Below are 285,588 nucleotides of genomic sequence, written 5' to 3' on the forward strand. Positions count from 1 at the left end.
CGAATGTGTGTGCGTACCTATATCGCCACGATGACCACAGATTAGGACAATAAATATGTTCGTACCTAAATTTGTTCAGTATTCTAGGTCACCTATGTGTAGTGCGCTAGACGCTTCGCTGGTCATCAACCTTCAAAGAATGGAATGGCACTGAATTTTTTATTGATTGTCTCTTAAAACCAGCTTGTTTTAGTTCCACCAGTGTCTTTGTTATTGTCACTATCATTTTCTACTGACTGAGCAGTGTATTAGTACTAGGACGGGTCAGCAGATTTCCACTTTACTTGGGGTGAAAAAGTTACTTTACGGAACAATATTATAAAATGATTACTTCTCTTTGCCAAAGTTCCTACGAAAATATATGCCAGCAAACTTGTGGCGTTTCGCCTTTTCTATTTCTCTCTTTGCCCATGTCACAGTGAGGTCCTGCGTGAACCTGTCGTCTTTCGAGATTGACAGGGGACGAGACATCGATGAGGGATCTGCCGCTGTTCTGGCTGAAGCTGGGTTACAGCGAATCCAGCAGCTGTACTTAACGCACACCGTCATCTCACCCGGAGCTGTCATGATATTGCATGGTAAGAAAAAGAACATTACATAATTGGTCCGCAATTTTTGTGAGATGATGACATGTGTGACATACTATCACGTTCAGGAATTCTGCGGTCTGCTTGCAGCCTCTGCGAAAACTCCATAGACTTTCATCTGCCAAAATAGGACACTGTCATGGTTCAAGTATATGTTAGTGAAAATTTCAGATCTTCCTAATTTATTCAACGAACATTTTGTAAATGTTTCTAATTTACGTTAGTTGCATCTCCAGTAACTAATGAATTGGTTGTGTTTTAGGCAATAATTATAATCGATCAACACTTAAACTATTTCAGGAAAAACCAAACACGGTCATTGTCAGGGAAGAGCAAGACTATGCTGATACTGTTGTAGCGGCTATGGTGGCGTTCAGAGCATGGAATCCACCAAGCCCATCGACTACTACGTCAGGTTATAGAAAATGAAGGAAAAAGGGTATATTTAGCTTAGTTACACGACTCCAGTACGGAATCCCACTCCAGGCAGGAGCAGGTTAAACGTCTCAGTTCACATCAGGACCCTCTGTCCTCACACTCGAAAAGTATCCGCTTTTAATACCGTCGTCTTCGCTAGGCGAGTCGACTAGGGAATCTCAAGACTGTCCAGTAGCAAATCGCCATCGTCGACTCCGTTGCGATACCACGCCCATGCTCGCAATAATCCGCAATAACTCTGCCTCCGAAGAGACTCGTTTGGAATATGTAGCAAGAAAGCAGCCTGCGCCTCACAAGTTGTCGACGTTGTGCCCCTCCGTTTTCCCTTCGCTCAGGCTGCCATGTGAAGGGTGGGTTGAGGGTCTTTCTTGGAATCCTTTCAGTCGTTGTCCACGCGGCGTTGACCTCTGGATAGGTGCTGATGGATGGGGGGTGATTCGACTTGTGTTAAACGTCCAATTAACGCCTTTGTGGTGTTGAGACGTAACAAACATCTCTGCCACCAAGAGATTCGACCTGAGGGTGACCAGATGTAAGGTTGCCCAAAGCGTCGATGTTCGGTCGCGGCCTCGGCGATCGCTCTATATGTGATGGGTGATGTCACACGGCAGCCCGAGGGCCCAGACCTCGCTTCGTTGTGTCCACCTCCCTGGGAATACACAGGCACACACACACACTCGTTGGCGTGCCCGTGCGACACGCCTACCGGACGCTGGGATCCCCGTATCGCTTTACAATGTTTTACCCCTGTCTCTGTCTTCCTCCTTTTTAGTCGTGGTCAGCTCTCTACAAGACAGAAATTGGTGGCTACTTAATAACATCACGTACAAAAGTTCGTAAAAAAGAACTCTGAGCTCGTGTCCCCAGCCCAGCTCGTCTGCATACTTATTCGGGCCAAATGCGACCATCTCATCCGTCTCCCGTTTCTTTCCGACATTTGCTTCAGCAATACAAGAGGGCCATGGTCGCTCTCGACCGTGAATTTAGCGCCTTGAATATCGTATCCTAGCTTTTGAATTGCCCATGCCATGCAAAACGCTCTTTTTCCGAGGTGCTAAAAGCCTCTCCTCGAGGTGTTAATTTTCGACTGAGGTACAGCACAGGATGCGCTTCACCGCTTTCGCTAATTGGGGCAAAGACGCAATCTTGACCACGGTTGCTAGCGTCACACCAGATAATGCATTCTCTGTAGAATTCTGGCGAGGCAAGTACAGGCCGTGAAGCTGAAACTTCCTTGTTAAGGAATCCACATTTTCGGAATAAGCTCCGCTAATCTTCAACTTTCGTGCGACTCACGCACTATCACTGTCTTTCTCTTGTGCACAAAGGACTCGCACTAACAAAAGAACCAAAATATGTTGCGTAACTTACGCACTTGAAGTTTCACGAAGATTCGAGCTTAATTCTAATTTCTACCACGCACGCTCTAAGCAATTCTCAAACGCTGCTATCTTATGAATACACGTGCGAGACACGCACCAACGCCTTGCTTCTTTGTGTCCGAGCACGACACGCATCAAAGAGACAGTACTAACGCTTTCTAAATCGTGCGGTTAACAGTGGCTCCGCTAAATAACGCGTCTTTCTTCCAAAAGAAAAAAAAATCTCGCGACCACTTCCGAAAAATGAACTGATACCTAAGCGCGCCACTACAGGTTTAAACGACTAACCTAGACTTGGTGGTGCAAGCGTATCTAAAAAAAAATGACGCCTATCTGCAAAAAAAGAAGAAAGAAAAAGAAAAAGAAAACGACATATCGAAAAAACAGTTGCCAAACGTTATGCGCGTGAAAACCGTCTCCTTAAACCGTACTTGAGGTGGGCGCTGTATGAAAGCTCCTGTCAAACTTGTCAACCCGGGAATACATAAGGCACGTATGTCATTTCCCTCACTGCAGAGCCCCGATACCTTTCGTGCTGTTCACCTCCCTTTTTGGTATTGCCCTCGGAATGCATTGCCTGGTATGACTACGTCACGTCGTCTGACCGCCGCGTTCTCCCCTGTCAGAAAGGCTACACCTTGAAAAGAACTAAACGAGGGGGAACGTAATTGCCCCCTGGCTTTCGTCCTCCGCGCCGAACGTCGCTTTCTTTTCAAACTCGTAGTGACGATCCGGACGCGCTCTGACTCGAAACATTACAACCGACAAACGCGCCTTTCTAAATCTTTCTCTGCGATCCCCACAGGGTTTAGTGGCTTTAGATTTACTCGGCCGCGTTGTCTTCTCTGCCGCAATTCTGAATTTGCGACGCCTCTTTCTCTTGACACTGTTCTTGGTGCGCCGTTCCGAGTGCCTTTCTTTTCTTTCCGTTGGCGGCTCCTCGGCCTGACCAACTTCCTAAATTTCTGCCGGGGAAATCAGAAAGATGTCATCCTCCGATTAACTATGTCACCCGAGCTAGCCGTTTCATCCTCTTTCTTCGTACTGAGTTCATCGTAATTCAGCGTCTGACTCTCTTCCTGAATTTCGGGAGGGAAAATCCGAAAGATTTCCTCCTCCGACTGAACTACATCTCCCGAGCTATATCATAAGAAGCCAACAAACACTGACACCAAGGACAACATGGGGGAAATTACTTGTGCTTAAGAAATGAAATAAAGAAACGATAAATCAATGGAAATTAAAGTGGATGAAAAAACAACTTGCCGCAGGTGGGAAGGCAGCCTTCAACTCTGCTTCGAGCTGTAAGTATAGTGCCGGCTTCCGCTGGTTATAAGGTTCGCTGCGATAAACAGGGATAAGGTGCAGCCACAAATGGATTAGAAGAAAGTACCCGCGCACATGCTTGCTGATTGATTCATTCACTCATGGGTTTCAACTCTTTTAACTAGCCAAAACAACATTGGGGTGGGGCTACGAGGAACGCCGCAGTGGTGTGTTTCGGATTAATTTTGTCAACCGGTGTTTTTCCGACGTACACCACTCAGCGCTACATATACATATATATATATATATATATATATATATATATATATATATAGTGTGTGTGTGTGTGTGTGTGTGTGTGTGTGTGTGTGTGTGTGTGTGTGCGCGCCATGCACTGAGCCTGTTCCACTGTGGGCCCGCGCGCCCCTTGACGATAAGTAAGCAAGCTTTACAAAACGCATATTAACTGCTGATATTAAAACATCGGCGATAAGTTTTTGCACTTTTGCCGATGTTTGTCAGTGCTATGTAAAAAAAAAGAGAGAGAGAGAGAGATGCAGAATTTTAGAGAGATTGGCGGGAGGCAGACTGGTTTCGCCTGATGCTTTGCGCTGGGAGAGGGAAAGTGGAGAAGAGGCCAGGGTGACGATGGATATAGCTGGCTGTGTTATACATTCTTCATAGCCGCGAAGCAATGCTGAGATGAATTGCAAGTTAATTTGTAGCTCGGTCAGTGATGAAATCGCAAAAAAATAAACCTCTGAGACCGCTTATGATGTTCACGTGACTTCATGTAAGAGAATGCAGTCCGGCAAGTCATGGTGGAAGCTCTCACCTCCGCCTACTCTCATGTCTGCAGAAGCTCCACTCGCAATTTTATAATTATTTTTTTCTTATTATATATTCATGCATGTAGCCATGGCTGAGGCTTGATACAGGCCTGATTTCTGCAGGAGGCTGCCCAAGGCTGAAAAACATTAGCGTCGTTCTGCACAGACGGGACTTCGATTCCTCGTCGGCATTCAGCAACTTCGTCGCTGGTTTTCGGGTATGCACCATCCTGAGACATTTTGTCACTTCCCCTAAGATTTACCGCACTGTATCTAACTTTGCACTAACAGACTCCCGCAAAAGTGAGGAAAAGCTCGACATTATCTGTAATTTGCTATATTCGGGTTTCGCAATTTGACAGCGTCGAATTGCGAAATTTCGGAACTATTCGAGCGACATATTGATCTAAAGCTGAGTTTGAAAGCACCGTTTGTTGCTTATTTAGAAAGTGCGTCAGTTCAGATTGGTGATGGAGCGAAGTATTCGGTGACATTCAGAAGATAAATGCCGTGGCATTTGCGATGGCCGGTGGCGCTGGTTTCTCAGAAATCGGCCAACAGAATACGAGATGGTAGCAGGTCGCTTAATTGGCTTACTTTGATTGCTGCGTTAAAATAAGCAGGCGCATTTTAGATCTTGGCTGACGCTCTGCAAGAGCTAAAAAATTTTTCCAAGCACATTGGCTGTTACAGAGAACCGTGAATGCATGGGCTCTTCATTCCATAAATAGTGGCATTTTCTCCATCATCGTCCAGCGTTAGTCTCATGCACTTGTTAATTTGTTCAATATACGGTGACTTTTGGTTCTGTCACATAAATCAAGGTTCGTCGGTAATAACACCGTTCTATCTCTCATGTTGCCACGTTTCGCTTGCCACTTTCCAGGCGTTGCAACAAACGGCGCCGTTCGACACTTTCGTCAGGCTGGGCTTCACCGACGAACAAGAATATCTTGCCGAAGAAAAGAAATAAACTGAACGATGTGGATGAGTTGATGATTAGTGTGGTTTATTGGCGCAAGAATCAGATGTGGCCAAGGAGCGCCAAGGCAATAAACTGTACTTATATACATTTCGAACGTGTATGCGCTTCAGTTCTGTGTCCAATATCTGGGTCATATTGCAAGATCACATGGTCACGTCCCGATCTTGCCGCAACCAATGCCATTCGTGTTGATTAATATTGTTACCATGCAGAATGGTGCGGAGCACATGTGTGCTTGCGTGCGCGTGTGCTCGTGTTTTAGCACATAGGTGGCGTTTTTCACCACCAGTCGCGGGCAATGTTGAACGGGACAGGTTTTCTCACAGAAGCAGAGCGACCTTCTAGAAACAACGCCTCAATATCAATCTCTAAAGCAATTATGATTTTGCTTGAATTCCACCTTTCTTCATTTCATACAATCCTTCGCGCGTTCTTCACAGTCATTCCACCTCTTTCCCACAGGCCCTAGTGAAATAATGGGCATTATAAACTAAAAGTCAATAGTGGCGGGCTTGATGAAAGTTATTCATACAACATTAAAATAATTACTCACCACATTGAAGTTTGAAGTTTGAAGTTTATTTATTTCTTTGTTACAGAAAGGGGAAACAAGAGCTAACGGCCATATGGCCTAACAGGGGCTCTTGCTCCTAAGCGCGTTCGGCTTACATGGTAATTCAATGTACGAAAAAAGCAAATATAACGCAAGAACGAGCAAGTATAAAGTCCCCCGTTCGAGCATTTTTAGTTTAATTTTTAAGATGGTCATTTCCATTCCAACCTAAAAAGAGTTATCCTAGTGCTTAAGAAATGCGACAGAACATGCATCTTAAATTATGGTCCTATTGCTATTCTGCCATTTTTTAGTAAAACAATTGAGATGGGTGTCGAGAAACGTCTAACTAAATACTTATCTAAGTTAGCCATTTTAACTCATCTGTTCGGCTTCCGATCAGCTTTTCCTACTGATCTTTAAAAGATTTAACAGAAAGCTTTTGGTCCTGGTAAGTTTGCTGCAGCCTGATTGATAGATCTAATTACAATAGCTTTTGATTCTGTTAATCACATCACTTTGGAAGCTGAACTTCAAGCCATTCGACTTGTTGACTCTACTTTAACACTAATTAATAGCTAATTATCTAATCGGCAACAGGCTGTACACATTCGCCCTACACTACCAAATTTTATTATTATTCATAAAGGCGTTCCTCTAAGATCATTACTCGGCCTACTTATATTTTTTATTTACGCAAATGACCTTCCTCAGATTGTCAATAACTCTGAACATTTTCTCTATGCAGGTGACACGTCTAAACTTGCTTCTGACGAATCCATCCACGCAGTGACTCTAAGCCTAAACACAGGCGTAAAAAAAAACATTTCAACCTGGTGCCGATATAACTCTCTCAGTATTAACCTTTCAAAGACTAAGTTCATAGTTTTCCATTCAAATCACAAGGTTCTTTCACATTATACCCTATGATCAAACTCAATGACATGCGCATTGTTACCATTAACGAATGCTCCTTCCTAGGCGTTATTCTTCATGTCACTTTAAAATGCGCTAACCACGCTGCGTACTTACGAAGAAAACTAGCTTATGGCACTTAAACCGGAGAACCTCACTCGGACTTTAATTACACTATACCACGCCTTCATTCACAGTCACATTAACTATTGCATCACGACATGAGGCAATACTTATGTTATTTATATCCTATACAGCACATACAAAAGCAAACCATTAGAATACTAAAGTGCAGTTCATGGCGCAGCAGTGCCTCCTCGTTGCTTCATAGTTTTGATATATATATATATATATATATATATATATATATATATATATATATATATATATATATATATATATATGTGTGTGTGTGTGTGTACCGTCAATTTGTAGTTTACTTAAATATTATCTTGCAATTATCCTGATCAAATCATTGCATCATCTTACACGATGAAGTCTATATTGTCGTGTTGATCTTAACACCGATCCTACTAGATTTGCGTAAGATGGAAACGTTTAACACGTGTTATACGAATTTTTATAGTCGACATACCACATATTTTTCTGCTTTATCTATTTGGAACACTCTAACAACTTATCTTAAACGCTGTTCATCACTTAGTACATTTGAAAAAGACTTGTATTCTCACTGAATTAGTAGGTTTATATTGAATAATGTTCATTGCTTATAGTTTTCGTTTCGTACTTTTTTATTTTATGTGCGTTAATTTTCTTGTTCTAACACAACTAAGCTTACTGCTGCTATAATGGCTGTTTTAGTTTAGCAACTACTCTTGTTTGTAACCTTTGGCAGGAGGTCCCCCTACGGTGTGCTCTCGGACCTCCTCCTGTATATTGACCTGCATGTTGTTTTTGCCATGATATGTTGTTTTTGCTATTCTGATTTATGTCACTAAGGTGCACCACATGACGAAATTAATGGTTCCCAAGTACTGCCATGGTCATGTGAACATTAATTATCATTCGTGTATGACGCAATTGCTTTAGCACTTTAAAGACATTTCTCGGCGAAAAAAATGCAGAATACTGAAGTTATAAGATTATATTTCTCGTCTATCGACTAAGAAATTCCTCTCGTATCTCATTTGATTGTGGTATAGACTACTTCTGTGCACGCCGGACGCGGGAAGCTTTAAGGCACTTGGTTTACTGGTCTGATTTTATGGACCGGCGAAAAGTCCAGGCTAGGCATGCAATGAACAGTAAGAAATTATGCAGGGCGTTTCAACGAACCCTCCTATTTTTTATTAGCTGTGGCAGATAGCATAATTCTAGTCCATGAGGCGGACATTACTTGCACAAACCTTTTAAATGCATGATCGACTACTCGACAAAAATTCACTGAGTTTTTAACTAATTACCTTATGGCACATATAGCAATTTACAAATTGTAGCGGGTGAGACTGCCCGGCATCATCATCATCATCATCATCATCATCATATTTTATGTCCACTGCAGGACGAAGGCCTCTCCCTGCGGTCTCGAATTACCCCTGTCCTGCGCCAAGCGATTCCAGCTAGCACCCGCAAATTTCCTAATTTCGTCGCACCACCTAGTCTTCTGCCGTCCTCTACTGCGCTTCACTTCTCTGGTACCCATTCTCTCACCCTAATGGGCCAACGGTTATCTAACCTGCACATTACATGACCTGCCCAGCGCTATTTTTTTCTCTTACTATCAATTAGAATATAGGCTATCCCCGTTTGCTCCCTGATCCAAACCGCTCTCTTTCCGTCTCCTAAAGTTATGCCTAGCATTCTTCGTTCCATCGCTCTTCCCGCGGTCCTTAACTTGTTCTCAAGCTTCTTTGTCAGTCTCCAAGTCTCTGCCCCATATGTCAGTACCGGTAAAATGCACTGATTGTACGCCTTCCATTTCAATGATAACGGTAAGCTTCCAGTCAGGAGCTCACGATGTCTGCCGTATGTGACCCAACAAATTTTTATTTTGTGAATTTCCTTCTTATGGTCAGGGTTCCCTGTGATTAGTTTACTTAGGTAAAAGTACTCCTTCACAGACTCTAGAGTTTCACTTGCGATCCTGAACTCTTGTTCCCTTGCCCGGTTATTCATAATTATCTTTGTCTTCTGCATATTAATCTTCAACCCCACTCTTACACTCTCCCTGTTAAGATCCTCAATCATTTGTTCTAACTCGTCTAAAGTGTTGCTAAATAGAACAATGTTGTCGGCAAACCGAAGCTTGCCGAGATATTCGCCGTCGATCCTTACTCCTAAACCTTCCCAGTTTAATCGCTTGAATACTTCTTCCAAGCACGCAGTGAATAGCATTGGAGAGATTGTGTCTCCCTGTCTGACCCCTTTCTTTGTAGGTATCTTCCTGCTTTTCTTGTATAGAATTAAGGTAGCCGTAGAACCTCTGTAGATATTTTCCTAGGTATTTACGTAAGCGTTCTGTACTCCTTGATTATGTAACGCCTCCATGACTGCTGGTATCTCTACTGAATCAAATGCTTTTTCCTAATCTATGAAAGCTATATAGAGAGGCTTATTGTACTCTGCTGATTTCTCAATAACCTGATTAATGACATGGATGTGATCCATTGTAGAGTATCCCTTCCTGAAACCAGCCTGTTCCCTTGGTTGACTAAAGTCCGGTGTTGCCATTATTCTATTGAAGATTATTCTTGTAAATATTTTATATAATACTGGGAGTAAGCTAATGGGCCTATAATTGTTCAGTTCTGTAACGTCTCCCTTCTTGTGGATTAGTATAACGTTTGCATTCTTCCAGTTTTCTGGGACCCTTGCAGTCGACAAGAGTATAGAGAGCCGCCAGATTTTCTAGCATTATGTCTCCTCCATCTTTGATTAAATCGACTGTTATTTTATCTTCTCCTGCCGCTTTTCCCCGTTTCATGTCTTGCAAGGCCCTTCTGACCTCATCTCTAGTTGTAGGAGGAGTTTCTGTATCCTATTCATTATTGTTTCGAATGGAGTACTCCTGAGTCTTCTGGGTACTGTACAGGTCAGTATAAAAAGTGGTTTTGGCACGTAAAACCCCATAATTTAGTTTTTTTTAACAGGTCAGTATAGAATTCTTCCGCTGCTTTTATTATACCTTCGAGATTGCTGATGATGTTACCCTGCTTATCTTTCAGTGCATACATCTTGATTTGTCCTATGCCAATTTTCCTTCTCACTGATTTCAGGCTGCGTCCATTGTTTTTCGTCTTCTTCAGTCTTTCTCACGTTATAATTTCGAATATCACTTATTTTCGCCTTGTTGATCAGTTTTGACAGTTCCGCGAATTCTATCTTATCTCTTGAGTAGGACACTTTCATTTTTTTGTCGTTTCTTTATTAGGTCCTTTGTTACTTGGGAGAGCTTGCCTACTGGTTGCCTTGGTTCCTTGCCTCCCACTTTAATTGCGGCCTCTGAAGCCAGCCTCGTTACGGTTTCATTCATTACCTCTATGTCATCATCATTATCTCTCTGTTCTAAGGCTGCATATTTGTTTGCAAGTACCAGCCTAAATTTGTCTGCTTTTACCCTTAGTGCCTATAAGTTGACCTGTTTGTTCTTGATCAATTTTGCTCTTTCTCCGTTCAAATTGAGGTGAATCCTATGCTTCACTAACCTATGATCACTGCACTTTACCCTACCTATCACTTCTACGTCCTGCGCTATGCTGGGATCGGCAGAAAGTATGAAATCAATTTCATTTCTTGTTTCACCATTAGGGCTTTTCCAGGCCCACTTTTTGTTGCTACGATTCCTGAAGAAGGTGTTCATTATTCTCAGCTTATTCCTTTCCGCGAATTCTACCGGCATCTCTCCTCTAGCGTTTCTAGAATCGACGTCGTAGTTGCCAATTGCCTGTTCACCTGCTTGCTTTTCCCCCACTTTTGCATTGACGTCTCCTATTACTACTGTGTACCGAGATTGCACTTTTCTCATCGCTAATTCAATATCTTCATAAAACTGATCTATATACTTCCTCATCGTCGTTACTGGATGTCGGAGCGTAGGCTTGTACTACCTTTAATCTATACCTCTTATTAAGTTTGATTATGACTACTGCTACCCTCTCATTAATGCTGTAAAATTCGTCTATGTTGCCCGCTATGTCCTTATGAATTAGGAATCCTACCCCGTATTGCTTCTTATCAGGTAGACCTCTATAGCAGAGGACATGGCCGTTATTTAGCAATGTATAATCCTCACCAGTTCTTTTGATCTCACTAAGGCCGATAATATCCCAAACAACGTCTGGTAGTTCCTCAAAGAGTCCTGCTAAGCTAGCCTCATTCGACAGAGTTAGGCTGTTAAAGGTTGACAGGGTCAGTTCCCATTGGCGGCTTGTCTGAACCCAGAGATTCTTAGCGCCCTCTGCTGCGTTACAGGTCTGACCGCCGCCTTGGTCAGGTGCTCCGCAGCTGCTGGGAACTGAGGGCCATTGGTTAATTGTAGATATCATCAGGGAGGTTCTGGCCGAATACTGCACCAGGAGGCCAATTCCTGTTCTGGTGAGGGAGTGTCTGTTCAAGCTTAGTGGGCCTTCCTAATTTGGTTGTACCTGGATTAGTATAGCCCCACTCACTATCGGCATCTTTCGCCGGTGTCTGGCGTCACTCCAAGCCTACAGATGTAGTGCGGCATGTCCACTGGAAAAGAATTGTGTGGATGACACCATCTACAAGATATGCGCTGTCAAACTTGCGGTAAATATGCACTGTCGTTTCACTTGTAATGGGAGGTCCTCTGTACAGTCTGTTGACTATGGGACCTCCCTCTCTATGCATATATATTCGCCATTTGTAACCTTATAATTATGCACAATAAAGAAATCTCAAACAAACAAGCTTACTTTCTTAACAAAACGTCGTCTTATGCATTGGAGCACAAAAGTACCTAGAACACCAGTGCATTTCTCCACAAAGTTCAGGAATTAATATATCGAAACTAGTGTCATCCTTAGAATTCGTTCTAAGTGGATCCGCCTTTCGAACTCCCCGGCTAGAATTTATAAATTGCAATATGTGTCATAGAGTAATTAGTTACAACCTTAATTAGTGCATTTTTGTTAATTAGTCGATTATGCATTTCTCTTTTGTGCAGTAATATCCGCCTCTTCGAGTAGACCAGCTGATGAACTAGAATTGCGCTATCTGCCGTTGGAAATCTATAAAAAAAATTTTGAAAGTGTTCGTTGAAAAACACGGTATACGTACGCCTTTATGTCACAACTGAGGCGTCGTCTTTTCAGTCAGAAATCATACGTGAGTGTTGTTTTGTTGCTTTTCTATTTTAACCTTGTTCAGCACATTATTAGTTGGTGTGCCACACTTCGCTCAGCTATATTGATTGTTATCGCTTATTTGTAGCTAGTCTTTAGATTTTAATTCATGTGGTAGAAATATTAAAGCTAAAAATGCTGTCTCAAATTGTGTCCTTCCCAGTTTCGCCTATGTTTATTTGTAACAGCAGCTTAATTCAAACTCCAAAACGTACACTTAGTGTAAGTATTTCTTAAAAATAAAATAGCAGTTTTAGTAAAATTTTAGTACACTATCAATTCCATGCAACCGGTTACAGAACGATTAAACGTCACACTTCCATATTATTACACGCATCAAAGATGTTCGTGGCTGTTCACGTTTCAGTTTTTTATCACTGTACGTGCGTACGCTGTGTGGGTGCTTTATTCTTCGGCCTTGGCTCGGCTGCGGCAAAGTCAGCGCGACGGAATGTCCCTAGACCAGTCACGCCGGTTTCCCCGATAAAAGAAAAGTTGAAAAATAAACAAAGCAATGACGCCAGGAAAGGACCCGCCTACTCCACACCACTGGGCGAGACCAGGTATACTTTTCGTCGTCGGTATCGATTCCATCGACAGAGAGACATAATGGCATAGTGCTTCCAGTCCTCCTCCCGCGCTGTTGCGCGCTTCTGCTGCCCTTGTCTCTCTTTCTTATTCGCCTCTGCTCTCGCTTCACGTCGTCGTTCTCGCTGCTAAACCCGTTTCATCTTTGAGGTGACTGCGCAATTGAGTCGCCCAAAACGTGACACGCTTTCTTTCGCGCTCCGGTGGCCAGGCGGCGACCGTGGGCGAGATAAACGGTCAGCGGCGGAGTTGTTGGCTGTTGTACGACCGGTGTGTGCTGTAGAGAGTTCGCTGCTTACAACGCGGCTTGCACAGAGTGAAAAGCCACTCTTTCGTCTCTCGGCCCTTGCGTCGCTCGCTCCCAAACAATGGCACAATGCGGGAGTGGATGCCGTGGCGTAGCGATTTCGTTGTGCACGGAACAAATAAAAATCCGAGATTAAGTAAGTCGGCGTGGCACCAAGGGACATTCGAATTCAATGAAAAGCTTGACGTCCACGCAAGACGTATGGTCTGCGCGAAGCCTAACATCAGGTTCACCGGCGAGCCTCAGCGCTGACGGCAGAGTGAAGCTGTCAAACCTCACGAAAACCTTTACAGCGTCTCCAGTTAATCTCGAACGAATAACTCGTTTCGGGACCTGTGCATGCATACATAAGCGAGGCATTATAGCGGTTCAGGCAACAGAGCTCTGCTGTAAACGAAGACATATGGACTCGCTGTGGGATTTCTTGGTTTCATGAATACACTTTAAGGAGCGCTTTCTACACGCTAACAATGACCATACATTTATACAAAAGACAGCAGTGTGGAACTTCCTTCAGAGACTGCACTGCAGTGAACTGGAATAAAACTATAGAGGTAAGCAAATATCAAATTTTTCGAATAGTAATAAAAAAATTTACATTCTGGGGTTTTACGTGCCCGAATCCCGATCTGATTATGAGGCACGCCGTAATGGGGGACTCCGGGTTAATTTCGACCACCTGGGGTTGTCTAACGTGCACCCACTGCACGGTACACGGGCGCTTTTGCATTTCACCCCCATCGAAATGCGGCCACCGCGGCCGGGATTCGATCGAGTATAGGAATCGAATACGAATAGTAAGTATCGAATATCGAATCGAATATAGAACAGTCAAATGCAGACGCATATATTTACAGCAGCAATATTTATTTCCGTATATTTAGGTACCACAATTCCACTGACAAGCGAAAAAAAGAAAGACCACGAACTAGCAGACAATTACGATCACATTTAAGCGCAACATTAGCAATTAACTGAAAGGTTAACCTCTCAGCATGTCTATATATATGTATATATAGAGCCTGATTGCAAACAATCTTTCCAAGAATAAATGGCTGCTTTATGACTGGATTTCCAAAAACGCTAAATAAACGGTTACCAAAAAAGTGAAAAGTTGATAAAAATAAGTAGCTGAAGGACTTGTGTGCCGTAGAGACCTGTAATAGGGCCCGTTCTAAGGAAAACGTTACTGGTTGTAACATAAGATATAAAACTGCTGCATGACTAGACTGTCATAAACACTAAATGGCAAACTATCACCCCCAAGCTCTCTTCGCCGATGGTGCGCCACTTAGTAGTAGTAGTAGTATAATTAAGGGCCATTTTCGGGGATGATAATCGGAATAGGCCACAGACACGCTGCGTTCTAGCCTAGCGCGCTACGACTGAGGTATACGCCAGGCTGCCTCAAACGTGCTGCGCAAAACCGCACAGCAAAGCTGCGTTTCCGACGAGCCTCGCAACGCACCCTGTATAAATGCATGGTCATAGTGGTCATAGCTCCCTCGTATCACGCCGCCTTTATCTCGTAGTGCCTCAAGTGGCCAGTCGCGCGGCAATTTTGCGTGTAGCGGGCTTCTTTCACGCTCGGAGAGAGAGAGAGAGAGAGAGAGAGAGAGAGAGAGAGAGAGAAAACATTTATTTATCAGGAGTTTGGGCGACTTCCTCGCAGGGTGGAGCCCTTAGTTCAGGGCCCCATTGGCTCGCGCCACTCCGCGTGCCCGCCGGATCAGCCATCGCTGCTCTTGCGGGTCTGAGCTGGCCAGCGCAGTCTCCCAGGAGGAAGGGGAAGGTGAAGGAATAGGGGAGTAGCCCGGAGGGTGTGGGCACTCCCAGGTGCAATGATATACTGTGGGCTTTGCTCCACAGTATATCGACAGTATGAGGTATATTGTGTGGGGTGGAAGAGGTGAAGATAAAAGAGGCAGGGAAATGAATTAGTTTGAAGCTGTCGCCACGCGACGGCATCTTCTCGATTAAGGGAATTATGTGGGGGAGGGAAGTGTCTCCTGTTATCTCTGTAATATTGTAGAGTTTCAGTGTAGTTCAGTGGTTCTGTCGGTGCGTCGTCTGGGTTGGACAGCTCTTCCAATGGCGCCCGGTTAGCGAGCTCTCGGGCTACCGCATTAGCGCGTTCATTACCATGGAGAGAGGCGTGTCCAGGTGTCCAGACGATACGCACCCTGTGTAACGCTGTGGGGTGTAATGATGTAAGGATGCGGTGTGTGTAGGGTGTCACCCTCCCTTGTGCCAAAGTCCTGCAGGCGGTCTGAGAATCAGTGACCACTGTGATAGGTCCATCCGGCGCCGGCATGGTTGAAGCGTGTACGATGGCTAGGGCAATAGCAGCCTCTTCCGCCGTGCCACTCTCCACAGTGTTGAGCGTTGCCGAAGCTCTCAGAATGTCTGCACTATCTAGTACGACTAGGCATAGGGCACGTTTCTGTGGGTAGCGGGCCACGTCGGTGTATAGGACTGGAGTGTTTGATTTGTCATCGCCAAATAGGCGAGCGAGGGCTTGTGCTCTTGCCTTTCGTCGACCTTTATGGCGGTCAGGGTGCATATTCCGGGGAATTGGGGCCACGTGAATTTTGTTGCGAATGCTAAGCGGAAGAAGTGTGCGGTTTTCCTGTTGTGGTTGTCTTGGTATTTGGTATCCTAGCCGGGATAGAATGTGGCACCCTTGCATTGTTCGTTGCAGACGTTGCAATTGGCTGTTAAAATGACCTTCAACTAGTTCGCGGATGGTGTTGTGCACCCCCAGTCGTAGTAAGAGCTGCGTAGACGCATGTTGGGGTAGTCCCAGCGCTGCCTTTAGTGCCGTACGGAGGAGGGTGTCCATCTGGTGCATCTCAGTCTGAGTCAGATTATGATAGGGCAGGTGGTAGGTTAATCGGCTAATTATGAGGGCTTGCACGATTCGGAGTACGTCTTTTTCTTTCAGTCCTTGTCGGCGGTTTGTAATGCGCTTTATCATGTGCGTTATTTGGGTAAGTTGTTGGCGGAGCATGTGTAGGGTATGTGTGGCCTTCCCGTTGTGTTGTATGTGAAGTCCTAGTACACGTAGTCTGTCTACCCTTGGAATAACGTTGCCATCGAGATGCAATGTGATGGCTGGTGGAAAATCGGCCTTGTTCCGTTTTTTGAATACAAGCAGAAGCTCCGACTTCTCAGCTGCGCATGTGAGTCCTCCGGCTGTTGCGTACTCTTGAACTATATTTACGGCTTCCTGTAGTGCGTCATGCATGGCGCCGTCTGATCCTGTGGTCACCCAGATTGTAATATCATCGGCGTACAGGGCGTGCTGCACGTTCGGAAGTTTGTCGAGGAGCGGTGGTAGCTTTGCCATCGCCACGTTGAACAGGGTGGGTGAGAGAACCGAACCCTGGGGAGTCCCTTTGCCGGAAAGTTTTATGATATCCGACCGAATATCACCTAGGCCGATGGTGGCTGTTCGGTCGGATAAAAAGGCTCGAACATAATCATAGATCCGCTTTCCGCATCGGGAGAATGCAAGGTTGTTTAGAATGAGGTCATGTGAGACGTTATCGAAGGCTCCTTTGAGGTCCAACGCCAGAATGGCTCTTGTTTGAGCTTTACTTGGACCATCCACAACATCCTCCTTAAGTTGTAGGAGTATGTCCTGCGCAGGCAGGCCTGGTCGATAGCTCGGAAAAACACTTTCATGTAGCACGTATTGAGCAACAGAAAGCTGTATCGGGAGTTTTTCATCTTGCTCTGCAATTTTCTCGTTGACACTTCTAAACTAACTATAACATTTGAGAAGTTTATTAATTAGGTAAGACTAATGATGTAATTAGGCGGAATGCAAAAAATAATGAGTATCTCCAAGCGACGCCATACAGTATTACCTTAGTTCTGTCCATCCACGTGGCATTTGCGTATTTTTAAATCTTGCTGCATGATAGTTGGGACACCCTGTATACGGTGATTTTGCCAAGACTGCCGAAAGTTCCTCAAAAGCAGGATGAATGTTCCCATTTGCTCGCTAATTAGTTGAGCACATTAAGTAATATAATTAATTTGCGCAGTTACGCGCGCGGCTACTGACAATGTAAAGTTTGTAGCTACTGACGAGGTGACGTCATATGAATTTTTAAATCGCGCAAGAAGTCCTTCCCCTAGGCCCTGTATCACGAGAAAGCTTCGAAGTTTTTCGCTGGGAAAGTGAAACTGAGCGCTTGAGTTGCTCAAGAAACCACGTCTACAAAAAAAAAAAAAAAAAGGAAAAGAAAAATGCTGTTGAAATTTTGTGACATCTCCCGTTAACTGCGCTAATTTAATATATTAATTACTGTATTTATTAATTAGCGAGAAACCTAGTACGCGACCTGTTTCCCGACGTCCGCCGTTCCCGATAATCCGGTTTCTAATGAATCGCATTTTTAGCTTTAGTGCTTTACAGACCTCCTTGATCTTTCTTCTCTTGCTCAAAACTTCATTATCTGCCTTGTACCGCTACATATGCCTGTAACGGATCCGATCGCATCAATCTCTCCCCTGCTTTTTTTGCACCAGTACACTGCACATCTCTTGCATTTATCGACTGCTGACCGGATGATACTTCCGTCCACTTCATGTCCAAACGCTTCTGGAAAGTGTACGTTAATTACCTACGGGTCTCGCCGGGTGATTCCCTTCGCATTCCATTTAGGATGTATTGAGTGATCTGATTTTTGCTGCAGCATACATGTCATGCCTCAACTTGTTGCAAGTATTTGCTCTGGTATGTTTTTTGTCCGTAGGCAACCAGCTCTAGCTTCAGGTAACAAGGCACTGCCCTATGTGTTATCGTACAGATTTTCAATTCCAATTTCTTTCTTCCCATTCTTGTAAATCTCCGTGGTCCTTTTTTTATTATTCGTTGCATCCAATTTGATGTCTCCGTTTCGCTCACGTTCCTTTTGATGGCCCTTTGGTTGTGTATTTACACTTTCATTTACCCTGTACTTACTTGCCAACTTTTTTGACTTCTTCCTCCATTCTGTGTCCACGCTTTTCAGGTGCAGATATTTGTGCACAAAAATGTCGCACCAGTGACGCACTCCCCCCCCCCCCCCCCCCCCCAAATAAAATGCAATAGATGTATTTAGGGGTTCCAGACAGCTTCTCGGGAAGCAGTGGGGGACAAACAGTACAAAGACAAACACCTACGAGGAGCGGGCTCACACTTGACTAGCGGAGGGGGGGAGGAGGGCAGGCGGGTGTTGTCGCACCTTTGGCTACGCTCCTGGGGGTAGTGTCGCGGGGTTTGCATAAACCACTGCTCCAAACGCGAATTTAATTTGTCGTCGTGCTACTGGCGCTGCCAGGCGCTACGGTCTAAATACCTCGGCGAATACATAAACGAAGGAAAGACCTACTCAGGCACCGACTACGATGGCCTGAATATAGAAGGGAAGCGGAATGCAACAATAATGAAACATAGGGTACTTTGGGGCCACAATAAATATGAAGTGGTGCATGGGATTTGAAAAAGAGTCATGGTGCCAGCGCTAACGTTCGCATATGCCATTATGTGCCTAAAATCGGATATATTGTCGGCGTTGAAAGTTAACCAAAGATCGATGGGCCGGTTGGCTTTCCATGGGAGCCCACGGCAAGAGCACAAACGAGGCAGTGCAAGGGGACATGAGTTCGGCCTCGTTTGAAGTCAGAGAAGCGCAGAGCAAAATTAGTTTGGAAGAAAGGCGCAGGAACATGGATCAAAAGAAATGGGCGGATAAAATGCACAAGTATCTGTACCTAAAAAGCGTGGACACAGTTACAGGGTAATTGAAAGTGTAGATAGACAGATGAATCGGGAAGTTGGTGAGAGAAACAAACAGCGAGTTGGATGTAAAGAATGGAAACAAAAAATATAGTGGAGATGTACAAGTTTTACAAGCTGCGTCATTTCCTACAATGCAATACTGCCACGAAAACATATACGTCTTATTTGAACGGTCATGATTCGTGAGCATCCGCTGAGTTACGCATGCCTGGTATAAAACAAAAGTTTACAAGAAAAAAACGCAACACCTCCGAAAACGAAACTGAAACCAAACAAAACGCGCAAGACTCGTAGACGTGAGTAAATAAGTAACTTTTACTTTATTATATCCCCGCCAAAATTTTCGAAGCAAATTAAGCGACTTGAGCGGCATGTAATTTGGGTAAGTACTCACTTATTGTTCATGACGCGCGTTATTGCCTAGAGCGCCCTCAGGCGCCGTTGGCAGCCTGTTTTTCGCGTCGATGTCTTCGAAGTGTTGCGTGGAGCGCTTGTTCGCCTGCTACACGTGTCAGACCACCGTATGCTCATTACGGGTTGTCGTGCTTGTATAATATCAGCAGTTTAGCTTTTCCCTTTGTGCACATCAGTGTCTATAATGGCTGAGCACACCGTTGAAGAGAACGCCGGCACCGCAGCTGTTTCAGCAAAAGTGGACTTCGTTACGAGAAACCTTCAGGAAGTGCTCGGTGAAGCTCGAATGAATGAAATCATGAAGGATCGAGATCTGAAAATCTACTGGGGTACAGCAACAACTGGCAAGCCTCACGTTGCCTATTTCGTCCCGATGTCGAAGATCGCCGACTTTTTGAAAGCGGGTTGTGAGGTAACCATTCTTTTTGCAGATTTGCACGCATATTTGGATAATATGAAGGCCCCTTGGGGTTTGCTCGAACTTCGAACGCAGTACTACGAGCACGTAATCAAGGCAATGTTGAAGTCCATTGACGTGCCGCTGGAGAAGCTGAAGTTTGTGAAGGGCTCCACTTACCAGTTGAGCAAAGAGTTCTCTATGGATGTCTATCGCCTGGTGTCTTTGGTGACTGAGCATGACGCAAAGAAAGCCGGGGCTGAGGTTGTGAAGCAAGTCGAGCACCCTCTCCTTAGTAGCATGCTCTACCCATTATTGCAAGCCTTGGATGAGGAGTACTTGCATGTTGATGCGCAGTTCGGCGGTGTTGACCAGCGCAAGATTTTCACGTTTGCCGAGAAGTACTTACCTCAACTGGGTTATGAAAAACGCATTCATCTAATGAACCCCATGGTGCCTGGCCTGTCGGGCGGCAAGATGAGTTCTTCGGAAGAAGATTCGAAGATCGACTTGCTGGACACCCCGGCCGCCGTGAAAAAGAAACTCAAGAAGGCTTTCTGCGAGCCAGGAAACCTAGAGGACAACGGTGTTCTTGCCTTTGTGAAACATGTCCTTATTCCTCTTCAGAAGCGCACTGATCTGGTAATCGAGCGTGACGAGGCACACGGTGGTAATATAACGTACTCGAGCTATGAACAGCTGGAGGAAGATTTCAAGAACCTCAAGCTGCACCCAGGTGATTTGAAGGCCATGGTCGAAGTACAGCTGAATCGGCTGCTAGATCCAATCAGAGAAACCTTCAATGATCCGAAGCTTCAGAAGCTGGCTGCAGATGCCTACCCACCTCCAACAAAATTGGTTTTTGATGAAATAACCCCACAGCGCCTTGACTTGAGGGTAGGACGTATCGTGGAAGTTAATGACCATCCAGATGCAGATGCACTTTATGTGTCACGTGTCGACTTGGCTGAACCTACTGGACCCCGTACAGTTGTGAGTGGCCTACGAAACTTGGTACCTAAGGAAGCACTTCTCAACCAGAACGTTGTTCTGCTTTGCAACTTGAAGCCGTCTAAGATGCGGGGCGTGGAATCGCAAGCAATGGTGCTCTGCGCATCTGTGCAGGAGCCACGGCAAGTTGAGCCCCTAAAGCCACCCAGGTGAGTCTAAGCAGCAACATGTACAGCTGTATTGTGCCTATGTGACATTGTAACAAGCTTCTAATGTACCAGAGCCATTCTTTCATCCATAATTCACAAGCATTTGAGAGAAATGTGGTATTGTATTTCACTGTGGTGTGTTTAATGATACCTGCATAATGTGCACGAATATGCTACCATGCTATCAAACAGTACATTCACCAGTCTCGTAGTAAACTGCACATTTAAGTACATAATTGGGCAGCCGTCAGGAACACTTCAGTATCAGTGCCAATTTCAAGACTTAATTTTGAAGGTGGCATATTACAGCTTGCCGTTCGTTGTGTCAAGCCAGACTAACGGATGCTGCAGATTAAACATAATTTTTTTACTTTAGTACTTAAATAAGCCAAACGGTACAAACACCACCAACGAAGAATGCACAAGGAACCAGTCATAGCTGGAAATGAACTTGTCGAGCGTTGAGGTTCAGCATTGTTAAGAAATAACTAGACATACTTGGCGCTTGTCTCTGTCCACTTGCTGGTACCTGTCTTTGACTGCTTAAGCATTCCCAAATAGCTGGAAAATATGATGTTCTAGTAATTATCGGTGTTGGTCACTAGTGTGACAGCAGCCTACAATTGTATAGCTCATTTGATGGTATTAAGCCAATATATTGTTCGCAGCAACTGCAGTCCAGGAGACCGAGTATTCATTGAAGGCTACGAGGATGCCAGCATCCAGCCAGACAGCCAGCTAAATCCGAAAAAGAAGATTTGGGAGAAGCTGCAGGTGGACATGAAGGTTTCTGCATCACTTGTGGCTGAGTGGGGAGGTTGTGCATTCATTGTGAATGGCCAACCTGTCACATGTGCTTCGCTAAAGGGAGCACCCATCAAATAAGACTGCTTTGCCTTATAAGGCAACACTCTAACTTATATGTCCTATACATAAATTGGTCATATTTGTATGCAATGTACACTATTGGAACTGTGAAAATGAAAGGATACAATGAAAGTTTATTTTACTGGTGTCCCTTTATTCAAATTAGTAAAATTGGAGACAAGCAACAGCCATTCTCTACGCCATGATAACATTGATTTTTAAGGTCAGCAATAATAGCTATGAAGTTATTTCTTTTCATAGTGTCCACAGCACCTGGGAACTATACCAAAGGAGCATATATGTATGCATATATTGGAATTTTGTACCTGTTACTGCTCTATGGGCCACCATATTTTTGCATGCATTTTGTATGAAAGTATGTTTGTATTAAACTATTTATACTCTCAGCAGTGTGCACATGTGACTTGAAAGGGCTTGTATCTCTAGAACTTCATTAATAAAGTGGCATGGTCCCAGGAACTATTGATTCTGTTGGGAAATGAGAAATGCTGATTTGCATTCTTATGTGCCCAGATGTGTGCTGCACTTTATAGAACCTAATAGAATGTATAATCTATGTGGTATCTCATGCTTGGGAATTCAACACAGAAGCTTTTCTTGGCATAAATGACTCTCCACTGGTTGTGCACTTTATCTCAAGGGGACACTAAAGGCAAACAGTAATTCTATTGATAGACTGGTACACCAAAATGCCTTAAGCATCAGTTTTACCGAGGAAAAGGCTTGCTACCGGCCAGTGGAGCATAACCTCGGAGGTCACCAGCACAACCCAGACTCCCGTTTACAGTTGCTTCAATGAAGTCTATTGCAACAAGTGTTCTAAAATTGTGATGTTGTAACATACATGCATAATCAATGCTTTACCTGCTTTGTTTTGTTTATTAATGTGCTGGTGGCTTCATTTCCTGGCTCCACTGTCCTAACAGCAGCAGATGGTGGAATAGGATGTGTTCCAGAGCTTTGATATCTGATTTATCTGCAATTTGAATTTTGAAAGAACAGTCATGATTTTTTCTGCAACCAAGTTCCTGCACAAAATAAATGTTGCACGGCTTCCATAGCACAATACAACTGTACACATTAATTGTTTGCTTTAGTGTGCACTGAACATAAATCCCTTGTTGCGTGACCTACTGCTATTCGCTAGTACATTCAACTGTTTGTTTAAAGTTACGCATGACTTTTTATAAGTTAAATGCATACTAGGCAACTTATCGGACATCTCTTAGGCTTGAAGAAGCCCTGAAACATTTTTCTGAAACCTCGGCAACATGTTGGAATGAGTGTGATGCTTTTCGTGGAGCATGTTCCCGAACAAATTTTGAAAAAGTCCCAATATGAATGGGGACATAAAAAGTACAAAGTTCATTTTCCTCATTCCACCACAACTCATCGGTTTTTCTCAGCTGGGGTGCTTACGCTAACTCCTCAATGTTGGTTTCTACGAAGGTGCCCAAGAGCAACGAAGGAGTGACGATGGGACAGGTGGGATGCTTGATCACTTCTGCGTTTCCTTGAAAATCTGGAGAGAAAACCTTATTTAACACGGCCCCTCATGTCTAGGGCTCAAAGATCTAGAGGGATGTGCTTGCATACATTGCTTACGAGTAATTCATTGTCATTAACGACAGCTCAGTGCCTGCTGTGACATCATTGCTGACATCGCACAAGGTGGAAAGAATCATTGGCAGCCTTGAAAGCTGCAGGAGAGAGCAAGTAATCTATTCTGTAAGATTTTAGGTTCCCTGCTGCATGCAGCAGGGCAATATTTTACTTGCATGTTCACTGCAGCAGTTTCTGCAGATTGAGGACATTTTCTTACCATGTTCAAAAAAAGTTTATTAGTGCCCCATTAGGGTGAACAAAGAATAAACCAATTTTATATGCATTGCAAATCTAATAGCGTGTAGAACTAGCGATATAACAAAAAATAAAGACTCACAGTATTTGTTATATCCTTCCTTTTACATACTGTTAGGTGACCATGATTAATAAGCCCAAATTACCGTTCTAGTAAAACATGGCACATATCTGCTTTGTGTATTCACCTGAAGGGTACTGACATGTATTAAAAACTTGAGTACATGCATTGCTATGTCCTTCAGTTCCAATCTTTAAACTGTCCATTTGTCAACTTTGGGTTGTATCTGTATGAAGTAATGACTTTCAATAAGCAAGGAAATATCACAAATGCTATGATTGTGAAAGCAAAAAAATGCACATAATTATGCTTGTGCTACTAAAGGTACTGCTGGGCTGGCATAATGTAACAATTATTATTCCAATTTTATTTGTCCTTGCACTTTGTTAGTGAACCGAGCAGTTCTTCACTCCCGTTATCACCACAATTGGCTAGTTGCGAGTAGTGGACGATGAAGGAATAGTGTCAAGCGAAAGGAATCCTTACATTATGCTGCCCCTGCTTCAAAATATCTGCTGTCCTCAATTTTTATTTTTAATAGCCTAAAAAAAGCTGAACACAAACACTTACGGGCCAGGGCTACTTTGTCTGGCAAACATGATATTCTATTGCAAATTTCACAAAGATAACAAAAATGTTTTGAGTGAACTTATGGCGTGTTTGTATAGCCACTATAGCGACCAAGTGAGAGCCAGTTAAGACTGGCAAATCCTGTGCTGCTTTTACATTGCACACAAGTTTTGAACTATTAGAACTTTGCTTGATCTGCTTCGTTCTTTACCAGCAGGTTGCACTTTCTTCTCTGGAGATGCGATTATAATATATTGGTGCATGGCTTACAGTGGTGTTTTGCCATTATGCACATGTACTCCTGGCGAAACATTGTCAGTCATGAGTTCCATAAAAAGTGCATAGTCTTGCAACATAAACAGATTGCCTAAATGTGGGATGTGCAGTCTGCACTCTAAATAATTAAATTCTTGCAACAGAGTGCAGTCTGTGCTCGTGATGCTGTGAACACTTGCACCAATTCCACTTAATATAAAACTGAAAGCTGGCATCCAACAGACTGCTGGATTCTAACTACATTCCATGAATCTTCCTCCACCTTGAAAGAGTTTTTGCAGAATTAATTTTGCTGATCTCCCACAGCCAACTGCTGGCCACTTGGTTGGCTCAGTTGGTAGAGCGACTACACCAAAAAGGTGATGCCAGGTTCAATCCCTGGAACGGGAAAATTTTTTCTTCAACTGTAAACCTTCCTTTAAGAGGAACACATGTGACTTTCCTTTGCAGATTGCTACAGTCTTGTGAATGCCAACTTTCTTTTTCATGGCATGATGTGCAGAAAGAAAATAATGGAGGGTTAGCAAAAGGACAAACACGAGCGCTTTTTTTCTTTTGCGGGGAACACGCAATTTGCCATGCAGAACACAGGAAATTTCTGAGGCCTATTATATAAAAAAGATACAGTGACAAGTGTATGAGTCAACCATCAGTGGCTTTTCACGATAAGAAGCTTGCACTTTTGAATCTATGTCAACCCTAATTGAGTCTGGTTTTAACCCATCTACAAATTCTTGTCATACATGAATTTTTTACAAGTTTTTACTGCTGGTTCATTGACCTATTGATGATATTATGCCTCTGATACAGCGTGCGATAACACTATCAGCTTGCGTATATATCTTTCTTCTTCACCAATAAATCCAGTTGGTAGTAAAATAAGTGCTTGTGTTTGTGCTTTTGCTAACTTTGTTATTTTCTTTCTGCATTTTGGTGCTTTGCGCTGAAAGTCATGCCATGAACTTTGACCAACTCGCCCAAATCGCTATTCCTTCTCTTTTCATGAATCTTCTTCCACCTATTGGGTTTCCACAGAATTTATATTGTCATGATCAAAGCAGTAAATCGAGAGGCAAAACTTCAACAAGAGTGCAGGGCAAGAAAAGGAGTTCAGTTCTTGCACTTTCCTCAATTTTATGCACTACTATCCATCTCCTTTAGAGGGGCACGAGCTTTATAAGCAAGCAACTTGTGGAAGTCTGTCTGCCTACGCACGCACATGTGTGCATTTGTGCTCAAGCAGCATGTTAGTGATACCTTTGCTCAAAACAAATAAGCAAGTACAAAACTAAACTGTTATATTCACATTTCACTAGTGGTAGTTCTCTATAAATGTACATCTCATCTTGCATGACTGAATTATATTCAAGTCACTGGTCTAACCTATCGCAACTGTATTGTAACTGCCACAAGCACTCGCAATTTGTGGCCTCCATAGGCTATTTGGATGCTATGGCAGAGATATTTTTCAGGGGAACCACGTCATGCTCACCAATAAAAAAAAAGAATAAAAAAAGCAATTAACACACACAATGCCCACAAGTAAGCACTTATAGAAACAAATGTGCAGCAAGGAGTCTGCAAGTCACTTTCAGTTTCAGGCTGCAAGTCTACTCCGAGCCAAATTTCCTTTTCGCTAAGCCTTTGCTCACACTTTCGAACAAAAGCAGAATATTTTACTATAGCCTTATAGGTGCATGTCATGATTGCAGTTCAGAGCTCGGAAGTGCGGAATGTGAGGTTAGCGGATAAAAGAATGAACACAGGCACCGTACGGCGATGGTCACTGCACAATGCCACCAGCTTGGCATGTATCAGACTGGTGTCCAAATTTTGCAGAAAGTGCGTCACTGCCCATGCTTCAGCTAACTCTCCTGATGCTCTAGCAGTGTCCTGCGGTACATATTATACAATTATTTTATTCTGCTAAAGCTAGAGAGGCGTGTGTTCATTTTGATATCTACTTATGGTACTGATAGTACGAACTTAATGAACGCTCTTGGAACGTGAAAAAAGTTGCTCTGTATGTGCACTAGCAACCATGATGGCTTTGCCTCCGCAACTGCTAGTACAATTGCAACTTTTCAAGAATTCCGGGTGCTAGCGTAGGTTGCATATGCCTCTGAATCACTTTCAGTCTTGGAGCATACTTCTGTCTAATGAAAAAAACGTGCTGTGCAGTCTATGTGCACTAGCAACCATGAAGGTCTCCTCGTCTTTATGGTTACCAAGTATGAAGCTTGGTTTTTCATGTTTCCCAGTACAAATTTATGTTGCACAGATCTCTTAAATGCTCCAGTGATTTTAGATGAAGAAATTGTGAGTTAGCATTCCAATAAATATTGCAGCATATATATGATAAAAATTACTGAAAGCTCTGCAGAGTGTAGATGCAATAATAGCGATCTGCACTCTAACATAGCACTATTTTAGATACTCAATGCAGGTTCTCTTTTGATGATAATGCTTGGATTTGTTTTGATTTTGTTAGTTCTAAACTGGTAATTGCAGGCATGTTATCCAGGTTCGCCAAAACCTTTCATGGCACTTTACAATATTTTGTTTCACCAATACTTTTAAAATGAAATTGTTGTGCAATAGTACTGTGCAGTCTACGCATCATGTCTTTTATCGCAACATGATGGGCGACTGGTTTTCAGCAATGCTGGTCGAAGGGACGTAGGCCACACATTTCAATTTAGATCGAAGCAACGAACTATACGAGACAAAAACATAAGGGACTTGCAGGGCAGGAAAAGGGATTCAAAGTTCCTGTATGCTTCTTGTTCTTGCAACCTTAACCCCATCATGTTCTTTCGAGTAAAAATGGGCAACACACACTTCATAAATAAACAGTTTATTATGTACATATGTATAAGTCTATATATATATATATATATTTATATACTTGTTCACAGAAGCGACGTTTGCTCAACACAGTAAATACATATGTACAAGAACAAAATAAAACTGTGACATTCACACTTTGAAACTGCACTAGTGGTAGTCCTGCACAAAAAATGTGCAGCTTGTCTATATTGCACACAGACACAGGCAAAAAAACTTTATGCAAGACTGAACGCTATTAAAGTCATGGTTTGGTCTAGTCTATGACAGCACTGTGTTGCAACAACTGCCACATGCACTAGAAATGCTTGGCCTGCAGATGCCATCCAGATGAAATGGCAGAACATTTTTCTTTAAGGAACCACATGTCTCCTGTTCACAGATGAAAAACATAAGATATGAATAGATGCATAATGTCTATAAATAGGCACTTACAGAAACAAACACGCACAGCAAGAAGTTGTGGCAGGAGGATCACTTATGCAGAACCTAGAAGTATTGGGCATATGCTTGCCTTGCCGTCTTCTACATACGTAGTGCCATTCTGTTGTGCGCTTGGATCACAACTTTAGATTACCTCTGTATCACATACAAAGAACTGCAAGAAGCTAGCATGCACATCACCTTATTTTTGTTTTGTCATAAGTCTAATACTGGTAAAAAGAAATGTTAACATGGATCCTCCAATATGTCTGCTTTCTAGAGAAAGTAATATTGTGCAGCGTGGTCTGGTTGATACAATAACTTCTTTCCACACAATATGGCCAACACTGCAATACTGTTCACACATTGCATAACTAAACACTGCTTGCACTTGCTACATCCAAAATGTTTGCCCTGGTCTGGCTCGCTTTACAATCGCAACAACATTATAAAGCCACTCTATGGTAAATGGTAAGGCTCCTGTGTAGATAGCTTTGCTGCACTGTACGTTCAGAAATGGGAATTCTAAAACCTAAATTCTTTGCATTCTAACACATTCAGACACTTCTTATTTAAGCACTTAACACAGACAAATCTTAAACTACCGGTTACATGCCAAATGGCTGCCATGTGGGAGCAATCCGATCAACAGTAGAAACGTCTGATAATTGAAATTCCAGAGTTTGCACTGCAGCATTCATTCAAAGGCATTATGGTGCAAGACTACTTGTAGGGCTTTTCAAGCCTTGCAAACTGTCATGCGACTATAAAGGTTGAAAGCACACTACATTAAAACAGCATGCAATGAGCTTTGTACCATGGCAGAACATTTAAGTAGGAGTGCATTCTCAAAACAATCAACCACCACTGCACTATTCAATGCAGAAATCTGATGAGTTCAGATTCTGGCTCAACACGATGCTAAACGACCAACTTCAACTAATACCAGTGCAATTCATACAAATATCAAACCAAGGGCACAGCCCAATTATGCACCAAATATTGGTGTTTCTGTCCACACTGCACTGCACACACCAGTATCTGTCACCTATGTACAGGGACTCCACTGGGCAACGGTCTTGGGTGCCTCACTCACTCACTTCACAAGACTTCCTGCATGTCAGAGCAAACTGTGATGAGCACACTGGCACGCACAATTAACGAGGCATAGCTTTTGCACCAGACAAAACCAGCACCACCCTGCAGAATGTTAAAAATTATGTGAACTCGTCTGTCATATGCAAACTGTGTTCTCACAAACTGTGCATACAATGGCAGTTTTTGCCAGATGGCGCAAAAGGCATGACTTAAGATGATAATGTGGACTAAAATGGAACACTTGTAAACACCACCTGAGTATATTTGCAATCTTTTTTTCAGTTCATTCTCAGCATTACTTTCCGCCATTTTTTTAGCTAACAACTGAAGTGATAAAACTTTTAAAAAAAATTAAATTATGGGGCTTTACGTGCCAAAACCACTTTCTGATTATGAGGCACACCGTAGTGGGGGACTCCGGAAATTTTGACCACCTGGGGATCTTTAACGTGCACCTAAATCTAAGTACACGGGTGTTTTCGCATTTCGCCCCCATCGAAATGCGGCCACCGTGGCCGGGATTCGATCCCGCGACCTTGTGCTCAGCAGCCTAAAACCATAGCCACTGAGCAACCGCGGCGGGTGTGATAAAACTTATGAGGACACCTAATACTGAGAGTATTATAAGAAAGTTTACCACTGAACAACAGAAACCAGCATGTGTGTTGGCATTCGTGATAATGAACTGAAAGTGTGATGCATTGTGAACTTCACTTTGTGTGTGTGTGTGTGTGTGTTTGTGTGTGCATGCGCGTGATACAGCTAACAAAAGTAGGTTATTGGCTGAGTGACCGATTTGATCCCTCTGCACCTGAGTGCAACAATTCCTTGAGTGCCCATTATCAACTTCGGCTCATATAACTGCCCTTTGCATCAGCACTAGCAACGCAACACCTGAATACGGCTCGCATCTTAATGCAATCAATGACTTGCATTGACAATCAGCTCTTGCATAAATACCCAACTGAGCTGATTACTACAATTATGCATTGCTTTAACTTGTTACACTGGGTAATTATGCACAGCAATGCATAATAAATGAATCATGCACAGGTGAATGAAAATTTTCACAATGTTATTCTCAGCCTAGAAGTGTTATGCTAGAAATGCTGAGAAACAAATGAAAGAAAATAAAAGATAAAACCGGCATAGAACAAATAAGGAAAAAGAAAACCTGGCCTATTTTTATGACTGCTGGCCGCACAAGAAATACCATAATATTTTGAGTCACCATCTACTCCCCCATCCATCACACGTAATATGCACAGAAACAGGAATGGTGCATCCAAGTTAATGAAACAAGCACAAAAAAAAAAAAAAAAGCTGGGCACAAACAGTAGTGTAGCTTTATATAGACTACCCATAATGATGCAAAACATTTCATTTGCAAGTTGCCCCATTAAAGCTATCACACAAGGCTTCATGACAGGTGGCTTTGAAATTTTCTTGGTTGAGAAGCTCTGCAACTGCTGCAGAATCACATGTGGGTGCCAGTCGGTGATTCAACTTGCATATACAGTTAAGCCTTGACTTAACGAAGTCAGTAAAATTCGCGATTTGCTTAGTTATATCGAAATTTTGTTCTATTGACATTATACCTTTTATGCAAATAAGTACAGTCGCCGGTCAATTTTTCAGTCGCAATCGAAAAAAGCAAATTTCAATGACAAAACAATTCATTTTGATAAATTTTGGAGTCGGTGACGAATGATACGATTTCATGCCATGTACGTCGACAACACCTTCTCAGCGGTACGAATTAAGCGAAGCCAGTCACGCTTTCGCTTGCACTCCGCCTGCTGATAGCGTTGCCTGCACTGGGACAGCGCTATCAAGAAAAGCGCCGGCAGCGGAGAGCGAATGCTTCGGCTGCCTCTCGCTCCAATGGGTTACTGAAACTTGAGATTACGCAGCCTGCAATACTAAACGCGTGGTAAGACAGTTTACATTGTGCCACGCGGTCTCGGCACGCCTACTCTTTGCACACGCGGCAGATTACCTCTAAAGCAGGGTGCGAGGCTGCGTATGAGCTCGGCTGGACTTGCAGTCATGCGCAGTCACGGTCCAGACGATCTTGCCAACTTGCACCCACTCAATTGAGGTTCCAAATACATGGTGTTCTATAGACAAGGGGTTATGAAAAATTAAATACTTGTTATATCGAGGTTTTTTAACTGTATTACATGTGTGCTTTCACATTCAGTGCGGAAAACTAAACTGGCAAGAAAATTCCACGCACAGCAGCTATACAATGTTATTGCAATGGCTATGAGTGGAGTTGTCCACAGGGTGGGCGGTTTCTTGATGTAGTTTTCATGATAATGACATTTTGCAGGAAAACGAGGCTGGGTGAACTCTCAGGGATGGGCAATGACTTAGGATACAATGGTAACTGAAGGTTATAGTGCAGCAGATGGCCAAAATCATTCCAACAATGAAACAGTTGGCACGCACTTCAACAGATGCCTTTTAACCATTTCATGTCAGAGCGCATGCAGCGAGGCACCTCCCAGCAAAATTAAAAGTGCATCTCCTAACAATGAGAAGAAAGGAGGTTAAATGAGGGGCCCGAGTTTTATTAATCGTATCACGAGAAGCCAACAAAGACAGCAAGGACAACATAAGGGAAATGACTTGTACACGTACTTACTAATTAAATTAAACAAATGACATCTTCGCATTAGGTGTGCGATGCTTTAACCCAACAATGCCACTCATGCTTGAAAGAAACTCCACGCAGAGGACAGAACTATGTGACTGGCACCGTGCCCTTTTTGCCAAGTTCACTGCCTTGAATGTACGAGGTCTGTTAGAAAAGTATCCGACCTTATTTTTTTTTTGGCGAACACCTGATGGATATGGAACAAGCACGCTTGCACCAGCTGACCTTGAACATTCGTGCGCATGCGCGAATTTTTTCCCGCCTGCCGATAGCGTCAGTCGCTGGGACGCAGCGTTTGAGTGAGGTAGTGCACAGTGCTATCGTCGGTTTTTTATTAAAAGGAAAATGGCGGAGCGACTGGAGCAGCGCTACTGCATCAAATTTTGCCAGAAACTGGGTGACAGCCAAATGGAAACCATTCGGAAGATTCAGACGGCTTTCGGTGATGATGCTATGAGCAGCACACAGATTAAGGAGTGGTACAACCGGTTTAAAGACGACCGCACATTGGTGGAGAGTGAGCCACGTTCCGGACGGCCATCAACATGCTGAAATGACCAGGTCAGTGCTGAAGTGAATGCTGTGGTGATGCGGGACTGTCATGCGACTATCCGAGAAATTGCAGAAGAGGTGGGCGTCAGCACTTTTTCTGCACATTCCATTATGACCGAAGATTTGGCCATGAAGAGAGTTGTGGCAAAATTCGTGCCGAAGCTGCTCACGGTGGAGCAAAAGCAACTTCGTGTTGAAGCCTCACAGGACATGCTGGATTCCACAAACAGTGACCCCGACTTCATGAACAGCATAATCACTGGTGACGAGTCTTGGGTGTACGTGTACGACCCGGAAACCAAATCCCTGTCGTCACAGTGGAAGCATTCCACATAACCAAGACCAAAGAAGGCCCGCCAAGTGTGCAAAAACGTCAAAGTGATGCTGACTGCTTTCTTTGACTCCCACGGTGTGGTACACCACGAGTACGCACCACAGGGTCAAACAATCACCAAAGAGTACTGCAGGGATATCCTCCACCGCTGATGTGATGCTGTGCGGCACAACAGACTGGAGTTGTGGTCAACAGGAAATTGTAGCATCCATCACAACAATGCACCTGCACATTCCTCGCACTTGATTCAGACTTTTTTGGTGAAAACCCAGACTCCTGTAGTTCAACAGGCTCTTTACGCTCCTGATATGGCCCCCTGTGACTTCTGGCTGTTTCCCAAAATCAAGAGGCCATTGAAAGGAGCGCGATTTCAGACAAGAGAGGACATTATGGCTGCAACGACAGCTGAGCTAAACTCCATTCCGAATGAGGCCTTTTTGGAATGCTGCCAACAATGGCAGCACCGCTGGGAGAAGTGTGTGGAGTCCCAAGGAGACTACCTTGAGGCTGATTAGGTTTCTAACACTCCAGTTATGCCAGTTTTTTTTCTTCGGCCAAAGGTCGGATACTTTTCTAACAGACCTCGTATTGCGTAACTAATCCCAGTAAAAAGTTGTCGTGCATTACAATGCAAGTACAGTAAGACGTCTTGAATACGTACCCGCTTAATAAGAAAATCCCGGCTTAAATATAGTTGCGATGTATCGCCCGCCCGGTAGCTATTAAACCTAATGTATTGGCCTACTGCTTAAGCCATTGTTGCTCAACGCATGTGAAACAGTTAGTGTGTAGTAATTACTTCGTTTTTCAGTGCGTACAAGCGTGGAATTGGCGAAATGCTGGGTGCACAGACCACAGATAGCAAAATTGCGGCGCACAGACCTTTCCTGGACTGCAGTCGCCACTGATAATGACATGAAAACATCGTAGCTCCCATAGCTTCTATCACTTCCATGTCATCGTCATGGAAGCCATGGATGAGAATACAGCTAGTGTGTTGACCATCTTGAGGGCATTTGCAGAGAAGTGGGAGGGGCCTTCTTTGGCCGGCAAGTCTATAGCCACTGATCTGCCATTGTTGGTTAATTAGTACCTCGTTTAGTGCGTACCTTATCCACGTTCCCCGCCAACTACGTATTCACGAGGTTTTACTGTACTAGGATGCAATTATTGATGTGCATAAAATAAACACAACTGGTTTTGTCCAATAACATGTCACACTGCATCTTTTTAGGCATAGTTTACAGCAAGATTACTGCAGGATGCTACTTTCTGCATGTGTCCAAATGAAAACAGAAGCACCGAACAAGACGTTAATTAGCAGCATCTGGTCCCTTGCTTTTTTAAGAGAGCCACCAATTTATAATATGAAATCTGCAAGGCTCCAATACTGTTACGTAGACTGAGCGCTAGCAGTAGGGATCTGTAGATCTGTAATAAGCTTCCATAGCAAACAGTGGCTGCATAGCAATGTTTAAGCCTACATCCCTGTGTGTACAAGATGCACACGGGTCATATTTTGTAAGGTTTCTTTTCCTCCAATTCTATTCATTTCTTATCAGCGAGTGATCATCCAAGCCAGTGAAGAGGGGCAAGAAGAATGGAAAATGCAAAAATCACTAGAATACATGGCCCCAGGTGCCTTGCTGTCTATCTCTAAAATGTTCACAAGTTCAGGCCAATGAACAACATGCTGATGCAATGTACAATGCCAGTGTGCCATGACAGATGCTCAAGAAAGTGTTGTCATGTGAGACCGCTGCCCTGCCATGGGCTGTGCCCTCCCATGAAGTGGCTGTGAAGACTCTGTCGCATTCCTCTCAAATTTCTGTGCAAGTGCAGCCACTCCTGTCACAGGTCGCGCGTTGACCGGTGCAGGACGCGCAGGCAGTGGCCTATTTGGAAGTGGGCGCTGTGAATTGTTCGTATCATCATGCACAAAGGCAAGAGGAGTGCCATCAAACTCAAGAGTTGCGGTGCAGTCATCATACAGGGACCCATCAGGGGGTGCAGGAGGCCTTGGTGGCGGTGGATGTGCTGGCCGAGGACCATTGCTGCGCTGGCTTGCCGAGCGTGCTACACGTGAGCGTCCACGCATGCTCCCCTGCATGAAGTTGTACAGCAAGGGTGCATGTGATAAATGAAAGCACAGTGCATGATCAAGTTGGCCAGTCCAGATACGTGGGAATAAGGTGTGGAAGGGTGCACTTAATAAACTGAAGGAACAAGCAGGAACATACTCTAGCTAGAAAACCAGCAGTAATTAATGTCCAGAGATCACTGCATTGAAGTTTTGACTAAGTAAGAAAGGTAGTTGGGACACAAAAGCATCAAGTTTAAAGTAATACCTAGGAAAGACACTTCGAATGGTCAGCTATCTAGCATTTTCTACTTTGGCAGCAAGAGACCTTACTGACTTTAACATAATATCATGCAATTGAAAAACTAACTTTTAAAGTTACCTGCTCCAAAAGTCCCTAATCATGCCTAGTACAAAACAGCTTTTACTACTACAGTTGACTTCTGTTAATTCAACCCCGACAGGATTAACGAAATAGGTCGAGTTATCTGGCAGGTTGAATGAAACAAGATGCAGAAAAAACGCCAAAACACACCACTGATTTATTTGGCAGTACTTTCCCAATTCTAACGTGCCCCAAATCAAATGTGTGCCAACTTTTTACGAGTACAAAATAGAAAACTAATGTTTAAATGACATTAAAGCTCCGAAACAAAGTAGAAATCTCACACGCACCCGACTTTTTTAGCAAGAAAAGTGGGCAAAGGTATATTATGTATTGCACAATGGCGGCCTGGTTTCCTAAAGTCAGCTCCACCGCAATACAGTCGCGTTACGTAGTAACCGTACTACAGTGAACTAGAATATATGGGCAGTGTGCCGACTGATGCATCGCACGCCTTGTAGCTCGTGTCTCACGAAGTGCAGCTCACAACGGTGGCATTGTCATTGCTAACTATTGAACACGTCATGTAAACCGTGGATCTATGCACGGCCTGCAAGAGCGCAGGCCTGGTCAGATACCTGACGCGCATTCCAGAGTGGGTGTGCTCAATGCACAATGAGCTTTCCTGCACTGCATTTTCAATAGTTGCCTACTGCAGTGTCGCCGCTACTGGCGACACAAAATGCGTCAGGCCACTGTGGGCTGAGGTTGTGCCACTCACGAGAGGTTCTAGCACACACTAACCATACAAACAGCGCAAACGCAGTTTTGGTTTCGTACTGGACAGCACTGGTTCAAGTAATTTTCGGATGAATTTTCTTAGACAAAAAAAATTGCATGTCAGAATCGGGTAAACACAGTAATAATTCATAGTGAGCTACTGTTTTCACTTCAATATTTTCCCAAGAAAGGCCGAAAATAGGCGTTTTCGACGGAAGATGGCACATGGTCGACGCATTCTGCGTACTCTACGCATTGCCGAGACGAACGCTGCCACTACTGAAGTCACCACTGAGATATCATAGGAATCGAGCAGCGCGTTATGACCAGCCAAGTTCCAATTATCCAGCGAAGACTCAATTCAGGATAGAAATAATGAAAGTTTGGTCTCAAAGAAATGTTAACAGGATCAAATTAACCGAAAAATTGGAGTTCAATTAACAGAAGTCTGCATTATAAAAGCATTGCTTAAAGAAAGCTGTTTTGCCTGTTTCGCTATTGTGAAAGACAGTTATACCACAGCTGTGGTGAAAATACCAACCTGTGATGGACAGGAGGGTGCACGTTGGACGCTCACAGGACGCCCTGGGGCAGGCCGGGCAGGTGCAGGTCTGGCAGGTGCTGGCCGGGTTGGAGCTATGTGGCTGTTGCTTGAGCTCTGCAGCACAGGTCCAGAGATGTCCACGCTGCGAAAACTGCCACGCTCACGGCTCACACTGCGGTGTGGCTTCTGGTGCTGTGATGGCGGCAATGGTGGTGCGCTGGGTACTAGTGGCTCTTGCGGAGCCATGTGCTGGGTTACTGGGCCCGAGATGTTGAGTGCCTTGATAGCCTCAGCATCAATGCTGAACTTGGACAGGGGCCGACCTCCACGCCGGTCGAGGCCCACTTGCTGGGCACGACTCCTGGGGAAGGAGAGAGACAGCATTGAACAAGGCTAAAACAGTGCACAATTAATGCTTTCTTTCAAAGACTCGGCACATTTATGTGCCTACATTGTGACCTGTTCCAAGCTCCTCTTTTCTACAACTTTACTGTTGTGAGAGTGCCCCCACATTTGTGGCTGCATGCACACACATCCTCAAGAAAGCACCAATGATTTTCAATGCCAGCTGCTCCTAGCTAGGCCTGAAGCCTGAAAGGGACTAGAGATACCTTAATATTGTGTGCACTTCAAGTAACCTGGAGTAATCTGTGTGGTACAGGTAGTGAAAATGTCACCACGAAGAACATTTTTTTGGCTTACAGCAGAAAGCTGTCAGATCGTAGCACTGACTATATTTAGAGCAAACATAGCTCAATTGCTATGTATGAGAACATTAACCTGACAACAAACAGTATGGTGCCTGTGGTCTATTTTAGAATTTGCTCTGTGACTGTGCGCACTTTTCGTAGTCACCTGCCATTCAGTTCCAGAGTTCCTGAATTCAGTTCATGAACATACCACATGTGCAACAGTTATCAAATCACTCTCAGATAAATAATCCAATGTGACAAAAAGCAGTTGACCTACTTTATTGCTGCCTTGCGAGCCTTTGTCATCCACCACGTCTTCAGGTGGCGGCGGAAGTAGTAGATGGAGAAACTGGTGATCACAGCCAGAGGCACGATGCACAGGAAAATTATGTACATGGACACCATAAAACTGTAACCAGCTGAAAGAAAAGAAGAGCAATACGAGTCAGCTAACCTACTCACCACTATCTAACACAGATGTATAGTTAGCAGGATTTAGTACTAGTAATCTAGTAGCATACTGCTCAGCAAACAATGAAAATATAGGGCATGGAAATTCTGGCTAATACCGCCTACACAGAGGTTGCTCAGATCTAATAAGAATATGTGCAGCTCACTACTGATATCAGCGAGACGGTGCAATTAAGGGGGTGAATTCAAGGGTTTGCTAGCTGACTGCTTTACTGGCAGTGATGAGGATGGTCTGTTAAAGTGACACTAAAGAGGAGCACTAAATCAGTTTAGAGTGATAAAGTATTCTTTCAAAACTCTATTTAATTTTATGGTAAAAGGCTAGTTATTAGAAAAAAAAGTGAACGCCAAATTTCCATATTTTTTTATTTCTCACTGAGACCTTAGCGCTGATATGTCAGCGTGGCATTGTGCATATCAATGTACAATAGAGCCTTGCTGATATCTGTTACATATGATTTCCCACCGCCAGTGTTCACGATCGAAAACACAAAAATTTACCCGATATAGCTATGCTTATTTTTTACCGGTTCATACATTCCCGGAAAACACCAACATTCAGTACATTGCCAAACTGCGATCGTATGATACGTTTTCCAGCCACTAGATCCCATGTAAAAAAGAAAATGCGCAAAACGCCAACAATCAAGAACATTGTATAGCCGCTCGCCGCAGCAGCTTTACCGCAATCCTTGCCCACCCATTTCGTTTCGCGTGAAAAGACCAGTGCGCACTCAGTTTCTTATTCCACCAAACCGCTGCGATAAGCATCTTTACCCATCCGTCTTACAGCGCATAGGGTGTAGTGCTGTTGTTAGTGTACTGCACACCTTTAGTAGGCGATAATCCAAACACGCCTGCTGCAGGCAGCGCAATGTGAACGTCACGTTTCGCTTCAGCGGCATCCGGCGTTGCCCACCAGCTCGATTTTGTTTTGGTTTCCCTTTGCCATATTTAAACACTGCACAATAGGAAAATAACAAAACGTACGTGTCCCCGGCCGCCAGAGGCCTACCAGGTCGATGTCGCTGTCTCATGCCTCATGCACAACGATTCGCGCTACGCTTCGCATTACATAGATGTTAACTACAGCCGAGTCTGTCCAATTTTTTTGTTACTTTGGACCATACGTTTCTCAGTTAGTATGTTTTTTCGCGCCTTTTTATAACGTATGAACGAGGTTCTACTTAAATTTTCACAATTCGGCTGTTATGTCTCGGCAAAGAAAACTTAATCAACTGGCACAGCAATGCAATAAAGCTGCCTCTCAAAAGTACATACAAGACTTTGGAATGGTACATTCCTGCTGCTACATTTTTATTGCCTTGTCTGTTCTGAATTGAAGAAACCTGTTGGTAGCTGCCAGTGAAAACTGAATAAGCACAGCGGATCACTTTCGATTGAGACTATGGTCAGGTACATCTTTAGAAAAAAGGGGCATTTACTCCTCCAAGGCGGATGCACGCAAGCCTCCACCAATGGGCGCACACTGTAGACTGACGTCATGATCCGGATGGCCGGTGGCCCTGCCAATGGAGAAGATGGCCGCCCGCGCTTCGAACTAGGCTGAGTTGCGTCAGTCGTGTGCGTCTGCCCCTCGTCAGAGTGAATTCCTAAACTGTTTCTGGTGGTCTATCATGCCGGAAATATTATCCCGAGCCTACAATGCACCATTTGTGCCGTGTGCATTTATTCTTAGTCGTGATCTGGTGACGAAAGAGTGCAGCGAGCATCGCTGACTCTGCGCTACTCTTCGTCTGAAAACAGGATCCTGCGGCGACACACTGCTACAAACAAACATCCTGCGTGTTTGTTCCATGGCGTTTTGTTTTGCTCCAAAGTGACGCTACGACGAGGAAAGTTTGCCAAAGTCTGCTGCCTAATGTTAGCGGCGGGCGTGTTCATGCACTTTGTCGCTGTAAAAAAACACCTATCATATTTTTGAAAATAAGTTTGTGAAAACACAAAACCAAAAAATACAGCTGTTATGCTATTTAAAACCGAGAGTATTTATTTAAAACAATGAATGAAGCATTTTTGTACCTTTCCTGCCTCGATCGTCTTCTTGCCCAGGTTTGTAATGGTTTCGATAAATTCCTTTTTTTTTTAAGTACTTGTTAAAGAACAACTGATTCATTTTAAGCTTGGAAAACAAGTAGCAAATGTGCCGTGTACATGTAAACCAGTGCAAAAGCCACCCAGAGCCGCTCTTTCTGGTTTTATCCCTTGCAATGAAGCTAAAAAGCAGACGACGCTAGACGTTGTAGAACGCACGGGATTATTTTTCTTTCGCGATCCGGCATGTGCTGCAGCATTCCAATCATGACAGCTCTACCAAACCAGCAATCAAAATACAAAAGTATTTATTTATACCGAGAATTACGCGGTTTAGAAGCACGGTTTTTTGAGCTTTAGTTATGAGGCAATTGGCTGTCACACTTCAGTCATTGGGGTGGGGCCTCCCTTTTTTTCTAAAGTTGTACCCGACTATAGGCTGTTTTGTCACTTGCTAAAGAGAGCGCCAATACATCAATGAACGGTCCCTTAAGCAATATTGCTGAAATCATGTTCGAAATGGGGCAGTACTAAATGGCTACCAATGAAAGAAAAATTGACCTAGCATATTAAATTAGTTGCTGTCTTGCACCCATTTCAGAAGCATCACCTGAGCCATTTGTTGGATGACTGTGAGGCTGTTGTAAGTGATGGTCATATATGCAAGTGAAAATTACAAGATACAGGAAAGAAAAGTTAAAATAAGAAACACTTGTTAAGAGTAATTGCTTCAAACATTATCCCCTTGTTGTTCTTGCTCAGTGAAAATTAAGTATTTTATGCCAGTGCAATATATGAGCCCTCATAATTATTAACGATTTTCACAGGTAATAAAGTAGCTCACAATAAAGTAATGGATGGTAAAATGCAGTAAAGAAAACTGAAGTGAAACAGCAATGCATTTCATAGCACATGTTGAATTTGTATTTCTCAAAACTGGTGCTAGGCACTAAGTTTCTAGCAAAAGGTTATGCTTTGAGTACTGGTTGACTTCAATTCTGCAACCACGAACATGCTCCAAAAGTCATTATTGAACAAGCTAATAGGGAACTTGAGTTAATAATAATTCCAATTATCACAAATTCTGATGTCAGTCACTGCTATGAAGCTTGGTCAGTAAAAATTATTTTGCCTCAATACCACATTTTTTTATCATCTGAGACAGTCGTAGAGGCCAGCATCATTGCTGGCCACTGCTGTGAACAAAATGAACTCCTCTGTTTTGAGCTCAATATTGCAAAGCATAATGCCTTCTAGACAAGCTGTATTATATCAGCACTTATTAAATTTGATATCACTGTTGGCATAAAGCATTTTACACTGATGTTAATTAATTGCACAACATCCACTTAATGTGGCCATGCATGGGCAAATGGTGGCTGCCTCAGGATGCAATCCTGAATGTGCATTCATTGTTGGTACCTGTAAACGCTGAGAAAATTATATTCCACCAGCACCAACAACGACAACACAAAGAATAGTTTAGGTGGCAGTCAGATGCTGAATGCAGCACACAAACAAGGCTTTCACATTATACTATTTGTTTTGAATATGACCACAGAACAATAATGTCAACACTGCATTTAAGGTTATGTGCTGGCACTCTGTCCTCATGGTACTATGCTGTAACTTCATACAGTCAGGCAAATTCATCTAAGTTTGAGAGATATTAACCTGCTCAGCAAACGTGCTTCAGTTCCATGTTGCACATCAAGGATGAACATTCATGACTGTGGCAGCTTAATAGTCCAAAAACTTTCACTACAGTTGTGGTCTAGAAACTTTCTCGTGATAGTACATGTGTCCATGTTGCAGGACCACATCCTGCTATGTACTGTAGCTGCCATGCTGCAAGCACTCAACAAGTGACTAAGCAGAGCAGGTAAAATTGAATTTTCCATTTCTCTTCTAATTTTTCTGATGATCCAGTGTACTGAATGGCCAATCCTCCTTTAATGGCAGCTTGACAGTGTTCAAATCAGTGATAAAGGGCAATAGTATGCATAGAAGATATTTATGTTATTCCAACCCAGGTTTCCAAAAGCATTAGGTTCAGGTACAAAAGTGAATTTCATTAGGTAAATAAGAGCACTAGCACATCCAACTGTAAAAGAACTCCTTCAGCCTCTACCATAGGGCAACTGTTCTCGTGAGCTTTATGCCAGAGTGTAAGCCTGTAGGTACCTGAGGGGTCTGATGCAGGACCACTGTCTGAACTGCCACCAGGTCCTGGATAATTGCAGTACGGAGGTGCGTAACCCACCATGCAATGGCAGTTCCCACGGCTGTTGCAAACCTACACAGGACAATGCATCATTGTGGTCACCACATTGTTCTGGTCACCACAGCTTTAGTTGCACAGTAACTACTTCATTCAAGAATAATCATAGGAGGGGGGGTCTACAAATAAAGAACTTCAACCAAGTAAATATTCATAAAGTGTAAGCTTAAAGTACCAAACCAAATATTACTTCCTTTCGACGGGTAGACAGGCTAGATGGCGAGGAAAAATGGGACAAGAATCCTGCTTTATGTTCTTCAATACACACAATTACTCTTTACAAACAATACGGCCTATAAATTGAGAAAAGGAAATTATGGGGCTTTACGTGCCAAAACCATGATTTCATTATGAGGCACACTGTAGTGGAGAGGGCTCCGGAATAATTTGGACCACCTGGGGTTCTTTAACATGCACTTAAATCTAAGTCCATGGGTGTTTTCACATTTCGTCCCCATCGAAATGCAGCCGCCGTGGCTGGGATCCATCAAAAAAAGGAAGAAAATTGCCACAATTTTAATGATTATGACAGTACTAAATACATAAAACAATGTGAATATGGTTAGATGTACATTAATGCAAGTCTGGTCACTTAGTAATGTAAGATTAAAAATTAATGTTCATATCCTTTAGCAGAGGGACTAATTACAAAAACATTGTACATTGATGACGTACATATGGCAAAATTCAGCAAGGGAAGGAAACTCTGCACCAATTAAGATAATCAATTTTGAGGCAGTCTCAAAATGAGGAATTCTCAGTAAAAGATTATCATTAAAAAAAAAAAAAACTACTGCTCCAAGATTCACTTGGTAAATGCACCTCCATGCAAGGAACAAGGGATCCTGTAGCCAAAAAGGATCTTTTAGGCCTGGAAAATGTGGTGAAGTGTTTCTGCAAAGGCTTACGTAACAGGCACTTACATGACCAGTAGGCTGCCACCACTAGTATGGCCCTTTTAATTCGTAATGGAATGTTCAAAGAAAACGAGCACATTACCCTATTAAACCAAACATATTACTTATATATATATATATATATATATATATATATTATTTCTACTTGAATCAAAATCCTAATCTTAAATATTTAGACTAACAGCGCAAACGTAAAACTTGAATACCAGAGATGAGTTGGTTTAAATATATCCAACCACCTCCCAAACCTGCACCCAGCTTAAATATTCATCCAGATCGAATAATTACTGTTACGTCAGCACATTCCTTAGCTTGTGCTTCTCCCATTTTATATTGCTCTTTCCATGATGAGAAAGAGCTATGGCTGTAGGCAAGGGCTGCAAAGAAAGAAAAGCTCAGGGCTCTCTACATAGCGGGCAGAAGTCACTTCACTACATTGTAGGTTCAATGTATATATTGAACCTACAATATATACACTGTTATATATATTGTTAGCGTATAATCTAGTCCAGACTGTACACTCTCCTACACGCGTAACTAGTTCAGCTTCCTCAATTCTAGACCTCATTTTATGTTCCGCAGGCATAAAAAATTGCATTGCTGAAGTTTACGAGGGCATTTCTGATCACAAACTAGTCTACTTTAACTGCATGCTCCCTCGCCAACTGGGAACGTCCACGCCAAAATTACAAACTGTAAAGCATTTTGACGCAGCAGACAACCCACGCATTATGCATTTTCTGCAAGATGCCCTCTTATCGTTTTGTGAGGACGACGTAAATGCGTTGTGGGCGAGGTTTAAATACCTCTGCGATTACTGCATACGAAACTTTGTACCGGAAAAAGTAAAGAAACTAGGGAGAACAAACCCTTGGTTAACCCGAGAACTAATACAATTAAAACGAAAGATCAAGCGTTGCAGGAAGAAAAAGAATAAAAATGCGTCACTAATTACAGAATTAAGCGCCTCCCTCAAGCATAAACTGCAAAAAGCAAGAGACAGGTATTTTTCGGAGACACTTGGTCGTTTTGCAACGGAAAATCCTCGAAAATTCTGGCAGTACCTTTCGAATAAGGACAATAAAAAGTTAGACCAAGTAACGGTTGACGGGGAAGTTGTCACGGACAAAAAGGAAATGGCAGACAGGTTCAACCTCCATTTTCAAAGCGTATTTTCCAGAGCTGATGCAAGGATTGATAACACGTCAGTTAGTGATGGCGCAAGCACCATTACCATCTCTTTGGAAGGTGTTACCGAACTTCTATTGCGATTGGATCCAAAAAAATCAGCCAGCCCTGATAACATTCCCGCAGCATTCTTAAAAAGGTATGCAGAAATTCTGGCCAGATTTCTCGTCGTAATCTTTCAAAAACTCTGTAGAGTCAGGCGTCGTACCCCATGACTGGAGTGTTGCGCGTGTTGTACCCGTATTAAAGAAAGGAAATCCATCGGAAATCAATAATTACCGCCCTATATCTTTCACCTCTATTCCTTGCAAACTAATAGAGCATATTATACTCAAATACCTTAACAGCTTTTTAGACACGAATAAAATAATTAGCAACAGGCAACATGGCTTCCGGCAACATTTTTCCACTACTACACAACTAATTGATACCGTGCATAATCTAACAAAAACTCTCGACAGTGGTGGTCAGGTAGATATAATTTTTATGGATTTCTCCAAGGAGTTTGATAGGGTTCCTCACTCCAAATTAATAACCAAAATGAAAGAAATGGGTATCCCTTCCTGTATCATCGCTTGGGTTATGTCATATTTACAAAATAGAAAACAATATGTGGAAATTGATGGCAACTGCTCCCGCTTCTTAGATGCTCACTCTGGTGTTCCTCAGGGTTCAGTCTTGGGGCCTGTTTTATTTAATATATATATATTAACGACCTGTTAGGTATTCTGGAACTAAGCACGTCGGCCAGGTTATTCGCCGATGACTGCATTATCTTCAAAAGCATTCATTCTGTATCCGATCAACTTGTCCTAAATTCGAACTTACAGCTCCTTGCAGACTGGTGTAACAAGTGGGATATGACAATTAATTATGATAAAACCGTTTATTTATGTGCTACGAATAAGATCAAGGAAATGAAATTTACGTATGGCATTGGGGACAACATAATTAGTCAAGTGGAAGAATACAGATACCTGGGCGTGACTTTAACATCTGATCTTAAATAATCATCACATATCTCCAACATCTGCTCCTCTGCAAGAAAAAAGCTAGGTTTCTTAAAATATAAATTAGGCAATTCTTCAAGCGTACTTAGACTTCAAGCTTACAAATCAATTGTTAGACCTACTCTTGAATACGCCAGCATAGTATGGGACCCACACACCGCAATCAACATAGATAAACTAGAAAAAATCCAGAGATTAGCAGTAAGGTTTATATATAACTGCTATAAGCGAAGGGACTCTCCCTCCGCCATGTTACATCAGGCAGCCCTTGAGCCATTGGCTGAAAGAAGAAAGGCTGCCCGGCTGCGCTTTTTTCACTCCTTGTACTTTCAAAAACTAGGCATTCAACCACAGGATTACTTCGAAAGGGACACAACCAGACCCTCGCGACATAAACATAGCCATAGCGTCAAGCCAATATTTGCCCGCACGAATTTCTTCAAACACTCATTTTTCCCTCAAACAATATCAGACTGGAATTCCCTGCCTCATGACTCACCTCTCCTTTCTTCAACTTCTTGAGAGCCTGTATATAAATATCTGTATGTATGGTTAGAAATGATGATTACTTATTAACTGTGCGTAGTGTGCTTTTTTGTCTATGTACCTGTGTTTGGGGCACGTACTCTCACAAATTGTATTTGCTTTGTAACCTTGTTTAGTTTTGTTATTATATTTTCTGGATGTAAATTATAACTTCACCATTGTTGCTGATCCTAAGGCATAATGCTTACTAACAAATGTATGTACCCTCTCCTGCTGGGATATCCGGTCTGCAGTATTTTGTAAAATAAATAAATAAATAAATATATTCAGCCAAAAAATGCCATTTAAAAAGTGGTAGTAACTTAACAGGTTTGAAACAGGTCTGTGGAAATGTCCTAAGATAACACTCCCATGCACCTGTCCTGTTGTGCCATTTCTACCAAGGTGAACCTGTACCAACTAGGCCAACAACAAGCCCCCTGCTCATTCTCGCACAGTATGGCATTGCAGTATGGCAAATGATGCAAAAAACAACAGAATTGATGCATAGTAGGTTAGACAAGCAATATTTATCAATTTGACCAGACTTTTCAAAGGTGCACTGAAATTTGTTTTTAATGGAATCAGACCTGTAATTTAATCACTGTTGACGTGGAAAAATATACCCCAAAGCCAATGAATACAAAATCTCATAACCCATGAGACTGAATACAGTATCGTAATGATAGCACGAACAACAGACAAATTTTTATGCACTTAGGCAGCAGTGCAATGGAGTGTGGCAGTTTTCACCCAAAAAATAAAACAACCACAATGACCAAGAAATGAACCTGTCATTTCATCCTCAGCAGCAGCTGGACTTTTGTTCCTTAAGCACAACTTAACCACATTACACATCAACTGTACAGTGCTCACGGAATGAAACGCGTCAATTTAGGGCTAACTAATACCCATACTTTCGTTTCCACCGGCCGCAGTTCGGGTCACATCGACGTAATTTCGGTGAGTACACTTAGAGCGGAATCCGAGTCACCTTTGGTGACCAGATTCCTAGCGACATGACATGGTACTCTCGAGTTCTCTGCACATATGCAGGGTTCTACCAAATACTCGCTGTCGCGTTTCATTCCGTGAGCACTGTACAAATATTTTATGCGCTTTATAATTTCTGCACAATCAAGAGTTATGTTGACCTACATTACAATATGTATAAACAAATTTGCAATATGGAGAGGAAATTAAAGCATTAATATGCAAAAAAAGACTAGCAACTTACCCCATTATTGTAACAGTCATAAGGGCATTTGATGCCATATAGTTTTTCAAGTGGAACACACTTTTGGTTCATACAAGCCTGCAAGGTAGCAAGAGAATTAATTTTGTCATTAGAACTTGACATAAACACAATACACTTCTTTGAACAAAATAGTAATATCAGAATTAGAACAAGAACTCGTACCAGTACATTGCCTTAAGTACCCCTTGTGGCAGGCAGTGCAATTTTGTTTCTTAAGGTGGATTAGTTGAATCATCAGACAATATTTTCATGACAAGTTGTTATGCTCAATTAGATAATGAATGTTCTTCTAACATTTTAATGAGTTACTTCAGGGCCCATGTTGAAAATGTAGAAGTGAAGCTGTGCAGTAATAAGTACGTGTACATTCAGCTGAAATCCTGGCCCGAAAGAAGGCTGACGAATATAAATATCTGGGAATGTTAATGACATGTGACTTAAGGTGGGATAGGCACATTACACATATCAGAAATAAGGCAATGGGTTTGTTGGGTTTTTTATGCCGTAACTTCAGTCAATTACCCAACACATTAAAAGAACAATTGTATTTCACTCGTGTTCACAGTTTACTTGAATACGGATGCATCTGTTGGGATCCATACTTGGTCGATCTGACAAAGAAGCTTGAAAAAGCGCAAAGTAAGGCAGTGAGGTTTGTACTTAATAATTATAGCAGGAAACTGAGTGTGACAGAAAGTTAAAATAAATTATCATGGCAAGTGTTAAAGGACTGCCAACAAAATCTTAGGTTGAAATTTTTTTAAGTCTGTTATTTTAAAACAAGGACTGGCAGAGGAAAGTACATTAAATTCACTATATTATATCTCAAAGAGACTATGCATTGACAATATGTGAGTTTCCTTTTAGGGACGACACCTTTTCATATTCTTTCTTTGTGCGATTCATAAGTGAATGGAATGTTCTTTCGCCTGATATTGTTAGTGTTGAGAACAATCATGATTTTTACTGCACTTTACGTATGCGACATTATTGGTTTGTATTTCTTTTTGTTGTGTACCTCCCTGCTGTAATGCCTCCTAGGGCGAAGCAGGTATGTAATAAATAAATAAATAAATAAATAAATAAATAAATAAATAAATAAATAGCAGCAGTTTGAAGCTACCTGTCCCCTAAATCTCATGCATTACATTGGCATTCCACTTAATGTTGCCCTGCAGTAATGTAAGGAAAGTTTTAAAGGAAAATAAGTGAAACACTAATGTATGATAGACGTCTTAACACCAGTGCTAGATTCAGGATTTTCACAATGTGGCCACAACTTCATTACTGCCCAACTACCAAGCTCCAGCTGCTAAATGTCTCAAATAATTAAATGCTAATTAGTAAAACGTGAATAACTAATTGAACATTGCAATTTGCCATGTATTGTCCACCTGTTTCAACTAATCCAGCTGGCGGGAACTGATTTGCTCCTCTACCACAGATGAGAAGAGTGGAAACTGAGAAGGGCAGTTTTTTTTGTTAGTCACAATCATATGAAGCCAACATGCAATAAAACCAAGGAAAGTGTAGGGTAAATTTTCTTAAGAATTGAAATGCAGAAATGATAAAATAAAGGGAAAATGAAAGTAGACAAAAAACTACTTGCCGCAGGTGGGATCAGAACTCACGTTTTCACATTATGCACGTGACGCTCTTAACAATTGAGCTACCGTGGGGCCATTCTCCCATCCACTTTCCCATCCAAGAAAGTGGGTGGCAGCCACTGCTGTAGGCAGTGTAAAGTACCTCAGCAACACTCGCAGTTTGTGGGTTTGGACAGCAACGGTGGCATGTTTCCTTTTCACTTTGCCATGAATAAACAAAATCAAAGCTCCTCCAACAAGTAAAAACGGTTCAATTAGCCAGTACTGCTTGGCAACAGTGGCTACCAGGGGCATCGCCAGGTGGGAGGGCTTATGGGGCTTCAGCCCCCCGCCCCCCCCCCCCCCGAAATTTTTTCGGGCTGTCATGCACTGCCGACCAAAACAACCCCTGGCGCCGGAAATCGTTCTGGATTTTGTCTAGAATGTCTATTTCACGCTCGAAAAAACATTTCAGCGCGAACATTCCGAACTCTGGAAAATTTCGCGGCAACGCCCTTGCACCGGGAGACACATGACTCAAGAGCCCCATCTGAGCACAAAGTTTCAAGGGTGTTTTTGATGGTGAGCGGGCTTGTCGCGGAGGCCGGGAAATCTACGGAGCGCATGGATTTCAATTCCAAAACTTCGTGTGTATAAAGTTCTCAAACTTTTGATGCGAAAGGTGGAGCGACATTTCCAAAGTCACGCTTTATATTTTCAATTCCAGAATTTTGTGGGCTTAATGTTGTTATAAATATTTGCCGCCAAAGGCGCATTGACTTCTCTAAAGTCGCAGATCGGACCATACAATGAGAAAAGCCAAATCAACACACTATCAGACAAGTTGACAAAGCACGCAGCGAGGTCCGATGAGACGAAGCGTTGTGGTGGTTCATTTGTGCCGTCATGCCACAGAAAAGAATATCAAAATTTTTTTTCACCTGCACCAACGCATCTATGTCAAGACACTAAAGCTAGCAAAGGTAACTACATTCTGATTTATTTTTCTACTTTGACTTTTATTCGCGAGGATACATTGAGCGTCTCCAATTTTCTTGTTCTCGCTACCCGTGGGCTGCCAGAGCCAGCCAAAGCACATGCATTTTTCTCGTGTTGCCCCGACCACCGTGCGGCGCACTTCGGTGCGCATTCGTTTTTCTCTGGACAAGTTGATTTTCACCTGGCAGAGTTCTGGACGCTTTCCGGCTAGCAGACGAGAAAAAGAAACAATGGTTGCTCGCTGACATCAATATGGGGACTCGGCGGATTGCAAAGCGTTCGCTTGAGCGCGACCTCTCCGGAAAGTCTTGTCTCACCGGTGTAGGATACTGAGCAGTATGCATATGCTTCTCTATGGGCCAAGCGTCTCAGGTTTTCTTTGGTATTCCTTCGGTAGCCACATTAAAGGTGCCAAAAGTAGGCGTTCAATTGTGGCCAAGATGCTTTCCTTTGCGTTTCTTTTTTCCTTCATCAGGGGCCATTACTGATCGAATTTGCTAAACCTGGAGAGACTATCAATCGTTTCCGATATTGTGAAATGCCGGATGGAGATTGACGAATGGGGTGATCTTGCTCTATTACAATGCCCGTCCCCATGACGCTGATGCATATAACACAAAACTGGCAAAGTTCAAGTGAGAAACGCTGCAACATCCGCCATACATCCCAAACCTGTCGCCTTGCCATTTCCGCATTTTGATGCAACTGAAAAAACAGCTCAAGGGAACCAGATTCGTGTCAGAGGATGACAGTTACATGCTTTTTGAAGCAGCCAAGGGGGGGGGGGGGGGGGGGGGGGGGAAGAGGTCCAACTCTCAATAGCAATCCAAGGGGTTTTGAGACGGGAATCAAGCGACTCGTTAGTCAGTGGGACAAAGTACCCCGTTTGTCATACATTCGCATTTGCTCACTTTCATTTGTCTCACCCTCGTATATTTTGGAGAACTTTTGCTTTTTATATGTGCTCTCTGTTGCGACTATAACATCAGTGCCATTACTCACAATACACGACCGGTGACAGCTGCTCCTGCGCAATACATTGGATCAAAGGACAGCGCCATTGAGATTTTTCCTTGATGGTTGCATATGTACAAAAATGTAAACAAGGTTCTTGAATGACAAAGCTTCAATAAAATATTTGTCCGCAAGTTGTTAATTTTATGGCCTTTACATTTTTCCTATTAGCGGCATGCACTGCCTTGCTGGTTTCGAACTGATGCAGTTCTAACGTTCGTGTGATATTTTCTTTACTTACTAAATAGACAAGAAACATGGAAGCATCGACATCAGTTATTTCAGGCACAATTTTTGGGATATACGAGTATATCTTCTTATGAAAAAATACATCTATTACATGTACTGACAGTACGTAGCTTTCAAGAATTCGTTTGCAGCATTTTTGGCAATGGCAATGCAGTTATTATTCATGTATTTGATACCCCCCCCCCCCCCGTACGAAATTTCTGGCTACACCACTGGTGGCTACAGGACTTTTTTGGCATGTTACACTTCAATCCCTCTTTATTCTTCTTGGGTCACAAACAAAATATATCTTCTTTTTTTTCTTTTTCTTTCTGCAGATGTCCCCAACCAAGAAGAATGTCACGACACTTTCATTAAAGGGAAACTAAACAGAGATATCTAAATCAGTTTATGCTGGCATTCCTACAAAATGCTAACAGCGGATCATTGGCAAAATTTTTTTTTAAAGATTGCAGGCTATTATAGAAAAATATAAAGGCAAACCTTCTATTTTTCTTATTAATGTACACACTGCTATGCTGATGTTGCGAGCAATGTCACAAATTTCATGGTATTTTCATGTACTTGGGCTGTTTTTGTATGAAAACAGTCTCACAGTACCCAGAGCAAGCCTTTGCTTACTATCAAATGCAATGTGACAATTCTGGATCAAAAAACAATTATCTAGCTTTGAGTAGACAATTTCAATATTCATGACATCATGGAAAGCTAGTGGGGGAGCACTGAAATGGTGCTGTTTTTTAATTCTCTCCAGCTTGGAAAACATCCACTCGCAGTTCGGCTAACCTATTTGTTTTTTCAGAGGGGTAATTCACCAATCTAGCTTGACTTAACATTTTCATTCATGTCCTTTTTTATGAAAATTCAAATCTCTAACATTACATGAGGGCTTTTGTGCAATCAAGTTCATGCACAATGAAGACTACGTGCATGAAAAAAGAAATGTTATCAAATAGTATAACAGTAATAGTGGCTGTTTGGATACTATAAGACAGACAATGTGAAAGTAAAAGGAAATGTTTTCAAAACGAATTAAAAGAAAAGAGTTTAGTACGTGGCCTGCCTGAGCTTGCTTATTGTGCACTGATGTTTGCTTAAATATAATTTTTTTACAAGCTTTTTAGGGGGCTATTTGTGAGCTATTTTCATGCATTATTAATTCACCTGCTATACTTTTAAACTCATTTTGTAATGAATGCTGAGACTAGACTGAAGGCCGAATTTGTGCAACACCGAATGTACCACTGAAGAAGAAAAGAGCTTCAGGAAATCTGCATTCAAATCATTACGTCTATTTCTCAGACAAATGTCAGGAAAAGAAAAGTGCTTGGCATTTGTTTCTTCACACGATAATGCAGAAGTAAACAAACCTTATTGGTGCCACACTTAGCACCATTTGGTGACTGGCCAACATCAGCTGTGAATAGGCCCAAGTCCACAATTGCAGACCGGCATGTAAACCGTTTATCATTTTCATCTATGTAAAATTTGGACTGGACAGCTGCAGACTCTATGCCGAACTCTAGCCGCTCATTCAGGTGCACACAGTGGAGTGTGCCACACATCACATCCCTGAAAAGAAAAAAAAAATCACCTTTGTTTCATATCTTGCTTACAGTGAAAATAAAATGGCATGTACTGCTATACTAGTACACAGTACAATGAGCACAGAACTTTACAGGTGTGCACATGCTGCTTTCTGAAGCCAAATTGAATATGTATAATATAGTGGTTGAATATGATATCAATAGAATGTTTTTCTAGCAGTTTTTTAATACTAAGCAGGAATATTGAGCTATTCTGACTGCATAACAATGAAAAGATTTGAACTAAAGTGAGGAACAGGTACTGTTCTGAAATACAGTTTAGATAAAGCAGGAAAACAGGCTTGCCTACTGAAGAAGACTGTACACTTAAGCAGAAGAAGTTACAAAAGAAGCATGAAAAAATGAGATACAAGCATCACACGTTCTTGCTTAGATGTGCTGTGTATTTTGTCTCTGCTGCATGTTTGTTTTTGTGTATGTCATGCAACATCACACCATTCTTTAAATTCATACACTCATGGTTATGATAAGAACTCATAAATTTGTGGTTCCAATAAAACGAAAAATTTGTCATGAATACTGCAAGCAAAAGGAATTTCATTCCTCGCTTTACTATATATGTGCAGTTTCACCATCCATGCAAGTATAGGAAGACAGAACAATACTCCAGGGTTTCCTTAACACCATCACTGCACCTCAGCTTCCACTCACCATCCAGCTGGATTTTGTTGCCTTCGTCAGTGGCTACAATGACAACTCATTGCTCCAGTGTCTGAGCAAGTTGTTCTACTTCAGCCCGATGTCATTTATAATAATGAGGGATAAGTGCAGAGAAAGTGGCAGAGGAGGTCGCCGCCTTACTCTGCACAATTAGCAAGGCTCATGAACAGTGCATATGTGTACAACCTGGCAAGAACTGTGATAGCCTGACGTGTCACTAGTATTCATCATTTTGCAAGAAAGTGTTAGTTACTTGTGTCATTCTGTGGGTTGGCATAAAGAAAGTGCTGGACCGAGCTGGAAAGATGCTTTGGGTGTGTTGCTGATGGGCTGCCACCACTAAGAGGCCTCTTTGTTTCATATTTAAGTTAATGAATGGTTTAAAGGGCCCCGCACCAGGTCTGGCCATTTTGAGCTGACAAGCGCAGTGCATACAATGTGCTCGAATGATCGTGTCTGCAAAGTACTACACCGCTGCATGCTCCAAAATAGCTAAAATTTCAAACCTACCGCCGTGCGCCCTTCTCTTCGTGGGCACCGCACTCTCAGCCAGAGAGTTAACATTACTCCCTCAAATGCGCCTACGTAGTTCGCAGCGCTGTGATGTCACTCACAGTGAAACCCGCCGTGGTTGCTCAATGGCCATGGTGTTGGGCTGCTGAGCAAGAGGTCGCGGGATCAAATCCCGGCCACGGCGGCCGCATTTCGGTGGGGGCGAAATGCAAAAACACCCGTGGTACTTAGATTTAGGTGCACGTTAAAGAACCCCAGGTGGTCGAAATTTCCAGAGTCCTCCACTACGGCATGCCTCATAATCAGAAAGTGGTTTTGGTACGTAAAACCACATAATACTCACAGTGACACGTGAATGTTAGAATTATTCAACAATGGCAGTTATTTCTTTGATCTGTTGCTTCAATAGACAAATTAAAGTTTAGAGAAATAATAACACACACAAACTTAATGTCTGCATGTCTTTGTTTTACTTCGTACTGTAGCAAGAGAGATGTACTTCCGTTTCATTTGCTCGTTCCCACGTCTTGCAGTCGTGCGAGCAGAGAACAAAACTATGTCATTTTCCAGTGCACAATCATGATCTTTGATCTGCTCGCGTCTACCTCAGTGTTCATGTGGCACTGACCTATCATACCGCTAGTCCGGTGCCAGCGGTACAACGACACGGTGTAACGCAGTACGGATCCATGAGCCGAGCCAACCTCTCCAAACATGCATACATTGAGGAATCCAGTTCGCAGAAGCAGCCAGACAACAATGCAGGTGTTCTCGTGCACAGCTTGCAAGATCAAGCACAGAGCAAGACGAAACAAACACAACAGCTCGCAGATTAGATCGTCACCTGAACTGTGCTGCACAAGAAAAATGCGAGAGGGAAAAAAAAAAGGAGAGACGGCGGGGACGCGATACTCCGGCTCCGGTATGGCAGCACGCAGGGAAGAAAGCGGAGGACAATCAGAGCACACTGTTGTCCTCAGCAAGCTGCAGGGAGCTCAACGGGCGCGTTCGACGGGGCACCCTGCAGTGACCGCCGTATCTATGCTACGCTGCAGATGCAACTGCATGCAACTGTAATAGCTAACTACCTATGCGCACAAGGATGGAGTGCGCACTCGCGCTATGTGCTCCAGTCTGGCCATGCTATGTGGCATGGACCAGCTCTGTCCTGCACCAGCTTGACCAACGGGTAGTAGCCACATCCAAATTGTGCATTTTGCGCAATAGCTGAATACGAAGCGCACTCTGCCAAGGCAGCCAGCCAGGAGCGAGTGTGCGCTAGCAAGTGTATGTCTCATCTAACTTTAAGTTCAGCGTGGCTTGAGGTTAGTTGAGTGTTCAAAACTAATAGAAATTAGTGAGACCCGACAGCTACAACACTGACAATCAGTGTGGCCAAAGTTTCATTCCTACGCGGGCACGCATGCCCAAGCATCAGCAGACAATAGTCGGCGACAGTACGTACAATAGTCACACAGTTAAACCTCAATATAACAGTCTGTAAAATCGGCAATTTGCTTTGTTATATCGAAATGTTGTATTGAAATTCGACCTTTTATGCAAATAAATACAGTTGCCGATAGATCTTTTTACACAGAAGGGAGCCGCAGAATTTTCTTAATTATCGGGCGATCGAAACGAGCAAATCTGAATTCAGAAAACAATTCATTCTGATAAATTTGGGAGTCGGCGACGAATGATACGGTTTCATGCCACGTACGTCAAGGACGTCAATGATATCTTCACATAGGTGGTACCAATTAAGCGAAGTCAGCCACGCTTTTGTGTGCACTCCGATAGTGTCGTCCAGACACTATCAGTATCAGGAAAAGTGCCGCGCGCAAGAAATTAGAGACGCGCACCAACTTACCCCCCCCACTCTGCCCCCTCGGGTGCTCTTGATCGCATTATTCCCCTATATGTCTTTGCTCACGCAGGAAGGCGGCACTCGTGAAGCCACCTTCTTTCTTGTCTCACCCTCGCAAGCTTTCACTCGCACCTAAAGCACACGGTGCTCTGGGCGGGATAGGATACTATTGCACTTGGACTTTATATGGAACACGATGTGGCTCAAGGCGCTGAGAGCACAGAGCCCGATTTAAGAGGTGCGTTTGCAAGCAGCCACTTGTAATACAATCATTTGACCATCTGGGTACTACGCCGAAGTTCCCATTTATTGTCTCTGTCTCGGCATTCCTTTGCGGGGGCAGTGAAATTTCGTTATATTGAAATTGCATACGTACTTCGTTATAATGAGGTTCTAAGTACCGTATTTATCAAATCTAACGCGCACTTTTTTTTCCCGATAAAACGGGCCCAGACATTGCGTGCCCGTTAGAATCGAGTACAATCCTAAATCTGTGTTACCATAGTGCCATCGGCATTGCGGAATGGCCGCATCGTACGCGCAAAGTCGCGCTTCGAGCCTAGCTGCCATAGCTTCCTCCATGTGCTGCAGTACGTGTGCTTAGGCAATGCTTCCTTTGGCCTAGGTTAGTGCACCGTCCGTCTTCCCGTTGTCTGCATTTGCTCTATCAGCATGGAAGTGCCGACTGCAAAGACATGCCGAAATCATCATGATGCCGCAATTAAACGGAAAGCGATCAAGTGTGCGGAGACGGATGGAAATCGGGCCGCATCGTGGCCGTTCGGAGTTACCGAAACTTGCATGCAGGACTGGCACAAACAGGAGAAGCGTTCTACACCGGCGGCTGCTACGGCAGCGCGGGCCGCTATCTTGAAAGTGATCTGCGACGGAGACAAGAGTCTACGCATCTAGGCACACTGCGCTGTGTTCGTTCTCGTCGCTTAGTTCGCGTTGAAGCGAGAGGCCGCACAAAGGTCAAATCCTCACTCCTGCTACCACACATCCTCGCTCCAGCGTTTTGATAAAGAATTTCCGCGGTCACTGAGTGAGACGAGACGTGTTCATGTTTGCTTGTGCACGTGTGAAACCATGCTTGTTAATTTAGCTAGTAAGCGAATGTTTAAAAGTTTATACGACTCATAAAACTACTACCCTTACTTTTCGTATAGGGTCTTTTGGGCAAAACTGCGACTTTTTTTATTTATCGCAACTTTAGAGCATTGGGAGTAAATCACTTTTTCCAAATGACAAAAAGTTGTATTTCCGTATGAAATAATGAGGTGCGTGGTACTGTAAAGGACTTTCTTTTTTTTAGGTCATGGCAAACGGGAGTGCGTTACAATCGAGAGCATTTTTTTTCTTCTTTTTTTTTGGTCGCGGAAAATGGGTGTGCGTTAGAATCGAAGGCACGTTAGAATCGAGTAAGTACGGTACATGATTTTCTATGGACAAGAGGTTATGAAAAGTTAAATACTTCATTATATCAAGAATTTCGTTATATTGAAGTTCGTTATATCGAGGTTTAACTGTACTTCCAGGAATATGTAATTTCTATCGAAATTTGAAATGCAGATTTTTGCTTACTTCAGCCTGTTTATTAAACTACATCAATAAATATACACAGTAACAGAAGGAAGAAGCGCACTGATCCAAACACCCTTTTTGATTGATGTCAGCTATTGGATAATAGTAGCTGCGTATGGGTATCTGCTATATGAAGCAATAGCAGCCTGAAAAGAGTGAGGAGAAGGCTCCCGGTAAAAAGAAAGTGTTTGAGAAAAAGGCGACTTTGGGCTCTGCTTGCGAGCTCCACGCGCCGCACATGACTGCAAAATTTCGCTGGGATGTTCACAGCAGTGCATGCTATCTGTGGACTGTGCTTTTTCACAAAGCCTGAGGGGTGGTTCAGGAACCCTTTAACATTAGAAAGTAACACATGGGCTATGGGAGACTATACTGAAGGGCTACAGATTAATTTTTACTACCTGGCGCTCTTTAATGCATGCACCAAAGACACGAGTGTGTTTGCATTCTTTTCCCATATGAATGCAGCCACAGTGGCCACGGATTTAACCTGCATGTTCACAGCTTACTTTCATACCCATGTTGCATTAAATCTCTTATAATTTAAAACACACATGCTTTGCTGTCTTTTGTTTTCACAGCACAGTTTTATGTGTGCATGCAATACACATCACTTCACTACATAATGCATAACGTACGCAGTGCACACAACTTGTGACTTGCGCATGCTGTTGCATTCTTTCCTCCTCCTACTGACAAACTGAAGGTGAGATCACCAAGTTTATACTATATGCCCTTTCTCATTTTTACCACTGCACTGCTGTTGATAGGAGAGACAGCCTTATTACTATTTAAGGATAACTTGTTTGTACAAGTACTAGCTAGCACAAAACTGTGTTGCCATATTCTAAGCCATCCAAAGATGAAATAGCTGTGCAGTGAAACTCACTCCTTGTTGCATTTCTTGTAGGTCTTGTTCAGGCGATTGTATCCACAATTAGCATTTACTTCACCATCATCATTGCGCTCAAAACACCGCTGGTCAGCCATACGTCCACTGGAACCCCACAGTAGCTGGCACTGGTCATCATGAGAGCGGCATTGCTTACCAAAGCAGTAGGCCTGCATGAAAAACAGTTGGTCATTCAGTGCCAGAAGCTTTCATTGCCAACATAATGGAGAAACAATTCAGTCCTATAAATCTACAAAGCAAGTGTTTCAAACATGTCGCCATGCAGTCCACGTAAAGTTGCCAACAGAAAAGGGGGGGGGGGTAGGATTGGCTCTTTCATGCCTGTAATACTGTATCATGAGATACTTCTTAATGATCGTGGAATTTGTCACAGTACGACTCAAGTTTTACACATTTATTTGATTCTGCTGTGCCTTGACAAGCTCTTTATAAATGTGAATGCTCTATTCACCAAGATGTTACCCACAAAGAAAGGGAGAAGTCATTGCAAAGTTAAGGAGCAGTATTTGGTAGTTCCAAGTCGCATGCTGCTTGATATTTTTGTGGCACACACACATTTGTAAGGGGAGATAAGGCTCAAGAGTCTCACCAGGCTTGAATATGGGACAAACGTGTTTGTCTTAACAGGATCGAATAGGGAGTTGGGACATATTCATAAAAAATGGAACACTCCTGCAAAATGTGGCAGTTTGCAACACTTGGGCAATGATCCACGAGGCAACAAGGGCAGCTTTGTCATTCATTATTCCGAGTTTCCTACTTCGCTGAAATGCCACAGTTCTGCCGAAGGGGAGCTATGTACAATATATGTGGCCCAGTACTGGATTGAGTTGGAAAGCCCGACTGTAGAGGTGTAGCTGCAGCAGAGAAAGCACACAGAGAGTAGAAAAGCACCAGTACAGAAGCCATTGAGATGGCATGAGGACATATGCTGGCTGCAATAATTTTTTACTTAGCAGACTACATAACACATTCGTGAGGTAATAGAGCATGATTTACCTGGCCTAGCTAAACAAAAATTTTTTTAATGATTGATGGGTGTACTAAGAAAATAAGATCTCACTTGTACACAAAAACTTAAAAAGTGCCAACATCTTTCTTTTTTGAAGATCTTAATCTTTTTTTTTTTTGACATCTAACTTTCTTGAAGCAATTCAACTATAAGAAAACAACAGTGCCAGTACTTAGAGTATATAAGTGTTATGGCTTCTAATTCAGCTATAGAAATTTTAGCTTTTTTTTTTCTTGGGTGCATATGCTATTGATTGCATCTGCTCAGGGTATCGTAAGTGCTACTCCGTCACAACATTTTGAAATGTACAGCATCATAAAAGTCCTCATATGTCTAACATGTGTAAAATAAATCAAACACAAAATACTTTAAAAAATCTTGAGATTCCTTATTAAAACAGGTTTCTTATATACAGGTTGTACAGAAAAAGAAAGGGATTATTATTTTTTTACTCCTAATAGGCTGCAATGTAATAAATTGGCTTTGGTATAAGCTGTTCTATAATGCACACAGATAAAAATTTTTACATAGCCCATAACACTGTTCACAAGCTTCCACAAATATTTAGGCTTATCATCCTGAGAATTTTATAGAAACTGTGGTGAAACATTCACAAGACTATCGCTAATTGATGCCTCCAGTTTGTGTTCTCTTTTATACGTACTGCAATCTTCGATTGAACTCTGCATGCACTACAGCCATTCAGGGTTTTCTGCTTGTTTACAAAAACTTGTTCCTTTGCTCAGCCCCGTAAAAAAAAATTGCGTCATGTCAAATCGGAGCTACCACAGTTCATGCAGGAGGCTATTTGAGCATGCACACTCATGCTAAGCAATGATGCCATTTCACGAAACTTATTTGTGCGCTCAGTTTCCTACCTTGCCACCTCCACATTCTGTTCCATCTTGCACAAAAACATCCACAGGACAGAATTCTGAAGCCCCATCACAGTATTCTGGCAGATCACACTCTGTTATGGCATCTCGACACAGTGTGGCAGCCTTCACGACCTAAAAAAAAACATTTGCAGACTACACAACACTGAAAACGTCAGACATACATAGTGGCATATTGTTTTCCCATGCAAAAATGATTTAAATGGCAATTAAAGATACAAACTACTAAAATTCAAGAAACATTCCTGAAACTTTAACTAGCAGCAGGAATTAAGAACCACCGCCTCAGATTTTGCACATGAATAACTGTTTAAAAAATTTACCTGGCATGTAGAAATGTCACAGCAAGCTCCAATAGCACATGCGGCATTTCCTTTGAACTTGCAAGTCGATGCTTCACAACATGGATTTTTGCAGAACTGGAAGCCAAGAATGACAAGAATACAAGGTTTTCTTTTTTTACATTTTTTATTTTTCAATGCCAACTCATTGTAATGGCAGTTCTACGAAACTAATTAAGTAATGATTTTGGACTAATTTAGCTGGAGGTTGTGACTTAAGTACATGAAAATGGCAATGCACAAGTACAGATTACTGAAACTTACGTGCAGCCACTATAGAAAAACTATATTTGCCACTATAGTCAACTTGTGTTATTTCTTAGCATCAGTCAATTCAACCCATCTATTAAGGAGACCATGTGCAGGAGACCGAGAAGGCTCCAATACATTTTAAGCATACCGATTAGGTAGAGACCCATCGTCTTGACTGCAATATTAAAAAACAAGATTTGTTTATATTTTGTTACTGTTATAGCAAACAATTATTGTGATCTGAATTATTTTCATATCATATTTAGCTTAGCACTTCTTGATCATGCAAAGTCTGTAAAACCAAGTGTGTAATAAAATTTAGCAAGAAGGAAAAGAAAAAGCAGAAGAGGAAAAATTGAAAACAATACAGTGGAGAACAGCTATGAAAAGAGAGGTGTTACATAGTTTGCTGCAGCACTGACCAGCTGCCCATGTGAAGCTGGATGGACTGGATTAATACTTGACTGCCAGAATGAATACAAGTGCAAAGGACTTCTCTGCCAGTTGTCATTTTGACACTCATGCAACAACATCAGCAAGAACTTTTGAATGATACTTATTTGTACTATAAGAGTTTGGCGAACGTGAACACAGAAAAACACACATATCAACAAGACACACCACTGGTGTACATGCTTTTCTACATACGGGCCTGTCATGCTTCTACAGCATAAATATTGGATGCCAACTATAGCCTTCACTTTAGTATGACGAGAACACAGGGTTCCAAACTTTCTGTACTTGAGGAGCCCCACGTGGGTTCCCAGAGTGCCGCGACATGTCCGAGTCCACCCTCCCTCACTCCCATACAAAATGAGAGGAAGGGAGGGAGATGGATTGGATGGGATGGAAATGGATCCTTTTAGACTTTAATCATAGGCTTGAGTGGCTCCCTGCCTAAAAGGTCATTGGTATTGGCCACTCCAAGCATAGGGTGAAAGCCAAGTACTTAATAGAATCGAGCAAAAAAGGATTGTTCTACACCCACATGGATTGGATAAAAACTTCTTAAATGCTCAGCTGAGCACATGGAAACTAACATGCATTGAATCTGTACAGACCCTAGACTTATTATGTACTGCATGACAAAACACACCTCTGGTGGACCACAGTCACACTGCTCGCCCTCTTCAAGGAACCCGTTCCCACAGACGGGACCCATGATGTCCTCAGGCAAGTTCCAAAGGCAGAAGTCCATGCCCTGCTCAAATGACGACTGCAAGTACTGCTTGGAGCAGGATGACCACTGGCTTGGGCTGGGTGGGTTACTATATTGAAAAAAGAAGGCAGATCAGTTTGTATATTTGCATATCATATACAAATAAGCCCCTTAATTCACCATCTAAATATATGCAGACACTATAATTGCTTATGTTTGAATGGTTAGTCCTCAAATCAAGTAGTCACTGCTTGCAAATTTGAATATTTTTCTAACACTTCATATCATAAAGTGGTGCACAATCAAACATAAAACGGAAGCAAAAAGGTGAATATTTTCATTGTTGCCTTAGTGTCACAAAACATGCGAAGTTAAAGAGTAGAGCATGCTGTATCGCTCGGAGAGCCAGGTATCTGCATTCATATTTTAATCAAATACAACATTTGGCAGTGGGTATTATTTCATACTACTTACAAGTGGTGCGCCTGTGTTTTTTCTATAGATTAAATCTGAATACGCTTTGTTGCAACATTACTTGACAAAATAGTGGCACCACCTGGCGCGAACACTCCAGCGAGATAAAACGTTTTTTTTTTTCACTCTGCCATCAATGCAGATGATGAAGATTTCTGATTTAATCTCGAAGGCATGTGCAGATGCAACTGGTCCACAAGGCTGCCTTCTTGAGCCTCATTCCAACAATGTACAACCTCGCAAGTTTTGAAGAGTTCCAAGCACGAGATCAAACAGCTTAAACTACTGATTTTCTTATTAATGCTGCGTTTGTGCATTTAATAAACCATGCTCCATAAAGTGCAGAACAATGACAAGAACTTGCTAACATTGCAAATACTAGCATGTGAACACTGCTTTATATTAGTGGTGAGAGGCTGTGCATTATTTGACTAGTATGGGAAAAGCAAAAGATATTCAATTCAATCGGCATGTGGCACTCCTTGATTCATTTTTATTTCACTCAAAAATATTACTGTTCACACACACCTACATATTAGAAGCAATGTGACAACCAGAGGTGGGCAAATGCCCTAATTTTTTGTTTTCCTCCCTCACCCTCATGCCTCAAGTACCGTCCTCCCATCATCCTCACTCATAAAAAATTTATCCGCCCTCCCTCACCCTCACGGTGAATAGGCTACCATCCTTCTCTTTCCTTCCGTTTTATACAATTTCAAATAAGCCATTTGCTCGACCCGTGAGCTTAGTGAACAACAGTGATTGTCTAGTGCCATTACTATTGTCAAAGCGAGACACACTGCTTTGCTTTTAGGTGCTTCACCATAGGTTGGCAAAATAAACAAAGCCAACCCAGACTCCCTCACAAAGTGTATTTTTTGCTTAGAGCTCACTCGGACTCAGACTCACCAAAATTCTACTCAGCTGGGATCACTTGGGCTCGGACTACTGAAAATTCTACTCAGTGGGTTCGCTCGGGCTCACTCAATGGGAGCCAGAAAGGTCTTCTTGGCTCACAGATCTCACGCACTCCGACTTCCTCTTTAATTGAACATATCAATGACAAAAATAACTTCATACCAGGCTAATATATATAGGGAATGCAGAGGGATTACAAACGCTTATCATTTAGAAAAAAGTAAGCACGAGAGTCATTAATATACAAGAAATTTCCTTATTTCTTGTTCATCACAATGTCTTGTAAAACCAAATAAGTATGGTGCTTGACCTTGGCAGTGCTGAATTTATTTTGCATAAAGATAAAATATGCAATAGGGATATATAAAGAATATGCAAATTCTTATTTGTTTGTGCATGTGTACGTGCATGCGTATGAAGTACACATGCTTTTGCTTCTGTGACGCATGTGTATTTTTGGATGGTTAGGATAGATCACAGTCCTTTCTTTCTAGGACTGTACTAAATGAAGGCTTGCCTCGCAAACAAAAGTTTTCCCTGCTGGAATTGTGCACGAAGGAGCCCGACTATATGTAATGCCACTTATCCACGATATACTATAGAATGGCAGGAGGTCAAGCTCGCTGTAATGCTTTTTGAGGTGTTGAACGTAACGCTAGGCCCAGAGAATTTCTTAAGTTCCGTTTGGTACATATTTGCTGCCAATCATGCTGAATGCGAGCATCAAACACTGAGGATGGAAAAGATCTAAGAGGGGGACCGTCATGTGATGAACTTGAAGCATAGTAAAAATATGAAAGAGAGGCTCATGGGAAATAGGCCTCACCGTGCAATGCGAAAGCAATAATTTTTATCCACTGAGCATGTGGAATGGAGAGCACACAACTAGGGCGCCACTAAAACCTACTGTGTACAATACAGTGTTTGAAAAAGCCCAATAATCATGCAGAGCCTACTTCTGAAGACTCATTGCACAGATTGGCTCTGGAGAGAATGTTACGGGGCGACATCATAGGAGGCTGGCTTGCCAAGGCTAGCTGCTCGGTGTCATGCTCCCTGCTATTTGCATTTTTCATCCATCAAGGCAACAAGTATGCACACGAAAGCTACAATGGCGACATTCTATTGAACTACGATCTATGAGAACAATGCTGGAAGTCCGCCTCACTTCGTTCTTCTCAAAGGTTGCACTGGACACTGAGCATTTGGAATGACTGGTTGCTCCCCAGAGGCAACAGCAGTAACGCTCATCATAGGCAATGCCATAAGCCTAGTTTAGCAGCACGACCAGCAAATGAGCAGTGCCATGATGTCAAGTCACGCTGACGGCAGCCACCACTGCTTCCACATGAAGGCTCGAGCACCCAAACAAAATAGGGAAGGGTTCAAACAAACGCTGAACAGGAATGGTAACTGTGCTGACGAAACCTTTAAACTGGAGAGACTCTGAGAGTATCAAACTTGCTCACTTCTCGCAACAACGCAGCCCACAGAATGCCTTGTTTGACCTTGGCCGCAGGAGAGAAAGGAAATGCTTACACAGCATGCACTACAATCACAAGTGCCCGGATGCTTAGCACTTTGCAGCGATCCTTCCCTTACTTCCCTTCAAGTGCTTAATGCCAAGCAGAGGAAATACATGGAAGGGGGTGGGGGAGGACAGAAGGGCGGCGGCAATAGCCTGGATGCAGCGACACCGACTTTCACTGTCGGCGCTCCGTGAAAGATGCGGGTAAAAGTGGAGGCGTACGTTCGTGAAGGGGAGGAAGAAATCGAAGTTGCGGCTCTCAGAGTCACCAAAATTATACTTGGCTGGACTTACTTGAACTCGCCAAAATTCGTCTCAGCTGGCCTCTCACAGACTCACTAAAATGCTACTGAGCTTCATGGTTGTCGCGTTGATGCGCAAGTGCCGTGTAACAATATTAAAATGTTTCGCTCTTGTTTTCGTGGCGGTAAATCATCCGACGGTCATGTTAAATTTGTAAAAATATGAAATGGCACGATGTGAACATGTTGTCAAAGCTGAATCTTCCCGAGTGCATGCCAGCCGTGGTGGCTCAGAAACTAATGCTGCTTTTGTCAAGCATGAGGGCACATGTTCCCATTTATGCCACAGCGGTTGCATATTGGCAGTGGGCAAAGTAAACAACTTTAGTAGTAATTGCTACATGTTTCTGGTAGTTAAATAAACCTACATTAATGCACTGACAAGCCATAGCAAATACTTTTCTAGCAATAAATGTGTTTGTTAACAGCACGAAGCTGACCATCATTTTTTACAATGCATGCCTATGGATGGCAAACTAGATGGAACATGAACGTATGTGCTGAGTGCTGTCACGTTTCTAATAAATTGCTAGTGGTGTTTTTCATGCTGAATGTTTCAGGCTGGTTATGGGGATTTAAAAACAAAGAACTTGTCAGACTTCAGGAATATATACTAAGTAACTATGTGTTAATCTATTCAACTATTCTGCTGTGCTTATTCTTGAGAATCAGTGCAACAGCTCAACGTTGCGGAGGTTGAGCTAAAGCACTTAAGGTGAATGTTTACTGCAAATAAAGTCGCTCGATTGTCATTGCCATGTGTGAGCTTAAGAATAAAACAAAAGTTTTGGTTGTACTGCAGACGAGGTCTAGCTATATTACTGCCATGTTTTTTCTTAATCTTGATGTTTCCTTTAGTTTATGTGTCAACAAATGCCATCAGTGCACGAAAATCCTCAAACACAAAATTTTCTCTATTTAATTAGAGCTAGAAAAGTTAAATTACAGGGTGTTTACTTCGGATAAAGAAGTGTGCTGACCGGTGGTGATCAGTGAAAATAAAAATCTTGGAGCGACGCCGAAATGTTGCTGTCACTCCTCCTCCTCTTGTTGTTGGTGCTTTCAGTGGCTACAGCTTTCAATAGGTTTAGCCGTAACTAACATCTACAGCCATTTATCACTTTAGTCACTTAATGTGGGCTTCAACGTACATTTGCGCTAGAAATATTTCCTGCAAGTGCACTACAAGACTTTAGACTTTAAACCTACCATGCATATGATCCGAGTGACTTTTCTGTACTTCAACAATATGAATCGCCTTTTCATCATTTAACCTCACATCATAACCACACCATCCCTCGCCCTCACCTCACAACGTTCGTGCTCCCTCACCTCACCCATCTTGCTGAAGGCGAGCCTCACCTCACCCTCCCCTCACCATGTGAGGGTGAGGGCAGATCAGGGTGAGGAAGACCCGTGTAAGGGTGCCCATGTCTGGTGACAACATCCATCTTTCTCTGCAATAATTTTGCAAGCTTTCTATATCAGCGACTACAGTTTCCTGGTAGCTGTTACTTTTATGTTATATGTGTTTGCCTCACCTATCCCAGCATTCTGCTCTTCCAAAAAATGGAGTGAATGAACTGCTTATTCATGAAACAATCGCCTCATGACAAAGAGAGAGAGAGAGAGAGAGAAGCTTACCTGGTTGCTGATGCCATTATGCACCTCTTTTCAGGGCACTGGCATTTAGTGTCCTTGTCATCATGCTCCATGCCAAAGTTGTGGCCCAATTCATGGGCTACAGTAGTAGCCACAACACCAACCACTTCATGATGGTCCTGCAAAAAGAGCACACAAAAATTTAACACATCCTGGCCACAAGAGGCAATTAATTTAGTCAAGTAATTTGCTCAATTAGCATAGAAACATAAAACAGATAAGGAAAAGCGGATGACACACAGCACTGACTTCGAACAATATTATTAAGAAAGCAAACAGAATATGTATGTAAATGACCACCACACCTGAAAATGAATCATCACATGCAGGGGAACTGATATGACATTATAAAGAACATGCAATCCCACACAGCACACATTCTAAAGACAGTAAGCAGGTAATGATTCCTCCGCAAACAGTGAAGCTTAACGGCTATTACCGCAAGAATGGCCAGGTCTGCAATCTTTACCAGCCTCAATAATTCCTGGCTTAGGCACTCTTTGTGCCAGCTAAGAAGGTTCCATTCCTTTAGCAGAGGGGTGCACCTGCAGGCACTTCACTGTTCTGGAAGCAATCCTAAGCGTGTGCCGGGGAATGTGTTCCTCAGCCGACCTCTACACAGTGGCCAGTTAACCAACATGGTGCTTACCACACATTAGAGGTATCATGTGTACATTTTCCACACAACATACAAAGTCATCATATTTCATCTAGCAGACAGGTTACAGTCTGTTCAACTTCAAAAACTTGTTTGGTTTGTTAGGCACTAAAGTAGCTGCAGGAAATCTTGTGCAAATATGGGATTGGAGCTACACAGCATTGATTCTTAGCTGCCCCTTTAGGGCCATCAGCTTTCTTACCACAGTAGCTATTACACAAATCTTGTCAAATTTGATTGTCCTTAGGGCAGCCACCATGGGTCAAGCAGGCAAGCTTTGCAAGTAAGATTTTTTTATAGCATTCCTAAAATGCAACTTCACTATGCTATATTTACCTTGAAGCTTGCTAAAATAACCTGAGACAGAATGGCAAAAAAAAAGGAAAAAGAAAACACAGAACATAAAGCTTAGCATCTTCTTTTTGTCACAGTTTTTCGCACTTATGATGGCCCACTAACAAAAGTTTCCATGTTTTTAGTTAACACCAGAAAACAACCCTTGGTAAAATTCAACAATCAGCCTTACAGAAAAAACAAACTTCAAGAATAGCAATAGCAAAAAGAAAAAAAGTTGGATTACTGTAACTCATTGTAGCCAACAAGAGCTAGTTTCACTAAAGCTCTAAGGAGCACAAGCAGCACGACTTCGTTTCACCCATATTGCCAGATAATAAGGAAAACGACAAGCCAAGAGATAAAGGAAAGTAGCATGTTGCCACTGGCTCACTTGTTTGTACTTACTGCAACCTGTTCTAAATACAAATGCTTGTTCTAAATACAGCTGGCCATAGTGTTAGGTGTAATGCTCATGACCATGTGTAGTCATTTGCATTACACCTGCAATATGCAACAGATGTGCTTGGGTAGCAATGATGTGGTCATTGTAAACATCTTGCAGTCAAAGTAAATATGTTGACTCTATAAATAAACTTCTAGCATTGTTGACATGCTTGCTCTCTGCAGCTTGTTCCTCTTTTTAACTTTTCGCACCAGTTTGCAACACCAGTTTGCAACACCAGTTTGCAACACCAGTTAAACACAAAGTTTTCAATGGAATTAACTATTGAAGACACTGTATTTTTATTAGAAAATACCCAACCCAAAACATCCGAAAAAAAAAAAGAAACACTGAAAACACTCGGCCCTATGCATAACAGACAAAGTATTTGAACTACCAACCTTGTTGACGCCACCAGAGTATTCATATGTGCAGATGGGTCCTTTGAGTGCCTTTCCAACAACACTGCTATCCAACACAATGTCTCTAACATAAAGCAAATGACAGGTTATGAATGTCAAAAGCCTTCTTATATCGTAAGATGCAGTGTCATAGTAGCAAGCACATAGACGTAGACAGATTTAGACGTATACAGATATGTACATAGATTTTGTTGCAATGCTTACTGTGACCCATACATATCAATATCAACAAGATATACCAAGATGTATGCTGTAAACGTATGTGACATAATAAATGGCAAATATCGCAATGCTAAAGAAAAGTCTAATCAAAGCAGTTCAGAATTAAATAATTATGTGTTTTCATGAATCAATTTGATGCTAACTAAAGGCAGCTTTATCTCAAAATAACCAAGTGAGTATATTGCGGCACAAGAATAAAAAGAAAAATGAAAGATAGCCTTTAATTTATTTAGCGGTGACAGAAGGAATCCTTTCATCTCCAAATAAGGCCTCCAAAATGAGGCATATATTTAATTTTGGCAGCACACGTACATCACATCATGCCATATTCTGGTTCGAGCAGTGGGGGAAAAAAAAGATAGAAGTTTGTATGCGGAATAATCATACAAGCTATAAGGTGTAATTAACAAAAACATTGTCTATATTGTTGCTTTTATGTTAAATGCTTCACCAAAAAAGGCGTCAACCTATGGTAAAGTGACCATCTGGGTCTTTGTAGGTGGATCCTCATTACAATCTCATGGCCCCAGATGGCCAACTGTCCAGATGGACACAGCAACAATAAAGCTACAGCACAAGACACCAAATACAATCCAATGTATTACTTACGTTATTAGCTGAGCATTGTCATTTGGATGCTCTCGAGCAAGCCGTTCTCGTCGATATTGTAAAAACTTTGTTAATGTTGCATCACCGTCTGAAGACATGACTATTTCATCATGCTCTGTCCAAACAATAACTCCAACCAATGCAATAAATATATTTAGCGGGGCATAGAGCTGGAACGAAGGCAAGAAATTGGACTGCATGAGTATTTTAAAAGCAAATTAAAAGAAGGTTTTAGTTAAAGGAGCAGTAAGAGCTAAGTGATAGGTTAATCAGGATGTCTACCAAATTGACATTTCTAAATTCCCTGAGTTTTCCAGGTTTTCTCCAAGTACCTTTGCAAAATTCCCTGAGTGACACAGAACTTTGCTTTATGCCAAGAGGGGTCGACACTATGTCGCTCGATGCTGTCACTCTGTAGTAAGCATGTTAAAAAAAAAGCAAATTAATCCAGTTTGAATAGTAAGGAGTAGCGTTTATTTTATTCAAAAAGAATCCAGAAGGGAGGGGTCAGTAAAATGCCCAGTGAATAAAATATCTTTGAAAAAAATGGTAAAACTCATTGCAAATCGAATCAAAGATTCTCAAATATGAATAAAAAGGAGATACATATAGAAGCAAATATTTTCATTTTCAAACATCCCCTTCAGTCACGAATTATGATCGACTGTGAATACATATGTGAAACATAGATGGTACTTGAGACTCCATTGAAAGCAAATCGAGGTGGTAAGATGATTCTTTGAGCATAATTATGCAGCAACTAAATATTTGAATATTGTAAAGTCAGTCGTGCTATGCTTCTTCATGAAAAGGATTAAATCCCTCGCTCGAATTACATGCACAAGTTATTCATTGGTCTCAAGCATTTCAAGAAAGAAAAAAAAAATATTTCGAGGCTGCTACCGTCATGCCCCACGTCAAACGTCATGTAATACACAGTAGTGCTTTCACCAAAGCGGTACTCTGTAAGGATACATATCACTCAGAAGTAAAATGAAAGCATTTTACGTTATCAAAATGTTCAATTTACCCAAAGCTTAACGTTTGGGCTCTACTCCTTGCTACCACAGCACAGAAATGGCAAAAATAGGTTGCGTTCACAAATGTGGATGCTGTGACTGAAGGGAATATGAGCTATTTCTATCAATTGATAGCAAGCTCATCGGTACGATGCCTGAACTTTGTCGCACTTGTCGCACGTCAGACTCACTCTAAACAGCTGGTAAGTCAACTTCAACTGTCCCGACATACTCTCAGCCGACACACCATGCCTCAGTGTTGAGTTTCACTGCTTTAAAAAGCTTATTTTGGTATCGATGAGGCACAGCTGCATCGAGGCATCAACCAAAACTATTTTTTGAGCTCAAGCTCCTTCAAAGAAATGGCGGCACGCTTCCTTTCCCATTCATTCCTCTCAATGTGTAGGTCTTCTGTTCTCATCCTCCTTCCACCACGTGTTCGCCCCACGGACCACTTGAAGCGTGCTTTTGGTAAGTTGTACAGTTATGTCCGATTTTTGAGACTCCCTAGGGGCCGCGAAAACGCCTGAAAGAACGGGCAGCTCGAAAAATTGAATGCCTGCTTTTTTTACTGCCGTTAAGGGCTCAAATCACCACAGGCACATCTGAAAAGGCATGACAGTACACTCATTAGACATATTGGTGCTCGTACTGTGACAGGAGATGGCGCGTGGATGTGTGCATAATTAAGGAATACATACTGTGTCCCGTGACAACTGCCCCCTCCCACGCTTATGCTTCACCGTAATACTTTCGCGTATACTTCGCCTCGTAACATTTCTGTATTGAGGCGAAGCTGACTTTCGGGAACTGGCATTATGTAGCACGCCGTGCTTTCCGAGCTTCGAAGCCAATCGCGAGAGCCACAGAGGCGGAGTCGGTGCCGTTACTGACAGCGGTGAAGTCTTTCAATGAAATGCATGGCACCAAACGGCAACCATCGAAGCAGCAGGCCTAGCGTAGGCCGTGGTGGTGACTTTGATTAATGTCGTTTTGAACCTGCAGTCACGCCAAAAAGTCCGGAAAATCGGACGGCAAAGAGTTGTTGCGTCCAAAATTTCAGACGTTTTTATACAGTGACTCTATGGGGTACGTGGTGGTGCCGCGAAACCGTCAGAATTATGGGGCATGTGGAAAGCCAGTCGTTGACTGTACACTGGAAACTCCTCCAGACGACGACACGGCGTCAAAGACGATTCGTTGCGATTCATCTCTATTACTCGAGCCAGGATTACCACGACCTTCGTTCCCTTTCAATAAAATTACAGTTAATTTTTCCTGATAGAAGCGCAAATTCACTGAGTTTTCCATCAGTATTTCCAGACAATTCAATATCCCTGAGAATTCTCGGTGTTCCAGGTTTTCCTGGTTGGTAGACAGCCTGTTAATGCTCTAAAACATCTAAAGCATCTATTTTACTGAGAGCAAAGCTTTTGCCTTCCAGGTGGCAGCTTTTAGCACAGCGTGACCTGCAGCGCGGTGACAAGCTTGGAGGTCATCATGAGCTGAGGGTATCAAAGAGCCTTGAAAAGGTTTGTTTCACAAGAGGCTAACACTGCCCTAACGGTTCAGCTACTCCACTTTAGTTTGTCACTGCACTGTCAGCGTCCTTTCCTTGTCCCGCCCCTTTCTGCATACACTGTAGTGCCATCAACTCGCTGACGGCGGCACACGGTGGAGGATAACATTGGTTGACATATCTCGCTCAATTCATTATAGGTGACCTGAAATGGGGAAGAGTGCTGCTGATTTAGTTGCAATTTCCTTCACAATTTTGTCATTCCTTGGCATAAAACAAAGGTTTCAAAGTTCCCAGTAAGACAATTTAAAAGTGCAGACTAGTTTATTGTTTCTCTTTAGTGTCTCCTTAAGCTAGACTGGAAGATTACATTTCCGGAATAGGAGCAAAGTGACTTTTACTGAAAGCAGTAGCTTAATAGATCACAAGAGGCAAAGTGTCAGTGGCAATGCCACATTTAAACTACTGCACCAACTACCAGTGATGTCAAAGATTGTGAGAGCTAGCGCAACAAGGCTTGTCGATCGTCCATAACAAAGTTAAAAAAGAAGTATTACATGGCATTAAAAATTAGAAATTTAGCTTAGCAACTTCTGTAGACATTTCCTTCCCAAAAATAGCACCTGAACACATGGAAATATAGCAACATTAATGACATTGTTTTGCAACATCCAATAACATTATCAACATCATGCTTTCTGTGTGAAAATCAGCATAAAAAGGTTCGATATTAATTTGTTCTGTGAATGAACTGTCTCTTGTGCCCCAAAAAATATAGAGATTTCGAACATACAGCACTTTTCAATATAGCATTATGCGCTTTGAGTTTAGTGTTCCTAATGTCACTTTAGTGTGTTTTGCTAAGGAGAAACAAAGCTACATTTTTGACAAGGCATCTTCACTCTGCTCTGTTTTGTCTGCACTGTGTGTGTGCATGTGTTTGTGTGTGCATACACGTTTTTGTGTGCGTGTATAAGCGTGCTCAAGCATGGTAGGGTTCTTGTGCAAGTTTATTGATTATAAGAGGGTGGTAGTTCTAGAATTAGGCGAGCATTTTCTAGTCTTGCAATATGGGATATTAGAGAGTTTTAGAATAGGGGCCCCAAGGAGTTTTCGGGTGTTAGCGTTGGGGCACGAAAGAGTGAATAGTTTTATAATAGGGCTTTGCGTTTGCGGATAGCGTCTTGCGCTGACAGCGCCACTACGGCATGAAATAAAAGCTATTAGAAATAATTAAATAAAATATACCATTTTATGATAAGAATAGTAATGTTGACTTGCGTGTACTCACGTTTAATTACAATTTAGAGGTTATTCTGTAAGCAGCAAACAATTAGTTGTGCTTAGTTTTGAGCAAACCAATTTTACGTGCCTTCACCAGCCAAGCTTAGCCGTGTTAGGCCTATGAGCCATAAAATCCACAATCGAATTCGGAATCAGTGGCATCTAATGAATCAATCTTCATAACACACGCTAGTTGAGAGAAAGCAATAACTGCAGTCACTTCTCCTAGCTGGTGAACTTCACGTGCTACCACGAATCGAACCCAGTTTGGCACCAGGTTAGAGCCGTCGCTTCGATGGGTGCCGCCATGTTTGCTAACGCAAAGCTTTTGGGACCGCTATTTGGGCTCCCGCTAAATCGGTGAAATAGCATTCCCAACGCAAAACCCAAACGCAGTTTGCATCTCGTGCATGCGCAGTGGCTTCGACGCTATTTCTTTGGGGCCCCAAACGATTCTAAAACTCCCTAATAAATGTACCATTTGAGTGGTGAGGTGCGACATTAGATTTTACACTCAAGCTTTTGTGGGCATACAAACTCACCGCATTGACTATGTTTGCTATTTGCTTGCTTCTTTCAAACACGGCTTCTTTGTTTCGCTTCATCTTGATGAACTGGAAATAAACATTATTAATAAAATAAGTACAAGTGCTGCTGCAGAACAAGGAACTAGATATGAAACTATGCAATAATGAAATAAACTTGCCTCTTTGTTATCATTAACAATCAAAAGCTCTACATAGCGAGATCTTGCATTACTTCTGAATGGTGGTTGTATCACAACAGATCTCTTTGCCTAAGTGAAACAAGAGAAAATAATGTTTAGCCAGTGCATCTTTTCAGGCATGACATTGCACAAAAAGGAATAAAGAAAAGGAAGGCCACAGCAAAGTAAACCTTACCCTAAAATGAGTATCACCCCACAGGTTCAGCGAGTCATTGAATCCTGGTCAAATGACAGAGTATTAAAACATTAGAGCAAAATCAAGTAAATTTTATGGAGCACTGCTTGTGTACTTTGTTAAGTGCTTCAATACTGAAGCACAGCCCAAAATTTTGGCAGAATGAAAGTTGTAATGCAGGTGTGACAGTAACACTTACCGCATCTCCAAGATTTCTCTTTCATGTCAGATGCCTTAAAAAACAAATGCTCGGGAAGGTCAGGGTGAATATAATGAGTCTCTTTCCCGTCAAAGACAACTCCACTATAGGCATGAAATAAAGAGAAGGGAGAAAAAAAAAGAAAACAGTGACACTTGGTACCATACCTAGCTGAAAAAGAGAGAGAGAGAGAGAGAGAGAAAAAGACGCAGCATGCAACAGCAAAAAGTAATAAATTCCATAAGGCTAGCAGTTCCACTTACTGCCCTTACATAAATAACTAAGAACGCAGCCATATGTACACTATTTTAGAAACTATTTACTACCAAATTCCTGACATATGGCTGTTCAATATGCAGGACAAAAACATTATGTGCAGGAAAGTTAAGACAGACAAAACAGCCACACATATAAACATAGACTAACAGCTGCAATTTTACTGAGCAAAGAAAAATATTTATACATAGAGATAGAGTGAGGGTATTATTGAAAAAAGACACATGTGGCAACATAGGCAAAGTAACCATAAAATGAAGCAATCAAGTTTAACAAGCTAGATCAGCAAGAAGGAAGGACTGTTCTGCTTGATTACTTGATTTGTTACTCTGCTGATAATGTCACAGGTGGATTTTGTTAGTGTTCAATAATGTAAACTCACTCTATCTCACCCTATCTGTAAACTTGTATAAGTTGGTAGTCGGTGCTTGTGGGTCGAAATTTTTAATCAAGTGATACACTTCCTACATTGCACTTGTGGCTTTCGTGCTGAATTTTAACCACAAGCTCTGATCAAACTGCCTAAACTACTATTCTGGTGACAGCATACTCAGGCTCTAAAATTTTTACTAATTCTTTTCACACCACTGTACTCTTTGACCAATTCACACATACAGTCTGATATTAAAGTATGAGAAAAATACTATAAAAAATAAGTGCTGACACGAAATTGAATTTATTGAAGCAAACAGGACTAGTACTTGATATAGCTGCTTACTGCATCCTTACAGCAAGCATGCACACTTTCGAAGTAGAACAAGTCTATTTTAAGAAGCCTTCATTGTTTGCGATTTGTATTTCTATGTGAAAGCTATATTGCTGGTTCTAAAGTTTACTGACATAGGTCCAAATGCTTTAAAAGTGGCTTTAATAAGGCACCCTGACAAAATATAAATGTATCACAGCATAGTGTGAGAACAGGTTAAAAGAGACTAATCCTTAATGCCTTGTGCAATAGCACAAAGTGCAAGTAGCATACAAATTAAGGTTTCTGTTTGAATTAGTAAAGGCAAGGCACAGAAGACCAGGACTCAAGAACACAAACCACAGGACGTTCTTCTTGAGTTCTGGTCTTCTGCGCCTTGCCTTTACTAATTCAAGCATGAGCCAACTAGCCCAAGCAAGAGTTTTACTTAAGGCTTCTGTACCTTGTATGTGTTCTACTAGAAAAAATCTCAACAGGATCAGCTAGTGTGCTCAGCCACACTGCAGAAACATATCTGAGCTTTACCATAACAGCAGTTCAGGATGAGAAACCAAGCAAATGATGCACAAGTAAGGCCAAGTTAGGCAAGAGTAGCTAGGCAAGCTACAAATCATTCAGTCTTCATGCTATATTTTATGAAACTCTACACTGAAGGCACATAAAAGCAACTAGCAAGTCAAATATTCTTACAGCAACCAAGCAGCAACAAATAGAGTCAGCCTACCTGAGCCCATCACAAGTGCTAACAGCAGCCCAAGAGTTGTTCCGTCCACGTACAGTGCCGTGATAATAGCAGTGCTTGTTGGTCTGTATGAACGAAAGACAGTTTCATTGCCGTCATTTCGATGCTCTATTACATTGCCACGACAGCTATTAAAGACTTACTTACCCTTTTCATGGGGTGATCTATGATGTGACTATTGTTTGCATGGTGCTTTTCAAAATAATTTAATGGCAGCAAGTCTTTTTTCATTCGCAGGTCTAACGTGAAAGGCTGACCAAATGCTTTGAACATAACCTGTAGAACATCTTGATGAGTCTGAAAGAAATGTTATATTGTGTCACCATTGGTTATATGCACAGACATCACTCAAGAATGTGCATGATAATCCTGAACATCAACTTACTCCAACTTCCATTTAACGACGATCTAACGAAATTTTCGGTACAGGAGGTTTTTATTATTTATTGCTCTAAAACACTTTCATAAACGGCCACGCATAATTTATCCAGATTCAGCGACGTAATTTCGCGCTACAGCTTCAACGAAGTGTTTGCGCACTGCACGCGCCACTCAGGAACTTGCGCTCCAAGGACCGACGCGGAAGGATTATCGGACTTGCATGACGGCGATATCGCGGGCGCGTTCCGTTCGTGCTCAAGGGGACGCTCAAACAGCGTGAATAAGCAAGCGTCTCTTTGCTAGCAGCGACTGCGAAATCAAGCAGCGTCTGTCTGATCGACCGACGTAACGGTGTTGCGGGCAGCCAGTCAGACAAACCTTGGGGCCCGCAACTGTGCGCACGCGGGTTGCGCGCACCGCCGCCGCCATTTTTGTATGCCACGCAGGCTGGCGTTTTCGCACCTTCTGGGCAACGCACGACGCGTGTCGCTCGGCATCGACCGGTCGATCAGCGTCCTGTGACGCGCAGATGCACACCGCGGCCGGGCAGAATACAGCCGCGCGACCAGCAGAAGACCGGTTCCACATGCAGAGTACTACAGTCGTGACATTTATGCGCCCAAACTACGTCAGCTTCTACGCCTAGGACCACTCGCTTCATCCACAACTTCAGTCGCCACACACGCTTTATGATGCAGCGTGTGAGGACGCGAACAAGAGCTCCCTGTGATCCGGTATTTCCACGGTTTGTTTCGACTAGTGTGAGGCCTGCAAATTGTATGGATACATGAATCGTTTACTACTGCATATCTATAGAAATTTTGTTAAGAGATGCCCACTGACAGCATGACGGTCAGCATAGCTGTTGTGAGAATATGCAAACTTGTTTCCACTGTTAAAACAAGGAAGCCTCGATTTCAAGTCCTCCGCTGCATGTGCAACTTAAACCGATGGTCAACTATACTGAACATTAGGCCAATCAACTTACGTGAAAATAGAAACCTGCGTTGGGAATAAACACTCCAATTATTATCAACAAGACAAGTATAGTCTGAACAACACAAACTCATTTAAATCAATAATAAAAAGAAGGTGGCCCGGAATACTCACAGTATTTCTTAAACTCAAGACGTCCCGACGCCTCCGCCCATGGCTTATAACTTTGGGATGTACTCGTTCATACCTAAGAAAGTCTTGCCGGACATCTAAAATGCAGGATAAAGAAAAAGGTAACATATATAGATATGAAAACTGAAGTTTCCAATCATTCTGCACTCTCTAACAAATAGCTACACCGCTTTTCTTTTTTTTTTTTCCATGAAAAGTGTCTACACATGTACCGAACTACTGCACATCTGCAGCTGAATAAACAAGCAACACATCTGAAAATGGACTTGAAGCTCGCTTGGGCAAACCAGCAGCTTCCGGCAGAAGTGACGTATGCTGAATACAGATCACGGTAACAGGTAAGAAACATGCAACGGTCCAAGTGAAGCGTACCATGTCATTCGCAGTTCATTAGGGAGTCCACACACGCACAAACATTGCCCTTTGCTGAGACATTCGCCTTTCCCGCATACCATTCGTCCGCTGCTAGAACACAGTAGTGTTTGCTGAACATCCAACTCCCGTTTGGCATCAAGGCGTATAACTACGGGGTGGGATATCGGTGGTTCGCTGGGCCACAGTATGCTAGCCGAGCAAACTTATCAAACCCACAGCGCACCTATATATAAACAAACGTTATACGGACAGCCGCCCAGCACTCAAACTTGCAGTGAAAGTGTTCGGGTTTCGTAGGCGCCAGTGCGCTGCGTACTGTGCAAGGCTGGCTGCACGCTACTCGCACTGGAGAAGTCGCGGAGGCTGGCCTGCGGGTACAGCGGTATCACCACAGGTCAGCCTATGTAAAAAGCCTCCACCAGGAGTATCCCCGAAAGGTTTCCTTCTTCCTGATTAGACCGTGTGCCATCTAGTGTGATGAATCTATTCATTTACTCATAAGGAGGCAGTGTCATCTGCTCTCTTGAGACACTCATCGCGGTCCTGTACGAGCATGGAAACAACTACTCTCACTCTGCCTTTATTAATAACATAACGTCACTATTGCGTCACTATTTTATTTATTCGGGGTTGTAGCATAGAGTAAGGGGACCGGAAAATTCAGCTGGCCCCACCGTAACATAGTCGACGGCTGACTTGTATGTATGTGACGGGCAGCAGGGGGGAGGCGTAATGTGGTAAAATGTGGACAGTGCTTACTTTCGCTTCCATTGAAGCTAGCCAACATCAAGGCGGTGGTAAAGGCCTCTACGGTACTTCAGTCTATTCGCAGTACCTAAATGGCAATGATTCCGATACACTTGCGCCGATTTAGTGTGTGCTGGGTCAATCAAGTTTCATGTAAATAGTAATAATAGTAAATAAGAATAACGAACACGCTCCATCTGGGCACAACGCCATCATTATTTCGTATAATCAAAGCACTGGATGGAATGCACCCAGTCAGCCAAAGATGGACCACGACTACAGGCATCGGTCAACTCCGCGAGGAAGACGACAAACGTTCCCGCGACGAGCGTGGACGCGATGCCGTCGCGTCCTTCGGCCGCGGCGACTGTGCGGGACAAAAGGCCATTATCGGCCACGGCAGCGCGCCCGGGACAAAGAACAATGCATCGCCACGGCAGCCGTCTGCTACGCAAACTCGCTCGCGGTCCCCTTTTGCATCGCCGCCCGCACGATATCGATCACAAAATCGTTGTGCTGTTGCTGCAGTGTTCTGAGCCACGTTCGTTCGGCTCACGCCACGGTGACAAAGTAGAAACGACCAGATCGCGGCGAGCAGCATAACGCCGGTGATGCGCCCGCACTTGCTGCGAGCGGTGGACGGCACAAATGTGCGTTGCATCGACTAAGGCGAAGCCCCACTCTGTCCTGGACAAGGTGACGGGTTCGACTCGCCAGCGAGAGACTCAACATGGACGCTATCGGGCGCATACCGTCGGAAAAGCGGCACAGCGCTTATCCGAGAAGTCGTGCAGCCCGGCAAGGCGAACGTCTATGAGTGGCGCGAGAATGTGCGCTGTGAATAAACGATGTAAACCCACAAAAATCCAAAAGAACGCCGTTAAGGTTGATTAACATGTTCTATTAGCAAAAAGAAGAGAGAAGCCGGCGGGAATCGGCGACTTGAAAGACGCAAGGAAACACCGCAACCGTGAATGCCGAGGTCATCAATCTAGTGTATCCTACAAACGCCAAACCGTAGTACAGGCGCTCGTTTGCTTCGCGTCGTCATAGCAAGGAAAATATATAAATATTCCAAGAAACGAACCACAGCGGTCTAAAGCCGGACGTTCTACATTTAAAGCAAAGATGCAGCCGATGCGAAGCACAACTCACTTTTCTCCGAAGCTTTGTTTTCATTCCGTAACATTTAAATGTGTCAATACCACGAAACCATGGAGACGCGCGGAGGCGACTAGAAAACCAGGAAGAGCTTCGACCGTTGAACCAGCGCTAGTTCTTTTTTTATGGCGCACTATGTATACACAACTTGAGGGTAAACACGCTCACATCTGCGAGCAATTGCGCGTATAGATTTAACGGTAGCCAAAAGAAGTCATGACTCCCAAATAGACCCCAAAAAAGAAGGCAGTCGAAATTTCCAGCGCAAACATTACAGGCTAGGAAGGGGTGTTCTGTTTTTCCGAGCGCCAGAGTGAAAAGAACTCGGAACAGCTTCCAGCCGACCCACGCTTACGCGGAAGGGGCTCTGCCAGCTGCTTACAAAGCCACGCTGAAAGAGCTAACAGACGCTAATAGTGACTGTCCGACGCTGGGAAAAAAAGAAAAAAGGGGGCGGGGAGGGAATCCTGCCGTAAGGGCGCGGTGATATGTTCATGTCCTCCGGGCTTTTAGCGCATGAGAAGACCCAAAAGCGAGTTTTGGAAAACGAAACAGACTTATACAGCACGAAGCAGACTTTGACGCCACCCATTTCGGTACGTATCGGAAGTGCGTTCGCGGGCAACATAAATCGCGGAAGATAAAACCGAGCTTAAGGGATTTTCCAACAATTTTAAACAGCAGAAACAAAAGAGGTTTATTTCGGTACAGATAAAGACGCCTAAAAGGATTTGAAGATGGGATTGGTCTTAACAGATAGGGACGTTGAGCGCAAATTGCAAAGAACACAGAGGTGAGACAATGGAATACGACAATATGACGCGATAAACCCAAGACGAATAGAAGTGTTATTTGGCACACAATTAATGAAAACATGTCGGAGGTGCCAACACAGAGAATGTGCCACACGAGGTCATAAAAATAAAACTTCAATTCTAGGGTTTTACGTGCCAAAGCCACGACATGATAATGAGGCACGCCGTAGTGAGGGACACCGGATTAATTTTGACCACTTGGGGTTCATTAACGTGCACACAATTCACGGTACACAGGCGTTTTCGCCTTTCGCCGAAATCGAAATGCGGCTGCTGGAATTTGATCCCGCGACCTCGGACTTAGCAGCGCAACGCCAAAGTGGTGCACTAAGCCACCACGGCGGGTCGCGACACTATAGATGTCCGTAAATCCCGTTCCTCTCGAATTTTCGCGTTCATTGAGCATACTAGGCCTGTCAGACTCGATGAGTAGCATTTCTTCTTTGTTTCTAATGCGAAAGCAATTATGTGGACACTTCAGGCGCATTTCTGTCGTCGCCGTCACCGTGATGTTCCATATAAAGTCTAAGGGCGATATCTTTTTTTTTTTTTTTAGGGTTTTACGTGCCAAAACCACTTTCTGATTATGAGGCACGCCGTAGTGGGGGACTCCGGAAATTTTGACCACCTGGGGTTCTTTAACGTGCACCTAAATCTAAGTACACGGGTGAAGGGCGATATCATCGTCACTGCGCGCCATATGTTGTATGTGCGAATGCCAGCATGTAAGGGTCAGCCGACGACACCGGCTCAATCTCGTGCACGCAAGTGAGGAAAGCGGGGAGGAAGCGCGCCATCTTCGGTAGCGCGCAAGACACCGGGGGAGAAGGGACGGAAGGGTACGTCTATACTCCGGCGGCTGCTGCGTATGGCGCGACCGCGAGGGCCCGATCTTGAATGCGATCTGCGATGGGAACAGGGTGCGCCGAGTGCTGATAGCGATTAACAGACTTAGATGGGCTAGTTGGTTGCTGGCTCGATGGAACATGGTTAAAACGGCGCGTTTTGAGGACAGGGCACAGAAAGAATGCACACAGGACAGACGCAGAACTTGGTTTCACGAGTGCTGATATCTTCGTGTGCGCTCCGTTTTCGCCGCTTAGAGAGGCAGCACGAAGGTCAATTCGCTCGCTGCTGCTGCCGCGCCTCCTAGCTCCAGCGTTTTGATAGCGAGTTTCCGCGGTCATCGAGTGAGATGTTTTCATGTTTCCCTGTGCGCGCGTGACACCATGCTTCTTTAGTTAGTAAGCGAATGCTTGCAAGTTTACACACGGCCGGTAAAACTACTATACTTACTTGGTATAGCTGTCTACCAATTTGCTATCGCAATCGATGCTTCGCCTTGAGGACGAATCTGTATTTTTTTTTTCTGACAGCTGTCTATAAACGCACACAGCGCAATGAGCTGCACGTGTTCAAGTATCAAGTTATCAAGTGAAGTATCAAGTTTCGTGTTTAAAAAAACAACAAATCAGCGTCATAATATAAAAGTTCTCTAGGTCCAATTCGCTCTTGGGAGAAATAAAGAACAAAAGAAGGAAGGAGAGAGAGAGAGCTTCTCTTTAGACTCGGAAGAGAACACGATGCGCGTTATATCGGAATGTCCCTAAATCGTTTCCAGAAATGTACGTCCAGCAAAAAAAAAAAGAATGTATTGCTTTTAACAATATGCATGTTTAAAGTACTGCGCTGTTTTGAAGCAGTGTGCTTGAATATGCGGTCTTTTTACGTCAGTTACTTCCCGTCTTCACAACAAAAAACAAACAAACAAGAGAAAGAGAGATTTAAAAAAAGACAGGCATAAGGCGGGGTGGGGGATCCCTTTGCTAAATTAATACATCCGCCCTGTGGCCGGTTACATTAACAAATGCATATGATCGCGTTGAAAACATGCAAGTTGCTCAAATGTTTTGTCAACCAGCGACAGCCAAATGTTTCAGAAATCCTGATCCAATATGAGGACACCGAAAATTTATTTGTGCTGTGTATTGCACAACGAGGAGGCCGATGTTCAAAAGAGGAGATGGCGCATTTCCTAGCAGAATATAGTAAAGTCCATTTTCAGAAAGTTTTATTAATGCGACCTTAGTTTTATAAAGAAAAATATAAATTTGACAGAAAGAAATTTGCATGGCATTCAAGCGTCAACTCCCCACTAAGGTCTTCATAACAAAAATACGGCAGTCAGTGAATTTTAAACATGGCACAGCTAATTTTTTAATGCGTTCAACCCCGCATCCTTTCTTTTCCTATTATTTTACAACCATTACTCCCATATTATACGAATTTACAGGAACACACGCGTGCGCATCATGGAACCTCCTACGTGAAAATCAAGCATTCAGGTTGGCTGCGCTGTGGATAAAAAGGAAAAAAAAAGACTACACCGACAGTAGCACGAAACTACAAAAGAAATTTGCACGTACTTTTCAGAAACAAAGCTTCATAGCGGAAGAAAAAATCGCCCTGCTCTGAGAATCGAACCCGCATGTAAATCCTTGACCAGCGAGGGTTGGGAACTAAGGGAATGCCGTCCAACAAAACTAGTTAAAAAAAGACAAAACGCGAAAACATTCAAAGCGATAAACAAAGTACAACATAACAAGAAACTACTCGAAACGAAACACGTAGAACGTGACATAAAAACGGGCAAAAAAATATTTCGACGAATACCGTACTACCTAATGCGAAATTTGAGCGCAGCTGTATACGTGTTTTCATTTCGCGATATATTAGCTGGCGCGGACAATCTGTCTCGTGCGCCACGTTACAAACGGAGCGATCTGTGGCGCGACTGCCTCGCTAGTAGGGAGATTGCGAGAGGCGGCGCGTGAGTGACGCGTGGGTGCAATTCACAGCAGCCGCCGCAGACAGACCTCCGCTCATTCAGCGCTTTGTTTCCATACAGACGACGCACGCTATGCTCTCGCGCCGTCTCGTAGCCATCGTCGCCGCAAAGCCCGCCTTGCGCGGCAGGCACTATACGCTTTTCTCCTCACGCTTGCGCCATACCCTCCTCCTCCGCTTTCCACCTGATGGTTGCGCTGCACTCTCTTCTTCCGATTTCCTCCTCGCTATCGCAGCTTTTCATCTCCCGCTGCGCTCCGCGTTTGCTTTCATCTTTCGCAGTGTTCGTTCGCTCGGTTACGAGGGGCAACGCCGGCGCTCGCCGCAAAAACGGGCGTCTGGCTGTACCCTAAAAAATTTACGCTGAAACTCATATGCGAGTTGTTTAAGTATGCGTAAGCGTTGTGCCGCTTGCTTATCTCCACGCGGCCCGGAGCCATTATCAATGTTATGAAACTTAATCCGGCCAGTACAAACGACAGCGCTGCGGCGATACGAACTGCTGCGGACGGCGGCAGAAAGTGAATTGGTGACGCAAGCAAAGTGCTGCAGATGACGCTCCGATCATTATAGGCTGTTATCGCTCTTTAGCGGCTTATCCATCTGCGCTGGACCATCGTCGTCAGGGTGTCTGCCAAGTTGACATTTCGAAATTCCCCGAGTTTTCCAGGTTTTCCCTGAGTGCCTTTGCAATATTGCCTGAGTGACACAGAACATTGTTTTATGTCAAGACGGGCTCCCTACATCATGTCGCCCAATGGTGTCACTCTCTAGTAAGCATGTTAAAAAAAAACTTAACCCAGTTTGAATAGTAAGGGGTAGTGTTTCTTTTATTCAAAAAGAAAACAGAAGGGAGGGGTTGTAAAATGCACAGCGAATAAAATATCTTCGAAAGAAATAGTAAAACCCATTGCAAATCGAGTCAAACATTCTGAAATACGAATAAGAAAGAGATGCATATAGAATATTTTCGAATACGAACTATTTCCTATCAACTGATAGCAAGCTAGTTGGTATCAGGCCCGAACTTTATCACAAGTGAGATTCTCTCGCAACAGCTGGTAAGTCAACCTCAACTGACCTGACATACTCTCAGCCCGCGCACAACGCCTCAGTGTTGCGTTTCACAGTTTTTTTAAAGAGTTGTTTTGCTTGGATCAGGGACACCTGCATCTCGGCGTCAGCCAACACTTTGCTTTTAGAGTGCAAGCTCCTTCAAAAAAGTTACGGCATGCTTCCTTTCCCGTTCATTTCTCAATGTGTAGGTCCTTTGTCTTCTTGTTCTTCTTCGGCTGCGCGTTCGCCACACGGACTATTTGAAACATCCTCTTAGACAGTTGTACAGTCAGCGTCCGATTTTTCGGACTCCCTATAGGGGCCACGAAAACGTCCGAAAATATAAATGCATGTCTTTTACAGCCCTCAAGGCTCAAATCGCCACAGGCACGCCCGAAAAAGCTCTGAAGACCTGCCAGTACACTTATTAGGCATATCGGTGCTCGTACTGTGGCAGGAGATGACGGGTGCACACGTGTATAATTAAGGAATGCATACTGTGTCCCGTGACAGTTGCCCCTTTCCACACTTATGCTTCACAGCGTAATATTAATGTAATGAAGCGAAGCTCACTTTCGGGAACCGGCATTATGCAACGCGCCGTGCTTTCCGAACTTCGAAGCCAATTGCGGTGACCATAAAGGCGGAGTCGGTGCCATTGCTGACAGCGGCGAATTTTTTCAATGGAAAACACGGCACAGAACGGCAAGAAGCTTAATACCGAACCTGGGAGCAGCCAGGCCTAGCATTGCCGCAGTGGTGGCGACGGCTGCCAGCGGACCTGCGTGCGAGTGTGCCAGTTCGAGGCGGCGAGGTTATCACAATGGCGGTGGTTGTGGCTTTTATTAATGCCGTTTCGGACCTGCGGTCACGGCAAGAAGTACGGAAAATCGGACGGCGAAGGGCTCTTGTGTCCCAAATTTCATACGTTCTTATACATTGACCCTATGGGGGACGTAGTGGTGCCGCGAAGCCGTCCGAATTATCTGGAGTCCGGAAAGTCGCTCGTTGACTGTACTCTGGCAACTCCTCCAGCCGACGATGCGGCGTCAAAGACCATTCGTTACGATTCCTCTCTGTTATTCGAGCCAGCATTACCGCGACTTTCGTTCCCTTTCAGTAAGATTACAGCTAATTATTCCCGATAGAAGCACAAATTCCCTGAGTTTTCCTTGAGTTTTTTCAGACTGCTCAAAATCCCTGAGAATTCCCGGTTGGTAGACAGCCTGCATCGTGAACCGTGGTCAACCGTGCTCCGGCGGCGGCTGCGCATGGCACGGCCGCGCGGGCCGTATCTTAAAAAGAGTACTGCGATGGGAATAGCGAGTGCCGACTGCTGATAAGCTTCGCACGCTGTGTTCTCGCCGATTAAGCGAGAGGCAGCGCGAAGGTGAATTCGCTCGTTGCTGAGGACGCTACCTTGAAAGCGATCGTGTTGCGGGACGGACGGGCGGTTTTTCTCGTTGGGTAAGCATACAAATTCTTACGCCTTTAAAAGCATCATACACCAGTACACAGTAGGTGCAACATAGCAAGTAGGTTCATTTGCTGTGAAAACCAAATCATACCATGGCAATATTTCCATGGATAAGTTCGAGTAAGAGCACCCTGCCTTAACTGGTGCACAGGAAAAGTGCATATATAGAAATGAGAATAGGTGATCTTCGAAAATAAGATCAACAAAATATAAAAAAATTAAGTCTCCACTAATAGACGCCAAATGACAGAAACAGAGGTTACATGGCTTCAGCACGCGTTAGCATTTCCCCGCATGAGTGACAGACCTAAGCGCCGCAAGGCAGAACAGTAGTTTAGTAAGAACGAGTTGCAACGCAGGCGTTTTGCATTTGTGGAATAAGAGCATTCGCGATCTCATTCACATATTTCTTCACTGCGTTTAGCGGCTTATTGTAGGCAGACCAGCGTTTCTCCTTTACTACAATTGCGTGTAAAAGGTCTTTTTTTTTATTTTTAAATACACGGTGAACACAGCATCAGACAGACGGCCCGAAATGTTTTCTCTCTCTCCATATTTTTGGTCTCGCCACCTATGTCTAAAACCATCGCCACTACTTTCGCACATAGAGACCTCCAAACTAGCCGCTGCTACAACAGGAAAAGTGCCGTTGGTGAAAAAAGAAAGCTAAAAATAACAAACAACGGCTTTTTAAGCACTAATCTGGGGAACTACGGTAGCAGAATCGCTCGCTGACGCTCGGCGCGTTGAGTAGACAGACATTGAGCAGCTCGACGATGCTGGACCTGACGGCAGGGCTGCTGAGAGCGATTAAGGAGTCGAAACGGCAAAACATATGAAAGTTCGCTCTTTGTCTATTTTAACTGTGTGCGTCACATATTTAGTTACCACGTCGCTTACAGTGTATGTAAGGAAGGCATGCGCTACTTTACACGACTACCGTGTAACGGGACCCCGCGGATTGCGCCGGCAGCCACAGTATACTAAAAAAAAAAAAAAAGAAAACACATTAACCGTCTGTCGGTGACCTCAAGCATCGCGCCGAGCGGTGAGGCCGGATCTCGACCGAAATCTATTCAAGCGCATCGCTAAGGCGCTCAGAAGGAGCCATAGATGGGAGATGGGCGCAGCCGTGCAGAAAGCACACAAAAGCGTAAGAAACCGATAGAGGAAGAGAGGCGATAGACAGAAGGCCTTGGCACGCGCCCTGAGGGGAAGCAACACTGCAGACAGGCAGTGCATGCTGCAAGGCCGGTCCGCACTTGGAAACGTGCTAACTGAAAAAACACGTAGTAGACACTTTGTTGAAAGTATACGGGCTACGTTGCTCACGGCCGCCAGGCAGACTACAGGCTGTTCAAGGGGGTACACCTGAGGCATTCAACAAGTTGCAACGCCCTGGGCTATGAAAAGAACTCTCGTACTTCCCATCCAGAGGTCTGCAGTACCAGGAGCGCTACGGGAAACGCCTCACACAAGAGCTAGACTGTCGAGGCATACAGCACAACGTAACGCTGCAGACCAGCCATCAAAGTGTATAGCTAATCTTTAGTTTAGAAAAAGAAAGTTCTGCATGCCTTGCTTTATAAATATTTTTTTTCCAAATTTATCCGAAAGCAGAATAGTGTTTTTTTTTTTTTTTTGCTCGGCGACTGTTTTTTCTTATTTTTTATCGATTACTTACGTGAACTGTAACTACTTTTTAACAATTTCTGCGGTATTTCCGGTTAATAATATTTACTCTTCATCCTATTTGCATTCTTAAAGAATATCAATGAAAAATTGTTGCAACAGTAAAAAATTGTAGAGGTGATAGTGATGCAGCTGCCATGAGAACCGTCGTGTGCGTACCATGCATAGAACGCGATGATAGGTTGTAATTCAAACTGTCTCACTTTGTGACCACTGAAATGGAGTGGTAATTTAAAATGGTTTTAGAGCGCAGCTCTTAAAGGGACCCTGAACCGATTTTGACGATTTTGTACAAACGTACTGAGTCGTTAGAGAAGGCCCTTCTGATCATTAATTGACGCATCTAAGTGCTCCACGTAAAGCGTGTAATTTATTATACGGTTTTATAAATGCGCATCGCTGCCGATCGCAGCACACTGCTCGGCGGAACTTTCAGGCGCCCCTACCCACCCATATGATGCATGCTTCCATGAAGTAAATGTCGGCGTCGCTCGAATCGGCCATGTCCGTTGGTGCCTCAGAATTGCCGCTTGTTTCCATCTTTCTTTTTCAAGTTCCATTCTTTGGAGCCAAATTGTCACCACGTGCTGTTTTCTTCTTGCCTCTTTTTTCCCCCGATGGTGATACCATATGGGTCCGGACAGCCGCGATGAAACGGCAGTCCATACGTTTTGTTCGCAGCGCATGTAGGTGCGTTTCTTACAACTCCTAGCTAGCGCGTTCGTAGTTTTGTTTGGTCATGTTTCTTCAGTTAAAAGGTGAAGTACCCTGAGCTCTACAACGGCCGCCGCCTTTGTACTCGAATCTCAATAGGCGACAAGGGACGCGTGCTTCTTTGAAAGCCGTTGGATTCGGGTGGCCGAGATGGCGCCCGAACGCGTTGCGGCATTCGAAAACAAGAGCCGTTGGCAGACGTGCAGGCGCTTCAAGCCCAGATCGCGGAAATACGAACCAACCCTTTCTTTTGCTTCCATGTGGCTAATTCTGTGTGCATGTACTAAGCAAGACCTTTTAGCTATCGCCTATAAGAAGCTAAAAGAGAGATACATCGCGCCCACGCGCTGGCTCTCGCGATCTCCAGATAGAGAGGCAGTCACGCCGCACGAGACCGACTGTCCGCGCCAGCCAATATATCGCGAAATGAAAACACGTAGCTGCGCTCAAATTTCGCAATAAGGTGCATCGTAATCGTGGGTGAATTCTTTTTATACAATTGCTCGCAACCAACTTCACAAGCAAAACGTGGCTAAGTGTAATGACAGCAACTGTATTTTTATGCTTTACTCATGCGAGATCTATGCAGTATTGCGTCGATTACAGAGTACACCAGTGTAATTCTCGAATTCTCTCTCTTTTTCTCAGCCAAACTAGCCTGGATTAAGCACATTTTCCTTTAAAGTAAAATTATCCTTGACAATAAAGCCGGCGTGATTTTGTCGAAATCTTTCAGCTGTATGTGAAGATAACGAACACTACGCGCATTTCGTAGAGTGGGTCCTCCTTGCGTGCCCATCTTGCCTACTTTTATGTAGAGGGATAACACAAATATCCCCGAGTGCACATCGTATATGTGCTTAAATGAAGAACAGTATTGAAACAAACATGTATAGCAACTGCAAAAGAGTACGCATTTGGGCTGGTTGGTTCATGATTACGAGCAATAAAAACAGCTGTTGTCTGTGTCCCCTCACTCGTCCCGTCGTTCTGCGCTGTTTTTATTGCTCGTAATGTATAGCAAAACGATTCTGAAGCAATGATGGCTCGACGTGAGCATTCGTTATCGCCAAATAAATATTCGGACGGTAACTTAGCCCTGCCCAGAGATGCGTGCATGATATATTTCAGTATTTGCTCGCGCAACGGTGATCTAGGACGCAAGTCAAGGTTAGACTGAAAAAGCAGCAAACAGACCCCACTGAAATAGGAATCGTTAAGGGGAAAGTCCGGTGACACAGGCGGCCGAGGAGCTGGCATCGACTGGCCAGCCGAAGGTCGCCTGCTTTAGAGCGTACTACTCGGGCGCCATACTCAAGACAGCGACCCAGGGTGTCTGCAGTGTCGGTAACCTTCAGCATTCCCCCGAGGAAGACGTATACCTGTATGTCCGAGGAAGACAGCGTCCTTTTGAAGACAATCAACACCTCATAGACCTCATGCGACGTGGCGAATAGAAGACATTAGAGAGTTTTAGCCCAGCGGGTTTACGGCCAGCGGAGCGGAGCGGGCGAGCGGAGACGCGACTGCGCATGCGCACAACGCTGAGGCGGCCAGCGGTTTTACGGAGCAGCGTTTACGCCCGCTGGAAAGCACTCCCCAGCGGAGGGTATACGCAGCGCGCGAGCGTGCGTAAGCGCGCGCGTGCGTGTATGGGAAATGCAAGATGGCAGCCGCGAACATGAACGCCGGTAGGGTGGCTAGAAGGGGAGGTGTGAATACCGGCGGCGCTTTCCTTCGGGCGCGCGTGACCCCTTGCGCACCGATGCCACCAGGGGGAACGTGGCACTGCTGCTCGCGGCGTGGTATTATTACGGCGTGGTACTTCCGCGCTGGTCTCGTCGCCTGTTTTGGAGTGTTCCTCCCGACATACCGTGATTCGAGGGCGAGATGCTGTGGACCACCAAAGTTATGTTGAGCACCGCAGCGACGCACGGCTAGTTTATTACATTGCAGGTTATGTGGCGAGAAGGCGTGTTTTGCCCACACATTGTGAAGACTGCGAAGCACCATAAAGGCAATATCCCCAGAGTACAGTGGCTGTACCCAGAGCCCCTGTACCCAGAGAGCTTCCACCAGAGGCATCCAAAGAGTGGGACCTTGAGGGCCTTTTATATCCCTCAGAATCGTTCTATAAGCTGGACAATGTCATTGAAAACAAACTCACTCGTTTATTCATTGTGACACCCGCCGTGGTTGCTCAGTGGCTATAGTGTTGGGCTGCTGAGCACGAGGTCGTGGGATCCAATCCCGGCCACCGCGGCCGCATTTCGATGGGAGCGAAATGTGAAAACACCCGTGTACTTAGGTGCACGTTAAAGAACCCCAGGTGGTAAAAATTTCTGGAGCCCTCCACTACGGCGTGCCTCATAATAAGAAAGTGGTTTTGGCACGTAGAACCCCCTAATTTTTAATTCAGTGTAACACGCTAGCATGCCAAAGCTGTGGCCGAGATTTTGCAGTCAATTGGTTAAATGTCAAAGATTGGTTGCTTTAGACCATTCTGCTACCCTGACAGCCTCAGTTATACGTTTTTATTACCTCATAAGGATTCACTTTTTGCTTAAAGGTGTCAATCAGCAGAGCAGTGAGAAGAAACGGAAAACACTGAAACCTTGTGTGTTGTAAATGTTTTTCCTCACTTGTAAATAAACGATTTCATGACCAGATCTGTTGCTTCACTGTCTGCAATCATACTAAATTGCTTATATGAGCGTCAAAATGACATGCCACAGGTCTGCAAGAGCAGACAAAAAGTGGTTTGTAAATACGTCCAGACTTTATCAGGTAATGTCTGCAGTTTACAGGTCTTACGGTACGCATAGGGTGATTGACTGCTGATCTCGAGGACGACGGTCGCATTTTCAGGGAGGCGATATGCAAGGCGCCCGTGTGCCGTATGATGTCAGTGCGCGTTAAAGAACCCGAAGTGGTCGAAATTCTTTCGAAGCCCCCCACTAGCCCCTAACACCCCAAGCCAGCTCACGAAATGCAGACAGACAAAACGCGTTTGAATCTCGATACAGTGCGAACTGGGCCCGTAAAATTTCACAGGAGTAATGATGCGGGCTTACATAACATTGTTTTCATGATAAAGATTCATTCTTTGACGCTCGCAGAAAGCGCGCGATACCCGAAACGGGCTCACTTTCACTTCGGTGGTAGAGATGCAGCCGACGCGAGGCTGGCGAGGCGCTCATTTCGGCTGCGTGCTTACCCCGCCTTGGTCAACAGCGCCGCCCCGCGGCATCGGTGCGCTGTGGGGTCACGTTTGCGCCGCCGGTATTCACACCTCCCCTTCTAGCCACCCTAACGCCGGCAGTTCTACATCGACGACGGCGACTGCGGCGCTGACCCGTACATTAGTACTCAGTACATTATTAACAAATAATGTACTGAGAACATGTAATATATCTTTATTCAACATTTCTTGCATTATAAAAGCAAGCCTAATTCAAATTCATTTCTCAGTAACTCCTATTCGGACCACGAGGTGGGGCAGCAGAGCGCCTCTCTCTTTACCCCGCGCGAGCGGGTGAGTGATCCGCCGGGCTAAAATTCTTTTTTCGCGAGCCGCTCCGCTGGCGCAACGGTGGAGACCGCGAGCGGAGCGAAACGTAAACCCGCTCAGCTAAAAGTCTCTAATATTATCCTTCGCGTGATCCAGAAAGGAACGAACATTAGATGCATACACGTCCTCCGCACACGGGCACAAATCGAGTTACTGTGCAAGATTAAAAAAAATACGAATATTCTGATCTCGTTCGCACAAAGTGACGAGTGAATCTGGCTTCTTATTCGCCATGCAGCGTCGCTGAGGTCAAAGCGTCGAACATGAAGAGCTCAGGAATGAGACCAAATCAACCCGCGGGGCACGATTGCGCTGACTGAGATGACGACGCGCCTATCACCGGAGCAGCAAGAGAATGGAATGGGAGATGCTGTCTCGCTGGACGTCCCCGTATGCTCGTCGAACGTCATCTCAACGGTCATATAGAATGCCTCAGCACGTTCCCTCCTTCATAATGAAGAGCTGCCACTCGTTTTGGAACAAATAGGACGCACACTAGCAAACGTTAGAAAAGTTGTAAGTGCGAGCCTTCAGTGCCCTCTATGCTAGCACGAGAGCGAATCAGAAATTCTTTAGCCCCATTTTTTTATTAGCCAAAGTAAGGTACATATATGTAATTACAAATATACGTACTATTTACGTATCTTATATTATTTTTCCACATAGTCCCCACACCGGTTCAGACATTTGCCCCATCGCCGCACTAAATTTAAGATGCTCCTGTGGTAGAATTCGTCCGGCTGACTCTGGAACACCGTTGTCATGCAACTCTTCACGGCCTTTTACGAAGTCACACCACCACCACCTCACCCTTCTCAAACCAAGACACCTTTCCCCATACGTGGGCTGCATTTCCCTGTGGATTTTCGACGGGTGTTCGTCCCTTGCTTCATACAAAACAAATCACACTTCGTTGCTCGTACGCCATAGACGTGTGACGCACAACCGCGATATTCAACAACTGACACCAGACCCGTGCCGCGGAGCTACCGGCAGATAAGGTCGGGCCGGTCCAAGAAAGGTCCACCGCTGGGTATAGATATGTTGGCTTCGCAGTTACAGCCGTAATGCGGCTGAAAAACAATAGGGGCAAAGGCTTTCTGATTCGCCCTCGTACTAACCCACATCCTTCAACCAGCATATAAACTCTCCTCCAATCAAAGACAGAAAAGCTAGACGATGAGCGGCAGCTGTTGGCAATGGTCAATATGTATATAACTTGAAAGGAACATTTCTTAAAAGATGGCACCAGTGCTTTACGCGGTATGAACTTTGGTTTCAGACTGCATGACCAGAGGCCTGTATTGTTCCTGCTACACCTTCAACGAATTAAGGGCAGCGTTTGTATTGCGCACCACAGGTGACGTTAGCGCGAATGTCGCTATAGCGCGTAACGACGCGGCGACATTGTGCTGTAGCGTTTACACACAGCACAGAAGTAGGCAGATACTCAGCCCAGAGCCACGCATTATTTTTTTCGGAGTGCGATTTCGCAGCACGCGCGTATTATGTCTCTCTCTCTTTTCGCGCGTGTAGCCGAGAGGCGATGAGAAGCATCGGGCGGCGACGAGTCATCCGAGCGTCAACAAATGGCGCAAGACGCGAGAAGCGCGCGCATGCATCAGCCGCTACAAGCACGGCTTGCGCAACGGTACAAGTGCGCATCCGACGGCACTGCGGGAACGGCCTTCGGGCGGAACGCGAAGCAGCCGATGGTGGCCTCCCTCCGAATACCGCGCCGCAGCCCACATTCTCTTCCGCTTTCGAGCACGGGCCTAATGGATGTACGATGATTCGTGTTCCTGACCCTTTTTTGCGCTCGCGTTTCTGCGCGAGCCTGGAAGAGGCAATTAGGCGTCGTGGCGAAGGTATTGACCTTTTGTGATGTCCCCCACATCCGCGCCTAAACACCACAAGCCCGGCGTAGCAAAAGGAACGAGGAGCAAGCTGTGCTCCCTGCTGCGAATCGAGCGTAGGAAGGACCGACTTTTTCTGGATAATAGGGCTCAGATATGAAGGCCAACAGCAGAAAGAGGAGACGAGGGCGTGTTGGCGTTACCTGCAAGAGATGTTCTGTTAACCCAACAAGGAACAAAAAAGGGTCGGCTTTGAACGCGTGCAGTGAACCCGCCGTACTTTCGGTATACTCGCGGTAACTACAGGGCGATGATTTTTCAGTTTCGCGGAATTTTTAGAAATCGCCTGTGGTAGATAGCATAATTCCTGTCGCTGAGCGGGACTATATATTCGAAGCGGAGTACATTACTAGCACGTGAGATGAAAACAGATATTCAACCAATTAACAAAAATGGACTAATTAACTTCTTAATTACTTTACGGCACATATTCCAATTTACGAATTGTAGCGGGTGAGTTTGCAGGACGTATTCACTTGAAACGAATTTCCAGGATGACACTAATTTCGAGGTATTATTTCCCAAAGTGTGGGAAGAAATACATGGGTCTTCCAGTTACTTTTGTGCTTCAATGCACAAAGAGCGTTTTGATATAAACGTAAGCGGAACAACAGTGCATTTTTACGACGAGTTTGATGACGCATATCTCCAAATTGGCGTCATTCTGAAAATTCATTCCAAGTGGATATGCTTCGCAAAGTCACCAGCTACAATTCGTAAATTACCATATGTGCCGTGAAGAAATTAATGAAGTTAATTAGTAAATTTTAGTTATTTACTAAATATGGTTTCTCGTGCAAGTAATGCCCGCTTCTCCGAATAATCCAGCTCAAGGACTAGAACTATGTTACCTGCAATAGGCGATTTTAAAAAAAATCCATAAAACTTAAAAGTTATCCCCCCCGTATATGTAGCAAACACATTATGGTCGACAGCCACGCGCGCGCATCGCGTGAGCCGCACGATTTACACGGCGACGTTGGGCGGTGGTGGGCGCACATGCATATTGACAAATCGCCATTCTAGTTTCCTTGGACTACCACGTTTCCATTCAAAATTGTTCAGTCGGAATAATCGCGCGGTGGGAGGAACCGCGTAGCGGTCGAACAATACTGGATCCACAGTTCTGCGAGAAGCCGCCTTCGACGAGTTCGCGCAGCTGCATTTTTCGCTCCGCAGTCGCAACAACGGCGTTTCCTGGTGCAGATGACAGAAGACTGCTGAGCAGCCCACGCCCAGCTCTAATCTTTCAACAAGCGCCGTGCAAACTTTCCACGCAGAAACAGAGCATGCCAAAGTGGCGATATCGTTTCCGCAAATGAGCATTTCGGCGCCCGCGCCTCTGTTGCCAGGCGCGCGAACTCTGCCAAATCACCACCTCATCCTGCCGGATGTGCAGCGCTAACCGGGGTGGTCTGATTATGTTCTTCCACTACGCGCACGCGCGCACACATTACGCCCGACGCGCGTTCATTAACAGAAATGCGGGTCTGGCAGCCGCAATGACTTCGGGAGCGGCGGCTCGCTCCGGAGTCGAAGGCGGCCGCGCCGCACAGAAACGGAGCACAGGCAAACGTCGCGCGTTTGCGGTCCGCTTTTGAACATGGAAATTGGCGAGCTATATCACAGCAGGAAATATCAAGAAAGCTTTCTAGAAGATTTGATTGCAGTAATTTAGTGCTTTAAATAAGAAAAATAAATGCGTCAAGTCGGTGCCTCTCTCCATCATCGGCATTGCCCCGCACTTCATCTTCACTGCATCACACTGAGCAATGCAGTGAAGGCGTGGTGCGAAGTAGCGTTCCGGCACCGAAACTACATTTTCTCGCTTCAGGCCAGACCCGTGCCGTTAAAAACGTGAGCCTAACTATATCCGTCCCGTTTCCGCCCCCCCCCCCCCCAAAAAAAAAGAGAAGAACGATCTTCGTGCGTTCATTAGGTACATCATCATGTAAATTGCTGCCGAACATATGGCAGGAAACTCAATTTCACACACGCAGACAATTTTCAAATTTATAGCTCATCACAACGAAAATTAACTCATCTGATGCGTTCAGAAGAAAAAAAAACAAAAAGAGAAACATTGGTAGGCTCAACCGTAATTGATATCTACTTCATATGAGTAGGGCGCGAATACACACACTAACTATTCATATTCAAAAAGAAATTACTCGGCATTCTTCAATATTACAAACTAACTAAATATTTCGCAGCGACCGAATGTTCATTTTTTTCACAACTTGTTACCCTTTTTCGGCAACAGTTTACTTGGCGTTTCTGAAACTAAAATCCTGCCGCAGACATTCATTCTTAAATAGCTTGTTTGCAACCAGGCTCTAAAGTTGTTGTGAGGCTATTGGAGCAGTTTTTTAAATGACATTTAGTTATCTTGTGTTTAAAAATGATCCTCCGTCCCTGACAGTTAGCTTTCTTTTACGCCCTAGCCAGTACCGGCGTGGTACCTAATCATAGTTAATAAAATATTCCTGCTGTAAATATATGCGTCTCTGTTTTACTATTCGATACTTACTATTCGTGTTGTACAAAAGTTTATATTCGCCCACATCTAGTTTTAAGACGTCGACCTACAAGAACGGCGCGATACCGATATACACCACACAACCTGGTGTGACTCGGATAAGAATGATTCGCATTAAAATGTCGCTCGCTCGTGCTCTATTCCGCTATCATGCGCACCATCTGTATATTTACATAAGCCATTTCGCATGTGGTTGAGCGTCGTCACATTTACGAGCGCTTACATCCATTCCTTCTTGAAATTGCCGACAGCGCCGCATGCAATTCTTTGTTGGTATGACCAAAGCACCTTTTGCACTACTGCCCTTCCTTCGTCCGTCACAGAGGTTCTTAACATGCTAGTAGTCTCAGCCGATTACACGACAGACCAATCTTGGAAGATCCTGACAACTTGGCCGCTCTTTGCGTTAGACCACTAAAGGGCTATTGCGCTTCTTGAAGCTTGCGACTGGACTGTAAAATCATCTGTAAGCGTTACTCCTGTTCATACTGACTGCCCCTTCATTCAGCCTTAGCTTCCTCTCCTCCTTTCTCTCTTCCCCAACTTTAGCATAACCTACAGGGAACCCTTTATTTCTATCTCAGTATATTAAGAATCGAATACACTCCACAAATGATCTATTTTTTCCAACTCCAGTACTATTTCAAACGCATATTTAGGTATTTTAGTCTACCAAAACTGTTTTTCCTTTTTATTTTTTTTTGCTTTCTGAAACCATGACAATGAACCGGAACTTGGGACATCGTCGACAAAAAACTTGGGGCAAAAAAATTGGACATCGTCGATTTCAACGTTAGGCCACCCTTGGACTAGGGATTGACCTACCGGGCCCGCTCGCTGCTCATTCTGCGCGCAGCCCCATGCACTACCATATCACACACCGCACAAAGCGCACTTCCGACGTATTTTCGACGGGACCTTCACTTTTGCGCAGCGAGAACACAGCGGCGCCTTGAATTTAAATTCTGCCGTTCTAAGCCCACAACCGCGATCAGACTGAGGCTGGGGACTGCGGATTAATTTTGATTACCGGGGCTTCTTTAACGTGCACCTAAGTCTAAGTAGCCGAGCCTCTTGGCATTCCATCGAAACGCGACCTCTGCGGCCGGAATGGAGCCCGTGACCCCGTTGTGCGTTTCGATAAGGTCCAATAAGTATACGTCCGCAGGCGTGGACAAACGCTACGAGAATAACTGCTCCGACTTACTCGAATAGAAACAAACTTGCAGCGCAAAGTTGTCGAAATAAGACTTTCCATCCCATCTAAGCACTCTAAAAAATCCCACAGCGAGCCTGATGGTTCGCACGACGCCAGTTTTACCGGGAGGGAAAAGGCAGCGAGAACGCGAGGAGGAACGGAGGAGGTTAATCACCGCGGCTGCGCAAACAGGCCGCGAGCGTCGAGAGAGGGACGGCGAGCAGCATCACCGACCGTACCAGCCTTCTCGCCTGCCCGATCGGTGAAACTACTCGTCTAAAGCAAACAAGAAAGGCAAATAGGCGATGCGGGTGTGTAGCTCATCGCAAGCGACGGCAATGAACAGAATATAATTAGGTGACAGAGCGCGGCTCAGGTTTTCCTTCTGCACAAATAGACGCGCTCAGCAAGGGGAGAAACGGTAGCGGTCTGCCAGTGCGAGGCAGATATTATTGCTGGACACGAACTCTAGGCGAGGCCTGCACGTGGGACGGCCGAAACATGAGCCGGCACAGTTTAGTGTGGATAGAAAGAAACCAAATTTGCAAGAGCTTTGCGCAGGACGACCAAAAGGAGAGCCAGCCTTTGCGTAGGTAAAATTGTACCACGTGCACCTCGCCACGTTTCACGTAAAAAAAATTTTCAGCTGCCAGGCGATACTGCGAAGCCCAACTGACAGACCCAAATCTGGGGCGACCAGCAGCCGCGGCAATCTCTTCGGAATTCCCCGAAAATTTTCGACTCGACTCCTACTACCGGCCTTGTTAAGCCCAACTCCGACAACGTTCGTATTCCTTTCAATATGTCTGAGAATAAGCCTTTATACTGACGTTCAAAGTCACCTCTGAACTACACTAGATGCGCTTGGTGCACTTTTCGATACGTATTAGAAACTGTCTTCGGTCAAGGCTCCAGCTATTTCGGCTGACCCACAGACGACGAATACTCGATGACGTGCCCATGACAACGGCAGAAATGTCGAATATGTAATACTAAATTTCTTTATGGAAGTTTATTATGCTGTTTCTGGAGATCCCCGCAACATTCACAATAGCACAACCAATAAGCGACACCAACGAAGCAGGTGTTGTCCTGTCTGCTTAAGAAATGTGAACAATTTACAGTATTGCTCTATGGCCTACCATCTGCCTTAATCATGCATTTTTCTTCTTTCTTACACCGCTTCTTGAGCAGAGGAAGCAGGAAAATGCCACCTGTAGTAGTGAGCACAGTGCAAAAGAAAAGACAGGCGGGATCGAACCCGCGACCTTGAGTTTAGAAGAGCAACGCCACAGCCACTGGGCTTGGTCATGTTGGTTTTGGAGAGGGAGGAACCGTTCCTCCCATGCAGGAGGGAGGACAACTGCTGTATTTAAGGACGAACATAGGGGACACCGCCGTTCTTCCCTCGTTAAAGCAAGACTGACTCTTTTTTTGAGATCATCAGGCGCTCATAAGCTCATCAATAATGAAGTAATCAAGAACGCACCAGAATTTATGTGGCAATTCCCAACTGAAAGTCATCAGGAAGCTAACAAAGGAACAGATCACAACGTAATCAGAACGTATGGTGACTGTGTTGAGAATTGTATACCATTAATCAAAATTCCAACAAAAACGTTTGTAAGGGTGTCGCGGTGGATTATTCCTAGCTCGTTGGTGAAATACTTTTTTTAGTGACCTACATATGGCGGAAACAGCTTTCAAATCGTGCCTAGTGCAAAAAGAAAGAGAAAAGGAAAAGCTGTTGCCACACCCCTCGCCACAGAGAGAGAGAGAGAGAGGAGAAAGAGACAGAAAAGTAATAAGAAAAAGAGAGCACATAGTAGCAACCAAAGTGCAGACAAGCACGAATACGAAGAAAAAATTATGCAGATCCAACACACATCTTGGAATGCATGCATGAAACGAAGCTTTCGTGAAGCGGTTAATGAAATGCTATGAATTTGCTCATTTCATTCCCGCGTCTTTAGCGTAAAGGAAACTGACGCATCTGCTCTCGCTCACCCGTCACCCGCCTCGAGACACGCGGCGATCGTGTGGAAGAGTTAGCTGGCGTTGTTCGCCCGGTAGAAGCATATGTGCGATTGTGGTTAGTACATCGGACTGCTGTGCTGGGGGACCGAGGTTCGATTCCGCGCACCATCGGGCACGTAATCCTTTCTTATTTTTTTTTTTTTTTGAAGGTTTCTCTCTCTCTCTTTTCCTTTCTTTTTTTTTTTTTGAAAGTGTGCGCTATTTGACAGGAGCACAGCAGCACCCAACCGCCACGACCAGGAATGTCCGAGATGGTTCGCAAAGAAAGGTCCACTTTGAAATAGCGCTACCGAGCCCCTCTGGCCCACACCGCGAGGTAAAGCAAACGAGACGCAGCGACCCGCAGTTCATCACTGATCCGCAGGAGCAAGCAGCTCGAACCTCGGGAAACGGCCGCCTCTTATCTCGCGGCGGTACCATCACCTAGCGATACGACAGTGTCGCTCTTATCCCTAGGCGACGCCTGCCAGCTTTCGCCCACGAAAATATCGCCGTTAGAAAACAAAGCGGGAATTCGGTGACAAAAAGAAAGAAATAATAAAGAGAGCAAGGACAACCGGAAGAACCGGGAAGCCGCCGCTGTGACCTTTCCAAAAGCCGCCCACGTACAGCGGCGCACAGTCGTAAACACAACGCAGAGTCGGCGACGCGGTGCCGGTCGGCCAGACATTCCGGCCGTGCAGGTGTGGCCCTCGGTGGACGCGGCGCGCGTCGGCGGGCGCGTCCACACAGCGCATCACGCGCGTGCAGGGATGCGCTGCCCCTGAAGTGACGTTGGCGATGAACGCCTCACAGCGTGGCGTCGTCACGCATAGGTGATATAAAGTAGCAAAAGGCTCGTTTCCGTCACGCCTTATATCAAAGCGGTATACGTCTGACGTCATCCAGACGAACAGAATAACGCTTCTTTCTTTTTTTTTTCAATTACGTATGGGCGTAAAAGTGCGATGTCTAAGTGCTGTCGGTTACTCCGTGTCCGCGAAATGAGCAGAGGAACATAGTGCAGCCATAACTCGTAGGTAGAGCGCGCACGTCCAGATGTGGAGAGACGTTGTTCACCTACTCGCGCACGATGTACATTTTTAATAAATAAATAAATAAATAAATACGTCTGTCGTCTCATTAATTACACGACGTCAATGCAGTGCAACTGGAAGCAAATTGGTGCGTGGTCTGCGGAAAGAAATATAAACTCAAGCGCTGCCTATACCAACTGAATTCTTGCAATTTTCTCCAAATTTGCTGTATCTTGCTCTTTTGCTTCCTTCATTTCTTTGTCCTTCCGTGTCCTGTTAAGATGAAGCTGCTATTTTCTTGGAGCTGACGATATTTCCACGTGTCTTCGCAAAGTTCGGGAATTAATATGACGGAACTGGTGTGATCCTGAGAATTCGTTCCAAGTAGAACCGCCTTGCGAACTCCACGGCTACAATTTGTAAATTGCAATATGTGCCATAATGCAATTACTTCGATGCTTAATTAGTGGGTTTTGTTAATTAGTCGATTATGCATTTCAAATTCTAGAGCAAATAATGAGCGCCTCTTCGAGTAGACCTGCTCCCGAACTAGAATTGTGCTATTTGCCACAGGCAACCATTAAAAAGTTTTGAAAATGTTCGCTGAAACACCAGGTATATACAGCAAGCGCAGAGAACTGCAACTGAAATTTAGTTCTAAATGGAGTATTATATACCATATACAGAATAGTGCAACTGAAAATATAACAAAAATGCTATAAAATGAACCGAACATACCGTCAGATTCACATCTAATCAAACATCAATTAATGCCTTGCGAAAAAGTTTTTAGCGGTAAAGGCAAGAATGTCTGCGGTAAGGTGGTTCCATTCCTGCCATGATGTGGGAATAAAAAAGAAAAAAAAGAAGACGAGTAATATGCTAGTACAGCCTAGTTAAAAGCTTAAAATACGAAGCCCGTCGCGTCGCTCATCTTCCGACAGTCTGCGCTACACCTTTGTGTCGGCGGGACACACGCTGAATCGTCGTCTTCGACTCGTCCCCATCATTCACAGCTCGCAAGCAGCTCCTTCCTAGAAGCACCCGATCCGCGCACTAGCCATTCCCACGCAAAGCGAGCAGCCCACACCGAGGAAGCGCCGACGCGCGGACAAGCGGATTCCCGCAGCCCGTCTCGCGCGATTCGGCGGCCAAGCGGCTTCTTGCAAGCCGCCAAAAAGGAGTCGCCGTGGGTTAGAAGGGTCACTCTTCGACCGCGACGTCGCCGGTCGCGCGCTCACCGCGAACGAAGGTCGAGCGTTGGCGACAACGAAAGCGGCGAGCGCGGCACAGCTGCGCCTCTCGGTTTCTCCCATCCACCAGCGCGATCGCTACACCAGCGTGCGCACCCCGTGTTGAGAAGTCGCTTTCGAAACGACGAGCACTTCGAGTTCGTGCCTTTCCGCGCGTGTCTTCCTTTCCGGCAAACCTTGGCGCCGCCCTTCCGTCTGGCACGGCATATTTCCGAAGCGTCGCACCAACTGCCGCTCGTGGGTCACAAGCTTTCCCCTCTCTTTTTACCGTTGCCAATGCACAACCACTGAACTGAGCGTGAAGCGGAAAAAAAGAAAGACGGAGCCGAGCTCGCATGCGTTTTGAACATTGGAAACAAACTAATCTCGTTCCACAGCGAAACAACGCATCAGTACTTCTGTCGACGTAACACTACCATACTGCCACACCCGGGCCACACCGGTGTTCGCCGGCGCCCGAAATGTGGCGACTATAGCATTCTGACAACCCCGCCCCAACACCCCCACGATGACAAGGAAGCTATGCCACCGAAGCGCACTTCTGTTATTACGCGCCTGCATGCAGACCGCAAATGATAGCATCCGTAGACGACGCAGAATAAAACAGAACACATCTATTCTTTCGTTTCTTCATAAAAGTTTATTCTTTGTAACAAATAAGAAACTTGCTTCGTCAAGGATTTCCGCTTTTTGCTGTTTCTCGTTTCTTATCTCTGCGGTGTTCACATCTGGTTTTCTTGCTCCTTTAAGCAAAGATGGCGTCGTTCGGCTGCAGCAAGCATGGATGAAGGAAAAAGTTAGGAGAGAGCACTACGTCACCCTGCCCAACCCTGGCAAGCAAACACTCCGTGACGCCAGTCCCTTTGCTCAGTGTCGGCCCAAGACGTGACCTCTGGCGTCGAGATCAAGGAGCAAGAATCGAGATTTGTCAACATGAAGGAACTTTTGCCTTCCTCCACGTGAATGGGTATCGAAAAAAAATGAACTGGGAGTAATACTAAAGCCTACCGCGCGCTCTGACGTATCCTCCGTGCTGGGACGACACCGTTGACTTGAATGGCGTTGCGCGATGCTGCCTCCTAACATTTCCCTTCCTCCATGGCAGCAAGCATGAGCACCTGCTCGTAAGCTCATCTGAATTCATATTATTTCCCAAAGTATGGGACGAAATACACTTACTTTTGTGCATGAATGCATAAAAGAGCGTTTTGTTTTAAAAAAAGTAAGTGCACCATCAGTGCATTTTTAGGCCAGTTTGATGGTGCATATCTCAAAACTGGTGGCATTTCGGAAAGTCATTCGAAGTGGATACGCCTGACAATCTCACCGGCTACAATTTAATTACAATAATTAATTACAATACAATAATTAATTAGGAAGCTAGCGAATGCTAGTTAATTCGTTAAATATGTGTTTCGATTTTTGTGCAAGTAATGTCCGCCTCCCTGAAAGATCCAGCTCAAGAACTGGAATTATGGTATCTGCAACATGCGATCTTTAAAAATCCCATCAGAGTGAAAAATGATCACCCCGTATGCTAGCCGCTGTATGCTGGGCGGCAGACGACGAGGAGAGCTGCGGCACATATGCAGTGTGCCTACCGGTGATATTGGTTGTTGACTTCAAAAATTGTTTTCTCGCTTCAGACAAAATTTACTCAAACGAAAATTTCTAAATCACAACCTAAGAGGTCGGTGCGTATATTGAGCTATCTGACATTTTTTATCTGGGGGGCCTTAATGCTTAAATTTGGCTTGAATATCATAAGAAATTCACTTCTTGCAGCTTTGGAGGTATTTTTCTCAAAAAATATATTAATAATTTCAAATTATTTTCAGCAGACACTGTAGTAACAGGCAAAAAGGGAGAAAAATTATGGTAGCTGAAAAGATAACGCAGTTTATGCAGATTTCTGGAAACGGAACTTTTATCGCTTTTTTACTGAGCGAAATAAACATGGAAAATTCTGAAATGCATTCAATTATGACGTCATATAAAACAAGGATGCCAGCACAATGCTCTAAAATAAAATTTGTTATTGCACCTAGCTTCAGACCTGCAAAAAACAAAAGGGGAAAGAAGAGAACCTTCACCGCAGCCCCCGCGCATCCCAAATGGCGCGAGAAGAAAGAACGACAAAAAGAAACGCCGAAGGCCGTCTGACTCACTCACGCAGCGAAGTCGTACAGCACGGCTCTGCCCGCAAGAAAAGCGGGTATTGGCAAGACAGTTGGGGCGAGCCTTATGATGCAACGCGGGAGGTAAATGCGCGAGTAAGGAATGCCCCCGCAAGAGGCTGGCCTCAGGCGCCGATCCTTTTATCGTCCTTTCTAGGTAGCAATAAAGCAGCTTTGGTACAGTACACATAAAAAAACTCCATTTTCATTCATTCAGCGGAAAAATATTGCTTACTAACGGAAAAAGCGAGACATCCATGCTTAGAATTTCGCCCCACTGCAAAACCACGTCGACGCTACGTAATATGAAGTCACGGATTTCAATGTATTTTCGCGTATTTAGAGTAGATCCGTTTAAGCGCAAAAAAGTTCTAGACGCTTCCTAGGCAGCGTAGTATTTTCACTCAGACCGGAATGCGTTCCTTCTTTACCGACGAACGATCAACTAGACAGGAGAAGAGGATGTAAAAGTCCATGACGTCACGAGAAGTTGGTGCGGGAACTTGAAGGGCCCGTCGCCACCGGCCTTTCGCTTTTGGCGTATTTTCTGGCTTATCATGCCTCCGATCAGGGTAAGAATGACCTCGATTCCAGAACTCTACTAGAGCAGTAACTCGTTCAGCCTGACGTATTGTTCCTCTTTCGCCTCTTTGAGAATACTCTAATGTCGCCCCCCAGTGGACATATCTCCTGCTCACACATGCGGCAACACGAAGCTGCTCTGTAGCCTTCAATACGGTATTAATGCGATAGCGTGCAGGGCTTCGTGTCGCAGAAAATCCGGCGTCGGCGGAGTTGTCCGTGGGCTAAAATTTCCGTATATATTGAGGTATATGTATATCTATTTGTCTATTTTATTTAGCATTGGTTCACACATAATGACGGTCTTGCATGACAAGGCTAAAGGCAAAACATTGTCTAAGGCCTTGTCACTCGTACATTGCTCAATGGTGAGGTAGCACAGCATAAAATATAGCATACAGACATGTCAATAGGATGGATTACACGTGCATAGCGTACATTACGAACATACGTGCATTTAATACCTGTATCATTATACACCATCCTAAGTAGGAACAGTATAGGTCCAACATAGCAATACGTGTAAGAAAAAGAAAGATAAATATATACAAGCACAACATGAAACTGACTTAAAAAAAAAATTATACATAAAGCTCACAAGACACTAATGGGCACAGTCTCAATCAGAAAGGGAAAGCAAATATATTTTCATAGCATTTTGAAAGCTGTTCAACGATATGAATTTTTGCACCATAGTGATCGTGTTACGATGTGCATTTATGACGGAGTGGACTAAGTATGCTAGTTGTTTTGTACTATAGTTGCTCCTGCAAAATGCAACTCTAAAATGGTCATGCTTAAAATTGCATTGGGTGTTACTTGAGAAAGATTCCCTCATTTTTTTTGCCAAACATACCTCTCAAGTTCACCTCTTATGTATTTAGCGAGCTTAAATTCATATTGCTTAATAATTTTTGAAAGGCCATGCTTCAAGAACAAAAGTTCCATGTGATCGCAGCGTTCAAGGTTTTTAATACAGCGAAGTGTTTGTTTTTGGAGACATATCAGTCGATCCAAATTTTATTGGCATGCATTACCCCATGCCAACAGGCAATAACTAAGATAGGACTGAATTAATGTATAATACAGGCGGCGTTTCCACCAAATAGGAACAAGGAATGCTAAACAATATGCCTATTGACCTCCAAATACTAGAATGAATTTCCGTTACATGAGGTGTAAAACTCAGGTTTTCATCAAAAAGAACACCCGAAAATTTAAAAGCTGAAGTCCACTCGATTTCACAATTAGTTAACTTGACGCAAATTGCACAGTCATCAGGCTTATTTCTAGGCACATATTTAGTTTTATTGGCGTTTCACTGTAGCTGGTTCGCTGCTAACCAAACTGATCTAACAAATTACTGGCTGAAATTTCGAACACACACTATTACCTGAGAAAAACAAACTTGTGTCATCAGCATACCTGTAAAAGACTATATCTAGAGTAAGCAGTATGTTTAAGATATCGTTTTACGTATAGAATAAAGAATAGTAGACCTAAAATTGACCCTTGAGGGACCCCCGAGAGCTATTTCTTTCTTTTGTGAACAAAACCCATTATAACAGGTGTGTTGTAGTCTAACAGTAAAGTAATTTTGAATCAGTTTTAGGGCCACGCCACGAATTCCATAGTATAGTAGTTTATTAAAAAAGATGGCACCATCTTACTAAATAAGATGGTAATCAATTGAGCAGAAAGCCTTTCTAATAGCCAGGAAAAGGACCGACCGTATATGATTTGTTCTAAAAATTACTGAGGATATTTTCTTTGATCTTAACAAGTGCCATTTTAGTAGATCCAATTGAGTTCACGGAATCCAAACTGTTGGTCCACAAGGGTGTGCTTTTCATCTAGAAATTTAATTAGTCTGCACTTTAGGAGTCGTTCCAGCACTTTCGAGAAAAGAGGAAGTATGGATGAGGAAGTATGGAATTTAAATCAGCGACGGAGCCTCCTTTATGCAATACAATCACTTTGGCGATTTTCATAGAATCGGGAGAGGTGCCATTCCATAAAGCACTGTTACAGATATGGCATAATGGAGCCGAGACAATATCAGCAACAGCTATTATTGGGTCGGCTTTTATGTCATCAGCTCCTGTTGCAGTACCTTTTTTCAATTTCTTAGGAACGAAAAACATTTCCGTTTCAGTGCAAGGTGATAGGAAAATGGAATTGGAGCTCTCGCGATTTACAAGTTCTTGAGATTTCATTAATGAACCACTAGAGTGGGATGTCCCACCAGCAAGTGAAAAATGATAATTGAATTTGTTGGCCAAGGAAGTTTCACTGTATACAGCACCATCAAACGTTAGAGTATTCGGGTTTGTGTTCTGTTGGTTTCCTATAAACCTGTGAACTGCGTCCCATAATTTCTTTGGATCGTTTGACACCGTGGAAAACATATGTCGATAAGTGCTGCTAGCTTTCTTGAGGTCTGAAGTCGACTTGTTTCTTATTTTCTTGTATTCACTTAATAGAGCAAGATTCCTGTAGGGAATAAATGTATCAAATAATTTGCCACGTTTCTGCATCATTCTATACATCTCTCGAGTTACCCACGGCTTCCCAGCTTTCTTGTACTTCCTCATTTGTTCTAATACTAAAGTTATAATAAAGTCGTGTTATGATGTTGCTTTCCCACGCCTTGCTATATGACATGCGGCATATGGGGGTTATATTGCTACGCCATTCTACGACTAAAATTCCTCATACCTTGTCTTACACAACTGGCGAAGTAATTCCTCGGAATTTTGAGAATGACAGCCCACGAACAGATGTCATGAAACAAGACACCGACAGCGCATGCCTTTTACGTTGAATTTTCTCAGACTTAAAGATTAAAACTGCGAAACAATAACAGAAACCTGAAAAAAATGATGTAATTCTTTTGGCGCGGCTGTGCACCGCCTCCGGGATCGGCCCACGCAAGAGGCCGCGTTTCTACCACAAAGCTCGCCCTCGTGCATAGCGTTACGCCGCCAGCGCTGCCCGGTAAACATTACAGTTACACAAGCTGCAGTTGCCGGGAAGTGTGAGAAAAATTGTCAGGGATCTTTGAATGCTATCGCGTTCCACTTAACGGGACGCGAAAGATAAGCGTCCTCCGTTTTCTTTTTTCTTTTTCATTTTTTCCGAGGCACCATGCTTTATACTGCTTGCATTATTATATAACACGCTCCGCGGTGACTCAGTGTCTGAGCACGAGTTCGAGGTTTCGATTTCTGGTCGTGGAACGCATCGCGTTATACAATGGGGAGCGTTATACGAAACGCTCCTGATTTGCGTGCACGTTAACAGAACCACAGACGTTTAAACCCAATCTATCCGATATGTTGCCTCATATCTAGTGTGTGTGCACGTGCTCCTGGATGTGAAGCCACATCACAGCATATCGAAATACAAGTGTATACGCGGTCGAAACATAAAGCAAAAATTAAAGAATTATGGGGTTTTACGTGCCAAAACCACTTTCTGATTATGAGGCACGCCGTAGTGGAGGACTCCGGAAATTTCGACCACCTGGGGTTCTTTAACATGCCCCTAAATCTAAGTACACGGGTGTTCTCGCATTTCGCCCCCATCGAAATGCGGCCGCCGTGGCCGGTATTCGATCCCGCGACCTCGTGCTCAGCAGTCCAACACCATAGCCACTGAGCAACCACAAACAGAAAGCACAGCGGCGGCATTCGCATATATCCCGCACGGAGGGCGAAGCCTCCAGCCGCAACGAGGACACGAACGGCACGTGCCGATTGCAAAACTGCCACCAAGGTACGTTTCCGTTGCGGGCAAGCATGTTTACACGCGCAAATTCAACGCGGTCGAAGAGGCCGGCACGCAGCGAAAGTGCCGGCTCGTCCTGGAAAGCACGCCGAGATGACGAGCGGGGGCGCGCACAGCTCTTCGTCGGGACGCGAGTGCAAGAGAAGCAACCACGTCGAGCACGGGTGAAAAGCGCGGAGCAACATCGGAGAACCGAGATCTCGCTAGATAGGAGGGTGCTCACGCCATTACGAGGAAACGAGACGAAAACCAAAGAAAGGTTATAAAAAAGAAATAGGCGGTGAGGAGAAAGTACAAGGGTGCAAAAAATGAGCACGTCGTACGCACCGGAAGCGCTAGCATTTTTCGAATACGTCAGCACAAGGCCAAAAAGAGCAGACCGCGCAAGTCACGTTCTGGGTTCCACGGAGCAATGTTTAAAAAAAGCCGCGACAAAATATCCAAGCTTGCGCACTAGCCACACATGTTCCTCGGATTAAATTTAGAAGTGTTACATTTATAAAAATTCTTTTGTATGCGCCAGCAGCATATGACGCCGTGAACGGATTGCCTTAAGTACTGAGAAAATGGTAAAACCTGGGATCAGCTGTCTCTGACCAACTTGCGCGAAAAAGAATATCACAGCACTGAGTGCCGAAATGTTTGAAAAGCAACGCGAGACACGTATCAAACGTGCCACGCGCATACCCAATCGCCAAATGTTACTGCAACGCTCAAGTTTGCAAATGCTATTGTTGCAAAAGCATCAAATGGCCCATTGAGCAAAAAAGCCGGCATCTGTAGCAGCGAAACGGCACCTAAATTCCCATTGGCTGCGACGCCACGTCACCTACGCGCCTCGACGGTGCAGGGCGGGCGAAAGGCGCCAGGTGTTGCGTGACGGGAGAGAGCATCGCCTTGACCACACGTTACCTTCGCTCTCGGAAGCCTGTGTTATCCGTGCATTCCTCGCTTGCGTAAGCTCTTGTCTGTGTTCTAGCTTCGCCTCGGCAATCACTATAAACTAATGTATAAAGAAACAAAAAAACATCGAAAGGAAAAGGTTGGCGGTAGCGAGTTTCGAACCTGCGACCCTCCACGCTCAGAAGCCGAGTGTCTTGCTCACTGGGATAAATCAGCGCCTCCTAGATAGCAGGCCTGTGCACTCTGCTTTATGACATCATGCTACTTGGACCAAGATTTCCATTGTCAAGCCCGGTGTGACGAAGGCGGTGACGTCAAAATCACCACTGCTTACTCGGGAGCGTCCCCATTAGATTCTATGACATTCGGGCAAGGTAGCATGACGTCAAGAATCGAAGCACACCGGCCTTGTGCTATCTAGGAGGCGTTGAACAAGCGTCTCAACGTGCTCGCTTGCCCGCGAGGAGTTCATAACTCGAAGGACTGCTCAGCGGCATTCAGGTGGACATTAATGCTTTCGCATTCACAACTCATAAGAAGTGCTTAGGTGTCCCCGGATTTTTTTTTTTTGGTAAATGTTAGTGCTTTTCTCGAGTTATCACTATTCACAAAGGTTGACGCAACGCGAGCAACGGAGACGAAGAAAGCGACATGGGAAACACGGAGTCAACTCACTATTCTGTTGTCACTTACTGTACGCGCTTACTGTACTTGAAATTTCGTGAACGTTTTAATGCAGATTGTATAACACGCATGCCCACAAATTCGTGCACAGCATTCAACACACTGTCCCTTTCTATTTTGTCCCGTCTTGTCAGCAAAGAACCCAGTATATGTGAGAAATTAAATATGACACAGTAGATCCGCTTATAGGGAGAATGGTCAGGATTGGGCAAAAAAATAAAGGGAGCCCTGAAGACGCAAGAGCAGTAAATATTTAAAAATAAATCATAATAATGGGCGACTACGAGATATGGCAATCAGTTCTGCGGAAGCTCGCATTCAGCAGGGAGAAAATTGTAATCCTCGCGACGAGAAAAAAAGAAAATAATGAAGAGAGGGCATCACGGAGCAACGACGGAATGACGAATGACAGCGGTTCGTCGGTGCCGGAAGCATAAAATGTAAAAAAAAAAAGAACATCCCAGAACACGGAAGCACTTCTTGTGAGTTGTGAATGCGAAAGCATTAATTTCAATGAACGCCGCTGATCGGTCCTTCGAGTTATGAACTCCTAGCAGGTAGGCGAGCGCGTTGAGACGCTTGATGCGCTTTGAATTGGCCTTACCGAGGCGCAGTTAGAACGCAGGCGAGAGGTTGTGCTGACAATGCACGCGCGGATAACACAGGCTTCCGAGAGCGAGAGTACATGACGTTGCGTCGCGGCTATGCCCACTCGCCTCACGCAACACCTGGCGCGCTAGTGCGCAGGTGTTCCCTTTGGCCTGGCCGCTCTGCTCCGTGGAGGCGCGCTCATGACGTGGCGTCGCAGCCAATGTGAATTTACCTGCCGTTTCGCTGCTACTGACGACGAACGCCGGCTTTTTCGCTCAATGGGCTATTTGACGATCTCGCATAAAAAAAATGAAGGTCAGGCTCGTGTTCAGGCGAGTAGGCCTAAAATAACAATCCCCAAATTGATGGCGCGAAGAAAGGGGAACCGCCAAAACCCTAAACGGTACCGTAAAATTGGGTTGATTCACTTCCATGGACTTCTGTGCTTCGAGCCGAAGGAGGGCCATCACTACATGATGAGGAAATCTGACATTCCACGCGATCTAGATAAATTGGTAGTATGGAAGAGACCGACTGGACGAAAGCCGCAAGATACCGGCAAAATCTGCAGTGCATGTTAAACAAGTATCGAACATGTTGCTGTATCTCAACTGCTGCGGAAACGACTTCGACGTGACTTGCTCGAGCGGTCGGGCCTCGCCACCAGACTGCTATACGTAACTTAAACAGTGTCGGCGCGGTGTCGGGTCACAAGCTCTCTCGACGAAGTCACTCACCAGGCGAACTATGGATAACTTGTAACTAGTTGAGATATGTTGTATATACGTAAACAGTTCCCGTCTTTACTGGATCCTCTTTTCTCCCTGTCCTTTTAAGCCCCCCCCCCCCCCCCCCCCCCCCGCCTCATTTCCACAGCTGACCGCCGTTCAGGTGCCAGCAGTAATTTCCTCCCGTTCCTTTTCCCATTTGTTTATTTATTTGAACAATAAATTACTACTAGTACAGCCAAGGAACGTATAGTTTGTGGAATGGCCAGCCCAAGTAACGATCTCGCAAAAACGCATGCCGCAGCTACGACACAGCTCAGAGAAAGCCCTGAAATACGGCATTTTCGGCCGCGGAAATATTTTATTTTAACAAATAATCGAAGAAATGACATGAAACTTAAAACCTTGAACAAACAAAACACTGGGGATCAGATATTTTGCACAAGGAAACATCTTCCCACCGTTTGCTGTCCTAAAAGCAGAAGATCCACCCACAACACGACAGGCCGTCCGTATTACTGCAGCTCCTTAAAGGGGCCTTGAACCACTTTTTATCAAAGTGGAGAAAGGCTTTTCAAGTAAAAATAGGCTATTTCGCAAATACTTTGCCGCAAAATGTACTTCAATGCGTTCAGCAAAAGCTGAGTTATTGGCAATCAAACACGGCCTCCGCTGCGCTCCCGTTCCTTCTTCAATGCCTTGCCCATAATGCTCCGCCTTCTAAATGTTACCGTGGCGCGCAGTTCAAATTTCATTCCGGATGTTAGCGTAGACACCATGCCTTGCGCCTTTGGTGCCTACGACGCGCTAAACATAAGCCAAACGCGGTTGTCCTCAGCGAGCCGCAGTGCGCTTAGCCAGTGGACTCGTGGCGACACTCCTCGGCGGTTGCGGTATCGACGCCATGTAGCCGACCGCAGTTTGATGTCAGCTGTCAGCCCATAGCAGCCGTCTAAGGGAATGACGAAAGAGTGCATTAAATGACGAAATAAAGCGTGCAGAAGAGAGCGAGGACAGGGCCTCCTGTTGAAACGAGAGCGTTTAAGAGAAAGGTGACTTCGCGATGTGCTCGCGAGCTCCACGCACCGCGTACGACAGCAAAACTTGGCTGAGACGTTCACAGCAGCGCATGCTACCCGCGGACTATGTTATTTCACCAAGCCCGAAGGATGGTTCAGGGCCCCTTTAACGCTGAATTAGCTGTCTACATACAAATGAAGACAATATTGCCACGCGTCGTTCTTTTACTCGTTAATACGGTCAAAACTATTTCTCAAACATTTTGTGCAAAATAACTCAACCGTCTTTTTTGCGCAAAATATGTCTAAATGCATTATCATATATTAACTCCTATAAGTATATTGGCTTGTATATTACTAGCATAAGCTGGAACACATAGCGCAAGAACGACATAAGGACGAAGCAGGAACACTTACGCTTACGACTGAACTGCCAACACGCCCAAACTTCTTCCCTGCTATTACTAGCAACCTTTCATGGAATATGCACGCTAAATATGTCCCTAAAAATGCTAACCGAACGTTAGGCTATTTGAGACGAAACTTTGCATCAGCGCCCACCTCACTAAAGCTTACTCTATACAAAACACTCGTACGTCCAAAATTAGAATATGCTTGTGCCGCATGGGACACTGCTCATGCCAATCTTGCAATTTCCCTTGAAAGCATTCAGAACCGCGCCGCCCGTTTTATTCTCTCAAATTATTCATGTCATCAGGGTGTCTACCAAGTTGACATTTCCAAATTCCCAGAGTTTTCCAGGTTTTCCCTGAGTTCCTTTGCAAAATTCCCTGAGTGATGCAGAACTATGTTTTATATCAAGACGGGCTGAAACCATATCGCTCGATGCTGTCACTCTCTAGTAAGCATATGAAAAAAATTAAAGAAGACAACTTAATGAAATTTGAATACTAAGGAGTAGTGTTTATGCTATTCAAAAAAGGAATAGAAGGGAGGGGTTAGTAAAATGTACAGCAAATAAAAAACCTTCGAAAAAAATCGCAAATCGAGTCGGACATTCTCAAATACAAATAAAAAGGAGATGCATACAGAAGCAAATATTGTCAAATATGAGCTATTTCTATCAAGTGATAGCAAGCTCAGTGGTATGAGGCCCGAACATTGTCACAATTGAGATTCTCTCTCAACAGCTCGTAAGTCAACCTAAACTGTCCTGACATACTCTCAGCCCGCGAACGACGCCTCAGTGTTGTGTTTCACTGCTTTAAAGAGTTTATTTTGGTTTGGATGAGGGACACCCGCATCTCAGCTGGTGGCCAACACTGTTTTCTAAGCTCAAAACGGCGGCAGCACGCTTCCTTTCCCGTTCATTCCCCAATGCGTAGGTCCTTTCTGTTCTTGTCCGCCTTCCGCCTCTCATTCGCCACAGGGATCATCTGAAGCATCTTCTTGGCCAGTTTCAAAGTCCACGTCCGATTTTTCGAACTCCCCAGGGGCCGCGAGAACTTCCGAAAATCGGCCGGTTGGAAAAATAAATGCATGTCATTTACTGCCCTTAAGGGCTCAATCCGCGACAGGCACATTCGAAAACGCTCTGCAGGCATGTTAGTACACGTATTAGGCATATTGGTGCTTGTACTGTGACAGGAAATACCGGGTGCACGCGTGTATAATTAAGGAATGCATACTGTGTCCCGTGGCAACAGCCCCTTCCCACGCTTGTTATGCTTCACTGCAATACTTTTGCATGTGCTCCACCAAGTAATTTTCTGTACAGAGGCGAGGCTGACTTTCGGTAACCGGCATTATGCAACGCACCGTGCTTTCCAAGCTCCTAAACCAATTGCGAGGACCACAAAGGCGGAGTCCGTACCATTGCTGACAGCAGCAAATTCTTTCAATAAAGAACGCTGCACTCAACGGCAAGAAGCTTCATAGCGAACGTCGAAGCAGCTAGGCCTAGCGTTGCTGCAGTGGGGGCTACGGCTGCCAGCGGATCATCGTGTGAGAGCGGCGGTTCGAGGCGGCGAGGTCATCATAATGGCAGTAGTCGTGGCTTTGAATAATGCCGTTTTGGACCTGTGGTCTCGGCAAAACGTCTGGAAAATCGGACGGCGAAGAGTTCTTGCGTCTGAAATTTCAGACGTTCTGATACATTGACTCTATGGGGTACATGGTGGTGCCGCGAAGCCGTCCAAATTATCGGGAATCCGGAAAGTCGGTCGTTGACTGTCAGTGGCGTAGCAACAGGGGGGGCCGGGGGCCCCGGGTGCACGGGGTTAGAAGGGGGGGGGGGGTTTCGTATACGTCTGAAGACACCCGAAAATTGTCGATATCCTCGCCTTCCTCGACTACACCCGGGGGGGGGGGGGGGTGACAGAAGAGCTAAGGGCCCCGGGTGCCAGACGACCTAGCTACGCCACTGTTGACTGTACACTGGCAACTCCTCCAGCCGACGACAGGGCGTCAAAGACTATTCATTACGATTGCTGTCTGTTACTCGAGCCAGCGTTACCGCGACTTTCAACCCTTTCAATAAACTTACAGCTAATTTTCCCTGATAGAGGCACAAATTCACTGAGTTTTCCCTGAGTTCTTCCAGACTACTCAAAATCCCTGAGAATTCCCGGTTTTCCCGGTTTTCCCGGTTGGTAGACACCCTGGTCATTCCAGCGTCACCGTCCTTGAAAAGAACACTAGATCTACCTGACCTCTCGTTACGTCGCAAGTACTTTCGTCTCTGTCTTTTTCACAGAATATGTTACTTTAACCCTTAAAGAAAATCTTTTTGCCACACGAAGTTACATCTCGTCTCGCATAATAATAATAATAATAATAATAATAATAATAATAATAATAATAATAATAATAATAATAATAATAATAATAATAATAATCAACCATTAACACAAAATTGAAGTGCCATCTTGTCGAACTAATCTGTACCATTCTTCCTTTTTGCCAAGAACCTCCAATAAATGGAACCGCTATACCCGCCTCCAATGTCTCAATTTGTCGCACCACTAACTTCAAGATCGCCGTTCAAAGTGCCTTATAGTTTGATTTTCTGTTCTTGTCCTGTACTGCAAATGTACATTTTCACCACTCCTTCCTGTTGTGCCTACCAGGCCTTGAAAGAATGTATATTAAATAATAAATAAACAAACATATCCATTCTTGATGACGCGTGATTTTCAGAATTTTGCTCTTTCCTCCTGTCACTCAAAATCCGGCCGCAAAACAAGGCTGCAAAATGTATCGAAGCTAAAGGCTTTCCAAGGGCACCAAAGTCCAGCACAAAGCTCTAGCGATCCCGTTACTCCGTCGCCAGGAAACCTTCTCGGCTTCCCCACACGACATAAGAAAAACAAAATACTTTCACTAGCAGCATTTACATGAATGCGACAACTGGCGCATCGCATCGCATCAACTTCTAGCGCATCGTATCCATGTGAACGGGGCTAATAGCCGCGTTTACATGAATGCGACAGTGTCGCATCGCATCGGATTTCTAGCGCATCACATTCATGTAAACAGCGGTAATGCGCGAGGAAGCTGCATCGCATTAATGCGTCAGGCGAGGGTAGATTTACGGGCGCGAGTCGACTCTCGCGGAGCATGTAAACGCAAGATCGTCGCATTAGGAATTATGGGAAGGAATTAGCTGCGGGACTGCCGCGCTGGTGAAGCTACGAGACAGTAACGTTAGTCCATGCCGACAAAAGTAGCATAAGGTGGAGACGGAACGCTTTCGCACAAGCGTCAGACTCGGTAGTCGGTACAGTCGGCACTCAGCCACCGACGTGCACTCGGCCCACTACCGGAAACCAGTTACACCGGAAGTCGGCTGCACTTCCCTTGTGGCGCTACGTTCTCGCGAGAGTTAATGCGCTACATGTAAACGGCGTCGCATCGCCTTTCCCAAATGCGCTTGGATATGCGATGCGCCACTGTCGCATTCATGTAAACGGGGCTAGAGTGCCCACAACTTTTACGCTCGAAGCAGGTTCAAGCGGCTACGGTTTGAACAATGACATGCCGCAGTCGTCTACTGGATGTGGTGCAGCCGCTGCAGAATCTTTAAATAAAATCCATATAGTGTTTAACGTCTCAAAGCAGCACGCGGGACGCCTTGATTGAGGCTTTACGGGTATGTGGGATAATGCCCAGTAGCCGCGTTTACATGAATGCGACAGTGTCGCATCGCATTTCCTAGCGCATCACGAGTAATGCGGTGCGACAGCGTTTTCATGTAGCGCATCACCCCTGGTGCGATGCTGGCGGCACACGGTGTCGCACATCGAAGGCAAAGCAGCGCATCAGACGCGTCCGGTGCCACGCCACGCCCCAGCTCGGCGAGCGTCGCACATCGAAGGCAAAGCAGCGGTTCCGGACGCGTCCGACGCCGCGCCGCAGTTCGGCGAGCGCAGCAGATCCGCAGCAAGTTCCAGCTCCCAGAATTCCTAATGCGATGCGATCGCGTTTACATGCACTGCCAAACTCGACTTAGGCGTCTTAATTCACCCCTGTCTGACGCATTAATGTGACTTGCTTTCCTAGCGGATTCTGAAACGTGCAAGAGGAGAACGCGGTCCAGTGCTCTATGAATGCAGTCATGTTTTGGGTTCGCGCCACGGACGCACGTGCCTAAATGATTTTCTTGCAAACTGATGTGAGCAAATTGAATGCTCCGCTTTCCCCAAGCAATTAAAAAAATTCGTTTCGCGCTTGTGTGTGCGCAGGGCCCAAATTATATTTACTGCGAATTCGCGCCTGCCTCTCCTGCAATACGTGCTGAGGTGTCTTCGCGATTGTGGTGAACTGACGAGAACCTGAAAAATTGGGGCCAATAAAGCTAACAAAATATAATAACCCACTCGACCCTTTGGCTGAAGCTCAGAAAATGCTTAATGCCGTTTCAACAGTCGGGCATAAAAAAGGAATTGTAAACTTGTGCGTACGCATTACTTCCTCTAGGTAAGTTATTACGGATTCCTCGAAGTTTATTACTGCACAAGTTCGCTAGTACTATGTCCATAGAGAGAAAGAGGGCGGCGGAAGACGCAAGTGGAGGGAGAGAGGAAACAGCGATGCCACTGCAAGTGTCCTGCGCTTCGTCTGCCACCATGCAGCGCCGGCCAAACTGCGCGGCCCCGTCGACCTCAGGTCGAAGGAGGGGGGCGAGTTACTCAGCGAAGCCGCCGGGAATAGAAACGCAGGCCAGCGCCGCAAGAAGCAAAACAAACGGCCTTTGTAAATACGGCGAGGCAAGAAGCCAGCGCGACGCCACACACGCAAGCATAGACAAGCGCGGCGAATCGGAGACGGCCGACGGCACGAGCCCGCGGTCGGCTTCCAAAAACACGGCGCTGCTCGCTAAAAGAAACAAGTCGAAAAGAGCCCGTGGAAAAGCAATACGCTACCCGCAGAAAGAAATATAAAAGACAAAAAAAAGTAGCTTCGAGAGCAGGCAAGCAAGAGCACCAAGTTTTGCGAGCGTCGTGTTACCACCGCCAGCGACGACGAACGACCAACCTGCAAACTTTTATATTTTCTTCGCTTGTCGTCGCATTCGAGGGGGCAGCTCGCGCAACGCAGACTGAGAAACCGGAAGTACCGATGCCTGCAGACGCCACGCGAGTCCGATAAAACGTTCCCACACAAGTACTGCACCGCCAAGGTAGCTCGTTTTTGTTTTGCTTAGGCAGGCATAACGTACGGATTCCTTTCGCCCATTCTATTCCCTTCGTATCATCAACCGTTCATGGCTGGTCGATGCCGGTGAACGCGGGTACTGCGCCGCTCGGACCCCAGAAGGAGCGCGAAATGAAAGAGCATCGGAATAGAATCATTATACTATGTCAGCCTTGTTCCTTTCTTGCCAGTAATTCAACAGGCTCATTCAAGAGTTGCCTTAATTACGCTGAAAAAGCGGACAGGTGTTCTAGTTTGCAGACAAATAAGACGCCTCGACGCTCGAGACCAACGCCGTAAGGCATGCTACTCATGCACATCATGCACAACATAGGCGCCATCGCAATCTGTCAGAGCGCCTTATCTCAATACTTCCCACCCTCTACTGAAGGCAATCATCGAAATCCCAAAGCTGTGATTTCACTACAGGAAGACGTGCTTTAAGGAGAATTAGACGTTTCACCAGATCCACCTCATATCCAACTCGCAATACTTTTAAATGCGATGAATCACAGCCCTAGAGTTGTTGACCAAGTCAGGATACGGGGGATGAGGAGGGGAGCGGCTGGCGACGACCGACCCTGTGAAAGCAACGAGCCGCCAGTATTCACGTGCAACGTAGTGGAACATATTTTTGAGACCCACCGTGTCGCGATTTACAACATGAAAGATGCAGTAACAGAACTAGCACCTCGACAAAAACGAAACTGCCTTGACGTTCATCTTGAGAACATTTGAAGCGCAGTGAAAAAACGAAAGACAGAGAAACTACAGGACAAGGCGCTTAATACTCGCCACTGAAAGATACATTCAACAGGCTTCACATATATACACAAAAAGTGATCGCGCATGCGGAGCACAGCAGGTGTAAAAAATCAAAGCGATAACCGACAGTTTATCTTGAAATTATACCAGCTAACGATAGTTACCCCTGCTTTCCTCTGCATGTGCGACACTTTATTTGTGTATTTATGCGAATCCCGTTGAACAAATCTCGTAGCGACTACAAGCACTTTGTATTGTTGCTTCTCTGTCTTTGTCTTTTTGTTGCGGTTCAAAAAGTTCTTAAGATGAATGTCAACCAACTAGCCATTTTGTCCATCCTGAAGCGTCTTTATGTTATGACAGTGCAAGAGAAAAAAAGAGTAATGTGCGAACTTGCTGTCAGGAATTGTAAAAAGGAAATCTGATCTATCCAGTAGAGAAAGAAACGAAAGTCTGCACTTTTGGGTGTCCCGACTGCCGGGACACGGGACTCTTACTCAAAAGTCGGGAGTGTCTCGCTAAATTCAACACCGTTGGCAACACTACTAACGAGCTGCCCGCGTATTTCCCATACAGGTGCACGCAGCCATTCAGTTTCGCCGACTCTTCGCCGGAAGCGGTTACACAGGAAAGAACCGCGACTAAGCGTCGTGTAGCGCACCTAGAACACGCTGACACAGTTCCGTTCCCGTCTTCCGGTTGTGCGCCGGCGGATACGAGCGCTTCACAGGATACCTGTCAATCTTCCAACAGCAGTAGTGTTCGCGGAGCTCGGAAATCGCGATAAAATTATTTAATCTCACGGCTTTGCCACTCAGTCTAGAATTCAGTGGTTGTTGATGTTTCTATGGTTCAACGACGAAAGTGGAGATGAGAGGGCTTGCGAGAGAGAGAGAGAGAAACTTTTTCAGTTTTTTTTGTTCAGGTATAAAATGCGGGGGGAGAACAACAAAGAGTCCAAATTTATCTAATAAAATTCAGTTCACTGATGTAAATCATTTGTGAACGTTTTATGAATGGCAAAACTCCTGTTTTAGTGAGAGGAGTAGGCTCAGGGCCGACTTACGGTCAATCCACACGGCCTTCCACACGCGTGCGGACGTGCGGAAAACAGCACATGTCGCACACAGCTGCACTAATTTCGGTTTACACTGGGCCCGCATGAGGAGTGTAAACCAAAATGTGTGCACATGTGTGCGATATGTGCAGTTTCCCGCACTTCCGCAAGCGAGCGGAAGGCCGTGTGGATTGACCGCATCAGAAAAGATGCAGAACCGAAATCTGGGTGTTAACACTCCCCCGAAGTTCCCCACAGTGGCTCGTCAAGACGTGATGATCTCGATAGCATTTGCATGAATCTATAGTTAACAGTTTTTCATTAAAGGACTACACTGCGTCCTGATGAAACCGAAGCTGCACCACGTTTTGAGAACTTATCTGAAACCAAAATTGCTCAAATACGGAAATAAAGACGTTAAATTCGCGACGTCACACGTACCGCGGCTGAAGTTTCAATGAGGAATTCAGTAAAGAAATTTAGAATAGTCGTCTTTTGGGACCTGGTGAAGCATATCTGACAACGGTGAAGCGCATTACGCAGGGACCAAAGGAAGACGACATTAGCAGGATAGTTGATATAGTAGCGTTTGTCCCGGCCATGTCGTCTTCCTTTGGTTCCGTGTATACTGCGCTTCACCATAGCCAAATGAGTAATAAAAGGCTGGTCTTTATTTCTTTAACTACAAAAAAAATTCTCACAGAATGAATAAAAACGGTGAAAGAATAGTTTACCATTGTAAACTGTTTCAAGCGCGGATGATAATGAGAATCTGCTTATGGCTGCTCCTTTTCCCCCGTACTGTAAGTCTAAATTGGCCCACATGCTTGACCTCGTTTTTGCCATGGCGAAACCGCAATATGTAACTGACCACCTATCATATACACTGCATGCGCAATCCAAAAGCTGAAGTTCCGGAAGTGTGCAAGACAGCATAAGCCAACCTCCCTTTCCAAGAGAGTAGCTTTCATGGATGGCAAATGAGAATTTCCAGGGCTATCAAGAACCTGGGCCGAATGAAAAAGTGGATTATTCGTTACAGAATGTCATCCTGCCAATAGATTTCGGAAACATGCGTTTGCAGGCACACAAGTCTGTTGTTCTTTTTACTTTCGTAAAGGTTAATTAGGCTACTTTTCCGGCGCCAGATTTTCTGGGAAACAAATATTTTCATGCTTGCTTGTTTGCTTGCATATTTTTTTTTTTTGGGCACCTTCAAATTTCCAGAAATAGAGATCTAGGGCACGGGCCAGGTCTGGCCACAGAGCGCCAAAAAAGAGATCACGCGTTTCCAATAGAATTCAGTGCTGGGATGCGGCGGTCGTTCTGGAGCTTCCAATTCTTGTGCAGATGCTATGCCTGCGACGTAATTGTATGCTATCGCGACCTCATGCTCTCAACACTTTTGCAGTCACTAGTAGGTCAGTATCTCACATATCTCACATATCTGGCATGAAGCCTTGGAGAGTTCCCGTGAGGCATATATTCAAGTGCTCTACCCTCCCCCCCCCCCCCCCTTCCCAGAGAAAAAAATCTTATCCAGGCGTACTGTCCAACCAACGCACTTTTGATTATTTCTAGAACTGTTTGTCTAAACCATATGACCTACGAAGCGTGCGGAGGGATAGATTTTGCTGACCCAACTTCTTCCGTAGCTTCCACAGCGTTCAACGCTAAGTATGAAGCGGAGTATAGTTACCGTTACCGGAGCCGTTCCACTCGCAACTGGACATGCGCGGGGCTTCCAACGCTTGTATCGTCTATTTCGTTTCTTTGTGCGCGTGTATTTTTTCAATTCTGCGCTGCGAATAGGAATGAAAGCCTTAGCAAACAACTAGCCTGCCTTGACAGCCTCGAACGCATGTGCAGTCTGCGGCAGGTCGCATCGGTAACGGTCACAATTTGCTAAAACACGCTTAGCTATGCCGAATCCCTCTGCGATTCACCCCCTCCAGCTGGATGAAACGACCTGCTGTTAACACGAGCAAAATTCAACACAGACTGCCACGACAAATATGGATCCCCCTTGGAATTCACCAGTATAACTACAGATCGCCCTAACGGCATGTACTTCTAGTCCACAAGTTAACAGGTACACATACGAGACATACTAGACAAAGTCCTGCTGTCCAAACGACGGCATCATGTCGTACAAAGCGCGCGCTGAATATATGTTTCCGCCCTATAGCTTCGGCGAATACGTGCTAAATTTATTTTTCTAGATTTAAGTGCAGGATGACAATCGCCTGAACTGTTCTTGCACCGTGGTTCCAATCCGTCAGGTAGAACGCCTTTACCATGCAGTCGCACGCCCCCTCTTCTTCGTCGTCTCGCTTGCCTGTTGTGCGCTATCAACTGATTACACCCCGTCTATCGTGTTTTGCACCGCACGCACGGCGGCAACAGCGTGCGGCCGATAGCGCGGAGCCCCGATAAGCGGAAGTTGATGGTGTTTTAAAACAAGAGCGCCAACGTAACGTTCGGTACTGATGTATGTGCCCACGTGTCTACTAGAGAAGTACGCGGCGAGGAGCAGAGAGCGCCCGTGGGGAGCGCAGCAAAGGCGAGACAGAGAAGACCAACTCACGAGTGGTTTAGGGGCCCTTTATCAGTAGCACCACATAGGTCCACACTCCATCCTGGAGTCGTATGAAAGAGAATAGCTTTCTTCGCCTCCTTCGCCAGTTTTCGTGGTTGGTCGTTGGTCGAACTCGACAAGAAAACTGTTTGTTCGCTCGCTCGTGTCATTCGCTTACATTGACAATCGTGGTCGAATGTTAGGTAAGGGTTATTTTGCTGCGATTCTATTAATTCATTATTGCCCGTCGCAGCGAGTGCCCGTTACTGGCGATAACGGAGGCACGGCTTCATGTGATCCCAACGAGGAAGGGTAAAAAGAATGGAAAATGGAAATAATCCTTACATAATACGGCCAATGGTTTCTAATAGGCTGCACGAATGCCGCTTGATCACGGAACAGATTCCCGGTCACTCTTGGTGCGCACAGCGTTAATGCATTGAACTATCACTAATCTGTCATAACTTGCGATCCGCTAATCTATCACACTATCGTCCTCTTCTCTCTTTCTTTCTCTCTCTCTCTCTCTCTCTTTTTCCCGGACTAGTTATGGAATGCGGGCAGGTCGGCTGGAGTGGCAACAGCGGGTAGGAGGATCCAGAATTAGCACTCAGCTCGGAAGATGCCCCCAGGGCGGTTGCGAGAAAATTCGAAGAAACAGGGCTGCAAGTATATAGCGTGCGCATGCGTCAAGTCTCCCTTCCGCGTCCGCGCAGGCCTCGGGAACTCGCCGCCACCAAATCTCGCACGTATACTAACTGTGCGTGAATAGAAGCTCAGTGTAGACGGCTGGACTAAAACATTTATTTAACACAAACCGACCAACCAGCCACGCATGACGAGACGTCATGAATTCATCAGACGTCAAGCAATGTCGCGCAAAACAAAACTGAACTAGAGGCTCCGTAAGCCACATACGTGAGCGAAAGGGACAGCGCGCTGTCGGTTAGAAGGAGCGACAGCGGAGACGCGTATCTTTCTGCGTGCAAGTTTCATCCCCAGCATCGTCCGTCGTCCCCCAAGGTTATTAATGACGCGCGCACGAAAGGTGGGGCGGCGCGGGATGCGCGGACCATTGAATGGCTAGCCGCGCCCGGGCAACGCTTCCGTCACCGGCCGGCCGCACGCGGGCCCTTCCATCGAATCGGCGCAGGTCAATATCGGGACAACGGCGGCGGCAGCAGCAGCAAGCGGCCCCGGCGGCTGCAGCGACCAAGGCCAGCTGGCCCCCTTCCAGGAAGCGCTTCCCGCGCACCAGCGGCCGACCTGTTGCCGCCGGTCGATGAGGGGAGGCCGTGCGGCGCTCGGTGGGGGTGTAAACGCTCAGCCCGGGGTCCCGCGAACTCGCACCGCTTGCGTCAGATCGAAGTTACACCTACGCAGTGCAGAAGGCTGCACAACACAATGCTCGTCTCGGTGCTCTTTTCGAGCGGCAAATGCATAGCCTTCGCTTAGGATACTACCTAATGCGAAATTTGAACGCAGCTCTACACGCGTTTTCATTTCGCGGTATACTGAGTCGGCAATCGTCGCAAATCTTATCTGCGGGCCAAGCGCGTCGGCTTTTATACATGACTAGTCGAAGGTTCCAGTGTGATCACTGGTGCCACGTGGCTTCCAGAAAGTACTACACAATTCGCGTCGCGCATGCAATCAGATTACAAAACAATCGTAAACCATGACAACCGAAACAAGCGCGAACGAGACCAAACCAAGCAAAGCAAGCGCGAGCGAGAGCTGACGCGAGCAGACGATAGTACGAAGCGAGCGGTCGGGCGGGATCCGCATGGCACCAGTTTCTCGCGTGCACGTCACTGATAAAAGAGCGTTCGCTCTTTCCTGTCTTCTGAGTGTTGCATGTGAACACGAAAATTCTTTTGGCACTAAATTTTTTAGAAAAGTGAACTACGATGCACGAAATCACTGATGCACAAACAACGCGCTGCCGCCAACGGTGGGCAATAAACTTTTCAGTGAATGTTCAAAAATTTGGAAAGCTAAAACCAGTTATAAAGACATATATTTCATTTTTCTTTTCATGTTTCCAGCTCTTTTGAAGAAGGAGTCGTTCAAATCGCTATGAAGTCAAACCCATTCTTATAGTGGGGAGGTAACTTTGGCGCCATGTTTGAAGCTACTCTATAGCGCTCGTTCTACCACGAACTTTCCACGATATATTCATCAATACATGAAGAATGTTTTGGTAGCAAAATTGGAAGAACGCTTTTTGCAGGCCAATATCATCCCCCGTTAACAGAGACACTTATCGTGGCCCCGGAGCTGGAGCCCCAGATTTAGCGCCGGCTCAACAAAGGGCGTGGAAAAGTATCACAACCGTTATACCGGTCTGCCGTTAGCGGCCCGTGTACGCCGCGGCAAGGTTCCACCTATCGTCTCGCGCGGTGCGAATTAGCTAAGAGCGCACTAGCTGCACTAATGATATATGAATGAGACAGTATAGCATATCACGGTAATTACTCTGAGACAGCGTTTCCATCTGGTGCACTCGCCTTCCTCGGAAATCAAGCCGCAATCTGTTCCCGGCGATTTGCGATTCCGCCAGAGCAGAGGACACAGCGGCAGCCACCTTTCCAGTCTCCCTGAATACGATAGGCCAACGTTTACATGCACCGCATGAGCCCACTTCTCCCGTCTCGAACTCTATAACTTTCCTGTCACATTAATGCGATTCGCCTTCCTAGCGTAGCACCACCGTTTACATTGATGCCATGCTCTAACTGCGATGCAACATGCCACTTGCCGCATTCATGTAAACGCCGCTATACAGATGAGATCTGGTGGGTGTGGAAGCGCTATAGCGCTACGCAAGAAGTTTACTACACTCATCACATTAGTTTTTTTGCTAACACAATACATAATAATCTTTCGCAACAAATTCTTGCCTGCGACCAGCGTTGCCATTCATGAGGCGATGACACTTTTATTATACAACGTTTTATATAACGGCACCGCTCATTTTTGCCATGTACTTCGGCCATCTTCCAGCCTTCTAGGCGTCTAAGCTAGTCCATGCTGCTGGTCAATCTGGCAGAGCATGCGGGAGGGTATGGTGGCTAGAGGGCTCACGTCCTGGGCGGTAACGGCAAGCGTTTGCGCTCTTTTACGTTACCTTGTTCTTTAACAGTCCCCCCACCCCGTCATATCTAAGGGTCGCATCCCACAAGGACTCTGCCGATACGAGTCTACCCTGCTTTGTCGGCTACTGCTAGGAGTCTATAGCCTGTATACGAAATATTCTGTCTTCCGTATTGGAATGGTTGGTAACGCGGCTTATGCCTGCGGTCGCGAGGAGACACTTGAACATGTTTTGTGTGACTGCTCTCTATGCGGCGTACAGAATAGCTCGCGACTTGGCTAGCTCGCATTGATGACACGCCTTTGCCGGAACAAATCCTCTTGGAATACTGACCTCATAAGCAGACGCAATAGAGGGCTACGAATGCATTGTTAGAATTCTGACGAACAACAAACCTGCACAAGCGACTTCTGCACTGACAAGTGCTAACTGTTATCCTGCGTTGTGCTCGTGTGAATGTGCTTAGTGCACTCTCTCTCCGTTTCATTCTTCTAACTCCGCGCGCCCGCCGGTGTATGGTAGCAAACCATTTTTTTTTTCGTTCTTGTTCATCTCCTTGCCTTTCCCTTATCTTTCATTTCTCTCTCCACAAAAATATCAGCCTTCTTTTTACGAGCCAGTTCTTTGCATTCATTACAAACCGGCACGGAGACGGCGGATGCCTGCCTGGGTTAACGCGTATACAAGCTGCGAGGCACACTTCATTAAATGACCCGCGTCATCCTTCGGTCATGCCGACCATTTTAAACACTGACCAATTTTCCAGGAAAGGTTTTCGAGATAGAAACATGGCTCTACTACGAGTACTATGCGAAAATCACCAAACACGCGGTAGAGGTTTAAATCTTTTGTACGCTAACACGGCGTCAAGTTCGATCGAACAAACTGACCCAGCCGTAGCATTTAACAAACGACAACGCAATCGAACTATGAGTTTTGTGTGGCGCGCAGTAAATGGAGGTTTCCCCGCGCCGCCGGTGAGCGCGCCCGGACATCCACGGCGCCGAGTTTGTTGACCGCACATGGCTTGTGTCAGTGAAGCGTGCCGCCAGGCAGCGAGGAGGGAAAACGCGCCCGGCGAAGACAGCTTCGTCGGCCGAGGGGCCGTACAGACAGACAGCGAGGCCTGCGCCCAGGAGTGTGCAAACAGTGGAGAGTGCGCCAGCAGCATTTCTTTTGTGCGTCCGGCGAAACGTGATCGGGCAACACTGCTGGGCGACAGTCGCCCAGCAGAGCGCGCGAAGTAGCGCCGCCCAAAGCTCGCCCGGCTCGTCAGAAGAGGTCGAGCCAAGTATTGATGCACATACTGCTTGACCGCATCCACTGCATGCTCGTTCCCGGACGAAAAAGCAAGAGGTACAAAAGGTTTGTTCGATTCAGGAAAAGGTGCACGGCACCTCAAACGAAAAAGTGCAGCAGGTGCCGGGCTGCACCCACTCGCTGCAAGGTTCAAGGGTGCAGTGCACCGCGGCGGCACCTTGCCTTGCACCCCGTTCAATCGAGCACGGGGGTGCAGGGTGCACTGCTGCACCTCGGGGAATCGAGGGTCTAGGTGCAGTGCACCGTGAATAGGTGCAGAGAAACTTGGCTGAATCGAATAGACCTAAATATCGTATTCGCATGATTCTAACGAGCACGTTTTTTTTTAAAATAAAAGGTGCGTTCAAATTGGCATGTGCGTTACAATCGTAACTAATTCTACTCAAACTAAAAAAAAAAAAAAAGCTCCATGCAAGGTAGCTATAGCCACACCGCCATCGAACGGGCCGGAACGGCTCGGAGACATCGCAAGGTGCGTCAATGGTGCGTGGAATGCACTCCCGCAGAGGATGGTTGCGCGAAACTCCAGAAGTAACATTTCTAATGCATTAAATTGAACTGAAGACGACTTTCTGTGGTCGGTAGAGGTGAAAAGGAGGTGTCGTCGGACTCCGATAGCGACTAGCTGCTAAGATTCTGCTGTGTGCGTGTCTGTGTGCCTTTGTATGTGCCTTCTTGTGTTCCATAATATAGTTTAACACGGTACGCATCGTCTCAGATATTGTTACTTGAAGTGTGCGGTAGAATCGGCACGAAGTAATTTTTTTTTTTATATTTGGGTGGTAATATAACTGTGAGTTACAATCGGTGGCGCGGTAGAATCATGCAAATATGGTACCGTGCCATCCACCCATCTATGCTTAACGGTATATATTGAAAACGATACTTTCCTCTACACGCTACCCCCGGCCGGAACATTAAAGCACTGTTCGTAGTTATAGAAACTATAGCACACCGACGATGATACCGAGTACGAAACGTTATTTCAACTCGATACTAAGGTTGGGCTCGTAAGGCCGTATTTGGCGTCATCGACATTTGTCATGACAGAGAACACAATTGGTTTATATTGTGAAGCAATAACGCTACGCATGATGATGCTAAAAAAAAAAAAAAAAAAAATAAGTATGCTGCGCGCGTTCCTTGTGGCTTCGCTCACATGTGGCAGCCGCAGCGATCACAGGAACGCAGTGCTTCATGACGTCATGACGCATCTACCTCCTCGGTAGCAAAACTGGTTCGTAGAAACAAGTGCATATACTTTAGGCGGCTCTGACACTAGGCGGAACATTTGCTAGCGTTAATTTAGAGGGTGTTCACCTTCATTTGACGGGGGGGGGGAGACACTAATATAGAACGTCTTGTCATTGTCAGCTAGTAGTCAATATGAACAACGGCTCAAGGAGTGCGATGCACTTTTTGCGCTTCGGTCACAGTGATTAATCTTCGGCTCCTTGGAGAGCGTCGAAAAATAAATGTAGGAGAGGTCAAAGCTGGACTCCCGTGAGTGTAGTGTAAAACCTGCACTTGAGACGACTCGACTGCACGATTTTAATGTGACAACTGAAGTGGATACCAAGCCCGGTCGCCTGGGTTTCAGCTCCGACCGTTACCCGCCGCGGTGGCGCGGCGACTACGGCGCTCTGCCGCTTAGCGCGATGTTGCAGGTTCCGACCCCCGGCCGCAGCATTTCGATTGGGGCGAAATGAAAACATACACGCACGCACTTGGATTTAGGTGCGCGTTGAGGAACCCCAGGTGGTCAAAGTTAATCCGGAGTCCTCCTCTACGGCGTCTGTCATAATAGCGCCCCAGTGTTACCTTCGGTCGTGAAACCCCATGCATCAACCAATCAACCAGCTCCGACTGTACCGTGATATCACATTTTGGTGCATGTGCTAGGATTTCGACCGTTCATTCCATGCATTAATATCGAACGCAATTTCAGAAGGTCAAAATTGGGTCGATCTTATTCGTAATTCGAGCTTTTAAATTGTGTGGAGCTCTCACACAAACGAGCGCCTGGTGCCGGCTACAGCATTGCCCTTTGCAGTGGCGTGCCCAGTAATTTGACCTTTGACTGTTTCAAGAATGTTTACGGAAGTCTTTGTCAAATCAGTTCGGTAGAAATCCGCAAAACGAAGGGAAGAAAGGACTTTATTAGACGCGCCGACCTGATCACGCCGGCTTCGCCGCCAGTTCAAGGTGTCTGGCGGGCCACGATTGCTGGTCGAGTATGCATTGAGTCATGTACGAGAAATGTCGCGGACATTACGCGGCCTCACAATCGTGAGTTCAAACGGTTTCAACAATGAAGCACGAATGGAGCCATAAAGTGCGTTTTCAGGAACGAAAAATGCGTTCATCTGCACGTTCGTAAATTTTGTAACTTCTCGCAATTAAAAAGCAGCTGTTATTCTCCATTTAAGACAAAGGGACACGTTTTACTGACCATGCTTCGCTGAATTCGCAGACATCAAAATTTGCGTGAAATCGCCAATACGATTAACAGAATTTCACCCATTAACATTTTACTTATTGCCTCCAGGGAGGCATGCTATAAATGGAAAAGTTTATGAGCACTCAAAGCTCGGCCCTTCGCTAGAAACTATCTGATACTCTGCACCAGTTCCCAGAAATAAGTATACAAAATCTGCAGCGAACTTCTATTCCCTTTTTTTTCCCATTTCATTTTTCCTTTGTCAATGCCTTGTTTCAGTTAACATCCTCCCACACTGCGAAAAAATGCAGTACGGTAAACTGTCAATCGGTAAAGCAATGAACTTCAAGGCATATATTGCATCCGCCTATAATGCAGGCAAAATTGCCGCACGACTGGCCTCTCGATCTTTGCGTATATTCACGGGCTTCTTTCACACTCGGAAAAACAGTTTTATGTAGCACATATTGAGCAACAGAATTCTGTAACGGGAGTTTTTCACGTTGCTCTGCAATTTTCTCATTGACACTTTTAATCTAATTATAATATTTGAGGTTGATTATTAATTAAGGCTAATTATCTAATTAGGTGGAACAAAAAAAATTATTTGAGTATCTCCAAGCGACGGCAAACAACATTACCTTGGTTCTGTCCAGCTACGTGGCACTCGAATATTTTTAAACTCTGGCTAAACTTAGCTGGGACATTCTGTATATAGGCACAAAGTTTCCAGCAAAAGGGGCCCATTTTCGGTTAACCGAAGCCCAAGTATGATGCCCTAAGAATGAAATAACAACGATTTGTTGTCTTTTTTTTTTAAATCGTCATAAACGACAACTGAAGAGTAGGGGAATCGAACGCGCACGAGAAAAACGGGCAAGCTGGGGGAAGGTGAAGCGTCCACACCGAACGCGGCACGGCGCTCGAGTATGAAGGCGAAGAGTGCGGCGATTGCTCGACGATGTGCTGCACGTGGATGCCACAATATATCTAACCTCGGATGAGGAGAGAAGGAGACAAAATGAAAAGCAGACCGAAAAGTGCGATTCCTCCTTTTCTAGTTCTCCCTGTAAGAGTGGTGTCATCTGTTATAATAATAAATAGTGCGTCAGTAATCCCTCCATGCGGAGAAAGCGCGCCCTCTCGACGAAGGCAGCCATCCTTCACAAGCGAAGGGCCCGCAGGCAAGCGAAATAGAGAGAGAGAAAAAAAGAGAAGCCTCGCGGATAGTCGGAGGGGTATAGCGGATGGCCGTTGCCAATTGCCGCGCCCGAGGCGGCATGGGGCTGACATGGCCAGAGCTGAGTAGAGCGCGGTCCGGCATGGGGCCAGACCGCGCTCTACTCAGCTCAAAATACGGCAGGAACGGCAGAGAGAGAGAGAGGGGGGGGGGTTGCTTTATCTCTAATCGCCGGGTTCGACGTGGTCGACAGCGGGGAAGACGACGACGGCCGATTGCAGGCCCTCTCGACGGGCGGAGCTCCCTTCCCTCTTCAGGGAAGCCGAGGTCATTTCCTGCTTGGCAGAGTGAACGCCGCGAGGAGACAAACCCCCCCTCCTCAACGCGTGTATGCGCACCGACGGCGCTCATCAGCGAAGCCCACACTCGGCAACGCTGGCCCACTTTGGAGCTGATCGACCCCGCCCCGCTGGCAGACAGGGACGCACTGCTAAGCACTGCTGCCCTTGCAGGAGGAGCACGAGTTCAGAGCGCTCTCGCAGCAGCGCACACTTCCAGAGACACAGCGGCGAATAATAATAATAATAATAATAATAATAATAATAATAATAATAATAATAATAATAATAATAATAATAATAACTTATGGGCCTCGCGGCCTGAAGTCCGAACTGGGCGAAGAGTGACGCCGTAGCAGAAGGCTCCACATTATTTTGAACCCAGCTTCCTTTAACGAGTACGTGAGGAGAGGGGACGAGTTCCCTCCCCCCCTCAAAGAAAAAATAAACTAAAAAATAAAAAAGAAAGAAGAAAAAGGAACATTTGCTCGTTTTTTCTTCTTTTTTTTTGGCATGCGATTCATTCGTGAGAAGGCACTCGGCACGAACGACACTGTCTTCGTTGCTGTTGATGAATAAAATGTAAAAATTAAATTCTAGAGTTTTACGCGCCGAACCCGGGATATGATTATGACGCACGCCGAAGAAATTGTCGATAGTCCTCTGCTTCTCAGCGGCACGCATAAAGTTCTGGCGCTTAGCCATCGCCAAATTCAGTTTTATATCGCCTTTACAGTCGTGAGTGGCACGCTTACGTCGCATGCCATAGTCGAGCAAAATTCTAACTGTTAAGCTTTTTCTGAACGGTACAATATAGAAGAATTCTGATGTGTAAGAGTATAATACTTCAAGGGGACCCGTAAGTACTCCTTGTGCTTCAACAACGCCCTGGTGTCAACGGAGCTGCGAAACACGAAAAGCTATCACGCGCACTCCCTAACGCATGTCTCGATCAGAAGCGAACCGACTCGTGTGTACGCCTACACTGTCTTCACACAAATGGCTTGGATTTATATCTGACTTCCGCTAGTTACCTTATGGTCCCTAGAATACTCTTCGAGGAGCCATAGTTACCTATATCCCATAGATGTAATTACGATACGACTGTGCTACATGCATGATATATTTTCTTTCTATTTCTTTTCATTTCGCGATGGCGTTGGTGCAGTTTATCGGGAGGTTTATGGACACCCGTACAATCGGGAGGATTGGTAGGAATGCGCGTATAATACGGGCAAATCTGGAAAGTTCGCAGGTATGACAATGTCACTGCTTTAAGGACAAATGAACGCACGACGTAACGTAGACGCAGCAGCGGAATGCCTCAAACAAATTGTTGTCGAAGAAAATTCGGAAAACAATGCACGCGCGCTCAATGCCCGCCCACGGCACGCAACCGTATGTATACACGCGCCCTCAACTGCGCACGCAGAGTCCGGACTGTTGAAACGAAGAAAAAACTGACAGCCGGCTGTTTTTTACGATTTAGTGTGACAGGTCCCACTGCGCTGTTTGCTTTAGCGTATTACCGTTTTTCGCAGAGTTAGACACACTGCAAACGGTGACGGAGGAATCTCCCGCAGCGCGCGCGAGTGCGCCCCCTGCTGCGAGGTCGCAAAGCGGCGAACCGAGAAGTACACACACTACAAAAATTTATACACATTCGGAGCACTGCTCGCGAGCAGAATATATATGAGGACGCAGAGACCCGAACCGTACATAATAGAGTTGAAGGTTGCTGTACCTGCGGCCCGTCCGACGGATATAGCTGACTCATCCCGAATTCCTGGCGGTCGCAAACAACAAGGCGACCGTCCGGTATGCCGAGCGTGCTGGGTTCGGGATAACTCATCGCGATGAGGGGGGGAAAAATACACGAACTAAACGATCAGCGCTACGTCTGCAATAAGGAAAACGAGGAGAAATAATAAAGGCGGCCAAGCAGCTAGGGCGGACGAAGCGAACAGACCCGACTACCTCCGCAGGTATGGCGTTGTGATGCTATGAAATAATCAACCAAGTAACGGCACTGCCGATGTTCGGGTGTCATACTGAAAAAGGGGTATGGATTTGTACAAGCAAAGCACAAGCAGCGTCTTGTGCAAGCTTACAGGGCCGACATATCGCACGAAACAAGTGGAAGACGGAGGCATTTTTCGTGCCGTTAGGTGCTCAGAAAAAAAAAAAGAGAGATAGGAAAAGCCAAAAGCAAACGGAGGTGTTTGCCTCGTTTACAGTTTTACAGGGCATCTAATAAAGCGTTCAAAATAAAGGAAATTTCAGAGCCCTCGCTTGCCGGTCTAAGCCTATAGTCTACGAACTTTCAGTTTTTCCCATACGAGAGAACCCCCGCCGACTTAATGTAGTGGTGACTGTTTTTGTGTCAATCCAAATACCCATCAGATATTATCAAAAGCTTACATGGACACCTGTTCGCAGGTACGGCGAGTTTGATAGCTAAGGTGTTCCTTGCTCTACGATTATCTTATAAACTACACCTATATATCTACACAGCGCTTTATGGTACAGCGCCTCGAAGTTAGAGAAGAGCACCTGCGCTTTTGCTTGAATCTTCAGCTGTTTTTGCGGCATACATCGGTTGCAGACACGATCGCCACCGCTCGATTGTCTGCTTGAAATGTCCAAACCAGGTGAGGGGCTCAAGCTCAAGGACGGTGCCAGGCCTTTCATAATAGGAAGGAAACTGAAAGCTGCAATAACTTAGCGGTGACAACAGCCAGGCAAATTAGGCACTCGTGTTTGGTAATACGCGGCGCAAGAACCACGGGATAACGGAATTAGGCGCTCAAAAGTGGAAGTGGATACTTTGAACTTACTTGCATTTGAAAACTGAATGCGGGAGAAAAAAAGAAAAGGGAAAAGAAAAAGAGCGCGCGAAAGCGCAGACAATGGGGCAGAGAAAAAGCAAGGCTTGGCTTGTTACTTTCTCTTCCCCCTTGTCTACATTCTTTTTCGCGCTTGCTTGATTCTTTTTTTTTTTTTCCAAACCCAGCCATGAACACGTGCCAACCCGCCTAACTTTCTGAGCCTTTGAATGCTTTATAGTAGCAAACATGGCGGCAGACTTCATTTTCACTTTGAACATGCTGCACTCAAGATCAAATATATGTGAAAGTAGAACTCTTTATTCGCTGTTTGTATCAGCAATCAAACAGCATTCCTTTTAACGCAGCATCAGGGCCCATATTCAGAAAGCCTCGCCTTCGTCAGTGCATGCTCTTTGGCAATGGACGGTCACATTCTGCAATGATATGTCCAGCATCAGGATTAGCTGGAATTTGTTCTTACGAACAATCAGGAGGCTCTTGTGACTACGAGCCCCAGAACTTGTATACGATGTCTCACTTCAGCTACACGAAGCTACTAAAGGTGCACTCGGCCAGTACGGTGCTCGCGAAACGTTCGTTCTGCGGTTGGAAATGAGCGAAATGCTTAAACTAATAAGCCCGTGGCGTCCACGCGCCCCACCCGATATATACACATCTCTGCAGGACCGCCCGTGGCCTACCGATGCCCAACTATATTACAGCACCGTCCCTTGTTTTGAGCAACAAGCCCATAAAGCTGGCTGCGAGCAAGATCGACAGCTTCCGTGTTTTACCTTCGCGAAACACACTCTCGATTGCAGTGCAACTTAAACTCCATAGTTTCCAAGTCCATAGTCTAGGTCCCTCCACTTTCCCAGTAAAGATTAACATTTTTGTCACGATCGTAACCTTCATCATCTTAATAGCAAAGGGGCTGTGTAAGGCGAGAAGAAACTTTCGAAGCGCCGATGAAGAATCAGTGGTTCCGCAATAAAAACGCATTCGCAAAATAGGTCTGGGCAGACATAACATGTAACGGTGCTATTGCAATTACGTTCTTTTTCGTGCTCCGCCTTCGTTTATCACCAGGATCAGTCGGTCGCGAGATGTAGATGACAAGAAAGGAATCGCCACAGGCCCGTTCATTGCAACTAAAACAGCGTCCAACGAATTTTGTCGGCACACAATCTGGACGCGCTCCTTTTCACTGGGCTCCGCTATCTGCCCACGCCTCGATTGCGCCGACAAGTGCGACTGTAAACAGGAACCCGACTGCAGAGACAGCCGGCCAGGAAGGAAGTCGAGGCGGAAGGCGACCTCAAAGCCCGCGCTTTCGAAACCGACGCGCCACGTGTCGCGCCGTCACGCGGGCGTGCGTTCGCGACTTTTCTCCGCGGGCAGGCGCGAAGCATCTCAAGCCAGCCCCTTAGCAACGCCTTCGCTTCCGAAAAACAAACGGCGAGAACAGCAAAAGTGGAAACGAACAGTCGTGACGGCACGCGCGGTTCGCCGCCGAGCAGACGGCGGCGGCACTCGGTCCTCACAGCCCGTCACAAAATGGACCCTTGACCTTTTCAACGACGCACACAGGCTGCGGGCATCTATAGACGCATTCAGCCAGCGAGACACCACAAGTCCATCTTCCTCAAGGCACGCCTACACGCACGCGAGGACAAAGGGCGGCCGCAGAGAGATCCGCAGCCAAACGGGGCCAAAAAGAGCAAGACGCACCGGCATCTCTGTCGGGACGAGATTACAGCAATTAGCATCGGAAAGAAGGGGGCGGCGTCGTTTCCGCCAAAGCGCGTTCTCTTTGTTTTGTCATTTCTACCACGACCAGGCGGGGGGGGGGGGGGGGGGGGGGGGGGGTACTGGCGACGACAGCTCAGTGATGCGCGCCCCAAATGATGTGGGGCCCGGTGTCGTCGCGCGCTACAGCTTCTCAGGTCAGCCGTCAGATTGTGCCGTCCGCCGGAGCATTCGTGAGAGCCCTAGTGAACCAATTCCACCGTCGGCGCGAGCCTAAGAGGGCGCAAAGGCCCGAAATCGAGGCTGCTATATAAGCCCCAGCGGAATGATCAGCTCAGTGCGGGCCGGTTCTCCGGAGCGCAAGGCAGGAGATTGGGTTTCCATTGAGAAATGTTTTAGAAGGTGCTGAAATATGTGCAAAAAAAAAAAAAAAGCACTTAGCCTAGCCGCCGCAAAGTTCCAGGAGACACCGCCGGTCCTTTCTCGCAGCGACATAAAAACCGCATAACGATCCGTGAAATAAAGGCCTCGCAAACAACCGTAAGGCTCTCGCCGAGTGAACAAGTACACTACAAATAAAAGGAGATAACAAAATAGAAAAAAAAAAAAAAAAACAACTCCGCACCAGACCATCGTCCAGACTTTCTTTACTCTTCTTTTTTTTACATTTTTTCCCGTTTCTTCCCACTCCAGAGCAAGTACACCGAAAAGCATAAAAACGGAGAGGAAATTTCAGACGCCTCCAGCTGGACGAGTTCCGTGAATACGGCGACGCGAAGTCAGAAAAGCAGAGAGCGGACAATGCACCTGCCGTTCCCACAAGTCGCTGAGGTGCGCCACGATTGCGCCGAGGTTGAAAAAGAAGGGTGGGCCAGAGCTGTGACGGTATCACGGACGAATTAACGAGCGCAAAGCTACGGAAAAGACGCTGCCCTTCGCGCTCGGGAGCACTTGACGTGAGAAGGCACAACTCACAACACACACCACACGCACACACGCGCGCGGGCAAGAAGCACTACCGACGAGCACTTTCCTCCATTTGCATCGCACATGACGGGGCAAGTGCCCGTTAACGACGTGCAAACATAAGGGCGCTTGATTGAGTCGCGCCGCCCCTGCCTTTGCCCTTTCACATCTAGGAAGCCGCAGGCGGCCCGTAACAAGATCACGGCAAAAGAGGCGCCACACAGGGAAACGGCGGGAAAGTGGCCGAGCGGCGCTTCTCCAGCGAGGCGGTGCTAATGAGGCCCGCGCTCAGGCTGCATTCCAGGGGACAAACGTCACGGAACCATCGGCACCGCCGCGCGGGGAATTCGGAGCAGAACGGGCCCTCTACGCAGCTGGCTACGCGCACACGTCGCCCTGGTCGGCTGTGACAGAAGCGTTTTGGGAGAGCGCCACGACCTAAGCCGCGACAAAGGGCACGTTTCGCCACCGCCCACCGTAGGCTTCGTCCGTGAAAGGAGTGCCACCAGCTGCAGCCAGAGCAGAACGCTGCCGCGCGCTCGTAGCGACCGAGCAGCCGCCCAGCGTGGACCAATGACGTGATCGTCATCGACGTGGTGACCTTTGGTAGCTGCGAGGCGTCAATGGCACGTCTCTGGTTGGCCCATATCAAGCTAACGTATATTTAGGCAAGTTCAATGTCAACCCACTACAGGGCCTCGGAATAAACGTTAACTCATTACACTTCAGCGCAATGAGAACAAGTGCAAGTTTAAATAAGGACTTACAAAACGGTTAAACCAGCTAAGAGCACTGCAGCGAACCACGTCGCAGCAGTCAGAGTCATGTTGCTCGCTGCTTGAATAAAAGCGCTTGTTTGCGCTCGCTTTAGTTATATTCGTCACCAATGTGCTCTCCTGGAGGTAAGGTATATAGCTTTTTTTCTTCTTCTCAACCTTAGTTCCTGCTTACCTGTCCAGCTCTTCCTCTCGCTGTGTATGTATATATCTTTTCTTTAACTTAGAAACGATTAAAGCTGAAATACTTGCAGCAGAAGCGATAACGCAACATCTGCGGGAACAACACTTCAACGCTGTGTATACGTGTACAGCGCACTCACATGTGGCAAGGTCCGCACAAGAGGGTTTATCCGGCTTAACAAAAAGCCGCCGTTTGTTGCCCAAATGAATCAAGAGCCCTCCTGTTCACACCGAACTTTTTGTGAACTCTAGGAAATATAGAGGCTTCGGACACAGATGCGTCAAGTGCATGCACGCGTAAAGAAGCAATTTGTACTAATTACGTTTAACCAGTGGTATACGCCAAACATAAACGCAAATTAGACGTTCTTGGCTAGAACGAAAAATGGAAGAGCGATTAACGGATGAGGGACGTACAGCACATAGGACAAGTCACGACGAGCATTTCACCGAAACAGCCGGCGGCAGAATGAAACCACTGATACCACATGTAATACGCGAAAGAAACCCGAACTGGCGAGGCCGCAACACCGCCTTGCACGCAGCCTCCTCGCGCCGAGCATGTTCGCGCCCCTTCATCGGTGGCTACAGAGGCAGGCACACCTAGAGCGCTAATTTGCAGCGTGCCATGACTGGTGCCCAGGCGTCACCGACAGCGCTGCACGAACAGTCTAAACCCTTTCCTTAACGAAATTGCTCACGCAAGAGACCATGCAGTATACTGATGGCAGCCCGGGTTCGTGGTTCTATTCTGTGCCTACTCCGCGCGGTCACCGTAAACGGAACGTCTTCGAGTAATAGGCGGCCGGGCCACCCGGTTGCGATGCTCTGCGTTCTCGTTGTCTGCGAGAGGCGACACAACCTGTCACGGGAGAGCGGACAAAGGCAGCAACAAAACGTGCCCTAATCCGCTTTAATTCGTGCGCGCCCACAGGCTGCCGCAGCACGGCCGAGAAGTTGCGAGCCAGATGGTCCCTCCCCTAGGCCGCGCTGCCCGCGAGTCAATCATCCGTCGTGCTCGTAGGCTGCGCACTTCTTCGGAACAACTCCCCAAGCGAGAAGAAATACAGCGAGGGAGACGTTCAAGATGGCGTTCGAGCCACAGGGAAGAGAAGCAGCCGCGGCGTCACACATCTGGGCGGCCGCGCCGGACGAGACTAAACAACGGCGCCGCGCCCTCGAGCAGAGGAAATGAAATCGGAGGCCGGGAGAAAAGCCCCGGCGCCCCGAGGGGGCGCGCCTCCGGGCGGCACCGTTCGATTTCACGATGGCCGCATGCACGGACGGCGATGGCGTGGCCGCGTGCTACTGCATCGTTTATACCCATTAGTTTCACGCGATCGATGCACGGCACACAGGAGGAGAATGAATACTGGCATGCATGCCTTAGCAGAGAACGCGCCAACGTGTGCAGCAGTATACATAAATAAATGAAGTCACAACAGCTGGCCATCCTTGGCCCTTGCGTCACAACCCATCACATTCATCATCAAACAACAGTTTGATGTATAGGCGCCAACTACGTGTGCATCTGGCGCGTATGAACCAATATTGACTGGGACAGCAATAATGTATGGCTCATCTACGCGACACAGGCTTCCGAAGTGCGCTCACGTTGCCGCTTGCGTCTCTACCGGTGCACCATGGCTCGGCAGTGCCGGTTTTACTGAGGCACTCGCCTCTCACGTTCAGCGGCGGCGCTCATGAAATCTGCCCGCTTGGTGGCAGCATGCAGCGGCGCTTCGTTCACGTTAAGCAGAAGCTTCTGCGCAAACGCCCAGCAGCAGCTTTCCATGGCAAAGGGGACTTCCGAGAGAAACAGAATGCGTCCACCGCGCTGAACCTGTCCGTCGGAAAGCGACTGAGGAGGCGCGATCTGCACGCCACAAAACGGACGAGCCACGTCACAGTAAAAGAAAGCGAACACAAATGCACTTTCCGAACTACCTCTACATACTCACATATACGCTTTCAAAATTAAAATTAAATTACGGGGTACGTTTTACGTGCCAAAATCACGATTTGATTATGAGGCACGCCGTAGTGGGGACTCCGGAAATTTGGACCACCTGCAGTTCTTCAACGTGCACATGAATCTAAGTACACGGGTGTTGTTGCATATTGCCCCTATCAGAATGCAGCCGTGGCCCACGACCTCGTGCTCAGCAGCAGGACGCCATAACCACTGAGCAACCACGACGAGTTTATATACGCTTTGAGGCAGACTAAGACACGCCTAACAAAATTTGCCAGTACAGAAGTACCAAGTGCGTGCTACACAGTCTCCCTCTTTTGTACTTCAGATTAATGAGCCCTGCATCTACGTAGTGTACGTGGTGGTACTAAGTTGTGTTTTAACGACGCAGAAGTGTTAAAGGAACACAAAAGAGCAACACTATATCTGCTTAGACAGGTAAAATATCATTTCACAACTCCATCATCAATCATTTGGCAGAAGACGGTTGGTTAATATAGTGGAGAAACTTCGAATTTTTTAATTTCGCGCCTGAACCTCAGTGCAGGTAAGTGTGAAGTCACAGATTTGAAGCTATTTCGTATTTCGGCCGATATTATGCAGGACAACTTGCCGATACTTTCTAGATTGAGTCACTGGCTCCTTTGCGATGCAACGCGGTCTTCCTTTAGCGCAAAACAATTGCCCAGATCCGAATGCAGACTGTCGAAATCCGCGACGTCATGCCGAGCCTGGTGCGGACACTTTAGTGAGGCGCCGTGTACCCTAAGCTCGCGCCTTTTCTCGTTCACAAAGCCGTCGCGCACAGTGGTCGTTTCGCTATTTCATAACCCCAACTTACTACTGCACTTCCGCTTAGTGTCCCCTTAATTAAGAGTAACCCCTGTACATGATGAGTGTAGCGCAAGCGTCTGGAATTCGTACTCATGGCTAGATAAGTAAGCTGGCAGTACATGCTGATCCAAAGAATGATCGAGGCGCATTCACCTTTCTTCATTCCATTCTTTCTTACGGGCAAGAACATCGGCCAACCTTTTTTTATGTGTAATTTATCTAATGTGTTTACAAAATGTGCGCTCCTCATAAACACATCATGCTACTACACCACTGCAGAAAATGGTTTAGGGCCAACGTAGTTTTATTCTGACATCGTGAGTTTAAAATCTTGAAGCCAGCCATCGAGCAGAGAGCTTTCGAAACTACGCGTCTGTTACTCACACGCGATACACAGCGCCTTCACGGTTAAAGGGCGCAACCACCAACACCCTGGCACGCTGCGGCTTCATCGACTCCAGCAAGCAACACTGCAGGGTACTTCCACAGAAATGCACCGACGACGCAGAAGCTCCAAACACACACAACCTGGAGGGGGCCGACCGCAGGCCGAGGCCTTTTTTTTTTTTTTTCGGCGTCCCTCAGCCGGGGAATTAACGTCGCGGCAACGCGCTTTTTGGGACCAGAAGGGGCGAAAACAAGCAAGAAGGGTCAAAAGGATTAGGAGATCGCAGGGTGCTTGCCCTCGCGACCTTGGCGGGGGCCGAGAGAGCGCAGTGTCAGCGTGGCCGTGTGTCGCGCACCGGAGGAGGCTGGCTGCTGGAGCCGCTGGCCGGACGTGTCTGCGCCCCGCCCGAGAAGAGAGGAGGCGCGCGCGCGCCAGCGCGTAAATGAAGCGATGCCCCCGTCGCGAGCTCCAAACAACACGTCCTGAACCGCGTGGAAGGACAGACAGACAGAAAAACTTTATTCATAGCAAGTGGAAGGAGGTCGCTGTAGCACCGATAGGAGCGCACGCTTCATAATCGCGACGGGGCCGCAACCAAGTAACGCCCGACGGGCAAATAGCAGAGTGCACGTACGCGGAGAAACAACCAGAATAGAGAAAAAGAGGACTTCTGGAAATCTATAAAACGACGCGAACATGGTACGAGATACCGTGTAATGCGGCTTTACCAGCACTACCGAAGGGCTATGGCGAATTCTCGTTCTCATATACATACGTGCCGCTACACGGCTAGGAAGACGAGGGCTCGCATTGCGGTCGATGCACATTGCAGGCGATTCCGGCCCATTCTGCGCAAACATTCCACAGTAAAAGCGAGAGAGTGATCGTGGAAAGAGGCGCTATTTTCTGCAGCCCTTTAGGGGAGCCCAGCTCAGCATCTCCCAGTACTTGGATAGAGCGGCGCTTTTTTCCTCCTCCTTAAACTCACAGGAAAATTGTCAGACGCTTTACAAGTGGCCTGAAGACAACGCCTTCATCCTCGTGGCTGCCATAGCTTTCACAGCATAGCGGAACGTAGACACCGCACCTTTAATGAGAAGGAGCTTGGAGAAATACTTATACTACGCACTTAATAATGGCGCCCATGAAATCGCCTGCAAGAATTCATCCATGGCCGCTGTCAAGTCTCATGTGTGCATACTTATGTGTACAGTATGCTGTTAACAGAAGCTGCCACTGACGCCTCCGAAATATTTGCAAAACAGAAAAAGCAAAACAACACAAAAGAGGTCGATCCGAGATCGGTCGAACAGCCACCCGCTGAACAGCTTTTCCTGCGACAACAAGTTTTAGGTTATTACAGTGGATAAACAGTGAGAGGCAAGCACCATCATCACGAACAAAAACAAACAAACAAAAAGAAGGCTTCCGGCAGAATTGAAGCCGAAATAAAAAGGATGACGCTTGGACAGAATATATCTCTGCTCAATCAATGTCGCTCCAAGAAGCTCCTTTCCTCCCAGATTTCAAAGTTTACTGGAACTGTCTTCTCCCGGAGCGTGCATAGCGTGCGAAGCGCCGCCCCACCCACCTCAACTGCAGCCGTCCACCACCCACGCGCCTTTCGTCCGCGTACTTTAAACAACTGCGCCGAGATAGCGGGAACAGAAATACTTAAGTTTTGTTGCGTGTGCACGTCAGGAGCGCCAGACGCTTTTCTTCCAAGAAGGCAGAGGCCGAATTGATGTCACAAACACAAGCGCGCACACAGCAACAGGAGTGCCGCAATATGCACACGAAGTCCCCTCTCCAGTTCACACAGACAGCGACACAATGGCCTCACAATGGAACGAGCAGGCTAGAAGAGCGCACACGGCAGCGGCGGTGTAGCAGCCTCCTCCCTCTATATATGGCCAGCACAGCGCTACCGTTTGAGAGCGAAGAGGTGGTGAGCATCTCGGACAGCCAGCGTTTTTCTGGGCATGTCGATTCTACCCTCCGTAATTCGGCATCGAAAGTGCCGTGTAATTATGACGTCAACTGAAGCGTTCACTAGTGTCGCGGCCGGAATAATGAATAAGCAAATATTCATAACAAAGCCGCACAATTAGCAAATGTCACAATACGTAAATAAACAAAGGGAAATAGTGTTTCGTGGCTGCAGTACCGCAGACGAACGTCCAATAGTAAAGCAAATAGTAAAGCATGCAGTGCAGCATCGAGCGCGATGGCTGCATAAATGACCAATTCCGAGCGTATTTAGGTTATTGAGGCCTGAGTAATGCCTGCTGACCGCAGCGTAACTGCCTATCATAAAGGCTGCCACGCGGTTGAGGGAAAAGGCCAGAGCCAACAACGGAGTTGATAGAATCGAAGGAGGGGGCAAAAAAGGCAACACGCGAGGTCCATGGAAAAGTCACACGATCGTGACATTTCTGCAGTCAGAGAGGACTCCTCGAAAGGTTAGTTCATTGGCTGGCGGCGTTGCTTGAACATTTCTCCGAATTCGCTTTCCCAGGACGGTGAAAGCGCCGCAATGTGCGCACGTCAGCACCTTTTTGTTCTTCCAAGGTCGAAACAAACACTACGACAACTGCCGTATGTCTCTCCAAGTAGAAAAATCAATGCCTATGAACAGAAAGGTCGAGTGCATCAAGCATTTCGTCCCCCGTTGATGCGCGCGGAACAGAAACGCAAGCAAGATACACGGCCATTCAAACGACTCCTTACAGATGTGTACTGCGAACACGGAATCCATCCCAACATACTCCGAAGGCGCAGCGGAGAACACTTGACCTATCTGCGAGCGCCTGTGTAAGGAAATAAATTTGCAGAAAAGGGATTTCAGAGGCCGCGGCGTCACCGTACCCTCCATATCGATCCTTCCGGAGGCAGCCCAACTCAGTCGGGGTCCTCGCCAGGGCCACGAGCAGTGAGCAGTGAAAAGCGGTCATCGGGGGAAGCAGAGGAGTGGGAAAGAAATGACCTACGGTTATAGGAACGCAAATACAGATAACTATAAAGTCTGGCTTGGCCTTTTCCGAGACCGATAAAGTGGCAAACAAATTAAGGAAAGTGGCAAACAAGGCATTACTTAAAGGGCCCCTGAGACGGTTAGGACAAATTTTGTAGACATGTAGGGTACAGCTAAAGTTAATAATTCGCACCACAATTTGTGTGAAGCGTCTCCTATTAAGAGAGTTACGGGCGATTACAAGTTACCCATCTCCATAGCCATGCATTTTCTCCTCAACTTGTTCGCCGAGTGATCGGGTCTAAGCTCCGACTTCACTGGCTCTGCGTCATGAAGGCACGTCGTGGTGTCTACTTCCGGTTCTCTAGGAGCGAGCGCACGAAGCCTCTCCAACCTCTCCGCCAGCTACTTAGCAGTCGACCACAAGGGAAAGCCATCGAGGCAGCGTGAGTTGCGAACATTCTGTCGCAGCGCCGAACGTGTCTGGTATTCCGGTAACCATGCACAGGCGAGCTGGGCGTTTCAACGGATGGGTGGAGGCATAAACTCAAGCTGATGAAGCAACTTTAGCGTAGACGTAGGTGAGCGGCCTGATCGGTCTGCACGGTCCAGCCAAGCTGTTGGCGCAGAGCTTAAGCAGCCAAACAAAGAGCTAATATTGCCCTAACAACATTTACAAAAACAGCAGGTTAACGATTACGCTCCTGCGAAAAATTTACACCAGCAGCAAAGAATACATTTTGTTACTGCTACTGTTTGGTTGAGCTCTGTGCCACCAGGTGGCTGTACCGTGCAGATCATTCACGTTTGCGCTTCTGCTCATCCCGTGAAACGGCACGGTCAAGCGGCCAGGCCCTGTCCACTCGCTTGCGTTTACCCGAATACTGGACTCGCGAACCGCTATTGTGCTAGTAATCGTCCGGTGTAAAGTGGCAGGCGCAAACGCGCAAATCCTGGCGCCGATCGGATAGCGATAGTCCAATGCTCTGCAGCCACTCCGCTGGACTGCTGCCTTGCAGAGGGACACGCTATCGCAACTTGACATATTACCAGTCAGTACGTTTGCAGCCAACAACGCAACAAAGGCGACTCATGGTGTTCACGAAAAGACAGACCGACACTGACCGCGGAGCTCTCGTCGTGACGGAGCACGTTGCAACACAAGGAGACGACACTTGCTATGTGCCGGAAGTGTCTAAGTGGACTAAGAAATTGTTCTTGTGCATTCTCTTTCTGTTACTTCATTTTACAGAAACAAATTAACTAACATTCCAACTATTGAACAACATTTGCTCACCATTAAGTTGGAAACGCGCCCTGGGCAGCCAATCGGATAGCTCGCCCTAGTGACGTCATTAGGGCAATTTACGTCAAATGGGTAGGGATGGCTGAAAATTCAGCCGAGCAGTGTGCTGCGATCGGCAGCGATGTAAATTTTTAAAACCTTACAATAAATTACACGTTCTACGCGGAGCACTTAGATGCGCTAATTAATGATCAGAAGGACCTACTCTAACGACTCAGTACGTTTGTACAAAATCGTCAAAATCGTTTCAGGGCCCCTTTAAGGAAGCCTGATGCGTCGAGCAGTACATGTGTCTATCGCTGGATCACGATATTCGAACGGTACGCGTCTTATCCCTAAATTTATATCAGTGCGCTTTTTGTTTGTTTTGCACGCCAGAACCCGTTGCGCTGAGGTGCACTTTTTGCAAGCGTCAGTACTTGAACATTCGCTGCTACATGAACTAGAGAAACGTTTGCAGCACCAATTAGCACATGTCAGGCAAGTTCCACCCATCGCTTCCAAGAAGAATGCACCTACATTCTCTCTAAACGCGACCGTGGGATCACTCCGCGCTCGCTTTCCGTGATATGCCCGCCGTTAATCAGGCGCGGGGAAAAGGACTCGGCGAAACTCTCCCACTACGGCGAATTTCGGCTAATTATTTCCTACCGCGCAAATCGTCTCGCCCCATTTCCCGCTCCCTTTGACGCGTGGCAATTAGGGCGCGGGCACCACTTAATCATAAAGAAAGAAATGACACGGCCGGGCGCGCGCTCGCAGTGGTCGAAGAAAACGCACGTTCGAAAGCAGACTTTTCGTTTTTCTCCCACCACGCAATGCGACCATAACTCCCCCCCACCCCCCTTGCACATTTCAAATATTGGTTGACCGGGTTTATACGTCCCAGCGCAACACAAATGCTGTATCGGAGAGGCTCTGGATTAATATTGTTACGCTCGCGCATTGTTTTGCTCTTTGCCAGTGACCGCTTCCACCGAACTGCGTTATCGCGAAACACGCGCTTACTGCACCGATCCAAGCTACGTTAACGTTGTCGCCAATCCAGCGAAACAGGCGTGTCTAATCAGACCGCACGCGCGAAGCGAATAGTGCATAGCGCAATCCCGAATCTACGTTGTGCACCACCTATTGTTCTGTAATGTGCGATGACGCAGGGCGGACCGACTTCAGCCGTATAGGTATGATTCGACAGTACTGTACAGTAGGTTATGAAGGACGCACTCCTTGATCTCCTCATTAGAGAGCTTTAGTTTAGGGGACGCAAGCGACTTGCGTCCCCTAAACTAAAGCTCTATATTATTACACATGCCTATATGTTCTTTTCAATTCGCTTTTATTCCCAAAATACGCTTTCGGCTTATAAAAAAAAAAACTCAATTTTTTTTATTTTAATTTGCTTCAAGCCTGCTATATACATTGAATGTACGATCGAGCGTTACCTCTCCGTTATTCTTATTATTTTTTTTAAACATGAGGGAAATCGAAATCGCCGTGTAGTGGAGGGCTCCTCCGGTTTCAGCTACCAGGGGTTCTTTAACGTGCACCTAAATGCAAGCACACGAACGCATTTGCATTCGCCCCAGCTGAAATGCAGATGCGGGAATCATACCCGCGACCTCACGCCAAGCAGATTGCCACCGCGACCGTTATACCCTTTCTTTCACCCCTAGGGCTCGTAGTATACGCTCCACCGTTCCCAGCGAGTCGCCAGGCGCACTACTATGATGGGCATACCAGACTGCAGAGTGCCCGAATTGTGCTGACGTCACACAACTGGGACGCGATCGATTTTACGTCGGAGTACGAAAAGCTGAAAAAAGACCGTTATTCTGTCAGCTGTACGGACACAATTCTCATTGCCTTTCTTTTTGTCCTAATAAGCGCTTACTCGTAAGAAAGTGTGGCTTCATTGTAAAGGTTCACAGATACTCGAGTGCGTGGACTAGAACAGGCACACTTCTTGCACATATACTGCCTTTTATCGCACAACGATCAGGACAGGAGAGTTGAGATTACGCACAATGACACGCTCAGAGGGATCGCGATCGCCGTGCGCCACTGCACGCTGCAACACGGCTGCGCTTTACGGCAAGCCTCGTGCGCGCGCGCCCGTTCGCAGGGTTGCGTCTTCGTAGCTATACGGCACTGTGCGCGGCTGGACGCGAAGGCTATACGCAAACGGGTGGGCTCGTAACCTTCGTAGACAACACCGCAACGTTCGCGTTCGAGATGTGGCCTTTTCGTATACGTACGCCAGATGTCTCGGCGAAGGGTATGACAAACATTTCTGAAAGCGGCACATTGTGATAAAGGAGCTATTTCTAAAACAACGCATTATGTGGGTCGGTCGACGTTTGATTAGTGATAATCGGCAGTAAAATGCAATCATTTATCTGGAAGTTACCGAACTTTAATCATTTACATATATATAGGAACAAGTTGAAGAATTGAAGACAGCCAGCGCTGCACGCACGCAGGTTCGTTTGCAAGAGCAAAATCGTAGATATAAAATTTCTTAATAATCGTATTACCGCTTTTCACGCAGTACTGTGTTCGCCACGGCTATGAGGATTGGTAATCTCATGTTTAAAAAACTGGCCGCCCTTCCACTATTGTGAAGAGGGGTGCAAGCGAAGCTCTGAATCTGCAGCTCTTCGTTGTCGTAACGCCTCGGGTTCGCGTTCCCTCACGGCAAGGTCGGCACGTCGACGACGAGTCCTTTCTCGAGCGAGTTCCCGACAGCGTTCAGCAAACGCCACCTGTTCTTTGGTCGAACGCGGCCCGCTCTCGCTGCCGTTCCTTCAACGCAGCCTGGTCTTCTGCAGAACGAACCATACGCGGCCTCCCCATCTGATTGCCGGGCATAAACTGGTGGGACACGGCGGGCGCGAGGCGAGCGAACACGCGATCACACCCTTTGCCTCCTCCGGCAGGAGGGGACGCCTATGATTGTTTCGCGCCTTGCGCTGAGTCTACTTCTTCATGCATATAAAACCTCAATTTAAAGGGCACGTATGATGAACCAACAGCGGTGAATCGGTTAGCGTGGTGGTCTCGCAACCGCAGCCCGCGGAAGCGATTCTTATTTTCGCGTGGCTTGTGTTTTTTTTTTCGTACGGCAACACCAATGCCGACACGAGTGAGGCAATACAAGCTTCACTTGAAAACATAATAATCGTAGAAACACACCGTAGTGGATGTTCGCCGGTGACAAAAGTGGTCTGCTCTCGCCATGCTGATCCAAGACCGTCAGAACGCGGGCCCGGCACTAATGCCTTCACGGCGCTATTGTCGGTGACCTTCAACCAGAGCCATTATGCGGACAAGTTGCCAAAACAAAACGATATCATCCGGGCAACCAGTCAAGAAAACGCGGTCTCTGGCCCCCAACCCCCTGTACAGGACCGCATTACATACGCTAGTTATTGCGCAAAAAAAGTTAAAAAATATATCGCTTCCGAGCTCTCCCTAATGTTTGTTCACACTATCACTCAAGCTGTAGCTTCTAGTACGCCGAAGTTTTATTTGTCCTTTCCAATAGCGACGTTCAAAAAGCAGATCCAGGGCATCATACACTTCATTGTCATCTTTTGGCGCTGAGACAAGGTTGCCTGCGCTCTTTTGAGCGCCAGCGGTCCATGAGTTCCGCGGTGCGGGTTTTGCGCAACCTCGAGAGATGGCGCCACGCTCCGTTGCGCTTCCTTCGATCAGGCGCTTTTCTTTTAGCTGGACAGTGCGCTATCTCCCTAGCGCCTTTCGCTGCCTGTCGTGCCGCTTTCAACCAGTTTTCTTCTTCTAGCTGGCAAGCGTCCATATCGACCAGTGCACAGTATGCATGGTGTGGTGCGGTGTGGTACGGTGTGCTGTAGCGAACATGCACTACACCCATTTTAAAATTGTGGCTAGTATCATCTCCAACCAATCTGCTTTGCCGGTTGCCATTTCATGCTTACATCTACTTTCAATTACGGGAGAGCCAGCAATTTTGCAAATACACAATAAAAGTACATAAATAAACTCCCGTAATTCACAAGAATGAGATTATTGCAAACGCTAAGCCTAATAATGTTCAAAAGAAAAACAAAAAGCGAGACAAGCTGCACGAAAAAAGGCACCAATGCTGATCTCGGGCCATTACTTTTTTTTTCTCCTCTGATGAAACTTCCTCCGCCTTGCGTATTTCCGCACAAATGACTTGCTTAAGTAGGTAAAGGCAAGGCGCAGAAGACCAGGACTTAGGAAGAAACACAAACGACAAGACAAACACGACCGCGCCTTGCCTTTACCTACTTCAAGCATGAACCAACTAGCCCAAGCAAGAGTTTTACTTGACTTGCTTAAGCTGGCCGAAATGGCAAGTATTCGAAATGTTGTGCCCGCACCTTGGGAACACCGCGGCCCCTTGCCCTGCGCGTGTAACCTCCACCAGAATGAGTTCGCCGGCTTATTACTGTCAAACGACCAACTGCCACGCGTCCGGAGTGCGCGATGGGGGCCGACCTGAGGATGACATCCAGTGGCAGGGTTCTTCGACTAGACGTCAGTCAAACGCCTGCGGTGCGACGCGAGGCATTCTTTCACGCGGAAGGGTTGGCATCCACTTCCGCTTCGCATAATCACGCGCCGTCGGCCAGCTGACGACGGGAGGCACCTTGCGAACCTCGAGCACAGTCGTCGTCATCACGGATGACGCGTGCGCGATACGCGGCGCTCACTGAATCATCAGCGACCGCCGGCTGACAGGATAGCTGTGTGTGTGCGCGCGCATGCTGCGGCTTCGGCACTGACAAAGCCCCCGTCGCAACATTGGCGGGTGAGTAAGTGGCCCACATGACGAACCTGCACACCTCCGACTAGGGTACGCCACTCCTACGCCGCAGCGTTACGAAATGACCGCTGCCATCGAGACTACAAGAGTAAGCGCAACGGATGACTGAAGAACAATGAAATTTCTCCTTCGCACGCGTGCTGTCGGACGTGTGTACCGTGCTCAAGGTCGCCGCGCAGAGGGCATCCGCACTCCCGGCGACAACACGCCGGATCGCTTAGAGCGCTCTGCACAATGGTCCGAATTACACGATAGGTGAAATATAGCGTCGCCGCATACGGCAGTCGCCAGGCGTCTCCTAACGATAACGCCGCGTTAGCCATCCGTGCTCGCGGGTAGTTTGGTATGACGATCACCGTGACAGCAACATCATGGTGCCCTCCTCAGCAACTTTCGTTCAGCGATACGTGTACGCGTCATTCGTTGAAATTAAAAAAATTATGGGGTTTTACGTGCCAAAACCACTTTCTGATTATGAGGCACGCCGTAGTGGGGGACTCCGGAAATTTCGACCACCTGGGGTTCTTTAACGTGCACCTAAATCTAAGCACACAGGTGTTTTCGCATTTCGCCCCCATCGAAATGCGGCCGCCGTGGCCGGGATTCGATCCCGCGACCTCGTGCTCAGCAGCCTAACACCATAGCCACTGAGCAACCACGGCGGGTCACTCGCTGAAATTAGCAACCACCTTTGAATCACCTAGAGGGTGATTCCGCGTTCCTAGTGATTCGACCAATCTCAACTTCCAGCGATTGACAAAACTGGGCCACATTCTCTGTTCCCGCAATGAGAGCGCTCCTCTGCGTGGCGCACAACCGCGAACGTTGCACGATGCTGGTGAACGCGTTCGGCCCCCAACCGCACACGGGGCACGAGTTGGATCCGCAGTGGTTCTCTTCGCCAGTTGGTGAGAGCGAAGCTGAGGCGGCCACACGATAACATGGACGGCGCAACAAAAAGAATAAGATAAAAATTAAATTCTGGGGTTTTAACGTGCCAAAACTACGCTCCGATTATGAGAAACGCCGTAGCGGGGGGCTCTGGATGAATTTTGACCACGTGGGATTCTACACGAGCGTTTTTGCATTCCGCCCCCATCGGAATGCGGCCGGGATTGAAACCGCGTCCTCCTACCATAAGCAGCGCAGTGCCATAGCCACTGGGCTAGGGCGGCGGCTAATGGAAAGGACGAAACGGACACAGAGAACCTCATTTCCAACTGAACTCGTGTGCCACCCATACAACCGATAGCTGACCCTGCAAAAGCGACGATGGCGTGCCGCGTCGCGGCCCCGTGATCGGATCTGCGCGAGGCAGGATTTTCTCTGCCGGCGACTTCATATAGGGCTAAGAAAACAATTCTGCTACAGTACTCGAAAAGTCAAGTTCGAATTATCTCGAACTTGAGATAATTTGATCGCAGTCAGCTGATATGCTTTATAACTCGTGGCACGCACGCACCAACAGGAAGCTGTACCACCCTTTTTGCGTGCTTTGAGCTGACTCATCTCTAGGCGCAGATTGGATTCCCAGAATGTACACGCGCTCGTCCTTTGACAACGCGAGCTTAGTCATCAGAGATGGTGCGGCCCAACAATGCGTAAAAACAGAAAGTGTGGACGTGCGTGCACTTGAGAAGGTATTTATTCGACATTTGAGAGAGAGGTGTATGCAGTATTACAGTGCAAAGTAGTCTGGCACGGGGATATCGCAGGTGTGAGTGGGGTGATATACAAATCGGCGCATGGACAACGTAAAAGAAAAAATGGCACACAAGCTTCAAGAATGAAAGCCACAGTGTACAAAATACGCATAATTAACAATAGCGCAGTAAACAAGGACGGAGAAAGACGCAAAAACGACATGAACGCGGCCTTGTCGTTCCTGCGTCTTTTTGCCGGCCCTCTTTACTGCGCTATTGTTAATTAAGACCCAGTACCAACTAGCCCACTTCGGCATTCATAAAACACAGCACGCGAAGAAAAGAAAGGCTAGGAAACGAAAATAAGACTGCTCCGGTAAATGACAAGCGGCAGCAGGAGTTAGCTTCTCTCATTAAAAGTATATTCACTTTACCGCCGATACTTTTCAACCTTTCCCTCTTGTTTGACACGAATCGTGAGCGACCTATGGGACAAGCTTCACAGCGTCATGTGTGGTGAAGGGCAATCACCCGTAACGAAGCCGGCTGCCAAGCCTTTCTCGACCACCTCGTCAGAATTTACTATCCCGCGGCTTGACATTTCGGCCGTTTCTTAAACGCACCCTTTCCCAAGGAAAAAAAGAAAAAGCGCTGCTCTACCTCACAGTTCATATATACGCAGAATATGAAACACGTGTACCGAATACGACGAAACTGCACACGTCCTAACGGGTAAGAACTAGAAAGAAAGAGAGCGTATAAACGCGGATAGCTCATAACAAGGCCGGTCACCGCAGTGCATCAACTCGCCGCGCGCTTGACCCGCACGTCCTACGCGCTCACGTAACGCCGGCGGAGCGCACGAGAAGCAAAATAGGGGGAGTAGGGCGGGGTGAGCAAAGTTGCGCACTTGCGGGAGTCAACCGGAGCGCAGCTTCCGTGCGACTTTGAGAGCAGCGCGTGACTGGAAGGCCGCCAGCGTGACGCGGCGGGGTTGCGAGGTGCACACCTCACGCACCGTGCGCGTGCCGTGCGGGAGGAGTCCTCGCAGGGGTTGCGCAGCTGAAGACGCACTGGAATGAGTCTGGAGTTGCGCAGCAGAAATGACCAGCCACGAAAGGCCAGGGCCGCACGGCGGAAACGCGGCCGCAAAGTTACACAGCACGAATTACGGAATACACTCCAGACACACATGTGAAGTTGCTCCCCGTCTCGGCCACTAAGCCAGAAGACGCCTCCCTTATACACTGTTCCGTATTGAACCGATTCTTTTCAGTACTTCACTGCGGCAGGCCTTATGCCCGCCGGGCTGTCAGAGGGTTCAGCCAATGGGAGCAGGGAATGCTACAATTCAATCAAATGAAGATGCCTGCTGGTGTCGCACGTGGAGCACGTTAATTACTCTGTGCAGCTTGTTCGTAGTCCTAAATATTGCAATTATTTATCGTGTTATCGTATACGTTGGTCGTCCTTGTTTGGGTTAACAAGATCACTGTGTACGTTCAGTGTTGTGGAATCACCAGTCACCACAATCTGTAATATATACTGTTACACTATGCTATTATTTCTGCTATGATATGCATTTGTTCTACGTTCCCGAATATTATTATGTCAAAGGCAATATGCTGTAACTACGACCTCATCACAGATAGCAGGGCATAATCAAGCTTCTTAACCCGCTCTAGTATGAAGAAAAATTACACATGCAAAGTGTGGTTACTTTTAGTTTTCGGTCAATGCGCATTTAGAAAAAGCCAATTATAATCTTGTGTGTGTGTGTGTGTGTGTGTGTGTGTGTGTGTGTGTGTGTGTGTGTGTGTGTGTGTGTGTGTGTGTGTGTGTGTGTGTGTGTGTGTGTGTGTGTGTGTGTGTGTGTGTGTGTGTGTGTGTGTGTGTGTGTGTGTGTGTGTGTGTGTGTGTGTGTGTGTGTGTGTGTGTGTGTGTGTGTGTGTGTGTGTGTGTGTGTGTGTGTGTGTGTGTGTGTGTGTGTGTGTGTGTGTGTGTGTGTGTGTGTGTGTGTGTGTGTGTGTGTGTGTGTGTGTGTGTGTGTGTGTGTGTGTGTGTGTGTGTGTGTGTGTGTGTGTGTGTGTGTGTGTGTGTGTGTGTGTGTGTGTGTGTGTGTGTGTGTGTGTGTGTGTGTGTGTGTGTGTGTGTGTGTGTGTGTGTGTGTGTGTGTGTGTGTGTGTGTGTGTGTGTGTGTGTGTGTGTGTGTGTGTGTGTGTGTGTGTGTGTGTGTGTGTGTGTGTGTGTGTGTGTGTGTGTGTGTGTGTGTGTGTGTGTGTGTGTGTGTGTGTGTGTGTGTGTGTGTGTGTGTGTGTGTGTGTGTGTGTGTGTGTGTGTGTGTGTGTGTGTGTGTGTGTGTGTGTGTGAGTGTGCGTGCGCGCGCATGCGCGTTACTGTAGGCGCAGACAGTGTTGTTCCAACAGGCGAAGTTCCTGCACCGCACTAACAAACTTAAAAAAAAAATTAAATTATGGGGTTTTACGTGCCAAAACCACTTTCTGATTATGAGGCACGCCGTAGTGGAGGACTCCGGAAATTTCGAACACCTGGGGTTCTTTAACGTGCACCTAAATCTAAATACACGGGTGTTTTCGCATTTCGCAACAAACTTAACTAAGCTGGAATGCAAAAGCTTGAATGTGGTACACGTTACATTGCGCTATGGAATACAAAAAAGAAAAAAAAAAAACAGCCGGTAATGTAGAAATACACCTTGCAGTGGCGTAGTCAGGAATTTATTTTGTGAGAAAGGGGACACGCACTTGACCAGGGAGGGCGTGGCTGGGCAGGCGAGCGTTGTGGCAGGTCACTTTATGATGCCTATCCCGATACGCTGAAACTCGGGAGGAAATGGGGGCCCGTGCAGGGAGTAACCCCCCCCCCCCTCCCCTGTTTTTTTTCTTTCTGGCTACGGCCCTGATACGTCGCATTTCGCGATATTAAATGTCACTTTGCACTTGCCAATCGACATTTTACATTTTGTTAAGTACAATATTTCTAACGGAAAAAATGATTGACTGTCAAAACGCACGTCGCCGGTAACTAAACTTGCTTAGACAGGTGGCCTTTGGTTGCGGCTGGTAACTCATTCCACTGTTCGTATTAGCTCGCTAGATAATATAATGCACAAAGTGTTACTACATGAAAATAAGAGGCAAATATCAAGAACAACTAAAAGTGGAAAGAGCGAAGACTAACTAAACTGCGCAGAAAATACTCCCACGCATCTGTTGTTGTTCCTGCCATGCATAGGGTCCACGACAGTGGACATTTATAAAAATGTGTTCCTAAGAAAGAACTTGGCTTCACTCAGCGGCAATATTTACAGGTTTTGCTTCCGAAGGCTTCTTCTATCCCTTGTAGGCAATTATATGTACCAAACCGCAATGGCAAGATAGTTATACAAGTGAAAGTGTAGGGACGAACGTGACTTTCCCACCGGAAAAAAGGGGCGCCATCTTTGAAGCTTAGCTGGAGAAAAACGGTGGTTGGTGGCGCCTACAGGAAATTTCTATTGTCCACTGAAGTTGACACTATGCACACGAGCTTCTCGGAAGTAATAAGCTTGCTACAAAAGTAGCCGAAATTTGTTCACTGTAGTGTACACCATGCAACAAGGGTTACGCCTGTTTTTTGTCTTGGCACCCATTTCCATACCATAATTTAGAATGAATGAAGTGATTTGACTTGAACTTAGGCGGACATTTCTCTGTGCTGCCCAGTTTCCGCCTTAACTCCGAAAAGAAAAAAAAAAAGTAGTGGTGGGGGAGATGGGTCATGGAGTAGTGTTTGGAAGAGCGTAGTGATTCGGCTTTGTCGGTCAGGAAACATGTTGTAGAATGGTCAAGCGCAAAAGACGACGAAGCAAGTGGACACAAGCGCTGTGCGTCCACTTAGTTCGTCCGTGTCCTCTCTATATTGCGCTTGAACGTTTTCTTCCAAGTGCGTAGCAGCAGACGTACACGCATTTGAGTTCATGCTCTAGGACGCACCGTGAAAGAGGTTCACCTAAAGAAGAAAAGAGAAAGGTAATCGAATTCGGCTGTCAGCGCTCTTGACACGAGTCACACGGATATTTCGCTTAAAAATATGTCTTCCTCAGGGGTGCGACCGGAGATGGTTGTTCGGCGCGTTCGTTCGGTTACCGGCGCGCGCGATTGGCCTACTCCGCGCCGACGTCGCCAGCCGCGGGGCGCCGCCCCGTTTTTGGTGACGTCAAAATGACGACACGCTCCTGTCAATCATCCGCCCACCGAGCATTTCGTCCGAACGCGACGGGAGTTGAGAAGTTTGGAGCGATCATACGGCTTCGCATGGCGCGTCTGGTGGATTGGATTGGATCCAACAGGCGGCCTTTTCGGCTTCCTTTCGGCTGCGGAATAGCACGTTTGAATCCAATCCATAGTTTAATTCGAGAAAATGGCGCTTCCGTTGGGAACTTTTGTTGTTGCGCTGGCGTTTCTAGAGGAAGGAGGAGAGCGGGTGGCGGTGCGAAACGCGTTTGAAGAAATGGCAGAAAGTGAATTCCGGCGTCGTTTTTGTTTCTCGAAACAAATAATTCGTTGGTTGTACAGAGAAATCGACAACATCATTGGTGCCAGCGAGCCACTGGAATGTTGTCGCTGCCCCTTGAAAAGTGCGCCACTGTTCCCGTCGTTTTCTTTTTCTTTTTTCTTCTCGCTGTGCGCGACACCACCTAGGGACGACGCAAAGAACCTAATAGTTATAAATTGCACTAGTCACACGTACTACTATTTGAAAACGTGTTTGGGCTTGAGAAGAAAAAATACATGTTTTAGCTAAAGATTTCATTCATTTGGAAGACGAGAAACATTTGGTTTTGTAGTATACTGTTTGCAAGCAGACGACAAACGACGGAAGTAAACTTCCGGGGAGGTCACCGCTTCCTGATTGGCTGCTCTCTCCGCCCCGCTGTCACAAATTTTGCGTACTGCAACTTTGTGACGTTGCAGCAACTGAACAGAACGCGTATCGAACAAAATATCTCCGATCGCGCCCCAGAACGGCAGCCGAGTTGTTCGAAGCAGATGCGCGCGACTCGCTATCTCGCGGCACCGGACGACGATGCCGGCACCTGGGCCACCGCTGCTTCCCGACAACAGCGCTATCGCGTGCACCTACACTGAGCGAACTGGGCGGAGCGGTGAACGAGCGTTCACCTCACGCGTGTCCTCCTCCTCCTTCCATGCGCATCGTGGCGCACCGCCGTGGACACGCGGCCGATTGATGAGAAGCGCAACAAAGGCGCCAGATAAAAGGCGCAAACAGCTTCGCACGGTTCACCAACCGGTACAGTTTTCCCCACAAATAATGCCGCGCAAATGCCGGAAATGATACGCGGGTTTTGGAGGTACATAATTCAAAGGAGGCTATAAGATCATGCCAGTACGTGACCGCAAGAAGCCGTGCCTCGATCAGAATTACAAGTCCTCTCAGACGCCTGCACAGCCTACAACAAATACTGCGGAGGCGTGAAAATTAAGCGGCAGTCAGAAGACACCTATTTCCAATGTATTTGTGGCGATACTATATCACGGCCAAAAAACGGCGCAGTATAGTCTCCACAGTGCTGCCTCTATACGGTGTCAGCGGCGCATCATACACAGACGGCGCGCATGCAATCGGCTCTGCGTCGAGTCCATTATGAATACACATAAGCGGGCGAGGACCCGTAAAACTACAACTGCTCTTTCCAATCGTGCAAACACACGCAGATGCCTCGCGCAGCTACGGGGCCGTTAGAGGGCAACGAAGTCCGGTCCCAGAAATTATAATTTACGGTGGGGTTTTACGTCTCAATGTTGCCCAGTGGTCTACGCGGTAACGTCAAAGTTGAGCAGCACATCTTGCGGGCCTAGTTGGTTCCCTGATAGGGATTGATACTTACTGCATCAGACAGCCGGGAAACAGACATGCACAAAGAAACGCCTTCTTCGCGTTCCCTCTCTTTGCGTTGTCTGTTACCGTCTCGTGCACTAACAGCCCCTAGTAACAACACAGACGGCGAGATTGTCCTTTCCACGCGCGATGCCATTATACCATCGCAAACAAGCCTCTACGTGAACGCTCTTTAGTAATTCGACAAGTGGTGCCCAAGTTACAAATAATCCTCTAAAAAGAACTCTTATGAGAGCACTGCATTGTTCCGAACAGAACTTTTTCTTGCCCGCATAACTCCAATTGTTTACATCGAACAGCGGAAATATGCCCTCGAAACCATCATGTATATGGGAAGGGTCCCGATTATCTGCGACAATTTCTCTCGCGCTGAGGTTTACATCAGAAACACTGCGTGGTAGGTCTTATTAACGTACTACATGAGGCCTGGCTAAATAATTTCTGCATCGATGAGTGTCGTTCTCAAATACGAAATGAATGCGATAACTATCTGCAACACAAGAGGAGTTGATTCACATTTAACGACGGCTTCTTTCCGTCTCGATGTTCATTCTACCAATCAAGGACACACGAGCAGGGCGGTGATCTGCATGCTTTGCGCCACTAAAAGGCACCGCGTGCACGACAGCATCTGTGCACAACACTGCATGCAACTAGTTAATCATCGAATCCTCGTGACGGGGGACGAGGTATCAGTTAAACGTTCAAATGACTTATTTTAATGTATCGAACCGTCCATTAATTATGCTAGTTCGATAATTCGATATATCCGGGCTCGACTGCCTCAGCAGCTTATCATAACCCGCTGACACATGTGATCTTTTTCTGCAAACTTGCTACAGTTCAAAATGGCGATCTGCGTCAGCACAGTGACAATGTCACCACGCGGGCTTGACGTTTAGGGCGTTACGTTCATGAATAGCACGGCATGTGAAATGACAGAGCACCTCGCGTTCACGCATGGAACCGAGAAACGAAAAAGAAAAAAGCGATCTCGAGAAACGAAAAAGAAATAGATAAGGCTTATTGAATACAAATCACACTTCTGAGAATATTTGGAAAAATACGTATAGCCCAAGCACGATTCCACAACGCAGGTCAAAACTGCTTTTAATTATGCGGCTACGAATAGTAGTCACATCTGAAGTGTGTGTGTCTATATATATATATATATATATATATATATATATATATATATATATATATATATATATCCGCGCTTTATAAGTCCCTCGTGAATGACGGCTTACCTGAAAGTAAGAGACGGCAGCGCTGCGCATACGCAGGACCCAAACTATTTTGTACACCAGCGTCCGTTAACATTGAGTATGTAATCTCTAAATCGACGTGACACACAGCTTTACATTCTTTTTTCATTCTTGCTTTCCCGCCTGGCGCCAATACTATAAAAGCATGTATCTAGCTGAGCCGTAGTCATTGTTCAAGCCCTTTCGCCGCGTAGCACTGTCTTTCAGAAACGTGGTACCACGAACCTAAGCACGAAGAGAGAATCACGAAGAAAGTAACAGCAGTAACAACTAAGATGACTGCTCTGCAGATTTCAGCACCGAGAGCTTTAAACCGCGTCGACCCGGTCCAGAACGTCCGCATACGCCAGTCAAGAAACGGTTTCCAGCTACAGACGGATCCCTATATACGGCTCTCTGAAGATCTTTATTAATAATGTTCTTATTCGTTACTTTCAGTGTTGCGCCTGAGCTTCCGCCTAAAACATAGAATTTCACTTTAGCTCAGAAGTTCGCAAACGGGAGTGGATGTCTCCGCAACATACTCGGGGGAAGTGCGAAACGCTCTACTAGAACGCCGCTCTAAATTCACCGTGGAGGTCTGCGCAACAGCTCAACACGCCTGCATATTTGAATAATTCGGGTAAACCAACGCACGGTCAGTGGCATACCAACTAGTGCTCAAGGGGGGGGAGGGAGGGGCAAGTCACAAGCTCTCTCTGCCCTTTCCTCTCCTTATATATATATTGGAGCATTGCGGATTACCAATGCATTGAAAAAGGGGCTGAAAATGCGCCAGTGCCAGCTATTTCTATAAGTAAGATATCTGATTATCAATGATACATTGTGAACCATTAGGAACCGGCAGATTTTGCTTTATTCGGAGCTGCCCTTACGTTGCAAATAGCAGCGCTGTTTTTGTGCTTGCAAAGATTGTTACACGGCTCCAAGGAACTAGCAATTTCGACAAATAGGCCAAGGTACGATCATCCTTTTAACATAAAGTGCAACTGATGTCGCTGCAAAGGACGAAACACAATCCTCACTGCAGAAGCAGGGGACATCTTCTGCCGGGGCTGCAGCATCGGCACAGCGTAGACGAGCTCGTTCCCTGTTCTGCTCGCGGCGTTGCTGATCGAAAGCTGCCTGCTCCTCAGGACTACGTAAGAATTGTGGCCAACCCCTTTCGAAGCCGGAGAGAGTAAAACATCTTTATTAATAATATTTGAATGGCGAGAGCAGTGTGGGAGAAACCCTCAGTCCAGGGTCCCTAGGATGATTCCGGCGGTGTTTCGAGCCCGTTGTATCACAGCTCGGAGGACCTCGGGAGGTCCGTCGCGGAGGGCAGAAGCTGCTGCGCGCGCTCAGCTGTGACGGAGAGCAACGACGTCACTACTGGCGCAGCCAATAGCGCACCTTTTTTTTTTTTTTTCGCGCATGCGCATGGGGTTGCGCCGGAGTTTTCGGCGTACAGGCGACAGACGGACGGATGGATGGACGAACCGGCGCGCTATATACAGCTTCGCTGTAAGAAATATTAGTGGCCTCGGCTGTTCTATCTTATTTGACAGTGTGCAGGCGACAGTGCAACTTCTAACTTTTGAATGAAGGGGGGGGGGGGGGGTCAGGTGCGCCCTTGTCTAATCGCCTAGTCCACCTAATCACGCATTCTCAGCGTACACACTACGCTTGGCCCGCGCAGAGTATGCAAACACATGTTCCATGGAAAATAAAGCATAATTATTTTTACTAATAATTGGAGAAATAAAAAGAAGGGGGAGGGAGGGAGAAAGAGCGGGAGACAGGAACAACTTCTTTGGACCAATGAACCCTCGTTCACGTTGCAGGGTTCGCATTATTCTGGGGAATTACTACAGCCGTGGCGTGCTTTGTCGCAGAGGGATAGGTTACACTAAGAGTACACTCCGAAATGGAAGCTATTTCGACGCGCCTCTTCATTTCAGAAAACGGCATTCACACCGGGACGCTGTGGAAGTCACGAAGAGAAGCCTGGAATCATTGTGGCGCTCCCGCGGGCCGCACGATGGTGAAGCGGGCATGAAACTGACCGTTGATACCTTTTCCCTTGCGATTTCTTTAAGGATGTGGATTTTCTCGTCCACCAACCCGATACAAAAGGCAAAATAGATCACCTTCCGAGACTTCAATGTGACCAAAATGACCGCAATGCTCGCATGGTGTTCTGTCTGCGGAGAAAAACCAAACCGCAAGAAGCGCCAAGACAGTATCCAAGTCGGGAAGTCCGCAGGATGATTAACGCAGCAACAGTTTTGAAGTAGTACATAAAGGAATAACAATGAGACTCGGCAAATGTCTAGATATCCCGGTCGTGTCCGCGACAGGTAACGACAGCACGTGACATTTCGATCCTGCCTAATCATACCCCGCCACCCACGACTTCTTCGTCATCGCTCAACTATGTAACGCGCTTTTGGTGGTGGTTCAGTCGGTTCAGTAGGCAAGTCACGAAATAAAAAGCCCCGGGGCACGCGAGAGCCAGCCGCCGCCGTGCCAGACGAGAGGCTGAGTGATGCGTCAAATGCGCACACAGCCGGTCGTCAGGGGGCAGCGGCCACCGTCCGGATGATGAGTCACGTTCACCTGGAAGACCAGGGGCGCTACCCCGCGCGGCACGGTCGAACGCGCACGCATGGTTATCACGCACGCGCGCGTTTCCTGTCGCAGGCCGCGTTGGCCCAGAGAGGAGCCGAGCGAACGAGCCGCGACACGGACACGAAGCATCATGATGCGCGCTCTGCAACGGAACGGAGAACAAGGGAAGTCCTCCCGGAGCATCACTCCGTCGTGCCACGCATGACAGACGCCGTCGATAATAGAGTTGCCATCGGCTTTCCCTTTTTTTCTCCGTTCCGTGCGCGCACAATAAATCTCGCGATACAAAAGGTGCCGCGACGAAACAATCGACAGATTTTCCAGTTACCGCACACCTTGTCATCGCTGGCGGCTGGCTGCGCATACCGGCAATGTTAGAAAGTGGTGGCCACACATAACATGCACCTTAGTTTTGCCAAATAATGTACGCTGGTAGAATGTGAACACATCAGGGGGTATCTTCGCATCACAAGCCCCTCAAGTTTGCACAAGAACCGCGTTGCGCAAAAGAAAAGGAATGCGAAGCCGTACTAGCACTGTATGCGCGGATATTTGTTCTACATTTCATTTAGATACTGTCTACAAGACACGGCAACGAAATACTTTTAACAGCAAATTTCAATGTTATAACGTACGTAACGCCTATTTATCTACTTACGTTGCAAGGCTTTTAGCTACATCAAGTAAGGGTATTTGCGCAATATGGAATTACATTCTGCAAAGTACCCCACTCAAGCTATGATGTCACGAAGGAGGTTCCCGACGGAAAATTATCGTTCCATTCACTTCACTTCACCATGGCAAGTGATATGGGAGCTTCAGTTTTCGCTTTCAAACATGCACACGTTATACTTTACATATCATCATAACGCAACATTCAGTGGAGTCATGGTCACACAGGTTGTAGTTTCGCAGCAGCTTAAGTAGGCAATAATAACAAGGCATACTAAAAACGAATACAAAAAGCAGCTGCTTCCAAGCGACCAATGGACAAGGGTTCATTTGACAGTGAGGATGGTTAGCAGCTGGGAAGAGGGACCGCTCTTTCTTGGTATTGGAGTTACATGGTAAAAGCACGTTACTTATGAATAAAAAGCGAAACAAAGTTTTCTTTTTCCCCAGCGCAGCTATGCTATACCACTACCGTTGCTGCACAAGCAAGTGCAACAATGATAAGTACTTAGACGTTTCAAATGTCCGAACATTCTTGTCGATCGGGGCTCGTAGCGATGCTCTCAACGGTGCGCGGAGAAGAGTGATGAAAAAGCACAGTGGCTCACCTGCCGTTTTCTCAGCCGGCACAGCACATACGGCAAAGTCCAACACCGTCAAAAGCACGACGAACTTATTGTTCCAGGATGCCTTCAACCGTACCCACATCGCGCCTCGCAACAGTCGAGACACCTCACCACTTCACGAAGACATCACCGACATCCCTGCCATTATTAGGAAAACACTCGCGAGTCGCGTCGCCAACGGCGCCACCAGGCGTATTCGTGCATCTTGACATCACAGCCGCTTTAGACATCACTTCCTGTACAACAGGGTGGCCAGATGACTACCACGAAAAAAAACCGCCTGACAGCGCACGAGCGCCGCGCCTCGCACGTTAGCGGCTTGCACCAACCTTTGGATACTTTTTCAGTTCTACAACTTCTCCTCTCAAACCTGGCGTGACTTGTTCTAGGGGTTGTGAGGGCGCTGCAGTCGAGCTTTGTGTCAAGTGAGCGGCGCTGCTCTGCTGACGTGTGCACGCTGGCTGCGGATGTTTGATCTGCTTCTTGTGCTGGTCGCCGATTTTATTTTTTCACTGTGTGTGCCTTGTCCTCGTGCACGTGGCCGGCGGTCGAGGCCCTTTGCGTTGTACATTGTGGCCTGTCCGGAAAATATCCGCAAGAGTCACCTCCTTCGGAATATTATACTTAGCTTAAATAACATCAGAGAGAAAGAAAGAACATTAACGTGACATATAAAATATTTGACGCACATTACTATCACGGGTTAATGTTTACCGTATTTTGCGATAGGTGAGTGCAACAAGAAGATCTGGCACATGTATCAGCCTTCAAATTTCGACAACAAAAAGCAAAACTCCTCCACTTGGATATAGCTGGCTGACGCCTGAACAGCACAACAGTTCGGCTCGAGTGAGCGTTCCTTCCTTTAGATCAATGTCGTGTTTTGAACAGAAATTGCTGCTTATAGGCGACCATGTAAGTTGACAAAATGCTGCATTCATATCGACATCTGTAAACGGACGTACATGACAAATATGCAAGCTTGGAGCTCTTGAACTGCACTGAAGCTCTTTCGCGTGTGGATATCGATGGTGTAACGCTTTCGGTGCGCAGTCGTGTGTAACTACGCTGCTATAAACGCCGCCCAAATTTCACTACGTCATGTCATGGCAAGGTGAAGTGTTTATCCGCATCACACAATTCATGCGCGGCGCGTCGAAGATCTCTTCCGGAAACGGCTTTCACTTAAAACGAGAACACTTACAGGACACACCGTATTTATTCAGACTTCAACAAGAGACAGCTCGTATACCTATCCTCCCAGTTAGGTTCTTCGGATATAAGAGAGTAAAAAGATGTTGAGCAAGACGGCTGCTTTATTCACCGAGCACTAATGCCCAGCGCCGCGACAAACAACCATAACCGCGCCAGGCTACAGCAGACGACGCTGGCATGCTTGGCGCCAAGGTCGACGGCAGCGCTTCGGTGGTGGGAACAGCAGCGGCCCGCTTGCTGCGCGTTGCGGAAACCCGCAAGGTAGAGAGAAGTTGTTATTAAAGGGCGCATAGGCGAGGCGAGGAGTTTGGAAACTTGTGCATGCAAACAATGCCGCGAGGTGGACGAAATGCGCTTGGAGATTTGAGCGTGTGTAAAGTCCCTCAGCAACCTTAAGCGTGTGGAGCTTGTGGCGCCATGTTGTGGAGACCATAGAGTGGAGACTGACAGTCTTGCTAAAATCTTGTGAAAACGAGAACTTTCCGATTACCACTGGTTTTTCCACAAGATAATGTTGCGTGCTGTAGCTTATCGTTTATTTTTTTTTTCCTTCTTTTTATTATTATTTTTTATTTTAGTAGGTGCGCACATTTGTACTTATTGTAAACTCTAGTACGTATGCTTGTTACGCCTTTGGAGCAGGAAGCTTCTAGGTACTATACTTTTGCTTTATCGGCTTAAGTGAATGTGCCGGGGCAGCCCACAAGTCACTCAAACAAATATTTGTTCTAAAACCAAACATTGCAAGAGATCGGAATGACATATAACATTGCAACAGTTGCAATTCATAACGCTGGTAGCACGCGCACAACCGCAACACCAAACAAAATAATCATAACGTTAGCGCGCCTTTCACGTCCTCTGTTGAGCAGTGACAAAACTAAATTTTCGCAAACTGCGTTATCTCTACAAGTTATGTCGCTCAACGCATTAATTTTGACGTAGAAAAAACAATAACAAATTAATTATCTCTTCTAGGTGGACGCGCACCCTATCGTAGTGATTACGCTGCGTACATGCTACTTTTAGAATAAAGGAAAGAGAAACGTAACGTGAGTAGGGAGGAATATATTTCTCCGGAGTACAAATATCGATTGCCTTGTCTGGGGCGTATTGTGTGCGTTCGGAAACTCAGTTCGCCTTTCATGAACTCACGTGTCGCCGCGTAACTGTAGACTGTTCATATGTCGACGCACAGCCAGTACACGCACTGCATTTCGCGTTGTACCCAGCAGTCGTGCGTTGTCCTATGCTTGTGTGTGTTCTGCTATGGCGGCGTCACAATTCGCAGATGACTTAGTCCGGGATTATTTGCGCTATCGTGGTTTTTTTGCATCCCTTAAAGCATTTGACTCCGAAGTGAAGGCAGACAAAGACAAAGGTTTCCGAGTAAGTAACTGTTCTGCATGCGTTAAGCCTTCGATACCGGTCTCAGTTGTTTTCACGGGGACACATGGTCGTGAATTAGCCGTGCCGTCACGTTGGCCAGTTGTGGTGCACTTCGAAAAGCGTTATTGAAAACTTAAGAGGTGCTAAAAAGCGGGAACATATGGGGGCGTTTTCATGTCTCATGTTCGTGCAGTTGTTGCCACGCTGACGCGCATGCGCGGTTAGCTAATCCGGTTTGTTGTGAGGCTGCATGCTCGGCCAGGCTCGCGTAGTTCCTCAGCGAAGCTGTAGACGGCAATATGGCTCCTTGCTGTGTTACGCCAAATTTGCTGTCGTTGGTTTCGAGGCACAGACTGCGTTTTTGCGCGCCTTTGGTGAGAAATCAGTCATGGACGTCCATTTACACGACGGATCCGATAGACCCAAAAGAGGATAAGTTCAAGAAAATCCTCATCGCTAACCGGGGCGAGATAGCCTGCCGAGTTATTCGCACTTGTAAGCTGATGGGCATTAAGACGGTGGCCGTGCACAGCGACGTAGATTCACGTAACTTGCATGTGAAGCTCGCCGACGAAGCGTACTGCATTGGGCCTGCACCGACCAGTCAGAGCTACCTGCGTGTTGACGCTGTACTTGACGCTGTCAAGAGGTCCGGAGTCGATGCAGTTCATCCTGGATATGGTTTTCTGTCCGAAAACATGGACTTTGCCGCACAGCTTACTGAGGTTGGCGTCACATTCATTGGCCCCAATTCCAAAGCCATTCACATGATGGGCGACAAGATTGAAAGCAAGCGCATAGCAAATGCCGCTAAAGTGAATTGTATCCCTGGATTTGACGGCGTTGTGAAGACGCCGGAGGAGTGCGTGAAAATAGCGCAAAGTATTGGCTATCCAGTCATGATTAAGGCATCAGCTGGCGGTGGTGGCAAAGGTATGCGTATCGCCTGGAATGACAAGGAGGCTATGGACGGATTTCGCTTCTCTTCTGAGGAAGCGAAGTCAAGTTTTGGGGATGACAGACTGCTGGTGGAAAAGTTCATCGACAAGCCGCGCCACATTGAGGTGCAGTTGATGTGTGACAAGCACGGGAACGCTGTGTACCTGAATGAACGAGAATGTTCCATCCAACGAAGGAACCAAAAGGTTATCGAAGAGTGTCCGAGTACGTTCTTGGACCCCGAGACACGCAAGGCCATGGGTGAGCAAGCGGTGTCACTGGCGCTGGCTGTGGGATACGATTCTGCAGGTACAGTCGAGTTTCTGGTAGATTCAAAGAAGAACTTCTATTTTCTTGAAATGAACACTCGTCTTCAGGTGGAGCACCCTATTACGGAGTGTGTGACAGGCGTGGACATTGTGCATCAGATGATCAGAGTTGCCAAGGGCCACCCACTTCGCATTTCTCAAAAGGACATTCCTCTTCGGGGCTGGTCATTCGAGTGCCGAGTTTATGCAGAAGATCCTTTCAAGCATTTTGGCCTGCCCTCAATAGGGCGACTCTACCAGTACATTGAGCCAGACCACATTCCGAATGTGCGCTGCGACAGTGGCATTGTTGAAGGCAGTGAAATAAGCATTTACTATGATCCGATGATCTGTAAATTGGTTACATACGGGGACAACAGAGAGGCTGCAAGGCTCACAATGCTGAAGGCATTGGATGCTTATGTCATCCGAGGTGTCACTCATAATATAAGCTTGCTGAGGGCAGTTCTTTCAGAGCCTCATTTTATCAAAGGTGATATTGACACTGGGTTCCTGCCACGGATTTATCCGGATGGTTTCAAGGGCAAAGAATTGTCTGAAAAAGAGTACACTCACTTTTCTTGCTTGGCAGCAGCTATATTTTTACAGGATGAACTACATGCTCGTGAGTTTGTAAATGGACATAAGGTGGCAACTGAAGAGACATTTGCTCGCTGGCATGTCGAAGTAATTGTAGATGGCAAAAAGACCTCTGTAACTCTCAGCCATGAAGGCAACAGCACCTACTCTGTTCAGGTTAAGGATGGCAAGTTCACTGTCATTTTGCCTGCTAACCTTTCCCTTCCTCTTGTCAAAGCTGTCGTTTGTGGTGATGAGTACACCTTGCAGCTTCTTCAGCGTGACTACTCGGGAAACTTCAAGATTTCCTTTGAGGGCACATCGTTGAGTGCAAAGGTGCTTATGCAAGAGGCGGCCAATTTTCTGAGCATGATGCCTGAGAAGCCAAAGGCAGATACAAGCAAGATTGTGGAGGCACCAATGCCTGGTGTGGTTAAACACGTGACTGTCAAAGTTGGGGATATGGTGGCTGAACAACAAGAAGTGTGTGTCATCGAAGCAATGAAGATGCAAAATAGCTTGGTGTCTGCTGCCATGGGCAAAATCAAAGGTGTGTTTGTCAAGCCAGGCCAGACTGTTGATGAGGGCCAGCTGCTTGTTGAGCTGGAGTGATCTGCACTTGGAAGTTTCTCTACTGAGGTCTACAGTTTTGTAATAAATATACAGAAGACAAAAAAGCCCCGTTTCTTGTTTCTCCATTACTTTCACGTTTGTGGTAATTTTATGTTCCAAGATATTGAGTATGCATAGGCAGTTTTGACACCGCTCCTTCATAGAAGGTTGTCATATACAAGAAAATTGGATAGAACATGTTGCATTTCTGATGACATGGTACAGTTATCTTAGTTGGGCCAGTGTGTATGCACAGAAGTGCAACTTTGTGTGTGTGGTTGCAGTTGCACTAAGGTAATAATGTTTTGCATCTTGCAGCAGGATAAGTGGCCTGCCAGAGCTGTTGCATTGGTAACTGTAATTGTGAAAAATATAGCTCGTATGTGCTTGTGGAATGGGTGTGGCACATTTTATAAGCACAAGTACATGCTTTTAGATGCTGCTACTATGTGTATGTTAAAAAATACATTTCATGTGACTTCCGATTTGCTACCAGCTGTATGACCAGCTTGTTTTGTGTACCCGTGCCGACTATTACTATTTCAACCATAGTATTGTGTAGCATTACAGCTTGGATTCTGTACTGCTGCATGGTGGGCTGGGGTATATTATGTATTTTCTGGCATTTAATTGAAGCTGCATTGTTCTTAAGCATCGGAGGTCATGTCATTCTGTTTCCATTCACATTGGTATGGTATATATTTTGTATTGTCTATTTGCAAGCATAGCACTCCTTGTCTTTGGGCAGTGATCCACACTGGTGGTGCTGTGGCAGTGAGCTTAAATGCTATCATGGGTGGTATAACATATGCCAATAAAGCAACCTTGAGTCCAATTTGAATTCCTGTTTTTATTGGCAAAGTATCTAAATTGAACCGCTACAATTATCAACTGTCATGGTCAGCAATAGATATTTATGAGGGGTGATGGATTTCTTGTACTACGTTGAAATTTCGCTGCACCTCACAGCCCGATTTGTACTCTGGTAGCTGGCTACAGCAGTATTATGGTGTAAGCCTTAACCAATTTGTCATTAATTAATCTGTTGTTGTACAGTCTAACTTCCGAAGTTAGTAGAATTCATTTGATGGCAAATTGGATTGTTTTTACTTTGTATATTCTATACTTCTGCGGAAAGCCTTGTGCATAAATTTCTTTGCAGGAAGGTTTTTGTTTTGTTACGGTCTCAAGGTACTTGTTTTACTACACTCATTCCAGGAATGGCAGAAGCTATTTGTATAAACAAGTAGCAGTATTGATCAGCTGTAAGACCAGTAGACTTTGTAGCATTTTCTTAAACATGTACTCTTCCTCAGTGTTCTTCAAACCATTCCTTATGTGTCCCAGATATGCTTGGGACTGGCACATGCAGTGTGTGTTTGTTCTTTGCAGCCTGATCGCGTAGTGGAACACTTGAGCGCCTGCATAGAATCCATGGACTTGGTAGGTCTGCGAGACACCTGGAGCCACTTAGACAGCCACATTTTTCGACGACTTGAGCAGTCTTTTATTCCCACTGTGCGGAAGTTGGAGATGGCCCTGCTGCGCATGTATGTTGTTGCATGTGTCACCAACAGCCGGCAAGACAAGCTTACGGAGTTCTTCGATAAAATGGCTCCTGAATTACATTTCCAGGCTGAATGGAAAGAGTGGTTTGGTGTGTAGCCTCTTCTTGCATACTATGGAATATTCAGCAATGCATTCTTGAGATGAGCTGTTGTGTTACGGTGATTGCAAGAACTTAGACACTGCATTTCAACAAAGGTGGATACTTACTTGGACTTTGAACTACTGCTCAGGCTATATTACCTGAGCAGCAATACTGATCTGCTTCCTTCCACCGAGTTGAAAATTCCAAGCCTGCTCTTTTATTCTTATCTCTAAAATTAATTCCAAAAGTGTTTGCAGTATGTGTGCAATTCTGGCCTCAGTTTATAGTAGTTAGTGTCGCAGCCATGACTTCTGTGCATTAAGTGAGAATTGCATTTGCGGCCTCTGAGGGCTGCAGAATAAGCTGTAAATTCTGGCCTGTCATCTGTCTCTCATTTACAGTTGTCTCGGTGAGCCTTGCACTCTTTCTTTTCAGTATGAACTTTTTAACTTGGCTTGGATTTCTGCTTTATTACTGCAAGTACTTATGCACACTGTAATTCAAAGGCGTTTCTTTTTTTTATGCTACAGTTAGCAAAGCTTGTCTCCTTGTTCACTCTTACAAAGAAGAGTGAAATTAAGCATTTGCTCTATTGAGTGCCTTTGCTTTGATTGGTTATGTTCCAAACAGGCCAAATCGCTGGATAGTTGGTTGAGGTTCCTGTCTTTGCTTGTGCTGAATCTTCAATGAAGGATGAAGGCTTGGGAATGTTGTAGTTCATGTGAAAATAAGAACAGCGCGAGAGACTGGGACAAGTGAAGAACGACACATGAAGACACAGACAATTTGTACCTGTCCCTGCCATTTTTATCAAGTCGAGACGCCACTAGAGAGCCGAGCATGTCACGATTCAACATTTTTGCACATTATGTTGATGCAGGAAGTTTTGCAGATTATCCTAGCTGCATTTCTGTGGCAAGAAGTTCTCTTGAGTGCTCTGCTTAATAACTTTTTCGGTTCAACCTGTGGCATATTCGTCAGAAGTGCACCTTGGAAGTTAAGGCAAAATTCTAAAGGGCTATAAAGTGCTAAGTTATGGTAATATTGCTGAGAGCCCTGAAGTGCTATGCCATGTAATAATGCAGCCCAACGTGAAGGCACAGAATACCATAGGTGTGTGCAAAGTGATAGGTGTGCATTGTTGGTGCGAGACAATAAATAGGTACCCATGTCTGTCTTGGCAGTTTTCTGGTCTAATGTGCTTGAACATTACTCATAACATAATTTAGTGGGAGCACAGGTGGAGAGCAAAACGCTGTTGTATTACATTTGGCAGCCATAGTAAATCTTGTTATATTAAAATATTTTAGCCATTGCTCTATTTTTTTTTTCAGCACTCCCATTTTTGAAGTGTGTGGAAGACAACCCAAATTTTCAAGTCTACTTCACGCGCCAGTGGCAAGAAATGATGATAATCTCCTTAAGAAACTTCCTGAGTGTTGTATATCAAAGCATGGGTGAGTGTACTGTTAACGGTTTTGTGTAATTTGCTTACACAAATTTTTTTCTGTTTATGATGCCTCTAACAGAAATGTAGAGTTATGTCTACTTTGTAGTTCCACTTCGGATTACGGGAAACGGACAAATTCCTAAGGCTGCAGGAACTTGACAAATATTCGATGTTGCCTACTTTAAGGGCCCCCGAAACGGTTCGGACAAATTTTGTAGACGTGCAGGGTACAGCTAAAGTTAATCTTTTGCACCACAATTTGTGTGAAGCGTCTCATGTTAAGAAAGTTACGGACGACTACAAGTTACCCTCCTCCATGGTCATGAATTTTCTCCTCAACTCGTCAGCCAATCGGATAGCTTGCCCTACTGGCGTCATTAGGGCAACTTACGTCAAATAGTTAGGGACGGCTGAAAATTCGTCCGAGCGGTATGCTGCGATCGGCAGCGATGTAGATTTTTAAAACTTCATAATAAATTACATGCAGAGCACTTAGATGCATCAATTAATGATCAGAAGGACCTACTCTAACGATTCACAACGTTTGTACAAAATTGTCAAAATCGTTTCAGGGTCCCATTAATATTACTTATGATACATAATAAAGTAATAATGTGAATAAGTTATAAGTAAATTGATAATTGTCTGTAAATTATTATATACTTCATTACTTTATTATGCAGATGAAGACAAGACTCCTTGTTGAAACATTGGTTTCAGCCTGAGGCTTCTCTTGTTTGCCCACTGTTTATCACTTTATTATACTTGTTTTATTTCATGCTAACTAGTTGTGAATATTTGTAAACCTGGGTTTTGTTGCAAGATTTCCCTTTACTTCAAAATCCATAGGCTAAATAAGTAAGGACACCACTTGAGTGCTGCACATGCTGCTGCTTCATTGTGCTAACTGCTTTTGTAAGCATTTTAAAACTCTGTCACCAAAATTATTTTGGCCTACCACTATTGTAGGAGATCAAAAAAGTTTGAAGTACAATATACATAGAAAAGCATTAATATGCACAGTTCAATTAAGACTGCATAGTAATATTAATTTTGTACACTCATTCTTATGCCATGTCATTGGAATGGATACCTGGGGCTACATTTTTGATTGATCACTTTGGGGACCCTTTAACATTTGTGACGTGGTTTCTGGCATGAAGTAGTATTGAATCGACAGGCTGCTCGTTTATCCAATCGGCATGCATTGAAAGCGATACCATACCCAAAATTGATCAATCTAGAACACTGCCCTAGATTTCGCTTAAGCTGAATAATATTTGCATAGAGAAACTTTTTGTATAATCACATTGATTTCCTTTTTTATATATATGTATATGCTTAGCATTGCCAACACTCCTGAGCTATGATGAAGACATGAACAAGATGCAGTTCTTGCAAGAAGAAAATGAATCTCTAAAGCAACAGGTCAGTGTTTGTCAAGTGTATTCTACCAATAAAGGGATTCTGCTCGGGTAGGTTGCTGCATGCTAGGGAAGACGTATGCTTAAAGGGACTCTGAAGGAAAATATTAAGCCGAGTTAGATTGCTAGATTATTCATCCAGAAGTCTATCATTGTTTCCTGTATGCAAATATATGACTTCGTTAGGTATAAAATTCCCACCAAAGGTACCACTGCTGCTGCTTAATTTGAATTACCCATGCCAAAACGAATGAGTTGATGTAATCTTTACGTGACCTGCCACTTTGCCGCTCTCCGTGAATCGGCCAATGCTGACATCACACGAGAGGTACTCTAGTTCAATATAGGTGGCGTCACTCAGACTTTTCATTTGCATCATTTTCTTACTTACAAAAGCTCTGTTCTCACTGTGAATGACAACTTCGTTATTGAGAAGCCTAAGCATTCAGTCTAGCTCATCTTAACAGTATTTTCCTTTAGTGTCCCTTTAAGGGGTGACCTGGGTCTTGAGCAAACTTTTTATTGCTATTTCTACTAGAGGAATGACATTTAGAGGTAATAGGTAATTTAATGTGCTAGTAGTTGCAGATATGCAGCTGTTTTAATTGTGTCGGAACGAAACAAAATGAAAACGATATTTTTGACCGGAACAAAAATGTAACTGAAACGTTATTTATTATATTGTTTTGGAGTGAAACCGAAATATTTTTGATCGGTTTTGGGTTCAAGGGGGAGGTCTGCAATCCAGAACAACCGACGCCAGGCACCGTCAAAATAGCGTGCATCTTGGGTAGAGATAGTGCGAGCGATAGCTGGTCAAGCACTCCACTAATCTAAGCCTGCCGCTCGGTGCACTAGCAGATCGGCATCATAGCGAAATCCAGGGCTTGCACACTGAAGAGCTTATTGTTTTGTTTTCTACAGGTATAACGCTTTGTTACCAAAGCTTTATCGTTCATTTATGTTTAAGTTCATTTTATCAAACAGCAGTCTCGCATTTCTACAAGTACATTCGATGGCATGCTGCTTCTGAGATCATGCTCAGTGCCATGCCTCATGGCACTGAGCATTGTCTCGGGATTCATAAGGTACTTATTGAGAAAAATAAACATTATGTTTTTATTATTACTTTGCTTCGAAAGTGTTTGCATGCAAACTAAAACCGTTATGAATCATTATGGATAATTTCTTTTTTTTGGTTCCGGAGCAGAAACGGAACGGAACATTTTTCAGTGGAACAAAACTAAATCCAGAAGAACATTTTGTTTCGACACCCTGGCTATTCTTTCTCTGCATAATGAAGAAAATATACAATTTTTCCTGTTCCAAATGTTTGAGGTGACTGCCAAAATATTTTTTACAGTAAGCAAGCTAAAAGTTATCTGAATATATTCCTGAATACTGAATGAGTGCAATAAGCATTGTTACTTGTTTCTGCCTCTATCTGTCCAAAGTTACAAAAGTTCGAAGTTGCAACCTGAGATGAATTCTTTTTTTTTTTTAATTCAACTTCCAAAACATTTCAGGGTGCAGTAACATGGCATTATAGACTTATGGTACTCCTCAGAAGCCTAGCTGCCAGATTAAAAAAAAAAACAATAATAAAAAAAACAAGGTTATTAAAATCGGAATGATTAAGGGAGTAACTACACCTATAAAATAATTGCTGACCAAAAAGAAAGTTGCTTTAGAAAAGTGAAAAAACTAACCACCATGCAAGAAAAACATTTGATTCTCCTTGATGCAGAAAATTTGGAAGAAAAGCAAGTGTTTTTCTGGCAGGAAAGCAAGCCAGAGAGGTACTCCTTCAAAGAACACCAATATGCCTGGCCTTGATAAGCGAATTTGTAATGGTGAACGGCAAAATGGGTCATTTTCAGCACTTTCATTGGTGAAACTGAACATTTCAGAGGATAAAAAGTTTTTTTCCTCAACGAGACATTGTGTTAAGCTAGTTTTTTTCTTTTTCAGCAGGTGACATGGATTAGAAAAATAACAAAAAAGACAATTTTTTTTTGATATTTTTGTTTCCAAGGTCCATGTCTCCCCACTTAAGGACATTGTTGCATCAAAATCTTCAGGGTGTGGGCTCTTTCTGGCTTTGACTTTCCATTATTGTTTGCAGGATTATGATTTCTGCAGCTTTGCATAGTTTGATCATTTTGATCGCGCTATGCTCGTAATAGATTTGGTAAGATTGTAGAACTTTCTTCTGTAGAATTTGTGATGAGCAGAGTATTTGCGTTATGGCTTATTATTCAAGTATAATTTTTAGAAATTGCATCCATTTGTCTTCTAAAATGCATTACAGAAAAAATATGCTGTAACTATTAGTTTCTTTAACAACCGTTCTGTACTGTGACTGCAGACATCATTGCCGTGGTCTTCTACTGACACCAACTTAATGACAGCATGAGTGTTTTTTTGTTTGTTGAAACACATGGCAGTTGAGATTACTTTCCTCATTGAAGCTCCTGCCTTTGTGTTTGCTTAAGCAGTGAATCCTCATTCCTTTTTTATGCAATTTATTTAGTAGCTAATAAACATTCCTCATTGTGGCTAGCAAAAATGTTTTGCCATGTGCGAATATTAAACAGCTGACACACTAAACAGCAGTTGAGTCAGTTGGTCTGCCTCATGTGTCTGGCATGTGTTCATTTCATCAGTTTTTGCATTACAGAGAATTCATTTTTCTGCACTAGCTTTTCCTTAGTGATTTATATATATGTTGTATAAAACGGAAGTAAAGATGATGAGTCCATAAGCAAAATGCAGCTTCCATTCTGTTTCCTTGTTTTGTTGCAAGGTTATTAAAATGAACATCTTTTGTTTTTTTAATGCAGCTGGCAGCTGGCAGGCCTGAAGTGTGCGAGACAGCAGATGTTCTTGTTGCTCCTGAAGAGCCCATGGATGATTTTTATGTGATAGCACAGTAAGTTCAGTCGCATTCATTATGTTGTGTGATGCCTGTGTGGGCTTGAAATGCAGTGTGAGTGAGCTAGAAGCATGGATGATAATTGAGCTATAAGTAGCCTGTGCATCATAGCAGTTACTATATTTACATGTGGATGAAACTGTTGTGAATCCTGTTGGCTCTAATTTCTGTACCCATTTTAGGTATCGATGAATAAAGTAAATAAATAAAATGCTATAAAATTTTCTGTCCTCCTTTGCTCTTCAGGCTGAACTGACTGATATGACTGATGAAATGTTTGTGTGTAAGAAACCTGGTGTCCATTCTGCTTGAAGCTTTGGAGAAGAAATTGGATGTAAAATGTGTACTGAAGTTCTGTAACAACTTCAGAATTGTGTCTGTTTGAGCTTTGATTTAATGTCGTGACAAATTGTAATGCAGAAACACACAGATGGATTGAAAGAAAGGCAGACAAGCGACAGTAGCACTTTCCTGTTGCACTCATTAGCACTTGCCTGTTGTCTCTTTTTCGGTCCGTATGTTTCTGCAGTGCAATTTGTCATTCTGTAACCATGATCTGAGTAACTGTTTAACAGCAGGTGGATATGGCCATAAATTAATGGATGCAGTTCATTTGATAATTTAGCTCAGTACCTAGAAAAAAGAAAAAGAAATAAAAAAAAAAGCTTTCTGGTTGGTATAATAAAATAGTTCAGCATTACGCCTTTCTGGTAAGCATGAATTTCTTACCTGTGGTGTAAGTACACAAGAACTTAAAGAAGCGAGTTGATTTTGCCTATGAACTACTGAACCTGCAAATGTGGCAGTGCCTAAAGGGGATTGCTACAGATTATGAAATGTTAGTTTGTTGCAATTGAACTTTGTGGTTGAGATGGTGGTCCTATGGGCTGGAATGTACAATTGTAGTTCATATCGAGGATTCAAGGCTTTAATGTCAGGTGCTAAGTGATTGTGTTTCTTTCTGTGCTCATTTCTTTACATAACCTGATAGCTGGCTGTGTGGAAGCCCTTCATAGCAGTGGGTGTTATCAAATGATTAGTTCATTGCTTTTCTGCAGCGAGTCTGCAGATGGAACATGGGACGGAGGTAGAGTGGAACCAGTGACAGAAATCTTAAATGGCAGGGTATTAGTCAGTGGTAATTGTCTTTTATGGCTATTTTGTGTACAGAGATTTTGACGCTGGGCCATGCACATCCTACACAACTTTAGATCATGATCATGTAATCACATTCTTTTTAGAGTACCCGCCATGGTTGCTCAGTGGCTATGGTGTTGGGCTGCTGAGCACGAGGTCGCGGGATCGAATCCCGGCCACGGCGGCCGCATTTCGATGGGGGCGAAATGCGAAAACACCCGTGTACTTAGATTTAGGTGCACGTTAAAGAACCCTAGGTGATCCAAATTTCTGGAGTCCCCCACTACGGCGTGCCTCATAATCAGAAAGTGGTTTTGGCACGTAAAACCCCATAATTTAATTTTTTTTAAATTCTTTTTAGAAGCAACAGTAGAACTTGAAGTTTGTGCTGTTTTCTTGAGGCTCTGAGATGGCCATAGCTGCGATGCTGATGGGCTGCAAGTAAGGCCAGTCAAATACGCAATCAATAAAATTTCTCCGGTGCTGACATATATATTTAACCTATGTATTTCAACAGGTGTTTTTCCATCCAAAATGCAAGTAACTCATGTAGTGACCTTATATAAGAAAGAAAAAAAAAAATTCAACGATTACAGTACTCCCTAATGTGAAATTTGAGTGCAGCACTATGCGTGCTTTTATTTCGCAATATATTGAGGCATCACACCAATCACCACACTGATTAGCAGAGCCGCGACGCGTGGTGCTTTATATAGAGCGGCCACACAGTTACGGCTTCCCGGAAACTGCTGCTTATGCAACCGTAATCTTTATTGGGAAATGCTTGTGGTGAACCCTGTGCTCTAAGGTGAGCTTCCTGGCTTTTATTTTTTACCCCCAGGCGGCCGGCACCACCACTAAAGCCCCTAAATGAAATAAATGTAGTGCCATCTCCTCTCTCCTCCTCCTACGCTGGTGTTCACTCTCTTCTGTCGACCGTGGCTCCCCCTACGTGCTGCTAAAATAGTAGACGCTCTTTGTGTTCTCTGCGTGTCTCTCTTCAACGCTAAGTAAGCGGCAAAAACACAAAGTACGAAGCTATATCAGTAGTCGGCACCCTTTGTCGGCATCGCAGATTGCTTTCGAGGTACTGTCCATGTGGCAGTGTCACCACCCAAGTACGTTTAGTCACGGTTCATAACGATTCGATGTGGATGGATAAGGCGCTAAAGAGCGATAACGGCTTATAATGATGAGAGCGTCATCAGCATATCTGTTTGTACCGTCCCTGCTTCGTAACCTACGGTGATACAAGCAAAAGGTACCGTTTGCATACATTCAGGCCAAACACTAGACAGTGCCAGGGTATGTACGAATGAGTTGACAAAAAGCATGTACGTTTGAAGACGACTTGAAGTCGGGTGCGAAAGTTGCAAATAAGTGCAGCGCGAACATACAGCACTTAGGAGAGTGGAAAACTAACAAAGCCGCATACAGCAAGTGGCATCATAGGAGATTAGTTATGGGCGAAGAATCGCTCGCTCATCACGAAGCCGTACATTCCTCCGTGCCGCATCTCGCTTGGCAGATGGAATACAGAATAGTCACTTGCCGTCCCTGTCACTTGTGCTGAACCTGAGGCAGAGCAACACGGCATTGCGAACACGGAAGTACGCTACAAAAGCACAAAGGTGCAAAACGTGGTGCCTGCGTATGCTGCTTACAATGTTTGGCACTGCGATGGTGGCGGAACTAAAAAACAAGCAAGAAAAAGCATGCGGGAGCACACGATGGCGTTAGGCCAGTGGGAGGGCTGAGTGTTGAGGGAAAGCGCAGGGGAGGAGGACGGCGGCAATTTTCAAAGGATGGCACTACTTTTTATTTTTTTTTAGGGGCTTTAGCCGCCACTGCCAAGGAGCGCCATCTGGTGGTGCTTTAAGGTGGCTTTCTCTTTCTTCCTTGCGCACTCTTCGCTATCACAGTCCTCTGCTTTTCTCCTCACCCTTGCACCATGCTCTCTGCCACTGCTTTTCGCTTCATGCTTTCACTGTAGTCTCCTCCTCCGCTTTCCTCCTCACCCTCTATTTGCTATTGCCTTCTTTCATTCCCTGCTGCGTTCTGCTTTCGCTCCGTTACGCTGACGAAGCATGCCGACGCTCAAAGCTTGAACGGCACCTAAGAGCTGTGCTCCAAAAAGACGGAATATGGCAGTGCACTTCGAAACAGTGACGTAAGACAGAATGAACAAGCACAAGTGCTGTACTGCAACTGTCAGTTTATTGCTGGATGAGCATACACAAATATGCGTTCCAACGTATGCGTGGAGCACCTCAGAGAAGAGAACGGCACGGATTTTTTAACACTCGTGAGCTAACAGCCATCATGCTGTACGAAGCTTTATACTTCACACGCCTTCATACTTCGCCAAAAAAAAGAAAAAAGAGAGAAGGAAATCGAGTGAAACGCACCATTTGACATTGCTGCTTTCAGATACATGAAAACCTTTTTTCTTTGTCAGATAAGGTGACTGAGGGGACAATGATGCACTTTTCCTTCCACTTTAAAATCTTGGCTGCTTCTGTAATTTCATGTGTCAGCTTCTTTTCCCTACACACCACTTTCGTATCTTTCAGTTCCGGCCCGCAGTTGCTATCCCTAGAATGGAAGGCAAGGTGACCGGTATCATTTCTATAGCAGTTGTAGTTATGATCTATGAGCCTTGTGTTCAGACATCTACCTGCTTAGCCAACATACACCTTATCACACGTCAGCGGTGTCAAATAAACAACCTGCTCCGTGCAGGTGACATAAGGTTGCTTGTGCTTGATTGCACAGGTGTCTATTGGTTTCTTTTGTGCATTTACTTTTTTGCAGAGAGTGCTCATAGCATGCTCATGCTTTCCTAATGCGCTTATGAACTCTTGTAAACACCAATGTGCCGATAGCCTCTTCAACCAGGCATGCTGCCCTGAGAATTCAGGGTATTCGTCCGCCCTTCTTGCTTCAGTAGCGGAAGTTCTGTTCAAGTGTTCCAGGAGCGCTCGCATAACCTCTGACCATGATGCATGCACCCGTGGTGAAAGACCAGTGATCGTTCCCTACATGCACACCGTTTTGCGCAACCTTCTTAATATAGATTGAAAGGCTGGTGTCAACGTAGTATTCTCAGTGCCAGTGGTGCTATCAGCACTCTGCAAAAAGGTAAACGCACAGAAGAAACCAACAGATGTCTCTGCATTCAAGCACAAGTAACCTTAGGTCACCTGCACGGGGCGGGTTGTTTATTTGATGCCGCTGACTTGTGATAAGGTGTACGTTGGCAAGACAGGTAGATGTCTGAACACAAGGCTTACAGAACATAAATACCACTGCTCTAGAAAAGACATTGGTCACCTTGCCTTCCATTATAGGAAGTGCGGCTGCATGCTGGAACTGAAAGATACGAAAGTGGTGTGCAGGGAAAGAAACAAGCTAACACATGAAATTATAGAAGCAGCTGAGATTTCAAGTGGAAGTGCATCAGTGTCCCCTCAGACGCTGTATCTGACAAAAAAAAAGTTTAATGTTTCTGAACGTGGCAATGTCAAATGGTGCGTTTCACTCGCTTTCTTTTTGTGAAGTGTGAGGGCTTATGACGTATAAAGTTGCATGCAGCATGATGGCTGTTACCTTATAAGAGTGTCCAAAAATCTATGTCGTTCTTTGAAATTCTTCACGCATGCATTGGGACACGTATTTATGCATGCTTATCCAGCAATAAGCCAACAGCTGCAGTACAGCGCTTCCTTGTTAATTCTGCGTTATGTCATTGTTTCGAAGTGTGCTGCCATATTTCATCATGACTAACCAACTAGCCCACCAGTACGTCTTAAGTAAAATAGACATTTTGAATTACAAAGCAGTATCGATATTGCCTGGGTTTTCTCAAGGTTTCGAGAAAATAATCTGTAATCAGCTATATCTTTTCTGTAAGAAGTACGTGATAACGAAATTTCAGTATGGTTTTCTAAAACAGTCAACAGAACTTGCTCTTCTAGACCAGAAAGAACATATATTGGAGAAGTTTGAAGAAAAGAATTTGTTCTTGTAATTTTTGTTGATTTCGCGTAAACCATTGATTGCATAAGTCATAAATTTCTTTTTGATAAATTGAGTCACTATGGCATCCGTGGGCTTCCCCTGATGCTACTCAAAAGTTATCTTTCAGAAACGCATCACTTTGTATCGAATGAAATGGTATCAGACAGAAACAACCTCGGGAGTACCCTAGGGTAGTATTCTCGGGCCTTTGATCTTTAATTTATAAATAAATGCCATGGCCCATATTTCCTCAGAAGTTAAATTTATTGTTTATGCAGATGCACCAGTATATTTGTTTTGTATTCGTCAGATGCTGATCTTTCTGTTAAAGCCAATGCTGTTTTCGAGGAATTAAGCACGTGGACCAATTAGAGATAAATAAAAATGACAGAAAAAAAAGCAACAACAAAGGCTGTGATTTTTTTATTCCATAGGTACGAATATTTCTGTAAAAGGTATTCTTGTTTTTCACTGCTCAGAGATAGAGCTAGTTAGCTCTATTAGCGTACTTGGTGTAAATTTTTCAGAATCACTGTAATAGGATGGCCATGTCAATGTAAGGTTACAGAAGTTACAAGGTAACTTCTGTAACATGTAATGTAAACAAGGAACCTTGTTTACATTTTTATACATATGCAACGGCCAGGAAAGAATCTCAATGACGCTGTCCTTTGTTCCAATGCACTGCGCAGGAGCAGCTGTTACCGGTCATGTATTGTGAGTAATTGCACCAAAATTATAGTCGCAGCAGAGAGCATATATAAAAAGCATGAGTTCTGCAATATATATGAGGGCCAAAGGAAAGTGAGCCAATGCTAATATATGACAAACGGGGTACTATATTTAAAAGTAGTCTCCATGAACATTTAGACATTTGTCCCGCTGACTAACGAGTCGCATGATTCCAGTCTCATAAAGATCGTTGGGTTGCTGCTTCAAAAAGTCTGTAACGGATTCTTTCACGTCATCGTCCGACACGAGTCTGGTTTCCTGAGCTGTTTCAACTGTCCCAAAATGTGGAAGTCTCATGGCGACAGGTCTGGGCTGTATGGGGGATGTTGCAGCGTTTCCCACTTGAACTTTGCCACTTTTGTGTTGACCACATCAACGACGTGGGGACGGGCATCGTCGTTGAGCAAGATGCCCCCTTCGTCAATTTTCCACGTCGTTTGTTCTTGATTGTGACACACAGCCGATCCGGCATTTCACAATATCGGAAACAATTGATAGTCTCTCCAGGTTTAGCAAAGTCAATCATTAATGGCTCCTGACCATTGAAAAAAAAATTCAACACCTTTCCGGCAGAAATGACGGCCTTTGCTTTCTTTGGGGGTAGTGAATTCGAATGTTTCCATGGTAACCATTGCCGTCGTGTTTCAGGCTCGTAATAGTGGCGCCATGATTCGTCCATGGTGACAACTGCAGACAAGAAGTCATTATCCTCATTGTGGTACCGGATCAGATGAGTCAAGGCAGTACCGAACCTCTCAGTCTTCTGGCAGTGGTTCAAAATCTTTGACATCCATTGCAGAGCTGATAACCAAGATGTTCATGAATTATGGTGTGAACCAAACCGTGACTGACGTTCACACGCTCTGCCAGTTCATCGATGTATATCCTCCATTCTTGTCTAATCATCATCAACCTTTGCAATTTTGTGGGGGTGATTGTACATTGGCTTTGGCCAGGTCTTGGACTGTCTTTGCTGCTTTCATGTATTTCTTTGAATCGTTTGCTCCAATGCTTCACAGTGGCCAATAAAATGCAATGTTCAACGTACACGGCAGCCATAAGGTGACTAATTTCTTTTGGGGAACCATCTTCAGCTGTCAAAAACCTCTCGACACCACGCTTTTCAACCTTTGGAGCGTCCATCATGTCACACAACTGTGTTCAGCCCAGTGTATGAGAGCAATAAAGAACATTTATCCTTACACCTGCGTGTCACTTTTGTAAGTGAGAGGTGCCTCTGTGCTACACACATGCCTCGCATATAATGAACCGAACCATTATTGCGCGAGGTGGATTGGCTCACATTCATTTGAATCTCCCTCGTACATCAGAAATGCGAAGATACAATGGAATATACAACTGCGAACATATGGCTTGATCACTGAAAACAAAGTTCTATGCACGTATACACAAAACCTCGCAACAAGATATTTAAATATAAGTATAAATCCCCACTAAATCTACATATCTAAGAAAAAGACATTGTATATAATGCATCAAACAAGGCAAATAAAAATCGTGGGCAATCACAGATTCACAGATCATGGAATCCTAAGGACCGCCCCTTCCTCCCTCCACTCCCCCTGGTGTATCGCGTGCGACAGAAAACGCCTTGCTTTCCTCCCCACTTTCCTCCCCGCTCTTCTCCCTTGCACACACACAAGACTGAGCCACCATCGTCTGCTCACCCATGCCACCTCCACTAGCTTTCACTCGCACATGCAGCATGCGGCGCGCTGTCAATGTTATCGTGTAATAGATGTGTCGATGCGGCGGTGACTGTGTTATTGTCGATGGACTTTATACGGAACATGAGACGACGGCGACGGCAGGAATGCGCCTGGAGTGTCTATATAATTGCTATCGTAATAATATAATAAGAGTACCTGGAAACTGAAGCGTCCCGTGGCCCATTACTTTCCGTAAAAGAAGAAGTAACGAAATTGAACTGTTATCATGCAGAAATTCGCTGCGCCGCAACAATGTCTTCTTTTTTTCTTTTGTGGGGCCGGAGCACCTAAATAAAAAAACGCAAGGAAAGCATGTTGGCCGCAATTGAATGCCTACTTTGGGCACCTAATGTGGCTACCGAAGGAATATCGAATAAAATGCGAGATGCTTGGACCACACAGAACCATACGCATACTGCTAGGTATCCTACACAGGCGAGACAAGACTTGCCGGAGAGGTTGCACTCAAGTGAACGCATTGCAATCCGTCGAGTCCCCACAGTGATGGCGGCGAGTGAACATTGTTTCTTTCACTCGTCTGCTATCCAAAAAGCATCCTGAACTCTGCCAGGCGAAAATTCGCTCGGCCAGACAAAACCGAATGCACACTGAAGGTGCTGCGTGGTGGTTGGGGCAACACAAGAAGAACGCATGTGCTCTGGCTGGCTCTGGCAGCCCGCGGGTAGTGAGAACAAGACAATTGAAGAAGCTCAATGTGTCCTGTCGAATAAAAGTCGAAGTAGAAAAATAACTAAGAACGTAGTTACTTTTGCTGGTTTTAGTGTCCTGACATGGATGCTTTGGCGCAGGTGAAATGTTGATATTCTTTTCTGTGACATGACGGCACAAATGAACCACCACAACGCTTTGACTCTTCGGACTTCGATGCATGCTTTGTCAACTTGTCTGATAGTGTGTTGATTTGGCTTGTCTCATTGTATGGCCCGATGTACGACTTTAGAAAAGTTCATGCACCTTTGGCGTCAAATGTTTGTAAGAACATTAAACCCACAAAGTTGCGGAATTGAAAATCTAAAGCACGAATTTGGAAATGTCGCTCAACTTGTCGCATCAAAAGTTTATGGGAACTTTATACGCACAAAGTTTTGGAATTGAAATCCATGCGCTCCGTAGATTCCACGGCCTGCGCGAGATGCCGCCATGAGCCCACTTGCCATCAAAGCGCTCTTGAAACTTTGTGCTCGGATGGGGCTTCTTGCGTTACGTGACTGCCGGTGCATGGGCGTTGCCGTGATATCCAGCCCGAGTTTGCAATGTTCCCGCTGAAATGTCTTTTCGAGCGTGAAAAAGACATTCAAGACATTCTAGGCGGTGCATGACAGCACGAAAAAATTTCGGCGGGAGGCTGAAGCCCCATAAGCCCCCCCTGGCTACGCCCCTGTTGTTAACATGCATGACAGCCTCTTTGCTCATTGAGAAGCAGGACAAATGTCACTGTCAGTTTTGCCACTGTTAATTCATATTGCTTCAATATTATTTTGTCTACAGAGTGAAGTCCAATGGACAGACTGTTTACGGCGAACATTTTCTTTTCTTTCTTGATAAGATCTGAGTGATATTGGGTCCTGCTGATGCAATACTCAATGAAGAATTATGCTGGTGATGCTACTATCTGCAAACATTCTCATTAATCTTGCACAACTGATGTGTAATCAAACTATTTGCTTTTGTGTGGGTACAATGCCATTTATGTGGTTAAACGTAGAAAATGTTTGCATTATATATTTTATTTTGTGAGAGCATTTACCAGTGCACAACAGTGAACAAATGCACAAATATTGAGCAGGTGTAGGCTTCTGTGGAATATTCTGGAAGTTCTTATTTCGTATAGTTGCTTATGATGCTACATTCTTTTTCAGGGAGACTCCAGCTGCGGAGGGGGGCAGAAGAATTTTACCAGCACTTATGCGGACATTTGGCAACATTCAAACTTCACCTGTGACTGGTCGCAAACTGCAAGCAGACCAAAAGAAACAGACATCAGAAGAGCAAAGTTAGTGACGCTTTTGCAGAGATTGTACTGGTGTTTGCCAAGTTGTTCCATTGAGATTTTAGGTCACATTTTGCTGTTACTATTTTGAAACTGCAGTAGTGCATGTTATCTTTTCTTGCTGTGGCATCCCTGAACTGTTTTCAGTGGAGAGGTGGCATGCTGTGGAGTGCCTCCTGCTGAATTTTACTGTATCTGGCTCAATGTGAGCAGCATGTGCAAACAGCAGCAGTATGGCTTGCGTGATTATGCTGTATGTTTTACATAAACATTCTTTTTGTACATGACCTGTACTTTTTCATAATATGTACAGCAATGTAGTGTGATGTCTTTTATTGTCTCATTACGCTTTGTATTTATTATTATTGTTGTATGGCTGTAGGTCATGTTAAACATGCTTAATTAATGTGAGCTTGGCCATTTGATGCACTGTGTGATAAGATTCAGTTGAACGATTTTTCTTCTATTATTTCTTATCTCTTCTCAAGACAATGACCGTTGCACCTCCACTGGCAAAAGCAGACTTTCTTTAGCCTCTTCTAATTTAAGAAGAGGCCTTGGAAGTAGCTCTTTCACCAGTTGATAGTGCATAACTATACTTTTGGACATCTTTCTGTGACAATGAAGGGAAAGCAATTGGGGTGGAGCATCTACAGATGTGTTACTGCACCAAGTAGTTAGGCTAGACAGAGCTTTCAGTTTCTTGGAACAGATACTGAATCAGCGTAGCTTCCACATGCAACAGTTTCGCATTTGGCCACGACACTGAAGAGAAAAGCAAAAAAATAAGTCAAATTTAACTCAGTGGTGTATTTTGTTGTTTGTTTGTGTAAATATGAATGCTTTCTCTTTCTTAGCTTAAGCTAATGCAGGTGATAACGTGGTACATTTTTCAAGGGTGCTTTTACTTCCGCACGCTTTGCCTCCGTAGCTTTTCCTTCATTGTCATAGAAAGTTGTCCGCAAATATAGTGATATTTATTTGATGCTTGTTTGCTAGTGTTTGTTGTGATTGGTGCAGAGACCTCTTATTGGCTTTGTATAATGCTCACTCGCTGACATAAAAGCTGCTCAGGTAAATTCTCATTATTTCCACAAGTGTGCTTAGATATTAATGAGTGCTCTGCATATTCACAGGCCAGTATGTGGGGGGGTAATATTGCAGCATACGCATGTGTCATATATGGTAATTAGCTGCATCAGCATGTGTAAAGGAGATGCCCAGAAGTTAATTATTCGTAAAATTTTGCCAATTCCTTCCTTTTTCATTCCTCTGGCAGACAAAACAAAACGACCCCCAGCCAATAGCACTTCTGAAAGCCAAACATTGCCCCAAGACACCTCGACAGCATCTTCTTTACAACTGAAGGTGCGTAATGCACTGGCATTGTGAGAATTTTGCAGCTGTACTGATTTGCATGTTAATAATGCATTTCTATTTACAAAGCATCAAATTGAACTGCTATAGCATGCACCTATTTCAGGATGTAACATTAGGTCGGCTTGCAGAGAAGCTGGAACGAGCAACTACGTCAACTTTTTTCTTGAAGAGCTCTTCTGGTAAAAGCTGACTTTCCTTGTATATAAAAAAAATACTTTGTCATTTGTGAATAAAGCCAGTTTTTATCATAACACCATCCATGCCTTGACTGTACTCCCTACTGGCAGGTGAGGAGGACAAGTTGCTCTTGCTCAATCAAGTGAGTCCAACATTGCAAATCTGAGCATGTCTCTTTGGCCTTCCCACTGCCACACAAGCTGACTCTTTCCAATTTCTAGGAGGAGTACAGTGAACACCAGTCATGCATCACCCATTGCAAGTTCAGCAATTCAGGCACCCTGGCCAGTGCCGACACAGCCGGTGTGATAAAGTGGGCCATGATTTTGAACCCAACTTTTTGCTTTAGCTTGCATTGCATGCACCTTTTAAGACTCTAGATGCCAGTCTTTTCCCATCTGCACTGTAGGGTCTGGAGTTCCAACCCATCTCCAAGAACGCTGGCCACTATTGTGTCGTCCAAGTCTAGTGTGACAGCCCTGGAGTGGGTGCACAAGCACGATCACTTGGCAAGTTATGTTCAAGTGCTCCCTTGTCTCCAAGTGTACGATAGCCAGTTGCACCTGCATCTACATCTTTTCTTGGTTTCTTTTGACTGTAACTCAAGGTAGCTGCAGCTGCACCTCTGGTGTCTGCAGCACACTCGCTGCATGTAGTTGGCGTGTTACGACGGGGACCATTTACACACACAAGCTTCTTGCTGACGTTGCATGAAGTCTTCAGTCGGTCATCTAAGTAGCTTGAGTTAGTAAGTCAATGCGCAAGCAAACAGAGTAGGCCTCTTGCTTTCCATGCATCAGAGGTAGCCTAATGACCAGTCTGGAAAACTGCAGGGTGTAGCACATTGACATAGATATCATTTAGGGCCTTGTGACCACTTTATTGAACTAGAACTGCTGTGTTGTTGTTAGCGTGGCTTTTATATTCATTAAGTTCGTAGCCTTGACGAAAGGCTGCTTTGTGTAGTCTCCGATTTGTAGGACATGACTGGTTAATAAGAATTTTCAGCGCTTTCGTTCAGAACTTTCTTCCTCTTATGAGCCAGGAGCTGGGAAAAAGTCGCTTCATCGAAAGAGAAAACACTTCAGTTGAGCAATCTTGCAAATAATGGGACAAAGATTGCAGAAATTATGACTTTCAAATGTTAAACTTTCCAGTGGAATAACCTATTCGTCAATTTAAATCAACACATGCACTTAAACTATCAAGTAGTTTAGTCACCGCTTATATATTCATCTCCATTCGCATTCACCTTTCCTTTCTTCTCGGTTTGTTCAGCTTTTTGCACCTGTTCTCTCCTCATTTCTATGCAGCATGGGTGAAGTAGACTTGGACAAGGCAGCACCATGTAAAGCGCAAGGATAAGATTTTCCTTTGGCTTTTTTTTTTTCTTTCTAATATATGGTTGTGGTTGTAACAACAGATTCAATTCCAGTTCATCAACACTCGCAATATTATAAACATGCATGTGGAAGTTGTAGGACTTTTGAAACCAGCTGCTGGATAGAATGCGCATTGTCGCCATTATGCCAAGTTCAGCTTCGCTAATGCACATACTTGGCCGACTGCTAAACTCCATCTCACCCACTCCGTGCAGTGCAAGGGGTTGCATCAGCAATTCAGAAGAAAGGCTCTTTCATTGTCCCCTTCCGATTGTCCAGTGGCTTGGTGTGCAGGGCTGACTGAATAGAACCTTTTTAGAAGTATTAATAGCACAAAATAAGCGTGTCCTTCTCCGGAGCTCGCTGTCACTACTGATCGGCTGATAATAGCCCTAGTCTTCACTGCACGGAGATGGCGAAGCAGAGTATAGACTAGTTTACAGTAACCTGCTTAAAACCATTGAACTTGTTTCATGCATATGAAGGACTGCAAATCAACCACTGAAAATTTCTCTTGACAATTTGTAGTGGCAGAGGGCTACCTTTTCTTATCTGTTCATTCCTAAATTGTGAGGTTTATTTTGTGCCACATAAGGGGGGGGGGGGGGGGAATGTTACATGTTCAAAGAAGGGCCAACAGTTGCTGAAAAAAAAAAAACTAGAAAAAAAGAAAGGAAACGCTTTTTGGAATTCATTCTGTCCTTTCTCCTAAGTAGAGCAGTGTGGCATACAATGCTGCCAGCAGTTCTTTGACCTTGAAAACAAGGTGGTGCTTGTTTGTCAAAATCAACAGTGCCAGGATAAACTCACTGTTGTGCACATACAACAAACAGTGTAAGCTAAATATACTAAATAATAAATACTGTATTAAGTACTAAACAAGGAAAAATAACTGAATGAAGCGAGTAACACTTTTGAAAAGAATATGTTGTGCTAAGTAGAAGCTGTGGCTTATAATGAGTTATTAGAGAAGCACAGGCCCTTGTTTCTTCTGAGGAAAGTACAAAGAATCTGTAAACTCAAGATTAGTCCTCAACTAAAAATGTCTTTGCCTTTCAGGACTACACATGCCATTACAATTCCCTGCCTGTCCAATCAAGCATAAAATAACTCAATTCCTTTCTAAATGCAGTTAAAGCATCATATGGAAACTTATATGGAGGCTTATTTCTGTCTTATAGGTAGCTAATTATTGTCTTTTGAAATGCAAATTGCTTTCCATCAACTTCATGTTGATGTGTCAAATAGCATAATAGGCACTCATTAATGAATTATACTTCTTCATTTCTTGAGGAAAGCATTTAACGACTATTTCTGCTATTCCTTCAAAGGATTGCAATGGTAGGGTTCACAGGTGCCCAGAACACTATGTTATGAACTGCTTTGGTTACTATTCAGCAAAAGATTTGTATTGCCTACTCTTCATAGGTAAGCATTGGCTACATTGCTACATCTAATTTTGTGCTTAGTGTATTGTTTCAATTCGAAGTACATGTTGCAGCTTTCAAAAATTTTTAGTGCATGATGAAAGGAAAATAAAAGATCTAGCTGGAAGCCACTCAATAACACCATCTGTCCACTAGAAAAATGGCACTTAGTAAACCACAAAGGTTGCTCATGCCACTAGTGATGAATGAATAACAGGAATTGCATGTGTTGGCATTCTGTGTATTTCTGATGCTGATATGGTTAGTTATGATATGAAGCTGTGCCTTCTGGAAGAGATTTACGATCAGTAAAACATATTGTGACTGGTGTTATTTAGCTGTTATCTAATATACTCCAATAAGGAACCTAATATATTGTTTCTTTTAATTTAATAATGACAAAGTATCGTAGTGCCTTAGAGTGAAAATTGTACCTGCTAAACATGGCATGCTAGCCCTGTGGCAATTGTTCCATATAGCAGGGATGTTAAATGTTTTATACATATTAGAGCCTTCCATATCTCTGCCATCTTATCATGACAAAGACTTGCTCAGCAAGCAGTTTTGATAATTTCCACAAAGTGAGTGGCACTTCAAAGAGGTCAGGGATGTCTTCAATAGGTTCAGCAGACCTCCAAGATTGCAAGACTTGCCTATGTATTGAGCTGACATATTCTACAATACTTTAGATCAGTACTGCATATAGAGATTTTGTTGTCCAATTACTGTCAATAAATGTAGTGGAGTGTGGTGAACTCTTATGGCCATATTTTTAATGTAAACAGCAGGTCTTCAGGAGCAAATGGGACATGTGAACACATTGTCTCTGGTCTGAGAATGTCATCTGAAATGGCATTATCAACATTAATGATCTCTCTGAGCTGCTGTGATAAATGATTCAATCATTTGATGATGATTCGATGCTTTTGCAAAGGTAATATGCCTCGATTGCTTTACTCTTTTCAGTTGGTTTATGGGCTCAAGCAGGGAAACCTGCGGTTGTATGACATCAAGGAACGGAGAGCGCTTTTTGATATTGTGCCTGAGTCTGCGTCTGTTCTTAAAGAGCACAGGTTGGTGTAACTCATACAATCAGTTATAGCTTCTGAACTGGTCTGACTAATTTTGTTTCTGAAGTTGCTGCCTGATTTATCCTTGAATCTTTGGCAGGCATAAATGTTAGCTGTTAGAGGTTGTGTAATGAGAGATTATTTATAGAGTTATTTGAAAGTTTGGTTGGTCTGATCGGTGTGACCCGTATCATCCGCTAATGCAAAACATAGGTTGAGGGACTAGAAAGAAGGGAACTGTGTGCTTGTCATTTTTTCCTTTTTAGTGACTCGTTCTATATTTGGCTACAGAAGCTGATATGAGACAGTTTTGCATTTGTGAGATTAGCTAGGTGGTTCAACCAAACAAAAAAAAATTCAGTTCTTGCCATATATAGTAATATGTGTTGAGTGCTTATAACTTCAGAGAATAAACTACTCTCTATTTTGGTCAAGACTATGACAATTTGTTATTTTGTGGAAATCATGTAAATGATTTTGTGAAATGGAAGAAACTAAAATGGTGCGGCCATTATTAAAAATATTCATCATGATTGAAATGGCATCTTTAATAATAAGATACCCTTGCAGCAAGACATATTTTGCATATCGGTTATATTTCTGCTTGCGTAAGTCTGCATGAATGTGCCTTAGAGCTCAATGTTTTAATTACTGATAAGATCCATCATGCTTTCGTGGATCTTGATTTTGACAGATTGATGCAGCATTATGAATTGTATGTTTTCTTACTTGCTTAGTTGAAATCATCTGGCTGCCATTTTTATGAAATACGGTGGTTAGGAAACATTTGCACTGTCATTTTGATATTTTGCTCGAACACTTCAAAGGTTCACATTATGTCGCACACACACAATGACATTCCTCTCTACATACTCTAGGGTCAGTATAGATTCAACATGAAAACATAAATTACTCTTAAAGCAAATGGGTGCATTTGTGTTCTTCACATTTTTATCTTGGAAGTTTCCTCCAGAAATATTGCAGTTATAATGGGGTCACTTAGTCATCATAATTACTGTATGGAGAGTTTATATGAAGTACATATCTCGAGACCATTCTTGGAATGTTGCCTTTAGGGGGCAGTATCTTTTTGTATCTTTTTGTATGTATAACAAGGAACTAGCTGACAAATTTTCTGTGTCCATAGTGTTGCTTGCCTAGCGTGCAGTCCAGTAGAGCCAGTCATGGTGAGTTCACTTCACTCAGAGCCCTCCTTGGCAACAACTGCACCAGCTCCGGGGAAGCTGCTTCTGTGGGACTTGAAAAGCAAGCAGCTCCAGGTAAGGGGCTACTGACTGCTGTACATGCAAGTGGAAATGATGATGTGCGTGTCATATGCACCTAGTGCTGTGCAATTGGTGGCCATCCTTCATGTGTCTTAATGATGTCCTCACATGAGAGCCTCCTTAGTAAAAAAAAAATGATGCGGAAGCATTAGCAGGCCCATTGAATGGAAACACCGGCGTCGTCTGTAGCAGTAAAACGGCGCCTGAATTCCCATTGGCTGCGACGCCACGTCACGAGCGCACCTTGACGGAGCAGGCGAGTGAACCAGAACAGGCGTTGCATCATAGGAGATGGCATTGCCTCGATGCCACGTTGCCAGAGTGCCTCAACGGAGTAGATACGGTGCCGCGGTGCCGCAGGCAAGATGGGTTGTCGTGGGTGAGGCAGTCATGTGATGCGCGCGTGTGGGTGCCGCCATCTCGTTCTCGGAAGCCGGCACGCAGTCCATATCTCTCTCTCACCCCCACTGAGCTCAGCTGTAGCGTGCACCTGCCGGCCTTGGTAGCCACTGCTGTTTCCTCAGTCTCTCATCATACAGGACGTCAGTGGCATGCAGCATCCTTGATTTCTTAGCAGTATCATCCAAATTATTCCCGTCTACAGCCAGCATGCGAACATGGCAACTGTAAAAAAAAAAAAAAAAAAAAAGAGAGACCCACATTAATTTAATCGCAAAACTTTATATACCCTGCAGCAAAATTCGAAAACATTACTCACAGTGCAAAGCTCAAAGGACCGCTCTGCAGTATTCAATTGCACATTAATGCTTTTGCATTCACAACTCATAAAAAGCGCTTAGTTGTCCTCGATTTTTTTTAGTGACTCAGTGCTGCAAGGGTTTCTGTGCATTCTGTTGCATGCAGTGCTGTCGGAGCTCATGCATGCACAATCATTGCTGCAGCAGTGTTAGTGTTTTTGTTACAAAAAAAATTAAAAGGGGTTTGTGGGCTGGTGATGCTGGTGCAACCAGGGGTGACACTCTCAAGTGATCACTTTCGGGGACGCAGTCACTTTCGTGAGATCTTACGTGACTCTCGTCAGTGCCTATGGCTGACAACATTACTGGCACTGTGGCAAGAATTCAATCATCACATGATCGACAAATGTTCGTGTAAACTGTCCCTCGTAGGTGCTGACGCATTCAGTGCTGAGTCGCATGAAGTCTGACTAAAGAGATGTTATCCCTGAAAGTGATCGCTCAAGAATACTGACCAAGAGCTTTTCTACAGCAGTTGTGAAACCCTTCATAGGCCTCATGTTTCATAATCCAGATGCAATGATTGGCGAAAAGTGTGGAGGTTTGCTGATTGCCACATCATCAAAGGGCAGCAAAACAAGCTATAATGTGCAACTTTTCTAAGGACCATAACCCCCAAAAAAAATTATATGTGAGCACACTGCAAGAAAAATCAAAGGAATGCTATTTCTGATCGACAACGTTTTGCAGCTGGATTTGCCATTTCAAGCCCTTTTTAGCAAGGGACATGCACCAGCGCATTGAAGTAAAGTTTCAGTTTGTTGCTCAGTAAGTTGATGTAATAAATCCAGAGGGCCTTACTTTCTGTCCCTTAGATAAAATAAATTTTTCTTCCGTCATTTCAAATTTCTGTGCAAAAAATATTCACTCCTGCCTCATTAAGTGCTCCCTCCCTCTGTAATGGAAGAAATGTTCCACACAAAACTGAGGTTGTAGGAACAGGTAAATATTTTTGGTAGAGTCGCAGGGTGCTTTGATGCAACTGTCAGCCACTGCTTATTCAGGTATTTGTTGCATGCATGCTTGAAGTGATCATGTTACGCCTTTATATTAAGCCATAAGTGAATATACAAAAATAATTAATACTACTAGGTTATCAAATATGATACCTTCAAAATAAAACAAGCCATCTTCATTTAAAACCTTTGCCATTTGCACACCCATCATGGTAATCTTTTTCTTTTGTTTTTCATTCTGAAAAACAAAAACAAATATGAACCTGCTGTTTGAGATACATGCTGTCATCTCCACTGACAGCATACACAGGTTTGCAACTCTTCAGGATACCTGTGCAGTAATGAAGGCTCAACAATTATACTGTCTGTTGCATACATAGGAATGCCATGTGTACATCACTCTCCAAACTAAACTACTGGCTCTTTCGCACTTAGATTTCACACAGAGAAAGCACTTTGCATTGAGTTTTGTTTAATACCATGTTTGCATGCATTACTTGCCTGATTCACCCACTATATATCCGATGTGCACATTGCCTGAAGGGATGCCACTGCTGCGACAGAATGGTGCTGTCGTCTGTTACCACTGTGGTGAAACATAGCGCACATGATGTGTTGCTCGAGCGGGACAGGAAGTAGACTTACTGTAGTGGTGAAGGAGATTTTTGCACAACGGCCTTTAAAATGTTTTCTTTGCATAGTTTATTAAATAAACACTGACAGAGACTGCATTTGTTAGATACATTAGACACAACTACAGTTAGCACATAGTTTTCTCTCTCAATAAAATATTTTTATCCGTTTACATGTCATGTGCTCTCCTGGTTATGCAACAGATAGCAGTGTCCTAAGTTGGTGGACTGAAGTCATGGCTTTTATGCTTCTTCCTACGGATACACAATAAGGACCTCAATAAGTATGCATCACTATAATGAGGAAAAGAAAGCCATGGCTGTGTTGTGGTCATGGAGTCAAAATCGACGCACTACTAGCACACATCTTTCAGGGCAAAGCTTCACCATAACTGCCTCCTTGTTCTTGTGTTGCAAGGTTGTAGAAGAAATTTTAAGAGGTCGACAGTGTGAATGTGCCAAGGAGGAGCAAGAAGGTGCGATGTGGGGAGTTGATGGTAAGGTCTCACCGATGCTATTGAAGGCACCTTTAAAACCAGATGCTCTCATACAGACGTGCTGCATTGATGTCTGGCACCTCTTTATCCACTGTAAGCAGAGTATTGTAAAGGCAAGTCTTTGCCCTTATAAATAATGCATGCTGCACAAGTTGAGTGCCCAGGAAAGCACCAGCAAAAGCATTTTTGTGATGATGAGCAGCAGTTAATTGCTGCTGACACTGGCCACCTTCAACTCCTTCTGTTCAGTGATGAGGTTATCTTGCACATCAATGCCATGGTAAACTCGCACTGCAAAAGCCAGTTGTTGAAAGAAAACCTAAGGTTTTTTTACTATATGGCCTATGCATTTGGAGAGTGTAGCAGTGTGGTGTAAAATCTGGAGAGAAGGTATCATTGGGCAATCTTCTTGAGGCAACAGTCACTGCAGATGCACATCTGAGCACTCTGTAAACTGAGTTTCTGTCACTGCTAGCAGAAAGCCATATGCAGCGAGAAGTCTGCATTTTTCAGCATAACAGCATAATGAGGCTCGAGCACACCATGTTGGAAAGTTAACCAGTAGCTACTGCGAACTTCCCCAATTGATTAACGGGTCGTAGATAAACAAACATGGCCTGGTCACCACAGTCATGTGACATTAGACCATGAGATCTTTTGTGTTTTGCTACGTAAAATTGCTTGTTTACAGTGCAAGAATCCTGAGCTCTCTTGACACTCTGAAATAGAGCATTTGGGAAGTGTTTGAAAAAGTAAATAATGACATGATGGAGTCTGTTTTTAAGGCACATGTTGCTAGGATTTAGAAGTGTGCTGATGCCGACAGCATACACATTTAATGTCTAGGTGTGCCATTGCCAAAGTTCCTGCATTAAGACAACTATTGTCCTATAATTGGCCGTTCTCACGGCCACCCAAATTTTGCTTGGTAAGAGATTGTATATGGCTGCTGCTGTGTCCATTTTCTTTGCAAGCAAAAGATCAAATAAAGCAACAGGAGTACAATATACTAAAATTGCTATTAGGTGCAAGTATATGCTTAAGTAGAATTGACATTTACTGCCTAACACACTGCAGAACTACCAAAACAGCAAATTAACATACCACTCAATCTGTGGCATAACCATGAGAGCAAACGACACACAAGGATGGATAAATTAATTTTATTGAGAGAGAAAACTACATGCTAATTAACATGCATCGTAAGTATAGGGGTTTCTGTCAGCAAAGTTAATAAAACGTTCAAAGAAATCATTTCAAAAACAGCCGTGCAATAAACTCCTTTCTCTTCCCACTCCACTTGCGCAAAGCACATACTGTTTCACGGTAGCAGTGACAGATTGCACCACCGTTGCCTTACAGCGGCATCTGCATGTCGTGAGTGACATCATTACAGATGATGCACACATCAGATTTATTGTGGATGAATAAGGGTGAGGGGGGGGGGGGGCAATTAATGCACACAGATGTAATACTAAACGAAACTCACTGTGAAATGCTGCCTTTATGCAAAATAACAGTTTACAGTGCAAACAAACTATTAGTTTTGCTGGGAGAGTCATGTATACCTGGCACTCCTACACATGCAACGCGTAGCACAATTCTCAAAGTAACCATAGATATCTAATGGTCATCCACTTAAGATACGAATGTCCTACTGCAAGGATATTAATTTCAATGTCTGAAGGATATCCACGATACGGATGGCCACATAGGACGACTTGTGGATGACCACATAGGTTTCCTGATTGACATATACAAGGAATGTCCATTGACGGTTGTTCAAGTGTAAATTAATTGTGTTAAGAAATGTCCTGTCCCTGCCATGATTAAACCTTTCAGCGCCACTGACGTACCAGTACATTTTCGCATTTCTGTCCCACCATGTCAGTGATGTACCCGTACATTCTCCACTTTCTAGTGAGGGCTATATTAAGAGTGCATTTGCCATTGTCTATGTCATTTTTTCCCTTCTGAATGACCAAAAATAAACAGTTCCATTCATTTTATAATAATCTGAGAAAAAATCGGACACTGAAAGGGTTAAAGGCAGCATGAACAACAGGGACAGGTAAGAGATCATCCAGGACGATTACTCAACTTAGAAATTGTACCTAAGTGCATGCTTCTTCCTGATTGCATGTTTTTTTACCCCCCTCCCCCCCCAAAAAAAAGAAGCAGTTAGGCACATCATTTCTGCAATAAAATTTGCGTGAGGTTCACTCTGCTTGTCGTGTGTGGTTCCTCCTGTTTCTTTGTTCATGCTGCCCTTAATCGTGCATCAACACCAACTCACCCAATTTTCTTTTTTTTTTTGTCCTTGTCACTTGAAAGTTAAAGATAGTAATAAAACGTCAGAAGCACATCTTTATGTAAACTCAGACATATAGCTTACATGTGTTTGCACAAACATTATAGATCATAAGGATGCATATTCTCACGAAGCTGAATCGCTGATAAAAATGACGGCAAAGTTAAAATGAAAGTTATCAATTAAAAGCTATCTGTAACCTGATTTGATAGATCATGCACAGTATACGCTGACATATCCTATCAAGGAAACTCATTATTTAGGTTCACAGAGAAACTAAATTAGAGCATGGGAAAGCATGCCTAGGCAGAACAAGCTCCAGCAGGACACCAAATACTCATGGCATGTGATCTGATAGCAGATCGATGTTGTCCTCTTCAATGACATATCTGTTTCCCTTGTCCTAGCCAATAGCCACGAGTGATAAAACTGTGGCTTTCTATTTGGCCAACTGTACTGTGTTGTCTATTTGCAAGAATTCTCTGGAACACCTTTTCTGCTGCTATTAAGATTCTGCTGCTATTAGGAAGCTGTTCTCAAGCGTCTTCATAGACAAACTTGCAGCTGGGAGTGTTGAAGCTGTCGAGACTCGGAACCAACAATGTTTCTTATGAAAATTCATGATGCTCCTTTGAGTCTGTGGCATTCATTGTTTCAGGAAATGAACTGGCCAAAGGCCAATAAAGTTTCAATTAAAAATAGCACTCCATGCAGCTTTGTCAGGATGTACATGATCTGTGTGTCGGTGATCCTGTATTCTGTCTTTGATTTCCACATATGGACCTTACACTGCTTGATCAAATTACATACTACTGTAGGCATTCAGTGAGGTTGATTGCTGCAACTTTGCATGTATACAATCTGTCTGGTTTCTAACGGAGAGGTAACTATCTTTGTGTCTTATGGCACACTTTTTCTTCCAGCGTGTCACGCAATTTGGGAGTTACAGTCTCTTTTCAGTTATCTAGGCTTGTGCAAAAAATTAACTTTTGGTTCAAAGCGAAGTGGAAATGAATACTAATTATAGTGTCAAATAATTTCATTATGAATAATTTCAAACTGAATAGTAATTATAGTGTTGAATAAATAGTTGTGGGATTTGCACAAAAACATTACACAAGTGTCAGATGTTGGCAAATCTGAAAAACTTCATTCTTTACTTGCAAATAAGGAAACAGATGCAGTTGCAGAATCAATTTATCTTTAGTGGTGTTGTCCAGGTATTTTCATGCAAAAATGCAAGTTCAACGTTTTTTATAATGCTAGCAGCACAGAACATTCACTTACTGGCTTTTGCTCCGTGTTGGGCTACAGTCTGCTTGAAATTGCTTGTGGGAGCATTGCATGTTTGCTCGTGGCTCATTTTCGTAATGTTGCAAACTACAACCTTGCAGTAATAGTAGTAGTAATTGGTACGGAAATAAAGTATTCTTTGATGACTTAGTGGTGAATGCGAAAGAAATGAGTTAGGCATGCACACAAGCAAACAGACAAACAAACAAAAGGACAGCATGAGCGCTTAACGCCCTCTTGTTGTAGTTTCTCTTTGTCGTTTGTGCTCCTTTACTCCAATGCTATTCACAGCATGTTTACAGGAGGTATTCAGAGGCCTGGAGTGGGAAGAATTGGGGATAAAAGTTGATGGAGAATACCTTAGCAACTTGCGATTCGCTGATGATATTGCCTTGCTTAGTAACTCAGGGGACCAATTGCAATGCATGCTCACTGACCTGGAGAGGCAAAGCAGAAGAGTGGGTCTAAAAATTAATCTGCAGAAAACTAAAGTAATATTTAACAGTCTCGGAAGAGAACAGCGATTTACAGTAGGTAGCGAGGCACTGGAAGTGGTAAGGGAATACATCTACTTAGAGCAGGTAGTGACCGCGGATTAGGATCATGAGGCTGAAATAATCAGAAGAATAAGAATGGGCTGGGGTGCGTTTGGCAGGCATTCTCAAATCATGAACAGCAGGTTGCCACTATCCCTCAAAAGGAAAGTGTACAACAGCTGTGTGTTACCAGTACTCACATATGGGGCAGAAACCTGGAGGCTTACGAAAAGGGTTCTACTCAAATTGAGGACGACGCAACGAGCTATGGAAAGAAGAATGATGGGTGTAACGTTAAGGGATAAGAAAAGAGCAGATTGGGTGAGGGAACAAACGCGAGTTAATGACATCTTAGTTGAAATCAAGAAAAAGAAATGGGCATGGGCGGGACACGCAATGAAGCGGGAAGATAACCGATGGTCATTAAGGGTTACGGACTGGATTCCAAGGGAAGGGAAGCATAGCAGGGGGCGGCAGAAAGTTAGGTGGGTGGATGAGATTAAGAAGTTTGCAGGGACAACATGGCCACAATTAGCACGTGAACGGGGTAGTTGAAGAAGTATGGGAGAGGCCTTTGTCCTGCAGTGGGCTGATGATGATGATGATGACTCCATGGATCCTTACCAACTCACCCAAATGTCTACCTTGCTACACATGCACATAATACACACATAAACGCTGTTCGAAGCTCTCCCATACCCTCTCTACCACTACCACATGAATGGCTTTCCCCACTTCACACACACGCACTTTGAGACTCCTAATGCTAACGCATTTATAAATGCGTTAATGCGTTAATGCGTTATTAATGCGTTAAGTGCTGTCGTCTAGAGTGAGCCAAATGCCGGTGCATCTTGTCTCAGTTCGAGCGCCTGCCTAATACCACTGCAACGTCGACCAGCGAGGCAACCCCTTGTCAACCATCCACATCAGACAGTGGGATGCGCATTGTCTGCCGAGAACTCGAGGCCACCTATCCGGCTTCTTATAAACCCACGGTATCCGACACCTTGACGGTGGCTGTTTTATTCATCTAAGCTGTTGTTCGCCAGCAATTTGCAAACCTTGGCCTCTGCTCTACTGTCTGCACCATGAACATTCCTGACACCACCCTAATGTCTGCGGACAGGCCTTGTCGCGAACCGTACACCCTTCATCGTTCCAGAAACCCATCGGAATGGAGAACAGCCGATGATAAACCTATCTGCTTCCGCTGCAGCTGCACTGGACACATTGCTCACTAGTGCCACAGCTAGTGGCCCTCTCAGTCGCCTAGCCTATTTCCCACTTACTATTTCCCCTTCCATACTGGAAGCCACCATCCATCCTGCACCGAATACTCTGCACCAAATGTCTCAGAGGAAGGTACCTGCTATGCCCAGTTGCTTCCGCTGCATCACCATCCATCTTGTTTGCCGACTCGCTGCTGCTCTCCTTCGACGTCCTTTAGCCATCACTTTTCACTGGAGAACTAGACTGCGCAGCTTCTGGAGGTGAAACTGCACTGTCGACCTTGACCCTAAATCCTCAGCTGCCCTTACATGCCCACCGAAACATTCTTGAAGTCCATGTCAACGGCGTCCCTGCCAGAGCTTTGGTTGACCCTGGGGCGCAGGTCTCTCTCATGAGTGCCACTTTCTGTAGCCGCATGAAGAAGATCCTTACACCTCCCATGACCCAAGTTGTACGTGTCGCTGACGGTGCGACGGTCGTTGTTGTTGGAATGTGCGCAGCTCGGATTACCATTGCTGGTCACGAAGTGGTTGTTATTTTTATGGTCCTTGCACAGTGCCCTCATGAACTCATACTTGGACTTGATTTTCTTCTGCTAATTCCACTCTGATTGATTGCTCTGCGGGTGTCTTCTGCCTTGAACTGCCTCGCCTCTGTGAACCCAGTGACCAACCTCCTCCATCTCGCTTACATTGCAGCGACTTTGTTCGCCTACCATCTAAAACCATGATGTGTGCGAATTGTAATGTTCGCAGCTGTTCCAGATGGTGAATACTATGCGACCCCTCTTACTGATGGCCTGCGCATGCACGGTGTCGCTGCACCCTACACGGTCCTGAGCATTACGGCAAACAGAACCTACCTTCCACTTGTGAATTTCGGCTTCATCAAGCAAGTACTTCCATGGGGGCTTTCCGTAGCCCACCTTTGCCACATGCAAGACTTTCAGCTAGAAGCTTTTGCAATGGATGCTAAATGTTCTCAGAAGGGCACTTTGACGCTGACAACTTGTGGCAGCTGCAAAATTCCTAGCATGATCGCCGATGACCTTTCCCCTGAGCACACTGAAGCCCTCAGACATATTCTCGAGTCGTATCAAGACATTTTTCGACTTCGGTAGTCGCCCTTTGGGCCAGACGTTCATTGTTGCACATCGCGTACACACTGGCGATGCCAGCTCTGTTCACTGGCGCTCATATCGCATGTCAGTGTCTGAGCGAAGCGTCAGCCAGCAGGAAGTCAACAAGATGCTTGTGAAGAACATCATCGAGCAGTCCTCCAGTCCCTGGGCGCCCCCTGTTGTTTTAGTTAAAAAGAAGGATGGTTCGTGGCGCTTTTGTGTGGACTATTGCCACATCAACAACATCACAAAGAAAGACGCTTAACCATTACCGTGAATTGATGATGCCCTACATCAAATCAGTTTATTCACACCAATCATAAAAAAAGGTACATGTAAATAATCTGGGCCCTTAACCTTCTCAGCTAGACATGGGCCCACGCAGGGAGTGCTAGGTACGGTAGCGGGACAACTCGACATTGTACATTGATTTCGTGTACAACAAGTTATACAATGGTTGTTGCATACAAAAATGAAAATTAGGAGACACACAAACTTATACAATAGTTACAGACACACACACACAAAAAAAAAACTAATAAAAACACATCAGTTTAGAATGGACTCACATATTGATCACTCTGGAACTTTTTGATATGGGCGATTAAAACATGACCTATCTTTAAATTTGTAGGTACTATATTCCATATTATGGCAACAGCATAGACAGTAGTTATTTTGCCACAAACATTGTTAATGATTGGAAGGCTAAATTGACAGTTGAAAAAATGTCTTGTTGGACGAGGTGCATCGGCAAAAGCAGATGACGGTAGTGGGATGTTGTAATTTAATATGTGTATGATCACACAAGCCAGTTTGTAATCCCTCATAGCTAAGAATGGTATAATATTTATATCACCCAAGAGTGGAGCGGATCTATGTGTGAATTTGCTATACGAAGGGCTCTTTTTTGAGCAAAATTAGATGAGCTGATTGGCTGGTTGAGCACTACGACAGCCTATTTTGCTCAACCAGCCAATCAGCGTGCGCCTGACGGCGATATTATAGCCGAGGCGACACTGTCACCGAAAGTGATAATCGCAGAATACGTCCCTTGGCCTAGCCTGCTCAGTGCGGTCCTATGTCAGCACCTGCAAGCTCTGTCAATGCCGAAAGAAACTGTCCATGCATCCTGCTGGGTATCTTCAGCCCATTGATGTCCCACCTAAGCCCTTCTTCCGTGTTGGTTTGGACCTTCCTGGACCCTTTCCTACATCTGCTTCAGGAAACAAATGGGTTGCGGTTGCTACCGATTATGCGATGCACTATGCTATGACATGAGCGCTGGAGACTAGCTGTGCTACAGACGTGGCGGACTTTCTCCTCCATGACGTAATTTTAGTACATAGTGCACCACGTCAATTGCTGACTGGCCGAGGCCGTACCTTCCTGCCCAACGTCATCAACGACATCCTGCGCTGCTTTTCCAGGTACCACAATATCACCACTTCATACCATCCCCAGACGAATAGGCTCACGGAGCACTTTAGTTGGACCTTGACATACATGCTTTTAACGTATGTGTCGGCTGACCACCGTGATTAGGACCTTGCACTGCCATACGTGACATTCGCATATAATTCCTCCTGCCACGAAACTGCTTGATGCTGTCCCGTTTACGTTTTGTTCGGATGTGAACCAATTTTGCTGTTGGATGCATTTCTTCCTTCCCCTGCAATTTCAACTAGTGAATATTTATGCGACGCCCGACAAAAGGCCCGACATGTGGGCCTTTCTGAAAAGCTCCTTCCACGCTACACGGGCCCATACTGCGTCCTTTGACAAGTGACTGACGTCGCATACGAGATTGTGTCTGCCAGAACCACTACATCTTCTGTTCCACTGTCCAGCGACGTCGTCCACATTTTGAGACTCAAACATTACCACTCTTCTTCTGCTGTGGGTCCCTAGTGGCGCCGGGCTGCCGCATCTGCCGCCGGGGGTTATGCTACACGCTACTCGAAGACGATGATGTCAACCCTTGGATTTAGTGGGACGTACCCATGAGTGGCCACTGCTGATCTGATGACGATGACGTGCCTTGCTTGATGTTTGCTGGCTTCCATGTGAGCCTGTGCTTGCTGCCCTTGTAAATACACCCTGTAAATAGTTTCCCTACTGTGCTTTCACGTAACAGTATTATTGTAGAACTACTGTAACTCAACAGTTCTGAAAGCATTAGGCACACTATGATTGCCTTGATAAACAAGATTAATTTCCTGTTGCTAGAGCACTTATGTTGCCTTCAGTCTCATGCTGGTGTACAATTACGACTGCACTCATATATCACTGTTTCCAGCATAGGGCTAGATAAGCATGATCGTGATTGCAGATAAAAGAATCGTTATATAAAAAATATTACAATGTTTTCTGCATAGCCACTGCAGGATTGGGCATCCTGGATGGTGCACTTTGTACTGTTGTTTAAAAACATCACAGTTTTGAATCAAAGGCAAAGTATTGATAGCAACAGAAAAGTATGAGACAGTTTCATGAAGTAAGATTCATAGTTTTATAGGGCATATAAATTGCAGTAAACATTTGCTTACTAACTAAACAAGCATAGTGTTATGTATGCACAGCCACACATGGACAAATTCCCATGATTGACCATGAGCACTCGCTGTCACAATGAAAGCGTGATGAGGAGCACTGGCAGTGGGGGTGCATTTCCCAAAGTGAACATTTTATGCTGCCGCTCGCTTCACCATTTCTACTGTGCCGCATCCCTAAAACTCGGTTTACATGACCTGCAACACTAGGTACGCAGGAAGGTAGCGTGCTTGAAGCCACAAGCAATCTCAGCTCGCCCTTGCTTGCTTGTCCGTCACCATGGCGCCCATCGCACATGACCTCAAACATAACGTGCGTGTGCCATGTATGCACTCAGCTACAAGGACAGCCATGTACAGCCATGGCCAGACTAGAGAAGGAGACGGGTGCTCTCCTTCTTGTGCGTGCGCACACACACGTTGGATGCTCAGTTTAGTGGAGGCAAGAAATACACGTTTTGACAGCTCGAGAACGGAGAGTTGACTGGCTTTATCCAAAAGTAAAAGCAGGTTTGCCGAGTGGCAGTGGTGGCGCCCCAGTCGGGCAGCCACTTTGGTTGCAAGAAAGAGCAGGGGGCAATGACCCTCACGGAGGGGACAATGAAGTGATGGACAGCCGCTACAATGGCTTGGGCCAAAAGCTGGGAAGCTGAAGCTCTACGGTGATGACAAGAGACGTAATCATGGCGTCTCTGTCAGCAGGAGTAGGAGCAGCTTCATCCATGGCTAGTGTTCTTAAAAAAATGTAAAGTCACCACTTGTTGGGAGCGCGGTTTCGTGGAGGCAAGTAATGCACGTTTTGACAGCTTAAGAACGGAGAGTCCACTGGCTTTATTCAAGAGTAAAATCACGCATACGAAGTGGCAGCGGTGGTGCTCCAGTCAGGCAGCCACTTCGTTTCCAAGACACACACTCACACACGCGCACACGCACACACACACATGCACATGCATATACACACGTACACACGCATGTGTATTATGTATATTGCATTATGTCTGTATGTTTCTGTATAGATGAGACTCATCTGTAATATTTGTCATGTTTGCATATTTACAGGGGCACCTTAAATGCAGCTCATCAGTGAATTGCTGTGTATTCAGCCACAATGGCCAACTGCTATTATGTGGGACATCAGGAGGCAACATATGTCTTTTTGGTGAGAACACCTATTTCGAAAATTGCAAGCAAGATCATTATTTTTGTTTTCCCTGTCATGTAAGCATCTTTGAATTTGTGCTCTCTTTCTGTTGAACTTGGCATTTTTCAATGAGATGAAAAACTACTATGTTAAATAAGCCAACCAGAGGAACACTGTTCTTTTTGATCATATATGGCTGCTTACCAGACTACTTGTGTGCTTTTCTAGCTAAGTTTGAAATCAATGATAGTGCAGAAATAAACTAGCTTCTGTGAGAATGTATGATGTGCCAATGACAGCGCACACGATTCACATGCCCATTTCTCTTGTTACTATGCTGTTTAAACTCCCGTCATATTTTGTTGCCCACAAGAGTCTTTCAGCGTGACAGCGTTAGATTCACCTGTTGCTCTCAGCTCACAGAACCATGCAACTGTTTTTTCTTATGCATTTCTGAGTGTGTCTGTGAGCACAAATGCCATGTGCCTTGTGCAGCACTGACAATATGTTGTGCCAGCAATTAGTGTGCCAATGCATTGCACATGTTGTTTTCACATGAGTCTATCTTGTAAGGGGAGCCAATAATGAGTAGGTGTGTGTGAAGGTAAATCGGAACTGCAGTGCATTAGTTCTCTGAATTGAGGAACATCTTGAATTTAAGATGGTGGGACAAATTCAGTTTGGGCATTTGTAAATATTAGAAATGCTGCCTGGGGAACCAATTATGTGAAACTCATTTTAGAGCCCCTGTCACATAGGTTTGGGCATGGGTACCTATCATACCAGCTAGCTGCAGGGCTGCCACACCTTTGAAACAACCACTATGGAGTATTTATTCAGACATGAGGGAAAGCAAAGTATGCACTTGCTATTCTGAGCTCTTAAATTTACCCAGGGCATATGATATTGTTCATAATTATATACCTTTTTCATTTATCTGTGCGCTCTAACAAAAGCTATGAGGAAAACTAGTGCTCACCTCAACTGGATATGGGAGAAGTCACTGCCCCATTTGACCTCCCCCTGCTCTCATGTGCACACTTGTGCCCTTTCGTGCGCACTGTACTGTGCTTAAGCATTAGTGTTGTTGTGCATAAGCATTAATGCCATTTTGACATCCTCAGTCATCTGCCAGTGCATTGGCACATGACTGAAAAAAATGGTAATCTAGCCTAGGTAACATATCTTCAGCTAATGGTTGTAGTGCACACTATGTTGAACCTGTTTTATTTTTGTACGAAGGTCTTTTGTTTACAGTTTTGCTGCAGGAAAGTACAGGTGGCTTGATTGGAATGATGAGACATTAAATATTGTGCCACTGCGCATAGTTGTCTGGTTGAACTGAATGTCACATATGTGTGATCGCCCCTTATTTGCAAATGTTAGGAGATATTCACAATTCATGTTTGAGTACAGTGACAGAAATGGGGGGTTGAGGTGACAAAAATAATAAAAATCCTGCATTTTGCGTGCCAAAACATAATTCTGCCTAGAAAAGCGAGAAATTGGGCTAGTTGGTGTTCATATACCTTGTAGTGTGCTCAAAACAACCAAGTAGAACTAATAACTAATCACATATACATATATTCAGCTGCCAACAATATGCCATTGGTCTCATTTGTCAATGACACACCACTATTTTTAAAAGGGTTTAAGTTATGTGAAGCCCCGAGCATATAAGAATGACTACTTCAAGAAACAGGAACCACGAAGCACTTTTTGGTGTTGCTTATGTTATTGCACTTTTAATATGTTGGAATAACATTTTCTTTCTTTGCAACTAGATTTTATTTATGCCTTTAACTAGTATCCCTGTCTCATGTCCCTGTCTTTTTTGTGCGGTGTCCTTTTTCAAATGAATCACCAACAAGCCCAAGCTACCACTCCAAGTCGCTTAAAGTCTCTTTTCATTCCCTTTCAGATGTGAGAACTCATGAATGCATTACAAATTGGGTAGCCCATGAGTCTGAAGTCTTTTCAGTGCAGTTCAGCAGGGATGAAGCCACATGCTTCTCAATAGGAGCTGGGGGCACTGTACGTAGCACATGGTTTTTGTGAAGATACTTTGTGTTCGTGTGTAACCATTGTCGCCAGTCACATTATACCAACTGCAGGGTGAAGGCCTCTCCCAATTTTCTCTTGCTGTTCCTGTTTTGCATCAGCCTCATCATTCCTTGCCCCTCCAATGCTCTTACCTCTTCCCTCTACCTTGTCCTTTGTGTTCCTCTGCTCCTTCTCCCACAGCTTGGTATCTACTTTTTTAGTATATTTTTCTCCTCTTTTCTGCTTTATGCATATTATCTCTGGTATAGACGTGGCAATTCTCTCTCTCTCTTTCTTTTTTCACCTGATTGTGCTCTAATAGAGCATGTGTACTATGAGAGCAAAGAAACTCATTTAGCTGAAGCTTTTTTTTTTCATAGAATGACTGAAAGAGCTGAGCAACCTGGTAAGGATTCATGGTATGGAAAGGCAGGCATGCAAATATATACACAAGTTGCACGCAAGCATAGCTTGTTTTTCAAGTATCGTGTATTTGAATTTAGCTGCTGATCCCTTGGTTTCCATTAACCTTGATACCTCATGTCACGTGAATACTGTTCATGTACAGGGCGTGCTTCTTATCCCAATTTTTCTCTTTTTTTCTTTCTTTTTTTTTTACGTATAGGGCTATGAGCATAGCAAACATACCATTCTTGCAGAGGAGATGTAAGTGGGGCAGACATACCTGGCTACTAATAATGTGAGCTTTGGAAGACTAAATAACAAATATTCATTAATTAACTTTTTCATTACAACCTTGTAGGCAGTTGTTTATATGGCAAACTTGGAGGCAGTCACATTTTAATGCATCCACATTTTTTTTTTTTAAATCTTTAAAATGGCATATAATTCGAGTTATTCCTTGAAGTTTAATGCTCAGTCCAGGAAATATCGAAAACGAGCATGCCAGGATTGCACTAAAGGCAGCCCCACTATTATGTCAGACGGAAATACCTTGTGTTGAAGTGCATCACAAAGTTTGAATGATGGCATGTCACGGCAAATACTGATATGGTACATTGGGCAGATGCTTGCCAGACAAAGCGTGCCATATCAGTATCTGCCCCGACTGGCAGCGACATTCAGTTTTAAACTTTGTTGTGCTTTTCATCACAAGGCATTTCTGTCAGATGTAACATTGCAATCTTTACTGCAATCCTGGTGCGCTCATTTGCAGTATTGCCCGGATTGAGTAATAAATTCAATGAATATCTTGAATCAGATGCCATTTTCATGGTACAAAAAAAAAATGGGGGCGCACTAAAGTTTACTGCCTCCAAATTTGCCATATAATCAACTGCCCCAATGCTGTAATGAAAAAGTTAAACAAAAATTTGTTAATTTGTTTCTGAAACTCCTGTTATTATGGCAAGGTATGTCAGCCTTTGCTAGGAACTTCTCTACAAAAATGCAATGTTCACTATGCTCATAGCCTGTTTATATAAAAGTCTGGACAATCTATAAATAAAGCACCCTACATATTCACCTGAGCAAGTTTCGTCACTAGAGCCTGATGTGGCAATAAATTGCATAGATAGCTGAACACTGTTGCACTATTTTAGGAAATGCCTGGTTCTTGGTGAAGTAAGCTTTGAAGGGCATTCACAGTCAGATTCAAGGTACTCTGGCTGCAACAATTCTGGACCAGGGGTTTTGTAGATTGTAAAACTTTCTCTCAAGCTGTGAAGCAACCTTGTGAAAATTACTTAAAACAAATAGGAAATGAACATAAATATTGTTTTTTTAGTTAATGATACTGTTGAAATAAGCACTTAAACATAGTGTAAGAAGCATGCATTTTGCTCTCATCCTGTGGTTGTGTCACAGGGATTGTGTGGGTACCATTATTAGGATCACAGTTAACATCCAAGCACTGTGAGAAATTATTGGTGGATTTAGCACTTTTGCATGGTAAGCTTGCTGCTACTGTGCTAAAGTTTATTTGCGGCATTTAGTTGGGCGTTGTGCATAGAAGTGCAGTTTGTGGGCATGCTTCTCTGTGTTTGAAAACTAATAATTTTGTTGTGGATTACTTTGTGTGTAGCAAAAGGCAGCTGGGAGGAAAATTAGCAAGTGAGAAAGTTTTAGGTATTTAAAGGGGCACTAACCGCCAACATTAACTTAGTCATAGCTATTAAGTTAGCCTTAGCAACTTTTCAATTTTCATTTTTTTTTTCAAGAGAAACTTCCTTTATGGAGAAAACAGCAATTTGAATTGCTTATCACATATTGGGCAAAATACATGGACGCATCATACTATGCTGTCTAGTGCAGTTGTTGAGCCAACAGTGCTGCAGTTTTTACATAGAGGGGGCAAATGGCACCAGAAAATGAAGCCAACAGTGCAGTGACCAATTGAAGCCTAGCAGGTGAAATGATGACTGTGCACACATGAAAAGGTAATGTTTGAAAGCTCTTTGCAATAAATCATTTTGATGCCCCTGCTATTGCTGGAATCATTTGCTGGACCGATCATCTCGAACGTTGTGCCGTACCAGGAGCAGTCGGGAGCTGTTCTCAATATACGTGATGCTTTGGTCTTTTTAGGTTTACTAGTCTATCAGCTAGCAGGAGTTAACGCTTACCTTTAGTGTCCCTTTCATGAAGTTCTGTTCCTTCTCATGATGAGAATATTCTTAGCTGCTGGACATGTATCTAGTGTAGAACTTTGCCACCAGATCTTGGGAACCTACTAAATGCAGTTGAATTAATTATTGCTGCAGAAATCCTAATTTTCACTTCTTGCTTTTCAGCTGAGCCAGTGGAATGTGTACAAGACAGGCCAGAAAGTAGCTGACTTTCCTCTCCATGCTGGCTGTATGGGACCATCAGGATTCCGGCCTGTAGGGAAACTTTTTTCACTAGGTGCCGACAGTGAGCATATCTTAACATGCGCACCCACTTCCGGAATTGTATACAAGGTTAGTAATGGTATAATTTTCACATTAGGTTTTTGCAAACTGCTGGCTTATGGTGCTTTCACTTACAATTTTCACTATGAAGTATGGCTTGTACAAGTATGCACTTAATGTACTTATTTACCAATTTTTCTATGCAACAAGGACATCCCAGTTGGCTAGTTGGTGCATTTCTGTTAACATGACCTGAAAGGGAAAATTTGTCATCCACCTGACAATAGCATGAATCTACAAAGGGAAACCATGCGTATTTCTCAAGAAAGAAAATTTTGCAATAAAAGATAAATTTATCCATGTCTGGGGTCGAACTCGACACCAACGCTTTTTGGGAGTAGTCACTCTTGAAGGTAAATTTGTCCTTGTCTGGGGTCGAACTCAGCACCAACACTTTTTTGGAGTGGTCGCTCTACCATATGAGCTAACCAGGAGACTAGCAGGTCACAGGATGAGGCTGAATCAACCGATAACTCAAAGCGCAAGGACACTGAATATTTCAAAATGAGTTTTGTGGAAATCCACCAGGTGGTGGAAGTTTCATGAAAATGAAAGATTGTCATCCACCTGACAATAGCACAAGGTTACAAAGGAAACTCACACATGTTTCTGAAAAAAGAAGCTACGCAATTGAAGGAAAAAGTCATGAAAAAAAAGTACTGCACAAAAAAACACAAACATCACACAAGTTGATTGCAAACTGTCAACGGAGGTTGTCGACTCCTTTGTGGCAAAATACGTATTCCAGGGCACAGTTCAGTGCACTTGCATAGATAAAAGGTGGTCAGAAGTACTCTGTCACACAAAGCAAAATCTAACCAAGTGATCTAAGAAGGATGTTTCTGAGCTATGCAACAATACTGAAGTGTCGCTCATGCAGGCAATCCCTCCTTTCTTAAAGGGGCCCTGAATCACGTTTTACCAAAGTAGAGAAATGTATTTGAAGTTAAAATAGGCTATTTCAGAAATACTTTGCCGCAAGAAGTACTTCAATGTGTTCAGCAGAAGCGGAGTTATTGGCAATCAAACATCTGCTTCGCGTTGCTATCACTCCTTCTTCAATGCCTTGCAGTGGGAAGGCTACGGCGGAGTGGAGCATGTCCACAATGCTCCACCTACTGAAAGTCACCACGGCGTGCAGTTCAAATTTGATTTTGAATGTTCATGTAGATGCCACTACTTCCAATTTTGGCACCTACGACGTGCCAAATGTAAGCCAAATGCGGTTGTCCTCAGCAAGCCGCAGCGTGCTCAGCCAGCGGACTCATTGCGGCACCCCACGGTGGATGCGGTATCTGCACTACGTAGCAGACTGCAGCTACATGCAACTCTAGTGCAAATGCACAGCGTTTGCTTTGTGTGTGACAGGGCTTGAGTGCGTGCTCACGCTCATATGCTCCAGTCTGGCCATGCTATGTAGTGTGGACCGACTTTGTCCTGCACCAGTTTGACTTACGAATGGTAGCAACATCCTACTTGCAAATTTTGAAGTGCTATCAATAGCTCAATATGAAGCGAAGTCTGCCAAGGTGTCTGACAAAAAGCAGCCAGGAAGGAGCGCATGCTTGCAAGTGTGCATGTGGTCTTACCATAAGTTTCACATGGTTCGAGGCTAGTTGAGTGTTCAAAACTAGTTGAAATTAATAAGACACGATGGCTACAGCACCGATAAGCGTGGTGGGCAAAATTTAATTTTCACGTGGGCAGCTGCGCCTGAGCGTGAGCAGACGATAGTCGCCCTCTTCCGGAAATACGTAATTATTATTGAAATTCAAAAGCATGTTTTCCCTTACTTCAGCCTGTTTATTAAACTTTGTCAGTAAGTATGCACAGTAACAGTAGGAAGAAGCACACTGATTGAAACAACCTTCTTGATTGATGTCAGCTATTGGCCAATAGCAGCCATGTATGATAATCTGCTATATTATGAAATAAAGTGTCCAGAAAAAAGTGAGGAGCAGGCTTCTGTTGGAAAAAAGAGCATTTGAGAGAAAGATGACTTTGCGCTCCACTTGTTAGGTCCACGCGCTGCACACGACTGTAAAACTTGACTGAGATGTTCACAGCAGCTTATGCTGCCCACAGATTATGTCTTTTCACCAAGTCAGAGGGGTAGTTCAGAACCTCTTTAATGTGATGACATTCTAAAAGTTCTCAAGCAATCTTTTTGGTTACTTTTTCGTAGAACCTTTGTGTCTGAAGAAAATGTGTTGCATTTGCAGGCAGCACAATGGGCTGGCCTTTTAGTCAGGTCACTGACTTGCTTCAGTGTCATCTTCTTGCTTCTTGCTGAACACTGTTGCACTATTTTAGGAAATGCCTGCTTCTTGCTGCATTGTCATGCGTATGCGTGTCGTCATGTGAAATACATGTACACAAATTTGCAACTTTTTGTGGTACAGAAAACACCATGCTGATTCTATATTAGTTCCAAACTTTCTTCAAATAACATGAAGCTCTGTGACATGGAATCAGGGTAACCGAGGAGCTTGATCTTAAAGCGAATAGCTTTCATTGGCCACTCAGACAGTTTTCTGGATTGGTGCCTGGTACCTTGCATGAGAGTGAAGTGGGAGACGTGACAGAGGTTTGGGAGGAGGGCAGCTCTTTCTGATTGGTCTCCACCGCACCCGTGTCAGGCATGACGTCATTCTCTGAGGAGTGGTTGCCAACACTGCTGTCAGAGAAACCTGCTGGGTAGAAAAGGGCAGTGACAGAAAAGGTAGAGGGCATTCGCCACTCTTTCCACCACTCGCTGTAGCAAGAAACAATGGCAATGGGACATGGTGTTCGCCATTGGTCATGCTTCGACTCAGTGTTCTAGAAGCTGTGCCATTCACTTTGCCAGCCCTTTATCAATTAAGGCTTCAAAGTTTGCTTTAATTGATCCATATTATAAAATTGAGTATAGTAATTATTTGCAGGCCTATCAATCAATGTGGCCAGGAGTGCTTTGTCAGTATGTGCTAAGTGATTTGTCATTAATGGGTGAATGTGCAAAGGAATGCTTTATTTACATTAAACATACTAAGAATAATTGATGCAAAATGAGGAAAAACAGTGAGGAGCACGTGCTGGTTTATTCAGTAGTCAACCCATGAAAGCACAGTTAACAAAATAAATGGGACTGCTGCAATAGCACATGACAATTCTAAACACAACAAAGAAAAGAAATTTCAGCAAAACCCATCTCCCAATGAGCGTTGATGTTAATGCAACTAACATTTAAAGCAATGTAGTGACACACCGTATTACCACCACAGACACACAACGTGGCAAGCTCGCTGCCAACCACGGTGCCAAATGATTCCACAAAACAATATATCTTGTAATCACTGCACCCACGTTGAAATTTTATAGCATCCCTAGTATCCTGCCTGCAACTTCGTCGCAGTGGCTCCCCATCAACGGCCATGCTTCACACGGAGATGTCTGTCATGTATGGGGTGCTATCGCTTTAATATATATTTAAGCCTACATACCCCTTGTTTTATTTTGGCACATCTTTTGTGGCAGATTGGCCAAGAATGGGCACCTACCAATATTATATGTGCCGTGCCAAAGCTGTCCAGGCACATACCTGATTACTCAAGTTGTCTACTAGGCCAGGCAGCAGCCACTTGTCTATCCAGGCACATAACCATTGTCCCATGTTGTCTGCTTGGCAAGTCAACAGCCAGCACATACCTAGTGGCCCAAGCTAGTGGACAACTTGGGTCACTGGGCAAAAGATGTTAGGTACTTACTTCAAAGTGGGTTATGTTCTCAAAGAATGCTAAGTGCATTAAAAGTTGATGCATTTTACCAACTTTTTTCTCATGTGACCTTTCCAGTGCATGGTATTGCTTTATACACAGGCATCTGAAGCTGGCAGTCCATATCTCTATCAGATCTCTAAAACCAACAGTTCACTGACATCTGTGCCTTGTTTACCTGATATCATGCAGTAGAGTTTGGCTATTTTACATTTGTGTGATGTTGCAGGAACATGCTAGGATCAGAAGTATTGGAGACTGTTTTTAATTAGATCTTTCATGCTTCCATACTTGCCTGTACTTAGTGCTTGTGTGCTGATACATGTCTGTTCTATCAATGTAGGCATCCCCAAGTAGTAGCAATATACTTAAGTTGAGACACCTGGTAGGCATGCAGAAAATGGTAATCCATGCTTTAAACTGGCATTAACCGTGTAGAATTATTTTTGGCTGCTGCATAGTAGCTCACATTTTCCTCTTGCTTTTAAGAAAGCTGGGCAACTATAAGCATGAGCTTACATGTGAGTTGAACATAGCAAGGAAGCGGGAATACACCTACACTATAAAAGAAAAAAGAATTGAATTGAATTCAGGGATTTTACTTGCCAAAACCTCAATTTGATTATGAGGCACACTGTAGTGGGGGACTCTGGATTAATTTTGACCGCCAGGGGATCTTTAAGGGGGGACACGGCCTTTGAAAACCGAAAAATCACGAAAAAGTATATTTTTTGCAAACCACTATTCGGGCAGTATGCCTTAAACTAACATTTCCATAAATGTCAACGTTTAATTCATCGCGAAACTATTTAAAGTAAAATTTATAACGAGCCGCGGCAGCCCTCGAGTAGCGAGCGAGCGCTCAAAATAGCCCTACTTGGCGCGAACGCCATTTCTCCACCGCTTCCCCAAGCGCTGCCATTTTGGTGTTGTTTTGTTCGTGCATTCTTGTGCTTTTTTTCCCCCGCCCCCTGCGGCGGTGGTGGCAGCGCGGGAGAGGCATAAATCGCTCATGATTGGAAGGCTCGCGAGAGCTTTCAAGTTTCCCGTGGCTGAGACGCGAAGCTGAGATTGGGCAAAGCGCACACTCCTCAAGGACGCGGGGAAGCCCGCGACTCCCATTGGCTGCTGCATGCGATGACGTAGTGTTCTCCTGCATAATGCGTCCGGCCGTTGTCTGCTTCGGCTCCTCCATTGCTGGCGGCCTTTGTGTGTTCCGCTTGCCGTCATCTATCTTTGCTGCCGTTTGCATATTCTCCAAGTTTCTACCGTCTTTACGAGACCGTTGTTGCGTTTAACCTGCTGATTGTTGTGCAGTCGGCCACGATGCGCCCAAAGAAACTCAAGACGTTACACGCGTTTGGTGCAAGGAAGCATTCTATGAAGCTCGCTTGCATGGCAAAGCTCACCGCTCGCCCACGCTGTCGATGATGATCGCACCGATAGTTCCTGTGGGGCAGCTTCTGCTTCATCTATGCAAGAGCATGGTTGTGTCGATGCTTCTAGCAACATGTCTCCTGCTCCTCTGGCGCAAGAATTTGTCGTGACGAGTGCACCTGTTGTCTCATGCTCATTGACAGCGGCTTCTACATCCTCTCTTTCATCTGCCTTGGACAGTGCGATCGTGTCGTCCACTGTGCACTTGAAAACATGTTTCCTGACCTGTGAGGAGAAAGAGGCGGTGGAGAAAAAGTGCGCTGCTGTGCAACGAGGACTTCGCACAATGTCAGCGACGGAGCGAAAATTTAAAGCAATGGAGCACGATCCTGAAGCTGCCACCGCTACAAGTGAAGGCGAAAAATTTCTCCTCGTGCAAATGGATTCCCTAGGCGACCTGCTATCTGGGATCCCGTGCCAGCGGTGCTTCGCGACTGGGATGAAGGTTCAAGGAGGCACCCAACTTGCAACAAAGCTTTAGCTGCTGTTTACATTGTGGAGTAGTTGCAAGCTTGTGGAGTTCTGCTTGTCAGGATGACTCAATGGCCTTTGACGTGGATATAAGAGCCATTGTGGCAACAAAACAGATAGGGAAGGGACAAACAGCACTCAATTACTTTTGGGCAGCGATGAACATGTCCCATCGTGGCCTGCACCATAAGACTTTTCTGAAGCACTTGAAGAAATTCAGTGAACCGCAGACGCATTGCATAGACAAGTTCTATGCAGAATCTGCTTATGCTGTGAAAACCACCTACAAGGAAATGGATCCATATTTCAGCAGGGATATCACAGTAAACTTTGATGGAACATGGCATGAGTGTGGCTACACGTCCCATATTGGAGTTGGTGCAATAATTGAATATCATACGGGCCTCATCTTGGACGCCATTGTTTTATTGAACCAGTGCCTTGGTTGCCAAGTAGGACCAAAGCCTGGAGACTCAGGCTACGCAAGCTGGCAGGAGGATCATGTGTGCCAGAAGAACACTGACTCTAAGTCTGGGAGGAAGGAGGTTGAGGCAGCTGTCATCCTTTTCTCATGTTCGGTGCCAAAGCACAGCCTCCGTTACACAACGCTCGTGTCTGACGGAGATAGTGCCGCCTTCTCTGCCCTTGTGCAAGAAAGTGTTTACGGACTGGTCCCCATTTTGGAAAGAGGAATGTCTGAACCACGCCCAGAAGAGGATGGGGACAGCACTGCGCAACCTTGTGCAGAAAAGTGAGAAGGCTTTAGGAGGGAAGGGCAGGCTGACAAAGGCCCTCATTGACAAGTTGACCGACTATTATCTGGGCCCTACGAAACAATTTCAATGATGTGGCTGCAATGCAGCATGCAGTGATGGCATCATACCACCACGTGACATCGACGGACGAGGATCCTTACCATGACTTGTGCCCTGAGGGTGCAGACTCATGGTGTCATCATAACGCCAGCAAGAGTGATGGTGTGCCACCTCTGAAGCATTGGTACAGTCTTCCAGGCTAAGTTGCAGAAGCACTGCTACCTGTGTATGAGCGCCTCTCACAGGCTTCTCTTCTGCAACGCTGCCTGGGAGCAAAGATGCAGAATGGATCAGAATCATTTCACTCCGTGCTGTGGTCTCTGATGCCCAAAGAATAGCATGCGTCGCTGATTGCTGTGGAGACAGCACTGCATGAGGCAGTTTTAAGATATAATGCTGGCTGCCACAGGGCCACCCAAGAGCTATGTTCATCAGTGGGGCTAACACCTGGCCACCTGGCCCTTCAAAGGGCAGCCGAGAAAGATTCTGTGCGCTTGAAAAAGACCAAGAAGCGATTGCAAGACAAGGTGGAAAGGCGGAAAAAGAAGAGAGTGCCTAAGGACATCTCCAGTTGCGCTGCAGGGTCATTTTAGACCAATATAGGTATGTGCTCAAAACTTTTAATGCTTATTTTCTCAAAATGACTTTTTTGGCTGGTGAGGCTGTTTGTTCCAGCCATATCTCTGTAACCGCTCATCAGATTTCCAGAGGTTTTTTTTTTATTGTATATCTGAATAAATTTCTGAGGGCAAGACACGCCCATTTTTTTATATTGTAAGCACTATTAACATACTTCGTCGTTTTCGTTTGTACATAGCCATCATCATCTTCCCTGTTCTACTTCTTCGTGCATGAGCTGGGGCGTTTCCTTTTTTGAAATAAAAAGCGCTTGACAGCTTGGTCTATTATATTGTATATTCTGTCTGTGATTTGTGATATTTAACGAAAATTTGATTGATAAAATCTTAATCACCAACACTAAATTCGGTGGCCTGCTAAAATTTTTCAGCAAGGAAATTTAAAAAGAGGGCTCTGTCTTGCCCTGAGGTATCCATCTGCGAATCATCATAGTGAATACAGTTGCAGCACCATTTGAAAATTCTCCAGGCCTGGAATGAGAAAACCATGTGCACCATTCTGACATATTGCTGTAACTTGAGAACCTGTGAACAGAACTGCATGAAATTTTGTAGTTCTACTAATGCTTTTTCTATGAGTCTATCCTAAAAATTTCATTAAGATACCTCAATAAACAAAAAAGTTGGTATCCGAGGGTAGCCTCCCCCCTTAATGTGCCCCCAATGCACGGGATGCCGGCGTTTTTGCATTTCGCCCCCATCGACCACAGAGGAAAAGAAACAGACACGGGACAGACACTTTTGTGGTGCGTGTGTGCATGCACGCTTTCTATGTCAACTACGTATGCATCAACTAGGCCCATAGCAAGTCACTTTACCTCAACTGCTGCGTGAGGCAGCTCATGGACAGTGCTTTGCTACTTGATTCACTAATGAGACATTGGTGCACAAACGGTTAAGTTACATGCCATAACAATATCAGTTTGCAACACTATCTGAGATATAGCACACCAATAACTCAACACATCCAGAAATGTAGGCAATCTGGTCATCTGTAAATTTGATTGTGTTTAATTATTGCTGCCTGCACATTAGTAATGACATTTTAGCTTTCTCATTGATTGGTGACTTATTCCTTCTCATGTGTGCTTTATGAAGCCAACAGTTAATGAAGCCGAGGAAAGCCAACATTAACTGTTGGCCTCATATGGTTCTGACTAACAAAAACTGGGCCCTTTGGTTCCCCTTCTTCAAATTCATGTGTGCTTTTTCACTTCCATGCAGGAAGAAAATGGCAGCTTTACTAATGTCCTTTCTGTCGGCGACCATAAGAGTCATGTTGTTACTGTGGATTGGTCACCAGCTGTGGACTGCAGCACTTGTGCTACTGCATCAGTTGATGGCTCCATTTCCATTGCAACACTCTTCAGCCATGTCTGACAGCAAGTACTGTAGCTGCTAAACCTTAGCCTTGAACAATGCTGCATAGGAAATGCCCTGGCATACATGGCAGCAGCTGGAGTGCTATGTAAGTTGTTATGTAAGATGTGGTGCGACCTTTCACTGACACTGCTGCCGTCCTCTGACTTGAGGTGTGCGGTCAGCTACTTACTCCAGACTTTTACTAAAAAGTGACGTTGAACTCTGCAATGCTCACTTTGTGATTCAGTAGGCAATATTGCCAAGTGTACAGCATTGGTGTGCTGTTTACCTGTATAAACTCTTCTGTATAAAGATAGTTTGCTAAATACTGCGTTAGTGTGCTTTGATCTATAACATGAGCTGCTCCTCTTATTACTGTAAAATTCCACATGTAATACGAGGTTGTTTTCCAGGTTTTGGTGTGTCAAATTGGTGTTTTGTGTGATATTCAGGCACAACATTATTTGGAACTTCAAAGGAGTACTGACAGAAATATTTTGTATCTTGCTTTTTCTGCTTTAATAGATAGCTACTGACTCCATAACAACAGTATGGTGCCAGAATTCCTTGAATGTGCAACAAATCATTAATGATATTGTCTTTTATTGTGACCAGTTCAAAATGTTTGCCAAAATCAGCACAGCTTCGTTGCGTATGGTGTGCCAACGAAGAACTCTCAGTCATTTAACAAAATCTGAGGTAGCGTTCATGCGGTATCACAAACCACTCATCCACATGTCAGTCAGCCTAGTGCAGTGGGAACAGCTCCCGCAGTGGTCGCAAGCCACACAAGGGCTGTGTTGCAGAAAGCTGGGCGTGTACTGCACAACCAGTCTTTCACTCTCTGCATTCAACATGCGGTAAGCTTAGTCCTCTGCTGTCGCTTCTCTCAGAATGCGCCACGCCTTTCCCGCCTCCTCTTTCTCTATGGCCTCATCTCTTGGCAAGATGATTGTGGTGCAGTGGTGACCACTGCACTGACTTGTATGACATGATATCATGTGACCACAATCCTGATTTTAATATTTTTGCGATGTTTTGAGGATCTCTGGTCAACAGCCTGCTGTTTGCATATATTTCTTGCAGTTTTCAAATTTGTTGCATGAAAATACTACATAATTTCATGGTTTGTTGTGTGTTCAAGAAATTGAGGCCTCACATAGGCGTTGCAGTGTTGGCAGTTATCTAATAAAGCAAAAAAACTAGACAAAATTTTGTGTCAGTACTCTTTCAATAGTTTGTGGCCATACATGATCAAAAACAGAGTGATGGTATTCAACATGATTGAAGTTCTACCCACTTTACAGCCACCAAATTTTTTCTTGTATTTTGTTTGGATTCATTGCCAGGTTAAAGTAAAATGAATCTAATCTGTTTTTATTCCAAATCTGCCATGAGTCCTCTATAATAGGTCAAGACTGGCTCGGGCCCCGCCCATATAAGCTAGTCGTAGGTTTAGAATAGATTGAAATAGTGTTGTGTTATCTTGGCCCATGTTATGTACAGGCTTTTATGGAATATCTTTTCCATGTGTTTGCTTAGATGGGTGTTTAAGCCTCCCCAGTTGCACCATTTTGTTAATTTTCTGTTTACTGGCAAATCTTTTTGCCGAAGTTCATTGGCAAAATTAGCATTTTACTTCCCGTTTACTTATACATTTAATAATTCAGTCATTCATCACAATAGCCTCCTACAAAGGCAATGACAGGTGGACTGGAAGTTTGTTTACGCCTCCTGCTCACATTATCAACAAGAATTGCTAAGTGGTGCCAAAAGGGATTGTATTAAATAACACTTAGGTCAAGTACAAAAAAATGTTGTATGCAAGTTATGTAATGAATTCTAACATATACTTAGATATTCTGGTAGCGTGTTCATATTTCACACAGGAAGAAAGTGTAATAAAGCATCTTGCTGTGAAATTTCTATTGTACTAGAAATTGAGTTTTTTTTTAGTTTGAGGACACTTTGTTTATTGCTGCCAATTCAGAAATAGAGATTTAATAATAAAGAAAATTTAATGTAAAAGGCTACGTGTGCTGTTAAATGTTAAGTTGAACCTCAGTGGGTTTGGGTATTGCGAACTGAGAAGCACAGTGCTTAGCTCACACACTGATGATGTGTTTGCAAAACATTACACCAATGTGTGCTCCAAAAACAGTTGGAAAGGAAAGGCAGTGCGCCTTCTTGCAGTGCGCCACTCTTCCCGCCAGTAGAAACCGTGTCACAGAAAATGCCTGCATGTCACGTGCATACTGCCTGCAGCTCACAAATAGTCACATATACAAAATATATACAAAAATATACTACCTGCAGTCACAAATAGCAACAACAACAACTTGAGAATTCCTGTGAAACACAGAGCACACAAAAGTACCTCTGGAAAATGCACCCTGCAGCAAGAAGAGGAGGGAGATCAAGAGATAAAAAAGGAGGCAGCCCTCGCCATGAATATGGGAGAATAAGGCAGGGGAGTAACGGCCCTTGTGGTTGACACTATAAAGTTTCCTACTAAAATTGCTAGAGAGAATGCTGACACTGTGGTTGTTCAGCTACCATGGAAATGATGGTTAGTACATGGATATTTGCCCAGTCTTCGTGCTTGTGGCTTCTGACATTCTTGTGGCTTTATTTGCTACAGTTTATCTTCTGTTACTGGCCTAAATTTTGAAGCATCACTATCTTTCCTAACGCAGAAAGCAAGAAGACTCTCAGCACATGCATAATCATTATGAATTGCATTTATAATGCAATATCTTGTTGAAAATAATAAACTTGCTCAGTCACAAAGCCGTTTGAAGCCATAAGGATGAAGTTGGGGCAAATCCATGAACATACTACCCCATCATTCCCATGCTGGCTGAACCACTGTGCTTGCAGGTAGCATAGACACTAGCACCAGAATTCCCCCTAGTAAATTTTTTTCTAAGAAACTTTATGGTTGGGGCAATCAGATCGAGAAAGCCACTGCAACAGGTAGCTTACTACCTTGAGCCACTGCTTTACAATATTTCATTTGCTGCTATCTCCGCTATTACCAAACCATTAAAATAAAAAATTTTTGTGATAGAATGCACCCTGGATGGACCTTTACAAATTCCAGTCTATACCCGAAATTTATAATGAGGCCTGGTAAGGGGTCCTTTAAGAGATTTTTCATTTGGAAACTGCAAAGGTGAGCAGCAATCACAGTGTTTACTGAATGTTCTAAAATCTAAGCACTTGCTTAATGCCAATCACAGAGTTGAGTAGGGTGCTTAGGTTTGCAACAAATAAAATATAGCATTACACTGTCCATATGAAAAATGACATTTTCATTATAAAGACTGAAAACTGAGCAACCTTTCGCTATGTTGAATGTGTAAAAAACTTCTGGTGGTGTAGGTAACTTACTGTTCACTGTCACCACATGCTATAAGGCCCTCAGAAAAACAATAAAATGATTATTCGGAAATGTAATTTAATGCCATTTTTGTTAGTTTTATAGCTCCCAAACGAAAATACAACCAGTAACAGCATACTAGATGCCATACAAGAGGTGATATGCGATGGGACATACATGTCCTTGTGCGTTAAGGTCATCAAATTTAGAGAGTGCACTTTTCCCTTTCATCATCATCATCATGAGCCTATTTTATGTCCACTGCAGGAAAAAGGCCTCTCCCTGCGATCTCCAATTACCCCTGTCCTGCGCCAACCGATTCCAACTAGCGCCCGCGAATTTCCTAATTTCATCGCTTCACCTAGTCTTCTGTCATCCTTGGCTGAGTTTCCCTTCTTCTGGTACCCATTCTGTAACCCTAATGGTCCAACCGTTATCTAACCGGCGCATTACATGACCTGCCCAGCTACATTTTTTCCTCTTGATGTCAATTAGAATATCGGCTATACCCATTTGCTCTCTGATCCAAACCGCTCTCTTTCTGCATCTTAACTTTATGCCTAGCAGTCTTCGTTCCATCGCCCGTTGTGCGATCCTTAACTTGTTCTCAAGCTTCTTTGCCAAGTCTCCAAGTCTCTGCCCCATATGTCAGCACCGGTAAAATGCACTGATTGTACACCTTCTTTTTCAATGAGAATGGTAAGCTTCCAGTCAGGAGCTGACGTCTGCCATATGTGATCAAACCCATTTTTATTCTTCTGTGAATTTTCTTCTCATGATCAGGGTGCCCTGTTATTAATTGACCTAGGTAAACATACTCCTTCACAGACTCTAGAGGCTGACTTGCGATCCTGAACTCTTGTTCCTTTGCCCGGCTATTCATCATTATCTTTGTCATCTGCATATTAATCTTCAACCCCACTCTTACACTTTCTCTGTTAAGGTCCTCAATCATTTGTTGTAACTCGTCAGCATTGTTGCTGAATAGAACAATGTCATTGGCAAACCGAAGGTTGCTGAGATATTCGCCGTTGATCCTTACTCCTAAGCCTTCCCAGTTTAATCACTTGAATACTTCTTCCAAGCACGCAGTGAATAGCATTGGAGAGATTGTGTCTCCCTGTCTGACTCCTTTCTTTATAGTTACCTTCCTGCTTTTCTTGTGTAGAATTAAGGTAGCTGTAGAACCTCTGCAGATATTTTCCAAGGTATTTACGTAAGCGTTCTGTACTCCTTGATTACGTAACGCCTCTATGACTGCTGGTACTGAGTCAAATGCCTTTTCATAATCTGTGAAAACCATATAGAGAGGCTTATTGTACTCTGTAGATTTGTTGATAACCTGATTAATGGCATGGATGTGATCAATTGTAGAGTATCCCTTCCTGAAACCAGCCTGTTTCCTTGGTTGACTAAAGTCCAGTGTTGCCCTTATTCTATTGGAGATTATTTAGTTAAATATTTTCTATAATATACTGGGAGTAAGCTTATGGGCCTATAATTTTTCAATTCTTTAACGTCTCCCTTTTTGTGGATTAGTATAATGTTTGCATTCTTCCAGTTTTCTGGGACCCTTGCAGTCGATAGACATTTCGTATAAAGAGCCACCAGTTTTCCAAGCATTATGCCTCCTCCATCTTTGATTAAATCAACTGTTATTCCATCTTCTCCTGCCGCTCTTCCTCGTTTCATGTCTTGCAAGGCCCTTCTGACCTCATCGCTAGTTATAGGAGGAGTTTCTGTGTCCTGTTCATTACTGCTTCTAATGGAGGTATCCTGTATTGTACAGGTCAGCATAGAATTCTTCCGCTTCTTTTACTATATCTTTGAGATTGCTGATAATATTATCCTGCTTATCTTTCAGTGCACACATCTTGGTTTGTCCTATGCCAAGTTTCTTTCTCACTGAGTTCAGGCTGCGTCCATTTTTTACGGCTTCTTCAGTCTTTCTCACGTTAGTTTCGAATATCCCTTATTTTTGCCTTTTTGGTCAGTTTTGACAGTTCCGCGAATTCTGTCTTATCTCTTGAGTTGGAGACTTTCATTCTTTGTCATTTCTTTATTAGGTCTTTTGTTATTTGGGAGAGCTTGCCTCCCACTTCAATTGCTGCCTCTGAAGCCAGCCTAGTTATGGTTTCATTCATTAGCTCTGTGCCATCATCATCTCTGTGTTCTAAGGCTGCATATTTGTTTGCAAGTGCCAGCGTGAATTTGTCTCCTTTTACCCTTACTGCCTCTAGGTTGACCAGTTTCTTCTTTACCAATTTCCCTCTTTCCCTCTTCAAATTGAGGTGAATCCTAGCCCTCACTAACCTATGATCACTGCACTTTACCCTACCTATCCCTTCTACGTCCTGCACTATGCTGGGATAAGCAGAAAGTATGAAGTCAATTTTATTTCTTGTTTCACCATTAGGGCTTTCCCAGGTCCACTTTCTGTTCCTACGCTTCCTGAAAAAGGTGTTCATTATTCGAAGCTTATTCCTTTCTGCGAATTCTACCATCATCTCTCCTCTAGTGTTCCTAGAAACGACGCCATAGTTGCCAATTGCTTGTTCACCAGCCTGCTTTTTCCCCACTTTTGCATTGAAGTCGCCCATTAGTACAGTATACTGAGTTTGCACTTTTCTCATCGCTGATTTTTTCATCGCTTATTGCTAATCTTATAGAGGGATTCCAAGTTCCTACTATGGCAACCGAGCATTCGACATAGCTCAGTTAGATAAACCCATAGGCGGCGAAGCTACCTTATCGCCGACAAGTACAGCCCAGAGGGCCCTACATGCCTAAAAACTTCTTTGATTTATCTGTGATAGAAGTGTTTTGCTGATCGCGATGGGTAACTCAATATAAAATGATTTGCCTTGTGTAATTAGTGAAGATAAACTTTCTTGTGGCATAAAGCGGATGTTTAATTTTCAGATGAGTTGAGAGCTTTTAGGTGCGACTTGATTCTTAAGGGGTTTTGTTGTGTTTGTGCAAATCATCTGTCATTTGTTGGTGAGAAACTACAGGCTACCTGACCGTATCTATTTGTCTTAACCACACATTATAGGTTTTGCATCATGTCAGAGAAACTGCAGAGTGAATATTCTAGAAAAATGTATGTTAGCCATACATATTGTTACGAAGAGGATGTAAACGGATGTACGTAACAATACATATGCATTGCAATTGACTGCACTTATCCAACCCATACATGTCTTTACTTTTTTCTCTGTCGTGACTACCTGCATAGCTGAAGTCACCTTAGTAACTGCAGTGTCACTGTGTTCATATGACCAGATGTATTTTTCTTATGTGGTTACTCCAGCCTTTTTTCCAGCTATGCCATTTTCACTGCTTTTGAATTTTCTTTATGCGAGTTTCAAAAATTCTGTTATGATGCTGCCCTGTTGGGTTGTTTCCTATAGTGCTGTTGCTGTGCCTATTTTTAATTTCTAGGCTGCTGCGTCAAATGGTGTACTCAAGAGGATGCTCGCTTTGCTTTGCATTTACAGAACACTGCTATTATCGCTTTCAGCAGTGATATGAGGGGGAGGGGGTACATTTTAGCAAAACTTTGGGCAAGAAAGTTTTGCAAGAATTAAATTACTACTTTGTATGTAGTAGCGCCACATTGAACTCATTGCTGAAGGATGTTATATGATTCACAGAACAAACTTAATTCCTTCTGTCCGTAGGCTTGTTCTGTGAAACGTTCTTTCTGCAGGCCATGTTATTCCACTGTTTTGTATGGGAAACATGTTACACTTTTATTATCTCTTTCAGCAATAATACGACAAAAAAGAAAAAAAGGAGGAACAGTGCACAGATTCTTTATTCTGACAGAATATAAGTCATGAAGTTTATTAAGAAATTGAAATGCATAATAGACAAATTAAGAAAACAACTAATTATATTTCTAATTAACTACTTTACGGTGCACACTGTTATTTACCAATTGTAGCCAGTGAGATTGCAAGGAATGAACATTTGGAACGAATTTTCAAGATAACGTCAGTTTCAAAATATTCATTCCCAAAGTGTGCAACAAAATACATGGGTGTTCCAGTTACATTTGTGCGTCAATGTATAAAGTGGTGGTTTGTTAAAAAAGTAAGTGGAACAATAGTGCATTTTTACCGCAAGTTTCACAGCGCATATCTGGAAACCCATGTGATCCTTAAAATTCAAAGCAAACAGGTAGACAGCACATGTGGTAGGATACGAGCACATGTACAAAAAAACACTGGGGGAAAAACAACACACACAAAAACGCTTCAACCTGGGTCGAAAAGTAATCTTACTTTCTTTTTAAAATGGTATACAAATCTACTCAATTGTGCAATTTTCACTGCAGAAGGAAAACTATTACATATTTCTATTATTTGATGACCTACTGATTGAATGCCATAATTTGTCCTCGGTCTAATCGAAATAAGTGAGATCGTTCGTAAGTTATAGTGAATATCATGGCTGACGTACATATTGCTGGATGAAAAAAAGTATTGGTTAATACGATGATAGATGAGGGCCATTAGTTTAAACTTATAGCACTCAGTAAAAAGCATTACGTGAAAAACAGAATAAGTTATTGTGGATACCTGGCCTTCTCGTTAATAATTTCAGTGCTTTTGATTGCATGATTATCAATTTATTTCCATCATTCTTATTACGCGTGCCCCAAACTAAGTTGCAGTATATGAGGTGCGAATGAACAACAGAAAAATATAGTTGCTTTGCTACAGAATATGGAAGAAGATGGTTAATGCGGCTGCTAACACCTATAGATCGAGCCATTTTCATTTTGACATGAGTGACGTGATCAGACCAGCTCATCGTTGCAGAAGTGTACACCCAGAAACTTGCAACTACTATTACGTCCAATTTCTGAATCATAGAAATAGAGCTTTGGGTTGTGCTTTATTGCTTTATTTTTTGCATGGAATAGTATGAAATTGGTTTTTTTAATGTGAATTGATTTACAATCAGCCAAGCCTGTAATTTGTTAAGCCACGTATTCGCTTGCTGCTCAAGTTCCTTTCGGTCTGAGCCAGAAAAGATGTTAGTATCGTCAGCGTATAGGAGAATGTTCGAAGTTGAAGAAATGTTCACAATGTTATTTATATACATAGCGAACAGGAGAGGTGCTAATATGGATCCCTGAGGTATACCATATTTTAATGTTCCATGGTCAGAGCAAGTGTTGTTGTTTAGCCTTGTGTACTATTGTCTTCTACTCAGGTAGCTTTCCATTAGGTCTTTAGCGATGCGACAAATTCCGTAACTTTCTAATTTCATTAGTAGAATATCATGCTCCGATTCAAACACTTTGCTGAAGTCACGGAAGAGACCAATAGTAAAAAGTTTCATTTCACTGTTTTGAATTAAGACATTTTTATATGAAGTAATGTGGTCTCAGTCGACTTGCCGGGTTGGAAGCCATATTGATGATCACTTATCACATTCTTGGAGGAAAAGAAACCAAAAAGACGCACGTAAATTATTCTTTCGGCTACCTTAGAAAAAACTGGCAGAACTGAAATTGGCCGGTAATTGCTGAATTCTGTTTTCTTTCCACCTTTGAAAACAACAGTAACACAGGCTACTTTTAGTCTATCCGGGAACACTCCAGTAACCAACGTCTGATTATGTAAGTCAATGGTCCTATAAAGCACCCAATAGAATGTTTAATTGGCAATGGTGAAAGGTCGTCATCCCCAGGAGCACAGGTATTTCTTAGAGAAACCAATAATGGTTGTAATTTCTGCTTCTGTTGTTGGTGTCAGCAATATCGAGTCAGAATTTGATATGTGCATGTATGGCATAAGGGAGGTATTATTTGGGAGGGGATTTGAGGCTGTATATTTGCCCGCTTCCAGGAAATGTGCATCAAATTTGTTTGCTAATGCAACTCCATTATAAAGAAAACCATTTATCAGCATTTCAAGAGGTTCTGTGTTACTTTTGTTACCTATGAGAGTTTTAATTTCTTCCCAGATCTGCTTAGGGTTTTTCGCTATGTGTGAGAACTTATTTCTGTAAAAGGATACTTTGCTTTCTTTAGATCTGTGTTTAGTATATTACGAAACTTTTTGTACTCTGCTAACATCTCAAACTTCTTGTTTTGAGAAAATCGAAGAACATTTTATTCTTATGAAAAGAGCCCTAGTTATCTAATCTTATTGAGCCTTTCTGTGCTTTTTAATTGCTACCACAGGAAAAGCAACATTGTAATGGTTAATTACTTTTGTTATGAAATTATTTTCTTCTTCATTTGTGTCAGTTGCACCGTAAACATCTGCCCAATTTGTTGTTGTCATCAATTAACAGAAGATAGCGATATTATTAGAATCATTGGTTCTACATGAGTAAATAGGAGTGGTTTGTTTTTTACTGAAAGAAAAAAAATATAAAGGGCAGTAAGTGGTTGCTTAGACCCGAGGACACAAAAAAGACCGCATCACGAGGGAAGTTTGTGTAACAGAGATCTATTATTGTTGTTGACAATCTGTATACTCGTGTTGGCGACTCAATCATGTTAGCACAGCCATATAGAAGCATCATTTCAGTTAGGGCCACTTGAATAGGAGATCTAACCATAGCATAAATATTAATATCACCAGGTGCAATAGCATGCCATTTATTTAAATTCGCATTTTCCAAAAACGACTCGGTAAACTGAAGAAAGGCCTCTGTGTTTCCTTGTGGGGGGCGGTACAGCACAATGATAAAAATGTTCCGGTGTAGTAAACTAACAGTCTCGACATCATTGAAAATACCCGTATAATCAGTCTGGATGTCAAAAGATAGGCTCTTGCGCATGTGTAGGGTCACACCACCACCATGTTTATCTTTTTTGAATTTAGTTATATGTTTGTAGCCAGAGAACTGAGAGACGTCTTCGTTCGAGTGAAACCATGTCTCAGTAAAAGCAAGGAAATCGAAAGTGTAGTTCATCTGTTCTATTTCTGCCGCGACTTCGTCGCCCTTGTTTCTTAGGCTTTGCGCATTTAAGTGATAAAAGGATAGGCTATTGTTTGCACCATATTCAGATGTTTTTAGCAGTTCTTGAAATGAATCAGCAGAAAAATAGGCCATATTTCAACTTCTTTTCAAAGGGAAAACACACATGGTTCTAGACAATTTTGCCTAAATCACTCACATTGTTAATGCAAATTGCGTGAGTACTTGGTTCGTTTCGAGCAAATATCTTTCCTTCCTTGGTCCAGACAAACCTGTAGTGTGCCTCAGCAGCTCTTGCCTTTGCGAGCCACAATAGCTTCTGTTTTGTACAGTTAAGTTGTTAAAAAATTTAATATTCTTATTGCAGTGTCTCAGAGTGCTACGCTTGGCAATCCACTGTGCTTTTGTGGATTGTTTGCAGAACCTGATGAGCACCACAGGAATTCCATTTGACCGAGATGGAATACGATGCAGCCCATCAACATCACTCTTTGTAATCACCGGCAGATCAAGCTTAATAGCGAGATCATTAAGTTTCTCCATTAAATATTCACATTCAGTTTCAGGCAAGCCATAAAGTTCTATGTTTTGTTTTCTGCTGTATTGATTTAGGGCATTTAGCTCATTGCGTAACTCTGCAATTTCTTCTTTGTCATTAGCTGCTTCGAAAGTATCAACTTTCTTTTGCAGGGCTTCGATTTGCTTATTGTGTTTATTTGAAGCTTCTATGAGCTTATCGTACGTATCAGACATGTGTTGCACAGATGTCTCAATGTTGCTCACTGCATCTTTAAGACTCGATGTCTGATCGACCTTCACTGTAAGCGCACCAAGCGTTCTGCTTATGTCTGCGAGCTGCCTGCTCAAAGCAATGGGCACATTACTATTCTGCTGTCGAACAGTGTCAGCACTTCGAGACGCTGTCACGCGACATGTCTGACACTTCATTTTGGCTTTCGCTTCCGCGTTTTTTTATCTGTACATGCGCTCTCCAACACCTGAGCACTTTTCCAGATGATAACTTAGACCACGCTCCGCACATGTCATATAATCATCATCTTACATTAATTCCTCAAAACATGCTAGACATGATTTGCCAAGGTCAATGCTCATTGCAATGCACAGGTTGCACAAATACAAAATTTACAAAATGTTGGTGCATAGGAGGTTTGGTTTTCCTAGTACGCTATGCACGCATTACACGAAAAACACGAATTACATGATAAACACTTGCTCGGGCAGTAGAGGCAGCAGCAAAAGGTAGGAATGGGTAGAAGTGCAAAAAAATTTGCAGCAACAACTGCAAACTAATCTGCAAAAGTGAGCAAAGTTTCTTTAGCTGCTGTTCCAACGTATCCGCCGCCACCACCACTGCGTGAATGCGAAGCTCGATAAGCAGTAGGTGTTTATAGCTGATTAGATGGGGGCAGCAATAGGTCACATGGTGCCTTGGCGCTTCCAAAAAGAGAAGAGAGGCTTCCAGCAGTGATGCAGTGACATCATTAGCAATGATGTATTACTGAGAATGTTCTTGTGATCACAAAGCCAGCCATTAACGTTGGTGGGTCCAGCTGCTTGTGGTGATGCTGCATGACGACATTGCAGAAGTGAGAGCAAGCAATTTTTCATTTTTCGCTGTTTTTGACACGAGATTGTAAGTTCCCTGCTGCATGCAGTGCAGTAATATTTGGCTCACATGTTCACAGCAGCTTCTGCAACAGATCGGTAATGTTTTCTTACTATGTTATTCAAAAAGTGTTTAAGGGCCTTTTTAATCTAGATAAAAACTTTACAGTCTCACAATATACGTTGTTGTAGGTAGATGTATGACACCTGGACTGTTCTGAATTCCATAAGCACTCTTCCTATTGGCAAAAGCACAGGCCACACAGTTATGAGATTCATCTATGATCACTGTCAAGAATTATGTGTTTGCCACAGGGCATGTTTGTGGATCCCAGCATAGTGCAGGATGTAGAAGTGTTAAGATTTCATAAATTGCAGTGATCATAGGTTAGTGAAGTCTAGGATGGCTCTAAATTTGAAGAGAGAAAAAGCAAAATTAATCAAGAAGGAACAGGCCAACCGAGATGCAGTAAGGGTAAAAGCAGAAGAATTCAATCTGGTGCCCGTAAACAAATATGCAGCTTTAGAACAGAAAGATAAAGGTAGCATAGAGGGAATGAATGAAACCTTAACTAGACTGATTTCAGAAGTAGCAATGGAAGTGGGAGGTAACGCACCAAGGCAACCAGTAGGTAAGCTCTTGCAAGTAACAAGGGACACAATAAAGAAATCGCAAAGCATGAAAGTGTCTAACTCAAGAGATCAGATAGAATTTGCTGAACTGTCAAATCTGATAAACAAGAAGAAAGTAAGTGATATTCGAAGTTGTAACACTGGAAAGATTGAGGAAGCAGTAAAAGATAGCTGCAGCACGAAATCAGAAGAAAACGTGCATAGGACAGGGCAAGATGCATGCAGTGAAAGATGAGCAGGGTAAAGTCGTCAGCAATGCCAAGGATATAGTAATAGCAGAAGAAGAATTCTTCATTGACCTTTATACAATACCCAGAGCAGCCACGCAACCTTCATTGGAAGTAGTGATGAAGAGAATACAGAAGCTCCTTATATAACCAGCGATTAAGTTAGAAGAGCCTTTAGGGTTGGCAATATCGATGAATGATTAATCGATTAAATGTATCCCAGAAAATGATTAATCTTCATCGATGTCCACCTTATCTAACCGATTTAATCGATTAGAATTGTTCAATGAATCGTTTTTGAGAGTTTGACAGGAGTGGTGCAAGAATTTTGAAATCGTACTGGAATGGCGGTGCACTAGCAGTGAATGTGCGGCTCTCGTAGAGCGACTGTCGACTGTTTCTCTGAGTGCTTCCCCTCTCTTTCCCCACACCACACATGCCACCATATCATCCGAAGCTGGAGACTTGAAATGCTCTGACAATTCAAGGCATACTATAGCAACCCAGTCGTTGATCATCGTACCATTCCCAGTCCACTAAAGTCATACCACAGCATGTGCGCTGGTTTGGAGCATGTATTTGACATTGCGATGGAGTTCATGTCGATTCCATCAACTCTATAGCACCCGATCATATATTCCTGCATGCTGGTTGTGTGGCCATTCAAAAGTATCAGTTTCATTCAAGCATCCCAGCCAATTGACATTCCTTTGCTGTGTAGAAAAGAGCATGTGGTTTAAAATCCTAAACCAGTCATTTCCTTTTCCCCTGAGCATATTGCAATTTCTTGCCTATTTCAGTTGGACTTCACCTTTCACTTTTGCCATTTTTCCTTTTTCTTGTTTAACTGTACTCTGCAGGGTTTCACTAGTGCCATGTATCTTATTTAATTCTGCATGAAGTGCCATTTTATAACATGTATTGTTTATCTTTTTATAAGCTACTAGTGCCAACTATATTTAGTGTTTAGCAAGTTAAAGATTATACTTTTTAAAACGTTTATACACTTGTATTTTAAGCTTTGTTCCAACTCTTAAACATCAAAATAAGGTCCTACAAAAGTAGATAACTGTGTTTCAACCATTTTAGAGTGCCCGGCAAAAATTTCAATGAATTAATCGATAAAAAACCCTGCATCGAAAGCAATTAATTGATTGAGGGCTAGAATGATCAATGAGTAATTTTTAATTGATCAAAAAAATTAATCGACCATCCCTAAGAGCCCTGCAAGACATATCCCTCGGAAAAGTGGCAGGAGAAGATGGAATAACAGGTGATTTAATAAAATAGAAAGGAGATATTATGCTCACGACTTCAAGTCGTGAGCATAATAAGACTTCAAGCTGGAAGAATGCCAACATTATACTAATCTATAAGCAGGGAGATGTCAAAGAATTGAAGAATTATGGGCCCATCAGCTTGCTTTCAGTAGTGTATGAAATATTCAACAAGATAATTCCCCATAGAATCAGGGCAACACTTGACTTCAATCAACCAAGAAAACAAGCTGGCTTCAGGAAGAGATATTCTACAATGGATCACGTCCATGTCGTCAATCAGATAATCGAGAAACCTGCAGAGTGCAATCAACCTCTCTATATGGCTTTCATAGATTATGAAAAGGCATGTGATTCAGTAGAGATGCCAGCAGTCGTGGAGGCATAATTCAGGACCTTAACCGAGAAAGTGTAAGGGTGGGGTTGAAGATTAGTATGCAAAAGACAAAGCTAGTGTTCAATAGCTTGGCAAGGGAACAATAATTCATGTTCCTCAGTCAGCCTCTAGAGTCAGTGCAGGAGTACATATATATAGGTCAATTACTCACAGGGGACCCTGATCATGAGAAGGAAATTTATAGAAGAATAAAAATGGGTTGGAGTCCATATGGGAGGCATTACCAAATCCTGACTGGGAGCTTACCACTGTTGTTGAAAGGAAAAGTGTACAATCATTGCATTCTGCTGGTGACAACATAAGGGGCAGAGACTTGGAGGTTAGCAAAGAGGCCCGAGAACAAGTTCAGGACTGCACAGAGCCATGGGACGAAAAATTTTTGGCGTAACGTTAAGAGACGGGAAGAGAGCAATGTGGATCAGAGAGCAAACGGCGATATCTGATATTCTAGTTGACATTAAGAGAAAGAAATTGAACTGGGCAGGCCATGTAATGTGTAGGGCAGATAAGTGGTGGACCATTAGAGTTACAGAATGGGTGCCAAAGGAAGGGAAGCGCAGTTGAGCACGGCAGAAAATTAGTTGGAGTGATGAAATAAAAAATTTGCAGTTGCAAGTTGGAATCGGCTAGCACAAGACAGGGGTGATGGGGATCGCTGGGAGGCCTTCATCCTGCCGTGGACAGAAAAAGAGGCTGATGGTGATGATAATGTTTGTGGTTGATCGTATAGAAGCAGCCAATGTCAGCATGTGCCAGAGTTGATCAGACTGTCATTCATGATCCTAGCATGAACAGTTCAGTTAACCCTTTTATTAGCTTGATTAATTGATTGCATCAATATCAGGGAGCCACGAATGGAAATGCATCATTTGATTGCAGCTTGACATTGTGTGACTGGAGCTGTACTCAAAAATGGCAGTGCAGTGAAGCTGCACCATCTACAACTTTTCCTGCATCGCATTAGTATTTAGCACCATACAGTACATGCCACAAAGCCTCTTGTGCGTAAGATTCTCTGAAATTTCTACCACAGAACAGCTGAGACAACTATACTCCAATGTCATACATGCACTAGAAGTAGCTCACATTTTCTACTACTCGAAAGTGACAAATGTGGCATGGAGGATGCTGTTGACGGGTACTTTCGCAGTGCTGCCTGAATCCAAGAAGAGCAGAAATCAAGTAAATGCACATTCACATGCTTGTAAGTGAAACAAAACTGGCTCCTTTACAGTACATAGGGACACATAGTATGTTGCATAACACATTTCCTGCTGAATTTAAACAAAATGTTGCATGGCATTATTTGGACAATTTTTGTTTTGGAAGCATTGCAGATCTTGTGACATTATGTTTCAAGTGCAATTTTGTAGTTGCTCTAGTTGTACAATAAGCATTTCTTGAAGTAATATCAAAGGCTTCATTTTCTTGTCAATTCCGTCATTCAGCATGTAGCGTATGAAAATGCCATAAATAAGAACTCACTATAATGACTAATCTTTCTTTCAGCGTGCATGTATGGAGATTGTAGCTCAGTGGAGTGAACTTTAATCTTAAACAAGTTTTCATTCATGGAGTATATATGTCTCTTGTACATATGTTAAGAGTTTGATAGGTAGAAGTGAAATTACTGAACAGCAATCTTACTGAAGCCATGGCAAAATCCATGACAAAAGGTATCCCTTAATAAGAGAAAATAGGAGGATAGGAGTGCTAAGGTTTGTAACTGGTTGTACATGTTGAACTGAACTGTGCTACTGAGCTACAAGAACAACTAACAAAATAAGGGACACACACACCCAGAATTGCAGGAGAAAATTAACTGATCATGACTTGGTATTTATCTGTAGTGTTTGGAAATAGTGCGGGAACCATTGAGCATGTTTGGTTAGCATGCCTGAATATTTATCCAGAGGTAAGTTAAGATGTACTTACACTGCTGGAGGCACGAATGAATCTATGATGATTAGTTAAAGATGGCTAGACAATTAATGGTGTGAAGGTAGGAAAAACGCAGAGGAGAAGCATAGCTATTTTAGGGTATAAAATGATTGTTTTGTAGTTGAGAGTAGTTTAACAGAATACTGTCTGGTCAGCTAAAATTATTGCTAGGAAAGAAACACGTCACAACAAAATGATGTTTTGAGATCTGTACAGATCCATTGTTCACAACGGGAAGCTGACTACACAGAAGGTTCACGGATAGTCTTGAGTCCATGACGTAAACTTCAGGAGTACACATGATTGAGGGTGCCAGATTAGCTGTTTTTTTTTTGTTAAAACGATAAACAAATTATCTTTTTTGTCCATACTTACCATTTACTTAAATATGTTCCATATTTGTATACTATGCGACTTACTCTAGCTCCTGAATACTGATATTTGTATTGTTTCTTTACTTTGCCTCATAAAAAACTACCTTTTACTAGTACTACTTGTATTGTTGTAAATCAGTTTGGCAGAATTGTGCAATGTGGGGGAAGGTTCATGAAAGGAAAAATTCACATCTGCCTTTATATAGCACGAAGCTACAAGGGAAACCCACACGGGTTTCTTCAGAAACAAAGCTTTGTATTGAAGAAAAATTGAATCCTGGACCAGGACAAATTTTTCTTCAACTACGAAGCTTTGTTGCTGAGAAACCCATGTGGGTTTCCTTTGTACGTTTGTGCTACATACAGGCGGATGTGAATTTTTCCTTTCTTATATTCTGATTTTATTTACTTTTCAAAATGATGTTACGTATTCCAATTAGCCTAAAGGTTGGAAATGAAATTCACTCACTAATAGCAAAATGGTGTAATGATAGCCACAGATGGCATAGTTTAAAAGTGATTTGAAATCCCTAGGTGCTTCAAACTATCACTTCTTAGTGGTCATCATTGATTCACATGATAAATGATATTTCATTTGATATCTATGAATAATTTATTGCCCTAAATTCCGAGTACCACACCCCATATATTTTTATTTCAAAGCTTAATTTGTGGTCGTGCAATACTCTCTTACTCTCTGTCACTGTCAGTTACCTTAGCATTAGTGGTTAGTTTCCTGGTTCTTTTTCTCCACTGTGAGTCAACGTTTTAATGTGGAAGCATTCTAAAGGAGAGGCAGTGGTACTTTGCAAATTGAGGGTGTCGTGGAAAACCTCTCCCCCACCTCAGCTTCGGAAGGACAGTGTGGGTGCCCCCAGGTGAGGAGGAGCGCCACCGGTGTGGACAGTGCTGGAGGGTGGAAAGTGCTGTCGCCGACATTCTGCGAGGCCTTTTTTTCTTGACTGGCTGCATCAGGCTTTGACGGAGTTTGTCAGGTTCGTCTCAGCATTGGGCCTGAGTTGGAGGGTGCTGTCGCTGATGCTCTGCAAGATAAACATTCTTACTGCAATGACTTGCCCTAGCGTGCGTTGGCTATGACTCGCAAGTATTTTGCGATGCTATAGGCGTCGTCGCAATACCAAAGGGGCACGAAGGCACCGCGTTGCCGAAGTGCCTGAGCGATTCGCTGTGAATTCGGAAGTGTTGAAAGTGGCCTAGCATAGGGACATTGAAAAAATAGACGGATGATGAACACTCACCAAGTGTTAGCGGATGGACAGAGTAGTGAATAAGACATTCTGTATAACTCAAATTATGGTGGACTTAACGCGCGCTTGTTGGTTGAAAAGCTTAAATTGAATGTTAGGTTAAGATACATATATGATGCGTGCAGTAGCTTTATTTTATGTCTAAGTATGCATAAATTAAGAAACCATCACATTCTGATTTTAGAGGTTTTGTCTCGTCTGGCTTCGCAATAACTTTGTGTAGTAAGCATACGAATATGCTTACTATGCAAGTAGAATGAAGCATGACTGCACTTGAATTTTTGCATGGTCCACAAAAATGCGAGCTTATTTTCTGCATTTTATAAGTAAATCGGCACACTGGATCCTGGCAAAATGGTATACAAAATTTTGTTTACATTTTGTGTCCCTTTAAATGGATTAACAGTTTCGCACATGGATGATGTAAATGTAGAAAGCAGCCTTCCTTATCACGCCCGAACCATAGTGCGCCTACACCACCAGCTTCTTTTGTTTGAACACATGAAAAAAGTCGCCTGTGACGGCGCTGTTCTGCGTGGAAATTACCTGCATAAGGTAATGGTGCCTAAAGGTCATAAGGTCAGGGTGCCTAAATAAAGAAGCACCGCTAATTGTACTTAATTATTCACTTTCACGTGCTGCAATTGCGAAATTGAAGCGGAGCAGCGTTCAAATTTGCTTAGCAGAAATCGTAAAACTAGCACCATTCGCGAAATAAATACTTCACAGTCATGTTCACACAAACGTACGCGCCGCCGCACGCAGGCGCACACGCAGGCGCGCACGCAGTTTAAGGTCGATACACGCTCGAGCCCAAACCGCACCGCACGCGTGTGCGAAAAATCGCACATGTCGAACGCTTGTGCCCGAATTTCGGTTTACACATTCAGCTACGTAGGCACGTTACAGAAACCTGCCTTCGAATACTGACATCGCTGTGCTTGACATGTCGGAACAAGCGCATGAACCACACCGTGCACTGCTAAGGCTGCTTAAATGGGTCCTGTCACGCAAGCGCATATATACTCGGGAGATCGATGGACATGTATTTAGGCGAAGCGTGCAGAATGCGGTGTGGGCGTTGTCTGCTGCGGAGCAACCACGAAGATCGGCCTCGAACGTAGGAGCTGCGCACGCGCTCCGAGTAATAACCATGGACAGATCTTGGCAGGACGCATCGGCCTAAAGCAAACGTTGATACAGGCGCGCACCTGTTATCGCTTAGAACATGGCGCATTTTCGTGGCCTCCCTACTGTACGGTGACCGCATGCTTTAGTTGCACATTAAAACTGCTGTAGTGCCTACTGACATTGAGAATAAATGCTCGATTGCGTTAAGCACGGGGCACTTCTACACAGTGGCGTGCTATTTGGAATGGATAAAAAGCGCTCAGCTAATGACCGCAACGACGCATGTTGGTGGAAGAAATTTATTCTGTTACGGAATTTCAGTGAATAAATATGCGGTGCCAATACGTAACGAAATGCACGGTGAAAAATCTTATGAAACAATTTGGCGCTCAAAGCGAACGCCAGTGACGCGTGGCGCGTTATATGGAGCACTGCACAAGAATTAAGAAAACGGACTTTAAGGGGCCCTGAACCACTTTTTATCGAAGAGAAGAAATGCATTTGTAGTTAAAATACGTAAGCTAAACGCGGTTGTCCTCTGTGAGTCGCTGTACGCTTAGCCAGTGAACTCGTCGTGGCACCCCGCGGCAGCCCACCTATGGAAATTCGCTTTATTACTAAACAAAGGGCCCAGAAGAGACTGCAGGCTTCTGTTGGAAGGACAGCGTTTGAGTGAAAGGTGCGAGACCACGCAAAGCATCCAGTGGATGCCTGGGAAGATCCCAACGTCCTATAGCTTCTTATGCGACGCACCGAGGACGTCCACAGCACCATGCCCACGATGCATTTAAAGCACATCTACTGCTGGACTTATTGCGAACCTAACTGGACATATGTGCGAGTAACATATACAGCAGGATATTCTCGGGACGTTGATTCCAGGTGGATTTATTTGGGAGCTTCATGCTTGCCCAAACGAAATTGAGTATAACCAAAAACCAATACGAATGACACACTTAAAAAAAAAAAAATATTATTATAGGTGGTGGTGGTGTAAGGCGCACCAATTCCACCGACGGGTCTCTTGAAGTAGCAAAAGCAGATCTCGAAGGCTACCACTTGCATACCACTTACAGTGTAAGTGGTGTGACACATCAGGTGGTGTGACACCTGAAGTACGTAGTTCGTTTGATACCGAACTGCTTTTTAATGGTGGCAAGAAACAAAGATGCAAAATTTGTGAGATATTAGAGCACATGAAAGCGCACAAATATCAAAACGGAGCCCTACAATATGGGTTATCATGTCCAAGCTATGTCGTGCATATATTAGCCTAATTTGTAAATAATTAATTGCCCTCTAATTACCGTGTCAAACAGTAGTGCCTTGAACACGTTCTGTTGTACATCATCCTGAAATGGTCCTCCAATCATGTACCTGGTATGTTCTCAGTAGCTATATACTTGGGACGGACAAATGGACTTGATCAGGAGCTTTTTAGGATTAGTGCAGAACATCCTTAGGATGTACCATGTCCTGATGCCGACATCCTGAAGACTTAATGAGGGTGTCTTTGCTTTGTCTGGGGCGACTTAGCGCTCCGCTTGCGAGCTCCATGTACCGGCGTACGACAGCAAAACTTGACTGAGATGTTCCCAGCAGCGTATGCTATCCGCGCGCTATGTTATTTCACCAAGCTCGAGGGGTAGTTCAGGACCCCTTAAAATGCACCTCTGATGAGAGAATGCTATTTTATCGGTATTTTCGTCACATCGCTCTATATACACGCTTGCATCAATGTATCGACGCGTTATTCTGCGGCTTCAGTTACATTGCGCACTGAAACCCACATAAGGGCGCGTGGTCTGCATGGAAACAGTGGAGAGCTTCCCAGTTCGTCGTATAAATTACAACAGTTTGTAAGTACGGAAACGATGTCTTCCGGTTCACCTCGAGCGTTATGCGTCGCCAAACCGGTATGCAGCCTTCGAAAGGTGGCCGTTGCTGTGCGCGTATGACCTGGCACGCCCCTTGACGTGCACTGCGTCGGTGATCATTGCTTTTTTTTTTCACTTTTCTTTAAATTTTCTCACGCAGCTATACACGTATATAAGGAGCGGTGGCGCAGGCTACACGAATCGTGTCTACACTTCAGCTGATGCCATCCGGCAACTAACCCTGACCGGCGGCCGCAAAGTGAGACGTGTTTGCCTTAATGGAAGTGGTGCAGCTGCCAGCAGAGCTTTCAGGAATAATCATTTAGTGCGAATTGTTAGGGCATGGATTCCTGAGGTACTGCAGCGCCGCAGACTAGCGTGCCCATTCTGAAATTTGCAAGCCTATTCATATTCACGCCAATCGGTAATTCGTTGGTCCTCTAGTAGGTACTCCTTATCTGCCTAGATAAACCAGTTATTAGATCTAGCGTAGTTTAGTGACATTAATAATGTCTGATGCGTTTGCTCGAGTGAGGTATAAAGCAGTTAAAAAGTTATTTACTGCACTACATTTGGAGAGAGAGGCCGAAACGCACCCGACTAGTGGATGTGCAGAGTCGCGAGACGAGATCTGAAAAGTTGTGGCTGCTCTAATAATTTGGGTGGTGGAAACGAGCCCAAAGATAATAGAGATGATGAAGGACACGAGTTATCGGGAGGAAACTGTCCTGTCTCATTCCTCGTCTCTGCTGAACGCGCCATAGCTCTAATAGCACGAGTACATGCTACATACCACATGGCAGTATGAACATGACTTCGACATGCATAGACACGAGACTGTATCTGTGTTCACAAGATGGCCTACCACAAAAAATTCGGGTAGAACTCACCTACGATGACTGTCCAAGTATGCGAATAGTCGAAACGCGTCAGGTATTAGGCATGCATGTACTTCAGCCGGACTCCGCGCTCGCGCTTCTTTCTGGACACGCTGCGCCATCTAGCGTTCGGCTCGCGAAATCAGGGCGTGGCCTCCGGGATACCTGGCACGCACCGGCACGGTGCGTGCGAACACTGAGAAGCGCCGGGATGCTATGTCTGAGGAACTCATCTGGCGTGGGTTCGATCCCGCACAGCACCGAAATCATTTTAGAGGATATTTAAAAATGTCATTAGCACTCTTAGGATACTTGCTTCCCGGTGTCTGGCTATGCCTCTAATACCCGTGCCACACGGACAATTTGTGAAATCATTTCAACTAATGGAGCGCGATACGTCCTAAAGGAGTTCGATCTCAAGACATCGGAGTTGTGGTCCTTTCACACGGCCACTCGGGAGTTTTGCTGAAAAGCCGCCAGGCGAACATAAGGCGCTGTACGGCTTTATGTGCGCGCACAAAAATTCAGTTCTAATTGATCCTAAAACTATTTTACCTGTTGTTTCAATGAAAAATGATTAAAACCTTATGTGAGACGTTGACTACTTCTCTAAAAAGTAAAATGCACTCAATAATTAGCGACACTGGCGTGGCTACTGATTTTTGCTGTTTTGCTGTAATCGTTTGTCCTGACCACGACATTTTGTTCGAGATCATTCCGTGCACAATTACAATGCACGACGCGGTATATTCACGACATGACAGGCACAGCCGCGCAGAGCATCTCGCAGTGAACAAGAGAACGATGGCGTCTGTGTGTGCTATCGAGGAGCGTTTGGAGTAGAGAGTTACATTTAAAACTGCTACATTTACAAAGCTGTTACATTTACAAGCGAATGAATTTAACACAAGAGCAAGTTAATTTTTCAGTTTATCTCAAGCGTGCACTGTCGGAACGAGAGTACTTCAGCAGTCAAGGGAGATCGCCGAACAACTTCCGTCACCAAAAGCTCAATTAAACTCTGTGAGAGACGGTTGCTTCTCCCGCCCCGAGGCTAGGGTGCCTACCGAGGCGGGCCCGTATACCCTCGCCCGACACCCTCTTCACACTCGCGAATGGCACCGGCGGGAAGAGGAGGTCCCGAATGAGACTGCCGGTGCCCGAAGAAGGTTCCAGCTCGGGGAGACCACTGCGGTATACCGACCGGAACGGAATCATCTTAAGTCGGCGCCTTCCAAGGCGACCGCGGCCAAGAACACCGAGTGACTACGGACGCCGGAGGCCGCAGCACCAAGCGCCGGCCAATACCCCCGCTCTTTGCTAGACGGCCTCCTGCCTGCTCATCAAGCTTCCCGGAAGCCAATGGGTCTTGTCTTGAGACGGTACAAGCGCTGTCCCGTCTCGTTTTTTGTCCCTGTGTTGCTTTTGCGCTGTTTATGCAAAACCCGATAAAGCGTTTTTTTTTTTTAATTGTGCGCCCGAGCGCCGGTGATCTAGCGCGCCGTGTGCATCCCTGCTAGGTCAGTGTGCGCTGGGAAGCTAGACAGTGTCCGTAGCAGCTAGACTGTAGGTAGGAGCCGGCTCTTAGTGGAAGGCGGCCGCGCGACACCTAATGCACCCCGCAGGGGCGTCTGCGTAAGCAGGCGTTTGGTGTGTTGCGACTCCACGTACCCGAGCACACGAGGGTTAATTGGCCCCTCCCGCGTGTAGCCGTGCGCGGCTTAGCCCGTGTCTGGGGAAAGGGGGGTCGGGGGGGTTGAGCCGATGCTGGGTGTTTGGACCTTTAAGGCCCCCTGGCGGAGGCAACACACCTCTTCGACCTCGGCTTCACAGAGACGGCACCTCCAGACTGACCCACCTGGAGGAAATCGGCAGTCGCCTTTTCCTGTCCTCCTCTCCATCTTCGTCTTTCTGTCCCACTTTTCCATCTTTTCTGTCTTCACTTCTTCTCACTTCCGTATTCTGGGCCGGCAAGGGTTAACCTGGTGTAATTATCCAACCTTGGGTATTTTATATTAGGTTATAGCGGCGGTGCATGGCTGGCGTCTGCAGGTTTCCGATCTTGTAGCGTCCCCTTGTTGGGCTCGGTGGTGGGTGGCGGCCATCGCCGCCGAATTTTCCCATTTTTTATGGCAAAAGCTTTTCCCCCACAGCCTGATCGCTCCCTGAAGAGGGGGCGAACCGATGAACAATTAAACTTTTTTATGCAACCGAAAGTGTCTTTTCCCAAATACCACGTTGTCCACAGTCAGCACGAAACGAAGACAGTCCGAATAATATCACCATTTCTTGTAGCCAAATATCTCACTGAAGCAATAGGCCCAGGTTATAAAGTAACGAAGATGGGAAGTGGCGATCTTCTGCTCGAAGTTCGCGACAAGCCACAATACGACAAACTCTCAAAACTTGTAGCGTTTGGGGACATTCCCGCTTCTGTAGGCCCACACAGGTCGATGAACACAGTGCGCGGTGTCATCTCGGAAGATGACCTTCTCGAACTTAGCGACAGTGAATTACTAGAAGGATGGCAAGAACAGAACGTCGTCAATGTGCAGAGGATAAAAATAGGGCGAGATGACAAAGAAATACCAACTAGGCATATAATCATCACTTTTGGAACTAGCAACTTACCAGACTCAATAGAAACAGGATACTGCAAACTCCATGTAAGGCCATACATTCCTAACCCACGCCGATGCTTCAAGTGTCAGCGGTTCGGGCATGGTTCGCAAAGCTGCCGAGGGCGCACTATTTGTGCAAAATGTGCTTCAAACGAGCACTAGTCCGACACTTGCTCTTCCACCACCCGTTGCGCTAACTGTGAAGGGCATCACCCCGCGTACTCCCGTTCTTTCCCATCCTGGAAAAAAGAAAAACAAATCATCGAAATCAAAGTAAAACTGAACCTTTCTTTCCAAGAGGCGCTAACGCTTCTCTATGAACCAGTCTAGTCCGTCCTACACCGATGTGGTGCGCCGGGGGGCAGCGCTACATCATTCGGCGGCCGCCCAAGTCACACGGAGTGTGACGGCGGTCACGCCATCAGCCCCCCCCCCCCCCCCCCTCCCCGGCTGGAACAGCCAGCGCTGTTCCGGCCCCCGAAAAGGAGGACCAGCAGACCCTCGAGCCTGTTGGACCCAGGGCCACTGCATGCCCGTGCAGATCGGCCCAACATTCCCGCGAAAGTGCCTGCCGCGCGGGCAGTATCCACCGCCTCAGACGAGGTGATGGATACGAGCACAACTCCGGCGTCTCAGGCGCCCAAGGAACGGCGCAGCTCCCTCGAGCGCGCCGCGAAGGAAGAGAAATCCCGTATTACGGGGCCTGAAAAGGTCTCGTGAGGTAATCTAATCTATATCTCTTAGACACACAGCACAAGACACATATAATATGGACATACAGATGTTACAGTGGAATGTCAGGGTTTTACTCCACAACCTAGACGACATTAAGAAACTTTTTCATATGTACACTCCAAAAGTGCTGTGTGTCCAAGAAACACATCTTAAACCTTCACAAACAAGCTTTCTCCGGCAGTATGCTATTTACCGAAAAGACCGCAACTACTCCCTTGCCTCGTCAGGCGGTGTGGCAATAATTGTAGATAAGGGTGTTGCTTGCCGGCAACTACAGCTTAAAACACCCCTAGAGGCAATTGCAGTCCGTGCGGTACTGTTTAATAAACTGGTAACAATTACATCCCTATACATCCCCCCGAACTACCACCTTTCAAAAACAATTTCACAGCTTTATCTATGAACTGCCCGAACCTTATATTGTCGTGGGAGATATTAATGTACACAACCCCCTTTGGGGAGGTTGTCGTTGCGATGCCAGAGGACGCCTAATAGAAAACTTCCTCTTCACTACAGATGCTTGCGTGCTAAATGGGAAAGATCCTACATTCTAGAGCGTTGCAAACAATACATTTACATCTAGCCATTTAAGCATCGCATCGAGTACACTCTTGCCGCATCTGGAGTGGAACGTGATTAAGAATCCGTACGGGAGCGACCATTTCCCCCATTGTCATAAAACTAACAAAAGATGATGAGTGCTCTCCACATGTCTCCCGGTGGAAAGTCGAGTGTGCCGACTGGACACGATACAGTGAGCTCACGCGTTTGTCCTGGAATGACATCTGTACACTTTCTATCGATGATGCATATTTCACGGCCTTTATAGTTGACGCGGCATCAGTATGTATCCCCTTAACTAATGGATTGCCCTGTAAGCGACGTGTTCCATGGTGGAACGACGAGTGTAAGGAAGCACGTAGAAATCAAAATAATGCTTGGAACCACCTTCGATACTCTCCAACTACGGAGAGCCTGATCCCTTTTAAGAAAATAAAGTCTGAGGGTAGAAGAACGCGGCGCCGTGCCAAAAGGGAAAACTGGCAGATACATTTCTAGCATTAACTCTTATACAGACGAAAGAAAAGCCTGGAACAGAGCGAATAAAATCCAAGGTGTCCAAACTCATCCTCTCCCATTAGTAAACACGCAGGGAAATACTTTTCAGAACCAAGCTGATTCTCTAGGGGCCCATTTTGAGTACATTTAAAGCTTATTGCATTACTCAGATACATTCTTGAGGTACCAGGAACACGCCGAGCGACTGCCTCTGCATCGGAAAGGCAAGGGCAATGAATCCTACAACCGTCCTTGTAATATGTCGGAATTTGAGGCTGCACTACATAGTTGTAATAAATCGGCCCCTTGACACGATCGAATAGTTTACGAGATGATTGAACACTTACACCCTGAAAGAGGAGGAAGAAAAAAAATAATTAAAAAAAGAAAGGACAAGCAGGTGTCTTTCTGCTTGTGCGGGAGGCGCCCTTAGTCCAGGGTTCCTGCGGCTCTTGCTTTCTCTCTTTTTAACGCCATATTCTCTGCCAGCTACATTCCGTCCGCCTGGAAGAAAGCAGTCATAATTCCTATTCTGATAGAGGGCAAGGAACCGTCTTTGACCAGCAGCTATAGGCCTATAGCTCTAACAAGCTGCCTATGTAAGCTTTTTGAGAAAATTACTAACTGACGCCTAGTCCATTTTCTTGAAAGCAACAAGATACTAGATCCCTTGCAGTGCGGCTTCAGGGAAGATAGATCTACAACAGACCATCTCGTCCACACCGAGACAAATATCCGTGATGCGTTGGTGCACAAACAGTTTTTCTTATCGGTATTTTTAGACATGGAGAAAGCATATAATACTACTTGGCGTTTCGGAATCCTTCGTGATCTAGCGGGAATGGGCGTCCGAGGCAACTTGCTAAACGTTATTCAAAGTTATCTGTCCAACCGCACATTTCGTGTTCGGATTGGTAACGTCCTGTCTCGTCTATTTACTCTGGAGACTGGTGTGCCACGAGGCGGAGTGCTGAGCTGCACTCTATTTCTTGTAAAAATGAACTCCCTCCACACGGTCATACCACGTACAATCTTTTATTCAGTATATGTAGATGATATCCAAATAGGTTACAAGTCATGCAATCTTATATCTGCGAGCGACAAGTGCAGCTTGGCCTGAATAAATTGTCTAAGTGGGCAGACGAGAACGGTTTTAAACTAAGCCCTCAAAAAAGCACGTGCATTCTCTTCTCCAATAAGAGAGGTGTAATACCGGAGCCCGTTATTGATCTTAATGGAGAACGGCTATCTGTGAGCCATGAACATAAATTTCTAGGCCTCATTTTAGATTCTAAACTAACTTTTATCCCACACTTGAAATATTTGAAAATGGAGCGCTTGACGACAATAAATCTACTGAAGCTCTTGTCCCGCACATCTGGGAAGTGACAGAAGATGCCTCTTGAGCTTGTACAAAAGCCTTATACGGTCACGCCTTGACTACGGAGCCATTGTGTATAACTCTGCTACGCCTAGTGCTTTGAAGATGCTGGATTCCGTCCACCACTTGACTATCCGTCTTGCTACTGGTGCTTTCGGGACTAGCCCCGTTGAAAGCCTGTACGATGAATCCAACGAATGGTCTTTACATCTTCAAAGAATATATTTAAATTTCTTTTACGCCCTGAAGGTGAAGACAGATTTCCATCATCCATGCCATTCAGTTATTCACGACCTGTTCACGGCCAGGCTTTTCCGTAACCGCCCAGGCACTAGAACTCCTCTGTCCCTTCGGTTGGAAGCATCGTCCAAAGAAACGGGCGACTCAATTTTAGAGAATGTCATAATGGCAACTACGCGGCTTCCACCGCCTTGGGAATGGCAGACTATCGAGTGTGACGTCTCGTTTGCAGAAATATCAAAGCGAGCACCTGAGGCACACATACGTTCACACTTTCTTGAGCTTCAGGAGAAGTATTATTGTGCTGAATTTTACACAGATGCCTCTAAGTCACTTTCTGGAGTTGCTAACGTAGCACTAGGACCAGCATTTTTAATATCCGGTACATTAAACCTACGTACATGTATTTTTACAGCGGAGGCATATGCGATACTCTCTGCAGTAAAGCACATCAAGCAAACGAATCTCACTAGGGCTATTGTGTCCACAGACTCATTGAGTGTAATCCGAGCCCTAATGAATCTACGTAAACATAAAAACACTGTCTTGAATGAATTCTATACATTGCTATGCTCAGCTTATAGGGCTAAACAAATGATCATCCTATGCTGGGTACCTGGCCACTGTGGCATAAAAGGCAATGAAGCTGCTGACGAGAAAGCTACCTCAGTAGCTTTTAGCGAAACGGACACAAACATACCCATCTCAGCCACAGATCTGAAACCATACTTGCGCCACAAGCTGAAAGTCCACTGGCAGAAACAATGGAATACTCAGATATCAAATAAACTGCACTTGATCAAACCCAAATTAGGACATTGGATATCGGAGACAACATCACGATATAACGATGTGCTCCTTTGCCGATTAAGAACACTTACGGCACTCACTCTTACCTCTTGGCTGGGGGGGGGGGGGGGTAGGGAAGGGGGGTATCCTCCGACTTGTAGTAAGTGCGGCAAAATATCTCACACTCCTGCACGTTCTTACTGCAATAGAAGCACAGAGGAAAAAGTATTTCACTTCTGCATATCGCGAAAATATACCTCTTCACCCGAAATTTTTTCTTAGTAATGAACCGCTTCTTAATCTGAAATTAGTCTTACAGCTTTTAGCTGAAATAGACACTCTGAAAATTATTTGGCCCGGGAATTTTTAGCGCACGTATAACAGCTCTTGTACTTAAGGGCTTTCTTGAAGCTATAGTGCCACTGTTATGTTTTGTTGCATCATGCTTTTAGCGAAACCCCATTGCCATAGCCCACAGCACTACTTAGAGTCATTATTTTAGCACTAAACATATTACGCCATTTACAGCGACAGGTTTTAGGCCCTTTTACAGCCATGTCACATCTACCATGAGGAATTCATTGTCGAAGACATTCACAATGCATCTTTAAAATTACCACTTGTCAAGGCGCTCTTTGGCCGTACCTGGCCCTTGCGCCATAAATCATCATCATCATCATCATCATCATCATCACATTGAATGCATCTTCCTCGTGACAAAGACGAAGGAGTTCGAATGAGTTTACGGGCACCCGTGGTACACGTGTGCACCTTCAACCAACACGTGTGCAACTACTGCTTAAAGTAAAAAACAATGTCTCTCCTGGGCATGACGATGTTAAACCAATACCACTGAAATATATTGCCGATATAATTTCACCTGTCGTAGCTCACATCATAAATATAATGTTTGAAAGCGGTATCTTTCCAGATCTTCTAAAAATAGCCCGAGTATGCCCAATTTACAAAGGATGTGATAAGCACTTAATGATAAATTACCGGCCGATATCTGTTTTACCTGTTCTATCAAAGGTGTTCAAGAGTGCCCTGAATATTAGATTACAAACCCCTTTTCAGTAAATATAACATAATCAGTGACATGTAGCATGGTTTCCAAAAAAATAAATCTTGTGAAGCAGCTCTTAATATCAAACACAAAATAATAACAAATATTGAAAATATAATGTAAACATTAGGTTCATTTGTAGACCTCAGGAAATCCTTTGATTCAGTGTGCCACAATTCATTAATTAGCAAATTGGAACGATATGGTGTACGAGGTATCGTACTGGAACTTTTACGAGATTACTTAACAAATCGTTATCAATATGTCAGCATAAATAAGGATGTTTCATCGTATGCGGAAATCATAACGGGTGTTTCACAAGGATAAATACTTGGGCCTCTTTTGTTTAAAATTTATATTAATGACCTCTGCGACATCCCCGAGTCTCCTCAATTAGTTGTGTATATAGACGATACTAACATATTCTTTAAAGCTGCTACTATTACAGAGCTCGAACTAAATGTTAGCAATGCAACTTTCTTGCTGGTTACAACAGAATAAGTTGCAAATGAATTTTTCTCAAACAAAATATGTGATTTTTGCTCCTACTAATAAGCCACGCAAGTGCAATATAGCTATTCTTTTTGAAGATAGGATGATATAACAAGTAAAATGTCAGAAATTTCTCGGGGTGTGGTTCCAGGAAGGTTTGGCCTGGAACATGCACCTCGACGAAATTGCCATGGAACTAAGCAGAACCGTCGGTTGCTTATATAGACTGAGCACCCTGGTTCCTCCGTGGTTGCAACATTCTTTGTACTACGCACTTTTTTATTCTCCATTAACCTATTGCACAATAATTTGGGGCACTACTACGCAAAAAATTATAATAAATTGGTAGTACTGCAAGAAAGAGTCTTACGTGCATTCGAGGGATATCGTGGCCTTGTACGAAACTTTAGAACCAAGCCACCTTTTATAAAACATTCTATGTTAAAGGTAAATCATGTCCATTACTACAAGTTGATGCAATACATTAAACAAAACAAATCACACTATATCCTGAATGCGCCCACCAATCTGCACTATAGGTTACGGCAACATAATATGAGAACACTTAAAATAAGAACCAATTACGGAAAAAGACTAGTCAGTTACCAGGCGCCTTCACTGCTAAATCGCCTACTGGAATTTAGTAATAAAATTATGGCAGGTTCGAATAAATCATACAAAACTTTCTCATTGCGAACGATATTGAGTTTGATTAGAACTGTAGCATAAATTGTCAGTCTTCTCCTTCATTTGTTTTCGGGTTATAGTTTGAAACAAAATACCGTAAAATGTACGTAAAGTTTATTTCTTGAAGTCACGTTTTTCTTTTCATCTCTTTTTTTTAACGAAAATAATACTTTCTATACCGGCACTGCAGATCATTCCCATATTTGGAGGAGCAGGAGCCTTTGTCAGGCCACAGGGCCTTTAGCTTCTGCTACCTATCTGTTGTAAACAGGAGAAAATAAACCCATCATTTTTTTATGGTCTGATGGGTAGAACACTTGGCTGCTGTGCGGAGGGAACCCGGTTTGAAGCCAACTGTAGGACCAACTTGGGTCGCTGGATATGTGCCGCGCTCCAATGAAATACCCTTTAAAATTGCTCCAGTGCTGGGCAGAATCGAACCCGTGTCATATATATTCGGACACTCTTGTCTGAATATATATTCACACACGCTTTACGTGAGGACTTCGCGGTGGCACTCCGAGAGCGGAGTTTCATCTCACTCCCTGTGAAATTCCCTTGTCAAATATTTCTGTGCGCCCAAAGCTGTCAGAATGATTACATAATTTTCAACTACGTCTTTTGTCATCGCACGTATAGTTAGAGCTCCGCTGTCGTCCTCTACAAATTTGTGTCTCTAACGGTCAGGGCGTTAGCAGTGCGGCAAGAAAACACCCTTAAGGGTGTAAACATTTCTCTAGGTAACAAGGATACGTCCGGTATCGCTGGCCTCGCCCTGAGCTTTCGAAACGAACAGTACGGCCGGGCACAAACCGAACGAGATGTTCGGTTATAGGAGAACACGGCCTTCGCTACCCGAGTTGCACGAGAGTCGCGCCGTCGCTGCGCGATGAAGCGGACGAGCGGACTTCGCGGCCCTGAGGCCCAATGTGGCGGCCAGCGCGCGCTCATGATTTCGCACCGCATCCGGGGACGTGGCGACCTCGATTGGGTGAACGTCTTGTTTACAAACGCCGCGACCCAGCACAGCGCAATTTGATCGCGCTGCTAATCTTGTAGGGCCAATACGAGGGCACTTGGCGCTAAAGGCAGCGCCCTCTGCATCATGGGCGTACATGCATGGCGAATCTCGAGTTTTTCATTAAAAGGTCTCTCTCACTCTGCGTTTTCATTTATTGCTCAGTGGAAAGCATGATTGTATACGATCCCTCAAAACTGCGGCGAGATGTCAATAAAAATAAAATGAAAACAAGGCAGCGCAAAATACCGTCAACCATATATGTGAGAGGGCTTCAAGCGCACGTACCCACGAAATCACACCGTGTGGATGTTGCTTGCTTATTGCGTTCGCATTAGTAGTGTCAAAGTGGGGAAAAAGTGTATGTGTGTGAAGTGCGGCAAGCCGGTCACTTGGTATATATATATATATATATATATATATATATATATATATATATATATATATATATATATATATATATATATATATATATATATATATATATATCATCAGCCTGGTTACGCCCACTGCATGGCAAAGGCCTCTCCCATACTTCTCCAACTACCCAGGTCAAATACTAATTGTGGCCATGTTGTCCCTGCAAACACCTTAATCTCATCCGCCCACCTAACTTTCTGCCGCCCCCTGCTACGCTTCCCTTCCCTTGGAATCCAGTTCGTAACCCTTAATGACCATCGGTTATCTTCCCTCCTCATTACTTGTCCTGCCCATGCCCATTTCTTTTTCTTGATTTCAACTAAGATGTCATGAACTCGCGTTTGTTGCCTCACCCAATCTGCTCTTTTCTTATCCCTTAACGTTACACCCATCATTCTTCTTTCCACAGCTCGTTGCGTCGTCCTCAATTTAAGTAGAACCCTTTTCGTAAGCCTCCAGGTTTCTGCCCCGTACTTGAGTACCGGTAAGACACAGCTGTTATACACTTTTCTCTTGAGGGATAATAGCGACCTGCTGTTCATGATCTGATAAAGCCTGCCAAACGCACCCCAGTCCATTCTTATTCTTCTGATTATTTCAGTCTCATGATCCGGATCCGTAGTCACTACCTGTCTTAAGTAGATGTATTCCCTTACCACTTCCAGTGCCTCGCTACCTATCGTAAACTGCTGTTCTCTTTCGAGACTGTTAAACATTACTTTAGTTTTCTGCAGATTAATTTTTAGACCCAGCTTTCTTCTTTGCCTCTCCAGGTCAGTGAGCATGCATTGCAATTGGTCGCCTGAGTTACTAAGCAAGGCAATATCATCAGCGAAGCGCAAGTTACTAAGGTATTCTCCATTAACTCTTATCGCCAATTCTTCCCAATGCAGGTCTCTGAATACCTCCTGTAAACACGCTGTGAATAGCATTGGAGAGATCGTATCTCGCTGTCTGACGCCTTTCTTTATTGGGATTTTGTTGCTTTCTTTATGGAGGACTACGGTGGCTGTGGAGCCGCTATAGATATCTTTCAGTATCTTTACATACGGCTCGTCTACACCCTGATTCCGTAATGCCTCCATGACTGCTGAAGTTTCGACTCAATTAAAAGCTTTCTCGTATCAATGAAAGCTATATATAAGGGTTGGTTATATTCCACACATTTCTCTATCACCTGATTGATAGTGTGAATATGGTCTATTGTTGAGTAGCGTTTACGGAATCCTGCCTGGTCCTTTGGTTGACAGAAGTCTAAGGTGTTCCTGATTCTCTTTGCGATCACCTTAGTAAATGCTTTGTAGGCAACGAACAGTAAGCTGATCGGTTCCTAATTTTTCAAGTCTTTGGCGTCCCCTTTCTTCTGGATTAGGATTATGTTAGCGTTCTTCCAAGATTCCGGTACGCTCAAAGTCATGAGGCATTGCGTATACAGGGTGGCCAGTTTTTCTAGAACAATCTGCCCACCATCTTTCAACAAATCTGCTGTTACCTGATCCTCCCCAGCTGCCTTCCCCATTTGCATAACTCCCAAGGCTTTCTTTACTTCTTCCGGCGTTACTTGTGGGATTTCAAATTCCTATAGACTGTTATCTCTTCCATTATCGTCGTGGGTGCCACTGGTACTGTATAAATCTCTATAGAACTCCTGAGCCACTTGAACTAGCTCATCCATATTAGTAATGATTCTGCCGGCTTTGTTTCTTAACGCATACATCTGATTCTTGCCTATTCCTAGTTTCTTCTTCACTGCTTTTAGGCTTTTATAGGCTTCACTGCTTTTATATATATATATATATATATATATATATATATATATATATATATATATATATATATATATATATATATATATATATATATACAGCCATTTACAGCTAACTCACCAATGTATTTTTTATCATTCGCACTATAATGCCTGCCACACCGTTCTCTGCATGGGTACCCTGAAACATTTAGGCGAAGATAAAAAAGTATATATATAAACGAATTTTGGTGGGGAGGCGTGCGCGTCATCAAATATCCTCGTACATGACGCAGCGTCGTTTCCTTACGTACAGTACATTACCCGCCGCGGTGGCTTAGCGGCTATGGTGCTGCGCTGCTAACCCCGGTCGCGGGTAATTCATGTTTAAAACAGCGCCAAAAAACACGGACAAGGGAGGACACAGGACGAGCGTTGTCCTGTGTCGTTTGCGAGATCAAATCCCGGCCGTGGCGGCCGCATTTCGATGGGGGCGAAATGCAAAAACGCCCGTGTCCCGTGCATTAGGGGGCACGTTAAAGATCCCCTGGTGGTCAAGATTAATCCGGAGTCCCCCACAACGGCGTGCTTCATAATCGTGGTCTTGGCACGTAAAACCGCAGAATTCAATTTCTTGCATACATAATTTTTGCCCAATTACAGCGGCTCAAGAAAGACCTAGGGCCTTTGAGCGGGTCGTCACACGAGAAAGCCGAGAGTACATAAACTCTGTTGGAGGTCGCGGGTGACGCCAAGCGTTGTGACATTATTTTCCAACGCGTTATTTCAGTAGGCCTTCCTATAGATGGCATTAGAATCAGGCCTTCTGTTACACAATGGTGTGGGCTCAAGCGGCAGTCATTTAGCGCGAATATTCGTTTGCTGTAAAGCTATGGGAAATGGGCCCCGTTGCTGCGATTTCTGTGAGGAAGTCATAAGCAAAGGAGCGCAAGCGCAGCGAACACAACAAATTCAGTCAGGCATTATTACTGAGTACTATAGAAATAGGGTACAAGGATAGAGGTCCAGCCGGTCGTGTACAAAAGAACCAGAGCGGTGTTTGGGTGTTTCAGTACGCCGTTTCTAAATGCTTAATGTATCGAATTCGGCGAACACAAATTTTGCCAATGTTAGGTTTCACTGAGGCGTAACGTAAACATAACGTAAAAGCTGATATGTTGTATGTTTTGAGCGAAATTTCTTTCTTCGTGGAAGAAAAGATTGACTGGACCAAACTGAAAGTTCACTTACCAAGATACGCGCATTCTCTTGAGGCCCCAGCTGGCGAACGCATGGCGTCATGAGGCGGAGCCAGTTAGGGAGTCAGTTGTCATTATTTGCTACTTTTGATGTCCCCAAAGAGGCGAACGCTCCTTTTTCCTTTCACCGATGATGATGTCGCCACCGTCGGCAAGTTTTGCGGATTGTGACAGTGTCGCCATTGTTCCATTGATAACTGCGCCAGGAAAGGGGAAGACAACTTGGCGCGTAAGCTAGCTATGTTTCTTGATACTGTTTCTTGATACGTTATAACCAGTACGGCTTATATCTGTGTTCATCTGCCTTCATGTACGTATGTACTTTGTAAATTTAAGGCGAGACTGTGAATCGCGAGCTGTGTATGGTCAATGACAGGTCAAGGATGCCGCGGCAAAAGCCCAAAGAGGTGTGCACGCGAACGAGATTCACTTCCGCCGCTACGTGGGAATCGCACCACGTGACGTAGACGTCACGGCTTCGTCAGGCCGCGCGAAACTACCCCTGGATATGGGGAAACCCTTGTTCGAGAAATACAAAGGTGTCATATCTTGCAGCGCGAAAAATAGGAAGAGTTCGCAGACAAAAGCGGCGCTGACTCTATTGGAGGCTGTATTTAAATGGAGCAGTATATAAAGCAGACATTTTGTAGCATCTTGTAAGCACCAATTCTTGTAGCTTAAAAATAACGCGACGAGCATTGCATGTCAGTTCCGGCTACGTTTTCTGAGATTCGGGGGCCCGAAAGCGCGATTACAATTTGTTATGAGTCACAGCGCCACCGTTGTTTTCCGTTTCTTTGCTGCCAGTTTAATTATACTGAAGTTTATTTACCACATAGGTGCACTGAGGTACATACGCGGTGACAACATATTCATTGCACATACTTGTGGAAAGATAAAAATACACACAGCAAGAGCGGAAATGTCGAAACTTTGAAATGGTAAAGAAATACTTTTGAAGTGACACACAAAAAGTTAACATTAACAAAAGTATTTGCAGTAATGTGTTCTTGGATATATGACGTATGTTTTCATGACTTAGTTTGTATTTGTTAAATGTTGAGGGGAGACAGTAGGAGAGTGTTTGAAGGCCGTAATTAGTGCGTGGGCGTTGAACTGCCTAGTGTTCAGTTTATCGATTTAGGCGAAACGCGGGATTCCTTTGAAAGTTTGCAATGTTTCGGATATGAGTAGTACCTTAATCATATCATATATCTTCAAAGAACATATAAGTTTATACTCGTAAAGGTGGTCGACTCGTAAAATTTTGAAATTCCAGAATACATAACACGTATGCGCATTGTAAGGCAAGTCTGAAATAGCACGTGAGGCATTTTTATGGAGTGAAACTAAGTTACCTAACGACCTCTTAGTACTATTTGACCGAACGAGGGGACAATAGCACAGGTGAGACGCAAACAGTGCGTTATAAATCATAAGTTTCTGCGGTATTGGTAGTAACCTCTGACATCTGCGCAACATACCTAAAGTTTTACTAAGTTTATTTTGTAAGTAATCGGTGTGGTGGTCCCATAGCATCAGTTCATGAAAAATAACACCCAAAGTTTTTGTTGCAGCGGAAAGTTCTATTTTCGTGTCATTGAGTGTGAGGCACTGAGTGAGATCACAAGGCGTGGACTTCGCACTAAAGAGGACCGCCTTTGTCTTGGAGCATTTTAACTGGAGAGAGTTTTTTACCGACCAGTTATATAGTTTGCTGAGTATTTCATTTGCCAAATGTATGAGTTCATCTTCCTTAGTTCTCAAGAAAAATAAACTGGCATCATGTGCGTAAATAATGTAGTTAATCGAATCATCAACATTCACAATGTCATTTATATAAATGATAAATAGAAGTGGTTTTCCAATATGCTACCTTGAGGAACACCCTGCTTAGTAAGTTTAAACGAAGATAGTTTTCTATTTATTGATACGCATTGCTTTCTGTTGGTTATGTAACTTCTTATTGAATCTAAAACAATTCCGCGTGTACCGTAACAATTCAATTTTTCTAATAGTGTTCCATGGTTAATTCTGTCGAAAGCTTTTGAGAAATCTAGGAATACTGCCAATGTTAATTTCTTGGCCTCTATGTTTTTCAAAATGAGTTCTTTTCGTTTAAGAGCAGTCTCAGTCTAGCAGCTTTACCTGAGACCATATTGAAATGACCTTAAGACAAAATACTTATTAAAGAAAGCAGTCATTCTAAGGAGGATAATTCTTTCTAAACCTTTTGAAAACAGTAAAAGACATATGCATGATGAATTTCAACCAAGCCCGTTTCGACATCTTGCCGCAGTTTATTTCCAAATAAAATGTTAATTTTGGGCTTTCACACAATAACTCTGCAAAACAGTAAAACATTTAATGAAACCGATCTTTTTTTCAAACTGATCAAGTCCTCTCTATGAGTGTAACAAGCGCAACTGCATGCATGCTTTTGTTCTCAATGATTGACAATTCTGCACGAATTCTACGGTGCTTCCGCGCGATAACAATTCCTGCGCATAATTGTCTGTGTACTCTAGTTTTCTGTGACCCACCATAAAGCGTACATCATATTTACATGTTATAAATCGGCGATTCACTACAATCTCGTTGGCTGCCTTCCAACTAGAGATAGATAGATAGATAGATAGATAGATAGATAGATAGATAGATAGATAGATAGATAGATAGATAGATAGATAGATAGATAGATAGATAGATAGATAGATAGATAGATAGATAGATATATAAAGAGAGAGAGAGAGACTTGTCATAAGGAAAATGCTGAGAGGTCGAGCTTGAAATGGTTAATGAACTTTAGGGTTAGGGGTACCATCTTACACAGAATCCGCGCACGTTTTCTACATATACAATGAGGCTTGGAGGGGTCCTTACTTGGCTATATATCTTCATGGCGGTACAACCAGTCTAGGCTGTGAGAACGTCACCGTGTCGGAGTCTATTGATCACGTGCGTTGTATGCTCCCGCTACACCAGCGAGAAAGACAGCCTTGGAATAATTCTTACCGGCAGAACTCTTGAAAGAAAATTGCGGCAGGACGCGCTTGTTGGAACGTTCGTGAAGTGGCTAAAAAATGCTGTGTAACTTAATTCGATGCGTGCAACTGCTTTTTATTGGTACCTGTGTACAGCCCAGGTACCAACTTTAATGTGTTAACCCGCCGTGGGAGCCAAGTGACTGAAGTCGCAGGTTCGATCCCGGCCACGGGGGTCGAATTTCGATGAGGACGAAATGTAATAACTCTCGTTTACTTAGAATTAGGGGAACATTAAAGAACCCCAGGTGGTCAAAATTAATCCGGCGTCTTCCACTACGGCGTGCCTGTTTGTCAGAGCGTGGTTTTCGTGCGCCCTAAAAGCCCTAAAATTAAATTTTTTATAGTCATGTAATGTTTATGCACTATGCTGTTCACAAGCTATATGCCAAAATGCAAGCAGCAATTCATGCGGATGCACAATGTGTGACGTCGAAAGATGTCACTGGACGAATCGAAAATGTGTGATGTTTGCCGGGGGAGAAATGGTGAGGAGAGGGGTAAGCCGAAAGTAGTGCAAAACATATGCAAACACATTTAAGCCTTTTCTGTCCCCTCGTGTCAATGTGGAACATTTCTAGCAGTGGCCCAAGAATGGGGAAGTGCAAATATATATATATATATATATATATAAATAAATGCGAAAATGAATGAAGTTGAAAACCATGCGCTATTCTTGTAAGATGAGGTCTGTGCGCCTGCACGGGTGATAATTTCTAAGCATGTGCAGGACGCAAGGTAGCCTTGGGTCATTGCATTAGGGTCCAGCCAGAGACCCTAAACTAAAAAAAAAAAAAGATGTTGCAGTTTCGCCCGAAAGGCGAAGCATCGACTGCGTTAGCAAATTTAGAGATTATGGGGTTTTACGTGCCAAAACCACGACCTGATTATGAGGCACGCCGTAGTGGGGTTCTTTAACGTGCACCTAAATCTAAGTACATGGGTGTTTTCGCCCCCAACAATATGCGGCCGCTGTGACCGGGACTCGATCCCGCGACCTCGTGCTTAGCAGCCCAACACAATAGCTACTAAGCAACCACGGCGGGTACGCGATAGCAAATTAGAGGGCAGCTATACGAAGTAAGGATAGTAGTTTTATTAGTCATATAAACTTGTAAACATAGGCATACTAACTAAATTAATAAGCTTAGTCTCACGCGCGCACAAGCAAACGTGAGCACATCCCACTCGATGACCGCGGAAACTCGCTGTCGAAACGATGGAGTGAGGAAGCGCGGCAGCAGCAGCGAGCGAATTGACCTTCGTGCTGCGTCTCGCATCAACGCGAGCTAAGCCTCGGACACGCAGTGCGCGGCGGACTTTGTCCCCGCCGCAGATGGCTTTCAAGGTACAGCGGCCCGGGCAGGCACGTGCGGCCGCCCGAGCCGCCCAGAGTAGTACGCGCCCCCGGTCCCTACCCTGCCTCCGGAGCCTTGCACGCGAAGGAAGACAGCGCGCTTCCTCCCTGCTTTCCTCCCTTGCGTGCGCGAGATTGAACCGCGGTCGCCGGCTCACCCTCGCACATACAGCATACGGCGCGTGGCGACGATCTTATCGCTCGTGGACTTTATACGGAACCTCACGGCGACGCCGACGGCTGAAATGCGCGTGGAATGTCGATGTAATTGCTGTCGCAATAAAACATCATGAGCCATTCCACTCTGTGAAGGTAGATGACCAGCGAAGCTATATAGCACATGACAAAGAGGTGACACAGAATTTTGAAGAAAGGTACGAACGCATTTATTGTCTTGATCGTTAGTCATCGTGACGAAAGGTATACGCACACACATTTATTCTTATACATTCGCGTTCATTCGCGCTATACATTCGTTGTATACATTCGTGTTTTCATTTCGCGATATATTGAGGCAAATAATTTCAGACTGAAATCACAGCACCGACTGACAATGGACCAGTGCCGTCAGCGCCTTCGCAGAGGGAGGGGCAGTATGGGAACGTTGGCATGATGAGCAGCAACGGAGACAGCTGTGGAAGATGACGACGACGACGAACGCGCGAGCAGTGGCACGAGCCATTGCTGATCATGATAGTTTTTGCTCGCATAGATTTGTTGACGGACACGAAAAATGCACGAAACTCTAGCCGTAAACAACTTCGCTGTAATAAAACGTGAATACTAAGTCTATGTCCTTCGTGTTCTATCACTAGCACGTTACTCAAATGTTTTCAACTGGAATGGCTTGTAGTCGAATGTATATGGCACTCTGTAGTTTCCTTTGCATGCTTGACATTGTGTGAAATGTTAGACATACCTATTCTGTTTAGTACGCATATCTCATGATATTGTATTTGTATTGATATTTGTTCTGCAGAAGAATAAACATTTGGACAAGTTGGTACTGATTGAACATCCTGATTTGGCAGTGCGAACGACGAAGACACAAGGAAAGACAATACAGGACAGCGCTGTTTTTTACAGCGGAGCTGTTATACGCTAGGTTCTGGCGGTTTGTGTGCGTAGGCAAAAAGGATGGCGCCCCCCCCAGAGCTAAAACAGCTAAAGCATAAAGCAAAAGCCTATCGCCGGGTATGCCCCCAGCTGCGTTTAATCGTAAGAATTGTCAAAACGCATTGTGACAAAAAAAATATCGTAATAAAAAAAGTAAAACCGGAATAGACACTGTTTTGGCATGGATTGCGGTTTGACGTCACTGGCTCTATAAGCAAACCACGTAACCTTATCTCAGTTCCCTTCCACCCGTACAATGGGTAGGCGGCGTGCGTAGAGGACTACGGAAGAACAGCGCGCCTACGAAGAACACCGTCGTGAACAGAAGCGGGAATGTGCGCGGCGACGGCGGGCGGCACGAAATACGGACGAAGATCGTGCCGCAAACGCCAAGCGTATGCACGTTTGGTTGGATCACCCTTACCGACTCCACTCCTATCGTTTTTGTGGGTGATTTCAACATAGATGTGTCTAAGCCAGACGGAAAGTGGTTCATGGTGTTTCTATTGGGAAGGTTTGGCACTCAATGTTATACAAACGTCAGTGTGCCCACGACGCGCCATCGGTCCTGTATAGGCCTCACATTGGCCAAGAACCTTTACAGTGTCGCCACAGAGCCACTGGTCGTATATCATAGCGATTACAAAACGATAGTCACCTTGGTGACGAAATAATAAATCCAAAAACGCAAACAAAGGCGGTTAAAAATAAAGAAAAAGCATTGAGCATGCAATTTAATAAAACAACAACAACAACAAATCGCGAGAAAACGAAATTCATTGAGGTATGTCTCTTATTGTCAATCACTATATTTATTATCAACATATTTATCACCATATATACTGCTCCGCTGGTCATCCACCTTCACAGAGTGGAATGGCCCTGAATTTTTTTCTTCTCGTGCTTCAGGCATCTTGGTTTTCTGTGCTGTTAGAAGCGTAGGCTGAGCGATCTTCCTCATCCAGTCCGCAATCTGGTCGGATGTCTTCCGCCACTCCAGGAGATCCCTTCTTCACTTGCCTCTGTCTGCCAACAGGCTGTGCGGAGACAGTCAGCTTGATCCATCCATTCTGCACGCAGGATTCCGCGTACCCTTCTCGTATGACCGGGCGGTGGTTGTAAGATTAATCCACACGACTGCACGTCACTCGGACACGAAGCGTGCCAATTAAGCTTGCCATGAGGGGATCCTGCTCTTGCGCGCACAACGCTGTGCTGTATTTTTGCTTGCTGGTGTCTTCGTCGTTTGCGCTGCCTAATCGAGATGATCTTGATTTATATTGATTTGTATTTTTCATGTGATTACAGAGTTGCGTTGTTGTTATGATGTTTATGCACGCGTATGAATAACCTATTCACTAAAGCTCTGTCATTAACCTAGCTTACATAAAGCATGTGTATTATATTGGACCGATAACTAGCCACATAGGCTAACGTCCCGGATATAGTTTTGTAAATATATATCCTATGATTTTCTGACAATAAACCCCCATTTGATTTGATAATTAAATACAAATATCATCATTCCGTTGCCGGGTGTCACCGTTTGACAGTAGATAGAGGTATTCGACGCGCAGAATCGGCTGGGATTGTGGATACATGCGTAGTAAATGCGCCGTAGATATAAGCCAAATGTACATGATTTTATCGTCACACAGAAGTAAATAATGAGTCGTTTCGTCGAGTATAGCTTATTGCTCCCTGCGCCGGTCAGTTTATGTTTACGTATATTATTTATGCTTGTTGGTCACAAAGATCATTCAAGTCTTTTTCAAAGGGTCGTGTAGCATGACCAGTCCTCGCCAATGCGGGCAGCTCCGCTACGGTACCGCTGTGTGACAAAGCATGGTTTGCCGCGTCCCTTTCCTTCTACCACGTGTCACACACTGGGCGCTCACTGCGCAACTGGGCAGCACACAGGCTGGGGAGAGGGCGATTTCGAACACGCGGTCATCCCGAAGATGGGCGCTCTCGGCGCTTGGGGGGGTGTTGGTAACCTTGGTCCGACACGGTTTCTCCCACATCTGCGGGTCAGGAGTGGGTTGACAAAAGGCGCGCGTGCGGGCGGTGTGGTGGGAGGACGCAACGCGGCGGCTAATCCGAAGAAGAGGCGCCCCGGCGTAGTTTTTGATTCGGTTTTCTTTGACGTCGCCAGTAGGTCAGACGCGGTCGCGGGAGCGTGGCTGAAGGGCGCGACCGCAGGCTGATGGTTTCCGGGTTCCCGCGTCAAGTCGTTAGCAGCGGCGGCGGCGGCGTGGAGTGGGGGAGCTGTTCCACTTTGCCGCCGCCGCGGTGCTCGCGTCGTCAGGTGACCCGCGTGCAACCGGTTGGGCGCTGTATTTAAACCAGCCGCCGAGGAGAGGGCTCGCTTTTGTGCCTCTTGCGCCGCCAACATGAAGTCCCTTGTGTGCCTCGTCTGCCTGCTTCTCATCTCCCTTTCACTCGTGTGTGAGTAGAAATCGCTAATTGCTTTGTGGTTGTTGTCAGACCTCCCCCCCCCCCCCCCCCCCCCTGCCCCCACCCCTTGCGACCAGCGCCACGGGTAGTGCTACCGACTATACGCCCTGGTGCCAAGTTTCCTTCTGCGTGAATTGGGCATTTTCCTCGCCACTGCGGGTGCCTACGAGGATTATCGGAACACGCAGTTTCCCGATTTGGTCTCGTCACTTCCGAGAATGTCAGGAATAAACTTGAAGAGGTTTTAGAACGACGATTCGGGAAGTTGGCTGCTTCTCACCGGACACGCCGGACCGGGCGAGGCATACTGGACAAATATCGTCCCGTCTGCTTCCTGTCGTCCAACGTACCAGTGAGGAACACTCGACTACTCGAAGTAGCATTTGCGTATTAATTCTGGCCTTGCTGTCTGCTGTTGTTCAATGAAAAGCTTATATAGCGAGAACAACGAAGAGGTGTATTGTAATATAAGAGAATAAGAAAACGTGAAAACGGATTCCTACACGTGCGGCTAGAAATATTTAATGCTGACATGTGGCGAAGTCGCCATCAGAATTTTACTGAGGATGGCGCGTTCTTTATGATACCTTCTTCAATGCTGTCTTACAGCTGTAGTATTACACCCCATTCGCAAATCGCAAAACGTGACATCCAATATTATTCTGTCGGTTTTTTGTTTCTTTCCTTGTGCGTGTGTGTCAAACTACTCCAACTTAAGGTTTGTACTACCCTTGACGCACTATACGCATTAATCTTTTTTCTCTGTCTTATCAAAGCTGCATAACTGTATAGTGCCTTCTGTCGCTTTTCAGGCGCTCGCAAGTGTATAGCCTCTAGTTGTTGTAGGTATACCACCAACGCGACGTGGCGTCAAGGCTCATAGGGGTGACTAACGCTTTTCCTAAATTATAAAGAGTAGCCGTCACTGCTGTAAGGTTACTAACTAGTCTAGTCCTCTTTTCATTTCATGGAAAAAGAAGGCCTAGCGCTACTTATATGTATATTTGCCGTGGCTTCCCCAGCGTCCTTTAAGCAGTAACGAACTACGAACCGGTAGCTCAATCCCTATATTCGTACATATCCTTCTCAGATCTCTTTTTGTTACCGCATGTCAATAACCATGTAAGGCGGACAGCATAACAATGTTGTAGCAGCCACATTTACTTCATCAGCTGTAGTAGAAAATAAAGTGACATGGGCGAATATCGCATAGGAAAGTCGATACGTACGACATGCAAATACGTGCACCTGGCTAACAAAGTTTATGGAAGAAAAGTTATCTCGACAATGTTAAGGTGATGAGATGTGACGTTTTGCAAAGCCTGTTGCTGCCTACATTTATTTTAGTGCGGAATTTCAAGCAAAATAAATAAAAAAAAGTTAAATTATACGGTTTGACGTGCCGAAACCACGATCTGATTATGAGGCACGCCGTAGTGGGGGACCCCGAATTAATTTTGTCCACCTGGGGCTCTTTAACGTGCACGTAAATTTAAGTACACCGGTGTTTTCGCATTTCGCCCCCATCGAAATGCGGCCGGCGTGGCCGGGATTCAATCCCGCTATCTCGTGTTTAGCAGCGCAACACAAAAGCTACTAAGCAACCACGGCGGGTGGATTAAGGCAGAAAATTAATTTTGTAATGGTTAGTGGCATTCATCTGTTCGTAGCTGGCCTTTGGCTAAAACATTGTGTCGGCACAATCAAGATCTCGAAGGCTAGAATTTGGAAAAGGAAGACGCCGACGAGTATCGACCCAGGCAGGCACAGTCGACCAGAGATTGCGTTGCCTTTTCATGTGCTCCACTTTAGCGGAAAAACCCCAAACGTCAAGTCCGGTTTCCTGTCCGTGGAAGGGGGCCAGGTGACGGGGGTAGCAGTACAACACTTGCTTCGTGTGTGCAAAGTCGAGTGGCGAGCAGCCGCTGCGGTACAGCGCCGTCGTAGCCCGAGGTATTGGTGCTTGCGAAGTCCTGCATAATCGGCCTTGAACGCAGATTACAGTCCGAAATTGGACCCACATTCTTCTGTACGTACGCGACTAAGTTTGTACGAGAAGCTATGTGGACAATTGTGTACCGCTGTGACAAAGTAGCGGGCAAATGGAAAAGCGGCAGCAATCAATATTTTCGTTGGAACGAGAAGGGTCGTTTAGTTTTGACGTTCGAGTGAGTGCACGGCGCCTGGGAGATTAAGACGTGACCAACGTCCAAGCAATCTGTGTACACAGCTTTTTTGAAATACCCCTTGTACTTTCGGGATAATCGAACAGATCATAACTAAACAGCAGGTAAGACAAAATGGGTTTTCAAGAAGTCGCTTGCCAAGGCTAGAAATATTCACAGGTGTATTATGGGTGCTTCAGCATGTGATACACGTCTTGCAATTTTTAGAGCGCACATAAATAGACCGACCACTCGAACTGCTTGTTCGAACAAAACCTTATTTTAGCTCGAGTATGGTTGTTCATGCTTGATCATTTAACCGCAAAAACTAGACGGCAGGCTGCAGAACGCGAGGTAGCTTTTCAGCCAAATTCAGCCAATCAGTCGGGCGCCGAATATCCGGACAGAGCGGTTTTACAGAAGAAAACGGAAAGTCCTAAGCCCAGCAATTGACCAATTAAGAGAAGTAGCGTTCGTTTAGCACTATGCTAAATACAACCCACCTTGAAGAAAAAAAAATGCAGGCTCTGTGTTGGTTCTCGCATTTTGTAGAACACACTAAGTTGAGAAGACGTCATTGCCCGATGCACTCTTGTGAGCACAATCTATTTCAAGCACGAATGCCCTGCCGGTGCTTGTCGCTCGACAATCATACGCACGGGATAGCATGGTATCCGTATACAGTAATGTCAAAGTTCCAGCAATTCATGTATGAGCTCAGCTACCGAACTGTAGTCGTCCTGGCTGCGTGGTTTGTAAGGAAAGCTGATATGATGTTTTGTTCATTCTGTTACTCTATAGGATATGGATTCGTCCTAACAGTGTATATCATTCCCCAATGCTTCCCATTTTTGACCTGTTGAAGGAAAACAGACTCTAGAATAGACTTTTGTGGATTCCATCTTTCCTTTTCGTACCCTAACATCCTAATTATCGATACGGAAGGGACGTTCGCGTGTCAACCCCGCGGTGCCCCAGCGGCTACTATGTCGCGGGCTCGCTTCCCAGCTAGGGAAACCTTATCTTGATGGGGCAGGAACGCAAGAAAAACGCCCCTGTACATAGTTTTAAGTGCGTGTTGAAGCAACCCCTGGTGATCGAAATAATCCGGAGCATACCACTACGGCGTCTCTCATTTTTAGGTGAGTTTTGAGACGTAAACTACATGCGTATACTCGCCATAACTTCAGACAAGCCTTTTTTTTTTACTGTAAGGAAACTTACGTTAATGTAATCAAAATTCGTTATTCCTTTATAATATGGCGTAAATTAATGCACCGCTCTTACAATGCGCAGGCCTACTCGAGGAAGTGTTCCGACTTAATATCATTAAAATATGTTAAATAGGAAAGAACAGCACTGTGTAGCCGTGAAAGGTCGTTGCCATGCCTACAACATCGATACTTCAAGGGAGATACTTATTACATTAGAGAAAATGTATGTTCAAGGTGTTCTGCCTGCTTCACGTCTAGGAATGAAGCGCTAAAAGCAAGCGAATCTTATCTTGATCACCTTGCTCATCTCGATCGTCTTGTGTAACGGAACAGTAGCAAGGTGGACCTGTATGGCGCTCGTATGCCGAAGCGCTGATGACCTTTCTCTCGTTGGTTTTATTTATTGCAGCCTCGATGGAATGAAGGTCGTCTCGCTGATCTTGCTTCTTGCCGACTGCTTATCCCACTTACGTTTGCTTTAGACCATTACATTTCCAAGATTCTGTTTGGGTTATCACCTTAGGTTCCGAGGCCGCCGAAACGCAGTCGCAGCGCATCAATGCGCTTCGTTATCGCAGAACCTTGCCTAATTGCGATCTATACGAAAAGCAGCCTCTCTTGGTCTCTTAATGCGTCCTCAGCGCACCAGAGATCTTTGAGCAGTTAACCTTTCGACACGCCGAATTGTTTATGCACGACGGCACTAACACATGTAGGTGATTTTATTTTGTATTCGCCGAGGCTATGAACAACCGGTCATGGTTGCTCAGTGGCTGTGGTGTTGGGCTGCTGAGCACGGAGGTCACTGGATCGAATCCCCGACACGGCGGCCGTATTTCGATGGGGGCGAAATGCGAAAACACCCGTGTACTTAGATTTAGGTGCACGTTAAAGAACCCCAGGTGGTCGAAATTTCAGGAGTCCTCCACTACGGCGTGCTTCATAATCAGAAAGTGTTTTTGGCACGTTAAACCCCATAATTTTTTTTAGGCTATGAAAAATCGGCAATCTAACTTGTAATCGACAATGTAGTGTTTCTTTATCATGTATATAATAAATTGTTTTCAACATGATGCGTAAGAAACCTAGAAAGGGTGACATTTGTTACAATTTGCACATTTTTATTGATAGATTATTAGAAGATTTAGGTATATTTTATGGCACAGAGCTAGACCAGCCATTAGGCAACAGAAATCGTACGCTGTCAGCTATGTCCTATACTATGTGTGGTCGCCTCTTTCGATGAAGTTGTCCCATTTTGTTTTATACCTCCTGATCACTCTTCCTCAGCTTGTTGACACTGGAACCTCGTTTGATATTGTCGCGGCATCTCGGATCGACCTCTTTTCCGCCTGCCATCAGAATCAATCGTAATTGCCAGCATAGCTATCAACTCTTCTCATTACGTAGTTCAAACCAATTTCTCTCTGGGAATGGGGCTCTGATGTCAACGACTTTGGAGATGCCTCGGACGTAGCCCTCTTTCCTCATTACCTCGCACAGCCTATACTCAGCATTCTCAATTCGACCGCTTACACTGTCTGAATCTTAGACTTTGTTGGGATCGGTTCAGCTTTTGCACGATATTGTTAGTCTTTGCACTGTCTTGCAAACGTGTCCTTTCTGCTTTACTACATCTCATAAAATTGCTCTCACGGGCACGTGGTCATGAACAGTAAGCACCAAAGGTCAGCTTTGCATCACTTTACTACGCGATAATCGAAGGCATACGTGCATCATGGATCCGCTTTTCGATATGATAAACCCCTGCTGGGGCGTATACGGCGTGTATTACTTCTGTTTCTTTTCCCGCAGCCGCTCTGCTGATAAGCTGCTATTTACTCTGGCGGGTCCCGACGCGGAACTGGTGGTATCGCACGCTGCCTGCCCCTCTACGTCAGGCTGGTCGAGCCGTTGCAGCATGTGGCGCTGCCGTTAGTCAAATGAGCCAAAGAACAAATCGAGCGCAAATTCTCACGACAGATATATCACCAAGTGCATGCTCGATACGGAAATCATTGTCGCGATTTTGTGCCTTTTGTTTTCCGGTGAAAGCATACGTTATTCGATATCTTAGCACTCGTGTCATTTGAATGCCACAAGACCTACATCAGGCGCGGCGAAGTCAGGGTCAGACGGCATCCGAACGAATGGCAGCGTTTGGATAACTGCATGCGCTACTGAACATTACATTCTTGCTCTAATTTGCTACAATATTGTCCCAACGTCATTCAAAGAAGTGCCTCTTTGTGATCTAGGAACTCCTTGTCGAAACGCACTGCATATCTTTATAGGCTTTCTTTATAATAGACTTTTAATAGGCTTTATAATAGGCTTATAATCTTTATGATAGGCTTTCACTTAAACATAAATGACACCGATCGGTTAAATTTGGGAAGAAACTTGGCTGCGTATTTTTTAGCGAACCATCACAGGTAGATATAACTTCGTGCATTTTCTTTTCATTCGCATCCCACCGACCATTATAGGGCGTGATTGGCTGGACAATAAGATCGCTGCGCGTGGCCGCGGCGCTCACCACCTCGGCTTACTTCATACCCGGCACCACGTGATGCCTGGTGGACATGTTTCTTTTTTTTTTCTTTTTTTTTATCAGGCAGCCAGGTTTCCATCTTCCCGCATTAACGCAATTTTGAGGGAAGTCAGTTCTAACACTAATACGGACGAGGTGGCGTACGACGCAGAAGAAAAGCCAGAGGGAGACTAGCTTATTTCAGAAGTGCAAGTGTCTGACAAAGCTGGCCGTATGCGACGAAAAAGGAGATGTCCTTAATAGAAAATAATATTCTGACGGCATTTCTTCTTTTCCTACATTTAAAGCGTATTGCATTTGGAAAAGTAACTGTAGCTAAATGCGTGGCCATGGTGGATGGGACTCATTTCAGTGTATCCCAGTGGCGTTCTTGCTGGCAGCCTCATGCTCTCGTCAGCGTGCAAGGTCCGTGCACCCACCCTAACTGCTTCAGACCGGGCCGTTATTATTTAATTGCTGACAGAAAAAAAATTGCTCACAAGTAGAGAATACATAACTTGCTGGCATAAAATATGTAAACAAGAATAACGAAGGAAATAAAGCACCACACGAAGAACACACCGATTTTTTAACACTGTTGCCAGAAACAATGACAAAGAAAATGAACGGTGGGAAGAAGGGGAACAGTCTACTTGCGATTTAAGGTTGCTGATTGCTGGGTGAGGTTATCGCCTCAGAAAATGCATTGCGAGAAACGGAAGCGACGGCTTCAGGTGCAGTGTATTCCTTTCCTTAATGGTGCAACAGAAAGAAACAACAAATTGAAAATAGATGGGCGACGCGGAAACCACTCATCAAATAGAACAAATGGAAAATGTAATCAAGTTTATAATAACAAAGGCTCGCCCGCTATTTGAGTAAATTGCGGCTTCCGACCCGCGTGTAAGGTTTCGTTTTTTTCTTTTTTGTATTTCTTCAGCTTTACATTGGCTGTCGTTTAGTGAAACCTACATCGAACTTGAGTCCCATCGACGGCGCGTTGAAGCAGCGCTGCTAAAGGGCAGGAAGTTGCGCCAGTTGACGCAATTGAATCATAGATGATACATTGTACCTAACTCAACATGACCGTAAAAGAGAGGTGGACAGGATAGATCGCTTGCCCCGAACTCAAGTTCTAGTGAAAAGAATACATGCTCGACTGGCGTGTGCTAACCAACGGCTCTCTGACACGCCGACAGGCGCATACCACGCCTGTCGTGCATGCATCGATTTTTATAAAGCATCAGTTGAGGTCTAGCACTCTCTTCCTGTTCACTTCTATTGTCACATTCTTTTGCACCAGGTGCAATGTATCAGCTAAGTCGTGCTGAAACGTCTCCTTCTGTGCGCTCATTTGCGACACGGAACGCGCCTATTCCGACAGTTTCGCAGGAAAAAAAAAAAAAAAAAGAGGAAGCTCTCCTCATCGTGAAGCCGCATGCAGTTAAAGCAGTTGCGGCACCGAGTCGCACGCAGCGGCGATATTTACACGGCGAGCCGTGGTGCGCATGCTCTACACGAGCTTCCAGCGAAACTGGTCTTCGCGTTATCTTCGACCCGCACAGTCGACGCGCATAAAGCGAAGCAAAACACTGGCGCGTCGAGCCCGGGGATAGGTGGGATGAACTTTCTCGACAGCGCGGAGAGACGTCGTCACGGAGGTCACAGGGCGGCCCATCAACATGGCACGCACGCCACCGCGACGTGGGCGATCTAACCCGAAGCGGTCTTGAAGGGCCGGTCGTGCAGTCTTTGTTTCGGTTGATAAGTGGGACAGGGAATGCCGTCGTCCGGGAGGAGTGCACACAACCCCTGGCGCGTATTGATGGCGAGATAGGCGCCGAAGGCCATGACGGCACTGGCGGCCGGCGAAGCGCCAGACCCGTTATCCTTGCGCGCGTCAAGGCTACGCGCGGCCACGTCTCTGATTGCGCCACCAGCGGCGTTGGATCCTGCGCTAAGAAGAGCGTGGGAGAGAAACGCGTTATGCGAGCCGCGAGCGCAGCATCACCGGCGACCTGCGGGTTTAGCGCAGAGGCGTGCATATCAGCAGCCTGACGGGTATTCGGCGACTAAGCGCGGCCAATTGTTAAGTAATGGTGGCCGCAAAACGTATTAGTTTAATAAAACATGGGACTGGCTCAAGTGGAGGATCTAAGTGGTGGACACTAGATCTCTACAATTAAAGAGGAGGTAGACAGCGGATGCAGGCAGCTGGCGTACGACAGAAGGACCTTAGCATTCCTGGGGAATCGCGTCGGCAGCGATGCGCACGCGCAATGCACCAGCTATTTTGTATGCAGGGTCGACAGCAATTTCACCTATCGTTTCCATGTGGTCGCGTCAAGTACCATGCGTGAAGCAACGTATACGGTCCGCTCTGAGGGATAGAGAGAAATAAATAATTTATTTCCTAAAGAAGGCGGAGGAGGCTTGCGGCGTATGCCTCTAATTCTTTGCCTCCATATCTTTGCACCATATTCACAGATATTCTTTTATTTCGGGAGGATTCGCCGCAAGGCATATGGGAAATGGAAACTTCCAACTCTGCATCATGCAGGAATTGCAGCAATGTCTCTGCAAACTTATAGTTCGTCCCCCAACGGGTGGTGGGTGCGTCTGGCCTCAGTCCAAAGCAAGTGTCGAACATCTGACGTTGCCACAGGAGCCGAGCACTTGGGGCACGTTCCTTGGTCGACGTTTGTCGATCCCAACTTATGTCTAGTCAACTACGTTGTGCCGGCGCCCAAGCTTTTCTGCATCTGGGACCGAATTCACAAAAGGTTCTGTTAGCAACGGTGAAGTGCGCCTTCACTAATAGAGAGTTTTAGAATAGGGGCCCCAATAGTTTGGGGCCCCAAAGAGCTTTGCGGGTGTTAGCGTTGGGGCACGTAGGAGTGAAGAGTTTTAGAATAGGGTTTTACGTTTGCGGATAGCGTCTTGCGCTGACAGCGCCACTACGGCGTCAAAGAAAAGCTATTAGAAATAATTAAATAAAATATACCATTTTATGATAGGAAGAATAATTTTGACTTTCGTGTATTAGCATTTAGTTACAATTTAGAGGTTATTCTGTAAGCAGAAAACAATTAGTTGCGCTTAGTTTTGAGCAAACCAACTTTACTAGCCTTCACCAGCCAAGCCTAGCCGTGTTAGGCCTACGAGCCATAAAATCCACTATCGAATTCAATATCAGCGGCGTCTAATGAGTCAATCTTCAAAGCACACGCTAGTTGAGAGAAAGCGATAACCGCAATCACTTCTCCTAGCTTGCGAACTTCACGCGTTACCGCGAATCGAACCCATTTTGGTGCTAGGTTAGAGCCGTCGCTTCGATGGGTGCCGCCATGTATGCCGACGCAAAACTTTTGGGGCCGCTATTTGGGCTCCCGCTAAATCGGTGAAATAGCGTTCCCAACGCAAAACCCAAAGGCAGTTTGCGTATTGCGCATGCGCAGTGGTGTCGACGCTATTTCTTTGGGGCCCCAAAACGTTTGGGGCCCCTATTCTAAAACTCTAGTAGCGTACGGTGAGGGGCTAGTTGGTATGACATTATGAGAACAAAGAAAAACTGCGCTAAAAAGGACAAGACAGAGAAAGAACCACACGACACAGGCGCCTGTGTCGTGTGGTTCTTTCTCTGTCTTGTCCTTTTTAGCGCAGTTTTTCTTTGTTCACATAATGTCTAAAACTCTCTAATGTTATATCGAGCACCACGATTCGCGGACATCGACTCTTAGGAACAAGTTTAGCGCAAAAACTTAAATGAGAATATGGAGGGCCAGTTATTACCTGCCGAACTACACACCACATATTCCCCTCTGAAGACTCTATAGCAGTAATGCTAAAGAAATTAGATTTATGTTCAACTGGTCACGAGATAAAAGGGAGAGATAGAGAGAAAGAAAACGACCAGAGGTCAACAAGATGAACGCCCAGTTTCCTATATCTACCCTTAAGAAATTTATCGTAGCTAGTGAAGTGTATAATTCTATAACCTTCCAGTGGACATCATGCGTCTGCAGAGTCCCTAGAAACTTTCCAGCTAACGAAGCAGCACGAAAGTTGCACTGGCGAGAAAATGATAAAACTTAGCTTTTTTTTTTCTAGCGCGGGATGACCTGTAGTAATGGCTTTAGCCCATAATCGAAGAAAAATGCTGTTTTATTGCGAGTCGGTAGCTATTTACAATCGACGGTTACGATGAGTTTGACATTAGACATAAAATACCTACAGATGTATGTGAATGTCGTTGATCCTTGGCGGCTGTTTACGGCGTTGAGTAAGCGCTTTCTATAAGGCATGCTTTTTTTCAGCCCTAACAAATTAAAAGAGAGGAAGATTGGCGGACAGGTCCTACTCAAAAAGAAAAAAGGCAGTGCAAGAAGCAATAAATTGCTGACTCTCCTGTAATCGAGAGTATATGTAAGCATGAAATGGCAACCGACAAAGCAGATTGGTTGGAGATGATACTAGCCACAATCTTAAAATGGGTGTAGTGCATGTTCGCAACGGCACAGCCCACCACACCGCACCACGCCATACTGTGCACTGGTCTGTATGGACGCTGCCCAGCTTGAAGAAGAAAACCGGCTGAAGGCAGCTCGACAGGCAGTGAAGGACGCTAGGGAGACATAGCGCACTGCCCAGCTAAAGTGCCTGAAGGAGGCGCCACGCTACGTGGCGCCATCTCTCGAGGTGACGCAAAACCCGCGCCGCGGAGTCACGGACCGTTGGCGTTCAAAAGAGTAGATGCAACCCTGTCTCAGCGCCAAAAGATGACATTGAAGTGTATGATGCCCTGTATCTGCCTTTTGAACGTCGCTATTAGAAATGAGAAATAAAACTTCGGCGTACTAGGAGCTACACCTTGAGTGTTATTGCGAAGAAGCGTTAGGAAAAACTCGGAAACAATATTTTTTGTAATTTGTTTGGGCAGTAACTAGCGTATGTAATGCGGTCCTGTACAAAGGGCTGGGGGCCAGAGATCGCATTTTCCGAAGTTGTGCCTGGTGGCCTGAATGGGATCTGGTTTTGTTCTTGCCAGGGCAACGGTTGTGGGCTAAGGTCACTTGAAGGTTGCCGATATTGGAAGCTAAAGTAATTTCGTGCTTCATAGAACTCCTTTGCGTATAGGTGTAATCACTGTGCAAAATATATTAAGAGAGAGGGAGAGATCAAGGTATAGTTGTCATCACTATAAAGAAAGATGCACAGGGCGTGACTAAGGCGACATTATTTATTTGTGCACGTTTGACTCGTTGCGGAGTGAGGGCTTTGATTGATAAACCTTTTCGTTATTTACATATCACTAGCTGGCGCATTCGCTGCTATAGACCGTTTCATCGGGCGAGGAGGATAGGGCGCGCGGAGAGCCTTTCCTCCTCTCTGGCTTGGGCGATCCGGCGCGGCACTGCTTGAAAGTATTGCTGTCGCGTGCTGCGGAACGATTTTGAGATGTTTTAGATGGTGCTTTGGGAAATTTACGCCATGTCCGTTCATATAAGGTCGTCAGGGAAGCCTTTCGGTGCATCGGTAACTACAGTAGGCGGAAATATCTTTTGGGGGCGCAAAAATGTGACGCGTTTTATCAGCCGCGGTGTATGCACATTATCAGTCGCGGTGTGTGTATGTGTTGTGAACTATTTTGCTTATATCGGTTTTAATTCAACAAAGAAAACCGGTGTCTCTGTATTAGCAGCATGAAATGGTAAATCTGCTCAATATCTGATCGCTTGGCGTAGGGAGTAAAGCATAAAGCATAAGAGCGCATGCTCGTGCACGGCCAACCTAAGGATACCACGAAACATCTAAGCGGCAGGCGCAATCAAATATTTGGTATGCACCGGCATCGTTTTCGCGCATTTCAAGTCTATTAGGCTTCAAATTACCATATGTCTACGGTAGCCTTCCTGCGTGAGGCCGATGGCGCTGCTCAACACAGCGATCACTGCGGTTGGTGAACCAGCACGGTACATATGTAACCTGTGCGCTTCGACATTGCCTTTTTTGCCTGCATACAGCCATAATATATGAGGGATCGCATAAAAACAATGCGATGCCTATTTTTGAGGACGAAATTTCCGTAATACGTGTGTGTGCGTCGTAGAGAAAGGAACGAACACAACCGAAAAAGAAATTCGGTTATCATCCTCTTTCTCGAAAAAGCAAGAGAAAACGGGCTAACGCCGCAATAGGGCCTCGCATGGTCACGCCGCACAACGTTTATAAATATATAACCGCTGATGCGGTATGCTTGGACCATGCGGTATATATAGAACAAAGATATATATAATCCAGCACCTACCACTGCTTAGGACGCTCGCGCAGTTCGTAAACAGTCCCTTTGCTGGACAAGCGTAATTCAGACTGTAAGGTATGCTGCTATCACTTGCCAAAACTATTTTATTCAGGGGCGGAAACCTCATCCATCGAACCAAGTGGTCACGCAATGTAATCTGCAGCGAACAGTTTGAACGCTTGTCAAAGTATAACATCACAGCTCCTATCGTAGCAGAACGGTACCCACACTCACGCTGTTACGATCGTCGCGTATGTTTCATGGCTCCTAAATCGCAGCTCAGAAATAGAGGATAATACTGCAATAAGGTCACATTAGTGATTGGAACATTCAGAAATACACAAGTGATCTCCGAGGCTGATTGTAGGCACGAATATGCATGCGCGCACACATCGCGCTGCGTGCTCCGTCCACCTCAACGCCAGCAGAAATTCCGGCCATGACGCCTTAAACCACTCCAGCACGTCTCACAGAACCGTTTACCACGTAGAAGACGCACGTCATACTAAACAGACCGCACGACCGCGAAAGCAAGCGCCAGAAACTGCCGCCGAGCGTATACCTGCCATGCAAAAGACCGCTTTCACCCAAGCCAGTATGGCGCTGCTCATAGGCGGCTCCACTGCGTTCACAATATGGCGGCGCCTACGAAAAAACGGTCTATACAGGACGATTGTTTGGCGCACGTTGCTACTAACTATTCTTAGCCAAGCAGGGCTTTACGAGTCCAGAGGCCTGGAATCGAAAGCGTTGGCGAAAGCCACGGTGGTGCTTTGCCAAACAACATGGTTTCGCCCCGTTCAGTGTCATGCTGACTAACGTTTGTCCCTGCCAGTGTAGTGGCGAATGAGAAGACGATAGTAAAGGCTTTGGAGAAGCATGAATAACACTTACTTGAAGGAAATTTTATGAACGTTCGCCTCTTGTGAACACGTGCTGGCGCCCACTTTGCCATGATTTATTGACCGCAGTTGCCAGGTGAATGCCAGGTGAATTCAGTTACAACTGCCTTCTCTCGCATCCCATCGCCGTTTTTCACGCCTCTGCCTTTATCACAAGTTTTTCCATTGTTCACCCCGAGACAGCCAGCTCATCCAACCACTGCATTGAACACCACGCTCAGGCCATCCGAACAGAGTCATCCAGCACCGTTCCTGCACTACTACGTTCCAGAAGTCATTGTTTTGTGCACACAGCCCACGAGTGGAATGACCTTCCCTGCAGCCAAGCTCTTATGGCTGATCCCGCCGATTTCAAGAATGCCATCGAAGAAGCTATTTACTCTTCATAATTCTACGCAACAGTCATTGTTATCCGCCATTCATGCGCCTACCCCTCATGCGAAGTCCCGTCTGGGGACCCTTGAGGTTCAAATCAAATAAAAAAAAGTGCTCCAAATGATCCTTGACCATGCGACGTAGTGCTAAGCTTTCGCCTCACACGAGTAGCATTTTATGAAAAGCTAACAAGATGTATGTCTCTTTATGAGAAAATGCTTTATACATGTGGAATCACCCTCCCGTAACCGCCCTCTTGTTCACGGACGCGCCCTTTGGTCACTGTACGCAGGTCATGCTGCACACAACAAAGCGTGCACCCTGAAGAAGGACCCCGGAAACTGCGAAGATGCTTCGACCAAGTGGTACTATGACAGTAAGACCAACTCCTGCAAGCTGTTCGTGTACGGCGGCTGCGACGGCAACGACAACCGCTTCGACACAGAGGCCAAATGCAAGAAGACGTGCGTCCGTGAGTATATGGCGCGACAGACGCCGGAACCGCCTAGCTAGGTCGCAACCATCTGATACCGTCGAAGACCGAAGTGCGGTAGCAGGCCAAGGAAGCAAAACAAAAGCATACCATAGGTTATCACTCAAGTTCAGTGTTTTGTGTTTTTTTTTATTGTTCCGAAATTCCGTGTACATTCTTCGATTTTTATTTCCAGTCGAAAATTTGTTTTTTCTTAGCAGTGTCGGTGAGTTTCCTAGATTAACGTTTGTACTGGCATTTTTCGGTTCATAATTTTTAGGCAAAAAACTTAGTTTATTTGTTTTTGTTAATATCTAGGTCACTAATTATGTCGACGCTGAAACGTTAACGACTGCAGATCCTGCTCTTCAACACTGTAGTTCCATCCAATACACGTAACTAATCAGTCTAATAGAGGAACAACGCCGTACAGCGATATGACTATGCAGTCATATTCGAACACAAATAGTATCAGAATTACGAGGGTACAGAGCTCCAACGAATAGTACGAAAAAGGCTAGATACGAGCCCGCGTTATGATCAGAGAACTTTCCCAGGTCGCAGTGGCCACAGCTCGAATAATGCAAAAGGGCCAGGGCTTCCCCGGCCCCTCTGCGTAAAATGGGCCGCACGGCTGACGCGTAAGCTTGATCTCGCAAGGCTCCTTGAATCGGAGCTCATGTAGTCTCGCAGCTTAGCTCTCTGGTAAATTGGCCTTCACTGACCCTTTTCAGCTAAAACCAAATTCCTGGAAAAAAGTTCACGCTGAAACTCCTCTGGGAGTTGTCTAAGGATGCGTAAGCATTGTGCCACTTGCTCGTCTCCATGCAGGCCGGCGTCGTTATCAATGTTATGAAACTTTATCCGGCCAGTAGAAACGACAGCACTGCGGCGACACTAACTGGTGCGGACGGCGGCTAAAGGTGCATGGAGGATGCAAGCAAATTAATGCAGGTGGCGGCGCCAGCTGCGCTGACGACGTTCCAATAATTATAAGCCGTTATCGCTCTTTAGCGCCTTATCCATCCGCGTCGAAGCACTACGAACCGTGATCAACAATACTCCAGCAGTAGCTGCGTATGACAAGATCGCGCGGACCGTATCTTGAAAGCGATCTGCGATGCGGACAGAGAGTGCCGACTGCCGATAGCTTCGCGCGCTGTGTTCTCGCCGCTTCGCGTTGAAGAGAGACGCGCGGGCCCGCATCTTGAAAGCGATCTCCGAAAAGTGCAGCGTGCGGCGTGTGCTGAGAGCTTCGTGAGCGCTGTGTTCCCGCCGCTTCGTTCTCGTTGAAGCGACAGGCAGCACGAAAGTAAGGTCGCTCGCTGCTGCGGACCGCATCTTGAAAGCGATCCTCTTACGTGACAGACGGACGGCTTTCCTCGTTGGGCAAGCATAGAAATGCTTACGCATTTAAAAAGTAGAATATAAATTGGCGTACTTTCTTAAAATGTAAATCGGAAAGGCCGAGTTCTGGTTATATTAGTTACATCCTTCAGTATGCCCCTTATGTCTTTTTCCCAAACGTACGACGCATAATTTTGCGCTGGTCCTCCTTCCCTTGTAGGGGGGTAATTGCACGGGGTTGACTGCAGCAACTCTTTGTCAGGCTTCCCCAAATGGCAGTAGGATGGTACAGTTTAGAGAAGGGGGGCTGGATATCTGGCACTCAGGACAAGAAGTTGGGGGCGAGCACGTGCTTTGTACGCTCGAAAGCACAAGCGCCATGCTGCGGTGAAGTGCCGTGTTCGGGAAGCTTGCACGCAGAGTTTCGCTCGCCACTATTATACAACAGCTCCTGAAACTGCACTCTCAAGTTGTCATCCCTGCATAGGTGCCCCAGTTTTACACGGAGCGCGTCATACATGTGGGACTAAGCGTATTACCAATCCACGCATGAACTAAATATGTCTTTCATTAAAAACGTGGGTTTGCTGCTGATGGCAAAATATGTAGCATGAGGATTGTTGATATGGAAAGTTAAGAAAAATTTTCTGTATAAGCTAGAAGCAACAGAGCAAGAATGTTGCAGTGCTAACGTAGACAAACTTATGACACATGTCTTTACAAGTTGATATTTTGGGTCCTTATGCTGGTTTTAACTTTTTCATTGTGTGCAGCGTTAGTTCGGAGATAGCATTTTTTGCTGGAGATACGAAACAAAAAACATGCCACTATCGCCACACAGTGAACAAATACAAGCCGGAAGCGTTAGTATAACTGAAAAGACCTCGCTTTTCAAAACGCCTAGCGAGCAGCTTTGCGAAAACTGCAGTCGACGTGGCCATAGCGGTGTTATTCTTGCATTGCCCGTGACCCCACGGCGCAATCGGCTGCGGTCGCGGTGTTCAAAATATGTGATCGCGCTTTGAAATAAAATGCGGCATTGCTGCGCCCTGAGTTCGGTTTGGACTTTCGGAGCGATAGATCTAGACAACGAGATGACGTCACAAGAGAGAAACAGGCCATGTCGCGTGCGTTTCGCGTACTCGCGCATGTTCGCGGATTCAGAATCGACGCTCTTATTAATTTTGCCGTTTCTTTCCCATGTTTACTCCGACAAGACTTTTTTGGTATTGGACGGTCGCATTCTCTGAGACACTTTAAGAGATGACGGATGGGGACAGTACGGGGGTGGAAATGGGTGACACCAAAGAAAAGGTTATGCGTGCGCATTCATCGGAATGTGCTCTGCGAGAATGCGTAACTGCGCAGAAGCATTGCGAACAGCAATCAGCGTTTGGAAGACTAGCTTTGTTCCCTCTGTGTCTCTCAAAGAAACTCTCAGCGAATGATGTCCCAGTGTGTGCTTATCTTGCAGGTGTCGAGAGCGAAGACCATCTCGCCACAGCGCCTGCTTGTTATCAAGCGCTGAAGAGCCGCAGCGCCTTGGTTTGGGTTACTTTACCAAAGGGATGGGTGCTGCGGTTGAGACACTGTTTTAAAGAAGTATCATCGAACGTGTTTCCTCATAGGGTGCCTCGATGTGCTGTCTGCCGAGCATCGCTTAACGTGGAAAGACTTCCTTCATCTGCTGCCCAAGCAGGCTCCATGCTGGTGGGTCAATCCGCGCCACTTTGCTGTTCGCGGTCACTCGACGCGTTCATCCGCTTACCGCAGCACGCAGTTACGACGCCAAAATGCTGGCAGCGTCGGGTGTGCACAGCGTTTTGGGAGAGGTGGAAGCAAAGTGCGTCGAAAGCGCTCCCTTCACGAACGCGTATTTTGTTCTCTCCGTACAGTGTACGTCATCTTTATTCTGATGACCTCATGGGTTGTATTTTTTCTTTCGAATAAGAGTTACTTGAGCAATGATGCCTGTAGAAAATCAATGAGGATTCGAGAGACATCTAGAATCGAACAAATGTGTTACACGGTTTTATTTCTATTTCGTCAACTAGTTCCCTTGCGAGAACTGGATTATCCAACCCAGTCAGTATCTTGAGAACAAAATTAATCGTAAAAATTAGGCACGCACACAAAAGAACAGGGTACGTATTCACCAATCAATTTGTACACTAAAGCGGTTCATAAGGATGGGCGCCGTTCAAGCGTGATTACCGACATGATATTAGCGGAAGCGACAGACCAACGATAACCCTTTCGTACGTGCTCATGGGAAAGCTTTGGTATCATTTAACCCAGAATATTTTCCCTGCAGGATTTCCTGGGAAGTTTCCGTGAACGCAAGTAGCGCATATAATGTGATGTCGAATAGGTGCAGGGCATGTTGATAGTCTTATCTGTATACTCTTCACTACTACAAAAACATTTTACTTCTGTCTGGTGAAAGATAAATGCAAGTGTAGTTGCTTGTGCAGTTGTGAGGCGGGGACAAAAAAAGTGACTGTGCTACCATATTTGTGTTACAAGTGAAGGGAGCGCAGTATAAATAAAAAACCGTGTCTAAAGGTTGTAACCAGTTCCTATTAGGCACTGTTCACTTTGGAAGAAAATGCTGTGCACCTCAAAGCGCAAAAGCGCTTTACGACGCTCCCACATTTTGATGCCGATTTTGAATTGCTGCAGATGGCATATGAATGACAGCTTGCCGACAGTGTGCATACCGATCTTCGATTTTCACAGTACCTCTTACGGGCTCCCGACGTCAGTGGCTGGACGTCACTGACTTGAACAAATCGTGCTCACCAAACACGACACGAACTTGCAGATATATAAAGATACCCAGAATAACCTACACAAATACAACCGTAGCTCACAACAGTAGCGTCGTTTTCTGCTTTTGCTTTTTGCGTGTAACTGGGTGCATTCATCATGGTGCGTACACTTTCTCACCTCGGCTCTAACTACTCTAACGCTGGATTCTTGCGATAAAGGAGACTCCCGAAAAAGAAACCAGAAATCTGAATATCTTTTGTTGTCAGACAAGGGCTTCACGCAAGATCACGTTGCCCCTGGAACCATGCGCATCCGAGACCCCTTTTGTTTTTGGAAACGCGACATTATATGCGCGTGAGTGTTCATGCAGATGTCTCATACATAATATAATTAGGAAGAATGTTCCCACGTGACTGTAGCAATGGCATAGGCTCACTGCGATTTCGCAGTCACTCTGTACTAGAAAGAGCCCAGTTCAGAAGGAAAGACCACCAGGCTTCGGGCTTCCTCATGGGAGATTTCTTCGTCGCATGAATGCGCCACAGCAGATAAATACATCTCAATCTAACACCGCTACTAAAACTGGACGCATGGATTTGAAGATGCACTCTTGGATACGTGATAACGCAGTGAATAATAATAATAATAATAATAATAATAATAATAATAATAATAATAATAATAATAGTAGTAGTAGTAGTAGTAGTAGTAATACTAATGATAATTACGGAGGACGCTTTTGCATTGGTCTCCTTCTTTTGGTCTATCATTCTGCTTTATTATGTATTCAAGACCATACAACCCACAATATCTTGTTTGACAGTGGCGGCACAGTTTACGACCAACAACAATGTGTAACATTGCACCAGTGCTTTTCCGTTAAGCATATGAGAACCAGATCTAGCAACAAACTGATCATAAAGGCTTTCATGTATTGAAAGTATCTACATTACAACGCTGAGCAAGTTTCAGAGGAGACGTACAACACGGCCCAGCGTGGCCGCGCCGCCCCGCGGAGCGCCAGCGCACGCGGCGCGGTCGCGCATCGCAGTTAAGCGGCGCAGGCGCACAGGGGTTTGGAGGTGTCGTGTGTCGTCTGCTAAAGCGCGGCGCGCTCTCGCGCTTTGGCAGACGACACGAAGCCCCGCCTCTAAGCCTCCAAGCGTCTCGGCGACCAGTAAAACGCGTGTGGGCCACACCGCGAATCCAAAGCGGTGAAGCTGTTGACGCATAAGTGAAGAAGGGGCCAGTAAAAAACTGATACGTGCGAGACGGCCGGACGTCATCGTTTCGTTCAATGGTACAATGACGTTGAAGACGACGAAGGTGACGTGGCCGAAACGCGGCGTCACGATTGTGCCCGGAAATCAGTATCACTGAGAAATAGCGATGGTGGCAGTTATCTGACAAGTGCAATGTCATCAAGTGGAGTGTGAGGCTGTTAAAAATAAGCTTAGCATTTCTCCCTTATTCGTAATGTCGACATTGAGAGAGCTCGTTGTGTTTTCGCACTCGTTATGTATTTTCGAGTGTTTTCAACCGCTAATGCCTGAATGCGTTCTTCGTAATACACATCGCGCAGCCAAGTTTGGGTCTTTATACTGAACCTGACTACAACTACTCAGTTCTTCCCATATTTCCCATACTTCCAACAGCCCATATTTCAAACTGCATACCGTCCGTTTGTCACAAAACATGACAGAAGCTCAAATGAGAAACAAACTGCAGGATACGCATATATTAACAATTTTATATGAAACCACATAGCAAATAGAAGAAGAATGTATCTGATCGCAAGAATTTCAGTACTTACGATTAAACGATTCTGGTCAGTAATTTCGTAGTAGAAGCTTAAATTTATTTGCGCGTTTATTGTCCTTACAACACAACACTGAAAATGTTGCAATACCTATAGTAAACGTCGATGGACGAGTCTAGGCAGGACATCTACTGAATTTCCTCCTCGAGCTGTTTGCTGCTCATAGAAGTTTTGGGTAGCGTACTGAAGGAACGGTACCGGAATATCTGTGGCAGGGAGTCCTATCGAGGCACCCTATTAACAGTGTGACCGCATTCTCTTCTGGCTGCACTACTTGGTAAAAAAGCATTGTACATTTGATGAGTGTAGGCACTGGGCATGTCCTACAGATCCGAACACGCGTCTGCCCACAGCGTCAGCATATATTGAGCCCTTCACACATGGAACTGTATTTAATGCTACGGTAGCGTAGTCTTTCCCGGTCTTAGTATAAGATTTTGTCTTCCTTTGTAGGCTGACTCATGTTGTTACGCTGGCAAGAAGGAATGTGAGGAAAAAAAGAAACAGAAGCTACGCAGTGGTAAAAAGGAACAAAAAGCCGGGCTTAGCTCGGACGGCATCTAAGTTTATTGCGGTTGTGATTTAGGTTGAGCTTAAAATTATGTTATATTATGCTGCAGACGATTCCAGTTGCTCCCGCCTAAAGAGGCGCGTAGCTAGCCAAGGAAAATTACTAGGCGACACTTTGGCGCGAAGAAAGTTCAACACATTTATTTCATAAGTGCACAATTATGAAAGTACGCAAGGCACTTTAGCAAGGACGAAGTAATTATGAAAGAAAGTAGAGCAAACATGAATACTCTTTTCGGTTAAACGTTCTTCGCGCAACTACACACGATTTTTTGCGATAATCATTAACAGAGGCTCGCTAATTAGCCTTTTAATTGCTCTGGGAAATACGCTGTCTTGACAGAGTTGAAGTCAATCTGAATATCCGTTTGCAAACTTACGACGAGCTACATTAGTGTTCGAATTGGTTTCGTAGGCCTTGCTGACGCGCTACCGAACAGACTGATGTGCCCCGTTGTGGCTTTTGGGGACGAATATCTCGAGTGATTGTTGTCGCAAGAGTCCCTCTAAGTGAACATGCGTTAGGCACCGACGGGATTCGATTCCGCTGAGGCAACATTCTCATAAATTAACTAAAGGTTAGTGAAGTTCCAGTAATGTGTAATTATCGCAGTTTCATGTCTGGAAAAGTATCTTCTATTTCTACTCCATGGATGGTTCTGTTAACTTTAAACGCTCACTGAAACACCATATTTGCGTCGCTAACAAACGATCATTTAACAGTTAGCGTGTCTTCAAATGGAAGTCTAATCGGCACCGGGAGCCTTCAACACATGAGGAAAGGAAGGCACGAAAGCAAAATGAATTTCTTCGGAAATGTCACTATACAGGGAGCAGTGCGCTCGCGCACCATCTCATGACACTGCTGGTGGTATTAGAGATGTAGTAAGAGTACAAAAGTAGTACTGTGTTGTTTAATAGAAATCACTAAAAACAGTTCACGCTGCATCTCACAGGTCAGAGTCCACAGTGGACCCGCAATATTAGCCACGGTCGCATGGGAGCTTGTGCCTTAGTAACTTTCATAAGTACACAGAATGTAAGCAAGTGCTATCTGGTCGTAAAACAACAAGAAGCTGCTTGGGGCTCCTGCATGGTCTTTCGTAGTCCAACGGCTGCATCGGTTGTGGCTCGTTCAGGTTGGGTTCTGAAACGAGAGAAAGAGAGAGAGACAGCCGCTGCTTATGGGGCAGGCTTGTCGTATAGCGGGCAGAGCTGCGGCTGACCTCGAGGGACCAACTCTGGGTGTTTCTCTTTTTTTCCCAGATCCCCACAAGACGACCAGTGGATAGGGGCGGCAGCAGCAGAGCCAGCCTCACTGACGGCAGCAGCGATCCGGTTCGACACATTAAAGATTGTTTCCAGATGGTCCAGGTCCGTTTCTGTCACCAGGGTTGTGGGTATGCATAATAAGGGTACACGGAGGTGTAGGGCGAGCTGCCCGTCACCACTCTCCGTGTAACTAAAGGGCCTGACTGGACTCGGCGGACAACTGTTCCGGCGGGCACCCTGGCGCGCTCGACGACCTCGACCGAGCTTGAGGACTCGGTGACCAGGCTGACCGCGCGCGCCAAGGGCTGGCCGCCGCCACCGCCCCAGTACGGATACCACAAGTTCCAGGGCCACTGTAGTGTGCTTAGCTGGCCCCCTGAGGGTCGCCGCAGCACCTGCACCGGCTGAACGGGGCTCCGAGCCAGCTGCACCAGCGACGTCTGACTCGTCGAGCGCCGGGCTCCGAGCGCGTTCAGATTGCCTGCGAGGTTGAGCGAGACCACGCGCTGTACCTGGCGCCGGTTTGCAGGGGCAGGCACTGCCACCACTTGTGGTGGCTTGGGTGACATGAGCTTCTGTGGAACCCGGATCTCGATAGTGGACGTCTGTGGCTGGGGGGGCGGCGGCACCACGACCGCTGCTACTTGCTGCTGCTGCTGTTGCGGGATCTGAATGTGGAGCGTCTCTACGGTGTGCGTTGGTGGTTTTGCTGGCTGCACCACCATTGGCGCCAGCTGCTCCTGCTGGTTCGGTAGGCGAATCTCCAGGAAGTCTGTCTGGTCCACGGATCCTGCGGGGCTGTCACCTGTCCGTGTGGTCGTTATGCGGATGACGGCGTCCTCGGAGGCGGTCTTTGGTGGCGTTGGCGCAGGTGTGACGGTCTTTGTTGGTTCTGGAGCCTTTGACAGAGAAGCTGTCGATGCGGACGACTTTTCAGACTTGCTGTCATCTCCCTTCTTTTTTTTCTTCTTTTTCTTCTTTTTGCCCTTTTTCTTCTTCTTTTTGCCTTTCTTTTTGCCTTTCTTATTTTTTTTCCCTCCTTTTGCGGCCATGACCGCCAGCAATATCGACGCCACTGCCGCCACGACAAGAAGGAAAACAAATGCTAAGAGCGAGTCGACGAAGCCGTCGCAGGTGGCACTCATAGTCTTATCCACGACATTGTACACGGGACCACAATTTCCTATGTGTCGATCAATGGTCGGTCCGTAAAAATAATCCTCGTAATACTTGGGTAACATTGTGAGCAGCATGCGTCGGTAACTTGTGGCAGCCAGGCGCTCAGTGGCGTCCTCCAGGTCCAGCCTGTTCCATTTCTGGAGAAAAAGTGAAGCTTTTTGGCGTGTGTTCTTGCTCAGGGTGCGTTCCTTGGAGAGGCTTGTGCGCAGCGATGTGATGAACGTGGTCACGTTGATGTCCTCAGTGGGCAGCATGGCGACGTGCCGGTCGTGGACAACGAATGCCGGCATTCGCTGGGCCAGCTTGAATGGCTCAGAGTCCAGCGTGGGAGCTCGCGTGGTCCGGTGTCCCGCATCAGTGTCTTGACGCACTTCAGCGGGTACGCTCAAGTCGGCTAGTGTTGCATCCCCGTGGCTACATTTACTCAATATCTCGCTGGGGTGTATGCCACGGAACATCGAAGCCCGCTCGTTGAGAGGCCAAAGGCGCACTGCTAGCATGTTGAGGACTTGGAACGATCCCTGTCTGTACGCACCGCAGAGGTAGCACTCTCCCACTGCGCCGTACGGAAAAAGTTGCAAGGCGATGTACAATGCAAGCACCACAAATATGTAAAGGAAGAAAGCACAATAAATGAGCGCCACTCCTGACACGTGCGACCGGATGTTCCGTTCCTCAGGTTCTTCCTCAAAGTTGTGCTGCGTCATGGCTGCTATAGCGAATGGCACGAGCACGAAAAGGATTAAAATGAAAAATACAGGTACGATCCCAAACGTCGCGGTTGACCGAAATCGGTCCCACCAGCCAGTTTTCGAGCCGTAGGATGTAAGTCTATTGAAAGCTCTGTCCAAACCATTGAGCGTTTCTTTCAGCTCCGCTTGCGCGCTGGCTTGGGTACTTTCATGGAGTTCCTTTTTGAGCTTCTGTACAGTTTTCCTTCTGTCGAGAGCGGTAGCTTTCTCCACTCGAGCAGCCACAAGGTTACAGAGCCGTTCTTGGTAGTCGCGTACTCGAGCGAGACTTTTGCTCGTTTGTAGCAGGCGGTGTCCTTGAGTATGAGCTCCATCCTTCACAAAAAGCATGCCGATTTCCCGAGCACTGTCGGCGCAGTCGCTGATGTTGACGGTATTGCGAAGCATGAGGTCACTGTGCACACGAGCCTTGAGGAAGCGGGTGAACGCTTTCTGGAAGTCGTCTTCGAGCTCTTCCAGACGCCGCCGCTTTTTTCGCTCTGCTACGTCCATCTGCTGGTTGATAGTGTTGGTCACAAAGGCGGCAAGATCCTTGGCAGCCATCTCCTTCACAGCAGGCAGGGCGTCGATGGAGGCACTAAGGTCGCTACTGCTCTGGTAGAGCATGAATGCCAGAACAAAATCTACGGCGCCAAGGAACAGCGTCGCTGACATAGTGACAGTGTAAGTGGTCTTGGAGAATGGTGTAATCTCGTGGAAGTTGTCTCCGCCGCAGTAACCTCCCCAGCGGGCTGCCACCACTACCATGCCGCCAATGGCGACGAGCGCGAGTATAGCGTTCCCGAACTGTATTACCATGCTGATGCCGTGCTGGTAGTTGTCCAAGATGTCCAAGAAGCCGTTGGGCTCCCTCGCTAGCTCTAGGAAGAAGTTGATGTCTCGAGGTTTGTACTCCAGGTTGCCGAGGAGGCTGCGCATGTAGTAGACGGGTGCCTGGTAAGGGTGAACAGGATTTACGTCCATGGTGTACGCCAGCTGGTCCGAGTGCGGTTCTGGAGGCCCCGGACCGCGGCCCATCAGGCCGCCGGCGTTGAGCAGCAGAAAGAATAGCGCCACGGTGACAAACATGGCCATTGAGGCGGCTCTCTGTGATACTACGTGACCTGCACAGGCATCCCCGAGCACTCGCCGCGAGGAGGCACGAGGACTCTTCGTCTGCCTCTCCCCCTAGCGGATAAGCAACCTGCGGTTAAATATTTTTCAATGCGCCGCTCGACTGAGATGAACAATACTGAGAAAATAAATGGGCTATTCATTATTTCATCT

The 285,588-nt window shown here is 45.0% G+C and overlaps 7 protein-coding genes and 2 pseudogenes across 12 annotated transcripts in view; 7 read left to right on the forward strand and 2 right to left on the reverse strand.

Moving 5' to 3' along the window:
• Positions 1-5,548, forward strand: part of LOC126545787 (F-box only protein 41-like) — an 11,192-nt gene extending 5,644 nt beyond the window's left edge. Inside the window, exons 3-5 of the mRNA XM_050193786.3 lie at positions 420-578; positions 4,627-4,721; positions 5,390-5,548. Of these exons, the coding sequence (XP_050049743.1) occupies positions 420-578; positions 4,627-4,721; positions 5,390-5,476 (341 nt within the window). The 3' untranslated portion in view covers positions 5,477-5,548. The remainder of the gene's footprint in view (positions 1-419; positions 579-4,626; positions 4,722-5,389) is intronic.
• A 13,871-nt stretch (positions 5,549-19,419) lies between these two features.
• On the forward strand, positions 19,420-22,287 carry TyrRS (Tyrosyl-tRNA synthetase). Its single transcript, XM_050193765.3, has 2 exons — positions 19,420-20,940; positions 21,609-22,287. Exons 1-2 carry the CDS (start codon positions 19,568-19,570, stop codon positions 21,823-21,825), a joined length of 1,590 nt encoding a protein of 529 aa, XP_050049722.1. The 5' UTR covers positions 19,420-19,567; the 3' UTR covers positions 21,826-22,287.
• A 5,149-nt stretch (positions 22,288-27,436) lies between these two features.
• On the reverse strand, positions 27,437-162,052 carry Meltrin (disintegrin and metalloproteinase domain-containing protein meltrin). Of its 5 annotated transcripts, none has more exons than XR_008608440.2 (22): positions 161,872-162,052; positions 77,001-77,095; positions 75,657-75,806; positions 75,492-75,574; positions 73,786-73,889; positions 73,587-73,630; positions 73,391-73,480; positions 73,227-73,298; positions 68,863-69,032; positions 68,011-68,095; positions 66,156-66,292; positions 61,227-61,398; positions 59,861-59,956; positions 59,520-59,651; positions 57,606-57,778; positions 51,856-52,057; positions 46,617-46,694; positions 41,643-41,754; positions 37,210-37,351; positions 36,238-36,601; positions 30,963-31,083; positions 27,437-28,978 (listed from the first exon to the last, which is right to left on the reverse strand). XR_008608440.2 is itself a non-coding variant. In XM_055061306.2 (22 exons), the coding sequence occupies exons 1-22, from the start codon at positions 161,969-161,971 to the stop codon at positions 31,056-31,058; spliced, it is 2,742 nt and encodes a 913-aa protein (XP_054917281.1). In that variant the 5' UTR covers positions 161,972-162,052; the 3' UTR covers positions 27,437-31,055. The 5 variants fall into 5 exon arrangements, 4 of the variants coding, with proteins under 4 accessions (XP_054917281.1, XP_054917283.1, XP_054917282.1 ...); XM_055061306.2 differs by adding an exon at positions 34,503-34,615 and having other exon boundaries at positions 27,437-31,083; XM_055061308.2 differs by lacking the exon at positions 30,963-31,083.
• LOC126545786 (protein GVQW3-like) lies at positions 31,971-32,513 on the forward strand (annotated as a pseudogene).
• Positions 162,053-163,998: 1,946 nt separating the features above from the next.
• On the forward strand, positions 163,999-219,127 carry LOC126545773 (WD repeat-containing protein 91). Of its 2 annotated transcripts, none has more exons than XM_050193763.3 (17): positions 163,999-164,156; positions 168,324-168,588; positions 169,917-170,039; positions 171,378-171,460; positions 174,300-174,388; positions 183,891-184,024; positions 185,301-185,389; positions 185,505-185,580; positions 185,689-185,720; positions 185,800-185,891; positions 185,988-186,087; positions 189,354-189,460; positions 190,605-190,737; positions 203,691-203,790; positions 205,694-205,806; positions 208,569-208,736; positions 217,068-219,127. In XM_050193763.3, exons 2-17 carry the CDS (start codon positions 168,366-168,368, stop codon positions 217,221-217,223), a joined length of 1,818 nt encoding a protein of 605 aa, XP_050049720.1. In that variant the 5' UTR covers positions 163,999-164,156; positions 168,324-168,365; the 3' UTR covers positions 217,224-219,127. The 2 variants fall into 2 exon arrangements, with proteins under 2 accessions (XP_050049720.1, XP_050049719.1); XM_050193762.2 differs by lacking the exon at positions 163,999-164,156 and adding an exon at positions 164,163-164,493.
• On the forward strand, positions 164,588-167,766 carry LOC126545772 (propionyl-CoA carboxylase alpha chain, mitochondrial-like). Its single transcript, XM_050193761.3, has one exon. The coding sequence runs from the start codon at positions 164,793-164,795 to the stop codon at positions 166,929-166,931; it is 2,139 nt and encodes a 712-aa protein (XP_050049718.1). The 5' UTR covers positions 164,588-164,792; the 3' UTR covers positions 166,932-167,766.
• LOC140215561 (uncharacterized) lies at positions 211,430-217,060 on the forward strand (annotated as a pseudogene).
• Positions 219,128-260,523: 41,396 nt separating the features above from the next.
• LOC126545788 (mambaquaretin-1-like) lies at positions 260,524-282,488 on the forward strand. The gene is made up of 3 exons (XM_050193788.3): positions 260,524-260,640; positions 274,432-274,611; positions 282,386-282,488. The coding sequence occupies exons 1-3, from the start codon at positions 260,586-260,588 to the stop codon at positions 282,409-282,411; spliced, it is 261 nt and encodes an 86-aa protein (XP_050049745.1). The 5' UTR covers positions 260,524-260,585; the 3' UTR covers positions 282,412-282,488.
• Positions 281,243-285,588, reverse strand: part of LOC126545771 (uncharacterized) — a 4,361-nt gene continuing 15 nt past the window's right edge. Inside the window, exons 1-2 of the mRNA XM_055061309.2 lie at positions 282,346-285,588; positions 281,243-282,266 (exon numbers count right to left, since the gene is read on the reverse strand). The exon at positions 282,346-285,588 is cut by the window's right edge and continues 15 nt beyond it. Coding sequence (XP_054917284.1) covers positions 282,505-285,396 — 2,892 coding nt within the window. The 5' untranslated portion in view covers positions 285,397-285,588 and the 3' untranslated portion in view covers positions 281,243-282,266; positions 282,346-282,504. The remainder of the gene's footprint in view (positions 282,267-282,345) is intronic.

This window comes from Dermacentor andersoni, chromosome 1 (assembly GCF_023375885.2).
Source record: "Dermacentor andersoni chromosome 1, qqDerAnde1_hic_scaffold, whole genome shotgun sequence".
NCBI classification, from domain to species: Eukaryota; Metazoa; Arthropoda; class Arachnida; order Ixodida; family Ixodidae; genus Dermacentor; species Dermacentor andersoni.

Bases quoted from the DNA above. Each gene is read 5' to 3' on its own strand.
- LOC126545772 (XM_050193761.3), top strand. From the start codon at position 164,793: ATGGCTCCTTGCTGTGTTACGCCAAATTTGCTGTCGTTGGTTTCGAGG.
- LOC126545788 (XM_050193788.3), top strand. From the start codon at position 260,586: ATGAAGTCCCTTGTGTGCCTCGTCTGCCTGCTTCTCATCTCCCTTTCA. The intron at 260,641-274,431 runs GTGAGTAGAAAT...CACTGTACGCAG, and splicing joins CATCTCCCTTTCACTCGTGT to GTCATGCTGCACACAACAAA. The intron at 274,612-282,385 runs GTGAGTATATGG...TTTTTTTCCCAG, and splicing joins ATGCAAGAAGACGTGCGTCC to ATCCCCACAAGACGACCAGT.
- TyrRS (XM_050193765.3), top strand. From the start codon at position 19,568: ATGGCTGAGCACACCGTTGAAGAGAACGCCGGCACCGCAGCTGTTTCA. The intron at 20,941-21,608 runs GTGAGTCTAAGC...TATTGTTCGCAG, and splicing joins GAGCCCCTAAAGCCACCCAG to CAACTGCAGTCCAGGAGACC.
- LOC126545773 (XM_050193762.2), top strand. From the start codon at position 164,374: ATGGCGGCGTCACAATTCGCAGATGACTTAGTCCGGGATTATTTGCGC. The intron at 185,390-185,504 runs GTGCGTAATGCA...CACCTATTTCAG, and splicing joins CATCTTCTTTACAACTGAAG to GATGTAACATTAGGTCGGCT. The intron at 189,461-190,604 runs GTTGGTGTAACT...CTGTGTCCATAG, and splicing joins TCTGTTCTTAAAGAGCACAG to TGTTGCTTGCCTAGCGTGCA.
- Meltrin (XM_050193759.3), bottom strand. From the start codon at position 161,971: ATGTGGGTACGGTTGAAGGCATCCTGGAACAATAAGTTCGTCGTGCTT. The intron at 61,399-66,155 runs GTAAGCTTCTCT...TTTTCAATATAG, and splicing joins ATAATGGCATCAGCAACCAG to TAACCCACCCAGCCCAAGCC. The intron at 46,695-51,855 runs GTTTGTTTACTT...GCTACCTTGCAG, and splicing joins CTAAGTGTGGCACCAATAAG to GCTTGTATGAACCAAAAGTG.